General features: G+C 25.6%; 10 protein-coding genes and 1 non-coding gene across 14 annotated transcripts; 5 read left to right on the top strand and 6 right to left on the bottom strand.

Moving 5' to 3' along the window:
* Positions 1-18,698: 18,698 nt before the first annotated feature.
* LOC134833553 (uncharacterized) lies at positions 18,699-19,682 on the top strand. Its single transcript, XM_063847905.1, has one exon. The coding sequence runs from the start codon at positions 18,699-18,701 to the stop codon at positions 19,680-19,682; it is 984 nt and encodes a 327-aa protein (XP_063703975.1).
* A 1,589-nt stretch (positions 19,683-21,271) lies between these two features.
* LOC134833408 (cell cycle checkpoint control protein RAD9A-like) lies at positions 21,272-23,380 on the top strand. Its single transcript, XM_063847718.1, has 4 exons — positions 21,272-21,385; positions 21,441-21,673; positions 21,731-21,882; positions 21,936-23,380. Exons 1-4 carry the CDS (start codon positions 21,352-21,354, stop codon positions 22,558-22,560), a joined length of 1,044 nt encoding a protein of 347 aa, XP_063703788.1. The 5' UTR covers positions 21,272-21,351; the 3' UTR covers positions 22,561-23,380.
* On the bottom strand, positions 23,213-26,523 carry LOC134833409 (ras-related protein Rab-1A). Its single transcript, XM_063847719.1, has 5 exons — positions 26,346-26,523; positions 25,691-25,811; positions 25,575-25,622; positions 25,282-25,509; positions 23,213-23,813 (listed from the first exon to the last, which is right to left on the bottom strand). The coding sequence occupies exons 1-5, from the start codon at positions 26,366-26,368 to the stop codon at positions 23,616-23,618; spliced, it is 618 nt and encodes a 205-aa protein (XP_063703789.1). The 5' UTR covers positions 26,369-26,523; the 3' UTR covers positions 23,213-23,615.
* Positions 26,524-27,226: 703 nt separating this feature from the next.
* LOC134835064 (cyclin-dependent kinase-like 4) lies at positions 27,227-35,463 on the bottom strand. Its single transcript, XM_063849915.1, has 5 exons — positions 35,399-35,463; positions 28,397-28,583; positions 27,801-28,337; positions 27,646-27,741; positions 27,227-27,583 (listed from the first exon to the last, which is right to left on the bottom strand). Exons 1-5 carry the CDS (start codon positions 35,461-35,463, stop codon positions 27,332-27,334), a joined length of 1,137 nt encoding a protein of 378 aa, XP_063705985.1. The 3' UTR covers positions 27,227-27,331.
* Positions 35,464-40,708: 5,245 nt separating this feature from the next.
* Positions 40,709-43,052, bottom strand: LOC134833548 (P protein-like). The gene is made up of 4 exons (XM_063847901.1): positions 42,899-43,052; positions 42,471-42,778; positions 40,836-42,415; positions 40,709-40,778 (listed from the first exon to the last, which is right to left on the bottom strand). The coding sequence occupies exons 1-4, from the start codon at positions 43,050-43,052 to the stop codon at positions 40,709-40,711; spliced, it is 2,112 nt and encodes a 703-aa protein (XP_063703971.1).
* A 1,378-nt stretch (positions 43,053-44,430) lies between these two features.
* LOC134835872 (acyl-CoA Delta(11) desaturase-like) lies at positions 44,431-50,553 on the bottom strand. Its single transcript, XM_063850862.1, has 6 exons — positions 50,105-50,553; positions 48,103-48,233; positions 47,833-48,038; positions 45,073-45,258; positions 44,788-45,011; positions 44,431-44,730 (listed from the first exon to the last, which is right to left on the bottom strand). Exons 1-6 carry the CDS (start codon positions 50,469-50,471, stop codon positions 44,639-44,641), a joined length of 1,206 nt encoding a protein of 401 aa, XP_063706932.1. The 5' UTR covers positions 50,472-50,553; the 3' UTR covers positions 44,431-44,638.
* Positions 50,554-60,199: 9,646 nt separating this feature from the next.
* Trnaq-uug (transfer RNA glutamine (anticodon UUG)) lies at positions 60,200-60,271 on the top strand. The gene has a single exon. It is a non-coding gene; the product is annotated as a tRNA-Gln (tRNA).
* A 47,507-nt stretch (positions 60,272-107,778) lies between these two features.
* On the top strand, positions 107,779-108,750 carry LOC134833545 (thyrotropin-releasing hormone receptor-like). Its single transcript, XM_063847897.1, has one exon. The coding sequence runs from the start codon at positions 107,779-107,781 to the stop codon at positions 108,748-108,750; it is 972 nt and encodes a 323-aa protein (XP_063703967.1).
* A 1,227-nt stretch (positions 108,751-109,977) lies between these two features.
* On the bottom strand, positions 109,978-119,825 carry LOC134833642 (uncharacterized). 2 transcript variants are annotated; one of them, XM_063848039.1, is made up of 6 exons: positions 119,619-119,825; positions 117,424-117,829; positions 116,786-116,901; positions 111,254-111,970; positions 110,491-110,711; positions 109,978-110,432 (listed from the first exon to the last, which is right to left on the bottom strand). In XM_063848039.1, exons 2-6 carry the CDS (start codon positions 117,506-117,508, stop codon positions 110,375-110,377), a joined length of 1,197 nt encoding a protein of 398 aa, XP_063704109.1. In that variant the 5' UTR covers positions 117,509-117,829; positions 119,619-119,825; the 3' UTR covers positions 109,978-110,374. The 2 variants fall into 2 exon arrangements, with proteins under 2 accessions (XP_063704109.1, XP_063704108.1); XM_063848038.1 differs by having other exon boundaries at positions 109,978-110,413.
* A 1,380-nt stretch (positions 119,826-121,205) lies between these two features.
* On the top strand, positions 121,206-165,298 carry LOC134835867 (cation-independent mannose-6-phosphate receptor). 2 transcript variants are annotated; one of them, XR_010162233.1, is made up of 6 exons: positions 121,206-121,457; positions 122,658-124,638; positions 130,185-130,249; positions 164,329-164,622; positions 164,735-164,830; positions 165,036-165,298. XR_010162233.1 is itself a non-coding variant. In XM_063850856.1 (5 exons), the coding sequence occupies exons 1-5, from the start codon at positions 121,383-121,385 to the stop codon at positions 165,117-165,119; spliced, it is 2,499 nt and encodes an 832-aa protein (XP_063706926.1). In that variant the 5' UTR covers positions 121,206-121,382; the 3' UTR covers positions 165,120-165,298. The 2 variants fall into 2 exon arrangements, 1 of the variants encoding a protein (XP_063706926.1); XM_063850856.1 differs by lacking the exon at positions 164,735-164,830.
* Positions 140,345-225,839, bottom strand: LOC134835865 (protein toll). Of its 2 annotated transcripts, XM_063850854.1 has the most exons (6): positions 225,699-225,839; positions 223,222-223,559; positions 174,643-174,702; positions 157,729-157,802; positions 145,287-146,785; positions 140,345-142,833 (listed from the first exon to the last, which is right to left on the bottom strand). In XM_063850854.1, the coding sequence occupies exons 5-6, from the start codon at positions 146,534-146,536 to the stop codon at positions 140,745-140,747; spliced, it is 3,339 nt and encodes a 1,112-aa protein (XP_063706924.1). In that variant the 5' UTR covers positions 146,537-146,785; positions 157,729-157,802; positions 174,643-174,702; positions 223,222-223,559; positions 225,699-225,839; the 3' UTR covers positions 140,345-140,744. The 2 variants fall into 2 exon arrangements, 1 of the variants encoding a protein (XP_063706924.1); XR_010162232.1 differs by lacking the exons at positions 140,345-142,833; positions 145,287-146,785; positions 157,729-157,802 and adding an exon at positions 169,023-169,290.
* Between the last annotated feature and the right edge of the window lie 477 nt (positions 225,840-226,316).

The raw sequence follows: 226,316 nt of genomic DNA, 5'->3' as shown, positions 1-226,316 counted from the left end.
GTCGGAAAAGAAGCGAGAGAAAGAATAAAATCGCGATAAAAATTAATTGACAGCTTTTTTCTGTTTTGTGGTTAATTTCTACTTAAATCACGCAAATTTACACGAATTTTTGCTTCTCTGGGAACATTTCGACAATAATTAGAATAAACGGCTAAAACGAGGCAATTAATCAAAGCAGACTCGTGTTTCGCCAATTATCGGTTCAATTACCTCTGTTCCGTTACATCAAACGCGCCAAAATGACAAATTACAGCAAGTGATAATTTAGCCATTATTGACACTCGGAAAGCAGCAGAAAAAATGTGTAATCCGCTGTAACTACTTAAATACTCATCATTAAATCGACATTCAATGGATAAACTTATGACTTGTAGCCCGCAAACAAAAAAAAACTACAAACACGAAATGATGTGGTTAACTGTCAAGAAGTCGAGAGAAAAAAAAACGAAAAAGGTGAAAGATGAAACAAACAGTTGGAGGTATATTTGTTCATTGAAGAACTGTACTCTACTTTGCTCACGATGATCGCGTGCTTCGAATCGATCATTTTACACTTACTTGATGCACTTTTTGTTTGCTTGAGAGACAATATGATCATCATTATGAAGTACAAAACTTGAGATATAAAAGGGTTGAGCTGTGAGGCGGTTTTTAACAAAGATGTTAAATTTATTAAGAATTTACAGGAAAATTCTTAATTTCAATGGAAAAAAAATTATGTAAGTATTTTTTTTTTTTTTGAAAATTATAAAATAATCGTTAAAGTTTTATTGAAGATTTTTAATTAAAGATATTAAATTTATAAAATTAAATTTTTAAATTAAAAAAATATAATTTAAATTTATTTATTTAATTTTTTTTATAATTTTTTGAAATTTTTTTTAATTTTAATAATTAAATTTAAAAATTAAATTTAAGTTTTTTTTTAAATTTTAAATTTATTAAATAAATTAAAATTAAAAATATTTTTTTATATTAAAAAAAATTAAATTTTAAAAAATTTTTTTTAATTTTTTTAAAAAAAAATTTAACTTTTAAAAATTTCTCAAAATTACATTTGCAAACATATGTCTCATGATTTAAAAATTTTTAAGTCACTTTTTGAGCTGTTTGAGATAAAAAAATATTTTTTTTATTTTAAAATTATGTAAAAATTTCCTTAAATTTTTTTGTTTTGTGCAAATTTTTTTTTGAATAAAAAATTAATTTTATTTTAAAAAATTTAATTCTTAAAAAAAATTTCTCTAAATTTTTTCTAACATTTTTTCTAAAAATTTTTAAGTCACTTTTTGATTTTGAATAAAAAGAATTTTTTTTAAATTTTAAAAAAATTTATCGTATTTAAATTTTTACAAATTTAATTTTATTATTTTCCTAAATTTTGTTTTTTCTGTGCAAAATTATAAAATTAAATTTATTGAAATTATTAAAAGCTTAATTGTTTTTTAGTATTCAATTTTTAACTAATTTTTTCACAATATTTTAAAAATTAAAAAAATAATTAAAGAGAATTTTAAAAAATTTTAACAAATTTATTTTTTTAACCATTTTATTATGGCTTAATTGAATTTAAATTTGTCAAAATTATTTCTTTAATTAAAAATTATTTTAATTTTTTTTTTAATTTAAAAAAATTTTTTAAAAAAAAAAAAAATATAAATAATTTTTATTAAATATAATATACGTACATTGTGATATATTTCAATAGATATATATTAGACAAAATTTAAACATAACTTTGACAATAAAGGTATAATATGAAGAAAAGAGAACGTCAATATTTTTCAAATATTGAAAGTTGACAAAAATCAACTTATAAAGTCACGAAAAGTTAATTTCTTTAAATTTTGATTTAAATCTTTAAAAATTTCATGACATTAATCTAAAACTTCAAATCAAGTATTAGCCCTCTTCATAAAAAAAAGCATCGAAGACTAACATTCTTTTGCACTTTATACTGTAAAAATACTTTACTATGTGTGAATATCGTATCACTTTCCGTCTATTTCTCATTGCTATCATCGCACAGCGCAGAAAAATGCTGCTTAAATGAATGAAAGGTTATCTGTCTGGGTGCTATTTTTCATTCACATCGCAAATTCACAACTGATGTTTATCTTTTTTAATCTTTTTTCGTTTCTCTCTCGCGTTATTTGTTTTTAGGTGAAAGAATGAAAAATTAATGTTGGCACGCAAAATAAATCAACACAGAATGACACGCCAATTCGGGATTCTTTCACCTTTTCAGCGGGAGGTCATTTACACGACAATTGTCACTTTTTGCCTGCGGATTTGCCTTGAATTTCTATTAATTCGTCATTACATTACGATTTAACTGTGAATTACAAGTCTGGATTGATCAATCATTTTTTTTTCTCTTTTTTTATTTTTATCATCAGAGAGACGCTGCTCAACATAATTTACTGTTATCACACACAAATATCATCATCATCATCATTATTGCCATTTACCATTACACACTGGGCATGATGTAATTCTTGATGTGTTCGGATCCGCATAACCTTTAATTAAAACTTGGAGGACGAGCATCGCTTAAAAATCTTGCTCCGTCGATGGTTTGTTGCTCGAAAAGTACTTTGGGACACTCTATGCGGTAATTTTTTGTTCAAATAATCCCATTTCTTGCATTGCTCGGTGCAGAATTTATGCAAAAAAATAGAAAATAGGGTTACATAATAAATAAATACGACGCAGGAACGAATAAGAACCAGTTTAAATCGATTAAATGTGGATGGAAAGAACTTTTTTGCTCGCGCTTTGTCAGCAATCCATATAAATGATGCCTGGATGAGCACATCACTTTCATTGTGAGTATAAATAATCTGCGTGCGTTCGCTTTTTTTTGTTTGTAATGCAAATCTCGTCTATTTCAGTGCACAGAGAAATGGAGTTTTTTTTATGCGGATAAAGGTCTATTATTATCATGGCCATTATTATTATTATTGCTACAAATTTTTATGAAGGAAAGGAAGAAGAAAGCCATTTAAACGTTACATCACACTCGTTTTTAATGCAATTCGAAGTTCATTTACAGTTAGATGGAATTTGTGCGCGCGCTTAACGAGCAAAAAAAAGGAAGGAAGGTGAATGTCAAGGTTGATTTTTAATTTTTTTTTTGATTCTGAAGCAGAAGTTTATTTTATTGTTTTTTTTTAATTTTATTTATTTTATTTTTTTAAATTTATTTTTTATAATTATTTTTTTATTAATTAATTTTAACTTGACTAATTAATTTTAACTCTAAAATTGATTAATTTTGACTTTCACTTGAAAAAATTTTTTTTTTATTTTTATGAAATTTTTGCGTTTGAAATAATTCATTTTTGATTGAAATTGTTCAATTTTGTGGCTTGAATTGATTTTTAAGACAATTTTGAATTTTTTAAATGTTTTATAATCAATCAAAATCAATCAAAAAACTTAGGGTAAGAATTTCAGAATCGAAAATACTTTAACTCTTCAAACTTTTTGCTTTTGTTTAAATATAATTCAAAATTAAGTTAAAATTAACTAAAAAAAAAAATAAATAAAAAAAATTAAAAATTAAATTAAAAATAAAAAAAAAATAAAAAAAAAATTAATTTAAAAAAATTAAAAATTACATTACAAAAATAAAAATTAACTCTTGCTTAAGTCAAATTTTTAACTCGGTTAAGTCAAAATTAAAAACTTAAGTTTTCAAAAAATTTCAATTTATTCATGAAATTATTTTTTTTTTTTGCCAAAAATTAGTTTAAAAGGCAATAAAAAAAATTCAATAACAATTTTTCTTCAAAAAAAAAAAAATGAAATGGAAAATTTTTTTTTAATTTTGACTTAAAATTTTAACTTAATCAAAAATTTATTTTTTTTTATTTAAAATTTTTTAATATTTTTTTTTTTTTTTAATTTTATTTTTTTAACTTTTACTTTGAATTTCACTTAAATTTTTTTATTTATTTATTTTTTTTTTAAATTTTGTTTAAAGCAATTTCAAAAAATTTTATGCATTTTTAAATCTAAAAAAAAAAAATTATGAATTATTTCAAAAAAAAAATCATCAAATTCTGGCTCTCCATAAAACTTGAGGTAAGAAATTCTTTCACATAATTTAAAAACTCAACACTTCACTAAACAACAATTGCATTTCTCTCTATCTCTCTGTCTTCTTTCATCCAATAAGGTCTCCGTGTGAAACGTCTCAACTGGTCACGAAGCAATCAAATGCAAATAAAATGCAAATTACTCGGTAGTTGCTCGCCTAATTTATCGTCGACAATTTTATTTATAACACACACAAACACTTTACTTCACTCTGCTGAGCCAAAGCATTGCATTCCGCCGATGTTCAATGTTTGCATGAGAAAAAAAAAATTTGACTAATTTTTTTTTTCTTCTTACAATTGCACGACACATGCAATAAAGCCAATATTTTTCAATGCGGTTTCTTTTATCGCATCTACGCATTATTCTTCATTCATTCATCATTAGACAATTCGAATATTAAGCAAACAGCGCATCATCCCAAAATGCTAATAATAATTTCTTCTTTCTTTCTTTTTCAGGGATGGAATTCTTATGAAGCTGAGGGGATCCAATGGAAATTCTTCATAATATTTCAGTTAATCCAAACCAAGCAAAAAAACATTTTAATTAATCCAAACCAAGCAAAAAAACAATTTAATTAAGCATATTAAGCATATAAAAATTATTTTTTTCACATCTGATTATAAAATTAACGAAAAAGGGCTCTTAAGCCCTAAAAATATTTTTGAAGGCATCACTGATTATTGTCGTGTTACAAGTAACAACATGACAAATTAAATGAGAAGTAGACAGAAGTCAACAAGAAAAAATATTTATTTAGAAGCGAACATCGAAAAACGCTACAAAACGCAAAGTTTACATCGAACACGAGCACGACAAGCACACAGTAGTTGCATTATTTTAAATATAATTATTTATTCTTTGCTTAACATATTCGTACAAGATACATGATAAAAATGTAAAATGATGCTGTTGTAAGCCTTTAATCTCTTGCGCTATCTGTACAGCGTACAGCGACTTGACTACTGTCGTCGTCGTCATGGTTTACATTCGCACTTCTACACTCGCTTTTATGTATTAAAGTTACGGCAAATCCGCTGAAAACTTTATTCAACTTCTATCTATCGTCGCAAGAGGAACGTTTGTCGTCTCCAAGTTTTTTTTTTTTCATTATTATAATCATTATTATCAGAAGAAAAAGTGCAGTGCAGTAAATCTAACTTGTTCTTCCTCCAATATATACGAAGTTGCAACATATTATTATTTCGATAAAATAATTATTACATTAAAAGACACGTCAGGAGAGAAGAGCCCGTTTTTCCTCCTCGATCGCTCGTATGATTAATTAAGAATAACTCGTTTATTTATTTATAGTTTGTCGTTTGCATCACGACCATCATCGATATTAATCATAAATCAATTAAAATTAATAAATAAAATACATGAGAATACTCAAGAATTATAAAATAGTGAACAAATAGTGAAATTCCTTCCTTCGAGTTAATTTTTTTTATAAAATGTGCTAAAAAAAATCAGAGCAATTTTAGACATTGTGAAAGAAATTCCGAAAAAAATACAAATTTTGTAAAAACAAAAAAAGAATAAATAATTAATTAAACAAAATTTTTTGGTAAGTTTGCTTTCTCTTCTTTTTTAATATAAATGTTGAGATTTAGATTAATTTAAATATTTTTTACATTTATTTTAATAATGTTGAAGAAGAATACTAAAGTAAAGAAAATAAAAGTGACATAATTTAGCAAAAAAATAATACTTAATAAAAAGTTCGTTGTCTGTTAAGTCATTGAAATCTTTTGTCTTTATGAAGATGAAGAAAAAAATAATGATGTGGCTTTTTTAATGTTGAAAATAGAAGAAGAATGTTTAATGATGTGATGAACATTTAATTCACTTTTATTGTGGTTTTAATGTGTTTTATTGGATTTTGTGTTTAAAATATTTTTTTAATGTGAAATTTTATTTTTTCTTGTTTTTTTTTTTTTTTTTTTTTTTAAAAAAAAAATATTTTGATTGATATTAAGTTCAAATAATAATTTTTACAAAAATATTAACTTTTATATTTTTATGAAAATTTGTTTTAAAAAAAATTATTAAAAAATTTTAATTTTTTTTATTTTTTGATAAAAAAAATTTAAAAAATTATAAAAATTACAAATTAATTTTAATTATTCAAAAAAAATTTTTTTAATGAAAAAATATTTTTTTTTTTTTTTTAAAAAATTTAAATTTTTTTTTTTTTTAATTTTTTTATTTTTTTTATTTTTTTTATTTTTTTTTTTTATTTTATTATTTTTTTTTGAACAAAAATCGCTTGGATTGTTTTTTCCAATAAAATTTTTTAAAAAAATTTTTTTTTTAAGATTTTTTTTAAAAAATAACAAATAATTTTATTTTTCATAAAAAAAATATTTTTTTAAAAAAAAAAATTTTAGTTATTTTTCTTAATATCATATTTTATATTAATATTTTTTTTAATTTAAATTTTAATAAAATGTTTTTAAATTAATAAAAAATAATTATTTTATTTAAAAATTTTATAAAAAATAATTAAAAAAATAATTTTTAAAATTAAATTTAAAAAATTTAATAAATAAATAATTTAAAAATAATATTTTAATAAATTTTTAATAAAATTTGATTTTTTCTCAAATTTTTTTTGTGCAAAAAAAAACAACTTAATTTACAAGAATTTTCATTAAAAAATATTTAATAACAAAATATTACTTATTATTCTTAATATTTTGACAATAAAAACCATTAAAAAAATTTTAATCAAAAAATATTTCTTTAAATACTGAAAATATGAAACAAAATTTTTTAACAAAGACAAATACAAGTTTATGAACATCATTAATTTGTAACACAAAACCTTCGTTAAACATATTTTAACAACAAATTAAACGCTTGCCATATATTTTACTTAATATTGCCAAAAAATTCCTTTCAATAATTATTTTCAACATTATTACCGTCGTTATTATTGTTATTTTGTCACATCATTACAAAGTCGGTCACATTTTTTAATGCCCGAAACAATATTAAAAGTGCTCCAATAAATTTACGGACAATAATTTTTTTTTAACAAACAATCAACGTTCGTTTTTTTCTTCTTCTTATCTCAAAGAAAATTCTTTCCTTTCTTTTTTTTTTATATTTTATTTTTATTTTTTTTTAATGAGAACATAAAAAAATCCCCTTAAACCAAATTTTATTACACGTGCCTTTATTAACCTAATAACCCTAAATACAAACAAAAAATTTAAAAAAAAAACAAATTGTTGTCACACATTTTTTTTTTCATTATTGTCAGTTTTGACAATATCAAGTGCATTATCTCCGAGTGAAAGAGAAGCAAAGTGACATGTTGACAAGTATTTTTTTGTAATTTTTTAATGTTACATGTTACATTTATGCTGCACATTCGAAGTAAAAGAAGAAAAAAAAGTAAAAGTACGTTTTTTTGAATAATTCAAATCTTTACAATGTCTTGAATTCTTGGCGTGAGACTTGCCAGTAGGTCGTCACTCGTGTTTAATAAGTTATTGATGTGCCTCATTTTTTTTTTGTGTTTCTGTATCATGCCTATGATGAGAAATTATAACGTTTTATGGAAATGGCGCAACATGGCACTTCACGAGAGAGCACAAGAGAGATAGCGAGATAGATAAATTGTTTAACAAAATTATTAGTTCCAGATCGACATCTCATTAATTAATGTCTCTACTAATATATAATCTCAAATTATATAATAAATAGAGATAAATTGCAATCAAATGTAGCAATTTAATTTTTTTTCGTTCTCGCTCGCTGCTTCAATGAATGAATTGCGACAAAAAAAAAGAAGTTATTTTTATAAAAATAAAAATTGTGAAAAGTAATAATATTAGAAACGCAGATAGATATAATTTTCTTAACGTTTTTATGATACGAACGCATCATATTTTATATTTTATATGGCAAAAAAAAATTGTTAGATGCTAACACACTTGTAGTGCTCGCACACAGGAAAGCCATCATTTAAAACGGATACTGTTATGTTTAGTACTCTTCTTTTAAGTGAAAACCCCATTTTATGGCATTTCGAGGAATTTTTCTTTAAATTGTGTTATTTTGATGTCTGTCTGAAAAAAATTTTAAATTTTTAAGATTTTATGCTTGGTTTGGATTAATTGGAAAAGAATTTGCCTGAAAATTAAAAAAAAAAATAAAAATTAAAAATTATAAAAATTTTATAAATGGAATTTTTTAATAAATTTAAAAAAAATTTCTATTAATTTTAATTTTTCATTAATTTTTTACCATTTAATATTTTTTTTAAATAAATAAAGAAAATTTTAAAAAACTTTTATAATAAAAAATTGAAAAAAAAATTTTTTTTAATAAAAATTAATAAAAAAAAAATTAAAAAAAAAAATATTTGACAAATAAAAAAATTTAAAAAATTAAATTCTTTTTTAAAAATTAAAATTAATTTAAATTTAAAATTTATAAAAAAAATTGAAAAAATTTTTTAAAATTTTTCTAAAAGTTAATTTTTTGGAAAAAAAATTAATTTGAAAAATTAAATTTAAATTGAAAATTTAAAAAAAATTATAAAAATCTTACTTTTTCATAAATTTAAAAAAAATTCTATTAATTTTAATTTTTCATTAATATTTTTAATTTTTAAAATTAATGAAAAAAAAATAAAAATATTTTATTAATAAAAAAATTTTAAAAAAATTATTTTTTTTAATAAAATTTTTTTTTAAAAAATAAGAAAAAAATTTGAAAATTAAAAACAAAATAAAAATTAATTAAATTTAAATTGAAGATTATAAAAAAAATCATAATATTTTTTTTATAAATTTAAAAAAAATTTTAAAAGTATGCTTGGTTTGGATAAATTGGAAAAAAAATTGCCTGAAAATAAAAAATTTTACAAATTAAATTAAAATTTATAGAATAATTAAATTAAAATCTTACTTTTTCATGAAAATTTCTTAAAAAATGCGCTCAAATTGTTAATTTAACGAAAACTTTTCCATCTCTTCGCCTATAAACCACATTACTGACGAGCGAACAACCGATGGAGCTATAAACAAAACAGTTCTAAAAATTCTTTTCTTTTCACTTCGTCGAGGTTTGTACGTGAAAAGAAAGAATCACGGCAAAAATATAGATATAAAAATAATTAGCATTCATTATATGGCCGATACAGTTGCTCAAAGTGTTTAGTTATTCAATTATGTCTGGGTCTCGCGCACTCGCGGAGAAATATGTGTAAATTTAGTGCGAAAAAACATGACTTCAAACGGTTATGCTACACTTTTTTGTTCAACTTCTTTACATGATTCGGTGCGCGTGAAAATTAATAATTCATATTATTATCGAGTGATTTTGCCCTTTTTGTTCTTTTCGTGATGCTTTGGTGCTTCCCTCATCTTTTTTCCATCAGAAATCTCGACAAAAAACGTCAATTAACAGCAACTTGAATCAATATTTGATGATTTTAACGACGAAATCGCTTAGAAACATTGCCACTGTTTGAACAATCTTCATGATCGAACGCGTTAAAAAATAATTTGCTGCCAAAACCTATTAATAAATGTCAAATATTTGAATAGAATTAACAGTGAGAACGGTCAAAACACTTATTTACCGCTAAATATGTTAAAATCTGAAGATCCGCCGTGCAAAATTTCCGATGATACGCTTCTAACGGCGTTGACTCGTGATGATTAATGATCTCGTCGCTCGCTGTGCGGAAGATTAAATTGTTTGAACCGAGCACGTGGCGTCATGTCTACAGGTTGTCGCTCAAAAATCATCGAAAAACCTGAAAAAAAGTGAAAAATGTTGAGTTGCGTGTTTGTTAATTAGGCAAAAAAAAGAAGTTCTTGCAACTTAATAACAAATAAAGTCATTTATCGCAACACTTTGCGTTCGTAAAGTTGAAGAGAAGAATTATGAATAAAAATAATTACCATAAAAACGCAACTTGATTTGTTACGCTTTTGGTTTTGTGAGAAAAATTGACAATTTCTATTATTTTTAATTTTTCATTATTATTTTTTTTGTTATTTCAATTTTTAAAAAAATAAGAAAATAAATAAAAAAAATTATAATGAAAATTAAAATTAATTTAAAAAAAAAATTGAAAAATTAATTATAATATTTTTTAAATTTAATTAAAATTTTTTAATTTTTTTTTATGAATATTTTGTTGATTTTTTTTTTAAATTTTAATTTATTATAAAAGTTAAAAAAAATTTTTTTTAAATTTTAATTAAAAAAAAATAATTTATTTAATTAAAAAACTTTTTCTTAAAAATAAAATTAAAAATTTTTTTTAAAAAAACAAATTTAAAAAATAAAAAATTAAAATTTTTAAAAATAAATTTATTATTTTTTTGTTAAATAAATTTTTTAATTAAAAATTTTTTTTTAAAAAAAAAAAAAATTTTTCATAAATAAAAAAATAAAAATTTTAAAAATAAATTAAATTAAAATTTTAATTTTTAAAAACAAAATTTATTATTTTTAAACTTTATAAAAAAAATAAAAAAAAAGTATGATTTAATTATCATTGAGAAATAAAATGTTAAAAAAAATAAATAAATTTAAACCAAATAAAAAATTAAAAATTTATAAAATTATTTTTATTTTAATTATTAAAAATTATTTTTTAGGAAAAATAATTATCTTTTATGAAATTTTAATATTTTTTCATAATATTTTTTTTTTTGTTAAAATTTGAACGAAAAAAATAAATAAATTAAAAACTTGTCCATTTTTTTCACAAAACCAAAGTTCAAGTAAAGATTTTCTGTGAATACAAATAAAATCCAGTAGTCAAAGCGAAAAAAAATATTCCACAGTTAGCTGTGCAAATGAAGAAAAAGCGAAAAAAAGTGATAAATAATTATAAAACAACATAAAAAGTTAACGTGTTAACATGAACACTAAACATGCAACACAAATCAATTTGATTATTGTCGTAGATAAGACATGGTCGTCATCCATCATCCATCGCGCGCATTGAAATATCGCATCTCTGAAGGATTAACGAGGATTTTCGATTTGTATCTTTATGAGCGCTAATAACATCATCATTATCACTCTTCAATCCGCGCGCTTCAATAACCTTCACTCGACATGCCTCGCAGAAATTTGCGCTGTTTCCGACAAGTCTCATTGACATTTCTCCGTTAAAACGACGAAAAAACACGCATAAATTATGTTCGAGCAAAGTAAAAGTTGTTGATGTCTTCATTGAAGTTTGAGCAAACGCTTATCAGGTCAGACATGAGTGACATGGAAAAAATGTTGCAACATCGTCGGAATCATCACGATAATTTATGGTTGTAAGTACAATTTATGACTGCAATGATGACCTACATCGACTCGCGTTTGACGATCAGTTGTCATCTCTCGGAATTTTTTGCATTAATTTTAACGCAAAATGCCATAAAATGATATTCGATGTTTGAGATTCTCACAAAAAAATTATTTTTTTCAAACAATAGAGAGGAAAATTCCTTTTATAGATGTCTGTTGAAGGTCGTTGCATGGCGAATCTGCAATCAATGTTGCTTATTACTGCAGCTGAGAACCGTTTGGTGTGCAAAGTCTGTTATGTGACACTAATAAAGCGAAGCTGGAGGCATTTTTCGTCTCTTTTGATGTCAATCTGGAGCAAAATTCCATAAAAGATGAAGGACATGAACGATGAAATCCAATAAAATTAACAAATCCGCTGTGTGATTAACGATTTCACGCTGTTCGCATGTTGTCACAAGTAGTTTAAGACAAAAAGCATCAAAAGTCGGTTGGAATTCTCCTTCGACCTACGTCCTGCAGTTATTTTACGGCGAAAAAAGTGACGGATTTGGAGCTTAAGAGCCCTTTTACGATAAAAATTGCGAATTTTTTAAGATTTTATGCTTGGTTTGGATTAATTAGAATGTTTAAAATGCTTGGTTTGGGTTAATTGGATAAATTTTTCATCAAAATCCTCGATCCCATCCCTGAAAGCTGAAAAAAAAATAATTAAAACTTTTCCAAAGTAATCAATCTTCCGTACCTGCGAGACCTTGAAATACTTTGCACTTTGAAACTTTTTTTTACGAGAATTCCAAAATGCATTCATGCGAATCAATAAAAAAACGATCTTTGGTATCTTCATTCCTTCTGACATACTAATTAATCTCATTCCTCCGGTCGACTATTTAGCAAATTGCCTGTCAAGAGTCGCGTCGCGTCGCGTTACAGACCACACATACGCGGTGTGACAAAATGTTTAAAGTCGCCACCTTTGTTCGTGATGATGATGAAAAATCTGTTACAAATAATTATTTCCGTTGTGCGTTCTTTGCCTCGTACGAGAGTAATGTGTTTTTTTTTATGATGATTTCAAATGTGAAATTATTTCGACTTCTTCTTCTTTGTGTTTTTTTTTTGTTTCGTTGAATCTAAAAACAATAAACGATGTAATTACTGACACTATGTGCGAGCGATGCGCATAATAAAATGCTAATAAAATTCAATTTTATGAAATAACAGAGACTAAATACCTGATGGATGATTGTAAAATATCACTTAGTGCGGAATCTTGGCAATGGGTAATTATGCGAGAGCTTTTGCTGCTTGTGAATTGACGAGTTTATGGAACAATTGGCAGAGAGGAAAGTGCTCGTAAAAGTCAATTACGCTTGAATTGTTGATTTTGATGGATTAACGGGATGGTTTTGATCGATAAAATTTGGATTTTGTGTTTTATATCGACCTGAAAATAAATTTTTGGGTTAATTTTCAATAAATTTTGTTAAAATTTTTTCAATTTAAATTAAATTTTTACAAAAATTCAGACAAATTTGTCATTTTTAATTTAAAAAAAATAAATTTTTTTAAATAAATTTATTTTTTTAATTTAAAATTAATTTATTAATTTAATTTTAAAAAATTATAAATATTTATATCAATTAAAATAAATTCAATTTAGTTATATTTTATTTAAAAAAAAATAATAAATAAATTATTTTTTAATTAAAATTTAAAAAAAAAATATTTTTAAAATAATAAAAAAAAATTAAATGAATTTATTTTATTTAAAAAATTATAGGTAAATGAAATAATTAAAATGTTTGGGTTCTTTTCAATAAATTTTGTTAAAATTTAATTTAAAATTTTTAATTAAAAAAAATTAAATTTAAAATTATTTTTTTTTTAAATATTTTTAAAATTTAAAATTGATTTAATTTTTTTTAATTAATTTAATTTTTTTTAATTAATTTATTTATTTTTAATTAATTTAATTTTTTTTAATTAATTTAATTTTTAGTTTATTTATTATTTTATTATTTTCAATTTAAAATAATTTATTTTATTTATTAATTTTTTTTTAATGAAATTAATTTTTATATATTTTTTAATTAAAATTCTTTAGTTCAAAATAAAAAATAAATTAATTTTGAATTAATTATAAAAAAATTAAATTATTTTTAATGTTAAATTCTAAAAAAATTATTTCTAAAATAAAAAAATAAAATTAATTTATTTTTATGTTATTTAAAAAATATATTAAATAAAATAAATTAATTAATTTAAAAAATAATTCTAAATTTAAAAGTAAAATTTAAAAACTTACCAAAAATTTTCTTGAATTTTTTAAAATCAGAATTTCAGAAAGAATCGAGATCAAACAATTTTCTGCCTTTCTCAACATTTCGATCTTTTACGTGTGCGTCCTTCATTAAAACTTAATTAATATCCGCAAATCATTCTAACGATCGCCGATTATCGTCTCTCATCATCGATCGAACTTTCCAATCCATTTCACCGAGTGCAGAGAATGCCCAAGTTCAAACGCCGTTTAATTGTTGCACACATTAACTGCATCATTTACTTTCTCATTATCTTCCGCGGAGAATATCCATTACCATTTATTGCTTTGCGCCGAGTGAGAGATGCAGAAACAATTTCCAATACACGCCCATCAAGAGTACTTTTTAATCTAATAATTGATGAGATCTGTACGCATAATTATGCTGAACCTGCTTCGAGTTGCATTGTTAGCTTTTCTTCGGACGATCTTGATATTCTTCTTCCACGTCGTTCGCATTCTACTTCCGCCTTCTAACAACAACAACAACAAGAACTATTGTTCCATCTCCATTTACGTTCAAGACAAAAAACATCATTAAACGAGCAGCAAAAAAATCTCCCTCGAATCAATTAAAGTAATGCGCGCTGCATTTAACATTCTCTCCATGTTCCATGCCAGAGTTACATTTTTCGTATCGTCATCTCGATGCAAACTATTTCTCGAGACCATTTTTTAATTGATTATAACATAAAATGTAAAATGTAACAAAAACATTGTAGAAAAATTCCCGCCATGCCAGCAGAACGAAGAACAACAAGCACATACCAAGCCACTAAATATGTTGTTAGAAGAGCTTAACTAACGTTTCTCTTTATGATTTACCTGCAAAAAGAACAAAAATTATAAAATTGAAAAAAATATGAGAAAAATTATTCAACAGAGATGGAGTTGAAAGGGGCTCGTTTTTAAAATTTTTATTAAAAATTTACAAAATTACAAATTTTATTTATTTTAATTAAATTAAATTTTTTTTTAATTTTTTAAAAATTACATTAATTTAAAATTAATTTATTTATTACTTATTTTTTTTTTTTAATAATTTTTATTTTTTTTTTTAATTCATTAGTTTAAAATAGATTTTATGTAAAAAAAATAAATTAATTAATTTTAAATTAATTAAAATAATTTTATGAAAAATTTCTTTGTTCATAAGCTTAAAATTTATAAAATATAAAAAAAGTAATTTTGATTTTGGAAGCATATTTGATAATTTTTAAGCTTGAAACTCATTTGGAAGTATTTTTGTCTGATGGTTCACAAGCTTAAAATTTGAAAAATAAAAAATACGTAATTTTTACTTTGAAAGCATATTTGATGATTTTTAAGCTTGAAACTCATCAAATAGTATGGAAAACTACTTTGGATGTCTTTTGGATGGTTCACAAGCTTAAAATTTGAAAAATAAAAATTACGTAAAAAATACGTAAATTTTACGTAAAAAATACGTAATTTTGTCTTTGAAAGCATATTTGATGATTTCTAAGCTTAAAAAAATTTTTTCTTCAAATTTCTGATGACGTTGAATTACAAAATTAAATATTTAAAAAAATTTTTTAATTAAAAAAAAAATTAATTAATTAAAATAATAAAAAAATTAGAATTAATTAATTAAATTTTGAAATTTTTTTTAAATTGCAAATTTGAGTCAAAAAAAATTTTTTTTGCCCTTTTTTGAAAACTTTAACCTCCATCCCTGTCGAAAGTGCATAAAATAATAACTAACCGCTCTCGTTGTTGCACATTTTTGCCAGTACATGATATGCACACGAAACGAAGTAACTGTAAGTATTGCAAAGAAAATGAAACATGAGAGAGAGAAAGAAAATGAGACTGCATTGACCGACCTTGAAAAGGACGCTCGCTTGTGTGTTTGTGTTGCTGTGCACTTATTTAATATTATTATTGCCATTATAAAGTAATGTTCGTTTATGAAATGTGATGTTATGTTAATATTTTACTTTATATGTTACGTGCTTAAATTAACTTTGCTCGGTGCTCGATTTTTGCACTAATTAACAACCTTGAGATGCGACAGCGCCGTAAGCGACTTCTGGTTTCAACGTAAAAATGTCCTTTGGGGCTCTGTGTCGCCCGGTAATCAATTAAGCGGAGAATTCATGTAAAAAACGGGCATTTTTGTGTGGGAGAAGATCTAAATCATACAAGAAACAAACAATATGTTCGTTCTTCTTCAGTCTTTTTTGCGTTGTTCTTCCATAGCCTCAAAATATATGAAGTTCTGTGCAATTTACAGTTTATTTGAGAGAGTTGCCTTAAACGATGTTTAGACAAAAACAAAAGAAATTCATATATTATTGTTATTATGTAAGCAAAGATACCGTTTAATTATACCTGATACTGTTTTGTTGTAATATTCTTCGTTTTTTGTCCATTCTCTTCATGTTTTGCCGGCGTAACGATACTTTGTTAAAGAATTTCACAACAAAATATCTCGAAAGAAAGGTTTTTATGGGTAATTTGATCCCTTTTGACTTTCCCTGACGATCGATTCGAGCTCAAGTCACTCATCTAGCGCCATAAAAACGTCGAGAAAGTAATAAAAATGTAGACATTTCCTTTTTGAAATGCAAAGAAATGAAAGAAAAGTACTTGACCTGCTCCACAAACGTCAGAAGAATTCGTCATGCTGCGCTTTTCGATCCAAAAACGGAATGTTCGTGGCTGAAAAGAGAGTAAAAATTTTATTGTGGATGTCAAAAGGTTTATTTTTTGAAGAAACTTACGTGGGAGTTTGGAGTGTTTGTCGGATTAATGTCACAAAATGAGTCGAGAGCGCCGTTTTTGTTTGATTGCATGACATGTGTTTCATTGAATTGAAAGAAAAGTCAACTTTAGATACTTGACTTGATGATTTTTGTTTAAAAAATTTTCAATTTTGATAATTTTTGGAGTTGAAATTGATTTTTTAATTTAAAAAAATATGTTAACCTTATATGCTTGGTTTGAATTAATTGAAAAAATTTTTAAAAAAATTCTAATTTTAAAAATGTTATGACAAATCCCTAATGAAGCTTAAATTTATAAAATTGGTCGATTTTGGCTTGATATTCAAATTTTTCATAAAAAAAAAATACGTAAAAAAATTAAAAGAAATAAAATTCAATTCATTTAGTTCATTTATTTTAAATTAAAATTTAAAAATTAATTAATAGGTACATATATTGAAAAAAAAAATTAAAAAAAAAAATTAAATTAAATTAAAAAAAAAATTAATTAATTAAATAAAAATATAAATTAAATTAAAAATTTAATTAATTTAAAATATAAAAAAAATAAAATAAAAAATGTTTTAACGAAATAAATAATATAATTTTTTTTGACAAATTGAAAAAATATAACTTGAATTCTGTAAATAAAAAAAAAAATTCACACTCTCATAAAAAATAAATTTTTGTCGAAAATTTAAATTTTAATATTTTTAACCTGAAGTTAAAGTCTATTTTTTTTTTATTTTTAAAAAAATAATTTTGTGTGCTTGGTTTAAATTAATTAAAAAAAAAATCAAAAAACTATAATTTTGAAGTTTTTTGATAAGTTAAAGTACCTAATGTTAAAAAAATTAAAATATTGAACTAAAATTAAATTTAAATTAAATTTAAATAAAATTAATTTAAGTAAAAATTAAATTTTGAGATTAAATTATCATCAAAATTTTATTAAAAAAAAAAACTTTAAAAATTAAACTTAAATTTTTTGAATACATTTTTTTTTAAGTCTCAAAAATTTTTTTTTTTCGACAATAACTTATTTAATTTTTTTTTATTTTTATTTTAATGCAAAAAAAAAAATAAATTTAATTATTCATAATTTTTTTAAATTTATTATTCATTTAATTTAATAATTTTTTATTTAATTTTATTTTTTTTTGCTTATTTAATTTTAAATGACTTTAAATAAATTAATAAATTTAATGCAAAAAAATTTAAATGTTATTATTTATAATTTATTATTTATTAAATTTAATACATTTTAGCTAAAATTATTTTTTTTTAGTTCCAAATAAAAGTTAAATTTAAATGCTTGGTTTGAACTATTTGAAAAAAAAAACGAAAAAATTAAAAATTTGAATTTTCATTACGAATATTAAGCTTAAATTGGTAAAATTCTTCAATTTTGTTAAGAAACTTACCATTTTTCATATCAATCGTTATATTGAGGTCATTTATTTAACGTTATTTGATCTCAATAATATTTGATTTTCCAAAAATTAAAAAGTTTTTCTTATGAAAAGGAAAAATTATCCTTTAAAAATAATTATTTTTAAAATTTTTGGAGTAAAAAATTCCATAAAATTCATTTTTTTTTAATTTTTTATCTAAAAAATAAAAATTTTCATTAAATTCATGTTCAAAAAAAAAATTATACCTCAACAAATTTTCTCATGTCCATGAAAGAACAAAACGACATGATTTACACCTTTTTTTGTACATAAATTCAATACCTTAATTGAGTCATTCTTATTTAAATAAAACATCTTACACGCATCATTAAGTGCCATTAGCTGCCTGCATGTGGTTTATGGGCAATAAATTATCTCTCTGAACAACTTTTGTCTACTAGCATCCGATTAATTGAACAAAACACTACAATTTCGTGTGTAAAGTGCATGTAACGAAAAAAAGGCGTGCTTTTACCTTAACAAGAAGACAAAAATTATAAATTTGATGACTTAACATTCTTTCTAATCAGCACTCGAAGAAGTTATTAGCGTTTCCTTGCGTTTCTCCGACTTTTATTATCATAATTTGGCGATAGCATCTAATGATGCCCCATAAGGAAGTCATATTCGAACCAATTTAGAGCACGAAATGCAATAATTTTTAGAACTTGTCTCCCGTTATAATGACTACGAGTTGAGATTTGCTGAAATGATATCACTCCAAGTTTCTTTTTTTAATTAAAAATGCATTTATTTTTTACTCACCGAATTTTTTTCTTCTTTTTTCTTTGTAGAAGTCACAAGATGCACTTAACACAGACGATAATCAACACTTTTCTGCTGCTATTTGGCATTTCGGGCGTGTTTGCTGCTCCCATCCAGCCGAGTGATATTGTCAACACGATAAAAGGCATCCATAAAAAAATCGATGGAATCGGGAAAGATGATGTTTCAGACGAAAATTCCTCAAATTCATCGGAAAATGATGTTGATTTGATGCAAAATCGTCCCGCGGATTGGATGTCGCCTGAAATGACTTCAACCATGCGTCAAAATAAGATGTTCGGCTTTTATGGATACATCCCGGCATTTGCTCCAATACCTTCGTACTATCCAACTCTCCCGTCGCCCGATTATTTTAGCGATTACAATTATTACGGATACAACGACGACGACGACGATGTCATGTCACGAGGCGCCGCGACGAAAAAACGCCCGAATCAGTTCAAAAATTCGCCAATTTATTACATTCGACTGCCTCCGACGCCATACATGTTCGTGCCCGGTGTCGGATATATCTCGCAACCGCCAACTTATCAACCAATGGCGCCGCCTCCGGTTGTTCCCGTTGTTCCTGCTGTGCCAACAAGCCCTTTTTATAATCTCCCCTTGAATTTCATGGCGAACGGCAAACCAACAAACATCTATCAATGGCAAGGAAATCCATCGCCGCAACAATATCCGCAATATCCATCGCCCGCAGCGTCGCAATATCAACCGCCTTACGTTCCGCAACAACTTCCCGCCGCTTCTCCGCCGCAAATTCAGCAACAACTCCCCGCGCAGAGACCTCATAAGCCATATCGCCCTTATCCACGCCCCCAAAATAATTATATGCAAGATTCGAAAGTGACGCATCTCAAAGGTCCATTTTTGTTTAATGGAAGACCCGAAGAGATTTTCTTACTGCCTAACTATCAAAATTTGCAAAATCCGTATAATGCTGGATATTATCCCGATCCGTACAGTTACAACAATTATAATCCGTATAACACGCCTTATTATTGAACATTTTGGAAAATTGAATGGATGTGATCTGAAAAGACGACGAAAAAGCATTTAGTGAAGACTGTCTCTGCTGTTCTTATTTTCTTACTTGGCAATGTCTTGGATTTAGTTTTTTTTTTTGAGGGAAAATTTTAATTTTAAGCCATTGCTGACCAATTAGTTTTAACAAAAATTTAGTTTTAGAAATAATCAGTATGTCATCAACGCATTTTTCTTAACTTTAATTTTTTTTATTTTTTTAAATGTTCAAGAAAAAATTTTTAATAGTTTAAAAAATAATTAAAGATGTCAAATTTTTTTAATGTAAAATTTTAAATTTTAAGAGAAATATTTCAATTTTATCCTTAATTTAATTTTTTTTGATTTTTTATTTGTTTTAATATAAAAAAAATATGAAAATGTAAAAAAATTATTTTAACAAAAAAAAAAAAAAAAAAATTAGTTTAAATAATTAATTTTTAATAAAAAAAAATTTATTTTAAGAAAACAATTTTTTTTAAAGAATAAATTTTAATGAAAAATTTTGACATTTTTTTTAAATTTTAACTATTGAAAATAATTTCATGAACTCACTTGATAACTCTTCGTAACATTAAGTCATATTTCTTGTAAAATTAATTTAGAAAAGTAATATTTAATATTTGTAATAATGAGCAAAAATGTGAATTAAAATAAAAATAAAGTAAAAATTTTTGATTTTTTTTAATAAAAATAATTTTGAAAGGCTTCAAATTATATAAACATATTTTTTGCGCCACTTTTTGGTTTTTCGTTTTTTCTCATTTTTATTTTTTTTTAATTTTTATTTTTTGAATTTTTTTGCTAATTTTTTAATGGACTTCGAGATTGAAAATTTTAATCTAAAAATTCATTTAAAATTTTTAAGATCATTCAAAAATATTCATTTCAAGATCCAAAAATTTAATTTCTAATTTAAAATTTTTTTTAGACTTAAAAAATTTTCGTTTCAAGGTATATAAATGAGTTTCAAATTTTAAAGAAAAATAAAAAATATTAAAAAATTTAAAAATTAAAGAAAAATGATTTTAATAATTTTTGAATTTTTTTTATCAGATAAAAAATTTTTATTTTAAGATAAAAAAAAATAATTTAAATACAAAAAAAATTACAAAAGACCTTTATTACATCGAATAATTTTATTTTAAGAATTAATTTAAATTTCAAATTTTTCATTTCAAAATCTAAAAATTTATTCCAAATATAAATTTCATTGGATCTAAAAGTTTATTTTAAGCTTAAAAATCTTAAAAAAAAAATTAAAAGTTTATTTCGAGTTAAAAAATGTTCATTTCAGGATCTTAAAATTTTATTTTTAATTTTAAAGACAAATATAAAATTTTAAAAAATTTAAAAATTCATTTTGAGATCAAAAAAAATTTTTTTTTAAATCTGAATATTTTTTAAAGCTTCAAATATTATTTTACAAATTTTTCAAAAATTTAAATACTTTTTTTTTTAATTTTTAAACTCACTGTTGAATAACCCTCCCCTAAATTTTACAACAAAAAATTAAATAAAAAAACATTTTCGATAATTGCTTTCGCCTAATTCCTGAATTAGCAAATCCAACTTTAAACATTTAAATGTTTTGATTATTTTTCGCTCGTAATTTTGTTCGTTTTCCTTTATTTTCGCTTAATTTCTCACAATGAAATGCGAAATTGGGGGTCTAAACACCAAAGGTAAGCGCAAAATCTTCAAAATTTGTCAATTTTTTCACGAAAATTACCTTTTTAGTGTTTTCGCGCGGCATTCACTTCCTCGCCAGAATCGGAGATGAAATCCATTTCGAGAGTTTGGATTCAGGACTTTACTTGAGCACCGTAAATCACATTAAAACAGCTTATGGCTCGATAAAATTCGAAAGAGAATTTTTCTCAGAGTACAAAGACGACCTCGGGCAAGACGACGAAACGCAATGTAAAGTCTCGATACGACAAATTTTGCCGGTTTTTCGATCGTTGAAGCAGGTAAGTCTTTGGATTTCATGAAAAAATTGTTTTTATTGGAAAAAAATTCAATTTCAGGTCGAACGTTTCACAATTGAATTGGATCAAAAGAGCTGTCGGCTTGTCTTTGTGCTGTTTTGTCGTCAAAAAATCACGAAAAAACACTCGATTCCCATTTTAGACTTTACGAGACTTGATGAACTTGAGATTCCTGAGAGTTTTAGCAACAAGTAAACACAAAATTTTCATTTAAAATAATTTTTTTACGAATTTTATGTTTTAGAATTACCGGATCTCACAAATTAATGGTAGGAATCCTCCATAGCTTCCACAAAACATGCCGCGAAATCAAATTTGACGTGAAATCCGACTCAATTGTCATCAAAAATCACATTGACAATGAAAACAGCGACTACGAGACGATTCGTTCGAATCACACATTGCGCGTCGATGAGTTCGACACGTTTTCCATCAAGCAAGAAGGCTCAATTGCCTTTACTTTTTCGGATTTTCGTGCGATGGTGCATTTCGCGGAGGCAAACGAAGCCATGTTACGCGTTAATTTCGACGCTCCCGGCGAACCGCTTTGCATGTCATGCGCTTGCCCTGACAAAGATCTCTTTGTAGCGAATTTACTCGTTGCCACGATGCTTCATGACATGGAAGATACGGCGCCGGATGTGTTACGATCGAAAACTCAAACGAGCGACGAAGGCACGGAGCAACCTGAGCCGCGATCGAGACAGAAAAAGCGAAAACGTGTCATTGAATCGCAAAGCGACGAGAATCCATTCGATTTTGTGAACGATAAAAGTGAAAAAAGTAAAGGAGGAAAGGAAAAAAGTGACCAAATTAATGAAACGGAAGACAAAACTGTCGAAAATATGCCTCCAATCGCGAATCCGTAATCGACACGGCACGAAATCTCGATTCTCATGTCGAAAATCGTCCTTCGATCCTTCCTCAAACCTCAAATATCGATCCTCGTGCCTCAATATTGCCTCCGGTGCTTCCCTCAATCCCTCTGGGCAGCTCTTCGTACGTCAGTAACACAACTTCATCCGAGATGAAACGAAATTTGCGTGAAAAACATCGAAAATCGATAGAATCTGTGTCATTTTCGTCCTCAATTCCCATTGATGTCCCCCAAAATCCGCCATTTTTCGAACAAGATGCCCAAAAAGTCTCCGAAGACATCTTTTTTGAGACAGAAGAGACGGAAAAAACCATCTCGCATGACAATTCTGAAGTAATAATTCCCGAATCAGGCGCCCGAACCGAGACAGAAGAAGAAAAACGAAAAGCAGAGGAAGAATTACAAGCAAAAAGGAAAATTTTGTTAAAAAATATCATCGAAAGGCGATATTTGGATCCAAAAAATCTGCCTGGAGCAAATGAAATTTTAGCGGAAGACTCCGAGGGAGAAGAAACAAACTCGAGATTACGCGCGAACCGCGAAAAAAGCAAGAAAAAGAGAAATTTAAAGTAGTTAATATGTTTATTTATTTTATTTTTTTTATTTATTATTTTAAAGATACTGCTACATACACACGTCCTTAAAATTCTAATAATATTCTTTTACCGTTAGTAATTTATTTATTTTTTTTTTAAATATTTTCATCATTTTTTTAATTTTTCATCGAATCTTTCGCGCTGGAATTCTTGAAGAATGCTGATGATTTGAAAAAAAAATTTTTTTTTTTTTGAAGTTAGGCGCGTGTTTTTTTTTAGAAAATGGAAAAAAATCTTTCTGTCTTAATTTTATATGAATATTTTTTTTTTTTAGCTTTTATTGAATTTATTATAGAATTGTCCATTCATGTAGGTTTTTTTTAAATGATTCTTGAGTCAAGCAAGTGTGTCGGTTTTTATTTAATTTTTTTGTTTTTTTTTTCTTTTAAATCAAGAAGCGGAAACAAGGGTTCTTCAGTTGTTGATGTGTGTGTGTGTCTGTTAAAAGTTATTAACAGCAGCCTCCCTTTGATTGCTCCACATTTTTACCTTGGGTAATATTTATACTTTGCGCGGGGCCGGTAGCAGCACTCGATGGTCCAACGCGATTCTTGATTTCAGCAGCCATGGTAAGGAAAGCCTGTTCGACGTTTGTTGCATTCTTTGCCGATGTCTCGAGGAATGGGATTCCCAATTGATTTGCGTATTCCTGAAAATGGAAATGAGATTTTTTTTTTTTAGAGAAAGGTAAGATTTTGTTATTTTTTGTTTTAAGATGATGAGATTTGAAGATTTTTTTTTGAAAAGTTATTTGAAGATGAGAAAAATGAAAATTTATAGAAAAAATTTTTTGGCTTCAAAAAGCGAAAAATTTAATTTTTTTTTAAATTTTTTTTCAAAAATAATTTTTTAAATTTAATTTTATCTATGTTGATGAAATTTTTCGCAGAAGGTCATTTTTTTTTTTTAATTTTTTTAAATTAAATTTTTTCTATATTGACATTAAAGAATTTAATTTTTATTTAAAAAATTATTCAACTTAAAAAATTTTGAAAAAAAAAATTTTTAAATAAAACTTTAAAAAGACTAATTTTTATTTTTTATTTTTTTTTATGAAAATTTGTCTTCGAGAGATGAAAAAATTTCTTTATTTTTAACTCTTTGATTAAAAAATTTTGAAAAACAAAAAAAAATTTTTTTAAATAAAACTTTGTCTAAAAAAACATACAATCTAAAAATTTAAAAAAAATTAAAAATTTTAAAAAATTAAAAATTTATTTTTTTTTAAATAAAAATTCGTCAAAAAAAAAAAAAAATAAAAAATAAAAATTTTAAAAAATAAGTAAAAATTTTTCATTGTCCTTCAAAAAATGTAAATTTAAAAAAAAAATATTCGAATCGAAATTTTTTGATTAAAAAAAAAAATTAAACTTATAAAATATTTTTATATTAAAAAAAATATTTAAATTAAACTACATTTCAAAAAATCATAATAAAAAATTTCAAAATTACAAAAATTTTCAAAAGAAAAAAAAAATAAAAAAAAAAATACTTTTTTAAGCAAAAAAATTTTAATTTTAAAAAACTTTTTTTTTAATTTAAATTAAAATTTTTATTCAAAAAATGAAAAATTTTTTATCAAAATTTATCTTCAAGAAATGAAATTATTTCCTTAAATTTTCATTTCAGTGAATAATTTGTCGTCAAATATCAAAAACATTCACAAAGTTGTACGAATTCTTTAATTTTTTAATTAAAAAAGTCACGTTTTATCAAAATTTTGACTCATGTGATAAGAAACTTTCATTAAATTTGCCTACAAATCTTTTAAAAGCTTGAATTATGAAAAAAATCTTCTATGATAAGAGACAAAATGTTAAAATTTCGCATTGAAAATATTAAAATTGATCCAAATTAACATAAGGTCAATGAAAAAAATTGAAATTTTTTAATGAAAATTTCATTTTAAACGAAATTTGTTAAAATTTTTTTCTAAAATGTTTAAAAAATTTTTTTTTTAATAAATTTTGTTATTTGATGATTTTTAAAGTCAAAATTTCTCTTTAAAATGTTCAAAAAAATTAAAGTTTCATTGTTTAAAGACAAAATTTTGTAATTTTTACGAGAAAAAATTAACAAATCTCTTTAAAAAATGCAAAATTATGCCATTAACTCACCGTAGCGGTTGCTGTATCAACAACTTTCTTGGCTTGTAAGTCACACTTATTGCCTACTAATAATTTATTGACATTCTCGCATGCATAACGTTCAATTTCCTCTAACCACTGTTTGACGTTGTTGAAGGATTCCTGATCTGTGCAATCAAAAACCACAATAATGCCATGGGCGCCGCGATAATAGGACGAAGTGATTGTACGGAAGCGCTCTTGTCCTGCTGTATCCCACTATTTTCAATAAAAAAAAATTAAATTTTAATTAATTTTCAATGAAAAAAATTAAAATTACTTACAATTTGCAATTTTATGGTCTTTCCTTCCAATTCAATGGTGCGTATTTTCTATGGGAGAACAATGCAAAAATGTCAGAATTTGAGGTCATGCAATGCGAAATGATAAGAAAACTTACAAAATCTACTCCAATTGTGCTAATATAGCTCTCCGTGTATGTGTCATCGGCGAATCTCAACAGCAAGCAGGATTTTCCGACGCCCGAATCGCCGATCAAGAGCAACTTGAACAAGTAATCACTGAAAAGAGGCACAAAAAATATGTTAGCAACTGCAAATGACACAAATAACAACAACAAAAGGGGAGATGAATAGGTTGTCGCAGCAAAAAATGAACAAAAAAGTGTTTTTGCTGCGATTTTGAAGCACCCTAAACACAAAGAGACTCGTCTCGTATCCGCCTCTTTGCCATGAAATGTCACAAAAGGCATTTTATCACATGGAAAAGTGCAAATTTTGCTTCGAGACTAAATTTCGCAATGAGATCCGTGAAATTTTTGCACCGATTAACTTTTCTACGCATCGAACAATGAATAATGGGTGATGATGAGTCATGACGTTGCTTTTTGGAACGTCAATTTCTCGATAAATTTCATCTTTTCCACACTTTTCCATGCAATTTTTGTCGTTTTTTGGCATGCCACGACACACAAAAGCACGACAAAAGTGTGTGACGGGCGTTTTATGCAATTTTCACGCAACTGATGAGATACGAAGACAAAGACGATACTCCCCAATTTGCTGTCGCTGCACTTTGATTGCCGTTTTACTTACTATTCTGGTTGCATAGCGGACATTTTCCTGTCAATTTGTTCACTTTTCTCGACTACAACGACAATTTGCTATAAAATTTACAAAATTACGACTGAAATTGGCCTTTTTTCGTGGGAAATCTTTAATTTTCGCTACACGTAGAGCTTCTCTTTTGAATCAGCGTGAGGCGAGTCGCAATATCACTTTCATTCGTCTCAGAGTTACTGTATCACGGCGCACAACAAACTCCGGCGTGGGTTGCGATCGCCGGGCGAATTTTGAATTAGCGTGTTCATAAATGGATACCCCTGGCGATCGGCGATCACAACCCACACGGAGTTTGTTGTTCGCCGGAATACAGTAGTCAATACATCTGAGACGAATGAAACTGATACTGTTATATGTATAACAGATGTATAACAGTATCAATTTCAGCCGACTTACTCGCATTACTGTTTGAATTAGCGAAATGCGATTTTGTATTTATCGTTTTCATTCGTCTCAATTCAAGCGGCGTCACGGATCCATATCGATCAGCAAAAAAATGACGAAAAAACATCAAAAAACCCTTGAGAAAATTCAAAATTTTTGTTCTAAAATTTATTAAAAATCATGAGGAATTGAAATTATTCAAAAACAAGTCGGAAATAGTGAAATTAAAAAAGAGGTAAATTTTGATCTAATTTTTGGAGGGAAATTCAAAAAAATCAAAATTAAGAAAAAATGGCAAACAAATTAATGATTTTTATATAAAAAAAATTTAAATATTCATAAAAACTCAAAATTTTTAAGATTTTAAAACAAAATTTTCATCTATTTTATTCAACAAAGCTTAATATTTATTTTTTTTACAATCTAACGATCTCTTATTCAATACGGTTTCTACGAAAATACCAAATAAAAGTGAGTGCTTAGATAATTTTTTTTGATTGATTTCCACGAAAGAATTGAGAGAGTCTTAACAACACACAATCAAAAAACGAAATTTACGGCGACGGAAATTTCAGTTAGATGGTTGGAAGATGATGATCGCCCCTCGTGTAATTGTTATTTTTGTTATTCATCGGCATCTTTGACTCCATTGTCGACGGAAGTTGCGGTAACGATGTCAGCGCAGACATTTTTTGTTTCTCCTTGCGTGATTCTGCGTAAATATCTGCTTCCATTTCCTTCTGTTTCGCAATGTAATCTTCGAAATAAGCATGCTGCACGAGTCTTTCGCACGTTTGACGCTTCACAGGATCAATATGGAGGCATTTCTAAAGAGAAAGATCATTAAAACACGTGTTTTTGAATTTTGAGGTTATGTGAAAAAAAATACCTTGAGAAAATCCATCATCAATGGATTCGATAAAGCTCGATTCGGCATTTTTGTTTCTAAAGGTTCAAGAGTTGGAGGAACAGGTAATTGTATGCCCTGAAAAACAAATTAAATTTTAATACAAAATATTTTTTTTTAGAAAATTCACAATTTACCTTGAAAAATTCATTATTACTAAAGATAGCTAAGTGTCGCGGTAAAAGATCTCCGAGAGTGCGTCGAATAAGATACAATTGATCGACATCTGAACGCCCGGGCCAAAGTGCATCGCCTCTCACGAGTTCCGCAAACACACATCCAATGGCCCAAACATCGACAGGCGTCCCATAATTCGTATCTCCAACGAGCAGTTCAGGCGCTCGATACCATCGTGTCGCTACATAATCCGTATAATTCTCGCCGGGACTCAACATTCGCGCAAACCCAAAATCACAGAGCTTTACTTGACCTTTTGCTGTTAACAGGATATTTTCAGGCTTTATATCTCGATGCACGACGCCTTGACGATGAATATAGGCGACGCCAAGAAGCGTTTGATACACAATTTGTTTGGTTAGATTGTCGGGAACTCCTTGCGGATGTCTTTCAAGTTCATGTAACACTGTATGTTCGCAAAACTCGAAAACGAGATGAAGGCGTCGTTTTCTACGGAAAACTTCTAAAAGGCAAACGAGATTCTGATGTTTCAAATTCTGTAAAGAAAAAAAAATTAAGATCTAAATTCTAACCTCAAAATGCAAAAAAAACTAACCTTCAACATCCGAACTTCTCTGAGGGCAATTTTCCGAATCGCTGGATCATCTTCACTTTCAACGAATCTCTTCACAGCGACAAGTTGATTCGTTTCCCGATCTCGACATTTGTAAACGACTCCATAAGATCCTTCGCCCAAACGACTCAATTTCTCATAACGATCCATTCTACTTGATCCACGTGATCTGTAATGATTTTTGAAATTTTGCGGATTAACAGGAATCGCATTTTTCAAGAGTTGCAAAAAGAACATTTCGGATTCCAATGCGTGGTAATATTGAAATGCCATAAAATTCTAACGTTTGTTCATGTCGAAGACAATCGCAAGACTGAATGGAACAGACAAACAAATAAAATGTTCGAACATTAAAAGGTGCTGTAAATAAATAATCAATTGTTCGTTCTAATAATTGGGGGTTTCGCTTCGATTTTCGTATTTTTTTTTTGTTTTGCTTTTTTCCGTGATGCAACGAAACTTCGAGAACATGACCACGAACTTGTAACGTGAATGTTAAGGATATGTAATTAACTCTTTTTTTCATTCATTCACAGACTTGCGGATTGATTGACTATTGACGGGAGGCAATTAGATGACATCATGTGAGGAAAAGTGACGTAGTTGAAACAGAAAATGTTGCTGATTTCCGAGGTAAGTAATAAAAAATCAAAGAAATTTACTAATTTGAAGCTCTTTACGACTTTTTGTGGGTTGTCGAGAGCTTCGTTTCTTCCCAAGGTTGACAAGGAATGCAGAAGTAGCTGAAGCAGCGACGTCAGGATTTCCGTAAGTTCTTAAATCTTTAGTTCATAAGAGAGAAATTTCCCGCACTTTTCGTTTTTTAGGTTAGTTTTAAGTTTTTTTCAGCTAAAATTAAGGTTTTTGAGCAAATGTCGCTTAACAGGGAAAATTTTCTTTAACATATTTTTTTAATTTCAGGGAAAGCTTCAATTTTTTCTGTAACGGGATTTGTGATCCTCAATAGTTTGTAAGGGATTCTGCTATAGAGCCACAATTTCAAAAATAAAACTTGTTAGGGCTAAACGAAAAGTGCTTTTAGCTCAGGAAGAACATTTCTCATCAACGTTAAACATATTTAACGAAATATTTATTCTCTTAAATTGCCCCAATTAAACGTTGTTTGTAATTTTTGTGCTTTTGCCGACGATAAAATATTCAGAAGTAAACAATTCGCCCGAATTTGTCTCTTGAATATCGGATTTTTGTCATTTACTACAACTTCCATTCATGTGTTTGACACGCGATCGATCAATTTGACACCCACAATAATGTTCGACCTTATTATTTACTACAAACATTCCCAAATCCTGATCAATAAGTGATTAATATTCGATGGAAACGTCTCGTTCGTGTGGAAACGTCTCGTACTTTCTTCGTAAAATTAATATTTACAACTTTTCGATTTGATAAAAGTAATAAATTTGTAAAGAACAGACAAAAGAGAAACAAACAACGACAAAAGTCATTAATATTTTATCCATTTCGTGTCAGTATCGAAGACTGAACTACTTCAAGGATAACTGTTTGTTGGTCAAAGAGGACAAAAAAGTGTCAAAGAACTTCCGTACATGATGATATTATCCGTAATTTGGATGCCGCAAGCGATTTTGGGTAATTCCAATCGTTTTTCGATCCGCTTTAGCTCGTTCTTTATCTTGTATTTGCACTTTTTTGCACATTCCATGCAAATATTCAACACTTTTATTCGACCACTTTTCTCGTCGTTGCTTGAAATTTCTTTGATTTCTTCTTTTTCGGCACTTTCTTCAGTGTCATCCGTCATTTTTACTTTGGTGCAAAAAATTTTCGCGACTTTCAAGAAAGACTTTCGATTGTCAGAACGGTCAACAGCGAACTAAAGTTATTAAGCGCGAGGCATGAAACATCATTTAAATTCATTTTCCATTCTCTTTGTACATTGTTGTTTTTCTTCATTTACTTTTTTTTTTGCGCTATTATTATACGGAATAATGGTAAATATGCATGACTTGACTCTTGCTGTACTCCGAGCATATGCGCTATAATGGCGTTTTTTAGTGGTTATTTCACCTTTGGCTACTTTTTTTTCGTTCGTCGATGTTTGTGGATTGCATCAAAAAACGAGCGGAATAAATCAAACACAAGGATTATTTTTGGTTTGCATGAAGAAGTTAGGACGACGGTAATTTTCGTTTATTTTGCGATAAGGAAGGCTCTATCGATGGTCACCATAATCGTAAAAGGTCTTTATGTAAAGCGATGGAATTAATTTTGTGTTTTTTTTTTGCAATCACATAAAAAGTAGCAACAAAAACAAAAGCAACAACTAATCAGAATTCACGTTGAAAACGAAAGAAAAAAAAATGAAAATGTCTTTTTATAACAGTGACCTTTGTGTTTAATGAAGTTTTATTGGTTTATGGATGGAAATTGAAACATTACACGCAAAATTTATTAAGAAAATGCGACTTAATTGTTCATGTTGAGGTGTCGAAGGATTATTTGAACAAGGACAAGGACTTGAACGAACATTCTGGAGTTCTTGAAACCCGAAATTTCATTGAAAAATTACTCAATTTGACTTTGAGAGACGAAATTTTTGTTCTTTTGAACATAAAAAATTTTAAAATTTTTTAAAAAATTTCAATTCGATACTCAAAAAGTCAATAATTTTTTGAAAATTAATACTAAAATTGACTTAAAATTTTTTTTTTATTCAAAATTTTTGAAAGCTGACTTTACTTGAAAAAATTTTGCTTTGAAATACAAATTTATTCTGTTGAACTAAATATTTCTTTAAAAATTGACATTTAAAAATAAAAATTTCTATGAAACCAAATCAAATAAAAAAGAAAAATCTAAGAATTTTCATAAAAATTACATTTCGTGAATAAAATTTAAAAAATTTAGCAAAATCTATACTAAAATTTTCTTAAAATATTTTTTTTAAATATTAAGTTTAATTTTTATTTAATTTTAATTTAAATTTAATTTTTTATTTAATTTTTAAAAAATGTTCGTTCAATAGAAAAATTTTCAAAAATTAATTTTTTAAAAAAATTAATTTATAAAAATTAATTTGGTGAAAAATTAACATAAAAAACTTAAAATTATCAATTAATCCAAACCAAGCCAATATAAAAAAAAATATTTTTTTCTTAAAAAAAATTATAAAAAATGTCTTAAAATTTAAATTAACAAAATATTAAACGTTTCTTCATAACTTCAAACTACGATAAATTCAACTTAATTAATGTAACGTGAATTTTACAAAAATTGCTGACTAACGATACTCGAATTTTACTTGAATCATCATCGCTCCGTGTGTAACTTTTGTTTTTCCCTTTCTTTCCTTTTCCTCCAAACAATTTTGTATAAAAAAACATTTTCCTCGTATTAACTGCTTAATTGTGTAACGTCATATCTTGATAACCTGTGCGTCCCTTTAAAGTAAGTTTATTTAACGGACCGATTATCTTACCGTAAATGCGACTTTTTACGAGTAGACTTTTTTTCTACCATTTTTCACACGAATTTAGTAAATAAATGAATAGAATTCACTGAAGAGACGTTTTTCACTGTAATTATGAAAAATAATTCGTTTGTTCGCGGTAACTGTTTGTTATCAACTAAACAAAGCAAAAATTATTCGTCGGCATTGAAATATTTGTTGAATGATTTGTGGTTCATGTCCTTGTTCTTTATTAAAAGCAAATATTTTTTTTTTACAAAATGTAAAATTTCACGACACTGAAATGTCTTCGTCTAGGTTTTCGTTCAAATTCTTCTTTGTTGTAATAATGAGCTTGCATGCGATTGTAAAAATGTACATTTGACGAGCAAAATGAATGATAATCATCGTAAAATGAAATTATCGAATCAATAAATCACAATTTTTGTCCCGTGTTTTGTGGTAAAAATATCGGTAGACAAATATTTCTTGTAAAAATAGCGAAAAATTGCATGTTTTACGACAAAGTCGACAAAGTAAGCAAATAAAATGTTGTTGACAGTTCCTCTAAAACGATATTTACCAATGGGGTTGTTAACCGACACACAATTTGACGATCGATTTTCTCAAATGGAGACGACTTGTGTTTAAAAATGTTTGAAAAATTGACTTTAACCTACTTTTTATTTCAATTAGCGTCGAAATCGTTTAATTTCCTCCCAAACGAGGTGCCTTAATTCGTCGACACTGTTCTAAAGTATCCTTTTTGTCGTTTCCGTTCATGTTTTTTCGTGCCTCGTGCCCTATTACAGTAAATATCCAACTATTTTATAGTAATAACCGCTCAAAATTTATTATTTCCGAAGTTCATGTGTTTTGTTGTTGGGTTGGAGTTAATTATTGGCTACCGTTGTAAGGGGAAAATTTTTCAAGGTGAAATTTGTACATGAAAAATCAAGATAAAATTAATAGCCAGTGAAAGTTTTATCATGAAAACACGTAAATAGGTCAGTTAGAACATTTTATAGACCGAAAAATTTTTAAATTTTAATGAAAATTGAGGTCGTTGTGATAAATTTTTAAACAAAAAATATTTTTTATCTGATACAAGTAGACCTTACATGTGTTTTTTCGGTATTTTAAGCCATTATTGAGTACAAAAAACATTAAATGGAGGAAATTTTCCATAAATTTCTGCCTAAAGAGGCATGATATCGATTTTTTGCGCTCATTCGAGTCGTTTAATAACCTTTTATTTGCATTTTACGAAGGTATTATTGCAAAATTTACCCAAAATTAGCAAAATAGGGCATAACGGAGTGCTTCATTAAAGAAATTTCCGTTATCTATTGATTGGAGGAAGCTTTTTTGGAACAAATTACACTCATTATTATGCAGTAGTGTCACTTTTATGAATTTTGTACAAAAGATTTTAACGATTTTGTCATTTTCGTGTCTCACTTTTCTTTTGAAAACAAAGTTTGTCGTCGAAACTTGTAGAAAAAAGTTACTTTGCCGGCTTTTTGCACGCACACGGCATAATTTGACCATAAAAAAGGAATTTTCAGTGATGTTCAAGCCTTTTTCGTGATTTTTCTTCACCTATTAAAGGTCGAAACTGAGAAATCGATGCCCGAGTTGAGCCGCTTTTCCGTTTGTAACATTTGAACTTTGCGTGTTTCGGTTACTTTGTGCACTCACAACTCATCAAAAAGTCTCACATATGAGGAAAAGTAGTTGTAAAAATTGTTATTGTTCAGCGATAAAGAAATAAACTTCAATTATGAACATTTTTTTGTTCAAAAACTTACAAAAAATTAACAAACAACTTACTCTGTTGAAGAAAAAATGCAAAATTGTTACTAAATTGTCGATAACGATATCACAAACTGTCGCTTTTGTATCTTTTGACGATTTGCTTGACATGTTCGTGCTCGTTTTAACGCTGAAGGAGGAGAAATTCGATTTCGAAGAATCCAAAATGACATTAATTTACGTTCCAAACGATGGATATTTAATAAGGGGCGTAATTGAAAAAGTTTTTGGGTCGGTTAGTCGATGATTGGTGTGATTTTAAAAGCGTGTCTCGAGGAAAAATGAGATTTCCGGGCAATTAGGAGTACTTTGAACCTTTCAGAAAGTCATTTAAGGAGATTTAATGAAGTAATTTGACATTTTTTGGGTCAAATATCTCTTAATTAGATGATTAAAGTTCAATTTTTGTTCATTAAAAGACATTTTTTGACCTCTGATGAACTTTTTTTCTGCTTGAAATGCATGAAAAATTCCCGTAATTCACGTGAAAAGCAATAAATTTCCCAATCATAATGATAATAATTCAAATTGTTAACAAAAAAAAGGGGTTCTGACATGAAAATCATTATATTAATACAACATTACATGAATAGTTAATGTCTCTCGGCGATACACGAGAACGCGAACGGTATGAATTGTTAGCAACAACAACGAAAAAAATAACAACATTAACTTCATATAATTGCCGGTTGTTACTTTTGAGCGTTTCTAACTTCTTTCGACGGAAAAAAATCCTTTTTTTTCCTGAAAACCATCAAAAATTTATCGAATTTCGACATTTTTTTTCTATCAAGTGAATAATAAAAAAAATTTCTTTGTCATGTCATGTGTTGCATGAAAATTTTATTACTTCATGAGAATTGGGACATATGTTTAATAATTTAATAAATAATTTTCTTTTATATTTTTTATTTAAAAAAAAATTAATTAAAATTTATTTTAAAAAATAAAAAGAAAAAATTTTTTTTTTAATTTTTTTTTTTTTTTAAATATTTTAATTAATTTTTTTTAAGAAAATTGAAGGAAAAAAAAATATTAAAAATGTAAAAAAAATATTTTCCTTTATATTTTTTATTTAAAAAAAATAAAAAAATTTTTTCTTTTAAATTTAAAAAAAATATTTTTTAAAATTTTAATTATTTTTTTTTTAAAAAAAATAAAAAATAAAAATTTAAAAATAAAAATATTTTTTAAAAATTTTTTTTTTTTATTTTAATTTCTTTTTTTTTTTAATTGAAGAAAAAAATTTAAAAATTTTTAAAAAATTATTTTTTATATTTTTAATTATTTTTTTTTTTAAATTGAAAAAAAAATATTTCTTTAAAAATTAAAAAAAAAATTTTTTTTTTTATTTTTAATTTTTAATTTTTTAATATTTTTAAAATTAAAAATTTATTTCTTTAAAAAATAAAAAGAAAATTTTTTTTTAAAAAATTTTTTATTATTTTTTTAAATATTTTAATTTAATATTTTAATAAAATATTAGAAATGTAAAAAAAATATTTTCCTTTATTATATTTTATTTTTTATTTATTTTTTTTTTTTTGAAAAATGTGTTTCATGAAAATTTTATTACTTCATGAGAATTGGGACATATGTTTCAAACAAAGGTGTATTTATCCTTAAAATGACAATTTTTCACCTTCATATCTCAAAATTTGTAAATTTTTAATGAAAAAATCCATTTCAATTAATCCAAACCAAGCAAAAAATTATCGAAATTGACTCAAACTCACCGTCTCGGTAATAATGGCAAATGATTTCCAAATAACCAAAGTCGTTTTTCACCGAACCAATCCATATACGACGTCGTAGTCGTCGTCATTTAGTATTTTTTTAAAGATTTTTTTGAAAATTTTTTTAGTAGGTCGACGCATTAAGGGCACTTTCTACATTTTTCTCCTCAGTTCCATGCGTGAGCGAGAAACGTGAGATATTTTCGTGAAAATAAACGTAAATTTTGAGCACTTCAATGAATACGCTGAACAAAAAATCAATTGGCATGACTTGTGAGTTGTTGTTCTCCGTCGTTTGTTTCAATTTTATTGAATTTTGTGTGTGTGTCGGGTGAAAATTTAATCAATATTTTCATTCATTGCATTTTATTTGTTACAAATTTCCCATATGCAACGTTTTTTTTTATTTTTGTCAAAATTTTAAACTTAATTAATGTTTAAAGTCACTTTTTACTCGTTTAAGAGTAATTTTCAACAGTTTTTAGTTGAATTTCTCAAAAAATTCCCGTTTTAAAGTCTCATTCGCGTTTATTCATTTCAACGGTTACATGAAAACTGAAAAGTTCTCAATGAAAAATATGGACGACGTATGAGAACATAAAAAAAACGTTAATCGTGTCCTGTTGTTCATTCAAGTCTGTTGTAGCAACGCAAACAATGTCTTCTATCATACTGGATTTCATACGAATTTGAAAGTTTTTCGTGAAAAGCGAACTCTGGAGTGAAAAATGGGAAGGAACTTCTTTTGAAATTTATTTGAAAGACGGTTTTCTTGTGAAATTCATCGCACATGCTTGCGACGGTATGTCTTGTCAGTCATGAATTTACATTTTCTGTGTTCTTTTGAATATCAACCTGTTGGTTATATCGATTATTTGAGTCGTGCATATGGAATAAAGTGCACATTAATGATTAAATAGCGCGTTTCGTGTGCGCTGTACGACGAACTTTGCATAGATGAGGAATGCATTCACAGTAATTGATTGATTGATTAAGTAATTTTAGGGCTTAGGTGAAGGATTGACAGTTTTTGTTTTGTAACTTTACGAGTTAAAGGTCAATTTTGTGACTTATATAAAAAGTTTATGAGTTTTTTTCGATAATTTTGACATAAGATCATTAAAAATATTAATTTTTATTAAATTTCTTTAAAAAATTGAAAAAAAAATAAAAAAAATGTAAAAAAATATTTTCTTTTATATTTTAAAAATTTATTTCTTGAAAAATTAGAAGAGAAATTTTTTTTTAAATTTTTAAATATTTTTTAAAAATATTTTAATTTTTGAAAATGGGACTGAACCTAATTTTAATCCTTATTTCCTCACAAAAATCTTAAATTGAATGAAAAAATTTTTTTTAATTTTTTAATTTAAAAAATTTAAAAATTTATTTCAAGAAAAAAATTTTGAAAATGTAAAAAATCATATTTTCTTCTAATTTTTATTTTTAAAAAAAAATTTATTTTTTAAAAAATAAGAAGAAAAAATATATTTTTTTAATTTTTAATATTTATTAAATTTTAAAAAATTTTTAAAAATGTAAATTTTTTTTTTATTTTTTGACATTTAACATAAATTTAAAAAAAAAATATTTTTATTTTATATTTTTTTTTATAAAAAATTTAAAAATTTTTTCACTTTTTAAATTTTTTTTTATTTTTTTTTTAATTAAAAAAAATATTTTTCAATGAATTGATGTCGAAATTTTACAAAAATAGTAACATTGATCTTCAATTCTGAATTTTAAATCACTCAAAAAAAAATCATTTCGTGCCACAAAAACAAAATATCATCATCATTATCCATCCATCGAGCGAAAAATAAATACAATTCGTGACACAGACCTTCTCACAAACAACTCCAATAATAATAACAAATCGCCCGCCAGGAAATGCCATTGAGCAATTTTCTCCGTTGTTTTTCAATTTCGTTTAAGGCACTTTCGCGCGCGCACATGACACATTGAATGAAAAGCAATTTCAATTAATTGGCTGCTCTGAATTAAATATGGAACAGCAGCAATAAAATTGAAAAAATCGATAAAATTGTGCGGTGAGTTAGTTACTGCATGTGCAAAGGAATTTTTTTAAAGGTTAGACATGATTGTTGCATTTTTCGATGATTTGTGGAAAATTTTTAAGGTTTTGAAGGAGTTTATTTGATTTTTTTGATGAAAAGTGAAAGAAGGTCAGTGAATTCTTTTGGGCTTTTAATCATTTCCGTCATTCAACGATATTTAGCAAGAACCATAAGGTATTAACTCCCCTAATTTTTGATTGTTTGACCGATAAGCAGTTGTTAAAGGGTCGTTTTGCGACGAAAGTTCACGAATTTTGCCTGAAAATTGATTTTCTTTAATAATTTTAGTATTTTTTGATAAATTTTCATAAAAAATATTTTAATTTTTTTTATTCTCTTAAATATTTTTATTTTTATATTTATATTTTTTTGATATTTTTTCGTGAAAATTTTCAGTTTTAGGTAATTTTAAATAATTTTCGATTTTCTTCGAAAAAAAAAAAAATAAAAAATTCAATAAATTAATTAAAATAAATTAATTTAAAATAAATTAAATTAAAACAAATTAAATCAATCAATTTATTTTAATTTAATTTATTTTTATTAATTTATTGAATTTTTTAATTTTTTTTTTCAAAAAATGTTAAAAATCAAAAATTTTAGATTAAAATAAATTTTAATTTAATTAAAATTTTTTAATAATTTTTTTTTATGGAAAATTTTCCTTTTTTCCATTAAGTCGAACCAAATCTAATCCAAAAAACGACTAAATTTGAATAAATAAATAATTTTTCCCCGTCAGTCGATACCATTTTTTGTTCCAACTCATCTAATTAACGAGTGTGTTGTTGTATTAGAAGCGCTTCATTAAAGCAGGACGAAACACCTCCTCAAGGAATAATGAATGACTGCGATTGACCTGTCCATTCTTCTTTTTTTATGAAAAAATAATTCATTTTTATTGATGTTAATCATGTTCAAGCGAGCCGCGTATGTGTAATAATTGCTGTTGTTGCCGCAAAAGAAAGAACGAAGGTAAACATCGTCGTGCGGAGAAAGGGAATCGATAAATAATGTGTTTGTTCAAAGCATTATTAGCTCAAACTGTGAGAATTATTTGAAATTTAGATGTTTTTCTTTTAAAATTGAACCTTGAAACACGCACGAAATCAAAAGTTTTTGCTATTTTCATAGTTTTTGGGTTATTTGGAGTATTTCACGCACTTCCGAGGTACTTTTTGAGGTTTTTACTTACTTTCTCCCGGGACCATTGTTTTTCCAATCCTCCATTTTCGTTACAATAACCCCCATTTCCGGTGCTTTTTTGGCACTTTTTACTTTTTTCTTTAATTTTATTATTTTCGAGTTCTTGAATTTTAAAAAAAATGGGTCAAAATTTCATTCCCAACTTTTTTTTTTTAATTTTCAATCACTTTCACTTTCGTTCTTTGCCTCCCTTTTGTTGTCTGGTCAACATTTCTGCACGAAAATCGGAAACGCTTGTCTTCGTCTAATTTTAGTTTTTTTTATTCAAATTTGAATTTGACCGGCATAAAAGTAACAAAAAACAGGACTGTACGTGCGAGTGTATGAAAAGCAACTGAAGAAAGGCAAGAAAAAAAACGGCAGTTAGTTAGAAAGTTCTGTGAATGACTCAGTTTTCTGTGCACGAAGTCTGTGAGGGAATGTAAAGCAAAAAGTGTTTATGTGAAAAGTTGGTGCATGGCAAAGGATTTGTGTCCATTTTGTGTGTTCGTGTGCGAATTGTCGTAGATTTGTGTGAAAAATTGTCGCAGTAGCACGAAACTCCCACGGTTTTGTACGACGCGTCGTAGCATGTTGAATATTGAAAACGAAACCGCGATACATGGGTTTCGTTGCTACAATTCATTCGGCGTGTCCTGCTTTAGTTGTTGCGGTTTTGTGAAAATTTTAGAAAAATAATTTTTATGAAAAAAATTTAGAATGAGAGTTAAAAAATTTTTTTGATGGATGGAAAATATCAAAAAAATTTTATAAAATATCAAATTTTAGAGGAATTTATGACAATTTTAAAATATTTTTAATTAAAAAATTTTCATTTGGCAAAATTTTATTAAAAAAAAATAATTTTTTATGATTTTTTTTAATTTTAAGTCAATAATTTGTCATTTTTATTAAAAATTTGACAGCTGTCATATTTTAAATTTTTAAATAGTAATTTTTTTTTGAAGTAATTTTCAGTTCATAAAATCAAATTTCAAAAATCAATTTTTTATGTTTTCTGAAAAAGTTTCAACATTTTTGAATGTCAAAATTTTCTTTAAAAATTTTTCAAAAAAAAATTAAAATTTTTGACAGAAATACAGCTGTCAAAATTTTTTTTTATAATTTAAAATTTTTAAATTTTGAAAAATAAAAATTTTTAAATTTTTTTTTTTAAATGTTAAAAAAATAAATTTAAATTTCATTTTAAATTTTTTAAAAAATTTCGCTAAATTTTGAAATTTTTGACAGCTGTCAAATTTTGAAATGTCAAAATTTTTTTAAACTTTTTTAATAAAATTTTTAAATAACTTTTGCTCAAAAATACAAATTTAATGAATTTTAGAATTTTTTGACAATTCAAATTTTGAAAAAATTTATTTTTTTTAATAAAATTTTTTCGAATTTTAACATTTTTGAATAATTTCTTAACTTAAAATTTTTTTTTTTCATAATGAGCTCAAAAAATGACTTTGACAGATGACAGCTGTCAAAATTTTCTTTAAAACTTAAATTTTTCATAAAAAAATTAAATTTTTGGTTCATTTTTTTCGAAAAAAATAAATTTTTTAGAAAAAATTTCTTAAAAAATAAAATTTCATATAAATTTTGACAGCTGTCAAATTTTAAAATGTCAAAATAAAATTTTTAACCTCACAAAATTAAATTTCGTTCAATTTTCTCGCAAAATCGCAGTAAAAACTACTACTATTCGCTACAAACTACTCACATTACGCCATTCATTTAAAGTTTTGTTGATCGCGTGACTACGACACAGCATTTTTCCTCTTGTTCTTTCGTTATTTCGCCAAGAATTGTATTTATTTTTACTTTTATTGTTTCAAAATATTAATTCTGAATTATATTTATATGACTTGTGGTCCCTTTTTGAAAGGCCCTTTTTTCATATTTGCCGCACGGAATGTTCACTTTACACGAAAAGTGTTGAATAAAGAAATAAAATGACCGTTTATCGCTGCTGGATCGTTCTTGAACCAAATAAATTTCTGGATTTTGGGTTTTTTCAGGTACTTTTATTTCGTATTTTTTACAAATACAGCAAAACTAAGTACAATGTTGTAACTGTTAAGGTAACGAACATCACAGGGAATCCCAATCTATGAAAAAAATTAATAAAAAAATATTTTTTCATTAAAAAATTAAAAAAATCTCACTTCAAAAACTCGATAAATCCAATTTTATATCCTCTTTGATTGGCAAGTCCCGCACAAATTACATTCGCTGATGCTCCTACTAACGTTCCATTTCCTCCGAGACACGGTCCGAATGCTAATGCCCAAATTAAAGGCGGCAAAGGGAGTGAAAGTGTCTGATTTTGTGCTATGGAGACGACAACTTTGACCATCATCGCTGTTACGGGGATACTGTCGATAAAGGCAGAAACAATGCCCGAAACCCACAAAATTATGACAATTGCGAGCGATAATTGGTATTTTTGGGGTACGGAAAGTATCAAATCTCGAGTAATATCGCCGATGAGTCGAATTAAGCCGAGACGATCGACAATTTCCATGATGATGAACATCGAGGCGAAGAAAAGAAGAGTTGCCCATTCAACTTTTGCGAGAATTACATCCATGTCGTCTTTGTTAGAGATGATCAGAAGTAACAAGAGGCCTATTAAAGCACACCAACTGAGAGACAAACGTTGAATTTCAGGCACAGATTCTATTAGGAAGAGGCTGATGACGAAAAAAAGCACAAAAGTGGATTTGTAGAGGAGATTTTTGTCTTTGATCGGGTACATTTGTTGCATTTTCTTCAATTTTTCATCGAAATTTTGATTTTTCTCGGATTTCAACTCGAAAATTCTTTTTTCAAGAATTTCTTTTAATTTTCCTTCATTTAATTTTTTAGCAGCTTCTTCCCAATCTTTGAATTTTTGGAAATTTTCATCATTTTTTGAAGTTTTTCTCAATTTTTCAACATCACGATAAAAAATTCTCAAAAAAATCGCCGTACTTGCGACACAAAAAACGACTCCCGTTCCCATAAACTTCGTAAATTCCATAAAAGACACTCCCCCTTTGACAACATGTTCATTACTCGTAATTATCACGTTCGGCGGATCTCCTACAGGCGTCGTCGTGCCTCCAATATTCGCATGAATGACAATCATCATGAGAATTGGCACCGGATCCAACTCCATTGTCTCACAGAGCGTTATTGTGACGGGCGAAATGAGCAAAGTCGTTGTTACGTTATCCAAAAAGGCGGAAATGATCGTTGTTAGAATGCACAAACTGTGAATTAACGCCCAAATTCGACCTTTTGTCATGCGATACACAAAAACTGCCAAATAATTGAAGATTCCCGTTTCAGTTAGAATTGAAGTGATGATCATCATGCAGAAAAGAAGCAAAATTGTCTCGAAATCGATGTAGGAGATAATTTCGCGCATCGTTGGGCGATCATTGACGACAGCTAAACACGCGATGGCAAGAGCTGAAGACAGCACGGAAGCAAATGTACGATGAACAACCTCCCAAATTATCAATCCGTACAAGAAAATGAGCACAAAAGCGGCTAAAATGATGGAAAATGTTGGATTTCCTAATTGGAGGTCGTAAGAAAGGAAAAATGGAAAGTCAATTTTCATGGAATTTTGAACGAAAATCTCGAGTGATGAATCGGGAACGTGGTTTTTGTGAAGAATTTCGACATCTAATGACTTTTTTATGAGATGCGATCGAGTGTTGTTGAAGTAAATTGTTGAGATTTGTAACTTGTTGTTCTAAAAAAAAATTTTTTTTTTATGAAAAATAATTTTTTTCAAAGAAATTTCTTACCTTAACATCAAAAAATTCCCCAAAAACGTCGAGTTCGAAGCAATTAAGACAAAAATTAGTTGAATTATTGTCAGTTTCGTCACTAAAATATCCTTCAACGATAAATTTCGCTATATTTCCATACAATTCATTATTCGGAAGTAAAATTTTCAAAGTACTTTCAGCTTTTATCGAATACATTTCTCGTTTCAACACTTTTTCTTCCTTCGTTAACAAGAAAATTGCTACTAAAAGCCAAATAATTGCCAAAATTGAACTTTTTGAGTAACTTAAAGCAGATTTCTTTGGTTTTTCTTCCTGTTGAATGTCTGTAACGAACAAAATTTTTAAGTTTTTGGTTCATGAGTTTATTTTTTGATTCATTTTTAGGCGAATGAATGCCCAAATTTATGTTTGCCGACTTTGTTTATGTTAGAAAAATTATTTACCTTCGAGTTTTAATTGGGCCTGTTGATATTCCTCAAAGCAAATGTCATTTCTGATGGATTCAGGTAACGATTTCCATTGAAGAAGATCGTTGTCAGTTATTTCTTGAAGAGAAATTGTCTCGTAATGGGATTCGACGTCGTTGTTTTGTACCATTTTTATTGTTTTTGAGTGATTTTAAGTACTTTTAGATAATTTTTTGTTGAAATTCTTTCATTTTTTGATAACATTTGAAGATAATTTAATAAAAATTGACTTAAAATTAAATTAAAAATAATAGAGAGCACATTTTTTGGTACTTTTAGTTAATTTCTACTCACTAAAAATGAATTTCTTAACAATAAGAAGGCGCACGCGCGCATTCATCCCTCAGCTGTTCCAAAAAAATATTTTTTGAAATTCCCGCTTTTCATTTTTTAACGTTTTTTTATAAGAATTTTTGTAAAAAAAAAATTATTAAAAAAATATTTAAAAATATTTTTAAAATTAAAAAAAATATAAAAAAAAATTTTAAAAAAATAAAAAAATTAAATTTAAAAAAAATAATATCAAAAAAAAAATTAAATTATGAATTTAAAAATTTAAAATGTAAAAAAAATATAAAAAAATGTATTAAAAAAAAATAAAAAAATATTTAAAAAAAAATTTATATTTTTTTAAAAAAAAAATTAAAATATTTAAAAAAATTTTTAAAAAATTTTTTTAATAAGATAAAAATATTAACACTTTTTTTATTTTTTTTTTTTTAAATTTTTTTAATTTTTTTTTTTTAATAATTTTAAATAAAAAAAAAACTGAAAATAAAACATTTAAAAACGAACTAAAAAGTATAAAATAAGAATCAATTTTGTGATTTTTGGTATATAGGCCTATATAAGTAAATAAGTGCATGAAAGTTGAAAATCTAATGATGAGCGTACCTTCTGCGAAAAATTTCATCATGTTTTGACCCTACTTTAAGCCATCTATCTCTTAAAATAAAAAACTTATGACTATGACGGCAAAAAATAGCATGCCAAGACAAAAACTTCATTAAAAATCTTATCATTTGTCAAAATTTCTTTAAAAAAACAACAAATTAATCATGATGAGTCTGTTTTTTATCGTTCTTGACGTCATTCGAGTGCATGTCCAGCTTCTTGCGATCGTTTGTTTCCATCTCTGCAGTCTCATCTATTCTTGTTTTAGCCAAAAATACATCGTTATCTACATTTCCGTTGTTATTGTCTTATGGATTCTCTTAAAAAGCATGGTAAATTTCAAATTTTCATTAAAAAAAAATAAATTCAAAAAATTTTTCGATAGGAATCAACCGAAAGTTCAACGATAAACGTCAGAAATATAGAAAAACTATCAGAAATAAAAGAAGCTATGACCACAAAATCCTCCGAAAACGGCTTTGAAATCCCTTTGGGAGTAATAAACTTGAAAGAAAGCAAATATTCGGTTGCCACACGTCGAAATTTAGCATTTAACGGCGAAGACGACAAAAAAATTAGTAAAAAATAAATTTTCCAATTCGTAAAATGCCCAATTTATTCACAACAAAATTCAAAAATAATTTTTTTTTGTTTATAAATATTTTGATATTTTATAAATTTTTGCAATTCATCTAATTTTTAGTAATTTATTTGAGCAAATGACATTTTTTCATATTTTTTCTTGTTTTATTTTACATAAAAAAATAATATTAATCAATAATTCTAATAACTAAACAGTAAAAACACCACATTCTCTATTTTTTAGTCTTCCTTCGAAACGTTATTGTTCGTTTCCTCTGGATCGGGAACCTCTTCGGGATGGAAATGTCCGTAATGATCATGACTTCCGTCACCTAAAATATTTTTTTTCATTAAAAATCACGAAATTTCATCAAAAAATAAATTTTTACCGTATTTTTCGACAGTTCTTCGAACCATATCCTTTGTCGGTTGCTTCAAATCGTACGCCCATCCGATCCAGGCGAAGAAATCAATGAACATTGTCGTGATATTGACTTTATAATCTCCCAATTCAGCCGCTTTGTAATCCCATGGGAAGACATGATGATAATTGTGCCATCCTTCGCCCATCGCGAAAATCGCAACTGTCACATTTTCGACGGGATTGATGCGTCTTAATGCAAAAAATTTTATTTTAACATCGAAATTCATGAAAAAAATATTTTTTTACTCACTTGTCATAAGATCTGAATCCCCACAAATGTGCGACACTGTTAACGGACCACGTAAAGTTCAATCCAAAGACGTAACGAACGATCGCTTGCGAGATGAAGGCCCAGAACCAAGTTTCGCCCCATCCGTAAACAGCAACGGCGCATGGAAGGTAGAACGCGAGCAGAAGTTTCAACGGAATAAAGTATCTAGAAAGAACGAAAAAAAATATTTTTGTTAAAATTTGATGATTTTGTAAATATTTCGTGTTGGTAACCTCATTTTACGTGTGAGTCATTGCAAAATTTCAGTTTCCGTATACTTTTTAATCGTTATTGAAAGAATATTATGGTTTGTTGTTTTAATTGTTTCAGCCAAGTTGTGCGACTTGAAAGTTAATCAAGGTGCTTTGAAGCAAAAATTAACGTTTTGAACGTTTTTTGTTACTTTGACAAACGTTTTGATTTATTTTTTTTTTCCGATTTGTGAATTTTTTAGCAAAAAATTTAATATTATTGTGAAGAGTTTATGGAAAGTTTGCACTTTTCGTATTTTTTACATTGAAAAAAAACAACTTTCTTTACAAGATTTTTTACTTTCATAAAAAAATTCATTCGTTTTTTATACAAATTTGATCTTTTGAGTGAACAAAAATATTTTTAAATTATAAATTTAAATGTAAGAGAGTAATAATTCTTAATAAAAGACATTTTTTCGCTTGAAATTTCAATTCTAATAATAATTTTAAATTATTTTATGGATTAATTGTTTCAAATTTTAAGGAGTGTATTGCCCTTTACGGTAATAAAATTCTTGCATGCGTAATAAGATTATCAAAAATTATTATTCTTAACAGAAATTTACTTTTTTTTTTAAAGAAATCTTATTTTCAAGATGCAATATTGTTTATTTTTGATCATTTTAATTTATTTTTTTTTTATTAAAAAATTTTTAATTTTTTTCATTAAAATTAATTTTAAATTTTCTAATCTTTTTTAGAATTTTAAAAATAATTTGAAAATTTAAAAAATTAAAATTTTATAAAAATTTTTTATCTTTTAAAATACCGAGAATGAAAAAAAAATTCAGTAAAATAAAAAATTACTTCAAGGTTAAATTTTGTTCATAAAATGAAATTTTTTGTATAAATTTTTCACTTTGATAATTATATGAAGACATTTTTTGTTCAAACTTTCAACAAAATATTAATTTTTTATTGCAAAAAATCTTCAAATAATTACAAAATTAAATTAAATTAATTTAAATTTAAAATCAATAATTTTTTAAACTTTTTAGACATTTTAGAAAAATCAACAAAAATTATGTTTATGAAGAAAAATTATTTTAAAAAAAAATATTTTCAATACAAATTTTTCTTAAATTTTTTGTACTTTATTATTAAAAAAAAATAAATTAAAAAATAAAATAAAAAAAATTTAATAAAATTAAAAATTAAATAAAAAATATTTTAAAAATAATTTTTTTTTCATGCAATTTTTAATTTTTTTTTTTAAACTTGGGCTTGTCAAGAAATTTTTTGAAATAAAAAAAAAATAAATTTTCAATAAAAAATAAAAAAAACTCTTGACAAGCCCAAGTTTAAATTTCTTTTTTTAAAATCGCATAAAAAAATTTTTTTTAAAGATTAAAAAAAATTTTTTTTTAAATAATTTTTATTTAATTACATTTAATTATTTTATTTAATTAATTTTTATTTAATTTAATTTTTTTGAAATAAAAACAATAATTTTTTTTTAAATTTAAAAAAAAACTCTTAAAAAGCCCAAGTTTAAAAAATTTTTTTAAAAATTGTATCAAAAAAAAATTTTTTTAAAATAAATTATTAATTTTTAATTTAATTTAATTTTTAATTTTGTTTAAATTTATTTTTTTTTTTCAATAATTTTTTTTAAGTTTGTTTTTTTTTAAATAATTTTTCTTCATAAAAAATAATTTTTAATAAATTTTTCGCCTTTACTCTCAATAAAAACTTTCATTTATGCCAAAATCATGACCTCCAAAGGTCTTTCTAAAAATTCATTATCTATTTCTGCGTAACTAAATTTCTTACAGCATCTCTTCATTGAACAACAACTTCAAAGTCTGTCGTTTCCGATGCGAGACGCCGCGTAATTAAGTCACAATCTTGTGTTAAATATATTCATTTACGGTCCATAACATACTTTACACACACATACCCAGCTTTTTTGGGAGACCTAATTTTGTTACAAATGTTCATAACATTCACAAAAAAAAAATAACACACAAAAATATTAAAATATAACAAAAAAAAACATTCATGTGCAGAAAAAAAACTATTATGCAATTTTTTTTGGTAAATTTTTTTTTTCGTCTATGATTTGTGCCTGTTTGTCTGTGTTTTAGTAGGTGAACTCGTAGATTTATGAATTTTGAAAGCAAAACGGTTTGCGGTCAGCTTTGTGTGATCTCTAACACGTAACTTTCGAACACCTTACAAAAAAAAACTCGTTTCGTATTGCCAAACGCATTTTTTTGTCGTTAGATATCTTCGGTAATCGTCAATTTTTTGATCGAATTGCACGCACACGAGACGCATTGCTCAATAATTGAATTTATCTCATGGTCAATGCCATCATCGGATGTCGTCTTTCTTTTCGCTATACAATTTTTCTGTAATTTATGTGATTATATGGCGTTTCACTTGAGAACGCAGCCCTTGAACAGCGTTTGTCTTTGAATTTTCTGCTAATTTTTTCGATTTTTCTTCGCATACGTGACAAAAAACACGAAATTTTACTCACTTTTGATGGAATTGGATGACGGGATCTGCCAAAATGTCACTCAAGTCGATGGAATTGCCCTTTTTGATGACTTCCGGATGCTTGTACAACATGAGCCAGCCGACATGTGCAAAGAAAAAGCCCCGATTTGAGTTGTGTGGATCCGCATCTGTCTCCGAATACTTATGATGAATTCTGTGATCGCGAATCCAATCGTATAAACTGTTCTGTGGGACGAAAAAAATAAATTTTTTCAAAAAATTCTTTGAAAAATTAATATTTTTGACTTACTTGACCACTAACACAATAACACAACATAAGAATAATTCTAAGAGGTAATTTGGCTTTGTATGCTTTGTGGCTCCATAATCTGTGTGCGCCGCCTGTGACGCCAAATCCTCCGATTATTCCAGTTACGAAACCTGAAAATGAAGAATAAACAAAAATTGACGTCACAAGAATATTAAAAAATGCAAATAAGCGATAAAACTTATGAAAATTGGGAATTGTGACGCAATTCAAACGTATGTGAAATCTATAGGTATCGACATTTGTTACAAAACAACAACAAATTTTTTCGGTAAACACGTTTTTGAGACGCATTTGACCAAAAATTGAATTAATTTTTGTGGATTTGTCCTTCAAGCCCTTTGCTGATACCCTCGATTTATGAAAGATTTAATTTGAGGAAATGATTTTTTTTTAATTTTAGATTCTTCTGGATGTGAATTTTTAATTTTTTTTATTATAAAATGCTTTAATTTTAATTAATTTTGATAAAATTTTTGATTTTGAGGTCAAATTGCTCGAAAACGAACAAATTTTTTTTTTAATTTGAAGAATTTATTTAAAAAAAAGTTTATATTTATTTAAAATAAATTTAAAAAATTAACTTCTTATTATAAAAAAAATATTTAAAAAAAATGGAAAAATTAATTAATTCACGTCTCACATTTAAAAAATTATTTTTAAGCAAAAAAAAAAAAATATGAAGAAAATTTTTATTAATTAATATCTCAAATTTAAAAAATTATTTAAAAACAATTAATTGCCTAAAAATATTTTATTAAAAAAAAAAATTAAAAAATTATTAGAAATTATTTTTAGGCAAAAAAAAATTAAAAAAATTTAATTAATTAATATCTCAAATTTAAAAAATTTTTTAAAAAAATATAAAAAAAAAATTAATTGTCTAAAATTATTTTGTTTAAAAAAATTTGATTAATTAATGTCTCAAATTTAAAAATTTTTTTTTTTTTCATAAAAAATTATTAAATAAAATTAATTGCCTAAAAATATTTTGTTTTTAAGAAAAAAAAGTCTCAAATTAATTTTTTTTTTTATAAAAAAATTAAGTAAAAAATATTTAAGAAAAAAAGCAATATAAAAAAATTGATTAATTAACGTATCAAAATTAAAAAAATATATTTTTTTATAAAAAAAAAATTAAATAAAATTAATCGTCTAAAAATGTGTCGAACTTATAAAAAATATATTTTATATCTTTTAAAACTTGTTTCTTTTTAATAAAAAAAAAGTTTTACGATGTTTTAAAGTTTTTTTCTAAAAAAAATCCTTTTATTATATAAACATTAATTTGGAACATTTTATAAATAAAAAAGTTATAAAATAGACCGCAATTAAAAATTTCTTTAAAAAGTATGTCAAATAATTTTTTTTGTATAAAAAATTGCTCTGAAAGCAGTTTCAAATAAGTTTTAAAAAATTTTTGCCTCAAAATATTAAAAAAAATTTTAAAATTAACTTTCTTAAATAATTTAATGAAAAAAAGTTCTTTTTAAATAAAATCTTTCCATTTCAGGTCATTGTCTCTTAAATTTTAGAAACACGCAAAACAAAATTTTATCATTAGAAAACAACAAACTCGTTTTTTTACCCGAAATTTGAATATACTTCACATTGATAAATCTTTTATCTCCCGATTCCGGTTCTTGTGTGCGCAATTTCTTTCTCTCGATTGCCAAGGACAACTAATGCCAAAAAATATTCTACGTACATTCAAATCTGACTAATCTTTTACGTCAAAGCAGGTGTTTGTTACCGCAAAAAAATTGTTTTTATGGGAAATTCTGTTGGATTTTTTTTTCAATCGAGTAGCTTGCCTTGATTTGACGAAATTTGACTCATTTGATTCATTTTACGTTACAAGGCTTGTCCGTATTTAACAAAAACATGTAAATGAATCAATAAAATTGCCTATCCATTGTTGTTACATCATCGAAAAATTTCGCTTTTTCGATCGAAGGCGAAAAATTAAAAAAAAATTCCTTACCCCAAATGCCCGTTTGCCACATCGTAACGTTCCACGGGTTCTTTAAGACCATGAAAAGGAAGTAAAAGTGCAGGGCGAAAATCGAAATTGTATTTTGCCATTTGATCGGCTGCAAAAATCGTATTCCGAGATATTTGTCGAGAAAGTGTGTCGCTAAAAGTCCGAGTTTACTTTGACTTCGATAGGATTTGGGCACGTAATTATCACTTGTTTTGTCCTCGTATTCGGGTTTTTCGCCATTTTTCACGACATACGAGTTATTTGAGAGCCCGAAACTTTTCGTCGTGCCATTGGCGGCTTGCACAGCCTTAATTTCGTGCGATTTTCCGTTGACCATTGTGATGGGCGAAAGTGCAGCAGGAATCATGACACTCGGCGGAGTGCAAAAAAAAAAAAATAAAATCCGAAATAAAAATTGCTTCTGCGAAAAAATTTACTTATTGACGGAACTAAAGTTAGACGAAGACTAAAAGAAAATTTGATATGCAAAAATTTGTTTTAAAGTTTCGCGATTCCCCTTCCTCTTTGCGACTCGTAGGACGACGACTTGCTGATCATGCACAATTTATTATAAAAAATCGCGTTTTATTCAAATTCAGAATTTGTTTCTCCTCTCTCGCTCTCTCGGTTTTTTTATTTTATTTTATTTTTTGACCAAAAAATGATTTTTTGGAGTGTCGCATTATTGTTGTAAAAAACGAGAAACCTGTTTTCTAATGAAAATAAGCACATGTGTGTTGGATTTTTGTGTGAAGAAGAAGGTTATTTCTGTATTTATTAATAAAAATGTGTGTCTGGTATCGTAAAATTGGGTTATCAAATGTTGTCTTTTGTATTATATGACGGCGGCATGTAAGGAAATGTTACGAAGGAAGTGAAAAAATGCAAATAATTTTATTGATAACCCATATTTTTTGTGAGTTAATGCAAAAAAAAATTGAGATAAAGTGCAATAAAACGTCACGGTTAAGGGGTTTCAGGGAGAAAATTTTAATTTTTAATTAGTTTTCCTGTTAGATAATTAATGAAAAAAAAAAATTTTTTTTTGTATATTTGAAGATTTTTGATTTTGGATGAAAAATCAAAGAAAAAAATTAATTCAATAAATAAATATTGAATTTAAATTTAATAAATAAATAAAATAATTAAAAAATATATTAAATTAAATTTAATTAAAATAAATAATTAAATAAAATTATTAAATTAATTAAAATTAAATTAAATAATTAAATAAATTAATTAAATTAATTAAAATTAAAATAATTAAATAATTTAATTAAATTAAATAAATTTAAAAAAATTGTTTGAATCATTTAATTAAATTAATAATTGATTAAAAATTTAATTTTTTAACAGTAATTTAATTTTTTTAATTTTTTTAAGACTTTAAGAATAAAATAAATAAATTTTAAATTTTAAATATATTAAATTTAAATTTATTAAAAAAAATTATTTAAACTAAATAAAATTAAATAAATTTAATAAATTAATTAAAAATTATTTTTTTAACATTTTGAATTTTAAAATAAAATAAATAAATATTTAAATTTAATTTTAAATGAATATAATGTTTTTTAATAAATTATCGAAGTAACACAAAAAAAATGTTCATCCTATGAATTTTTGTAAATATATTTTGTATCGACTCGATCATGACTAATATCTCCCATCTTTTAAAATTTGTCACTTTGCGTCATTTTTCTTTTTTTGCAAAATATTTTTGCCTAATTTTTGGCGTTTAAAAAAAGATGAAAAATTGAAGTTTTTGTAAAATAATTTTTTTGTAAAAATAAAAAAAAATAATTCACGAATTTATCATTTAATGATTAAATGCTTGACGACAAGTTAAAAAAAAAATTAATAAAAAAAATCTGAATGAATTTTTTTTTAATTTATACAAAAAACAAGTTTCTTTCTGGAAAGTTTTAAAAAAATTCTAAATGATCAAAACGAGACTATATTTCATTTTTTTTATTATTCTTAAAACGTCATTTGATCTTCAGTCAAAGCTTCATTAACGATATCGGAAATTCACACATTTGGCATAAAATTTACATTTTTTTATTGTATAATTTTGTTTTAAAATCTTTTTCAACCGGATAAAAATGCTGTTCAGTCATTTGCATGTATCTTTTGTGCTCACAAACGAAATCGGAAGTGATATTATGTAAAACTGAAGAAAAAGTAGACCAAGTTCAAGGTTTGAAAATCATTACCGGTTAGTTAATTATAATTTTTGATATCTGATTTTGGATTTTTTTTGTATTTCGACTCGTTAGATGAAGAATTATCAAAAAATGACGTCAACTAAAAACTAAACACAAAAAGATGGAAGGTCAGTCACTCATCCATCCATGCAGTTGTCGTCTTCGACAAAATTTATCGACACTGTTATTAACTGAATTCGTCGTTAGAAAATTATTTTGGCAATGAAGTTCGATTTAAAGTTGTTTTTACGTTGTAAATTTATAAAAAAGTCTTGTAAGCAAAAAAAAAATTAATTTTATCGAAAAAATTTGCTTACCGTCGATTAATTAAAAGTTGAATGATTCTTCGAACGAAACTTTTAATTTTTAATTTTTTTTTTCTAATTTGATGAATTTATTTCTGCTCGTGAATTGTCGCGTCAATGTCAAGCCCTTGATATTCCTTTCAAATTTTGATCAAATGCGTTTGGCACCTAATCTCAATTAATTTGCCGAAAATAAAAACAAGACAAAAATTATATTTATCGCTAGCGTTGACCTTAAAACTTCACTCTGTCCTGTCGTAATATTAATAATTGAATGAAACTCGTATTTATTAAATTTTATTTCGTTATTTATTGTACACGGAGTTACTCATTGTGAGATGCGAAATGGAAAATCAAACAAAAAATGACGAAATTCGATGATTTTTGTACTTGTTTCTTTTGAATTATTAAATTTCTTAAAATTTCGTATTTTATATTAAAAATGTCAATATTTTTTTTTTAATTGACAAAAACTGGGCAAAAATTTGCTTAAAATATAAGAATTAAAAATTTTAAAAAATATAAAAAAAAATATTTAAATCAAAAATATTATTTTAAAATTATTAAAATATCAAAATTAAAATAAAAACTTTAAATAAATGAAAGAAAAAAATTTTAAATAAAAAATATTGTTTTAAAATTATTAAAATTTTAAAATTAAAGTAGAAATATTTAAAAAAAAATATTTAAATAAAAAATATTATTTTAAAATTATTAAAAAATCAAAATTAAAATAAAAATTTAAAAAAAATAAAAAAAAAAATATTTTAGAAAATAATAAATTTTTTTTTTCTTTTTAAAGACAGTTAAAAATTTTTAAAATAATTAATTTTCAACTTAAAATTATTTTTAAAATTTTTTTATATTTGAAAAAATATAAGATTTTTCACAAAACCTTAAAATTTCTTCAAAAAAATTAAAAATAATTCAAAAAATCATCTAAATCCTTTAATTTTTTTCAAGTTTAACCGAACCAAAGATATTTTTTTATAATTTCGACCAATAACAAATATTACAACATCCGAATTTCGTAAAAAAAATGCACCGGCACAAAAAAGCCATGACTCGTAATAATTTTGTGTGTGTGTGTAAAATTTACTTTTAAATCAATTTTTTTTGTACACTTTCTCATCTCGCACTCTTGAATTGCTACTTGAACGTATGTAAATAAGCGGCAACTGTACTTTCGGGGTATCTAATCACTTCATTCATTGAATGTCGGTCATGTAATGCCTTTTTTGTGGCTTGCATAGAAAATTGTTTGTACAAGGTCTGCTGCGAGATGATTTATGTAATAAAATTTAATTGTTTTTCAATCGTAGACATTGGTGCGCGAAGTAGTTTTTTTCGTAAAATATTGTAAATTAGCACTTTTTGTGGATTTTTTTGTACAATTAATTGTAAAAAATTGTGATTCATCATCGAAACTTTCATTTTTTGTTGCACTTTTGACCGCTTTGACGGGTTAATAAGTTCATAAGTTAGCAATTGTTCACTTAATTAAATAAATTTTTTTCATGTTTAACAATTTGAGCGTAATTTGTATTAGATAATTAATTTTTTTGCGACTTTTATTGTTACGTTTTTGAAAAATTGCTTTGAATTCGCAGACACTACGTCAGAAAGTCTCGAAAAGTTGTTAAAAAAAATTAAAAATTCAAGTTTTTTTTTTTGGTTTGAAGACAAATCCGCAAAAGGTGACTTTAAACCATATGATAAATGTCGAAAATTCTACAAAACAGGTTTAAAATGAACAAAATTCTAACACGATGAATAGTTTTTTATACTAAAAATTTCGATTTTGACTCACCCCAAAGAACTGTGAGGAGTTTAACCTCAAAAACGGGAAACGCCATCATCACATAAAGTGCGACAACGTGCAGCAGAACGATCGAAATCACGTTATTCCATTTGATGGGCTGCGAAAAGGTAATTCCGCACACTTCGAGGCATTTTGTCATGAATCGACTGACGAGCGATTGCGATCTGTAGGACTTTGGGATGTAATCACTGCTCGTTTTGTCTTCCGTATATTCCTTTTGTACGACAATTTTGGCGGGCAGTACGCCATTTTTCACTTTTTTCACGACCGTCGTTTGATAATTGCCGTTCTGATCGATGCCGCCGAGCACTTTTTCCTCGCAAACGTTTTCATTTTCTATCAGATTTTTAATCATTTTGATTTTTTTTCTGTTTGTCTCTTATTTTTTATTATTTAGTTCTTATTTAATTTGCCATATAAATAAAATAAAAATTTATCACAATTGTTTTTAATTATTTTTTTTTTTTGGAGAGCTCCAAAAATATCCAAGTGTTCGATCAAACGACTATTCACAAACTGTGCCTTCAATAAGTCAACATCACAAACATAAGACACAAAAATTAAAGTTACTACTTCCCCACTTTTTTTTGAAAAGAAACAGATTTTCGGCTGTATGGGTTGCTTTGTACGAAGGCTGTGTGTTGGCTCGTTCATTCGCAGTCGTTGGTCATTGTTGCATTGTAAGACAAATATTAATATTTTTTTTCTTCAAATGTAAACATAAACTAAGTTTTGACGATGCAAAATTAAGTCACGTTGACATTTTGTTACATTTTACTGAACTTTTTTTTTATGTAATGATAAGAAATTTGTTGGTTTTATTGAAAAAAAATTTTTAACGGTCAATTTTTGAATTGACATTTACGAAATTTGTGTCAAAATTTTATAAGAAATTTTATTTTAAATTTAAAAAAATTTTATTAAAAAATTATAAAATTTTAATTTTCTTCAAAATTTTTTTTTTAAATGTTGCATTTTTTAAAAATAATGTTTATGTTTTGAAAAAAAATTAAAATTTTATAATTTTTTTATTAAAAAATTTAATTTAAATTTAAAAAAAGAATTATTTATTTTAAATATTAATTTATTTGATTTAATTTAATTAATTTTCTTCAAAAAAAATTTTTTGAATTTTAATTTTTTATAAAAAAATTATTTTTTTTTTAAATTGAAATTTTTATCATTTTTAATTTATCATAAATAATTTTTCACAAATTAATTTTTTTTAATTAAAGTTTGACTTTTTTAATTTTTTTTATTTAAATTTTTTAATTAAAATTTTTAATTTTTCTTCAAAAAAAATTTAATTTTTATTCTAAAATTTTTAATTTTTCATTCAAAAATTTTTTTAATAAAAAATTTTTTTTCAAATAATTTTTCAAAACAATTTTTTCAAAAATAAATTTTTCATAAATAATTTTTTTTTTTAAAGTTTGAATTTTTTCTTTAAAAAAAAATTTTTTTAAAAAATTTTTTTTTTAATAAAATTTTAATTTTTCTTCAAAAATTTTTTTTTTATTTTTTAATTTTCCATCAAAAATTTATTTTTTTTTCACAAAATTGTGTCGTAATTTCAATCTCGCTGTGACATATTTTTTAAAAATATCCCTGAAGTCCTTCATTAAGCGACCTATAATAAAAAAATTGTTATTAGAAAGGCAAACGGTAGTATTTTTCAACCAATTATCTAATTTAAAGTTACAATTCAAGGCAATTAGGTGCAAGTTACAACCATTTTTTGCTCTCAAGAAAGGTCCAAATCCATTTCAAATGACATTCAATCACGTTTTCAAACCATGTCTGCACCAAAAATTACCCGTGCGTCAGATTTGTTTTCGTCGAATATTGAACAGGTTAAAATAATTAATAAATCTAAAATTTAATTGTCGACAATCAAAACACATTTCAAGGTTAAAACAATGAAGTCGAGATAATTCTTAGATTTTTTCTTCAAAAAAAAAAAAAAAAAAAAGTTCAAAAACCCGTTTGAAAAGGGCATCAACTGGTTTTAATTTAAGGGCATGTAGGATTTGCATCACAAAAAACGACGCATTGAAGGTCTCCTCTCTGTCTAATTAAAAATTTCAAGTAAAACCGAATGAATGATCACATTTAATAAATTTTTTAGTTTTTTTTTGCCGACACCGATGTGTTAAATTTCTTGTGATGTGTATTAATTAACAATAACACGTAATGAAAACAAGCGATTGTTTTGAAATTGAATATCGCTGACGACGTGCAATCAATCAACTCTTCATACATTTTTGACATACTTTTGCTTCTTTTTGCGAATTTTGTTCTGTCTTCAATGCAGAAATTATTGAAAAAATTTGTTTTTATTTAAAATCATTGAATTTGATTTTTTTTTTATTGAATTTTATTAAAATTAAATTTTTTGATAAGAATTCGAGTTACAAAAAAATAAAAAATGAACAACCGACAAAAAATGTAAATAAATCCGGAAGATGTTCATGCATTTGGTCACATCGTATACAGATCGTAAAAGAAGTCGTCTTTTTATGTAAATTTTACCGAAAACCTTACTACCTGTTTTTTTATTTTTATTTTTGAAACCAGAAATGATTCACAAAAAAAGAAAAATTTAGTTAGTTACATTGAAATATTCTTAAAAAATCTCTTTTTATAAAATAGGAAAATTTTTTAAATATTTAATTATAATTTTTTAAAAAAATGAATGAAAATTATATTTTTTAATAATTTATTTTAATTAATTTTAATTTAATTAATTTTTATTAATTAATTAAATATTTTCGACTAAAAAACTTTTTAAAGCAAAACAAAAAAAAATTATTAAAATTTTCAATTTTAGATTAAAACTTTCACTTTTAGATTAAAATTTTAAATTTTTATGAAGAAAAAATAATTTAAAATTTTCAACGGTCATTTTTTGAATTGACATTTACAAATTTTAAATTCTAAAATCTTTAAAAAAAAATTTTTTTTACAAAATTTTTACTTTTTATCGTAAAAAATTTCCTTTTTTTCATCATAAGAAAAACAATAAAATTAAAGAAAATTTAAAAACTAAAAAAAATAAAAATTAAAGAAATTTTTTTTTTATAAGACTCCAAAATTTTCTCATTTTAATTCCTTTTCAATATCCAATTAAGCTTTTGATTCAATGCACCATGCGAAAAGTTTCGCAAAAATAATATTTGCTAATTGCCTCTTTCATGCGACTTCATTTTGTAACAGCAACACTCAAAAGAATAAGAAAAAAAATCAGCAAATGAAGTTGTGTTTGTCTAAAATATTAATAATGATAATAATAAGTGACAAATATTTACACAACAAAAGATCTTCTTCTTCTTCTTGAGCGACACTTCTTGTTCATTTTTTCATCACCCGACATTGTGAATGTTAAAAATTAAGAGCAGCATGATGATTAGATGATGAAGAAGTGTATTAACGAAAATTCAATGCCATCAATAATGCTTTGTTACGTAGCGAGATTTGTTGATACATTTGGTATAAAATTATTTTTGTAAATTTTAGTTTGGTTTTTTAAGAACCTGTTTAGAAATATTTTTATCTTTTATTGTCAAGTTCGAGGTTTTGAACTCGTTCAGGAATTTTAATATTCTTATTTTTTTTATTTTTGTGAAACGTCACAATAATTTATGGAAAAATTTTCATTTTTTTACATATTGGTTGATTTTTCTGACAAATTAATTTTTTTTTAAATCATAGTTTTAAAAATTAATAAAACTTTATTTTTTTTTCTTTTATTTTTGCTGAAATTTTTTTTTTTAAAATAATAAAAAATAATTAAAAATTTAAAAAAAAAATTCAATTAAAATTAATTATTGAAAAATATAATTTTTACTTAATTTTGAAACAATTATTGTTGAATTTGACAAAAAAATTTTTTTTTAAATTTCAAACTTTTTTTGTTATATTTTTAAGAATTATTTAAAATCTTAAAATTTTATTATTTTTTTTTGTCATAAAACTTTCCTTTGAAATTTCTTCAATAAAACATTTGCTTCATAAAATCCTATTTAATAAAAAACCAGTCGTTAACATCAAACAAAATCGCCATTTCCGCTAATTCAAGATTTTCCGCACGAGCTCCTTTGACCTATGCAATGAACATAACTTTTATTCCATTTAACGAAGTTTTACTGTAACTATTTGAACAACTTACGATGACTTCGAGTCTAAGTAAATACTAAAAAAAAAAATCATTAAAAAAATTAGTACATAAAATATTCATTATTTAACAATTTTTTTCGCATTGTTTCATGACTCACATGATCAATAAATAAACAATCGGCCCGAAAAATTGTAGGTCTTTCAAATATTTGTTGTTCTATTAATTCACTTTTTTTTGTGTAATTTTTGCTTATTTTGCACCGAACGTCGTTAACACACATTACTTTTACGATGTAATTAATGCACATGTATCGTTCCTTTGTTTAATGATAAAAATCTTTTTTCGGCACAAAATCTGTCGTCTTTGGAATCACATAAAATCGCAAAACACCGGCATGAATCATGCGTTGATCCGAAGATTAAGATAAGATTGATTGATTTAACGGCATCTTACTTTTGGGAGCTTAGTTGCTTCTTCTTGTCTATTTTTGCTTGTAAGGTTAATAAAAAGATAGAAAAAGCGCCGAAACCTACGTCAACAAGAAACAACACAAAACATAATATTTAAAGAGAACAAAATCAATAAACGTAGGTCGTAACTTTATCGTTTTCTCAGATTTTCGTCTTTTTTTAGGAAGGCGCAATTTCAAATTTTATCTCTTTTCTCTAAATTTTGACAGTTTAAAAATTTGAAAATCGCTTTTTTGCTAATTCAGACAGAAAATGATAAATTTTTTAAAATTTTTGATAAAAACTTGCTCAAACTCGTAATTTTTTTTGGAAAATTTAAGATAAAAAATTGTAAATGTCAATTCAAATTTTGACAGTTTAAAAATTTGAAAATCGCTTTTTGCTAATTCAAATTGAAAATAATAATTTTTTATTAATTTTTAATGAAAAATAATTCAAATTCGTCAATTTTTTGATAAATTAAAAAAAAATTGGTAGATGTCAATTCAAATTTTGACAGTTTAAAAATTTGTAAATCGCTTTTTCGCTAATTCAAACAGAAAATAATAATTTTTTATTATTTCTTATTGGAAACAATTTTCCATATTACTTCGCCCTAAAATGTTTTGTTATTAAAAAAAAATAGTTGTCTCACGTTCCACGACAATAACAAAAAAATAAACAAAATAACGAAGAAAAACAATAAGTACATATTTGAAATGAACGAAATGAAGAGGAATAACACTAAAAATAATCTAAATTGAACTTAGCTCGTTTATATTTATTCACATAACGACGACTAAACTATCGATTTCATCATAATCATCATTTGTTTTACTATCTGCCTCGCTTTTTGTACGTGATACGGTTCGAACGAAAAGCGTGGATGTCATCTTGCGACAAACAAACAAATTTTTTACGTCACACGAGACACTATAAAATTAAATTTTAATGGAAATTTTTGTTTATTTTGAGTTTTTCTTCGGATTTGGGCGTCAAAAGTGACAGAATTTTACATTTCTTGTCATTTTTTGTCGTGCGTTGTGAAAAATAAGTCAACTATGACACGTTGCAGTTGATATCTGTTACCTGTGCATTTATTAACATAAATGAATAAAATATTGTTAAAATAGTAAAATAAAAAATGAGATCAGTGAGAGCTTCATATGAGACGTTGGCGAAAGTAACGTTATGTGGTTCTATAGTATAATGGTTAGTACATTGGACTTTGAATCCAAAAATCCCAGTTCGATCCTGGGTAGAACCTGAATAACTTTTTTGATTTTTTTAATTTTATTAAATTTTTTGAAGAAAATTTGAAATTTGATGAATTTTCTTAATTTTTTTTGAACCAAAATTATGGAAAAAATTTTCTTTGAATCAAAAAATTTCTTTTCATTTTTAATTTATTTTAATTAAAAAATAAAATTGACGGATTTTTTTCATTAAAATTAATTTTTTTTTAATTTAATTTTTCAAAAAAAAAAAAAAATAAAAAAAAAAAAAAAAACACAAAATTTAATTAAATTAATTTTTTTAAATTTAATTTTTTTTAAAATTAAAAAAAATAAAATTTTTTTTTTTTTTAAATAATATGATGAATTTTTTCATCCAAAATTAAGAAGAAATTTTCCTTTGAATCAAACAAATCTCCTGAAGTAACTTTTTTTTTATTGTTAATTTGATTTTTATTCATGACCGCGAATCGCTGCGAGGAAAAAATAAAGTAATAAAAGGACATTCCCAAATATTTTTGACGTTCGGCAGTGCCGTTATAAGAAAAATTTCTTAAAAATTAATCAAAAATAAAAAAAAAACTAAAATAAAAATAAAATAAAAAAAAAAATAAAAAAATAAAAATAAAAAAAAAAAAATTTAAAATAAAAAAAAAATAAAATAAAAAAATAAAAATTTAAAATAAAAAAAAAATAAAATAAAAAATTTAAAAAAAAAAATAAAAAAAATTTAAAATAATTTTTTTTTCCAATTAATCCAAACCAAGCAAAAAATTATTTTTTTTCAATTAATCCAAACCAAGCAAAAAATCCTACCAAAAATCCAGAAAAAAAAACGTTAATCCGCTCCTGCATCCTTGTCCAGTTGTTTACAAAGTTTCCATTGTCTCCGATTTCCTTTGAATCGAGAGAGAGAGAGAGAAAAGAAAATAAAAAAAACGTGATGCAATAAAATTGTGTGAAATCATCGCAAAAATATTGTCTCCTCTCTTTTTTTTTTGCTTTTCGTGTGTATGTCGTCTTTCTACGAACCGTTGCGGGAAAATGAGGTCAAATAATTTGATCACAATTTAAAAAAGAGGAGATTCTTCTGTTATAAATATTTTTTATCTGAATTTTATTGTCCCAACGTTATTTACTATTTTTTTTTTCATTTCTCCATTCGTTGCTCGTGCGCTCGTTCGCCCGAAAGAGAATTGAATGTCGTCTCTGTAAATAAATTTATTACACTTTTTCTGTGAATGATCGCCGGTTGGTTGTTTACTTGTGATAATTATTGTTTTTATTTTTTTTGGAAAAGCCACACACATGCGGCGCGGCACGAAAATTATTATTATTATTGGATGCCCGATAAATGGTGCGAATGATGAATCTCAAGGTATATTAATTATTATTTTTCTTTTTTGAGAGGGGAAAATTTATGAGTGCCATTAATATTTTTTCGCAGAAATTATCTTGTTCAACAAGAATTTAGTGAGTGTTATTTTCGGATGTGTGAATGATATTTATTTGCTTCGTCATTTTTTTCTCGATAAATTCCCTTATTTGTTTCTATTTTTAAACAAAATTCAATTACGGTTGATTGTTTACTCGGTTTTGACCTCTCTTATCACCCACATTCGCTTTTCCGTGTCAACATTTCATTCAGAAGCGTAAAATTTCATTCATAAAATTCTTACCTGAAGCTACCTGAACGAGTGTGAGTGACGTCATTGATGCAAAAGAATCGCGCGTGAAATCAAGAAGCAAGACATGCGCATTGAATTAGACCGGTAGATCATTTATTATATTTATGAAGCTGGCGGCAATTTGAGTTTTCCATTTTATTATGATTTGAACCTTGAAAAGTGCTTGTTCATTAGAAAAATGCAATGAGGAAAAATGTTACATTTTATTGTATTTTTCAAATATAACTTGAGGTAATAAAATATTTTCACATTTTCTTGTTAGAAAAACAAATATTAAATTTATCTAAAATTGCTTTAAAAAAAAATCTTAAAATTAGTTTATTTTGTTAATACGATTTTAAATATTTCAAAATTTTATTAAAATTTAAATTTAATTATTTTTTTTTTTTTATTTATTTTAAAATTTTATTTAAATTATATTTTAATAAAAAATTGACTTACAAAAAATAAATTATTTTTTTTTAAAATTTAAATATAAATTAAATATTTTAAAAATTAAAAAAAATTTTTATCATTTTAAAAAATTTAATTCTATTTCATTTTTTTTTTTTTAATTTTATAAAAATATAAAAAAATAATTATTTTTTTTTAAATTTAAAATATTTTAATTGAAAATGTGAAAATTTAATTAAAAATTTAATGAAAAAATTTAAAATTTAAAATTAATTAAAAAATTTTTTTTTTAATATATTTTTTTTTTATAAATTTAAAAATTAAATTTAAAAATTTAAAAAAATTTTAATTTTATTTTTTTTAAATTTTTTTAAAATTTTTATAGTATAAAAATTTTTTTTCTTTATTTTAAGATTTAAAATTATATTTTAATTGAAAATTAACTTAAAATAAAAAAAATAATTTTAAAAAAAAAATTTTTTATTTTTAAAAATAAAAAATTTTTTTTTCTTTTTTAAATTATATTTTAAATTAAATTAAACTTCGAATATAAAAATTTTACCAAAAGTCAATTTAATTTTTTTAAAAAATTAAATAAAATAAAAATTAATTATTGTTTAAATTATAAAAAAAATTAAATTAATAATTTAAAAATTATATTTTAAATAAAAATTAACTCAAATTATAAAAAGTGTTTTAATTGAATAAAAAAAATAATTTTAATTTTTTTTAAAATTATATAAAAATATAAATTATTTTTTTTCCTTTTATTTAAAATATTAAATTACAATTTAATTAAAAAAATTGTCCCAAAATATAAGTTATTTAAAAAATTTCATTTTTGGAAAGTTTCGAGTTGACAAGTATTCGCTACTTATTTCTTTCTTTCTTTAACCAACTACAAGAAAAAAAGTAGGAGGCAAATAAACAATGCATTTTACAATTAAATGACCATCGAAGAATTCATATCCCCGAGGCTTGTTTGCACTTTTTTCAATGCGATTCAGTGGGCAGTCTGAAATAATTAATCATAATAAATAAAATGTTGCGCCGTGCACTTTTTTATTATTTATTCACGAACATTATAAAGACATCGACAGTGAAATTAAAATTAATCGAAGATTATTTATCGAACTCCGGCGTAACATATAATTCAATTATTATTATTAATATTATTTTACGAGTCGCTGGGCAAGTTTTATTATTGAAAATCGCGCGGCAAAAAATATGTATAACAAAAACGAGTTCCGAAGCGATATATAAAAATTATATCATTTTTATTATTATTATTATTATTTACTAAATATATGATAATGATGTATAAATGGTGTGTGTGTGAGTAAATAAAAAAGAAGTTGTTAAGAAGACGCAAAAATGCAATAAAAAATTACAACTGCGGAGTACGAGGCGACAACATATCATAATAAAGTCATTAAACGAAAGCGATTTGATACATTTTTTTTTCTTGGTTCACGAAAGAAAATAATTTTTTTTTTCGCATAAAGTGCAACAGGGTAACAATCCGATCAATCATCAAAAAATAATATCACGAAATTTCACACTCACTTTAAAAAACATTCAAAAAATATCAATAACAAATTTCATTCATACGACAACGACTCTCGTACGAAACTAGACTCGCGCTCATACTCTTCTTCTTCTTTTTCATTTCTCATGCACACCGCCGCCGAGTATCGATAAAAGTACCCGCTCGTACAGATTTTTCGTACTTTCTTCATCTGCTCGTTGATACAAACAATTCAGTTTACATCTTGCGTTTTGAGATGCCGGTTCGCTCGTGTATTGGCAAAAATTTTACGTGAAAAAAAAATTTTTTTCGATTTTATTTCGGGCGAATAATAATAAAAAAAATCAAGCAAAATAATAATAAATAAATAAAATAAAAATAAAAAATAGCACCCGGCAAAAAAAAACTTTACGAGTGCGTAATTTTTCGCGAGAGTTGTAAAAAAAATAATAATTTTTTATGTTTATTGATAAAAAATATGTAAGAGCATAAAAATAATCGTATTACTTTACTTGTTGTTAAAGAAGAAAAAAATTGCTAAAAGTGACTGACAAAAAATTGTTTATTATTTATTTATTTATTGGTTCAACACATTCGTCAAAAATTTTTTATGTTGTTGTGAAATAAATAAAATATTCTAAAAAAGGCTTAAAAAAATCTAAAAAAAAAACTTTGAATGATGAACTTTTGGGTCGGCATGTTGTCGTTCATTGCTCAATTTCTCGTATAAGTTACGATTTAATTTAATATATTATTATGGTGTCATATAATAGTGGATGGCGTCTGCTTGAATATTAAGTAAATGGTAGTAGTGTGACAACAAGTTTTTAGTTTTTTTTTCGGTTGTGTCTCTTGTATTAATAAATGATTTTTTTGTGGGTGATAACAAAGTTATGTTTTATTGAGGGGTTTTTTATATTTTTTTTTGATTAGATGAAGATAGTTTTGACAAAAAAAAATTGAAAGAAAGGAAAAGGCGATGAATTTTTCAAGTAAAATGTTAAATTGAAGAAAAAAATCGAATAAAATTTTATAATTTTCAAATTTTATTAAAATTTATTTTTTCTATCAATTTTTTGTTAAAAATTATTTTTTTATTTCTACAAATTAAAAAAAAATCCAAAATTTAAATGAAAAATTAAAAAATATTTGTTTAGGTTATTTTTTTTTAATTTTATGAAAAATATTTTTTTGTTGATTTTTAATTTTAATTTTTTATTTTTTTGTAATAAAAATACCTATCCAAAAGTTAAATAAAAAAATTAAAAATGTTTTATTAAAATTATTTTTTGTATTTTTGTTGAAATTTGTTTGAATTTTTTTTTTAAAATTTTTTGAAAATTTAAGTAAAAATTTTTTTTTATTAAAATTTTATTTTTAATTATTTTTAAAAATTTTTTTTTTAATTTTTTAATATATTTATTTCTAAATCCAAAAATAAAATTAAGAAAAAAAATTTATTAAAATATTTTTTTTTAATTTTTTAGAAATTTTTTTTGATTAATTTTTAAAAAATCAAAATTTATTATTAAAATTTTTTAATTATTTTTTTTATATTTTTAAAATTTTATTGAATATTTTTTTTCTAAAAATTAAAAAAAAAATCCTAAAATTCAATAAAAAAAATTGACAAATATTTTTTTTTAAGAAATTTTATTTTATTTTAATAAAACATAAAAATTTAATTATTTTGATATTTTTTTATATTTTAATTCGCATGAAAGTTAAGTTAAAATAATTAAATTTTAATTTTTTTTTAAATAATAATTTCAAATTATTCTTCAATACACAAAATATCGCGATAATTTCCCAATCCTGTACGATTCCGATTGCTCAATGGATCCAAATTTGCACTTATTCCAATATTCTTCTGCTCGAATCTGTCATAAATTGGTTTGAGTTTTGAGCACAAAATGTCATTGTCATTAAAATTAATAATTTTAAGTGATGGCAAATTAACCGTGTATAAATTAACATTAATGTCATACAAATGATTCGAATTCAGAAGCAAATCTTTTAGATTAAGTAAACCTTCAAAACCCCTAAAAGAAATCACTTTCAAATAATTTCCGCTCAAATCCAAAAGTTCTACATTTAGGCAGTTGCTGAAGGCTCCGTTAGCAATTTCTTCAACATTACTTCCCCATGCGTAGATTCTCCTTACTTCGGGAAGATTGTCACAAAGCCCTTTCCAAATTGTTGGAATATTATTTGTTTTGCGATAAAAACTAATTCGTTCGACTGGTTGATCGTTGCCTCGTTCAAGCTTTAAGGCAGTCGAAGAAGCCAAATTCAAACTCTCGACGTAACAAATTTCGCCGCCAGATTCTTTCGGGTCACAAATATAAATTTTTTCGTCTCGCGGTTGTTCGTCAGCGATGCACAAAGTGCTTACGAATATTAAGAAGATGATGTTCAATAGCAACATTTTAATAAACTGACTGCAGATTGTTGCAAATTACGATATTTATACCGTTCAAGATTTGTTTCCGTATTTGATTCTGAGGAAAACTGGATATAAAAATTAATGTTTTCTTGCTAATTCACTGTAATTTAATTTAAAATTTATTAGGAAAGATCAATGTTACCTGTCGAAGTTTCTTTAATTTGTATGATTTCAGAATGATTGATGAATTATAATCAAAAATGACATCTTTAGTACAAATTTTATTTGATAGCTCCCTCTTTTGGTGAACTTTTCGTCTTTAGCGCCCTCTGTTGTTCAATTTTTGATAATTAACGCCCTCTGTCGTTCAATTTTTCAATATGAACGCCCTCTGTTGTTCAATTTTTGATAATTAACGCCCTCTATTGTTCAATTTTTGATAATTAGCGCCCTCTGTTGTTCAATTTTTGATCATTAACGCCCTCTGTTGTTCAATTTTTTTAATTAGCGCCCTCTGTTGTTCAGAATTTCATCAATAGCGCCATCTGTCGTTCCTTTTTTTTATCATTAGCTCTTTTAAAAGAAATTTATTTAACATTAACAAGCTTAAAATTCAAACTTTTTCAGTTTTCTGAACTAATTTGACGAAAAAATTAATTTAAACATTAACTTTATTTAAAATTTTATGAAAAACAGCAAATTATCTGTTTATGAAAAACAAAAAAAAATGACCAACTTTTTACTCGTAACAAAAAAAAAATTACAAATAGACGTCATCCGTAAAATTGCAATACGATGAAGAAGAAGAAAAACGACAACGACACAAAGAGCGAAAGAGTTTTGTACGTGTGCCAGCTTTTAAATAGTTCTGATGATTGTTTTAATATTGTTTGTTCTCCTTATTTTTTTCTCGTCGCTGCTCGTCATCATCATCATCATCAACATCGTTGTGTCGTCTGTGCATCGTGCAATGTTGTCGGGCAGGCGGCAACATGTTGTTCTATCCACATTTTTATTCTTTATGTCTCCTCCGAAAAAACCGCTCGTTCGCACAAACGGCACACAATTGCCATATTATCGTCAATGTTTAATGTAAACCGTAAGAAGAACATAAGCCACCCGGTGTAATATTATTAATATATTTGCTCAGAACTTTTTTTTTTTTGCTTTGCGTTCTGTTCTTCGTTCTGTTTGCTCGTAATTCGTGCTCTGCGTGCGTGCGTCGCATTGCCGAGCCGGTTATTCGGTCAATTTTTGTTCTGCCGGAAAATTTTTTGTGTATTGTTTGATAAAATGTGTGTGTACGGTATGCGCGACGGTATCAGAAATACGAAGAACGAAAAACTTTGTTGTTATACTTAAATAAAAAAATAATTCTTTTCAGTTACATTTCAAACGTCGAACTGATCGGAGGTGCTTTCAACTCTTACTTTAACTCGTTTTATACGAAAAAAAATTTTTTTTACGAATATCAACTTTTAATTGTACATTTACTTAACATAAATAATAAAAAACTAACGGAATTCATTGATAAGAAAATTAAAAATGCAAATTTTGTGACACAAATTGATAAAAAAAAATGAATAAAATAGAAAAGTGAATTTTTTAAAGTGAAAAAAAATTTTTAAAAAATATTTAAAGGTAAAAAAGTGCTCAAAAATTAAAAAATAATAATTAAATGTTAATAAAAAAATTAATTTAAAAAAAATAAATTTTTATACCGTTAATTTTTTGAAAAATTAAAAAAAATTAAAAATAATAATAAAAAAATTAAAAAATAAAAATTTTTATCTCTTTACCGCTAATTTTTATGCGATAAAAAAAATATGTAAAAAAAATAATAATTATAATAAAATTAAACGGCGTCTCAAAGTGACCAAAAAATATAAAAGAAACCCCATAATAATTAAATAATAAATTTTTTTCTTTCTCCTTAATTGACGATTTTTCAACAAACATAAAAAAAATTAAATGAAGTTAGTTTGAAGTTAATTAACTTTTAATTATCATTCCAACCTTTTTCTTTGCGCGCACACGGTATTTAATGTTAATTTTATTTTTATGTGGTCTTGTGATAAGAAAAAAGCTAAAAATTAGATAAATGGAGATAAATGTCGTACGGAAGAATTATATTTTTTTTTGTTCCCCCATGTAGAGGATTAGACAAAAAAAAATCTGTTGAAATTTTAACAAAATATATTTTTTCTTGTTTATTTGAAAAACATTAAAAACGTGACTTTTCCGCTGATGTTTCTCTCACATCTTTCAAGTACTATAAAAATCTCGTTAAAAATTTAACTGTCCGAAACATCTGTCGATTATTTCGTTGGAAGTTGCAGTTTTTCTCTCTTGTTGATGTTTTCTTTCGTCAATATTGCAATTTTTTATTTTACGAATTTTTTTGTTGTTTATATTTATTTTTGCAAAAAAAAAAAAGAAAAATTCGTAAAAACAATTTAATTAACGTCATTTGCATTTCACGTTGACGATGCCGATGATGATGATGTGACAAGTCAAAGAAACAAAAAAAATGACAATTAGGCGGATGAAATTATGGAAAAATTTTTAAGTTATTAAAAAATAAATTTTTAAATTTCGTAAAAATTCATTTAATTAATATTTCGTTAATTAAAATAATTAAATAAGTTAAAAATAATTTTAATTTTATTTATTTAATTAATTATTCATTTATTTTGAATTAAATTAAAATGTTAAAAAAAATTTTTTTCAAAGTCCTTATTTTTATAAAAAATAAATTTAAATAATTTAAAACTTGTCAAAAAAAAAATGAAGAAGTCAAGAAATTAAAATTTTTGAAAAAATTTGAAAACTGTCAAAATATTGAATATTTTTATTAAATTTTAAATTTAATTTTTTGATTTTAATAAATTAATTTAAAAAAAATAGAAAAAGTAGTCGTCTAAAGAACGACATACTATACCGCATTTCGATATTACATACATATCTTTATTGTTGTCCTCACTTTACAATTTCATACTCCTCATTTCAATTTTCCGAACTTTTTATCAACTACAGACTTTCCATTGAAATGCATATATTTCATAATTTTGTACCCCTAATTTCACATTTTCGTACTCCTCGAAAAAGAAGAAAAACGGTCATGAAATTTTTCAAGTCAAGTTTTAATCAACTTTCGATGGATTTCAAAGCTAAAATTGAATAAATATTCATTCTAAAGTTCATTTCTGTTCATATTGGGTCGATATTTGACGTAACAAAAAAATCAGAGTTTGGAGGTTCAAACTCTGATTTTTTTTGCAAGTCATTTTTTGATCATTTTTAAGCCTAAAATTGAATAAATATTCATTCTAAAGTTCATTTCTGTTCATATTGGGTCGATATTTGACGTAACAAAAAAATCAGAGTTTGGAGGTTCAAACTCTGATTTTTTTTGCAAGTCATTTTTTTATCACTTTTAAGCCTAAAATTGAATAAATATTCATTCTAAAGTTCATTTCTGTTCATATTGGGTCGATATTTGACGTAACAAAAAAATCAGAGTTTGGAGGTTCAAACTCTGATTTTTTTTGCAAGTCATTTTTTGATCACTTTTAAGCCTAAAATTGAATAAATATTCATTCTAAAGTTCATTTCTGTTCATATTGGGTCGATATTTGACGTAACAAAAAAATCAGAGTTTGGAGGTTCAAACTCTGATTTTTTTTGCAAGTCATTTTTTGATCACTTTAAGCCTAAAATTGAATAAATATTCATTCTAAAGTTCATTTCTGTTCATATTGGGTCGATATTTGACGTAACAAAAAAATCAGAGTTTGGAGGTTCAAACTCTGATTTTTTTTGCAAGTCATTTTTTGATCACTTTTAAGCCTAAAATTGAATAAATATTCATTCTAAAGTTCATTTCTGTTCATATTGGGTCGATATTTGACGTAACAAAAAAATCAGAGTTTGGAGGTTCAAACTCTGATTTTTTTTGCAAGTCATTTTTTGATCACTTTTAAGCCTAAAATTGAATAAATATTCATTCTAAAGTTCATTTCTGTTCATATTGGGTCGATATTTGACGTAACAAAAAAATCAGAGTTTGGAGGTTCAAACTCTGATTTTTTTTGCAAGTCATTTTTTGATCACTTTTAAGCCTAAAATTGAATAAATATTCATTCTAAAGTTCATTTCTGTTCATATTGGGTCGATATTTGACGTAACAAAAAAATCAGAGTTTGGAGGTTCAAACTCTGATTTTTTTTGCAAGTCATTTTTTGATCACTTTTAAGCCTAAAATTGAATAAATATTCATTCTAAAGTTCATTTCTGTTCATATTGGGTCGATATTTGACGTAACAAAAAAATCAGAGTTTGGAGGTTCAAACTCTGATTTTTTTTGCAAGTCATTTTTTGATCACTTTTAAGCCTAAAATTGAATAAATATTCATTCTAAAGTTCATTTCTGTTCATATTGGGTCGATATTTGACGTAACAAAAAAATCAGAGTTTGGAGGTTCAAACTCTGATTTTTTTTGCAAGTCATTTTTTGATCACTTTTAAGCCTAAAATTGAATAAATATTCATTCTAAAGTTCATTTCTGTTCATATTGGGTCGATATTTGACGTAACAAAAAAATCAGAGTTTGGAGGTTCAAACTCTGATTTTTTTTGCAAGTCATTTTTTGATCACTTTTAAGCCTAAAATTGAATAAATATTCATTCTAAAGTTCATTTCTGTTCATATTGGGTCGATATTTGACGTAACAAAAAAATCAGAGTTTGGAGGTTCAAACTCTGATTTTTTTTGCAAGTCATTTTTTGATCACTTTTAAGCCTAAAATTGAATAAATATTCATTCTAAAGTTCATTTCTGTTCATATTGGGTCGATATTTGACGTAACAAAAAAATCAGAGTTTGGAGGTTCAAACTCTGATTTTTTTTGCAAGTCATTTTTTGATCACTTTTAAGCCTAAAATTGAATAAATATTCATTCTAAAGTTCATTTCTGTTCATATTGGATCGATATTTGACGTAACAAAAAAATCAGAGTTTGGAGGTTCAAACTCTGATTTTTTTTGCAAGTCATTTTTTGATCACTTTTAAGCCTAAAATTGAAGTAAATATTCATTTCTTTCTGTTCAAATTGAAAAAATAAAAAAATTTTTTTTGGAAACAAAAGTTTCACAAACACACACACACACACAGACGACAAGTTGAATTTAATACCGCATTTTTTCTTTGAAATGCGGTAAAAATAAATTAATAAAAATTATTATTAATTAAAAATTGAAATAATTAATTTATTTTTTTTTTAAATTTATTTTATTATTCAATAATTTTTTTTAAGAAATTAAGTTTAAATTAATAATTTATTATTTTATAATAATTTTACAGTAAATATTTATTTATTTCAAAAAAAAAAATCGAAATGTCAATTTAAAAAATTCCGTTAAAAATTTGAAAATCGCATTTCTGCTAATTCAAACCAAAAATTATGAAAATTTTTAAAATATTGAAACATTTTCCATCATTTCTTCGCCTTATTTTCGTTTATTTGTTTGTAAATAATATTTTTTTCGTTCTTGTCATTGCAACTCTTCATAACGTAATGAAGATGAGATTTCGGTATTGACAGATTGATGAAAAAACAACGAGCTCTACTACGAGTGAAAATTGTAAAAAACCGAAAAAAAAAATGAAACGTGGTTGAAACTTGATGTTTATTTAATTTAATCACAAAAAAAGTGAAAAAAAAGTTTTTTTTTTTTAATTTTCATCATGTCATATGTCACGCAACGAAGAGAGAGAGAAAGACTTCCGCGGCGGTATTCCCCGAGATGTAAATTACCTCAGCGCGTAAAAAAAAAGTTGGCGATAAATCAGACATTGAACTTTTGTAACGAGAAACGAAACAACAAATGACTCGAACATATCTTTACACTTTCATCTATTATTTAGTCGAGAGTTCATGAATGGAAAAGAAAAACTACACAACAACAGAAAACAAGAAAAATAAATAAATAATGCACCATGTTGTGTTCTCTCTTCGTTTTCTTGCCTATTTTCTGTGCTGCAACTCGACGTCGTACATTTCCTTGACATAATTTTTAATCCTGATGCAATTTTTTTCTCTCTCTCCCTCGTACGAAATGTCAAAGATTAAAAAGCAAAGTCCATAAAAAAAGGTTAAAAAAATTAATAATCAACTTTTTTTTCTAATTCTCGTTTTTTTTTTACGGTAACAAAGTGTCTCACGTGTCGATTTTTCGTCGAAAAAACCGCAAACAAAGGTCGCCGTATGCGAGTTGAGCCAACAGAAGGAGACGAAGAGATGACTTGATTATTTGATTGCCGTACATTAAAATGCATTTAAACACACCAGGCATTCATAAAATGAAATTACAACATTGAATTACATTGAATTTTATTGTAATTGATAAATTTTTACTGCACAACTCAACGCCTATTTACATTTAATTAAGCTGCCAGTTTTTACACGTAAATTAGAGAGATTTATGACGAGATTTGAGACAAGATGCACAAAAACACAAAAATATCGAACAACGAAGATAGACAGGCAGAAAATCATGCAAATTCCCTTTATGATAGTCGTTATTGACGTCATTTGCATGTCTTTTATTGTCTTCTGGCGTGTAAGGTTAACACTGCAAATCGTTTGGAGAGAGAATTTTTAAGGGTTTGAATTTATTAAAATTATTTAAAAAGTTCAATATTTGACAAATTTTTTTTTTCATTTGTTTTCTGATTTTTAGGCATTTTAGACATCAACAAATACTTTAAAATTGAAAATTTAAGAAAAATTTGACATTTGTCAAATGTGAACTGTCAAAATTTTGACGTTTCATGTTATTATTTGTCAATTTTTGTTTAAAAAAAATTTTTTTAAATTTTTTTGTGTCAAGAAAGTTATATTTTCAATTGAAAAACTTCAATAAATTACTCGAAAGAAACAAATTTGACTTTTGAACAAAAAATTTTGACAGCTGTCATATTTTAAACTTTTAAAATTTTAGAATTAAATCTTAAATTTCAAATTTTTCAATACCTTGAAAGATAAAAAAGCAAAATTTTGATATAAAATTTTTAGAAAATTAATCAGAAATTATTAAAAATGTAAAGCTTTTTGACAGCTGTCAAAAAAATTTTTTTTTGACATAAAATGTAAATTTTTTCAAAAAAATTTAATTTTTGAACATTTTTTGACAAAAAAGGAATAATTTTAATTTAAAAAAAATCACAAGATAACTAAAAATAATTAAATATGACATTTGAAATGAAAAATTTTGACAGCTGTCATTTTTTAAACATTTGAAATTTTAACATTTTCATCTCAAAATTTTTACAAATAAAAAATTTTTTTTAAAAATTTAAAAAAATTTAAAAAAATGTAAAGCTTTTTGACAGCTGTCAAATTTTGAAATGTCAAAATTTATTTTTTTTTTATTTTGTTTAAATATAAAAAATTGTCTTTCTAAAAAAAATTTGACAGCTGTCATAAAGCTTTAAATTTTTAAAATTTTTATATTTTTTTGACAGCTGTCAAATTTTTATCTGTCAAAATTTATTTTTTTTCAAAATTTTTATTTTTTGTGAACATTTTTTAATCAAAAAATTAATTTTTAAATTTATTTAAAAATTTATAAAAAATTGTAATACAAAAAAATTCTTATCATAAAAAAATTAAAAATTTCGTTCCCAAATCACCTTTCAGAGTAATTTCGCTCGACAAGCTATTTACAAGCATCATCAGTTAACATTTATATTTATTACGATAAATGTAATGTCATCGTATTTTTATTTATTTATTTATTATTATTCACGACCAAAAAAAAACTCTCCATGATAGATTAACAAGCGAACACACACAAAAAATAAAAGAATCCGATGCAGCAGCAAAAAACCCGTAAATTGCGTGTAAATGACATGATAAATTATCATAGAAAGTGATTCAAATTTATCAGCTTTTAGTCTCGAACGACTTTTTTTTTACGAATGCTTGTTATTTATTTACTAACTGATTAAGAGAAATTAGTCGGGCAAAGCGTCATTTTTGCTCAAGGTTTTCAAGGAATGAATTTTGAGTCAAAAAAAAAATTTTTTTTTAATCGTTGAGTCATTTTTTTTTCGGAATTCATTTCAAAACAAAAATTAACATTTTTGATTAAAAACCTGCATTTATTCACGCACTAAATCAGTCACTCAAAGGTGACTCTCATTCGTTAATTGATAAAATTTTTGCCCGGATCCAAACGCAAAAATTCAATTGGGTCACTTCATTTAATGATAAATTGATTTCATTACCGCTCGAGTGTATCGCTCGCTAATTTGTCACATTTGATGGTTTAATGATGATGTAAGTAGGGAGCAACTACCGAAAGCTTTGCGTGCGATCGATTTGGAGCAAAAAAAAATTACGTGGGCGGAAATCGAATTTTTTGTCGTTTGGCGTTCCAAAAAGTGTGGGAACGAGAAGAATTTTTGTTAAAAACTTTAATTAATTGTTTGCTTAAGCGATGAGAAAATGTGTGAAAAATGCAAAAAAAAAAAAATGTAAAGAGAGGATGAAACAGGAATTTTTATGTTTTTCTTAGAAGTTAACTATAAAAAAAGTTCATAAATGTTGAGAAACGAAGTGAATTAAAGAGAAAAAAGTTAAGGTTTTGTTCGTTTTTCAATTTTTTTTCTTTGAATGCAAGTTTTGTATCCTTCCTTGTATTCGTGGAATTCTTTAAAACGTTATTGAGTAACAGTATTCACGGCATTAGGTCAAAGTTGGAAGGATGTCAAACACTTTTCGACCTACTTGAGGCTTGAAAATTAAGTTTTTATGGTTTTTTGATGAGTTTAGTTCTCTTAAAATTTTTTTATTGCTAAAATTTTTACAAAAAATAATTATTTTACACAAAAAAATTTTTTTTGCAAAATTTTGTGTCCATAAAAAATTAAAAAAAAATAAAAAAAAAAAATAAAAATTTTTTTTGTAATTTTTTTAATTTTAAAAATTTTAATTCAAAAATTTTTTAAAAAATTTTTGCTTTCAAATTTTTTTTAATTTTTCAAAAATTATTTTAATTTTTTTATATAAAAAAAGTTTAATTTTAATTTTTAAAAATTTTTTAAATTTATTTTAATTTTTTTATTTAATTTTTTTAATTTAATTTTTTATTTTTGGTTCTCATTCAAAATTTTTTAAAATTTATTTTAATTTTTTTAATTTAATTTTTTTATTTAACTTTTTAAAATTTTATTTTTTTTTCAATAAAAAATTCTTAAATTTAATTATTTTTAAAAAATAAAAAAAATTATTTAACAGAATCAATTTAAAAATGACAACCCTTTTGACCAAATCTTCCCAAAAAAAGGCACAAAAAAGTTAACAATGGAGCAATAAAAAACTTAAAATACAATAAAATGTTATTCCGACCAAAAACAAACTATTTTCATTGAAAAACTTTAAATGACAGAGAGATAAAATTTAATTTAAAGACCATTCTCCGCTTTCATTCCATTTCTTTCTCAACTTTTTCTTCTTCTTGCTAAATTTTCTCAAACAAAAAAAAAACTTTTCATTCACTTCCTTCTTCTTCTTTTCCATTCACTCAGACACAAAAAATTTCTGAAAAATTCCATCGAAAAAAAAACTTTAATTAAGACGTACGTACTTTGGAATTTTTTTTCAACTTACATGATCATCATGCCCTTTTTTGGTCGATGCGCTCTTTTGTGCGAAGATCGCCGTGAATTATTAGTGACACTCATGCGGTGATATATTTGGGCATCGCGTTACAATAGAAAGAGGCACGACGAAAGTCATCTCGTAAAATATTCAATCACTTCATAAATCGAAGATCGATTGCTTGAATTTCAGCATTTTTTTTTTTTTTGGTACTTACAGTAATCTTGATAAATTTTGGAAGATTAAAAAAGAGGCATATCATGTGCATTGTGAAGAGTTTGTGTTTCGCAGAAGAATTTGTTTAAGAGATAATATGCGATTTAGATTAAAAAATTTGAATTTTCATAAGAAATTTTTAAGATTTCTTTGTAAAAAAAATTTTTTTAAATTATTTAGAAATTCAGAAATATTTTTTTTGAAGAAAAAATACTTTAAATTTTAATTTGTTTTTAAATTTAATTAAAAAATTTTAAAATTATTTTTTTTAATATTTGAAAAACTTTTAAAATTGTTTTATTTTTTAAATTTAATTAAAAATTTTTAAAATTATTTTTTAGTTTTATTTTTTTTTAAATTTAAAATTTTTAAAATTTTTTTTTCCTCGAAAGTCAAACATATTAATATTAATTAATTTTTTAGTTATTTTTTAACTTTTAAAGTCTCAAAAAATTTAGAAAAAAATTTTTTGATGAGAAAATACTTTAAAAAATTTTTTTAATTTAATTAAAAATTGTTAATTTTTTTTTTAATTTTTTTTTTTAATTAATTCAAAAATTTTCAAAAAATTAATTTTTAATAAATTTTTTAATTTAGTTTTATTTTTTAAATTTTAATTTAATTTATTAAAATTTTTCGAAAGCCCCGAATTCTTTTTTAAAAAATTTTTTAAAGTTGCGAAACACGAAATTTTCACAAAACACGCGAAAGAAATTGAAAGATGAGATCAAAATAATACGAAAGTCATGTAAAAATAATTGCGTGTAAAATAATAATCATTCAGCCCAGTAAAAATATTATTTTTTTATTCATCGCTTTGCTTCGTTTTCGTATCTTTTTTTTGTATATTTTGTTAACATAATTTTTCGTCTTGAATCACATGTAAATATAAATAATTAAATGTCTGCGCGATTTTTTCGCCACTCGTTCGCATGTAAAAATATTTATGATGTGTTCAATGTGTGCAATGCGAAACTTTTGATCTCTTCTGTGATCGATCGAAGACAAATATTTTGATGTATCGCCCCAAAAAAATCTCTCTTTTGCTCGAACAACGCCTGATTAAAATACCTCGTCGTACTTCACCTGACCATCTGTCGATTGAAATTCATGAACGTTAATTAATTGGAGCCCATTTATCATCCATCCGCATTTTGTTTCTTCACACTGTCTCTAATTTTTCATCTTTTTTTATGAATTAATTTTTTTTTTCTTCTGAGTGTCTCGTTATGGAAGTCGAGCTATTTTTAGCAAAACTATTCTATTAAATTCTATTAAAGATAAACGCGAGCGCAAAATATAAGTAATGGGATCATTAACCCAACGCATTCGCATACAAATCATAATAAAATTGTGTTCGATACATTGATTGGGAGAGCGGCGCGCGCGATAACATTCTCGAAATTTTCCATTGTGACTGTCTGGAATGTTGCGTGGCATGAAGTTTAGACAAACTAAAGATAAATAGAGAGAAATTCAATTCTGGACAGCAAAAATAGTGAAAGTTGGAACGCAAATAAATCATGACAAGGACATTTATCGGAAGTTTTATGCGTGTTTGATGGGCCTTTGGTGCTTATTCAGTCGAAAATGGGGGAAAAGTTGATAAAATGACAATATTTCAAGTGATAGTTCGTTCGAAAGTATTTAATGTAGAAAGAATTTGACGTTTTTGAAAAGAAAATTTTACTCAAGAGGGGTTTTCGTGATCAATTTTGTCTTAAAATTGGATAAAAATTTACATAAAATTAATTTTAAAAGAAAATTTTTTGAATTTAAATTAAAATTTCTTTTAAATTTTATTTTTTGTGAAAGAAGTTTATTCAAAAAATTCTCATAAAAGTCTCAAAATTCTAAATTTGAAAGAATTTTTTGATTTTTTTTTTTAACATTTTTTTTTTTAATTTTTAAACAAAAAAATTTGAAAATTGACTAAAAATCATTTTTTCTTAAAAAATTTAATTTTTATAATAAAATTTATGAGCAACATTTTTTCTAATTTTTTAAAAATTAACTTTAAAAATTTTCAAAACTTTAAAAAAAATATTTAAAATAATTAATTTTTGAAGCAAATTTAAAAGAAAATAATTTTAATCGATTGAAGTTTTTATTTATTTTTTTAATTTTAAATAATTATTTTTAATAAATAATTAATTAATTAAATATTTATTTAAAATTATTAATTAATTTAATTTTATTGATTTATTTTATTATGTAATTAATTTAATTTTTATTTAAATATTTAAAAAAAAAATAATGAATCATAAAATTAATTTTTTTTTTTAAAAAATTTTTGAATGAAAAAATATTTAAAATTTTTTAAAATTAATTAAAAAATTTTTTCTTTAGAAAATTCAATGATTTTATTGAGCAATTTTTTAAATGACTTCAAAAATTTTCAAAATTAAAAAAAAAGTATTTTAAATAATTAATTTGAACAAATTTAAAGAAAATTAATTAATTGAAGTAATTAATTTTTTTTTTTAATTTTTTTTTAAATTAATTAAAATAATTATTTTTAATAATTTAAGATTATTAATTAATTAAATTTTTTTATTAATTTTATTATTTAATTAATTTAATTTTTATTTAAAAAAAAAATAAGAAAAAAAATTAATAATTTTATTTTTTTATTTTTAATTATGTTAAATCATACAAATTATTAAATTAAAACCAATTAATTATTTTTTTTCTTAATTTTTAATTGAAAAAGCGCTCAAGTTCAAGTTCAAACCTTAACCTCATCCAACAAAAAATCCCTTTTTCCGTTCTCATTGATTTGTTTCCAATTTCCTGCTTGATTATTTTTCTTCGTTTTTTTGTTCTCCAAATAATCACCATTAAATCCGCAAAACATGAAACAAAAAAAATGTAAATAAAGCCGAAAGTGATTGATTTATGAGCTTCCAATTCCGATAAATAATCTTCAAGACAATTTCTCGATTCTTCTTATTTTTTTTAATAGCTGGTATTTTTTTTATTGCCAAAATGTTTTTACGAGCCCTCAAAATTAAAATAAAAAATAACACGAATAATAAAAATTCGATTCGCATGTCACTTTAAATTTGTAACGCACATAATTCTGCAGTTAAGCAGATCATCGGTTGTTGTTTCTCGCGCGCGAAATATTTTTATTTAAATTAATGACAAAATTTACAACGTCGAAAAATGCATTCAGAATTTTTTTGCGCGATTTTGGCACGCCCTGTACTTGTTTTGGCGTGTCTCGCGCGGTTTGACACCTAAAATTAAACAAAAAAAAAAACACGCAAAAAATCGGGATAAATATAAAAAATTGAATCTCATAAAAATATCTCTTGCTTACACTTTGTACTTACACGGTTTGTAATAAAAATCGACAAGACCCAGCGAAAAATTAAAAAGAACGACTAATGGTAGCTTTCAACTCTTTTGTCTTGTAATTTATTACGACTTTTTTGCAGCCACAGAACAAACAAACAAATCGAGGTTGGTCTGTGGATTTCAATTTTTCTTTGCCTCACGAGTCGTACGTGTGGTTTTAATTGTTTGAACATTCGCAAAATGCCTCGACAACGACGACGACGACGACGACGCAACAGGTGGTTCACAGTAATTCGCAATAATTGAATGAAAAGACGTGTGAGATGACCTGTAAAGTAAACAGCATCACACATGAACGAAGAAAAAAAAACGAGAAAAATTCAAACAGAAGCCAATTAAATTTTTTTTAATCTGTTCTTCCTTTCTTTTTTTCCTCCTTTGTGGTCAGTTATGCGATAAAAAAAAAACCTTTTTATGTAAATTCCCTCATTTTTTGCAAAAAATCTCGTATTTTGGCACGGACAAACAGAGATAAAAGCACGTCAACTCATTATTTATCGACGGGATTAAATACAAAATACCTCGAAGTCGTTTCGTTTTTAGGTTAAATGCCGATCGATGCCTTCATCGAAGATATTGCAAGGCAATAAAAAAAAGTAAACACAAAATATGTAAGCAAATATTATCTTAGGCAAGCTTTGAATGCATTATTGCATCGCATTGCATAATGCATGCTAAATGTGTCGCGTACAGACATTCTTTCTGGCTTTGCAAGGAAATTTTCTTTATGTCTTTCATGGAAAAAATATAAGGGAGAGAATTTCTGTCGTCATGCACAGAAAATTTTGTAATAAAGTTTAGTTTTGTGCTGTGTGAAAAATTATTTTAAGAGGAAATTTGCTTTTGAGAGGAAAATTTAGTCTGTCTTTAATTTTTTTTAATATTTTTAAAGCCTTTAGATTGAGAAATTTCTTCAAGAATTTTTTTTTTACTTTTATAACTTTAAAACTAATTTTTATAATTTTAAAACTTTTTAAGTTGAAAAATTGAACAATTTTTTAAAATTCTATTAAAAAATAAAAATAAAATTTAAAAAAAAAAATAAAAACATAAAGAATAATATTTTTTTAAAATTTTTTTTTAATTTTTGAAGAATGAAATTCTTTTAATGATTAATTTTTTAAAGTTTAAAATTTTTAAATTAAATCTTAAAATAATAAATTAATAAATAACTTATGAGAAAAGTTTTTTCTATCATTCTATCATTAAATGGATATTTTTATACCATATTTTTCAAAAAAAAATTAGGTAATAAAAAATAATAAAGAATAATTTTTTGACCTTTCTAAAAATCTTTGAAGAATAAAAATTAAAAATAATTTAAATTTATAAAATTTAAAAAAAAATTTTTAAAATATTTCGAAAAATCTAAAGCCTTTACATTAATCTTTTAAATCAGTTTCAAAAGAAAATTTTAAATAAATTAAATATTTTATTTAAATAAAATTTTTAATTTTTTTTTTAGATTTTTCAGATTTTTCAAAAAAAATTAATAATTTTTAAAAATAAATAATTTTAAAGAATTTTTTGACTTTTTTCTTCTTCTCGAAGAAAAAAATTTAGTGAATTAATTTTTGAAACTTCAAAAGTTCTAAGTTTATATTTTATAATAATTTAAAGACTTCTGAAGATTCAAAATTGATCTCTTGAATTAATTTCGAAATTTAATGTTAAAAAATTAATTTTTTGAAAAAATTTTGAGACTTTTAAGGTTTCATAGTTAATCTTTGAGGTTTCTTAACCATTTTTAAGACACTTGAAGTTAAAAAAAATTTCTTAAATTAATATTGAGACTTCTAAAGATCCAAAATTTGTCCCTTGAATTGACATTGAGACCTAAAAAAATTAAAAATTTAATTTTTGAAACCATTTTTAACTTCTAAAAATCCATCAAAATGTGCTTTCATCAATTTTTACTAAATTTTTTAAGAATTCTCAAGAATCGACATTTGCGATGAAAATCGTAAAATTGACGTAGAAAAAAACGAGGTTGATTCCGATTTTCGCCTGTTGAACATTTTATTTGTTTTTATAAAATTATTCTTTATTTTTTCCTCAAGCACTCGCTTTTGATCTTGTTCGTTCGTTACCGTTTGCATTTCTCTTTACATGCAAGAAATCATCGCTCTGATACCCTTATTTATGAGCATTATCCCCATTTTTTTTATAGTTTTTTCCATTCATCCGCATATATTGCATTAAATTTACGTGCCTCAATACACCGACGACGAGCAGTGCATCCGACAGACAGCATTGTCATGGTTAGTTGGGGGAAATATTTTATTTTCGTACAATGCAAAAAATGTGCTTCTCGAAGAAAGTATATCATTGTTTATTTTGCAATAATAAAATGCAGCTATGGAACTAACGAATATATTGATAAAGGAATGTTGCGGAATTTCCGTTGAAAATTTTAACAATTTTCTACTATAAATAACTTTATGCGACTTTTGTGCGAGTCAAGAAGTCGACAGAGAGAATTTAATGTTAATAAACCGACGATTTACCGAAATTTTATTTATTGCTTGTCGTTTGAAGTCGTCGTGAAAGGAAATCAATCTGCATAACGATGATTGATGGATTTGTTATCGCACAAAAAACAAAAAAAAGTGTCTGACGTTTGATTTTTGACCACAATTCGCACGAAAAATCCTTTATTGCTGCTTTTGGGTTACAACAAAGGAACGAGAAACGACAAAAAATGAATATAAATTGTCTTTCATTGACTTGAAATGGGAAAAATCTGATAAAAAGGGATCCATTTAATGATGGAGTGATAGAAAAAATGTTGCCCATGAGTTTTGATTAGAAGTTGGCAATGATGGAATTACGATTTTTGGTTGAATTTGTGAAATTTTTTGCTTGGTTTGAATTAATTGGAATTGATTTGATCATTTTTTGTCTCTGAAAAAAAATTTTTGATTGATTTTTTGAAAATTTTGCTTGGTTTGAATTAATTGGAAATGATTTGATCATTTTTTGTCTCTGAAAAAAAAAAATTTTTAATAATTTTTCGATTTTTCATAAATTTCAAAGATACTTACATGCGATTTTTTGTGTATTTTCAGACTCATCCAAAGGGAAATGATGCACAAAGCACATAAATTGTGAAATTACGAGCATTTAACAGCGACAACAGTTAAATAAACAAACATTTTGTTGATTTATTGGACACATTAACTGCATTTTAAGCTGCTCCAGCGTGCATACGTGACTAAATGCGTCGTTGAAACAAACAAACAAACAAAAAAAAAGTAGAACGGGACCCCAAACGAGACAATAATAGGTTCGCAGCAAATTCTCCCGGATCGTCAGCAAAACGCGCTTCGCACCTTCTACGATTATGAGATCTTCACGGAGATCGCAACACGAGGCCAACGAACAGTTAAAGCGAAAATTGACAGAGTGGCGGCTCCCGCAACATCTCTCGATAAGATTTCCTTTGCGACAACTTCGGCAAATGCCGTCACGTCATTCGTATCGTCGTTGGCATCATCGACCGCCGCCGCAGCAACGACAGCGACCACGGAACACGAACAGGGCGTGCTCAATACAATACTAAACAATGTAACCAGTAGCATTTTATTATTAGGTGATAATAGTACGACGACGACGACGACAAATTTTTTAAGTAATTTAAGTGATGTTTATGGAGGAGTGCGGAATGTGACAGTAACAGCGACAACTGCCGGGACAACAACTGCTTTCGTTGAAAATGCCGCCAATAACGAAGTACCACAAATACCCGATTACATACGATATACATCGATGGTCTTTTGTATCGTTATCATGTGCCTGGGCGTTATTGGAAATATCATGGTAAGATTTTTTTCGACAAGTTTTCCTTAAAAAAATAAAAAAAAAAATTAAATCAAATATTAAAAAAAAATTTAAAAAAATATGAAAATTTAATTTTAAAAAAAATTAATTTCTTCATTTAATTTTAATTTATTTTTAATTATTTTTAAAAAAATAAAATTTTTAAAAATTAATAAAAAAAAAATTAATTTTTTTCAAAATTTTTTAAAAAAAATTTTTAAAATTAATTTTAAAATAAAATTAAAAATAAAATAAAAAAATTAATTATTCAAAATTTTATTATTTTTTTAAAATTTTCTTAATAAAATATAATAATTTAGAACAAAATTAAAAAAAAAAAATTATAAAATTAAAAAAAAAAATTTTCAAAAATATAAATTATTAATTTAAAAAATTTTAATTTTTTTTTAAATTAAATAAATTTTAAAAAATTTAAATAAATTTAGATAATTGTCAAAATGAAATAATTTTTTTATTAAATATCTTTGAAATTAAAAAAAAAAAATAAAAAAATTTAAAAAAATTATTTAAAATATTAAATTAATTTAAAATATTTCAAAAAATTAAATAAATTTTTTAAAATTATATTTTTTTTTAAATTTTCTTTAAAATTAAAATTTAAAAAATTTAAATTAAAAAAATACCTAAATAATAAAAAAAAATTAAAAAAAATAATAAATTTATTTTCTATAATTTAATTAATTAATTATTTAATTTTAATTAATTTTTATTTTATATTCTAATTAATTTTAATATTTTATTTTAATTAATTTTAAATATTTTTTTTAATATGCTAAAAAAATTTCATAATTTTTTTAGGTCCCAATTGTCATCCTCAAAACGAAAGATATGCGAAATTCCACAAACATATTCCTGACAAACCTAAGTATAGCTGACCTCTTAGTATTATTGGTGTGTACCCCCACAGTATTAGTTGAAGTCAATACGAGGCCCGAAACGTGGGTTTTGGGACATGAAATGTGTAAGTATTCAATTTTACAATTTTTAATTTAAATTTTTATTGAAATTTTTTCTTAAACTCAATAAAAAATTATTTTATTAAATTTAAATCATTTAAAAATTAAAAAAATAAATATTTAAAACAAAATTAATTCATCTGAAGTCTTCAAATAAAATATTCAAAAAATTCATTTATCGAAAATTCTCTCACTTGTCATCTCTCTTTACTGTCAAAATTAAAACTTAATGGAATTCCCAATAAAAAATATTTAAGACAATGCATTGATAAACTTGTTAACCCACAAACGACGACAAAAAAACAAATTAAGTAAAAGTCGTTAAACGATCTTTAAAAAAAAATCCTCTTACTTTAATTTACTTTATCGCTTGCGACATTTAAAAGGTTTAAAAATTAATATTTTGTTGAAACAAATTCGCTTTGAACAAATTACGTTCGCGATAATTTACGGTCACTTTTGTTATGCAAGCCAGAAATTTTGCTTTAAATTGTAAATAAATGCAAAATAAAAGCTAACATGACATTTATTGTGCTCCGTGTCGTCCGTTCGACGAAATATTTCAAGCGTAGGATGATCTTATTTAGCAGAAAGACGACAACAAAGTAAAAAATCGTATAATTTATAAAAAGAAATTCTTTTTTGACTTTATTGTAAACACTCATCTCTTTTCTTTTCTTTACGGGAAAGAGACAAACAAAAAAAAAATGAGAGGAACAATCGTTCTGTTGTTTAATTTATTATTAAAAAGTACAGAAAAAAGTTATTGTCATCATAATTTTAACCTTGTTGGGAAACGAGGAACGTTTTTATTGGCATATAAACTGTTGTAATAACATTTTTTGACAAGTTATTGCTTTTAAACGGGATTAAAATGAATTTATGGTAAGAGAAATTGGTGCAAAGTTTTTTTAACGGAACTTTTTTTTGAACTGACGTTTGATAAATTTTTGTAATTTCTTCATTTTTTTTGTTGAAGAAGAAAAAATTTAGCAAAAAATTGAAAAAATATAATTTCTTAAAGAAAATTTAATACATAAATTTTTAACGGTAAATTTTTTAAAATGACATTTGCCGAATTTTTCATATTTAAATTCAAAAAAAAAAAAAATTTAAAAACTTAAAAAAAATAATTTTAAAAGAAAAACTAAAAAAACAAATTTTCATATTTAAATTTAATTTTTTTATTAAAAAAAATCAAGCAGAGATTAAATTTTAAGGAAATTTGAATTCTAAAAAAAATTTAACGGTCAATTTTTTGAAATGACATTCGTCGGAAAAAAAAATTTAAACTAAAAAAAATAATAAAAATTAAAAAAAATGGAAATAATGAATTAAAAAAATTAAATAAAAAAAAAGAAAAAAAAATTTCATCAAAATTAATTTGAAAAAAATTCAAAAATATTTTTTAAAAATATTCAAAAAATATTAATTTAAAAAAAAAATTCAAAGACTCAAACTTAAGAATTTTATATTTGATTTCAAAATAAAAATAAATTTTCAACTAAAAAAATTGAATAAAAATTAAAAATAAATAATCAAAAGAAAAAATCAAAAAAACTTTTAAAAAATTAAAAAAAAATAAAAATTTATTAAAACTTTGGATTTTTCATCTGTTCATTATTTTTTTGAAATGATATTAGTTGAAAATTTTGATTTTTAGTCTTAAAAAATTAAAAAATGAATTTCGAAGCAAAATTTAATTCATAAAATTTTTTTAACGGTCAAAATTTGAAATGACATTTTTCAAAATTTCAACTTTTCTTAAAATTTCTCGTTCAAAAAATTCCTTGAAAGGCTTTTAGAGCTCAAAACCCAAACAATAAATCACTCAAAAGGGCTTGTCAATGTCAGTAAATCACCGCTTCCTCGTAATTATTGCGTGTTAACAACACTTTTTTCCTCGAATCGACAATATTTAATAATAATTACCTCCCAAAAAGTTGCAATGCCAAAAATTTATTTTTTTATCGACATCAGACGACGGGATGCTCATCAATATTATTTCAGTGATTTTACGACGCGTTGTGTTATCATTCCGCATTGCCTGGCCATTCATTTAATTTACAACGCACGACAAATTTTTATTGTTATGGGCGAAGAACACACGACGAAAAAAGTGCAGAAAAAGTCACTGAAGAGAGATGTGCGATAAAATCCTTATCTTAATTGAGTCATTCACTGCAATTTATTTACTTTACGATCGTAAAGGTGATGATGCTGATGAAAAAAAATACACTTTTTTCTGTGGATTGTCACTTTTTTTTTGCGATTTCGACACGGAGTGATGTGCCAAAATGTCAATTGTCGCACAGTTGGAGCGATTTTTTCGATTAACTTATTAATTTATGGATGAATGGAACTTGTTGCGTTGCGTTTTTTGACGTAATTGCCTGTGACACGTCTCGCAATATGTCGCATCGACGTCGAAAATTGTGCCCACGAGACTCGAGTGTCTGAAAAATGTGCGAAAAAACAACACCTCGTCTCGTAATTATGCTACTTACTGCTTAATTTGTGATGCTGTCTCGTCTGTTGTCTGCTAAAAGCTCATAATTTATCTTTTTTGCTGCACGCTCGTCGAAGATTCTCGTTGAATATTTAATTTTCTCCAAAAGGCAAACCGATAAATTTCCCATTTACGCACTTTTTCCCGTTGATGAAAAACAAACTTTTGCCATAAATTCTCGAGTTTGTGCCTCATTTGAGGAGAGACCTAAAATAGAAGAAAATTATTAAAAAATTTTTTTTCGTCATAAAGTTGCGACGACGACGATGACTTGTTGAGCATTAAGGTCTGGTCAACGTCGCATCGTAAAAAATTGTTACATTAATCTCACTTGAAGTTGAATTGTTTTTTATTTCCTTACACTCCGGGTTCGGGTTTTTTTTTTTGTTTTTGCGGAACATAAAATGCAGCTCTGTGGAATAAATTGCGGGTGACACATGAAATTTATCGTCTGAAAATCACTTCGAGGATGAAATTTATACGATGAACGTGATGATATGGCTTACTTCTCGGAAATCCTGTGAGAAGGTCAGTGAACATTTAAAAGAAAAAACGGACATGAAACAGATTTTTAAATAAATTTTTATCGGTTTTCGTCTGTAACTTTGGAATTTTTCGCCTTTAATCTTAAATTTCTTGTAAAAAAAGGAATTTTTTTTAAAGGAATTTATAATTTTTTTTCGTTAAAAATTTTTGAAAATTTAATTTTAATTTTTTTTTTAAATAAATTTTTAATTAATTTATAATCGAAAAATTTTTTAATTTTTTTTTTTTCATTAAAAACTTTAATTAATTAATTTTTTTGAGATTTCAAACAAAAAAAAAATTAAACATTTTCAAAAGTTTTTATTCGAAAAAAAATATTTCAATTTAAAAAAATTAAATTTAAAAAAAAATAGGTATGAAAAAAATTTTCAAAAACTTCTGATCAAACAAATAAAATTTAAAAAAAAAATTTTTGATTTAAAATTTTCGAAAATTTCAATTTTTTTTTAAAATAAAAATTCTAAAAATAATTTTTTTTTTTTTTTTATTAAAATTTAAATTAAATTTTAAAAATTTACGGGCCCTGTAAATTTTAAAATTAAATTTTTAATTTTTTTTTAAAATTTTTTTTTTTAATAAAAATTAATTAAAATTTTAATAAAAATTTTTCGTTAAAAATTTAATTTAATTAAAAATTTAAAATTTTTAAATAATTTTTTTTTAATAAAAATTTAAAAAAATTTTAAAGCTTAAAAAAAAAAATTTTTTAATTTTTAAAAATTTTTAACTATAATTAAAAAAAAAATAAATAAAAAAAAATAAGCTAAAATATCTAAAATCTCAAAGAAGAAATATAATAAAAAAAATATTTAAAAATCTGTTTTTCGTCTTTTACAAAAAAAAAAAAAAAAAATTGAAAAACTCACCGGAAAGTAAAAAATATGAAATTCATCAAACTAATTTTCCGTTTCCGTTCGAATTTTTTGCTCAAACCTGTTGTTATTCGTCAAAAATTTCCAATCAATCAGCACCCCTTTCCTCACAGTCGATGTTTTCTCATAATTTTTACGTCAAAATGAACATCTGTCGTTATTTCATTAAAGATTTTCCCGTGATGCATCGACACAACAAAAATTCTTATGAAACACAGCTGTTGCAAAAGTTTCTCCTCTTAACTAAAACCGCGAGACAATTAACACCTTCTGCATCATTTTTCGTCGAAATTTCGAAATTTTCTAATTTCACCGCGTCAAATATTTTGTCACTCTTTAAAGTTAATTTATTTATTGTTTTGACACACAACAAAGCAGTTTAACATCAAACGACGGGCCGCCCGCTTAACAAAACGCTCGCACGAGAGATGATGAATGAATTTGCGACTTCCGTTCGTCATTCTGCGGCACTTTTTACTAATTTATTGCGATTTAATGGGGAGAAATGTTTATTTATCGCGGCTGTCACTTGTTGTGTTCGTCAAAATTTTGTGCGAAAGAATTTTAAACAATTAGAAATTTTGTCGTTCAAGGTCCATTACACGTGTTCTGGTTCATTAATCGCGCATTCAGCAGGCAGCATGACAACTCCCTAATCCAATTTTTCCATTTGCAGACAATTTTAAGACAATTAAGACGTGATTATTCGAGTCATTGTACGTCGACGGCAAATCTTTAGTGATTTATTTAAATTTCGGACTGAAAAATTTTCCTTTCTCGTTGCGGGAAATGTCAAAATGAAAAGAAAGAAAAAAATTTTTTTTTGAATTAAAAAAAAATGGAAAAAAAATTAGATTACAATTTTTTCAAAATTTAATAAAAAAAAAAATTATAAATTAAATGAAATAAAAAAAATTAAAAAATTAAAAGAAATTATTTGATTAAAATTTATTAATTATTTGAAAAAATTCTATTAAAATTTTTAATTAAATTAAATAAAAAAAATAAAATAAATAAAACACTTTATTAAAAGTATTAAAATTACTATTTAATTTTTTAAATAACAATTTTCGCTGTTAAAATTTATTTATTATTTTTTTTAAATCTTAATTAAATTAATTTTGAAATATTTTTTTATTTTATTTTATTTCCAAAAATTAATTTAATTAAAATTTAAATGAATATTTTTCAAACTTTAAAAATTTGCAAAAAAATATTATAGGAAATTTTTATATTTTTTTTAAAAAATATTTAATTTTTAAAATTGAGAAAAAAAGTTAAATATTTTCTAAAAAAAAAAATATAAAAATTTCTTAAAATATTTTTTTTCGCAAATTTTTGAAGTTTAAATAATATTTTTTAATAATTTTAATTAAATTAATTAATTTTATTCTTTGAAAATTAATAATTATTTGAAATTTTATAAAAAATATTTTATTTTTATATTTTTAAAGAATTCAAATAAAAATATTTGAATTTTTTTTTTCCTTTTTTTGCCATTTCCCGCAACTTCCTTAAAGACACACCGTGAATAGGTGCTTAATGATGATGATTCAATTAGTTTTGCCGAGTTCAAGAATCTTTCGTTAATCTCTCGGGCGGCGCGCACTTAATCCATCGAACGCTCTCGAGTCTCGCAAGTTTTAATAACTTTTCACTTTCCCTTTCATGCCAACTAAATTTTTCCGCACTTCATGTGAGAAACATTTAATTCTATTACGGCGCGAGAGATTCTATTAGAGACAAAGGAATTGAGATAATTTTCGCATATGCACACATTTCCGTTGCCATTTTCCCATTTGAGCAACAAACAACTTGTTCCTTGCTTGTTTTTCGCCTCCTCATTATCCATTCAATTCACGCTGTGCGAGACGAGTTACTTAGCAGATATTACTTTTCTTCGGCTGCTGCTGCTGCTGCTTAAAAGGATGAAATTGCGGCGTTTGTACGAAATTTTGCTGACATGCACTCGAATATCGTCATTATTTTTCGGGCGTCCTTGAAATTTAATAATCTAATTAATTATTATGTGCTTATTCGCGAATTTTCTTCTTTTTATGAAGGGAAGTTCATGAAAAAGTTAAATTTTGAAATTTTTAGAGAATTTTAATTAAAAAAAAAAATTATTCAAAAATTAAATTTATTAATAAATTTTTAAATAAAATTAACTAAAAAAATAATTAAATATTAATAAATTAATTAAATAAAAAATTAAATAAATAATTAAAAAAAAATAAATATTTAAATATTTTTTAAATAAATTAATTAATTAATTAATTATTATTTATATAAAAATAAAATATAAGTTAAATTAATTGAAATTTTTTTATAAAAAAAAATGTGAAAAAATTTCATTAAAAAATAATTTAAACTGAATTAAATAATTTAATTGGTTTTGAATAATTGAAAAAAATTAATAATTATAATAATAATATTAAAATCATTAATTTAAAAAAAAAAATAATATTTTAATTATTATTTTTAAGAGAATTTTAGAAAATATGAAAATATATTAAAAATTGAACTTTTATCAATATTTGAATTTTTTTATGAAAATTAAAAAAAAAAAAATTAAAAATTAAAAAAAAAATTATTAAAAAATTAAAATATAATTAAATAATAAAATAAATAAATAAAAAACTAAAATAATTTTAAATTAATAATAATTTAAAATTTAAAAAAAATTTAAAGTAAAAATTTTATTTTTTTTATAAATAAATACTTACTTGAATTAAATCCTCTCCAAAAAAATTCTTCTCATATCCAAAAAATTGTTTTCTAATTTTTTCATTTTTTTCTTGTTTTTTCAGGTAAAGCTGTTCCATTTGTTGAACTAACCGTTGCCCATGCAAGCGTTTTGACAATTTTAGCGATATCCTTCGAGCGCTATTACGCCATTTGCGAACCATTGAAAGCTGGATACGTTTGCACAAAGGCTCGCGCTCTGTTGATTTGTCTTGCTGCTTGGGGAGTTGCCGCGTTATTCACAAGGTAAGAATTTTTTTCGTTATTTTTTGTAATGTAATTTAGTGCTATGTTAATGTTTTGGCTATCATGTTAAACTTTTTAATTGCATGTCGTTGTAATGTTTCGCTCATAAATAATATTTTAAACTATTAATCACAAAAATGTAACTAAAAGCCTGTGAGAGTCTCTAACTAACTGGGTAAATAATTAACTAACAAAATTTTTAAAATTCCAAGCTTATCACAAAAATTTGTCTTTTTTTAATAGAATTAAATTTTTGCACGCGATTTTTTTCTGTAGTAGTAAAATTCCAATTTACCGATCGCAAATATTTAGTTTGATGGGATTTTGTTTGTTCAAACAAAAAAAAAAACCAAAATCGCTTAACCCAAAAAAATTCGCGATAACATCACGTCGTCGTCTTTTGCACAATAGTTTGTCGTTTTGCGATTATTTACACCGAAAAGATTCAATTTTCGATCCTTTTCAATTTCCGGTCCGGAAATCTCAACACGACGCATTTATTCTGTCTCGATGACTTTTTAAGCCCTTTTTTGTTGTATTTGATGCCATTTCGAGATAAAAAGCATTTTTTGGCAACTATTGAGGTTTTGTTCTTAATTAATTCAAATTCAACGATCAAAAAGTTTATTTTCTTGAATTTGATGAAAAAATGCTCACGTTGCAAAAAATTATCAAGTTTTCAGACATTCTGTCTAATTTCATTATTTTTTACTTTTTCTTGTTTGTTATCTAAGACAATTCATCAAAAAAAAATTATTTGATGACTTCAAAGGTCATTTTCGGGAGGTAAACAAGTTTTTCTGTGTTTCCTGAGTGAAAAATTTTTTATTTGATTTTTTTTCTTTTTTTCTCCGTTTCAAGGTCATTTACGTAAGAAGCGATCAAGTTACCTCACACACTCGAGCTCAGGTATTATCTGCGATGATAAACAGTTCTTTTGCGGAGAACATTTTATGTTACGTGCTGCTGGAATGAAAAGAGTTGTATTAGCGTTGTTTGGCGAATGGAAGAAAGTTAAAGAGCAAAGGAATTATGTTCAACGCGGATGAATAATGTGCATGATTTTTCACATTTCGTTTGTGTATTTGGTTGGTTTGCGTTGGATACGGTTAGCGGAAAAAGGGAAATTTTGGTCAATTTTCGCTATTGAATTGAAAAAAATTTTGGGATTTCTTCTTTTTGAAGAATTTTCATAAAAATACCAAATGATTCGTTAAAAAATTAAAATTTTAACAAAAAATTTTTTTTAACTTTTAATTTTGATAAAAAAAAATTATTAAACAATTTTAAAATTTTAAGAATTATTTGATTTTTAATTATTTTCGATTTTAATTATTTTCGATTCATTTGAGAAAGAAAATTTTAGAAATTTGTCTTTTAATTTTTAAATATTTCATTTTTATTATTTTTTTGAAATTTTAAAAATTTTTAGTTTTATTCTGAATTTTTTATTTATTTTCGCATTATTTAGAATGAAATTTAAAAAAAAAGTATGACAAATACTTTTATATATATAAAAAAATAAAATAAATTTTTACATTTTTTTGAAACCTACATTAAAATTTAATAAAAAGATTTAAAAAAAAAAAAATTATGGACAATTTTCTAAAAATTTAAAAATAAAAAAAAATAAATAAAAAAAAAAAATTTTATAAATTAACAAAATTTATTTATTTAAAAATTTTATTTATAAAAAAAATTTTTTTTTTAATTTTTTTAATTCTCAAAATTTATTTTAAGAAGAAAATATTTAAAAATTTTCTTTTAATTTTAAAATATTTCATTTTTAATTTTTTGTGATTTAATTGTTTTTTTCTTTTTAAAAAAAATTTTTTGATAATTGTTTAAATTTTTTACATTTTCGAATAAAAATACATTTTGTTCAATTTTTGAAGAAATTATGAAAAAAGTTTTAAAACTTTTAGAAAAAAAAAATAAAAATTAATTCATATTTTATCATTTTTGAGACAAATTTATCATATAAAAATTAAAAAAAAAATTTGAATATTTTTTTGATGGAAATTTTTTTTTTTATAAAAAATAAAAAATTTGGTTTAAAAAAATTTTAAAAATTTTAATTTTTTATTTAAAAAACAAATTTTTTCAATTTTTAATGTTTTTGGATTTTTTACTTAATTTTTAAATTATTTAAATAAAGAATTTTTTAAAAAAATTAAAAAAAAAACCATTTATTTTTTTGAAAAATTTATAAAATTAAAAAAAAATAAAATTTGATCAAAAATTACGAAAATTTTCTTTGCATGTCTATTTGATGGTTTTCGAAAAAAAAAAATTAAAAAACGTAAAAAATACGTAAAAAAATACGTAAAAAAATACGTAAAAAATTCGTAGGATAAAAAATTTATTAAAAAAATATTTTGATAATTTTTCACTTTCCTTCCAACCGTATCCGCAAACATTACGTATCAAATTTGCATTACTTACTTTTCTATTTTACATAATAAACATAATTCATTCCAATCCACGCTCCTTAGATTACCGAAAATTATACCGGCGAAAAAAAAAGTTTCAAAAATGGGTAAAAGAAAAGCAAATCGTGCGTCATTTTACCTTCATAAATTTCAATTCGCAACACTTTATTAATTGCGCAAGTCTCTCACTCCTCGACAACTCGTGACACGAGAAAAAAGGTTTTAATGAAGAATTTGATATTTACCCATATCCTCATCATCAACTGTCATATTTCACGAAATTTACCTTAAATTTGTCTTTCACGCGAGACGTCGTCGAATTAATCTTGCTCGAATCGCAATAGTTTCGTGTCGTCGTGAGGAGTGTCTTCAATGATGTTTATACAATAAAGAGTGATTCCAATCCATTTATTCTGAATAATGCTCGATTACGAGTTTCGCTTGACTGAAGAGAGATTATTACGAAAGATTTTTCGGGAAAAGCAGTGAGGTAATGAAACGAAAGGAAATGCCGTTAATTTTTTTTTTTGCTTTTACAATTGTTTCGTCACACGGCAATAAAAATAGAACTATGGCAGTGGATTAGTAGGCAAATGACGATAAAAAAATTAAATAAACAAAAATTCTCGAAACAAGTGTAAGTCGTTAAAAAAAGTGATAGTAAGCCCCCGCATGATGAATTTTCATTCATATTTATGAGGCAGTATCACGTGAAATTTTTTTTACGACTTCTAGTTGCGTGTCGCTTTGTTGCGAAATGCGACTTAATCACTGCTATCTCTTGTTTTGATGTAAAAATGACATAATCTCAAAAGTTCGTTCACCTTTTCGCCTTTTTTCGTGAAATGAAGCAAGAAAACACTTCGATAAACATCCATTTTTACGGCAATTTTGCACTCTGAAGGTGTTTGTCGTAAAATAATCGTAAAAAATGTAAGGAATTCCGGATTTGTTTTTCCCTTCTTGACACTTTTTCTTTCTCAAGGAGACATAATTTGATGAGTTACAACCAATTCTACCTCAGGCGTGTGATATTCGGTCCGCACAATTTCTTTCGCATTGTCCAAGGATATGATTTATGTCATCAAGATACTCGTGTCGAGTGTTTGTCATGCTTTTTTGTGTGAGATAAGTTCTTCCGTTGTTCGAGATTTTTTCGTTTTCATGAAAAAAAATCTTTAAATATTGCCGAAAAATTAAAGTTTTGGTCGTAAAATGGAATGTTTACCATCGCGACGCGTCGTCTCGTCACTAAAATCAAACAAAAGTAGAATAAATTAAATATTATTCATCATCAATTTCCAATCGTGATGCGTCCCAAACGACAAAAAATGGTCATAAAATACGCACAACAGAAGAAAAAAAGTGTAATTTGATTCGATTTTTTTTCAGATTTTTATAAGCGGGTCAGGGATGGAGCGTTGAAGGATTAAGAGATTTGTTTTTTGCTTGGTTTGGATTAATTGAAATTGATTTATTTTTGTTTCCTTTTAAAATTCCTACAATTGGTTGAATTTTAATTTTTTTTGATGATAAAAAAATTCTGAATGATTTGTAAATTTTTCATGATACTTCATTGAACTTTTGAGAAACAAATTTTTTTTTAATTTTCTTTAAATAATTTTTTTTTTAAAATTTTTTTTTTTGTTTAATTTAAAAAAATTAAAATATTAATTTTAAAAAAATAATAATTAAAATTAAAAAAAAAAAAAAAATTAAAAAAATAAAAAAAAAAATAAAATTAAAAAAATTAAAAAAAAAAAATTAAATTAAATTTAAAAAAGTTTTTTAATTTTACTCTTTTAAATTTTTTTTTTGTTAAAATTTTTATTTAAAAAAAAAAATAAAATATTTTTAATTAAAAAAAAAATAATAAAAAAAATAATTTTTTTATTTCAAATTTTAAAAAAATATAAAAAAAAATTAAAAAAAAAAAATATTTTTAATTTTTATTTTAATAAAATATGAAATTTTTTAATATTTTTTTTTAAAATTTTTTTTAATAAAATTTTTTAAAATAAATAAAAAAAATAAAAAATTAAATTTAAAAAAATTTAAATAAAAAAAATATTTTTATTTGAAAAAAAAATTATTTTTAAATTTTTCAATTTTTTTTAAAATTAAAATTTAAAAAATTAAAATAAAAAATTAAAAAAATTAATAAAAATTTTTTTAAAATTAAAATTAAAAAAAAAAATTAAAAAACCAAAAAAATTTTTCAAAAAAAACACAGTAAAAAAAATTTTAAAATTTTTAATTTTTTTTTTATTTAAAATATAAATTTTTTTTGAAAAAATTATTGAATTTTTTTATTTTGAAAATTAAAAAGCTTAAAAAAATAAAATAAAATTAAAAAGCTTAAAAAAATTAAAAATTATTTTTTTTATTCAATTTTTTTTTGTTAAAAATTAAAAAAATAAGAATTTGAAACAAAAAAATTTAAAAAATTATTTTTTTGTAAATTTAAAGATTTTAAAAAAAATTTCTTACCAATTTCTCTTAAAAAAATTCTTCCTTCAGAACATCCCTGACTTTAGTAGTCAAAAAATCGCCTCCATTATAATAATAATAACAACGTGATAATATTTGAGTGCCATCGTTGGATGGTCAAAATGTTCGTCGCGTCATAGAAAGGGTTGATATTTATTTTTGGTTTTATCACGACGACATCAACACAGGCGAGACGATACGACAGTTGTGCCCGTCACAAAAGAGTCTCAGCGAAATTATGCATATGTGTGATCTTTTATGTTTTTTTATGACAAAATCTCGAACAATGACAAGTCGTCTCCTCTGACGAAAAAAAAAATTTTTTACGAGCATCGAATCAGAATCACATCTGAATCAATTTTGTGTGTTTGCTTTTATGTTGCGGATCGATTTAATGTATCGAAGGTCATAATGTGATGCCATTATTGTGTTATTATTATGCACACAATCCACACAAAAGGGAGCAGAAAACGTTAAGTGCTTTCGAACGGGGACATTGACCTTGCTCAAGGTTTCTCCCGCATATTAACACAAAAAGAAAAAACTTCGTTGCAATAAATTGCACGTGCGAGCGTCGATTAAAACTTTTTCGCCTGCTGTGGAGACGCCTCGCTGTTCTCGCAGGAAATGTAAAAGGGAAATAAAATCTTCTCAAGTACGAAGAGTTTTCGGGCGAAAGTGATGATGAAAAGTTGACAGGGTTACACGAAACATGATTAATGATCGTCATGATTTATTTATTTATCGCTCAAGCGAGTGTTGCTTGAGATAATTTTTTGTTGTTGTTGAACATCTTCCGTTCCCTTAATCCATAAATCTCCGCTGCAGGTCAGGTTTTGCTTGTCGCTTCGAAAAAAAAATCACAAAAAACACTTTTTTTAAGCAAATAATCAAAATTTATCGACGATTCCTTATTTGGTGTTTGCCTCATTTGAATCGGATTCGGTTAATCCTCAAAATTTATTCCGTTACTGTTGCACGTTTCTCCCCGAAAGAAGTTCATTGACACATTTATTGCTTTTTACGGAGATATAACTCTTAATTTTTTTCTTTTTTTCACTGAGTGAATCCGTGAAACGATGGAAAAAGACGAGAATAGATGAGTTTCCATCGATTTTTTGAAAAAATAAATGTTTGAAAAATGTTAATTGCTGTAGGTCACGTTTAAGAGTGATGAACAGCAGTGAAAAATTTGTTCGCATTAACACTTAATTATGTTTTTTTTCTTGTGTGTGAGTATGAGGAAAGGCGTGTCGAGTTGGTTAAATGTTGAAATTGCCAAGTAACTGATAATGAGCAAAGTTTGTCATCAACGATTTAAATGGGGATTTGATGCTTTGATGTTGGCTTTCAAGCGAAATTGAATAAAAATTGTTTTAAATTTGGTCTGAAAATAGAATTTATTAATAATTTTTTTTGAGATGAATTTTTATTATTTGTCAAGGAAAATTTTCAAGTTTAAGAAGCGAGAAAATGAAAATTTTTTGAAATTTGTTAATAATTTTTTTTATAAAATGTTTCATTTGTGTCAAAATATCACAGAATGTTATCAATTTATTTTACTTGATTTTTTTTCAAAAAATTTTTTTTGAAGTTTCTTAGATTTTCGAAAAATTTTTTCTTGAAAGCTTGATAGATTTTCGAAAATTTTTTCTTGAAAGCTTTTTTAGATTTTCGAAAATTTTTTTTCTTGAAAGCTTTTTTAGATTTTCGAAAATTTTTTTTTTCTTGAAAGCTTTTTAGATTTTCGAAAATTTTTTTTCTTGAAAGCTTGATAGATTTTCGAAAATTTTTTTTTCTTGAAAGCTTTTTAGATTTTCGAAAATTTTTTTTCTTGAAAGCTTTTTTAGATTTTCGAAAATTTTTTTTCTTGAAAGCTTGATAGATTTTCGAACATTTTTTTTTCTTGAAAGCTTGATAGATTTTCGAAAATTTTTTTTCTTGAAAGCTTGATAGATTTTCGAAATTTTTTTTCTTGAAAGCTTTTTAGATTTTCGAAAATTTTTTTTTCTTGAAAGCTTTTTAGATTTTCGAAATTTTTTTTTTCTTGAAAGCTTTTTAGATTTTCGAAAATTTTATTCTTGAAAGCTTTTTAGATTTTCGAAAATTTTGTTTCTTAAAAGCTTCTTAGATTTTCGAAAAATTTTTTTTGAAGGTTTTCAGATTTTCGAAAATTCTCAAAATTGGTTCTTAAAATGAGAAAAAAATTATTTTATGAACCAAAAAAAAAAAAAAATTTTTTTTACCTAAAAATGATTTTTTTTTTGACTTCAAAGAAACATCATTCAGTTTTTACTTCAAAAGCATGTAAAAAAATGTCATTTCCATAAAAAATTTCCTTTTCATGGACGAATTTACCTTCCATTGGATTATTTCCTATCTTTTTCGTTTAATAAATGCACTCCCCTTTTATCATTTGCCCCAAATTGACTTGGGGATTAAGTGCCCTCATTGCATTTTTCGCACAAACAACAAACGAAAAAAAGTCCCCTCATCACTTCTCTCCTTTTATGATGCAAATAAAAAAAATATTTCATGCGAAATACTTTTATGATGTGTCCTCCAACAACTTTTATTTTCTATTATTACAACATATTGGAGGGATGGTGGTCGAAATTAATAATATCCATAAGTTAATGACATTCCATGTGCTAAAAGCAAAATCTCGAGCAAATCTCTTGAAGGGGGGGATGAAAATTATTGCTTTTTGGCAGTCATGTGAGCGTTTATGGGGCAATGTCGTCAGTAAATAGACATAAATCTCGCTGGCAATAAGGAAACGAAACAGAAATCGTGTAAAAACTAAGAGGAAATTAAATGTTCGTTACTTGCCATCAAAGTTAATGATGAGAAATTAATCGAGTTATCTTCATTTTTACGACAATTCGACGAGATCTCGACTTTAATTGAGCACTATTCAGTTAGAAAATGGCTTTAAATTGGTTTTTTTAATCTTTAAGACGTCGAAACGTGATCATTAATCATTGTTCGTTGATGTTGCGAACACGAAATAATGATTTGCCGACAAGATGTTACAAGAATCGCAAGACAAATAGTTTAATTTCTGTTTCGCCGCACATCGTTTTGTCGTTATTTGTGCGAAATTTTAATATTTTTTGGGGTTTTTTAAATTTTTTTATGCTTGGTTTGGAATTCTTATTTTATCTTAGACTCCCATGTTGAATTCGGGACCTAAAAAAGCAACAAATAGCTGATAAATAATACATTAGCGTTAAATTTCATGCCTTTACTTGCCGAAATTGGATGAAAAATCCGAAAGTCGGTGTCGAAATGCAATTTCTTCGCTGCAATATTTACGACAATGAGCAATTTGAACCCGAATGCGCCCATTAAATATCATCAACGTGGATTTGTGATGTGAATATTGAATTTCATCCTCTCCGTTGTCTTCTGATACTGTGCGCGACATGCTGCAATAAAATAATTTAGATTTAGTTAATTGATTGGATTCACTTCCATTGTTCAAAAGTCGTTTGTTGTGTCTAAATGAACCGTTTAACGTTTATTGGCGCTAAAAACGGGTGTAAAAAGCCCATTTAATGCCTTGTAACAATGGAAAATGACGCGAAAAGAGGAAAAGTAAATAAACGAAAGGCGTGAAATTCATCAAGAAACTTCTCCGTATCAATTAATTTACGATTCCAAAGATAAATATTTGGTCGGTAAGTGATTATTGAATCAATATTGGTCGAGACAGATTTTATTTTGATAAAATTTAGCAAATTACTCACCAATTAATGCCTCGAAAGTTCTTTGTTCTTCGATTTTAAGGCGTGAATGTCTCAAAATCCATCAAGATTGCTCCGAAGATAATTTTTTCCTTACCTCAGAAACGGAATGTGAAGAATTTCATGCCAATTGCTTGTTAAAAAAAGCCATTATTAGGTACGTTTTTGGTCATTTAACAACTTGTTTACACGAAAATCACCTGTTAATGGCTGCACAATGGCGCTGACGTTGCGAATGGCAAAAGTTTCGCGTCAAATCGCACAGAAAAATGCAGACAACGATAATTATTATTAGAATATTTTCAGTCAATTTAATTCAATTATAACGTCTGTCTCTCTTCTTTTGACGATTTCTTTGCTTGTTGCTCCCTTTTTTTGCTCTATTTGTTGTTTTCGTTCAAAGGACACTCATTTCCGTAGCGATTTGTTGTCTGCGATTGTTATCAGGCAAAGTTCAGGCAAAAATGCATGAGTGAACCGAAAAATGAACGAAATCATGTAGAAGAGACAATATTTGTCATCAGTTTAGGACTCTTTCGAAGCAATTTCGATCGAACCGTCGGACAAACGGAACGTATCTAATGTAACGTGACATTGATTTAAAACAGCTTTTGGTCGTCGTACTGAACTTCCAATCGATGCAACGAAGTCACAATATGAGTTGGCGGAAAAAATAGACAGCGGAATTGATGTTTGCTCGTTTTTCAATCGAGAAGTGATTAACTTTTGATATTTTGATGACATTTTGTAGTCTGCTGGATTTGGAGTTAATGCACGTGGTTGATTTTTTTTTTAATGGTTTTGTGAGAAAATTTCATTTTTTTCATGAAAATTTTCCTCAAATTTATGATTTTTTATAATTTTTCGAAGCTTTGATGACAAACTTTCTGAAAAAAAGAAAAAAAATAATTTTTAAAATATTTTATCTTATTAATCTTAATTTTATTTTTTTTTATTTAAAGTTTTAAAAAAATAAATTCATCATGAAACTCTTCATAAAAAAAAAAATTAAAATTTAAAAAAAAAAAAAATTTTTTTGGTATTTAAATTTTTTTTTAATTTTTTACACAAACTTTTTAAAACTTAGGTTTTTAATTATTTTTAATAATTTTAAATTTTTTTAAAATCAAGTTTATTTTTCAAAAAATTACAAAATATATGAAAATATTTAATTTTTTAATTAAATTTATTTTTTTCATTCAATTTTAATTTAAATATTTAAAAAAAAAATTAATAAATTAAGCTAAATTAAATTTTAAATAAAAAATTAATTTTTTTTTAAATAAAATAAAAAATTAATTTAATTTTAATTAAATTTTATTTTATTAATTTTCTTCATGAAAAAAAAATTTATTCAAAAAAAAAATTTTAATTAAAAAAAAATAATTTTAAACACAATTAGTTTTTAAAATTTTAAATTATTAAAAATTATTTAAATAAAAAATTAAAATAATTTTTTAAAAAATTTTGTTAAATTTTAAATTTTATTTTTCAAAAAATTTTTTAATTAATTTTAATTTAAAATTTTTAAAAAAAATTTAAAAAAATAAATTTAATTTTTTAATTTAAAATTTTTAATTTTTAAAATAAAGTAAGAAATTTAATTTATTTTAATAATTAAATTTTTTAAAATTATTTATTTTAATTTATTTTTTTTTAATTTAAAATATTAAAAAAAAAAATAAATAAAGTAAAAAATGTAATTCAATTTTATTAATTAATTTTTTTTAAATAATTGATTTTAATAAAATTTTATTTAAGAGTTTCATGAAAAAAAATAAAAAATATTAAAAAAAAAAATATTTTCTTACCTTTTATGTAAAATTTGTTGAATTTTCTCGAAAAATTACAATTTTCCATTTAAACTGACATCGACTGTCAACATTTTTGCCACATTTTGCGGTTTCATTTTCGATCAAATATTGAACTTTAATCTTCTTGCGTCGCATTTTCATGTTTGTCAGACTCTTTTAACCACAAAATTCGAGAAGAGTAACCAGATGTTTTGTGGATTTTATGGTTTTCCGCAAAACTTTCGGGCATCAAATGGACAAATTTTCTTCTCTATAAAAAAAATTATGAAGAATTGTGAGAATTCTCATTTCTCTTTCCACAAAATGTAAAAAAAAATGTTAAAGCTACTGATTGCTTTGACAACAAACATATCACTTTATCTCTCTCTCGTATCATGGACGAATAAATAAAATGGCAATGTATCAATGTCCTTCTCGTGATATCACATCTCTTCGCTTTCACGTAAATGTAGGGAAAATAAACACTCGAAGTAAAAATAAAACTTGTCGTCTTGTTACATGGAAATATTTATCGGATTTATTGTTGTTGTTGTTGCGGTTTGTATCGTCCTAAAATGCAAAAAGAAGAGAAAATGAATGAAATTTGTTTAACATTCTACTTGATACTTGACTCAAATCTCAATATTGTTCGTTTTTCTTGTAATTTGATCAATTTCGAAGATGTAACGGAGAAGAAACAAAAAAAAAATATCGAAAATTGATAAGTTGCTTTTAATGAAGTGATACACAAAATGTCTTATTCCAGTTCGAAGATTTTTCTCTCGTGTCAGAAAAGGTCATTCGTCGTCTTCATGCGGAGGCTTATCTTTTGTTGCCTAGCAAGCGATAAGTCTGCAAAGTTTGATTGATCGGCTTTTCGGTATCATTCCAACTGCTTACATCCTGTCGTCTCTCGATGCAAAAGAAATAAAAAACATTCGTTCAAATGTTGACACAAAACTAGGACAATGTACTTTTGATAGTGAGTGAGAAGTACTTAAAAATAATCGAGATGTTTTGTTACAGTTGAGAAATTGAAATGATTTGAGCGTATTTTGAATTTTTTTTAAGTGTTGAAGTTTGAATTTTTTAAAGTCTTGAAATTTTCTCATGAGGTCTTAAAATTACTCTCTTGAAATAAAAAATTCTCTCTTGAGGTCTTAAAATTACTCTCTTGAAATGAAAAATTCTCTCTCAAAGTAAAAAATTCTCTCTTGAGGTCTTAAAATTACTCTCTTGAAATCGAAAATTCTCTCTCAAAGTAAAAAATTCTCTCTTGAGGTCTTAAAATTACTCTCTTGAAATCGAAAGTTCTCTTTCAAAATAAAAAATTCTCTCCTGAGGTCTTAAAATTCCTCTATAAAATAAAAAAATCTCTTTTGAAGTAAAAAATTCTCTCTTGAAGTCTTAAAATTACTCTCTTGAAATAAAAAATTCTCTCTCGAAGTATAAAATTCTCTTTTGAGGTCTTAAAATTACTCTCTTGAAATAAAAAATTCTCTCTTGAAGTAAAAAAATTCTCTCTTGAGGTCTTAAAGTTACTCTCTTGAAATAAAAATTCTCTCTCGAAGTAAAAAATTCTCTCTTGAGGTCTTAAAGTTACTCTCTTGAAATAAAAAATTCTCTTTTGAAGTAAAAAAATTCCCTTGAGGTATTAAAGTTACTCTCTTAAAATTGAAAATTCTCTCTCGAAGTAAAAAATTCTCTCTTGAGGTCTTAAAATTACTCTCTTGAAGTAAAAAATTCTCTCTCGAAGTAAAAAATTCTCTCTTGAGGTCTTAAAATTACTCTCTTGAAATAAAAAATTCTCTCTTGAAGTAAAAAATTTTCCCTTGAATAAATTTAAAAACATTAATTCTTATAAAAAGACATCAAAACTTTCAAAAACCATAATTTTCTTCTCTAAAACGCCCCAAAAAGACATTTGGCACAAAATCCTCTCTCAACTCGAAGAGAAAATATCCTAAATTGCGGATATTTTATACGATAATGCAATCAATTATCCTATCGATGACGGGATATTCAATTATTTTGAAGGATGTGAAAAACGTAGAGGAGTGTCTGTGCAAATGTAACGACATAAAATATACTTTTTTGTTATTGATACGCACAGTATGCTTTTCTTCACATGAAACTCGTGAAGGTTGTTTGAATAATAATTCGTTCGTGTCTAATTTTCTAACTCACTGATTTCAAAAAAAAAAAAAAAAAAAAAAAAAAAAAAAAAAAATAGAAAAATGAAAGAAAAAAAATGAAAATCCTGTCAAAAGCGAAAATTATTCATTCAAAATTTTTTTGACGAGTCATGTAAAATTTTTTTTTGTGTTTGTCTCAGCTTTTAATGTTACGTGTTTATTTGTTTGTTTGTTAAAATTTCTCTCATTTCATTTTCATGTAACTATCGTAGAATTTTTCCAAAAAAAGACACTTTTCTCTTTAATTTTATTATTTTTTTAAGAAAAAAAAACAGTTTCAGACAATTTCCTCAATTAAATTTGACAAAAAATTGGCAAATCGGGGGTTTTAGGACATTAAGAAGGCAATTTATGGAAAAAAGTCTTTGGGATGATCATAAAATTCGATAAATTACTGTCATAAATTTCTTTTTTTCTTTGGATATTGGGAAATTATTCACTTTTTTCATCCATAACTACTCATAACGTTGTGTCGTGTGCAGCTAAAACAAAAAAATCATACTTACAACAATTTTTTTCGGCAGCCCAATTCTGCTGTTTGCGCAATACAGCTTCGAAGAGTACCACGATGGATCTCTCGTGCCCGTTTGTTTGACGCAAGCGACGTCCTTTTGGGCCTTTACGTTTTTCCTGATGACAATTTCCGTCTTTTTCCTCCTGCCGCTCATCATTCTCGTGATTTTGTACGCAATAATAGCGAAAAATCTCATCCGGAGCGACACAAAGCTCAAAATTCGTCTCAGCAAGCCCGAATTGAGTGTCAAGGCGCGCAAACAAGTCGTTCTGATGCTCGGAGCTGTCGTTTTATCGTTCTTCACGTGCTTGTTGCCGTTCCGCGTGTTGACTTTATGGATCATTTTCGTGCCCGAAGAGACTTTTCAGAGCCTCAATATGGAAACTTACTACAATTTGCTGTACTTTTGTCGCATCATGTGGTACCTAAACTCCGCCGTGAACCCAATTTTGTACAATTTGATGTCATCCAAGTTCCGCAAAGGCTTTTTCAAGCTGTGTCGTTGCTGGTTAATGGGCCGGAACCGTCGTTCTTACATGCGGGGACGTGCTCGAGCACCAACTTTCAACACAAATACGACCTCGTCGTATCTCACACACAGCTGCTGCCAACATTGTCATCACGAAATCTCGGAAAATGACGCCGCAACGAAGAAAACTTTGTCGCTCGATGACTTGCGACGCCACACAATCGTCTCAACCAACGCTAATTTTCCGAAAATCGTAACGAGCACGAGTGCGAGCAACTTGCACAAAGCACAAAACAACAAAAAACCCTCTTATCACGCAACAAGTTGTGCCTGCTCATGCGAAAACTATGAAAAGCTACTTAATCGGGCGGCAAATGACGCGAAGAAAAACGACTTGCGAAAGTTGGCGTTCAAGAATTCCACGCGAAATGCGCGAAATGTGAGCTTTGACGAGACAACTATCTTCGCCAACAATCGCCGGAACACGAAAAATATCAAGTACAGGAAGCAAATTAGTCTCGACGAGCGAATTTTGCGCAGGAAAATAATTAATAATGCGCTCGATAATGGGTCACATTGTAAATATGGGCAGGTAGTTGTGAAGTATATCGATGAGACGACGACGCCAACGAAGGAGGAAATGCCGCAAATGGTGCCGTTACTGAATGGCGGTGTTTGATTTCAACTTTCGCACGGGAGATGAATTGCCACGGAGATGAAATTACCGAATTTTGACCAAAAATTGACTTTTTATGACATTTTCTGTAAAATATTGACTTTGATGAATTATTTTTTGAAGATTTTTATGAGAAATTACTTACCTGAGACTCGAGATCGACAAAATTATTTAAAAATTTTGACTTTTCTTTGATGTTTTTTATATTTTCACGTCTTGAGAGTAAAATTTGCCCCTGAAAAAGTCAAAAATTGAACATTTTTAGCTCTCTTAATAAAAATTTTTATGTTTTTTGAATTACTTTTAAATTTTATTTCTTACCTTAGTTAAGGATTTTATACGAATTTTTAAATTTGAATTAATTTTTCATGTTTAAAAAAGCAAAGTTAATTAAATTTTTAAAAATTAATTTAGAAATTTATTTATTTAATTTATTTAAAAAATATGTATTTAAATTATTTAATTAATTAATTTATTTAAAAAATAATTTTGCAAAAAATTTTTTTAAATAAATTTTTACTTTTTTAAAGAATTTAACTTCATTAAATAATAATTTCAGAGTCAAATTTTAAAAAAATAATAAAAAATAATAAAAAATAATAAAAAAATTAGCTCTCTAAAACAAAAATTTTTAAAAAATTAATTTAAAAATTTATTTAATTAAAAAATAATTTAATTAATTTATTTATTTAAAAAATATTTAAATTATTTAATTAAATAATTTATTTAAAAAATAATTTTTCCGATTTTTTTTTATTATTTTAAGCTACAAAAAATGCAAAATTTGCTCTTTTGAACTTATCTTTAAAGAAATTTCATAAAATTTTACTTTTTTTATCTTATCCATGATCATAATTTATGAACAAAAGCTCATTTGAAATACCAAAATTTATTTCCAAAAAATATATTTTTTTAAATTTTTTACTTTTAAAAAAAAATTAACGTCAGCAAAGTAAAATCTGACTCTGAAAAAGTTAAAAAAAATAAATATTTTATAAAATTAAATTTTTATATTGTTTGAAAAATTTTTAAATTTTTTTACTTGCTAAAGTTAAAAATTTTTATTTTAATGATTTTTTTTAATTATTTCTTGAATTGCAAAAAATTTTAAATTCTTCAAAAATTTTACTTTTTTTTATAATTTTTGATGTTTTAAGTTATATAAAATTCAAAATTTGCTCTATTGGTTTATCATTTATTAAAATTTTAATAATTTTTATTAATTTTAATTTAATTATTTAAAAAAATATTTTATTAAAAAAATTTATCAAAAATTAAAAAAAAAATTTTTTGAAGAATGTTATTAATTTTTAATTAATTTTTAATGACATTTAATTAAAAATTTTTTTTTTATCTTACTCATTATCATAATTTATGAACAAAAGTTCTTTTGAAATACCAAAATTTATTTCCAAATTTTAAAAAATGTTCAATTTTTTGACTTTTTTCAAGTCAATAGAGCAAAATTTATCACTAAAAAAATTAAAAATATAAAAATTTAGCTCTCTAAAAATTTTTTTTTACAAAAACAGACAAATTTCATTAAAACTCTTACCTGAAACGACAACAAATTTTTAAAAAAATTCAAATTTTCCGTACAACTTTTACCTCAAAACGAACAAACTGACTCCCAAATCTCCAAATAGCGCATTTTTCCTTCAAAACCCGATAAACTATTAACTAAAAACTTGTCAAATAGCTTTAATCCGATTTTAAATAATAATTTATTGAAGTAATTTATGTATTTAGTGTAAAAAAAATAAAAAAATATATTTTATTAATCAAAATAATGTCACGTACGTAAAAAAAAATGAAAAATTAACACTTTAACTTTTTTTTTTAAAATAAGAAGGCTTCAAACTTTTACACAAACACAAAAACTGAACACTTTGTGCATGGAACTATCCTCTTTTCTATTAAATCTTTGAACTTGAACCTCTTTTGTAAATATATTTTTTGAGAATTTTGATGCATAAATTTTTTTTTGTACAAAATTTGAAGAAATTTTAGAGTAGATGTAGATTTTTTTCATAGAAATTGGCACTGTAGCGTAGTTTCTTTTATAAATACAAAAAAAGTAGTGAATGGGATTTTAAATAAATGGTGAATGGGCATGCGGTTATTGGGCTTTCGGCTTGACCTGAGGTGAGTTTTTAACTTTTTTCATTGAATTTTTTTAATTTTTTCGGGATTTTTTCTATTCTTGTCTTTTTTTCCAACTTTCTGTCTCCCATTTTTAGTCCTATCTTATCAATTGCATCATATCAGATGGAAACGTATATCGATGGTAGCGAGGTTGCAGTCTGTCTCACTTCCGTAGACACCTTTTGGCCCGCATTCTTTTTCATTTTCAGCATAACCATCTTCTTTTTTCTCCCGTTGCTGATTCTGATCGTGCTGTATTCCGTCATTGCGAAGCATTTAATGGAAAATCCGGGAATTATTTCGCAAGGACATCGCAACAACGTCTTGAAATACCGGAAACAAGTGATTTTCATGCTTGGAGCTGTCGTTTTGAGTTTCTTCCTGTGTCTCCTGCCATTTCGGGCACTGACTTTGTGGATAATTGTCGTTCCGCCGCAGACAATTTTGGAAGTTGGCTTGGAAGGATACTACAATTTGTTGTATTTTTCGCGAATTATGCACTATTTGAACTCGGCGATGAACCCAATTTTGTATAATTTGATGTCCAGCAAGTTTCGGGAGGGATTTTTACGGTTGTTGGGATGCAAATCGATGGTTCGTCACAAACTGACGGCAAGCACGAGGAAAGGAACGTTCCATACAACGTCAACGAATCTCAGTTCGAGCAGCAATAGCGAAAAAAGACGCGAATTGCGACGAGCCAGTGTCAGTAATCGACGCAGTATGGATGAATCGACGACTTCGACAAGCAGCGAGGCGACAAATAACGGCAGAAAACTCAGTTTTGAAGAAGCTTCGGGAAATGTCTTGAAATGTGCACGAGCCATCCTCATCCAAAATAACGTAATTGAAGAATTAGACGAAACTGCGACGCCTCAACAGGAAAACGCTCCGTCTTCATATCAAAATAACTCGGAAGAAAACGAAAATTTACTTGAAAAATCTGAAAAAATAGAAAAAAATGAAGATGATGAGGAACAATCTTTGGTTGAACCAAATATCGTGAGGATTTTAGAAGCAACTGACACAAATACTCCCGATTTTCCCGAAATTGACTTGGAAAATCTGAAAAATGCGAAAGAAAGTTTAGTTTAATTTTAAAATTTTAATTAATTAATTAAAAAATCTTGAATTAAAAAAAAATATTTTTTTTACCTTTAAAATTGAATTAATTCACACTGCCATGCAATTGCCAAGCTAATAATAAAAAAAAAATAATTCAGAAACACAAATCTAGTCAATTATAAATTTATGGAGATTTTTCTTACTTTTTTAAGTAAAAACCCACCAAATGTGCTCGAACGACTCGGTTTGTCTTATATTTAGTTATTTTTGTACTTTTTTGGATAAAAAAGAGGTTTCAATGAAAAATAAAAAAAAAAACTAATAAAAATTAAGAAAAGAAAAATAAATACAATAAAAGAAATGTAATAAAAATAATATGCCATAGCTTTAATAAAAAAGTAACCACAAAATAATTATAAATGTAAAGTAGACAGAATTTATACAAGAAACTTATTGAACGTTTAAAAAAAAGAGAATAAAATAAAAATTGTAAGTTGGAAAGAAATTTATGAGATTTTTTTTTGTTTCGAATTGTTGAAGTTTAAAGGTAAGTTTAAGTTTTAATTAAAATTTAAAAAAAAATTAAAGAAAATTAAAAAAAATTAAAAAAATTTAAAAAAATTTTAAAAATTAAAAAAAAATTTAAAAAATTTAATAAATTTTAAAAAAAAATTTTGAATTTTAAAAATTTAAATTTTACCGAAATTTAAAAAAATAAAGTTTTTTAAAAATTTTCTTTTTTATACAAGATTTAAAAAATTTTTTTATTTAATTAAAATTTAATTTTTCTGCAAATTTTTTATTTTTTTTTCAAAAAATTTAAATATTTTGAATTTTTTTTATTTGAAAAAAATAAAATAAAAAATAATTAAAAATTTTTAATTTTTAAAATGTTAAAATTTGAAAAAAAAATAAAAAAAATTTAATTTCAAAAAAAATTTATTTTAAAATTAATAAAAAAAAATTTAAAAAATTTTTAATAGTTTGAATTTTTAAAAAATATTTGAGAAAATTAAATTAATTTAATAAATAAAATAAAATTATAAAATTAACAAAATTTAAATAAATTTCAGTTACAATTTTTCTTTCAATTAAAAATTTAAAAAAAATTAAATTACAAACCTTTTAATTTTTTTTGAAAAAAATATTTTCATGAAATTTTTGAGCCTTTCATCGTAATTTCTCAACATTTTCTATTCATAAAAAAAACTTCACTTAACTAATTAATTGAAAATATTTTATTTAAATTATCATTCTTATCACTAATTTTGTGTTAGAGTTCATTAACTGGCCTTTTTATTTTTTTTTATTAAATATTGTCTTTTTCTGCTAAATTAACGGTTTTCATCAAAAAAATTATTCAAAAACATGGCAAGCATAATATTGCTTTTTGTATGGGATGGTAAGCATTGTCACAGCGATATGAATTAGCATGGAGGAGATTTTCTTATGTGCGACGACTGGTTGTTTTTTGAACATGATCTCGACTGCATTACGATAATTTCCTTAATTTTCCTATTTTTTCTTGCTGATGAGATAAAAATTTCAGTTTTTGGGATAAAAATTGGCCACAAATTTTGTTTTTTTTGCATCACAATTGTCGACTTATCATCACGGCATGCGAGTTTTTATGCTTTACGAGGCATACGTTTCTCTAAATCTCTTTTGTACGTGCTGATAGGCATTGTAGATTCTGAAAGAGATTCACAAATCTTGAATTAATAAATAGCACTGAAAATGTTCCTTCGTTCGAGTCAATTAGCAACTTACTTTATTTTGGCATTTTTCAGGGAAGTCTTTCGACGATTTTTATTTGTTGGTTCGATACTTTCCGTGCTCGAACTTGATCCTTCTTGTTGCTGATACGCGAGTGTATGATGAGGCTCAATGGGCACAATGTTGGTTTCGTTATCCGGATGACAGAAAAATGCGATTGAATGTCGTCCGCGATTTCGGATGTATTGTTGGCGGGGAATTATTACGCGATGGGGCTGAAATTTAATGAGAAAAAGGTAAATTTTTTATTGATTTTATTAAAAAAAAATTATTGACAATTTAAATTTTGACAGATATAAAATTTGAAAATCGCCTTTTTCTAATTCAAAAAAAAAAAATTTTTTTCATAAAAAAAAAAAAAGAATTATTTGAAAATTAATTATTTATTTTTCATAAAATTATTTTTAAAAATTCTAAAATTAAATCTTTATGTTTTTTATAAAAAAAAAATAATTAATATTAAAAAATTAAAATTAACTTAAATTTTGACAGAGGCAAAATTTGAAAATCGCCTTTCTGCTAATTCAAAAAAAAAATTTTTTTGAAGAAATTTTAAAATTTTTAAAGGAAAATTAATTTTTTTTATAAAATTATTTTTAAAAATTCTAAAATAAAATTTTTATGTTTTGAATTAGAAGAAAGGCGATTTTCAAATTTCACATCTGTCAAAATTTGAATTGACATTTACGATTTTCTGTCAAAATTTAACATTTTTCGACTTTTTTAGCGAATTTTCTTTAAAAAAATAAAAACTTACGAGAGCAGGATACTTTTCCTGTGTCCAAAGCGACAAAAGTTCTCCTGTATTGATCAAAATTGCTCCCGGCAAATGCCCAACGCGTTGCCATTTCTCTGTTCCGGGTAACTTGACTTCCAATCCGCCTTCCGAGTCTTGCGCCAAAAGCGTAAAAGTCCCGTAATCACAATGCGGACCGCATCGCGTGACATTTTGATTCAACAACTCCTCGGCATTATCGGTCTCGTCATCCTCGTCGAGGCGGATATCTAATCTGTCTAATGCGCATCGCTGATAACTGTATGTCGAACTGCCCTTGATGAGTTCACACTTGCCATCATCCTCAACGAGCGGCGGATAATACAACAACCGGAACGTCGTACAATTCTCATCTTCGCCACTCAACATGTGTTCGTGCTTCTCCGTGAAAAAGTTATGCGGTAAATTTAGCGCAACAGCAACTGCTTGCAACATAAATTTCGCTAATTTCGTAAATTCCTTCGCCAAATCCGCCATATGAGCTTGAAATCCGGGAATGGGATCTTCGGGAATTGCGAGTTCGCCATTTTCCGCAAATGCGCAAATATTAAATGCGTGTCGCAATTCGCCGGATTTGCCGAATTTTTCGTGATTGGGTTTCACATATCCTTGATTGTGATTGCCGTTTCGTAAATATTTCTCCTTTACATCTTCCGGAAGTTTGCAGAACTCATCCAATAGTTCGTAAGCGTATTTAAGCTGAAAAAAAAAGAAAGAGGAAATTGAATCATTGAGTAATTAATCATATTTTTGCTCTATTTCTGTCATAAATGTGTCACACAGGTTCAATGAAACTCTTGTTTATTTACATTCGAAACACAAAAGACTTGACAAGTTCTTGCTAACGATATAAAATTGAAGATAAGAAGGCGCCGTTTAGCTTATGGCGCAATTATACATGAGATTTTGTCAAAAAAATGAGAAAAATTTTTAAAAATCAATTTAAAAAAAATTTAATTTTTTTCATTATACTGTTTGTTTGAATTAGCAAAGAAGCGATTTTCAAATTTTTAACGGTCAATTTTTAAATTGACATTTTCAAATTTTTACTCAAAATTTTTGAAAAAATGAATTTTCCTTAAAAAAATTAATTTTTTTTTCTTAATTTTTGTTTGAATTAGCAAAACAGCAATTTTCAAATTTTTAACGGTTAATTTTTAAATTGACATTTTCAAATTTTTACTCAAAATTTGTGAGAAAAAATAATTTTCTTTTAAAAAAAATATTTTTTTTCATCTTAATTTTTGTTTGAATCACCAAATAAGCGATTTTCAAATTTTTAACGGTTAATTTTTAAATTGACATTTTCAATTTTTTTTTTTAAATTTGTGAGAAAAAAATTTTTTTTTTCAAATAAATTTTTTGTTACTTAAAAAAATTAAAATACGATTAAAAATAAAACAATTTTTTTAATTTCCAAAAATTTTTTTTCAATGTCAATGACTTAAAATCACAAATTGAACCATAAAACCTCACTTAATGACATGTGATGCCCGCCTTATCATTAAATTTGTGTCATGTTCCGATGATCGCGCTGTTTCTATTAGCTTTTTAAAAAGTCGCACATTTTTTCGCATCTCTTTCCACAAATATTAGAGACACGTGTCTCCTTGTGCGATGAATTTGTTTTTTTATCTCTTTGTTGTTATCTCGAGCATTTTTTTTTCTTCAAAGTATTCGTAACAAAAATGCCGAGCAAGTAATCCAATCTGCATGAAAATTACAAAGTAAATATTATTGCGCGAAAGAGCGACTTCGACCAAGATAATTTTTATGACACAAAAGCTGCGAAAAAAAAATATTTAAGAGGCACGTCGCCGTCAACAATTATCATGTGTCGTAAAACGAAAAAGTTGACGCGAAAAAAATCCCCAATTGTTCGATTCCATTCATAAAACTTACAAAAAGCTTATCGCACGAAATATTCCGCGGGAGTCACTGATAAGACAAGTTTCATAAGAATCTCCATGATCAAAGTCCCCTCATTGAAAAATTTAATCTGAGCTTGAGATTTGAGTCAAGTGCAGCTACTGTTCATTAAAATTTTATTGCTATCATGAGTTTCGTAGCTGACTGAAATATTTTGTTATTATTAGAAATATTTGAGGATTTTCTTTGTTTTCGTTACAAAAATCAATTTTGAACTAAATATAAAATTTCTTATCAAAAGAGTTAATATTAGAGCGATTTTTTGTCGGTGCGATAAGTGAATGAATGTCGATGGGAAGGAAATCGTTGCAAAGTTTCAACAATCTGTCAATCAAATTTCTTGCAAATCATTGATTTTTTTCGATTCCAATTAAATGATAAAATAAAAATATTTTCGGCGCGAATTATCGCTCGAGTGTTAATTTTTAAAAGTCACTGTTTCAAGTAATTCGTCAAGAAGTTTAAACGGAAGTGCGATTAAAGGGCTTGGCATGGTTCAACGACATGTTGTTTGAGAAATTTTAGGTTAGATCGTGATCTTTTCCAATTTTTTTTTTACTTTTTAATTTTTTTTATAATTTTTTTGACTTTCAGATTTTTGATATTTTTTTATTTTAAATTTTTTATTTTATTTTTTATAATTTTTTTTAATTTGCATGTTGAGATTTGTGCAAATGTTTGTTTATTTTTGCACGTGTTGACATTTTTTCTCAGATTTGGCGCCAATTTCATTATGAGGAGTACGATTTTGTGTAACGTACGTCAGTTTCTTGTTTACATTTCTCACAAAAAGACGCGTTTTATAATTTCTCGCAAATTTAAAGTTTTTTTTTTCTTAAATTATTGAAAATTTCTTTAAAAATAATATTTTTATCGATAAACTATAAAGAAAATTAAAAATCCATTTATTTGATTGTCAAGGAAATATAAAGATTCTATTGATTTTTTTTTTTTTTTGATGAATTCAAGGAAAAATAAAAAAAAATCTTAAAATTGATAATTTTTGGTAAGTAAAAAAATAAAATTTTCTAAATTTTGATAAAAAATTAAGATATTTAACAAAACTTTTCACATAATTTCGTTATTTTCAGACAAAAAACTCATTAAATACTCAAAAAAATCCCCTTTTGCAACTTTGAGGTTATGTCAGAAGATCAACTTTACAAATTTTTGTTGATAAAAACGTAATTTCGATGCAAAATGAAACACCGCAGAAGATTCATGCTCAGTTAAACTCCAACAAAAGGCATCAATTCTCGCATGTCAACGCTGTTATTGGCTATCAACCAACAAAAAATCATCGCAACAACAATTTTTTTCTACATTGTTAAACAAACATGCATTTAATGACCTGAACGTTGAACAGCTGTGTGATCGATGACATAATATTTGATACCAAATCACTTTCACTCGTCGTTTTTTGCACTTTTTTAACCTTGATACAACGGGAAAAATTTCCCAAAGCAATTGACCGCGATGCGTGTGACAAAAAATCGACAGCATTTGCATTTAATTGCAAAACAAACAAAATTGACGTCAATTGCGGTATGTCTGAACGATTTGTAATGACATTTCTTTTTACGGAAAGGGTGTAAAATGAAGAAACGACAAAAATTAATGAATATTTTGCAATTTTTTGTTTACTACAGACACTTGTCCATTTCAGGTACAATTCGCAGCACGTCGCATTCCGTACATGGCTATTTGGAACATTATGAGGTGAGAATATTTGATAAGTACCTGCGCTATTGTGTTTTTGTTGTTTTTATTTGAAAAACAAACAATTTTTTTTTCACTCCAGTTACTGTGTGAAATTCGTGTTTTGTTCGTTCATTCAAAAAATTTGCTCGAAAGTTCTTAGACAAAAGCGTTTCATTTGCAAATACTTGCTAATTTTGCATCTTTTCTAATCAATTCACAGAAAATGACCTCATTCAATTTTCGTTACCTGAATTTCATGCATTTTATCTTCCTTTAACGAGATTAAGAACCCACGATTTTTTTGTTTTGTTGTAAAAAAAAAAGTACAATAAATCATTGAAAGTTACAGTTTTAAATGCAAATTTACTTCCTTCACGTTTGTCGCACAGCGAGGCATGATATTCGACAACTTCATGTCGTGATCAGCAATTTTTTGTGGGGTGAGAAACGAAACAGTTTTTGTTTTGTTGATGAGGAAGTCGAGAATCGGGTGAGTTTTTTAAAGTTTTGATTAATTATGGGTTCGGATTTGATAGTTTAAGGCGATTACGGTACTTTTTGATCATTTTTAGTTGATTTGAATCGAGTTCTGAACGGATAGAAGCAAGTTTTGAACAAAGAAGGTAAATTTTGATTAATTGAATGATATTTACGTTCATTTTTAATACGCTTTATAATGTTTGAGAATGAATTTTGTTCATATTTTTAACTTTTTAAGTAAAATTTACTTCATAAAAAATTATTTTTGAATGTTTTTTAATTAAAAATTTTTTTTAAACATTAAATTAAATAAAATAAATTTTAAATAAAAAAATATAAAATTTTTGATATTTTTAATAATTTTTTTATTTTATTTTTTATAATTTTTTTAATTTTTTTTATTCACAAATTGTTTGAGAATCAATTTTTGACCTTTAAAAAAAAATTACTTCATAAAAAATTATTTTTGTATTTTAATTTAAAAATAAAATTTAAATTTAAATTTTTAATTTTATTTTTAAAATTTTATTTTATAAATTTTTTTATTTAAAATTTAATTTTAATTCAAAATTGAAAATTAAATAAAAAATTTATTAAAATTTTAAATTTTTTATTTTAAAAAATTAATTTTTTTTTAATTTAATTTTTTTTTAAATTTTTTAAATTTAAAAAAAAAAAAAAAAAAAAATAAAAAAAAAGAATTTAAAAACTTTAAAATTTTTCATTTTAAAACTTTCAATTTAATTTTGAATTTAATATTATTAAAATTTATTTTTAAAAAAATTATTTTTTTCAAATTAAAATTTAAAATTTAAATTTTCAAAAACTTTTATTTTTAAAAAAATTTTAAAAAAATAAAATTTAATTTTAATTTTAATAAAAAATTAAAAAAAAAATAAATTAAATTAAAAATTTAAATAAAAAAAAAATTTAATTTTTTTATTTTATTTTTTTATTTTTTTTTTAAATTTAACAAATAAAAAATTTAAAATTAAAAAAAATAAAATAATTCATTAAAGTTTGAGGTTAAATTTTATTTAAATTTTTAATTTAATTTTGAATTTAATTTTATTTTAATTTTTTAAATTTAAATTAAAATAATTTAAAACTTTTTTTAATTCTTGAAAAAAAACATTAAATAATTGTCAGCAATAATATTTGCTTATCAAACAAAATATTTTCCTAAAACTCATCAATTACATCTCATTTTAGTGCAATAACAACATTTGATGAATCATTCTCAAACAAAATAATCAACGAACGTCATTCACACTTTTTTTCTCTCGTAGCTATCAACATCCAACGCACGACTCGCTTTTGTCAACATCATCGTGCATCGTGCAGTAATTGAAACCATATCACTTCGCGGCAAAAAAAAAAAAGTTGCTCGAATAGAAATCTTACCTTTTCCTCTTGAATGCCGTGATTCACGAGCAAAGCGAAACCCTTTTCCGTCAGTGCTTTTTGCAGTTGTTGCGCTACTTTATTCACAACCGACTTGTGAGGAATTTCTTCGGTACCTGAAAGGTAAGAGAGATTATTCAAACGTCAATTAACTTCGTTACATAATTCATTTTTTTTTTATTTTTTATTTGAACAGAGCTTTAAAGCAAACATTTAAAGAGAGGCGAAGAAAAAATTGCTAATGAAGATGTCGTTACGAAGTTCAAGAGTGTCTAGACGATGTTCGGGTTTCATTTCGCATGAAGTTATCGCATGACACGACGATATCTGTGTTAAGGTTCCCATTCTAAGAATTGTGATGTAACGCGCGGTTATTTGCATAAAAAATATCGATCGTAAAAATTATTGTTCGAAACAGGTTTGTATGGAACAGGAAATCCCCTGATTTTTAAAAAAAAATTTTTTTATTTTAGGAGAAAACGAATTTCATGAGAACAAAATTCTAAATGGAGACACACGTGAATATTAGAATCAGCTGTTTATTGCTGCGAAGGTCGTTTCACGTAAAATTGACCTTGAAGATCATCACGAATCTCGAAATCTATTTCAATTAATCCAAACCAAGCATAAAAACTCACCGCAATGCGCGAGATCAATGATGTTCACTTGCGCCTTCGTCAGAAGTGTCTCGACTTTTTTGTCCTCTGTCTGAGTGTTGATCATTTTTTTTTTGTTTGTTTTGTGTGTAAATTAATCACTTTCTATTTCACTTGAAGTGCTTTTAACTTGCTTTGTACGTCTTTTCACTTGACTTATATATTCTTTCGGCTCGAATTGTGATATAACAACAAACTTTATGATTTTGTTGAATAATACACAATTTATTACTCATCTAATCTCTTCGTGTTACGATTTTCCGTACAAACTCTCGTTACTTTTTTTTCACTTTTTTTTTTATCGTGCAATTGAGTTTTTTCTTTTGTTCAACGATCGGCGCGTTGTTAAAGTTGTTGTTGCTAATGAAGTTGTTTATGTGATATTTTTCTAGAATGAAATAGAAGAACAAAACATGAATATTTTTATAGAGTTGAAGTAAAAAAAAAACAATTGACAGATAGTTGAAAATAAAAAAAAAAACAATCGCTCATGGCGTAATTAAAGAGATAATTGTTTGTGAGATAGAACGCGAGTTACAAAAACAATTGAAGTTGCATCGTTAGAGAGGGACAATTTTTTTTTCAAATAATCTAAGTCAATATTTATTAAATTTTTATTAAAAGTTAAATTTATCAAAAATTTCATTTAAAAAAAAAATTTTTTTTTTTAATTTTGCAAAATTATTTTTTTGATTTCTCAAAAATTTCCCTTTTAAAAATAATTTGTGCAAAAAACAAAAAATTTATGTCTCTCATGAAAATGAATTTTATCAAAAATTTAATTTAAAAAAAAATATTTATAAATTTCAAATAATTTAAGCCAAGCAAAAAATTTTATAGTCTCTCATGAAAGAGAAATTTATCAAAATTTTTTTTTTTTTTTTGATATTTTAATTTTTTTAAATTTCTCCGAATTGATTCAAATTCTTAAAAAAATTTCATTGAAAATTTTTTTGTCCCTGAAATTTATTAAAAATTTCATTTAAAAAAAAAATTTTCGTCTCCCAAGAAAAAAAAATTTTCAAAATTTTTTTGATTTTATTTTGATTTTTATTTAAAGTAACTCAAATTCTCAAAAGTTTTCCATTAAAAATAATTTGAGCAAAATAAAAAAAATTACTATATTTAATTTCAAAGAAAATGTTCAATTTTCCTTTAATGTCTCAAAAAATTTTAAATCATAAAAAAATTAAGCCAAGCAAAAAAAAAAAGAAAAATTTTTCAATTCAATTCAAAAAATTTTTTTTGATGTTTTAATTTTTTTTAATTTCTTCGAAGTCGTTTGAGTTCCCAAAAATTTTTCATTTAAAAAAAAAAAATTTTACATCTTTAATGAAAGTGAAATTTATCAAAAGAATCATTTCATGGAAAATCTTTTATGTCCCAATTTTTTTTTTAATTTCTCCGAAATGACTCAAATTCCCAAAAATTTCCCATTTTCGTGCCAAAATTACGAAATTTCAATATTCACGTGAAAACGCGTCATTCGAATTTCCATGCTGCTTATGTTTATGTTTCATACACGTTCTAAATTTATCTCGAGAGACATTTCTCGTCTCGCGTAGACAAAACATCTGACGCTCTAACGAATCGATTGCATCCTAATTAAACATCAAATAATGATCAATCAACGTTGTTCCAAGTAAAGGCATTAAATTGAAAGTTGCAATTGAAGGTGCTTCGTATGAACTTGACATCGCTTCGTTTTGTCGTCGTCCTTGAACTCCTTTTCGAAGCCCTTTTGTGCGATCGTTGAACCGGTAATGTGTCTCGTTTGTTCTTCGTTGTCCTTCGAAAGAACGAGAAAACGGAGAAAGAAGGGATGATGATCAATGAACTACGTGATCGCAACTCCTTGTGTCGATGATTACTGTCATTAAATCGTCTCTGTTTTTTTTTCGTCAATTATTTCATGATCATCATCTTCTGCAGTGAACGCGGCGTTTCATGGTGTTGGTAATGCACAATCTCACAAAAGATAACATAAACTTGTATGTATTTGTCTCGGTTTTTTTTTCTGTTTGTTTGTTGGTTGTTGCGAGAGATTCTTTGTCGTTTTCAAACAAATTTCGAGCTCTTGACGACGACAAAAGTTTTAAAAGAGAGCCGATTGATCATATGTTATGTTACGTGTAATTTTGTGAAATTTTTTGCAAATTCATTTTTTTCCTACTTACAATTTTTTGCGATGAGGTTCGAACATGAAGGCAATTTATTGGGTTCCAATGAGATTTCCTTCTTCCGTTGCTTTTGTAAGGCTCTCTATTGCTCCAAGTTGAAAGTTTTTCCGATTTCTTGAGATTTTGCTGGCGTTAGAAGCTCTTCACTACATTTACAAGAAAGAAAATTTATAAATTTTACTGAAGAGATGTTAATTCCACGCCGTTCAACACACAACTGATTTATGAATTGAGCAAGTATTTTAAAATAAAGTAAATGAATGGCAGAAAGTCTCTCGTGTATGAACCTCGTACGTCAACGTTAACGCACACGTACAATGAGAATGTGTTTGTGAAAGATTTTTAAATATTTATTTGATGTTTGGTTATGTATGTGATGATGATGATTGGATCATCGGAGTTCGAAGAAATGAATGAGAACGCATGAATTGTTTGTTATCAACACACAGTTAATTTGTCATTCCATTGCCCGAAGGTTCATTAGCTGCTGCGTGTTTAGCTGGAAAGTAGGTGTTTATGAAGAGAAAAGAAGTTTATGGTTAAAAATGGCCTTGAAAATAACGAGCTTCGATTTTAAATTTGATGGGTTCAAGTAGAAAAAATGTTCAAATTACGTCATTTTGTTTGATAAAAAATTTATTTTAAAATAAATTTTATTAAAAAAAAATTAAACTGTCATTTTAAAAATTTATCCGTTAAAATTTCAAATTATTTTTTTGACTTAAAATTAAAAAAAAATATTTGTTTTAAAAATTTATAAAAATATGAAAAAGTCAAATTTCAATATTTTTCGTTAAAAAATTTTAAAATGATTTTTTTATAATTTTTAAAAATTAAATTATAAATAAATTAAATTATTTTTTTTATTTAATTTTTAATTTTTAAATCTTGATAAGAATAAAAATTTTTATTTATATTATTTTATTTTAATTTTTTTTTTCAAAAAAAAATTTTTATTAAAAAAAATTTTTTAAAAATTTTTTAAAAAAATCAATTTTAAAGTTTTGAACGGAAAATATTGACTTTTTCATATTTTCAAATTTTTAACATAAATTTTAGAAACAAATTTTTTTTTTATTTTTTAAAAAAATTTTAGTCGAAAAAATAATTTGAAATTTTACCGGATAAATTTTTAAAATGACAATTAAAATTTTTTTTTCGTTAAAAATTTTAAAATTAATTTTTTTTATAATTTTTGAAATTATTTTTTTAACTTAAAAAATTAAAAAAAAAATAAAATTAATTTTTCAAAAAATTTCACAAAAAAAAAAAATTATGAAAAAGTAAAATGTCAGTTCAAAAAATTTTCCGTTAAAAATTTTTTTATTTTTTTTTTTTTGCAAAAAATGAACTTTTGACTTCTTTCTAATATCAAAATTGTCATTTTATCGTAATTTTTTGCATCAAAGCAAATTTTCAACGCATTTACTTCCCTTTTCAATTCAAACTCTATTCAAGCATTCCCCCAACCAGCATGCGCGCAACTGCGCTTCACGATATCGCCGCACACATTCACACAAACTCGCTATTTGTCAATAAACACACAGCAAAGTACCGTCAGTTTGTTTTGAATTTCCGACTATTTGCGTTGTCTCCGAATTTTATCGCGAAAATAATCGCATAAACAACGATATCTTATCAATTTACCGCTGTAAAATCGTTTCTTTGTGCATTTTCTTCGAGAATCGATGAACAAAAATTCATAAATCGACGGAAAAAAGTTCCTGCTAATCATCCAAAGTGTCTAAAAAAACATCTGAAATGACAAAAATACCAAAATTGTTGATTCATTGTTTTGTTACGGCGATTTTTTGTTGTGCCTTATCCAGAACGGAGGTAAGACAAATGTTTTCAGATAAGAATTACGTGATGAGAGTCACGAGAATTCAAATAAACGAGAGATATTTCAATGATTTTGATGGATTCCTGCAAAAAATTTAATTACAAGGCGAAGCATGAGTAATCAGTTCGTGTGTAAAGTGACGTGTGTTATATAGGAATGTGTATGTCGGTTCTTATGTTTATATGGAATCAGCTGTTTTTTGTATGTTTTTATGTGCGGGATACACATTGAATTGATTTCTACATGGAGTTACCCAAAAATCATAAGAAATTAAAATTTTTAGTTTTTTATGTGAATTAAAAAAAAAATTATAAATGTCAATTCAAATTTTGACAGTTAAAAAATTTTAAAATTGCTTTTTGCTCATTTAAAAAAAAAATAATGAAATTTTTAGTTTTTAAAAAAATCATTTTGTGAAGAAAATTTAAAATTTTTCAAATTTGTGAATTTTTTTTTTATTTAATTAAATGTAATTTTTTTTATATTTTTGAAAAAAAAAATAATTTGATTTTCAAAAGCAAAACTTTAAAGAAATTTTAAACCATTGTAAAAAATTAAAAAAAAATTAAACTTGTATTTTTTTTAAATGGTAATTTTGACTTTTAACTTTTTTTAATAAGATTATAATTTTTTTTTTCAACTGTCAAAATTTGAATTGACATTTTCAAAAAAAATTTTTAAAAAATGAAAAAATTTTTTAAATTTTTTTTTTTTGAATAATTTTTTTTTCAAATTTTCAATTTTTTTTCAAAATTTAAAATTTTTTTACAATTAAAAAATTTTAAAATTGCTTTTTGCTTATTCAAAAATTTATTTTAAAAGTTTTTTCATATTGTATGAATTTTTTTCAAAATTGAAATTATTATTTTTTCAGTAAAAAATTTTAAAATTTTTCAATTTTAAATTTTCAAATTTTTTATAATTTTTTCTTTTTAAATTTGAGTATTTTTTTTATTTTGCAACCGTCGAAATTTGAATTGACATTTTTATATTAAATTTAAAGAAGAAAATTAAAAAAAAATTCTGATAAAAAGTTTTTTCAAATGAAGTTTTTTTTTCTGAATGAAATTTAAATAATAAAATTTATAAAAAAAAAAATTTAAATGTCAATTCAAAATTTGACAGTTAAAAATTTGAAAATCGCCTTTTAGCTAATTCAAACTAATTTAATTTTTTTTATCTTTTATTTTCAGATCGTAACAAGCGACAAAAGCTGCCTTATCACAGATCCCCATTTAAATTCAACTTTCGACTTCACAACACTCCATTCCGATTTGGGACACATTTTCAAGCACGACAATCTCACTTTCAAAATCAACGTTTGCAACAACGACCTAAATTGCAGCAAATACGAAACTCCCGTTGCCGCATGCGAAATCCAACCCGATTCTCACGAAGTCGTGTTAGGTTACAAAAGCACCTTAACATGGGACGACGGTCGAATTTCCTTCGATTTCGAGGGCGAACAATGCACGGCAACGGAAAAATATTCGCTGAAAACCGTTCTTTTGTGCAGCTATCGAATGCAACGCGAACCAATTCGAGTGATGCCAAAAACTCCAGATTCGTGCAAAACCTTCGCTTATTGGATGACAGAAGCGGCATGTCATCCGCGATACAACGACAGAAGTTTGTGCGTCATGAAAGGGCGCGATGGGAAGGAAATTAATTTGAACCAACTTTACGAGATGAATCACAAAGTAACTGCTGGCGATGGAATTTCTCACTTTTTAATCAATTTGTGTCAACCTGTGATGTACGGAATTAACTCGACATGCCCGCGGGACTCGAGTATTTGTTTTGTGGATCAAAAAGAATCAAATCCATTGAAAAAATTCAAAAATTTCGGAACTCTCAAAGGGATGGCTTATGAAGACGATCAATATGTTGTTCATTATTCGACGCAGGAAAAATGCCCAAAAGCTCCGGAAAAGTTTATTCGAACAAAAATCATCTTGGAATGCGATCGCGAGGACGAAGATTTGCATGAACCGGTTTTTGTTAAGGAAACTTCCGACTGCGAATTAATTTTTTCCATGTCAACAAATCTCGTGTGTGGCGTCGAAAGAGCTTGTTTCGCTTATAGCTCAAAATCCAACACAAAATTTGATTTAACTTCTTTGGCAAATCGAACTTTCCCCTTGACCCATAATGGAACTCAAATTTCTTACGGAATTTGTTCAACTCCCTTAGATCCTTGTGATGAAAAAGACGGAGTGTGTCAAGCTCCTTTGCTGAATCCCCATAAACGAGAAAAAGGCTTCGGAAAATTTTCAACTCAACTTTTGCTGAATGGCACAGATGATCATGTCGCGTTCGTTGAATACAAAGATGGCGACGAATGTCAAAACGGACAAAAATGGCGGACAATTATTACTTTTCATTGTGATGAAACGGGCAAAGAAACTTCAAAAATCATCGAAACTGCAAATTGTACGCTTGTTATTTCGCATCCGACGAAACTGATGTGCTCCCATAGTATTTCCTGTACGGGTCAAACAGAAGACGGGCGATTAATTGACTTAACTCGCTTGAAAAATCATCGAGGCAACTTTTTAGCGAAAGTCGATCCTTCGTTAAAAGACTTTAAAAATTACAAATTTTACCTGCACGTGTGTCGTCCTTTATTTTTGGAGCCTGGATTGAATTGCCCCGGAGCAAGTGCTTGTCGAACTATCACCGTTGACGGCAAAGAAGAACACGAAACGAGTTTGGGGTATCCTGATGTCAGTTTAACCATGGTGAATGATCTGCCAGTGTTGAAATATCTCAATGGAGGCATTTGTGAAAAAGATAATTCCACGGATTTGTCGACGGAAATTCAGTTTAGTTGTGATCCAACGCAAGGTTCTTCCGTGCCGCTGCTGACGGAAGTTCATGAGGACTGTCATTATATTTTTACGTGGAAAACGAATAAAATTTGTGATGCAAAAGTTTGTTCGTATTCGCAGGAAACGTGTTCGTTGGAAAATGCGGATCTGAAAAAAAGTTTGGATTTGAGACAAGTTTTTGGAGGAGAGAGTTTGCCTGTGAAGCATCGAAATGGATCGATTAATATTAATTTGTGTAATAAGGGGAATGATGTAGAGGAGGTTCTTGCTCAGTATAAAGATGATACGGTGATTTTTAAGTTTAAGGCGATGGAACATAAGTGTAATAATTCGAAAACGGAAGGTAAGAAATTTTTTTGTATTTTTTGAATTTTTTATTTGAAGATTTAGATTTTTGATTTTTTAGCAGTTTTGAGTTGAAAAATGATTAAAAATGATAAATTAGAGCCCTCTGACAAATTTTTATCCATTTGGAGCAAGATTTGACAAAAATTGCTTTGACACAGTTTTTGACATAGTTTTTGATTTAGTTTTTAAAACAAAACTATGTCAAAGAAAAAAATTTTTTTTCAGTTTCAATTTTTTGGCAGTTTTGAGTTGAAAAATGATTAAAAATGATAAATTAGAGCCCTCTGACAAATTTTTATCCATTTGGAGCAAGATTTGACAAAAATTGCCTTGACACAGTTTTTGACACAGTTTTTGACATAGTTTTTCTCTTGATTTAGTTTTTAAAACAAAACTGTGTCAAAGAAAAAATTTTTTTTCAGTTTCAATTTTTTGGCAGTTTTGAGTTGAAAAATGATTAAAAATGATAAATTAGAGCCCTCTGAACAAAGATTTGACAAAAATTGAGCTTGACAAATTTTTATCCATTTGACACAAAAATTTTTGACACAGTTTTTGACATAGTTTTTGACACAGTTTTTCTCTTGATTTAGTTTTTAAAACAAAACTGTGTCAAAGAAAAAATTTTTTTTCAGTTTCAATTTTTTGGCAGTTTTGAGTTGAAAAATGATTAAAAATGATAAATTAGAGCCCTCTGACAAATTTTTATCCATTTGGAGCAAGATTTGACAAAAATTGCTTTGACACAGTTTTTGACACAGTTTTTTTTTTCTCTTGATTTAGTTTTTAAAACAAAACTGTGTCAAAGAAAAAATTTTTTTTCAGTTTCAATTTTTTGGCAGTTTTGAGTTGAAAAATGATTAAAAATGATAAATTAGAGCCCTCTGACAAATTTTTATCCATTTGGAGCAAGATTTGACAAAAATTGCTTTGACACAGTTTTTGACACAGTTTTTTTGCTCTTGATTTAGTTTTTAAAACAAAACTGTGTCAAAGAAAAAATTTTTTTTCAGTTTCAATTTTTTGGCAGTTTTGAGTTGAAAAATGATTAAAAATGATAAATTAGAGCCCTCTGACAAATTTTTATCCATTTGGAGCAAAATTTGACAAAAATTGCTTTGACACAGTTTTTGACACAGCTTTTTTGCTCTTGATTTAGTTTTTAAAACAAAACTGTGTCAAAGAAAAAAATTTTTTTCAGTTTCAATTTTTTGGCAGTTTTGAGTTGAAAAATGATTAAAAATGATAAATTAGAGACCTCTGATAAATTTTTATCCATTTGGAGTAAATTTGACAAAAATTGCTTTGACACAGTTTTTGACACAGTTTTTTTGCTCTTGATTTAGTTTTTAAAACAAAACTGTGTCAAAGAAAAAAATTTTTTTCAGTTTCAATTTTTTGGCAGTTTTGAGTTAGAAAATGATTAAAAATGATAAATTAGAGCCCTCTGATAAATTTTTATCCATTTGGAGTAAGATTTGACAAAAATTGCTTTGACACAGTTTTTGACACAGTTTTTTTGCTCTTGATTTAGTTTTTAAAACAAAACTGTGTCAAAGAAAAAAATTTTTTTCAGTTTCAATTTTTTGGCAGTTTTGAGTTGAAAAATGATTAAAAATGATAAATTAGAGCCCTCTGATAAATTTTTATCCATTTGGAGCAAGATTTGACAAAAATTGCTTTGACACAGTTTTTGACACAGTTTTTTTGCTCTTGATTTAGTTTTTAAAACAAAACTGTGTCAAAGAAAAAATTTTTTTTCAGTTTAAATTTTTTGGCATTTTTGAGTTGAAAAATGATTAAAAATGATAAATTAGAGCCTTCTGATAAATTTTTATCCATTTGGAGCAAGATTTGACAAAAATTGCTTTGACAAAGTTTTTGACACAGTTTTTTTTCTCTTGATTTAGTTTTTAAAACAAAACTGTGTCAAAGAAAAAATTTTTTTTCAGTTTCAATTTTTTGGCAGTTTTGAGTTGAAAAATGATTAAAAATGATAAATTAGAGCCCTCTGACAAATTTTTATCCATTTGGAGTAAGATTTGACAAAAATTGCTTTGACACAGTTTTTGACACAGTTTTTTTGCTCTTGATTTAGTTTTTAAAACAAAACTGTGTCAAAGAAAAAAATTTTTTTCAGTTTCAATTTTTTGGCAGTTTTGAGTTGAAAAATGATTAAAAATGATAAATTAGAGCCCTCTGACAAATTTTTATCCATTTGGAGCAAGATTTGAGAAAAATTGCTTTGACACAGTTTTTGACACAGTTTTTGACACAGTTTTTCTCTTGATTTAGTTTTTAAAACAAAACTGTGTCAAAGAAAAAATTTTTTTTTCAGTTTCAATTTTTTGGCAGTTTTGAGTTGAAAAATGATTAAAAATGATAAATTAGAGCCCTCTGATAAATTTTTATCCATTTGGAGTAAGATTTGACAAAAATTGCTTTGACACAGTTTTTGACACAGTTTTTTTGCTCTTGATTTAGTTTTTAAAACAAAACTGTGTCAAAGAAAAAATTTTTTTTCAGTTTCAATTTTTTGGCAGTTTTGAGTTGAAAAATGATTAAAAATGATAAATTAGAGCCCTCTGACAAATTTTTATCCATTTGGAGCAAGATTTGACAAAAATGACTTTGACACAGTTTTTGACACAGTTTTTGACACAGTTTTTCTCTTGATTTAGTTTTTAAAACAAAACTGTGTCAAAGAAAAAATTTTTTTTCAGTTTCAATTTTTTGGCAGTTTTGAGTTGAAAAATGATTAAAAATGATAAATTAGAGCCCTCTGACAAATTTTTATCCATTTGGAGTAAGATTTGACAAAAATTGCTTTGACACAGTTTTTGACATAGTTTTTGACACAGTTTTGCTCTTGATTTAGTTTTTAAAACAAAACTATGTCAAAGAAAAAATTTTTTTTCACTTTCAATTTTTTGGCAGTTTTGAGTTGAAAAATGATTAAAAATGATAAATTAGAGCCCTCTGATAAATTTTTATCCATTTGGAGTAAGATTTGACAAAAATTGCTTTGACACAGTTTTTGACACAGTTTTTTTTTTCTTTGATTTAGTTTTTAAAACAAAACTGTGTCAAAGAAAAAATTTTTTTTCAGTTTCAATTTTTTGGCAGTTTTGAGTTGAAAAATGATTAAAAATGATAAATTAGAGCCCTCTGACAAATTTTTATCCATTTGGAGCAAGATTTGACAAAAATTGCTTTGACACAGTTTTTGACACAGTTTTTTTGCTCTTGATTTAGTTTTTAAAACAAAACTGTGTCAAAGAAAAAAATTTTTTTCAGTTTCAATTTTTTGGCAGTTTTGAGTTGAAAAATGATTAAAAATGATAAATTAGAGCCCTCTGATAAATTTTTATCCATTTGGAGTAAGATTTGACAAAAATTGCTTTGACACAGTTTTTGACACAGTTTTTCTCTTGATTTAGTTTTTAAAACAAAACTATGTCAAAGAAAAAATTTTTTTTCACTTTCAATTTTTTGGCAGTTTTGAGTTGAAAAATGATTAAAAATGATAAATTAGAGCCCTCTGACAAATTTTTATCCATTTGGAGTAAGATTTGACAAAAATTGCTTTGACACAGTTTTTGACACAGTTTTTTTGCTCTTGATTTAGTTTTTAAAACAAAACTGTGTCAAAGAAAAAAATTTTTTTCAGTTTCAATTTTTTGGCAGTTTTGAGTTGAAAAATGATTAAAAATGATAAATTAGAGCCCTCTGATAAATTTTTATCCATTTGGAGCAAGATTTGACAAAAATTGCTTTGACACAGTTTTTGACACAGTTTTTTTGCTCTTGATTTAGTTTTTAAAACAAAACTGTGTCAAAGAAAAAAATTTTTTTCAGTTTCAATTTTTTGGCAGTTTTGAGTTGAAAAATGATTAAAAATGATAAATTAGAGCCCTCTGATAAATTTTTATCCATTTGGAGTAAGATTTGACAAAAATTGCTTTGACACAGTTTTTGACACAGTTTTTTTGCTCTTGATTTAGTTTTTAAAACAAAACTGTGTCAAAGAAAAAATTTTTTTTCAGTTTCAATTTTTTGGCAGTTTTGAGTTGAAAAATGATTAAAAATGATAAATTAGAGCCCTCTGACAAATTTTTATCCATTTGGAGCAAGATTTGACAAAAATGACTTTGACACAGTTTTTGACACAGTTTTTGACACAGTTTTGCTCTTGATTTAGTTTTTAAAACAAAACTGTGTCAAAGAAAAAATTTTTTTTCAGTTTCAATTTTTTGGCAGTTTTGAGTTGAAAAATGATTAAAAATGATAAATTAGAGCCCTCTGACAAATTTTTATCCATTTGGAGCAAGATTTGACAAAAATTGCTTTGACACAGTTTTTGACACAGTTTTTTTGCTCTTGATTTAGTTTTTAAAACAAAACTGTGTCAAAGAAAAAATTTTTTTTCAGTTTCAATTTTTTTGCAGCTTTGAGTTGAAAAATGCTTAAAAATGATAAATTAGAGCCCTCTGATAAATTTTTATCCATTTGGAGCAAGATTTGACAAAAATTGCTTTGACACAGTTTTTGACACAGTTTTTTTGCTCTTGATTTAGTTTTTAAAACAAAACTGTGTCAAAGGAAAAAATTTTTTTCAGTTTCTATTTTTTGGCAGTTTTGAGTTGAAAAATGATTAAAAATGATAAATTAGAGCCCTCTGACAAATTTTTATCCATTTGGAGCAAGATTTGACAAAAATTGCCTTGACACAGTTTTTGACACAGTTTTTTTGCTCTTGATTTAGTTTTTAAAACAAAACTGTGTCAAAGAAAAAATTTTTTTTCAGTTTCAATTTTTTGGCAGTTTTGAGTTGAAAAATGATTAAAAATGATAAATTAGAGCCCTCTGACAAATTTTTATCCATTTGGAGCAAGATTTGACAAAAATTGCTTTGACACAGTTTTTGACACAGTTTTTTTGCTCTTGATTTGGTTTTTAAAACAAAACTGTGTCAAAGAAAAAATTTTTTTTCACTTTCAATTTTTTGGCAGTTTTGAGTTGAAAAATGATTAAAAATGATAAATTAGAGCCCTCTGACAAATTTTTATCCATTTGGAGCAAGATTTGACAAAAATTGCTTTGACACAGTTTTTGACACAGTTATGCTCTTGATTTAGTTTTTAAAACAAAACTGTGTCAAAGAAAAAATTTTTTTTCAGTTTCAATTTTTTGGCAGTTTTGAGTTGAAAAATGATTAAAAATGATAAATTAGAGCCCTCTGACAAATTTTTATCCATTTGAAGCAAGATTTGACAAAAATTGCTTTGACACAGTTTTTGACACAGTTTTTGACATAGTTTTGCTCTTGATTTAGTTTTCAAAACAAAACTATGTCAAAGAAAAAAATTTTTTTCAGTTTCAATTTTTTGGCAGTTTTGAGTTGAAAAATGATTAAAAATGATAAATTAGGTATTTAAATTTTTCAAAAAAAAAAAAAAAAAAATCAAAAATTTTTAAACTTCTCATGTTAAAATTAATTTTCTTAAATTTTCCATTAACATTTTTCATTTTTATTTTCAGAAAACTTATCCGTCGTTCTTCAACTCCAATGCGGCAAACAACGAAACCAATCTTCTTTCGCGAACGTAAGTACCTTAAAAAACACATTTTTACCTTTTAAATCGCTTCCCTCGTCGGTAGTTTATCATTTTTCTACAACGTTTTCCATGGCGATAATCATCGCTGGCAATATAATTAAAATTTTATTAATCGAAAACGACGTGAAAATTGGTTGAACACGACTAAAAATATTCGTTGTTCGAGGTCGTTTCACGTTACGAGTTTAGTTCAGTTACAGTTCAGTGAAGAAAACAAAGAAAAAAACACCTTTCGTGATTATTAGCCGATTACTGATGAAATATTTAAATAAATTTCTAAACTTTTATTTTATTTTCGTGACAATCGTTGAAAAAAAAAGTAGAATGAAAAGAGGAAATGGAGTTGGAGCGGATTTTCCGTTCTTTTTGTTCATGGTACGTGACTGATTTTTAATTATTGCTCGTGAATTTCCAAAAATGTCAAGGATTTCTTCATTGGAAAGGGTTTTTTGGTACAACAGCATTTCTTATTGTGACAATATCCGTTACTTTTTCCCATGAAACGACAATGAGCTTTGCAATCAGCGGGATTGCATGGATGAAGTACGTCTTCTAATGAGGTTTTGTGAGCTTCATTTGCCTTTAAAACTACAAAAATAACGAAAAAAGTGAGAAAAATTGTAAGTTTTGACATTTTTTAGTTGAAAACTTGAATGACTGTGAACAATTAAATCATTTTTACTGAATTTTTATGATAAATTTTAGATAATTTCTTGGAAGGAAGTGACATTTCCCGTTGAATCAGCGACGACAATAGCAAGTCCCGTTACGGCAATATCCGAATTTGCGTCCCAAATGACGGCAATGTAAAGTACATGCTCCATCGCCTCCCATTTGGCAGGAAAGTCTCAATTGTGGTTGCTTAAAAGTCTCATCGTTGGAAGAAATTTCGTTTGAAACTTCAGATTTGTCAGCTTTTGTGACGGAAATCGCCAAAACTGCAAGAATTACGAAGGAAATGAGTAACTTTGACATCTTTTGGTTGCTTTTGCTTCAGGTTTTAGTTTGAAACTGACTTTGTGTTGACGAGTTTCGTTCATTTTTATACCAAAAAGTGTTTAAACAAGCAGAAAAAAGGGGATTTTTTCCATTTCTGAGTAAATTTCTTCATTCTTGATACGAAATTCAATGAAAGTTCTTATCATTGTGTATCAAGATAGAATTTTTTATTACTCATAAAGTCATTGAACGCAATTTCCACGAATTTTATGAAGAAATTTAATCTTTTTCTTCAATTTTAATCATAAAACGGGCGATTTTCCATTGAAATTTCGAAGATATTCCCCGAACGACATTAAATACACTTGAAAACTGCTTAAAAACGCAAACAAAGTAACGAAAAAGGTCCAAAAGTAAACAAGAAACGACATGAAAGGCACGAAAAATTTCCTTTGTCCAGGTGTAGAAACCCTTAATTGCACGCCAAAGTATTTGAACATTTCTCTCACGTTCCATTCATTTAAAAATGAAGCAATTTTCACATTAATTCCAGTCCATGAATCGCTTACAGTATTGGTTTTAATGAGACTCGTCTTGCTTTCTCCCTATATTTGACGATAGATTTCCCTCCGCGCACGAGACACGAAAAAATAAACGAGAAAAAGGTATTTCCGTTGTGTAAATAATTACAACTCAACTCGAAGAAAGACAAGAAAAACGAATAGTGTCGCAATTCCCCAAAAGAAGGCTTTCACGCGAATTTTAATGAAAAAATAATACTTGAAAGGTTTCGCAAGAAAGAAAAAATTCAATTTTGCGACACAAAAACGGAAAAGGATTGATTAATGGTTTTAAAATATTTTCGCAAATAATCCCAAAATACCCCAAAATTTGCTTTATTTCGAAGGAAAAGGTGTGAAACGTTATTATTGTTCAAATACGAGCAAAAAACAATAACTTTTACCCTTTTCAAATCACATTCGGGAGATGTGCGACGCAATGTTGACGCAGAAAAACAAAGTTACGGTAAACAAATCATTAAAGAAATGAAGAAAAAGGGATTTTTGATATCGAAGAAGGGAGTTTGAGAATTTTTTCTGTGGCTTTTTGTACTTCGTCGAATTGATTTTAATGATTTTTTGCGGTTTGGGGGAGTTTTTAAAGGGAAAAAGATTTAAATCTTAAATTTTTTAAAGGAATTTTGATTTAAAATCGATTTTGTGAAAAATTGAGTAAAAAATTTTTTTGTCAAGTCCTGAAAATTTAATTCTTTGGAGAAGAAAATGGTCTTTAATGTGTTAGTTTTGGGTAAAAGGTTTAATTTTTTAAGAAAAAAAATTAAAAAAAAAATTTTTTTTAAAGAATATTGAGGGTTGCAAATCGATTAAAATTTATGACTCAGATAATTAAAATTATTTTCATAAATTAATTAAAATTATTTCAAAAATTAATTATAATTAAAAATTAATTTGAAAAAAAAATAATTTTAATTTAAAATCGATTTTTAGTAAAAAAAATTTTTTTAAGTCATAAAAATTTAATTTTTTAAAGGGTTAAATTTTTTAATGTGTTAAATTTTCGTTAAAATGTATAATTTTTTAAGAAAAAAATATAATATAAATTAATTTTATGCATTTTAGGCTTAAATTAACACTTGAGGATTTCTTATCCCAGTTATACAACAAGTATCATATCCTTAAAGTGAATGACATGATTAAATACGAACAAGCAATGATGATATACAAAATGACAAAAGGGCTATTGAGGACAAATCTGTCAATTCCTCTTGTTCAGAACCGACATGATCACGACACAAGAAGAAGATCCAGATTACAAATCCCATTGTCTCGAACAAACTACTCACGAAACAGTGTTTTTCATGAAAGGATAAACTTCTTCAACAGTCTCCCTTCTGAACTACGACGAGCCTCCTTCTTTTCAAATCAAAACTGAAAAAAATTCTGAGGCTTGAATCTGAGTATCAACTCTAAATTTTGACTCAGATACTAAAAAATATTTTTTTAAGTATTAAATTTTTATCTGAGGGTCTTAAATTAATCACATTCACATTCTGAAGTCTTAAACTAATTTTTAAATCTTCTAAAAAGTCTCAATTTCCGTTAAAAACGTTTTTCGTTAATTGAAATTTAATTTTCTGAATGAAATTTCCCCCCAAAATTGTCTTAAAACTCCAATTTCTTAACGTATCACAAACTTTTCTATCGAAAAATCACTCCAATCTACTTAAATATTGAGTTGAAGTAAACAGAAAAACATCCCAGCGGCATTTCCGAAGCAAAAACAACGCTAATTTATATTCAATATTATTATTTTATTTAGCTCGCACACTCCAATAAATAATAAATTTCATTACAAGAGGCACAAAACTTTTACGAAACAAACAAAAAAAATGTTTCTGTGCCTCGCAGGATTATCGTTATCGCACGAAAAACGGCGAACAAAAGCAGATGGTCGCTCACTCACGCAAGACAGGCACAAAAATTTTTACCTTTATTATAATAATCTTGATTATAATCGCGCAATAATTGAATTAAACTTTGGCGTTGCTCTCGTTATTTTGTATCGTCAGGGTGAAAATTGGGCGCGCAAACTTTAAATCTACTTGTTTACTTTGGAAGCAATATTTTTTGTTTGAAAATCGTTCAAACAAGGAGACGCCTGTTACTTTTGCTTTTGAAATGACTCAAAAAACCTTGAAAATGACGCATTTTTTTCTCGAAAGATAAAGAATAGTTTCTGAGAATTCGTTTGTTGTCACAGATAAACGCGTTTCTGAGATAAAATTTGTGCAAACAAAGCGATTTTCGTGTTTGTTACTTGATGTTTATCTCATTTCTGGCAGTTTACTTCAAACTTTCAATCAGATTTTTTTCATTTTTTTTTAAAGTCATGTTGAAATTTAAATTTTTATTAATTTTTGTCGTTTTAATGGCAATTTCTGTCGATGCCTTTTCGAAAGTTGTAAATTTTAATCCAAATGAAGCAATAATAACAACAACTACAGAAGAGCCTGTTTTAAATGACATTCCGCCGCAAGAGCTTCGACCATTAACCTTTTGTCAAATTTCGTGCATTGGAGCGTGTCGTCGATTGGGATGGAGAACAGGACGTTGTCGTATCGGAGGAATTTGCTATTGTTTCAATTATTTTTGATTTGGAAAAACGAGCTCAGTTAATTTTCAATTTTATGAGAATAAATTTTCATAAAAATATGTTTTAAAAAATTATTTGAAAAAATTCTCAATTTTTTGTTTAAAAATTTTAAAAGAATAAAAACTAAAGATTAATTCAAAATATAAAAAAAAAATTTAATAGTCATAAAAATTGATCAAAAAATAAAAAGTTTAACTCTTAAAAAGTTTTTAAATATATTTTTTTTTTATTTCAGAAGATTTTCATTTATTAAATTAAATTTTTACTTTTTTTAAATAAGAATTTTTATTAATTCATTTATTCAAGAAAATTCAAAATTTAATTTTTTAATAAAAATTTTCAAAAATTAATTTTTCAAAATTTAAGAATTTTTTATAATCAAAGCAATTTATTTTTAATTTAATTTTTTAAAAATTTATTTCAAAAATTAAAAAATTTTTTCAAAAATTAATTTTTCAAAAATTAATTTTTCAAAATTTAATTAAAAAAATATTTTTTTTTAATTTAATTTTTTTCCGAAGAAAATTTTCTCAAATGTTTAATTTTTATTTCAAATAAATTTTCTAAAAAAATATTTTTTTTTTAAAATTTTTCAATTGCACTTTTGCGAACAAACACAATGATTATTTACACAATTTCCTACACAATATCCTTCTTCTAAACATTCCGAAACACAAGTTGCATGATGACAAGTTTGTGAAATTGATTCAATTTGACTCTTTTGGTATTCCGTATTTTTAACGTAACAACGGCAATGATCTAGATGAGTGCAATATCCTCCTTCATAGCCATTTTTTCGACAATTTTCGTTACAGGGTCCGTCCTTGCAATGAAAAGTTGAAGAATTTTCAATCAGCGGAACACTTTTCTCAACACTTGCTGAAAATCCAACCAAGGTTTCAATAATAAAAAGTACAATTAAATAAAAAATTGACATCTTTGATGCAAAACAATTGTTAACTGAACTAAAAATGACACTCGGAGGCTTTAAATATGAAATTTTGTCGTAAAATGGAGAATTCAGTTAAAAATTTTGATCGTAAAAAGTGTACAATGTACATTTTTTGTGAAATTTTTCAGAAAATACCTTTCAAAAAGACTAAAGAAACAAAATTTTATCGATTTTTTTTAATTAGAAACTACAATTTGACGTCATTTAAGTTGATATCAAACACATTAAAGGCTAAAATTTGAATAATTGCACTTCATATCAGAGCCTCGTTACACTTTCAAATAAATTTATTACGAACAAACAACTTTTAAAGCTGCGATAAATCAAAAAAGTGTCAGTTGTGCCTCGTAATTCATCGAAAAATGTCATTAAAGTACATTTTTATTGCTTTTCTATTAATCGCTTTAATTGAAAACGCTTTTTGTGACAAAGATTTAACTTCTCCGAGCAAACCTCAATGCAACAATGGTCAATGTCAAGTAAAATGCATCAAATTGGAGAATAAAAATGGATTTTGTGAAAATTTTGAAACTTGTAAATGCATCGATTGGAATTGGTGAAAATAAAAATATTTTTTTTTTTTCAAGATTTTTTTATAATTTCAAGAAAATTTTAATAATTTTAAGAAATTTTAATAAAAACTAAAACAAAAATATTTAAAAATAAAAAAAAAAATCTAAAATTTTGTAAAATTAATTTTTAGCTTTTTTTTTTGTAAAATTAATTTTTACAAAATTTTTATTGAGAAATAAAGTTTTAAATTTTCTTGAATAAATTTTTAATTTTTACATTAATAAAAATTCTTATTAAAAAAAGTTAAAATTTAATTTAAGAAATAAAAATCTACTAAAAAATAAAAAAAAAAATATTTAAATTTTTTTTAAAGTAAAAATTTTAATTTCAGTTAATTTTTTTAATTAAAAATTTAATTTGTTGATCAAATTTTTTAATTTTAATTATTTTTTTTATATTTAAACAATTCCTAAATAATTTTTATTCTTCTAATTTTTTTTCAATAAAATTTTAAAAATAAAAATTATTGAAAATCTCTCCAACACCAACAACAATTTTTGTAACAAAATCCTCCATTCCATGAATTTACGCCAATTGAGCTTTTACACGATGAATTGCACACAATTTCGTTACAAAATCTTTCTCTTAATCCTTTAAATGGAGTAAAAACTGCATTTTCAGATGATATTTTGGGAAAATCTTCTTCAGAATTTACTGTTGAAAGTAAAAAAATTATTAAAATTATAATTTTAAACATTTTTCAAGCAATTTTTATAAAGAGACTGAATGAAAAAACGACAAAAATTGCTTTAAATAGCTAAATTTGTGTTCTTATGATGAAAAAAAATTTCCGCGAAATGACTTCAAAACATTTTCTTATCATCAAAAATTAATCCAAAATTATGTTTTCTTGGAAAAATGTCTCTCTTACCTTTTGCTCGTTGTTTTTGTCAGAGAATTATAAGAAAAAAAAAGTTATTTTTGGACAATTTCTTGTCGTTGTAACATCATGAAGAGACAATTTTCAGTAGTTCAAGTTTTTTTTTTTTGAAGAAAGTTCGTTTCGCGACAAGACGAGAAAAATAAAAAGAAAAACATTAATGGAAAATCGTGATAATTTTGCGTCGTCGAGCACTGTAGAAAGCAGCAACGGAAGCGAGAATCCAAGCAAAAATCAACCATGCATTAAAGATGAAAACTATGTCGTTGCAAAAATTATGAGAGAACGAGGGACATGCTTGGCACACTCAACTCAAGCGTGAAACATTGCTTTCATTTTTGCGGCGACACAATTCGCCATCATCATAATAACAATAATGATCCTCCCGTGATGATGATGTTGGAACCATAATAATATAAGCTCTATCGTGTCGTGCCATGCCGTCGAAGAAAAATTTTTTTTTTTTTGACAAAAAATGAGGATTATTTGAATTTTTCTCTCCGCTTTCTCGTTCAATTTTAAATAATTTCTTTTTTCTGCATTTTTAGTCGTTCGGCGAGGCACTTCATAATGACAGTTGATGGGATAACGGCAATGAAGCAAAAAAAAAATATATTTAAAAAAATTAAAAAAAAAATATTTAAAAAAATATTTAAAAAAATATAAAAAAAAAAAAAAAATTTAAAAAGTTAAAAATATATTTAATTAAGTTTTAAATAATATTTTTTTTATATTTTTTTATTTTTTTTAATTATTTTTTTTTTTATTTTTTAAAAATATTTTTTTTTTTTTAATTTTTTTTTTATTATTTTTTTTAAATTTTTTTTTTAAATTTTTTTTTAATTTTTTTTTTAATATTATAATATTAATTTTTTAATATTTAATATTAAGCGCTGACTCGAGTACATAATTTTGCTCCATGAAACATATGCTCGGAGACGCATCGTTCTCGAGTTATAAGGTCACAACAAATCTTGTAAAACAAATTCAATAAAAGTTTTATAAAAAAATAGAAACAATTTTAATACCGTTTAAGTCGCTTGAATTAATTTCATCAAGAAAATTGTCGTTTTGAGAAGATTTTTCTTTTATTTAATATTCTTCAAGCAGCAGCACGAATCACGAACGACGTGTTTTTCGCATTAATTGACGCAAATGCATCGATTCCCTTGACAACCGCGATTTTTCTTGCCCCGACATTGGCGTAAACAGCGACGATAGCATGATAAACGAACGATGGGTCTTGGGGGAAGGTTTTCCTCTTCTTCTTCTTCTGAGCTTGAAGGGAGCTCCGTTGAAGGTTTTTCTTCTTCTACGCTTAAAGAATGTTCCGTTGATGTACTTTCTGATGCTTCTGTTGAACTAAAAACAGTAAAAACTGCAAAACTGACAAAAAGTAAGGCAATGAGAGTAGATTTCTGCATGATTTATTACTTTATTGATTGATTCTGACTGAAAAATGATCATTTTGATGGACTTTTATATCAAAATGAGGCTTTGAGAACATCTGTGTCAACGGGAAGTGCATTCAAAAGTGTCATGAATGATAAGAAAATTATAAAATTCCATAAAAAAGAAAATTTTCAAGTGAAAAATGATAATTTTAATGACTAAAAAGTTAAAATATGATTAAAATATTTTAATTTTCGATTAAAAATTTATTAAAACAAAGAAAATTATAATTTATCAGCAAAGAAACATTCTCATAATCGCTCAATTATTTCAAAATTGGCACAATATTTATTTAATTCAATTACAATTCAGTCAATTGTTGTTTAATCAATTGAATCAACTTCAGCTATTGTCATTACAAGCTTTGTTTATTTATTTCAATTAATTAATTTCGTTTCAATTCATACGAAAAATTGCTTTTTCAAAGCATTTTCTATCCACGTGACACTTATTTAATGCAAATTTTATCAATAAAATGACGTCAAATGAATTTTCTAAAAAATTACCGCATAAATTCTACGAAAAACGGTAAGAAAGTAAAAAACAAGGCGTCTCCATTTATTATTTCAACTGCCGAGAGATGTTCATTGCATAACTTCTTTATTAAAAATTAAGTTGACTTATTTTCGTTAATTCGCAGAAAAATAAATTCAATTAGTACGAAAATTAAATTAAAGAAAAAACTAAGTTTTCGTGTTCAAAAAACGGTAATTTAATAGTACAAGAGAGAAACTGCTGTGTATGCAATTAAAAGTATTTAAAAGTGGTGTGTGACTTGATTCCTTCTCTATTTCTTTTGCAGGCAAAGCAATTGAAACAAATGATGATATTTTGAGAGCATTTTATTTAACATAAAATTGTATTAAAAACTTTTCTTCGTTCTTCCTTTTCTTATTTTTTTTTTCTTTTGTGCGACACGAACGAAGCGCAGTTTTGCAGGATTTACATTTTTTTTTGTCTTGCGACGGGTAATTGTCTTCTTAACGGTTTGGTTTTGCATTTGTGTGGATGAAGAAAAAAAACAGAGGAAAAGTTTTGAGAGGCTTTCAAATTTATAGTGTTAATATGCGAAAATAAGATTTTTTTTCTTTGAATGTTTGTTGGTAATAAATTATAAAAGGATTTGCGATGGATTAAAGGAAAAAAAAGTAAAAAGGTCAAGAAAATTTAATAAGAAAAAAAAGTTTAAAGTCGAGACAGTTGAATTTTTTTTTTAATTTTTAGCTGTTAAAAGTTTTTAAAGAAAAATTTTACCTTTCAACTTTTGTTTTTTCTTTAAAAAAAGAATTTCTTACCTTCAATCAATTTTAGGTCTTTTAGTTTTTGAATTTCTTTGAAAAAAAATTTTTTTTAGGCCTTTCAGTTTTTAAATTTCTTTGAAAAAAAAATTTTCAGGCCTTTCAGTTTTTGAATTTCTTTTAAAAAAAAAAATTTTAGGCCTTTCAGTTTTTAAATTTCTTTGAAAAAAATTTTTTTAGGCCTTTCAGCTTTAGAATTTCTTTAAAAAAAAAATTTTTTTGAATTTGTCAGTTTTTGAATTTCTTTAAAAAAAAATTTTTTTAGGCCTTTCAGCTTTTGAATTTCTTTGAAAAAAAATTTTTTTAGGCCTTTCAGTTTTTGAATTTCTTTGAAAAAAAAATTTTTTAGGCCTTTCAGTTTTTGAATTTCTTTGAAAAAAAAATTTTTTAGGCCTTTCAGTTTTTGAATTTCTTTTTAAAAAAAATTTTTTTAGGCCTTTCAGTTTTTGAATTTCGTTGAAAAAAAAATTTTTTAGGCCTTTCAGTTTTTGAATTTATTTTAAAAAAAAATTTTTTAGGCCTTTCAGCTTTTGAATTTCTTTGAAAAAAAATTTTTTTTAAGCCTTTCAGCTTTTGAATTTCTTTGAAAAAAAATTTTTTTAGGCCTTTCAGTTTTTGAATTTTTTTTTTAATAAATATTTATTATTTAATTTAATTTAAATATTAAATTTCGGATTTTTTTTTAAATTTACCTTCTAAAAACTCACTTTTATTAATATTTGAAGCCTTTCATAAACAAAAAAAAAAATTTTTTCTTTAGATTTTCTTTATTTTTCTTTTTTCTTACATGTTTAGATCCAATCATATTTTGTGTGTACATATGTCTAAAGCAGTCGTCATAAGTTCCTTAACAAACATATTTTTTACATATTTAATTTACTTACAAATAATTTAGTCACTCTTTATACAACTTACATCGCTAATTGCCTATTCTAAGGTTAGTTCTTTGCTATTCTAACATTTTATTGTAGAATTTCGTTACAATAATCATTTAACGTCAACATAAATTCACCGTTTCGTGAGATTCGAACTTAAATGCTAAGTATTCAAAAAGGCTCTTTTTCTTATATAATTTATAAAATAATAATAAAAAATTTTTTATCGTAAAGTCATGATTTAATAAGTCAAGGAAAATGTGGGTTTTTAGACCATTTCAGGTGAATTCCCCCGATCACTGTCGAATATTGTACAAGAAAACGCGAGATTCAGTAATTATTACACGTCGCTCTGTTTTGCGTTTGTGTTGATAATGAAAGCACCATTTACATGCCCATTAATTGAGCCATTATAGCCGTTGTTCGGAATATATCCGCCATTGATGAATTTGTTATTGTTCGGCAAATGTCCGTTTCCGTGATTTTTCGCATTTTTCGACGCTAATTTCGTGATTAGCGAGTTATTTGCACTTTCGGCGGGCGGTGTTGTAAGTGTCGGAGTCACAGGCGACGGAATAATCAGCTCCAACTTGTCGTCAACGGAAGTTTTCATCGAACTTTTAACCAATCCGTGTTTATTTTGACCTCTCATGCTGATCGGATGTCTCAGAGCATATCGTAATTTTCGCCAAAACCATTGATCGCCCCACGTGAGATACGTATTTGTCTTCAAATAAGCTTGTAATTCAGGATCTAGCTTCTCAACGGGCCCAATATCGCCATAAAGGATCATAATAACGCGCGAAAGTCCTTCTTTCACTGCCAAATTATGCGCTTGACGGAATTCAGCTTGGCCCCATACGGAAGTTAAGAAGTTTGGTGACAGGATGACGATGGTTTTTCGTGATTCGTTCACGGAACGTGTTACCTGATCCGCAATTACGTCTCCGACGATCCAATCACGGAAATGGATGCACAGTTTGTACGGAAATTCGCCACTTTCGAGCTCAGGCACTAAATATTCGGCAACGAGATCCTCGTCGTGCTGCGAAAAAGAGATGAAAGCGTCGTATTTTTTGTCTTCGTCGATCTCGTCTTCGCTAATGAGCCACAAAAGCCATCCTTTGGCGAACAACCAGACCTTGATCTCTTGCGAATACTTGATATAAAGGAGTGCAGCGATGGCAATGAAGATGCTGAATAAGGCAATAATGACGGCAATGAGAATAACAGCCAAATTCTCTTCGGAACAGAAGTCGCCGGCAACCATTTTTGACACGGGCATCCCATTTGAACATGAAATCCTCTCGTAATCGCCAATTTTTTCATGTTGCGATTGAACGAACACCAAAAATTCGAGGGTTGTACAATCACAAGTCCATGGATTCTCGCTCAGGAAGACTTTTTCCAAGGATTTTGTGTGATTCAGCTGATCCAAGACCGAAACGTTCATCCATTGCAAGTTGTTATGGTCTAAAGTCAAATATTTCACGTTTTTCGGGATATTTTCCGCATACAAAGACGAAATGTTGTTATGATCCAGAAGTAATTTCGAGATGCTGTTGTACCCGAGAACCATTGACGCATCTGGAAGTTCATTGATGAAGTTACCCGACAAATCCAACTCCATATGATGAATGCTGATGTTCATATTTGACGGTTCAAATAGCTGAGGAACGTCATTTAAGCCCGCATTTGAGCAATTTACGAGCGCTGTTCGATCCACAGGACGTACTTGACAATCGCAACCCTCCGGGCAATACCTTTCCTTGCCTTGATGCACATCGTCGAGTTTACAAACGAGCTCGAACGGCGAAATTTCCTTCACATTTCGTCCTCGCAGCATCTGAGGCGCACTACATCTCAACTGATCGACTTCGAAATCGATGAAATTCCGAATTTGAGAATTGTCTTTGACCAATTGCACGAGCGATAAGGCGAAACAATTGCAATTTAGCGGATTTGAACCCAAAAACACTTGCGTTGGATTCCGTTTCGAGTTATTTTCCGCAATTAAGGTCATGCGATGCAAATCTATTTTCTCGATTTGGTTGTTGCTTAAGTTGACTCTCAACGAATTCTGTGAAAATTGCAAATGTTCGGCCGATAAATACGAAATGTGGTTGTTTGACAAGTCCAATTCCTCCAACGAGAGCATGTTTAAGGTCCAATCGCCGAAAATTGTTTCGATCAGGTTGTGATCCAAGCGTAATTCGCGCAAATTTTTGAGTTTTCCGAGCGATTGGGTGTATTCGTCGTCGTCTGTGGGCTCGTAATCTCGAATTTTGAACTCCTCTCGGAACGTAAGTCGATTGAATTGCAAATGGAGCTTTTCGATGTTTTCATGGAAGGCATGAGATCCAATAGTGTGAAGGTTGTTATGGTCCAAATAGAGCTCCATGAGATTCTCCAAATGAGCAAAGACGTTTCTGAAAAGAGAAAATGAACAAAAATCGATTAAAATGTGTTTTTACGAGCGAATTTTGAGGCAAAAGAGCAACAGATATCGTTTTCCATTGTCACACAATCATTATTTTATTTGTCTAACCTAATTTGAGCATCTCTTATATGCTTGTCAGGTCATCTAATGCTCAAATTTAGTGCTGTGGCGTGTCTCATGTGACTATGTTGTCTGTTACAAAGTTCATGACAAACTTCACAACTGCCATTCTATCGCAAAAAAATAAAAGTTTTTATGCGTTTTGATGATTTTTTGAGAAAAAATGGTTTTTTGAACGTTAAATTGTCTGTTAAAGACAAAAAAAGAATTAAAAAAAATAAAATATTAAAGTTTTTCAAAATTTGAAGAATTTTTGAATTTATGTTCACAAAAATAAAAAAAAAATAAAATTAAAAAAAATTAAAATTTCTCAGAATCAAGAAAATTTTTTTTGAATTTGAAAAAAAAAATTTTTTTTAATTTCTTTAACAATAAAAAAATTTATAATTTTAAATAATTAAAAAAAATTTAAAATTGAAAAAATTTTTAAAATTAAAAAAACATACTTAATATTAAAATTTTTCAAAAAGAAAAAAAATTTTGAAAATTTTTTATAATTAATTTTACAATTTTTAAAATAATTTTCACAAAAATTAAATTTAAAAAAAATTAAAAATTTTATAAAATCAAATTTTCAAAATTTAAAAAAATTTTCAAAATTGCAAAAAAAAAACTAAAAATTTTTGAATTTTTTTTTAAAATCAAAATTAGTATTTTTAATATTTTTTTTTTAAAAAAGAGTTTTAAAAATTACAATTATAGTAGAAAATTTCATAATTTCTAAAAATTTACTTCTTATAGATTAAAAAAAAATAGGTAATAATTTTTTTTTTGAAAAAATTTGATAAATTAAAAAAAATTGTAAAAAAAAAGTTTTTTAATAAAAAAAAAACGAAATGCACTTAAATCCTTCCTTTCGAAGGAACATTTTTTTTTACTTCAATTTTTTTTCATCATACAAAATTTTATAACGGGCAAAGTTAAATCTTTTTTGAGCGGGCGTTTAAAAAAGTTTGCCACAAAACGATTTTTTGTGCATTTTGGCAAAAAAAAAAAAAGTAAAATATAAAAAAATTTGAGCGGAAACGGAAGACTATCCAATCCAATCCAATGTAACGCGACGTCTAGCATGAGATTGAATTTAATCTTCTTCGTCTTCCATTTATCACTTTTTCTTCCGGAAACGCTCTTTTCTCGTGTCGTCATCGTCGTGCCAAGAGACGTCGAGAGAAAGGGCAACCCTGACACAAGTCAGACAATGAAAACAACCTTTTTATTTATTTCTGCGTCTCTACGATGAAACAAAAGGCATGACAACGACGGAGGATGTGATAACATGATTGTTTAGCAAAAGTTTCACGTCGTATGCGTCGTCGTCGTTCTCCTTTTTCTTGCTTTCTTCTCGGGTAATGATATAATTTTGCGTAGGTTCATATGTGTGATAAAGTTGCAATTTAGACATGAATAACTCATCGTTTCTCTCGCCTTCTTTTTACCTTTGAACGTTTTTTTTTGCGTCTCTCTCGAGTTTTGGGTTTGTTTTCCATGGTTGGCATAACAAAAAGTTGGATATTGACTTATTTATGTTGACATTTCTATTTATTTGGTTCTTTTACCGAAATGAACGTGAGAATATTTGATATTTTGAACGAATTTCAAAAATGAAATTTTTGTCGTTAAAGGGTTAAAAGTTAAAATTTTTGAAAAAAAAATTAATTTTTATTTTTTTTCTAATTTTTTTCAAAAATTTTTATTTTCTGATTTTTAAAAATGAAAAAAAAAATATTTTTGGAAAATTTTTTTAGATGAAAGGTTCGAGAAATTTTTTTTTTAAAAAAAATTAAAATTAATTTTTGCCTCTGAATTGAAAGAAAATTTTAATTCCAAAATCGATTTTTTTTACAAAAAAATAAATTTTTATTTTCAATTTTTTTTTAAAAAAATTTTTTTTAAATTTTTTAGACAAAAATATTTATCTTTAAATGACGAAAACAATTTTTTTTACAAAAATATTTTTTGTAATTTTAAACTAAAATTTTAATTGAAAATTTTAAAATTTTCATAAAAATTTATTCTTAAAAAATTTTTTTGAAATAATTTTTTTTTAAAAAAATTTAAATTTTAACCAAAAAAGTTAAAAATTTCTTCTAAAAATGAAAATCTATCTCAAAAAAGTTAATTTTACAACAAAAACTCGCCCATCCATAACGTTCTTGTTAACATTTACATCGCAAGAACGCTTCTTTCTAATTAATTTTTTTACACTGACCACAACAATACTCTCATAAAATCTCTCATGCATTACTTTTGCAACAATTTAACCGTAAATCTTTCAAGAATGAATTAAAAACTCAAAAAAAATCAAAGAAAAAAGTTACTTACGATGAAATATTGAGCAGTTGATTGTACGAGAGATGCACGATGCGCAACGATCTAGTTCCCGCAAAGATATATTCATCCAAATGCACCAGTTGGTTATGTTTCAGATCCAATTCTTGCAGTTCGCTTTGATCTTGAAGCAATTTCGGGGGTAATTTTTGCAATTTATTGCCATCCATCCCAATTGTGACGATATTTTTTGATCCAGCGAATAAATCTTCGGGCAATTCTTCGACATCCGCTCGAATCAAGACTTTATTGAGCTTCGGTTTGTTCGCAAGCAAGGCAGCTGGCAGAGCTTTGAGCTGTTGACGATTATTTAACATGCGAAATTCGTGCATTTCTGTATTTTGGGCGAGGAGATTTTCGGGCAGTGATGAAAAATTGTTCGCATTTAGGTTGAGATTCATCAAATTTCGTAAGGGATCGAAGATTCCGACGTTCAAAGTTTCCAATCCGTTCGAACTGAGGTCCATTTCGACGACGGAAGCTAAATTTTCGAACGAATCTTTCGATAAATTCGACAATCTGTTGCCCCAGAGGTTCAGAGTGCGAATATTTTTCTGATTTACGAACATTTTCGGGTTGAATTCGCGTAATTTCATCGCCAATTCAATCACTTGCAAGTTCGGGAGTTTGCTAAAAATGTCTTGCGGCAAATATTCTCGCCCGGATTTGAGTTGCAGCCAATTGAGAGTGCCCAAATCGTCGAATAAGTCACTCGGGAGCTCCGTTTGCGTGTTATCTGTGATGGATAAGCGTTGCAAATGTTGAAATCCACTCAAATGGGCACGATGTAACCGCACATTTCCCGCGTAACTTGGCATCTGGAAGATCAACGTGCGAATTCGCGATGCATTGAAGTGCTCGGCGATCGAATGAAGACTTCTTCCTTGCGGCAACGGACATTGTTGAAAGTGCAACTTTTGAATTTCGCCCAAATTCATGCGCGGAATCTCCTCGTAGGCCGTCTCGTTGTAACTGAAGCACTGAACCATGATGTAAGCCGGTTGCAAAATCCTCAGATGCACATGCGGATCGATGCGCGGACACTGAATCTCGTATTCGGGCGACATGTTGTCACACGTGCAGTAATCGCCTTCCGGGCAAACGAAGCGCGGAATCAGCGGCATGTCGATCGTCGTCAAACCGGAGTTGCTTGTGCCGAATGTCGCTTGCGGGTACGTTTCTGTTGTCATGATGCAAGCGGCAATGACAGCGACGACGAGGATTATGAATGTTTCGTTTCCCATTTTGGGTGTGTTTGTGTCTCGTATTACTCGGAATCGAATGATTCTTGTTTAATTTTAAATATAAAGCACACAATGTTGAACACTTTTTGGATTTAAGTCATGCACAGATGCATAGGTGCGTGTGTGATGATGATTATTGTATTTTATTTCAAACACTTTCAGACAAATTGTATCCTTTTTGCAGACATTTAGCATTCAATTGATCCGATTTATTTGATTTTACTTCTCTTCTGTTGCTTTTTTGTTTATCTGAAAAGAGAAAATTTAAAAAAAAATGTTAGTTAAAAATATCTCAAAAATTTTATTTTAAAAAAAAAAAATAAATAAAAAATTTCAATTAAATAATTTTTAATTTAATTAAATTTATTTTAAAATTTAAAATTAAATAAAAATAATTATTTTTTTTAATTTTTATTGAAATCTCAATTTTATTTTATTTTAAAAATTTATTTAATTTCATATTTTTTTTTTTCATTTTTTAACAAATTTTTAATTTTTTTTAAAATTTTATTTTTTTAATTTATTTTTAAATTTAATTTTTAATTTATTTTTATTGAAATTTTAATTTAATTTAATTTAATTTTTTTTTTTATTTAATTTTTTTTATTTTTAAAAAAAAGAGGAAGAGAGAGTAGCAAAAAGGCGTCTATTTACCACAAAATTCCGTTTATGAATGAACGCTAATACTTTTTTACTAAAATTTGTTTGTTTTTTTTATTTTTACCTGCGAAACCTGAGAAGCACAAAAAAAAGAAGGACGATGGGAAATTTGCAAGAACGTGTTGTCCACAAAAGGGAACTTTAATGATGCATCCGGAAATACCCAAACACGTTCGAGAAAAAAACGTATTTTTTTCTTAATTCTGAAGGTCGTTGCTCTAAAAACAATTTTTTTTTCATTTGTGTAATGAAATGTCATCTCAAATTATTTCGCATGTCACGCAAGTCATTCATCAACATCTTGTTAATTTTTCGTGCGAGGCGTCGAAATTTGCATTTTCATTACTTTGTGTGAGTTTTTTTGTGACAAAACAGATGGATGCAAAAATCTCAATTTTCGGGAGAATCCATTTTTGACAAAAAATTCGTATTTTTTTGATTAAAAGTGATAGAAGGATCATATCACGCGATGTTGGGGAAGCGGATAAATGATAATCTGACGTTGATGTTTAACAAATGTGTTGCCGAAATATCATTTTTTTGTAATATTGGAAGATGGATGAATATGATTCACGTTTAGAAGGATTTTTTTCATGGAAATTTGTGACAATGATGGATTTTTTGTGAGAGTTTTATGCTTGAGAAGATGCTTGAAAAGAAAATTTCAGAAAAATGAGACAAAATTCAGTTTTTTAAGTAAAACTTAGAATATAAATTAACAAAAATTTAAAAAAAGGTAAAAATAAATTTAAAGTTAATTTTTGAAATTTTTAATTTTTTATAATTTGTTAAAATAATTCTTAAGGAGTTTTTTGGAGTTTCAAAAATAATTTTTAACATTTTTAAAGAAATTAAAGAATTTAATTAATTAAAAAAATAATTAATTTAATTTTTTTTTTATTTTATTTTATTTAATTATTTTTAAATTAATTTTAGACTTGGGAGGTAATTTTCGAAAATTTTTTAAGTCTTAATAAAATTAATAATTTGACTTAACAAATTTTTATAAATTACTTCCAAAGTCTCTGAAAGTATAAAAAATTGATTTCTACCAAAGTTAATTAAAAAAAAATTAAATAAAATAAAATAAAAAATTAAAGAAATTTAAATCAAAAAATTTAATTTTTTAATTAATTAATTATTTTAAACTAATTATTTTTTTGATTTAATTTTTAATAATTTAAAATAAATTAAATTTTTAATTTTTCTTATTTTTCTGAAGCTCAAATTTATTTTTTGATAATTTTATTTAATTTTTGTATATTTTGAGCCAATTTTCATACATTTTCGTCGACTTTTGACTTTAAAAAATAAAAATAATTTTTTTTTCAATTTCATTTTATTTTATTTTTTTTTTTAATTTTAATTTTATTTTTTTTAAATTTTTATTTAATTTTTTTTTAAATCAATTTTTATTAATTTTTTTAAAAATTAATTTTTATTTATTTTTTTTTATTAAAAATTTGTTAAAATTTTTAAATTTTAATTTTTAACTTTTTTTAAATTTTATTAAATTTTTTTTAGTAAATTTTCGACCATTTTCATCGACTTTCATTACTTCATTGGCAATTTTCTGTAAAAAATCCCATCCGATAGAGACGTAATTTAGCCAATTACGGTCCATTTGTGCAACGAAACTCATCACAAGAGAGAGACAGAGACAAAGTTTTCGCATCACAAATCTAATCAAAGTCAATTTAATTTGAAAGCATTCATTCATTTATTCATGCCGTTCAACACATAAAAGTTACATAAATTGAATCATATCAACTTGCAGCAAACAACCGAGCTACCAAACTGAAATTTGTGTGCCCAAAAAAAGGAAAATCAAACCCACATGAGTATCATGTTTCATTTGCTTTTGTCTACTTTTTGATTTATTTTCATGTCTCTGTCTCTCGGTTTTTGTCTCTTGAGAATGTTGGACATAATCATTCCAATAAATATGACATTTAAATGCATTGAGGCAAATAAAATCATGTACGAAGGATAAAAAAGGACAATATCGTCCTCCTTTTGTCGCTCTAATCACTCTCGAAGCAATTCTCAGCTGGAAACGAAGCGGTTTGAGTGACAGGTCAAGAAAGAAAGCACAAAGAGTGTCTTGTGGTTTTGCGGGCAAATGTCAAATATTACATTTTATGTCTTTTTTGTGTGATATTTGCCAAAAATTCTCTCCCCATGTCACAATGAGGGAAAAAGGATCCGAAGGACATTGAATTTAAATGGGTGCAAATTAATTTTCGCCTTAAATGTCGTTTTTTGGGGCAAATGAGTGTACGTGAACCGCTCTCGAAAGAGCTTAAAATCCACTTTTACTTTGAAATCCGATTAAAATATTTTTCCACAGAAAATGGGAAGGAAAATTTATTGTCGAGTGGGCAAGGCAAGCACTTCCCTTTTTTTATTTTAACATTTTTCTTTCCCAAGAATTCGTATTTAATGAAATGATACAGAAATAAATTTTACTTTTTTTTTTGATAAATAATAAAACAAGAAATTCTCGTGAAAAACAATTTAGCGTCGATTTACTGAAAAATTCATATTTTCTATGAAGTGCTGATAAAAGCACAAAATTTTCCGAATATTTCGGTCGCTCGAAAATATAAACTCATCGTGAAAAATTTTATTTATTTTTAAGTTATAATAATAAAATAATAAAATTGTGTGTGCCTCAATTTTGCAATGCACACAAAATTTAATAAAATATTTTCTGCTTGTTTTTCGTCGCTCGTTTGACCCGAACTGCACGATGCGTTTTGCAAACACAAATTTGTTTATGTAAATTTTTGTGTCAATTGCCTGTCTCTATCTCTCTCGTTCCCGCTTTCGATGGGAAATTTTTTAGGCGGAAGAAATTAGGAAAAATATTTTAAATTTTTTTTTTGAATTAGCAAAAAGCGATTTACGAATTTTTAACTGTCATTTTTTGAATTGACATTTACGAAATTTTTCTTAAATTTTATGAGAAAATTTTGAATTTTTTGAAGATTTTTTAAGTTTTCATTTCCTCATAATTTGTAATTTTTTTTCAAAATTTTAAAAAATTTCTTAAATGTCAATTTAAAAAAATACCGTTAAAAAATTAAAAATTAATTTTTTGATTTTTTTCTTAAATTATAAAAAAATTACAAATTTTATGAAAAAATTTTAAGTTTTCTTGCCTGTTAGACAAATATCTCAAAAATTTATTTTATTTAAAAAATTAATTTAATTAATTAATGCAATTAAATAATTTTTAATCAATTTAATTTATTTTAAAATTGAGAATTACAATTAAATAAAAATATTAAATTTTTTTTATTAATTTATTTAAAATTTAAATTTTTTTAAAAAATTTTTTTTTTTAATTTTATTAATTTAATTTAATTTTTATTTTATTTTTTTTTAATTTTATTTTATTTTAAATTAAATTAAATTTTAATTTATTTTTTTTTTATTTTTTATATTTTTAAATTTTAAAATGAATTTTATATAAAAAATTATTTTTTTCAATTATTTGTAATTTTTTTTAATTTTCCGTTAAAAAAAAATCAATTTTTTTTTATAAATAATTTGTTAAAAATAAATATTTTTTTAATAATTTTAAAAAATTTCTTAAAATATTTTAGCTAAAAAAAATTTTTTAAATATTTTTAACTCAAATATTTAAAGAAATTTTTGTAAAATGAAATATTTTTCTTTATCGCATCTGCCTAAATGGCATTCTCGAGCGATAGAGAACGATAGAGAGTTCAGCTGGAAAAACTTTTTTTTTCACATAAATATATAAATTTTGTGTTATTATGAAGCTCGTGTCTGTTTGTTCAGTCGCAATTTTCGTAAATTATTTTATTTGAAATGCAATTTTTTCTATGACTAACTAAAATTTTCATCAATTATTCCCTAAATTGACGTTTTTTCTGCTGTCGCAAGCTAAAATGCGAGTCATCTAAATTAATTAAAAAAGGTTTTTTTTGGCATGATTTGTACGAATTTGCAGATAAACTTTTGTGTGACATCTAAATTTTGTGTTATTTTTCTTTCCAGAGACGATAAAAAATACTTTTCTCCGCAAAATTTATGGGAATGTTTAAAGTTTTGCTGCCATACCGCATGTGTCAGCACGCATACGAGCAAAACTTCAAAAATACATATATTATCTGGATTGCCTCTCTCTCGCTCCAGAAACGTAAAAGTATCTCTTTTCTGCCATTTTCGCCGCAATTTCGTATCTGGATTGCTTCTCGCTGTGGAAGGAACGCGCCGCCGACAGATTTAGGTCTCAAAATGGTGTAATAAATATCGTAAAAGTGCACGTCGTGTCACTGATTTATCGGTCCTTCGAGGAAAATGCGCGCGTTTTACTCCTCTTCACTTTTTTTTTGCTTCTCGAAAAAATTGCAATTTTGCGTTGTGAAAATTTGTCGGTCCGAAATGCGGTTTCAAGTTATGTGGTTTGCCAATTTTTACGGTTTTCGAATTTTGACAAAATTTCAACAGAAATCTTTAATTTTAAACTCCCTTTCATGCGAAATATGTTAACCTAATAGCAAAATTACCTTCTTTTGTGAGCGTTTGTTTGATCAATATACACGCACGACGTCGTTCGGAGCTAATTGAAAGTTGTCTGGTTCTATGGCAGCAGAAACAAAGTTGGTTCATTGACCCAAAAGAATTATTTTTTGGACAAAGCGGTGATGAATTTACAAGCGATAATGAGATATTTTCATCAAAATATTACTTTTTGATGGAGATTAAGGCAATTGAAATGCGTTTGATGTCGAACGATGTTGCTTTGATGTGCGATTTTCAATGAGTTTGGGCAGTTGGAGGAATTTTAATTAGTTATTTGTTGTACATTTGAGTTGAAATCCTTCTTTGATTGTTATTGGGTTACGAGAAATTATTTTAAAATTGCTTTTTAGACAAAAATTTGACGTAAAAATTAAATTTAAAATTTTTAACGGTCATTTTTTGAATTGACATTTACAAATTTTTCATTATTAATTTAATTAATTATTTTTATTTCAATTAAAAATTTAAAAAAAAATTTTTTTTCAAAATTTGATAATGAATTAAAAAAGTTTTTAAATTTCATTTCAAAAATTGACCGTTAAAAATTTTATTTTTTTTTTAAATTTTAACCGCCATTTTTTTTTTTTTTTGAATTGATATTTACAATTTTTTATTATTTTAAAGAAAAAAAACTATTTTTTTAATTAAAAATTCAATAAAAAAAAATTTTTTTCTTAAAAATTATATTTAAAATCAAAAAAGTTTGGAAATTTTATTTCAAAAATTGACCTTTAAAAATTTAATTATTTTTAAATTTTTAATTAAAATTTTAACCGCCATTTTTTGAATTGACGTTTATAAATTTTTTTTTATTTTAATGAAAATTAATACAAATATGAAGAAATTTTATTTTTCAATTGAAAAAAAAAAATCTTTCAATTTTATCATAAAAATTTGTTTGAATTAGCGGAAAGCGATTTTCGAATTTTCAACGGTAATTTTTTAAATTGACATTTACGAATTTTTTTCATAAATTATTAAAACAATTATAAATTTTATGAAGATATTTTAAGTTTTCTTGTCTAAAAATTTAAGATAAATTAAAATTTCTTCATAATTTGTGATTTTTTTCATAATTTAAATAAAAATTCGTAAATGTCAATTCAAAAAATTACCGTTAAAAATTTAAATTAATTTTTCTGACATTTTAGTTCATTTGAAGTCATTATCTCTCATTTTCTATCCTCTTAACGATTAAATGCTTCACTCTTCTGCTCATTTTCACCTCAACAAGTTCATAATATGCCCATTTTCGTTGTCGCCGCACTTTTTTTTTCGAACCAATGAGGACAAAAATGCTTCATTTAATATTTAAATACAAACTTTTCCTTCGTTTTTTTCATCCTCTCACCCATTTACATAATAAGTATAACGAATATTTACATGACAAAGTTGCTAAATTGTTCACTTTCACATGCATTTTGCTCTCCGTGTCGTCGTCGTCGTCGTCGCATGAATGATGTGTTGAAATAATTTTTTTGTGACAAAAACTACTTAATAGACGGGCGTTTCATTCCGAGTGCCAAGGAGTAAAAAATTGATGACATTGCATTTTTTTCAATTTTTCAGATTTTTTTTGTCTCTCTCAGAAAAATTGAGAATGAATGAAGGTACGTTTTGTGCATGACATTATAAAATAAATGGCTTTCATAATTTTCTGTCTTTTGAGAGGCTGGGAACGTGATAAAAGCACGCACTTGGATCTTGGCATGAAAAGAGATTTAATAAAAAAAAACACTCAAAAAATGCATGAAAAAAAATTTAACTTTAGATTTCGAAGGAACGTGACACGGCATTACCGCGACGCATAATTCTCTTGTCGATCATGTTTGTCAAAACACTGCAGCAGTCGTAAAGCACTTAGAATACCTGAATAAACAACGAGATTTAATGTCTTTTGCATAATTAATTATCAAGATGATGCTGTTTTCGTGTCTTTTGTCACAACATTGTCTCGAAAACTCGAGCAGAATGGCAACAATAAATGCGAAAAGTGGGGCGATAAAGAACGAAAATGCACTGAATAATGTATTGAGAAGTGCATTAAATGGGAGAAACGAGTGAATTAGTGATGAAAAGGACAGTTAAGGGATTTTTTGAAAGAGTTTTTGGTCAATTTTTCGAATTTTCAGAAAAATTAAGACATTGACAGCTTAAAAAATTTCAAATTTTGACTTTGACAGTTCAAAAAACTTCAAAATTTGACTTTGACAGTTCAAAAAACTTCAAATTTGAATTTGACAGTTCAAGAAACCTCAAAATTTGACATTGACAGTTCAAGAAATGTCAAAATTTGACTTTGACAGTTCAAAAAATTTCAAATTTTGACATTGACAGTTCAAGAAACTTCAAAATTTGACTTTGACAGTTCAAAAAATGTCAAATTTTGACTTTGACAGTTCAAGAAACTTCAAAATTTGACTTTGACAGTTCAAAAAATTTCAAATTTTGACTTTGACAGTTCATGAAATGTCAAAATTTTAGATTTAACAAATGTCAAAATTTGAGATTTGTAGAACTTTTCTCATCATTTTTAACCATAAAACGCCTCAAATTCTTCGAAAATTTCTCATCTTTGTCTATTTCAACAACAAAACCAAAACAAAAAGTCATTACGAGACGACCTACAAACACAATAAAAGACGCAACAAAGTAATGAATGCACGTTCAACGGATAACTAGAGCACCAAACAATGCAACGGAACAAAAATAACAGCCGGAAATACATTTCGTTTCATTACCCGTCGACACTGTCGAGCGATATGTGTTCATTAAGTAAATACCTTCGTCGATTTTAATCCTTCGCATTCCTCTAGCCTTTAACGATGAATCTCCCTTTTGTACATTTCCGGTTTTTGGTTTCCCGTTTTCCCGATTTGTAATTTTTCTTCGGCAGGCGAGGAGGATTTAAACACAGGAAAAATTAAATGTTGCGCGATAAATTATTCATGAGTGACATAATTACCTAAATAACAGCGAAAAAACGCGTGTGACATGCGGGAATCACGGAGGAGGCGGAGGGAACGTGGCAATTTAATTAATATGTTGTCAGAACATCGCGAGAACACGAGAATTTGCCATTTCACGTAATGTTTAATTAATGTCAACGTCTGAGATTTCTTCAAAAAGTCACAAAATTCGAGCGTGGGTCGAAATTCCAAAGAAGAAAAAGAAGAATGGGAGAAGACAAAAGCGAGACAGACACACACAAAATAACGAGGAATGATTTATTAAACGGTAAAATACTTCCTTCTTTAATTTTGTGTGTTCGAGTTTCATATTTTATCATTATTATTATAAAGTTTCTGTCGGAAAGAAGAAGACGAAGTAATACTTTGTGTAACAAATTTCCTTCAATATTTTGTCTGTCTACGCTCGCATTGTGTTAAAAAGATGCGTAACAACAGACAAAAATATAAATAATGACAAAAGTAATGAATGTTTATTTAGAATAATCATGAATGGGAATGATGATGAATCGTTGGTTTTCGATCATTTTTCATAAAAAAAAAATTTGAATAGAGTGAAAAAAAAAATTTAAAGTAATTTAAAATTTTTCAATAAAAAAATTAAAAGTAAAAAAAAAATAATTTAAAAGAATTTTCAACATAAAAAGAAAATTAATTCATAAATTATTGAAAAATTATTCAATAGAGGGCGCTTTAAATTAAAAAAATCGTATAAAGTGAAAGTTTTGCCGTTAGATGGCGCTTTATTTGAATTAAAAATTAATTTTTTGAGCAAATTGTAAATATTTAGTCAATAGATGTCGCTTTAACAATTAAACAGTAGATGACGCTATATTTGGTAAAAATAATTTTTATAAAAACTTGTCAATAGAGGGCGTTGTAACAGTTAAAATATTAATTTTATTCCAAATTTTTCAAAATTTAGTCGATAGAGGGCGTTTTTACAATTAAAATGTTTATTTTCTTCCAAATTTTGTCAAGAGAGGGCAAAAACTTTTAATTTAAAAGTAAAAAAAATACTTCTATAAAGCGCCATCTATTGATTAATTTAGAAAAATTTTGGTAGTTATTCAATAATTAACTTAAATAATCTTTAATTAAATTAAAAAGTTAATTTTTTACCAAAAAAAAAATCTAAATTAAACAGTAGATGGCGCTTTATAGAAGTAAAATTCTTTTTTTTTTAACTTTTTGTCCTCTGTTGACTAAATTTGGAAGAAAATAAACTTTTTAATTGTAAAAACGCCCTCTATCGAGTAAATTTTGAAAAATCTGGAAGAAAATTTATATTTTTATTTTTACAACGCCCTCTATTGACAATTTGTTAAATTAATTAATTTTTTAAATTATTTTTTTATCCTTAAATTAAAACTTTTTGTCAAAAATTTAATTTTTTTTTCGATCAGTAGCTTCAATTTTTCAACTTTCAAAAATCATTTTGTAAACTTTTGCTTTTCAAAATATAATTTTATGACAAATTCCTCAACAAATAAGGAAGAAACAGCAAAATTTTATCACAAAATCGAGGAAAAGAACAATTATTTCATGCAAATGAGCACATTTTCTGATTAAATTGCGTGTGAGACTCGACTTTGTCAAACTAAATCTATCACTTCACCTGCTCTGTGAATAAAATATAATCACAACAATGTTCTGCCTCATCTAATTTCGTGTACGTGTGCAACGAATTTAATGCAAGCAATCCCTTGAGGTCTTGCATTGTGCATGGCAAAAAGTGGAAATGATAACACACGTTATAATTTTATATGCAAATAATATGAAATATAAATGCATGCAAGGCTCGTCCCGTAACAAGAAAAACCTTTTACTGTTATTATTATGCGATATTTTGGGCCGACGTCGTCGTTGTTCTGCGCAGAAAGTCGAGCAGAGCAAAGCAAAGCCAAGCCAGACACATATAATTATATTTATTATTACGGATTCATTATTAATGCTGTTTTTGTTTATTTATAAAATTTTCAGTCCTCTCTCGCCTTCCTTTTGAACGACAACGACGACGACGTGGCTCGTTGCAGATATTCTTCTAATTTGTGAATAATTTGCATTTGTGTGTTCGTCGCTCATGTTAGGGAAAATATGATGATGATAAGATTATGTCTGATGTGACAGAAAAGCTAATGAGTGCAGTTTGTCGTGTCATGTCGTTATGCGAGTTCATATGGGGTGCTAAGCGAGAAAGGTGAATGTGAAGTCTAATTAAGAGATAAAGTGTGGCAAGGCACAAAAGATGCATTGTGCGGAGGTTGTTTTCATTAATTTTTATCTTTGGGCAACAGAAACATGGCAGAAAATTATGATGAAAAGGCAAAAATTGAAGCTACTGATTAAAAAAAATAAAATTTTTGACAAAAAGTTTATGGTTTGATACGAAAATTGAAAATTTTGTTAAATAAAGCGCCATCTGATGGCAAAATTTAACTTCGTTTAAGAGAAAATTAACTTTTTATTAAATAAAGCGCCATCTGATGGCAAAATTTTTACTTCGTTTAAGAGAAAATTAACTTTTTATTAAATTAAGCGCCATCTAATGGAAAAATTTTTACTTCTCTTTGAAGAAAATGAAATTTTTGTTTTAAAAAGCGCCATCTACTGTATGAATTTCTATTGAATTATGTAAAAAACAAACTTTTTCTTATATAAAGCGCCATCTAACGTCTAAATTGTAACTTTTCATTCAAAATTTTTCAAATTTCCTTCGAATAATAGAAGAAAATTTGTCAGAAATGAACAAACGTTCATTTCAAGAACACTTCAAACCATAAAACTCTTCAAAATTAATCAAAATGTCCTTTAATATCATCTTATCTAACCAATTTTCATCACACTTGACTTGCCAAAGCACTTCACTTGTCATCAAAAGTTGTTTGTAAGAACGTCAAACTAATTAAACTGCATTTGTTGAGTAAACAAACAAATCTCTCTTCCTCCTCAATGTTTGTTTACCTTCTAAGACTAATTAATTATAAACAAAAACGTCTTTCTCACCTTTTCTCGACTTTCTTCGTCGAGGTTATCTCCGAGTTCAATCGACAAATCTTCCTCGGCGATGCAATAAAAATCTGAAAAGAAAACAAGAAAAGTAAAATTTAATATCATTGTTTCGTTATCGTCGATAAATTTCTTCGTTTTTCTCATGGATTCGCGGCTTTGAGATTACTTAAGATTAACATCGTCATAATAATAACAACAATTGCGTTGGGAAGTGAGAAACGCAAAGAAGCGAGACAAATAACGGGCACATTTGTAAGGCAATTTGCATATAAATAGCCTTTAAATGGTCATCTTATCTTATTTATATGCAAATATTACCGAGAAGAAGCTCCAAGAAGACCAAAAAGGTGCAATTCGAGTTGAAAATTAACTTTTTTTTTGTGACACAGTTAAGCTCTACTTGAAAGTTTTTTGCACACAAAAGTCATCCTTTGGCGATAACCGATAATAAAATAACAACTTTTTGTATATTTTGCCGTAGAATAGAGTCAACTTCAGTAATTGCTCTGATTTTGTGTGTGTTCGAGTCTGTTTATATGTGTGATTAAAAGTTTGTTAAAAGAAAACCATATAAGCCGCAAAATAATCGTTTCATGTTTAACACACGTTTTATACTTGTCTCGTGTGGAAATTGGAGTCATATGAGGACGATGGCTTTTCAACTGAAGGTTTTTCTGTTTTTGAAAACATGGAAATTAGCTTTTTTTGTTGAAAAATTTACTTTATAAAACTACTATTTAGTTGAAAAATGAACTAAAACGCCCTCTATCGGATAAATTTTCACTTTAATTGACGAAAAATTAAGTTTTTCTGAAATAAAGCGCCCTCTAACGGATAAATTTTTATTTCTTACGAGTCAAAATGAACTTTTTGTTTTATAAAGCGCCATCTTGTGGATAAATTTTTACTTCTTACAACGAAAAATGAACTTTTTAATAAATTAAGCGCCCTCTATCGGATAAATTTTCACTTTATTTGATGAAAATTTAAGTTTTTCTGAAATAAAGCGCCCTCTAACGGATAAATTTTAACTTTATTTGATGAAAATTTAAGTTTTTTTTAAACAAAGCGCCCTCTGACGTATAAAATTTTATTTCTAACGAGTCGAAATGAATTTTTTGTAATATAAAGCGCCATCTAACGTATAAATTTTTACTTTTTACGACAAAAAATGAACTTTTTATTAAATAAAGCGCCATCTATTGCTTAAATTAACTCTATGAACCGAAAATTTTCATTTAAAAGTTCATACTGAAAGTCTCTTAAACTCAAATATTGACTTTCAAAAAGCAAACTCTTCGATTTTCTTTTAAATAATCCCCGCCCGCAACTCTGCAACAACTATTTATCTTTCAAGTACTCAAGAACAGATTATTATTACCTTAAATTTATTATGAATAGCTTCCTCCGATGTTATTTTGTGTTTGTTTATGCTACACCCCAAACATTACACAGTCACACAGAAGCAAAAAAAAAACTAATAGAAAAGAAGCAGGAAGCCTTTTAAATATTCATGTGCACGTTCTACCGTTCATTCCTTCGCTCTTCTTCTTCTTATTATTTACTGGCAAGAAATTGAGTTAAAATTGTTTGTGTTTCCCATACCATTCGCTCTCGCACAAAATACGGGATAAAACTTTTAGCAGCAAAGGAGAGAAAGAACTTCTTCTCGTAACCACGACGATAATCGTTATTTGAATGTCTCATGTGTGCAAAAATTACGCCACACTAGCTAGACTTTTAATTCAAACAAATAATTTTCTTATCTACATATTTGTCTTTTTCCTCTAATACACTTTACTTTTCCTATTATCTCAGGCACACACATGAATTTTACAAATGTACGAGAAACAAAAGACGGTACTTTTTACTTAAAATTTACTCTGTTAACTAAATAAAAGGAGAATTTTATGTCGGTATGTAATTTTCTGTTTGAATTGTGGAATAATATGCGGAATTTTTAGTTAAAAATTGGATTTATTTGCTTTTGTGTTTGCTCATGAGGTAAAATTTTACCAATTTTATTTAAAAAATTAAATTTTAATTTATAAAGCGCCATCTATTGTCAAATTTATCAATTGAAATGCATAAAAATTAATATAAAGCGCCCTCCTTTGTTTGATTTTTGACTTCAAACGCATAAAAGTTACTTTTTTTGTGATATAAAGCGCCATCTATTGATTAATTTAGAACTTCTAATTCATAAAAATTAACTTTTTACGAAATAAAGCGCCATCTGTTGGATAAATTTTTATTTTCAATCAATTAAGTGCCCTCTAACGGGAAAAAATTTCAATTTTAATTTTATAAAACGCCATCTATCGTATAAATTTTTAAAAATTTTAACTTTTAAAGCAAAAAATTAACTTTTTAATTAATAAAGCGCCATCTATTGTCTAAAATCTTTAAAACTTTAAGATTTGCTTGAAAAAAAATCTGACGTCAAAGCAAAAATTGGATTAAAATTTCACACAAACACACACGAAAAATGTTTGCGGATAAAATGTTTGTGGCTCCCTATATTAGCCAAGGCACCCAAAAAGCATCCCAAAAATGTAAAAAGAAACAAATGTTACAAGCGCAAACAAGAAAATATCGGGGAAAAGGGTTTCTATTTGAAAAGGATCGACATTTGATAAACATGATGTTTGTCTTGAGCCAACATTCGAAGACGACGACGACGTCAGCAATGTAAAAAGATGAAGTTTCAAGACACATTTCTTGGCAAATATTTAGACGTTTTTCGGGTCATTCACACCAAAAAACACACATCGAGACAAACAAGGAGTGAGACAGGTATTTAACATGACAGCAAATTACATCCTGATATCATAACAAAAAGTCGGAAGTATTGCAAGGATTTTCAGAAAAGTTGAAAAATTTTTTTTTGTTGAATTTTTAGTTTTACAGATGTTCTGTTTCGATGGTTGTTGATGAACAACAGAAACAGAGACAGAGCAAAAAATGCTTGCACAGCAAAAAATACGCAAAAACTTTAACAAAATTGGATTGTTTTTCTCTCTCTCGTGTGAGTGTGTTCGATGTCGACACGACAAAAGTACAACAATTTCCAATATGTTAAAAGGAATTGTGTTTAATGTTCAAAACATCTGAAAATATTTAAGGCTGTCCTGTTTTCCGTTTTGCTCTCTTTGTGTCATTATGCTTGTCCAATAAAACAGGGACTTGAGTTGAAATTGAAAGTTTTTGTTTTATAAAGCGCCCTCTAACGTATAAATTTTAATTTTTTTCGTTAAAAATATTTTTTCAATAATATTCATATATTTCGATTCAAAATAAACTTTTTGTATTATAAAGCGACATCTTTTGTCAAAAATTTAAATTCCTTAATAAAACGCCCTCTATCGGCAAAAATTTTGACTTTAAATAAAGCGCCATCTAACGTTAAAATTTTAATTCCTCATGTAAAAATAATTTTTTGTCTTTCAAAATTTTAAATTTAAAAAAAAAATGACTTTGACTCAGTTTTTGATTTAGTTTTCAAAGCAAAACTATGTCAAAGAAAAAATTTTTTTTCAGTTTCAATTTTTTGGCAGTTTTGAGTTATAAAATGATTAAAAATGAAAATTTCTGACATAATTTTTTTGTCAAAAATTTTTTGTTTTTTCTTCAATAAAGCGCCATCTGTTGTCAAAATTTTAAATTTTTTAATAAAACGTTCTCTATCGGCAAAAATGTTAACTTTTTTAAACTAAAAGCGCCATCTAACGTCTAAATTTTTATTAAATTCAAGAAAATTGAATTTTTATCCCTTTAAAGTTTATTTCCGTATCCATCTCTGCATTGAAACTCATTTCACACAAAAAAAAAATGGAAAAATAATTTTATTTTCCAAAATTATCATAAAATCATTATGAAAAAGCTTTCGCTGTCCCTCCCTAACATTCATTTTTCGAATGAATATTTTTTGTAGTTGTTGTTGTTGCTTTTGCGTCGGATAGTAGTTGGATGTCTGCCAAAAACAACTTTTCATAGCGTAATATTAGGGAAGTAAGCAACAAACTTTTTTGTCGTTTTTTTTTCGTGTAAAAGGCAACTTTAAAAAAAAATAACAAAAAATTCGAAGAAGAGCAAGCTCGTAATAACTTGATCCAATTTGGGGTCTCGAAAGCTGTAAATGAGGAATAATGGATGGATATGATGATGATAATATTATGCAAGGCAAAAGGAAAACGAGACACAAAAACAACGAGGATTTGTTATTATTCGTCGCATGTTCATATACGCAATGGAAGGGAGGAAGGAAAATGTACCGAAAATGTAACAAAACAAGGAAATTTATCTTTTAATGACATCATGTCGCATTCAAAATACTTTGAATATAGATGAGCTTGGGAGTAGAAAAGCAACGAAAGGCATGTAAGAAGGAAGATGGTAGAAGTTGGTGACAAGGCAGATGATGGAAACTTGTTCTTGGATGTTTTTTTAAGGAGTTTGTTTGATTGAAATTGTCGAAAAAGTTAATTTTTCGGGATGGAAAATTAGTCAAAATTAAAATTTGAATAATTTTTGATTCAAAAAATTTCATTTTGAGAGTCTAAAAAGACTTTTTAATTGTTAAAGCGCCATCTGTTGACTAAATTTTAACTTTTCGTGATAAAAACGCCCTCTAATGGCAAAAATTTTGACTTTTTATCAAAATTTAATTCTATAAAGCGCCCTCTAACGTCAAAATTTTCAATTTTAATGCAAAAAATCAAACTTTTTCTTTATTAAAGCGCCATCTATTGACTAAATTTTAACTTTTCGTGACAAAAACGCCCTCTAATGGCAAAAAATTTGACTTTTTATTAAAATTAGAGCGCCAATTGACTAAATTTAACTTTTTGTGAGCGCCCTCTAACAAAAAATTTGTCAAAATTTTCAATTTTAATGCAAAAAATCAAACTTTTTCTTTTATAAAGCGCCATCTATTGACTAAAACTTCAACCAAAGTCTTATAAAATCCCCATTAGAACAAAATCCTACCATTTAGCATTACGTGACAATCCTGCAATACTTTATCATCATCTCTCCAAACCATTCTTCGGATGAAAAAGACGACAGACCATGTTTTGTTGTTATTATTATTCAAAAGTATTTATAATATAATTTTATGATGCAAAACATTTAAAACGGAGAATGTCGTCGGAGAAGAAACGGAAATGACTTGACAAGAAATTTCTGTCTCTGCACAATGTGCGATTTAAGTGATGCATGAAAATGCGAGTGTGACCTCAAACTTTTGCATTGTTGTGCATTCTCATTGTTCCTGAATGGTATTATTATGCAACTTTTGCTCATTTGACGACAAAATAATTGTGTTTCTCCTGCCCAGACGATGCTGAATGTGCATTTTTCTCCTTTTTTCGTCGCAAAAACACGAACAAAAAGTCACAAAGAAATCAATTTTCTGCATTTTTTCATCATTACTACCATTTTTAACGAGAAAAAAGTTTCTTTTGTGTCACAAAATTAGCAAACACAAACACAGGAACAATGAGAAAAGGGAAGAAAAGCATAAAAAGAGCCATTGTGTGGCGTAACGAATGTCGCTTTGATCGTCGTTGTCATGTAAATGTTGTCATCTCACATGTCGTGCAATGCAGATTTTCCCCATTTTTCCGCTGCTTGATGCCTTTTTTTGTTCGTTTTTGTCATATCGTACTCGTTCAAATATTTTTCTACCGCAGATTTCGATTAAATTTTGCAGGATCAATATTTTGGCATGTCTTTGACTCGCTCGAATCCATATCAAAATCCATTGTTATTATTAATAAACAGGGAAACGTGCGTGCCTGCAATATCATTTATTTATGCATGACTTTCTCGTGTGTGTGTGAAAGTCTGTTACAGAAAGGAAACGCTCTTTTTTTAATAAAAGATGGCATGAAAGATGCTGCCTTGTGTGTTTGTTTGCCTTTTCTCTTTATTTTTCCTCCTTTTTTGCGTTACATTGTCTCTGGCATGCATTTAGACGCGATATGAGACGTGATACGAACGGAAAATAGTGAGACGAGTGTTTTATTAAGATCTCCCTTTGCATATTTTATGATGATATGAGACATTGTTTTACTTAAAGATGCTCTGATTTTCTCATTTTTGTCTTTTCTTGTTTTACTTTAGACGGAGAAATGTTTAATTTAGATTTCTTTTGTGAGAAAATGAAGATTTTTTACGGTAAAGCGCCCTCTGATGGCAAAATTTTAACTTTTAATGAAGAAAAATTAACTTTTTGTATAATAAAGTGCCCTCTAACGGCAAAATTTTAACTTTTAATGAAGAAAAATGAAATTTTTGTATAATAAAGATGGCAAAATTTTAAATTTTAATGAAAGAAAATTAACTTTTTGTATAATAAAGCGCACTCTAACGGCAAAATCTCGCACAACTCGCATAACTCTTGAGGAAAAAAAATTAACTTTTTGTATATTGAAGCGCCATCTGTTGTTTAAAATTTAACGTATTTTTCCATTCTTATTTAATAAAGCGCCATCTATCGTACAAATTTTCACTTTTCTCAAAAAAAAAATTTTTTTTGCTAAAATTAAATTCAAATTTTAATTTTCTTCTTTTTTTCTCATTTAATTTCAGGCTGAGCAATGTTATCTTGAACTTCATATGACGACGCCTCTCGTTTGCCCGATGCTCGGAGTGAATTTAGACCCAAACAACGACGAAGAAACATCAACAACGACATCGATGCCTCCAAAACACGAAGAAATAATTGGAAAACGAGGAAGTCACGTGACTTTAACAGTTTTTCTTGTTCTCACAATTTGTTCGGGAATCGGCATTGGATGGTTTTACGTGATGAAATCGCCCGAAAGACGTCATCGAGTGCTCGGATTGTTCCGACGAAACACAGGATCTGTTCATTATTCAAGGGTAAGTTTTAATTTTTAAATAAAAAAAAAAAAAATTTTTGAAGTTAATTTTTCATTTTTTATAATTTACGTTTCGTCACGTGGTTTGTACAAAAATTAACTTAACTTTACAGGACTCCCTCTTTGAATGCTAGATCGCTTTTTGTTATAAATAGTTGAATTTTGCACGAAAATGTATTATTTTAAGAATATTTAAAAGATCTGATAAGGTAAATATGAGACTCTTGGGTGTTGAAATGGGCACGTGACTAACTCTACTAACAAATTTCCGACTTTTCAAAAGAAATTTTAACCAAAAAAAAATTTTTAGAAGGGATTTGTGGCTTGCTTTTCTATTAAAAACTCCTTTAAATGTTTATTTTACATTTAAAAAATTTTGAAAATTACAAAAAATTAAAATTCTTTCTTTTTTAGGTAAATGGCGACGCAGATACAGATCTCCTCACAGTTCGTACAAGCAGCATCGACGAAAGCGACGATGATGAATTGATAATTTAAACCAAATAAAGACGCAACTTACTTATTTTCTTACTTAATTAACCTAAAAAACTGCTTAGAAGTATAGAAAACTGTGATCGCCAAAAAGAAGAAAAAATATCTAGTCTACTCAGGAAGCAGTTTAAAGAAAAGGCCTTTTTAATAAAATTACTTTTTATAATTAAAAGATTGTTAAAAACTATTACCTTTAAAAATAAAGTTTAGTAAAATTTTATCGATTGATTTTTTTTTTTCACGTTTCTCGTCAACTGTGAGAAAAACTTTGATAACAATACATGACAACTTTTTTTTTGTAGAAAAAATGTGAAAGAAAGAAGACAGAAAAATAAATGAGGAAAAAAAATCGATGGAAAAAAGTACAAACAAAGAAACATCATCAGAAACACACACAGAGAAAGAGGGAAAAAAACACAAAAAGAGGACGTCGTTGTTGAATAAAATTGCAATAAAGTCGAAAGTTTATATGGGATTTCTTGTTAAATTGTGAAAAAATTACGTTTGAAACTTTAAATATTTAAAAAATTTCTCAAGATTCAATATTTAATTAAAATTTTTATTAAATTTTTATATTTTGCTTAATTTATTATATTAAAATTATATTTATGAAAAAAAATATTTAAAAAAAAATAATTTCAAATTAAATTTTAATAAAAAAAAATTTGAAAATAATGTTTGTCAAAATTTTTAAATTATTTTTCGCAAGATTTGATATCAAATTAAAATATTTTAAAATTAAAATTTTTTTTTCAATAATTTTTAGAATTTTTTGCGAATATTCAATTTTTAAAATAAAAAATTATTGAAAAATTTTAAAGATAATGAAAATTTTAAATATTTCAAAAAATTAATTTTTAAACTAATTTTATGATTTCAAAGCTCATTATTTAATTTTTTTTATTCAAAATTTTATAATTTTTGATAAAAAAATTAATAAAGAAATAAAATTTTTAATTAAAATTAATTTTTAAAAAATCTAAACTGACAACAATATTTTCAATAAAATTTCCTTTTTTAAATAATTTAAAAAATAATAAATTCTTATTAAAATTGAAAATATAAATTCTATTAAATTATTTTTTAAATTCTTATTCCTATTAAAATTTTTCTTATGATTTTGTAAAAAAAATTAAATTATTTTCAAATTGCAAAATTTTTACTAATATTTTAAAACTTTTTAATAATTTTTTTTTTTTGAAACAAAAATTTAAACTTAAAAAAAACTATAAAATTATGAAAATTAATAAAAATTGTTGAAATAATAAAAGTATTAAAATTTTTAATTTTTTTAATATTTTTTTTTAATTTAAATTTTTATTTCTTTATTTTTTTTTATTTTTTTTTTTGAAAATTATTTTAAAAAATCTTAAAAATAATTTTTCATATGATTTTGAAAAAAAATTTAAATTATTTTCAAATTGTAAAATATTTAATTTTTTTTAATAATTTTCAAAAAGAAAAAAAATTAATCAAAAATGAAAATTATGAAAAAAAAAATTTATATTTAAAAATATTATTAAAAATTGAAAATAAAAAATTTTTAAATATTTTTTTTATCAAAATTTAATGAAAATTCGATCATTTAATCGCAAAAAAAAAATCAATTGCGAGACTTCAATTTTTCGCAATGAACGCGTAATATACATTGCATACTCAGATAACAACAAGTGACTTTTTTTCCTCATTTTTCACTATTTTTTATATGTTTTCTCCCTTCACATCATCACAAGATGCCATACAACTTATTCTAATAAAATTGAAGCAAGAAGCTCCTTTTTTTCAGAATATTTTCGTAACACACTGCCACAATTGCTTTTATATTAAACTTTGTCTGTGAAGAAAAATAGTGACGCGATTTTAAATTTTTTCAACAAAATTGCTTTTTGAAACTTTTTTTCTGTACTTTAGAATTTCACGTGAAATGTCATCAACGAATCACGCGCGCATGTTGTTGACATGTTTACTCGCAAGTACACTCGCTCGGGCTTTTCCCGCTTGTTTTTTCGCGATAATCCCCGTGATTTACTCCAAAATTACTGTTTACTCACTTTTCGCGCAAACACTTTTTTTTCATATTTGGCACGAAAAATGCTCAAGACTCCCCCGTGAAACGTGCTTTTTCGCTGCGAGACGTAAAAATAACAATAACGGTAACTGTTCAATATCATAAAAAAATATTTTTTAAACGCCACACGGCGCAAAGACGTCGCTTTAGATGACAGTACATTCATTATTACGATAATAATCATAATAAAAAATTCGTTGTTGTTGTTTTTTTTCTGCGCGTCTTCTTCTTCGGATATCTTCCACGGAGTGCATTGTTCGACTTTTAAAACAGCGTTTCTCATGAATATTTTATTGTGTCGCAAAATAAAATGACTTTTCGTTAAAGTACGGCGAAATGCTTCGGCAACAGGGAGATATTATTATTTAACGTTATCGTGCCATCGCACATGAAATAGTAAAATATTGCCAAAAATAAGTATTAGAGCGACTTTTTAAATAAATAATATCGAATTCGATTCGATTTGAATTGAGTACGGATAAAAAAAAAGAGCTAAGCAGCGAAATTTCCTTCGACAAATATACATAAATAATGGGCTTCCAAAGAGAGACCGAACGATTTTACTGCAGTATTTTCGTTATCGCATTCGGAATTATTTTTAAAAAAATTATTTTGGCATTTTTGAGGTCTGTAATTGAAAAAATTAAAAAAAAAATCATAAAAATTATTTAAAAAAAATATTTCTTTTAAATTGAGAAAAATTCGGAAAAAACAAAACTTTTAAAAAATTTAAAAAAATAAATTTTATTTAATTAAAAAAAATAATGAAAATTTGAAAATTTTTATTTTAATTAATTTTAAAATTAAATATTAATTAAATTAAATTTTTTAAAATTTTAAATTTTAAAAAATATTTTTGTTTTATTCAAGAAAATTTTTAATTAAAAAATTAATTAAATAAAAATGAAATTCTAATTAAATTAATTTAATTAATTTGGAAAAAACATAATCAGAGAAAAATAAAAAATAAATATTTTTTAAAAAAATTTTAAATTTTTATATTTTATTAAAAAATTCAAAGAAAAAAAATTGAAAAAAAATTTATTTTTTTTTTAAATTGAGGAAAATTCGAAAAATTTAAACAAAACTTGTCAAAATTTTTAAAAAATAAACCTAATTTAATTTTAAAAAAATTTCAATTAAATTAATTTAAAAAAATTTTATTTTTAATTTTAAGAAAAAAATTGAAAAAAATTAAATTTTAAATTTAAGAAAATTAGTTTAAAAAAAAAAAATTTTTCAATTATCCTCAATTTAAAAAAAAAATCTAAAATTTTTTTAAAATTTTTTTTTTATTTTTTTTATTTTAAAAAAAATTAATTTATTAAAAAAAATCAGGAAAAAATAAAAAAAATAATTTTTTCAAAATTGATAAAAATTGAAGAAAATTTTTCATTCAAAAAAAAATTAAAATTTTTAAAAATTTAAAAAATACGATTAAGTTGTTCCTTTCTAACAATTTTCCATCTCATTTTTATTTCCGACACTCAAAAATAAATAAAATGCCAGCAAAACTTTTTTATTGCACGCCATCATCATCATCGATTTATTTTTCCCGAAGATTTTTTCGATTATGATGATTTCATGTGTGTGACAATAAAAAAAACGTCGCTCATGGGGGTGTTATTGCCCCAAAGTCTGATGCGGGACACAAATTTCCCATGAAAATCGCACAAAAATTGAACTTTAAGCCGCTCAAAGTACATTTAAAGGCGCGAATTCCCCGCAAATGACGAACAACACGCAATTGATTGATGAAAAAAGCAAACAAATTGACAAGGCTAAGTACGTCTCTCGTTCCGTGCGGCAATTAATTCGCGCAGTTCATCGTAAAACGGCACGTGATTAAGTCCTCAGCAGTAAAACTTTGACTTTTGACAGGAAATTTCCGCAATTTCTTCGGCGAAACATGAAAATTTTCAGTTTAATTGCTTTTGTGGCGGTCCTCGTAGCACGCAATGATGCCTTGAACTGTTGGCATTGCACCTCGCTTGTCAACGATTTTTGTCGAGATCCGCAGAAACTTGCGACGGAGCAGCAAAAAGAGTTTTCTCTCGTCGATTGTGGCTCGGAGATACCCGAAAGAGGCGTTCAAGCTGTTTGTAAAACCTTTAAAAAAATTTGTAAGTAAATTTTTTCTTGAATTTTTTAAAAATTTAATTTTTTTGTCAGTTTTAGGAGCAGAAATCATCACACGTTCATGCACATGGGAGCCAAAAACCGAAATCACACCGAAAATTTGTTCAATTTTTGCATCGCCCATGTTCAAAGACAATGTCTATTGTCGTACTTGCGAAGTCGATGGTTGCAATCGTGAATAAAATTCAACACTTCATAAAAATTTTTAATTTAAATTAAAGTTTTATCTCGATTTTTAATGATATAATTACAATTCATTCATTCAAGGAGAAAATTTTTCATTTTTTTTTCTTGATAATTTTTTTTTATTAATGAAAAGAGAGCGCCGTCTTGTTTTTATAATTATAGAGTAAAAAAGCAAAACAAAAGCCAATCTTGTTATAAAAATATTTTTCTCATCTTCATTACTTTTAATGGTTAGACAGATAAAAGCTGGTTGTTATTATTGTCGTTATGATATAAAAATACAAAAAAGAAAAAAATATCACTAAAATGTCATTAAACGTAATTAACAAGGGGTTATTAGACGTCGTTTGCGTCGTCTAAGCGATTTTATCAGAACTTTTTCTGTTGTTTTTGTTATTAATTCAACTAAATGTGTTATGAAAATTATGAAATTATGGCGATTCTGAGATTGAGACATTAGAGAAAATGTTTAAATTTGCCAAAAATTGTAATTTAAAGTTAAATTTAATGTAAATATTTTAAATTTAAAATTTTTTTGAAAAAAAATTTTTTTTTTTTAATTTAAAAATTTTTTTTTTAAATAAATTTTATTTTTAATGTTTCCGATAAAAAATTAAAAAAAAAAAAAAAAAAAAAAAAAAAAAAAAAAAAAAAAAAAAAATGAAAAAAAAAAAAATTTTTTAAAATAATTTTTGAAAAAAAAATTTAAATAATTTTTGAAAAAAAAAATTTTTTTTAAAATAATTTAAAAATTTTAAAATTAATAAAAATAAATTTTTAAGAAAATAAATTTTAATTTTTTTAAAATTAATAAAAATAAAAAATAAAAATTAAAATTTAAAATTTTCAAATTAACAAATAATTTTTTTTTTTAAAATTTCAAATTTAAAAAAATTAAATAAAAGTCAATTCAATTTTATTTTTTTTAAAATTAAATTCAAATAAAAATTTTTTAAAAAAAATTATTTTAAAATTAAATTTTAAATAATTAAATAAAAATAAAAAAAAATATTTTATGAATAAATTTTTCGTCTAAAAATAAAAAAAAATAAAACTTATTATTTTTTTTTTAATTTTAAGAATAAAAATTTTATACAAAAAATAATTTCAAATTTTAAAAAATTAAAAAAATCAATTAAAAAATTAATTTTTTAATAATTAAAAAATTTTAATTTTTTTTTTAAAAAATTTCATTTTAAAAATTAAAAAAAAATTAAATATTTTAATAATTAAATTATTTTAAAATTATTTTTTAAATTTTTTAAAATAAATTTTGATTTTTTTTACACAAAAATCATTAAAGATTTTAAAAATAAAAAAAAAAAAAATTTCAAATTTAATTTAAGAAAAAAATTAAAATAAATGTTAATGTAAAAAAAATTCCGTTAAACTTATTTTCTTACAAAATTTTTTTTATTAATTTTTTCAAACACTTTTCAGCTATGAGATAAATATTTAATAAGCCTCATATTTCAAAAAACAAAAAAAAAATATTAATTTAGCTAAAAACATAAAAACATTAGAAATTTTATCGCATTTTTTTTCTTCTCCCATTTCACTTTATTCCATTACATTTCTCGCAATCTATTTTTTTCTCATATTATTTTTTTTGTCGTTCGTTGTTTGTCTCCGTTTCTCTCTTCATACATTGTTGAAGCACTTATTGTTATTTTATTCCGCCCTTTAAATAAATGTACAATTGGACATTTTAACCACATTTTAAAAAGGATTATGAGAAATTATGTTTAAGTGAATTGCCATCATTTTCTCTATTCGGCGCTCGTGCAAAAAAAATTTTTTTCTTAAAAAGTGATCGGAGATAAAAGACGATGGAAAAAAAGTTGTAGAAGAGTGTATTCAACAATCCTCATAAAAATAATCATCATGTTCTGTGGTTTGTCTCTCTCTCGCCGTATAATTGACTGAAATACCTTTGGACGATTTCGAGTTCATCTTTTGTGCGGAATGTGCAGCGTTCGTCTAATAATAATCTTTTACATCGCTCGCTCCTGCTCTGTGTTTGCACAAAGGCGTTCGTTCGACATGAATGATAATAATAAAGACGCTCGCTTGAAAGAAGGACTCTTCTCTCGTTTCGTCTTTCTTGTTCTTTTGTGAAGTTTTTTTCCTCCTATTCATCGTTCGTTCGTTCGAGAGTTCGCATACAAATCCAATTCATGTCTCTATTATTATTATCATGTTTTTTCTCTTCTCTTTTGTGTCGTTCTTGTCTTTTTACCCACTTTTTGTTGTTGCTGCGGATCGTGTGTTCATGTGCGATATTGATAAATAAGAAAAAAAAATAAAAATAGAAAAAAACGCACGTACGACGTAATTTAAAACTTTTTAACCTGCAAATGCAGTGAGCGACAGTTCTTTTTTCCTGTTTTTGTAAGTTTATTATTAAGTCATGCCCCTTTAACATTGCGAGGCGTGGGAAAAGTTTTCTTCGAATTGTTGTGAGTTCTTGTTTTAACCTAATTTTGGTTTGATTCGTTGAATTTTCGAACTAATATTGGATTGAGAGATGAGAAAAAGGTAAGAATTTATTTAAATTTTTAATAATAAATTGTTTTTTTTCAATTAAAAACATTTTTTTAATAAAAAAAAATTAAATTGTCAAAAAAAAATTAATAAAAAAATTTAAAAATAAATAAAATTATTTTTTAAAAATTATTTTAATTATTTTAAAATATTTTTTATTATATTTTTTATTATTTTATTTTATAATAAAAAAATTAAATTATCAAAAAAAAATTAAAATTATTTTAAAATATTTTTATTTATTTTAGTTATATTTTTCATTATTTTATTTCTATTTTTTTAATTTTTCATTCATTTTTTTTTTGACAATTTGATTTTTTTTATTAATAAAAATATTTAATTTTTTTGTATTTAAAATTTTTTGTTAAAAATTTTTTAAGTTTAATTTTTTTTTTGAATTAAATTATTTTAATAATAAAAAAAAATAAAATTAAACTAAATTCATTTTTTTTAATTTTAATTTTTTTTAAATTATTTTTTTTATTATTTTCATTATTGCGTAATTTTCGTAAATATTTGATGTATAAAAATTATTTTTTTTTTTGCAATTTGAATTAAAAAAAATTAGCATAAATTGTTAAAAAAATTAAAAGTTAGTAAAAATTTTAATTTTTCATATTTTTAGTGAAAAAAATCTTCAAATATTTCCTCAAAAAGACAAAAAAAATGAATTTTCCCGAAAAAATTCTCCGAAAAACGTTACCATGGAAAAAAGTCTCGTCATTGTTCATTACAATCAAATTTTTCGCCATTTCGTCTGCCTGAAGTATCTGTCAATATAATCTTCTCGCTAAACATCCAAAATATTGATCGATTGCCTTTTATATGTTTTTTCCCTGTTTTTACGCAGCGCCATTCCACACATATTGTTGATACCAAACAACAACAACAAAACTGAAAAAGCGCAAAGATATCATCTTCATCTCGTTCTTTTTTTCTTCTTTTTACTCGAAACATCATTTGTTAAGGAAAGAAAAATGACTGTGTAAACCTCTTACCCTTTTCTTCGTTTTTTTTTTGTGTTCAATAAATTTTTTACGTCATCATAGGAAAAGTAACGAGAACAAATAACAAACAATGCGAAGATGATAAATAAATGATATTTTTATGTTTTTTTTTTCTCTCGTGAAATATGAGAACAAAACGAGAGATGCCAATTTTTAATCCCATATCGCCCCATTTTGCGTGTCTTGTGTCTCTGTCGATAAAAAAAAAATGTGAAGAAATCGAAAGGAAACTTAAATATTTTGCAATAAATATCACCACAGAACATCATTGTTGTAATAATAATAAAAATATTGCTTGATATGATGGGAATTGGGACGCAACAAGAAGTGAACGAAAGAAATTTTTATTATTGATGGGGGATCAGATCAATAAATAACAAGAGTCAAGACATTTGTTTCTGCGTGATGAGTTGAAAGGAGGAAAATTTTAAGCCTGAAAGGTCAAATTTGCAAAATGAAGTCTTAAAATTTTAATTCAGAGGAACGAATTTGATTATTGGGGTCTTAAATTTAACTCTTGGGGTCTCAAATTTTATCTTAAAGGAACAAATTTATCTTGAAGTAACGAACTTAATTCTTGAGGTCTTAAATTTTTCTTTTGGGGTCTCAAATTTTGTCTTGAAGCAACGAACTTAACTTTTGAGGTCTAAAATTTTACTCTTGGGGTCTCAAATTTCATCTTAAAGCAACGAATTCAACTCTTGAGGTCTTAAATTTAACTCTTGGGGTCTTAAATTTTCTCTTAAAGCAACGAATTCAACTCTTGAGGTCTTAAATTTAACTCTTGGGGTCTCAAATTTTATCTTAAAGCAACAAATTCAACTCTTGAGGTCTTAAATTTAACTCTTGAGGTCCCTTGAAGATAAAAATTTATCTTTTGAGGTCTTAATTCGCCTTATTTTCAATCCTCAGAGTAACTTTTTCTTCCTTTATTTAACTCCATCAGATGAAAAGTGAAGAAAAAAGAGATAAAATTGATGATATGTCATGACATCGCAGCCCAACCATGACAATTGAAGCGCAAAAAAGCCTAACACACACACAAACGGAGAAAAAACGACAAAAACGAGTTATTTGTTATTGTTATGCCATGCCAGGCAAGCACTTAAGTTGTTATCGCTTTAATGGATGTGTCATACGGCTATTACTTACATCGCTCACTTTTCAGTCATGCAAACCCGGCTCGTTCTTAACCGAGTAACACGCAACATTCCAACAATGTTTTTCAAAGGAAATGCACAAAAAGGTTGGATGTTGGATTTTGTCGAATGCACCCACACGAAATTTATTTTACCTGAAGAACTCCTACAGGAACGAACTCGAACAGGTATCAAAAGAAATTTATCTAACATCATTATTAAAACTATTAAAAGGGAACATTGATGGATAATGGTGTGGAAGGGATCAGGTTTTTGTTTGGTGCGTTATAACAAATGATCATTAAGACAAAAAACGACATTTTACCGGGAACGAAACGAAATTGAGATGTTAGATGTCAGATAAACGAAAATGTTATATATGATGATGATGACTTCAGGTGTTCCCGGAATCTCATTATTTGAACAAAAATTCAACAAATTCTTACCTCAGATCGAAAATATTCCTTTGATGCTTCCAATTTATTGACAAAGTTCAATTGAAAATCCTAAAAATAGAAAAAAAAAAAAAATTCATTAGTTGAGTTTAGAAAAGGTGAATTTAAATGCTTCAATAACAGTCAAAAGCAAGCAAAAAAGTCCCCAATTAGATAATTAAAGAATTTTTTGATTAAAAGTCTCTTTGTTTTCTCTTGAGAAAATACAAAAGGAAGCACAGCAAGCGCCCTTATAATATTAAAAATAAATAAAAAAAAGTTAAAGTTGTCGTCAGAAGAAGAATTAACGATATCGTATTTCAATTTTTAACAACCCAATGCACATTTGTTAATTTCTTGATGAATTTAAATTTTTAATAAGTTGACCTAAAGAACATTTAAAAATTTCGCCCAATGCACAATTTGAGTTTTTTCCATATTTGCCATTTCAAATTTTTGTCCCAATGCAAATTACAAAATTTTGCCCCAATTCACATTTTAAATTTTTGACCCAATGAACATTTTAAATTTTTGACCCAATGCAAATTCACATTTTCTTGCCCCATTTTTTCATCGAAATGCTTTTCAATTTCCGCCTTGTGCGGCACAGTGTGAGATAAATAATAAAAAGAAAACATAAAAATATGAAAGGAAAAGCCTCAAAGGACTTGCACGAGAAAGCAACAAGTCGCGATTCTTTTTTTTTTGTGTCACACACAAGGGAAAAAAGAAAAAAAAACGTAATAAGCATTTATCTTTGTACCGTTTCCATTTCCGTGCGTAGATTCAGCAATACTGAGGAAAAAACAAAGAAAAATTCTTAAAAAAGCGCAAAAGGGACAAAACTAACAGCAAGATTTTGTATTTTATGCCCGACAGATATGCATGAAGATTATCTCGTTTTCAAATTAAAAAGTTTTTCCTCAATTTCATTATCTTGGAAAAAAATTTATTATTTCACTCAAAAGTGAAAGGCACTTCAACTTCTTTAGGGAACGTTAAGCGGGTAAGTTTTTAATAGAATTGAAGAAAGGCAGGTTTTATTTATTTCTTTTTTGAACTTTTGAACTTCTCAAGTCTTGCAAATGTTCAAAAAAATCTGATTTTAATGGAAATTTTGACAGCTGTCGGCGATAAAATTGTCAAAATTGACGTTTTTCATGAAAAAAATGATGGAAATTTTAAAAAAATTCTTCCTCACATTCTTTATCTATTGTAAACACATTCAATGCGGCGAAAATTTTTTCATAAATTTTCTTCGCCAAACACTTCCTCTTCACTTTTCTCGCTTTTTCCCTAAACTGATCGGATTTCGCTCTTTATTGAATGTGTGGTTTGGTTAAATTACATTTTTTTATTGCACTCTTCTTCATCGTCGTACTTCTCGCTCGCTCGAAAAATAAAATAAATTTTAAAAGGAATAACCGATTAAATAGAAATTTTTTACGGCACCATCAGAGAGAAGTTGAAATATAATCAAAAATTGCCTCGAAGCGTCGATTGAATTCTCGAAAAGATTCAATAAAAATTGTCTCGCACTGAAAATAGGGAGCGCTCTAAATTAAATATCTTTTGTCGTTTTTTGTGAGGAATTTATTTTATTTTATTTATTTTTTTTTAAAGAAAGATGACAAAGAGACAGATTTAGTTGAATATGGGTGAGTGACGGGCTACATTTAAAAATTCAATAATTAAATTTGCGACGCTAATCTTCTTTTCTATGAAAATAAAAGTATGGATCACGATTTTTATTACATTTTGCTTTTAGGGGGTCCAATATGAAGTAATTATGAACAATTATTTAATGTTTTAGGCTTGAAATGGGGGAATGGAAAGTTTTTGGTAACTTTTTTTCAATAAAAAATGTAAAATATTTAAAAATTTTAATTTTTCACAAAAAAATTTGTAAATTTTTCAAATAAAAAAAAATAGTTTTAGAATAAAAAAAGTTGAAATTTTTCAAAAATGGTCAAATTTAGAGTTTTAATGGAAAAAAAATTATTAAAAAATTATTTTTTCTAATTTTTAGAACAAAAAGAAAATTTTTATTAAAAAATAATTTAATTTAAGAATAAAAAAAATAAAATTTTAAGTGTAAGAAAAGTTAAAATTTTACATTTTTCATCAATATTTAATAAAATTAAAATTTTTATAAGAAATAATTTTTATAAGAAAATTCTTTAAAGAGTAAAAAAATTAGGATTTGTTTGAATTAAATATATTAAACGTAAAAATATAATTTTTATTTAAAAAAATTTAATGTTTAAGAAATCTTCAAATTTTATAAATTAAAAAATAAAAAATTAATTAAAAGTTTAAATAAAAATCAATTTTTAATATTTTTTTTTATAATATTAAATTTTTATTTTCAGTTAAAAAATGCTTTCGAAGGTTAAAAATTTCTTTAAAAGCGTTTTAAAAATTAATTTCACAATTTAATTTAACCTTTTGTACCTATAAAATTTTTATTTGAAAATGTTTTTTTAGTTAAAATTTTTTCTCAGTTAATTTTTTTATTTTTTAATTTAAACAAATATAATTTTTTTTAAATTATTTTTTTATTAATAAAATTAAATTAAAATTTTAATTAATTTTTTTGAATTAACTTAATTTAAAAAAAATTCAAATATTCTTAAAAAATTAACAAATTTAGAATTTTTTTGAATTAAATTTATTAAAAAAAATAAAAAATTTTCAAAAACTAAAATTTTTGAATTTTTTCTTATTTTTAAGAAGCAAAAAAAATTAATTAAAATTAATTTTTTTCCAATTTAAGAGATCAAAAACTCAAAAATCTTCTTAAAATCACTTCAAACCCCCTTTCCTCTTCTTTACTTTGATTGACAGTCATATTTCAAAACTCTACCACGCTACATTTATCTCCGCATAACACATAAATTATCCACGCTTATCACTCTTTTAATCATATTACGAAATGTTTGATAGAACAACTCTTCAACATTAACATTTATTGATTCAAATTAAATTTCTGCCTGCATGCGGCGCGTTCTACCAACGAATTTCAATTGATGTATCGAATTGCGTCCAAATTGACAGGCGACAATGTAAATTTATTCGAGTTTTAAGAGGATTTAATTTTTTTTTTCATTTTTTTTCAGATCGCCATCAAAAGTGTGGGCTAAGAAGGCGGTTTATGAGGCAATTCATCACGACGATGATTAAGAAGTTGTTGTACCTGCTTATTATCCACGTCGATCCATGTCTAACCCAAAGCGACTTGTTATTACAGCGCGGATTAATTGAGTCATTTTCCGACCTCGACTCCGCAAGAAAATCAAAAGTTTGTGAGAAAATTGCATGGAAAACACATTTGATTACGACGGTAACGCCTCTTAAGCAACATGCCAACAAACCAACAAACGTAAAGAGCTCCGATCGCGGATTGTCACGCGATGCCGACGGAAAGTGTATTAGAAATAATTTTATTTAAATACTTTTTTTCAGTGTTTACGTGAAGGATTTGTTTCGAAAACAACGGAATATTTCATAAAAAGTGGATTTTTTGCGGTTTTTCCGTTAATTAAGTTAATAAAGTTGCTCGGCAGACAGGAGATTAAGGGCGTATCGTGTATCAAAACAACACAAAGCAACACAAAAAAGGATATTGAGTTGTGTTTGGATGTTTTTTAAGTCGAGTCATGCTTACGGGCTGTAATTCAATCAAAACTTCGTGCTGCTGATACAATTATTGATAAGGAAAAAATGTTATAAAATGAGATTGGAGGTAATTTTGGAGGATTAGTATAATGAAAATTCATGGCGACTCGAAAAATAACATGAAATTTGCGGAAAAATTATTTTTGAAGGTTTCGAAGGTTTAAAAAGTTTTTTAAAAAAATTTAATTTTAATAATTTTTTATAATTTGAACTTTAACAATTTAATTTTTATAAAAAAAAAATTAAATAAGTTAAGTTTTATAATTTTTATTTAAAAAAAAAATATTTTTTAGTCAAAAAAAAAATAACTTTGAAAGGTTTGAATTTTTTTTATAGAATTAAATTTTAATAATTTTTTAGTAGGTATTCAATTTTTTAAATACATTTTTTAATTTTTTTTTTTCAATTAAATTTTTATTAAAAAAATAATTTTTTAGTAATTTTACTTTCATAAATATTTTTGAGGGATATTAAAAAAAAATAATAAAAAAAAATTAAAAAGTGAAAATTAAATAAAATTAAAAATTTAATTTAATTTTTTAAGTTCCTTTTTTTATTTTATTTTATTTTTTTTATTCTTAATTAAAACTATTTTTTTAAATTAAATCTTTTAAAATTAATTTTTTATTTGAATAATTTTTTTCAACTTTTTTAGTTAAAAAATTTCTTTTAAAAATTAAATAAAATTAAATTTTTATGATTTTATTTTTTTATTAATTTTTAATTAATTATTTTATTATTTATTTTTTTTTAATTATTTTTTTTATTTTCAGACTTTTTGAACAAAAACATCGCAAAATTGACTTAATTTCAGGTAAGTTTTTGAAAATTCAACTTTTTAACAATTTTTTTCTCATTTTAGTACTCCTCATATGTCACATGGTACAAACAAAGCGACATAAAAAGACAAAAAAAAATAATTTCATCGAATTCATTACAATAAAACATAAAAACCATCGTTTATCGACCCCTTTTGATACAAAATGTGTAACAAAAACGTTGTTAATCAGCCACAATTCTATAAATCCATTTATTTAATCAAAAAATAACTGCACTGACAATACCGTTCTCGATAGCAGACAGGCATAAAATTCGTGGAATGCAATAATTGAAAGGATTTATAAAATGAAATATTTAAATAAAATGCGCGATTCGACGAAATAATCGCATGAATCGACACAGGAAGGAAAGTTGACCCATTTATCGATGTGCCGCGTGATATGATGTTTAGTCATAATCGCTCAGTAAGCCAAAAGTCACGTGATATGTGTCGCAAATCCGATTAGAGATCCAAAATCGAGACAAAAATCTATTTCAATTAATTCAAACCAAGCAAAAAAAAATCAACTTTAAAAGGAAAATTTTTTTAAAAAATTAAATTTTTCCTTTAATTCAACTCTTTTATGCATGAATTCCTTTGAATTGCATCCTCTTTAATTTTTTTCACATTTTTCTTCCAATTTTCCTTTATTAGTTGAATCCCTGCGATGATGTCAGTCGTCGTTCTATTCATCTTTCCTGCACATATTTTTTCCATTCCAAATTTAATTAAATAAATTACTTTTCCAATTACATTAAAATTCAGTCACAAACAGCGGCAAGTAGAGAAAATGGACAGTACGGAAATTGTGAATTCGCACAGAAATAGTGCAGCACGTTAAATAATTACACGACAGCTTCTTATTAATGCCGTCGTCGACATTATTTTCACTTCGGTCCTTACTCGTACTTACAGCAAATTATTCAAATAATAATAAAATTTTCTATAAAGTTACAATTTTGTTGAAAACCTCTAATAATGAAAATTTTGCTCTGTTCGCTCGACAGACAGTATGCAAAATTTTTCGTACTAAAACCAATATTACTTTGCATTTTGTTCGGAAAAATTTTGTATCCAGCAGGCAAAACTCTCTCTGCATCTCTCGTTCTGGGAAAATGAAGCACCATCTGTGTAATAGAAAATAATAATATTTCTACCTCATTGTGTGCGTTTGGCGATTGGCTTTGAAAGTGTTGTAAGGCTCTCTCATTACACGGCGAGGCAAGGAAATATGTTGAAAAGCTACGGTGAGTAATATAATATAAAAATAATAATGAATTCCGGTAAAATATTCATATTTTTTTCCTCTCGTCTTTCTTCTTGCTTTGCATTCATTCATTCACTTCGAAAAAGGAGGCATATAATTACGGACTGTGTGCACTTTTTTCCAATCTAATGATTCGTCGAGTGATATTGCTTGCCACGAGTGTCTATTGAGGCGAGATTTATGCAGTTTTGTTGTTGTAGCGAAGAGATAGGGATGATTTTGTGCTTTAAGATTTAAGAAAATTTTTATTTTTTTTAAAGTAAAATTTTTTTCTCTCATTTTTGTACTCCTCAAAATGAAATTTTGAAAGAAATTTCAAATTTTAATCATTGTTGAATTGTTAATTTTTTCATGAAAAATAACATTTCAAACTAAAAAAAAAATTCAAATTTATTTTTACTCATTTCAGTACTGCTTATGACAAATTTCGAGAAAAAAAAGGTAAATTTATCTATTTCAATTTTTTAAAACTTAATTTAAAAAAAAAAGGAAATTTTTTTTAAATTTTTTTTTTTTAATTTTTGTTTTTTTTTATTTTTATTTAAAATTTTAATTTAATTTTTTTGAAAATTAAGGTAAAAATTTGATATCTTTGATAAATAATTTATTTATTATTTTTTTTTTTTTGAAAATCTTATCGATCTCAATATGAAATTTTATAAATTTGAAATAAAAAATCAATTTGATTTAAAAATTTTCACATTTCAATGCTCCTCAGGGCATTATATAAGAGATTTTGAATATAAATTATTTTTTTTAATCAAATTTTTCATTTAAAAATTTTTAAATATAAAAAAAGCAATTTTTAAATGAAAAAAAAAATTTTAATAAATAAATTAAAGTTTAAATTTTTGCAAATTTTTTTTAATAAATTTTTTATTTTTTTTTAATTTGCAGTTTTATAAATTAAAAATTTTTTTCCAAAAATTATTTTAAAAAATAAATTTAATTAACAAAAAATTGAAATTAAATTTTTGTTATTTTTTGTTTTAAATTTTATATATTTTTTATTACAAAGCAAAATTTTGAAAAAAAAAATTTTTTTTCGACATAATTCATTTAAAATTTTTAAAACTGCAATTTTTAAATGAATAAAAATTTTAAATAAATAAATTAAAATTTTTAAATATTTTTTAATAATTTTTTTTATTTTTTTCTCATTTCAGTACTCCTCATAAGGCGAAAAAAGCGTGAAAATTCATCCCTCTCTACCGATAATAGCACCAATAATAATAATTATTCAGAATATTTTCCTTTTTCAAGTAGTACGATTTCAAGTAGACATCGAGTGTATTGTGGAAAAAAAATATAATTGGAAACTTCACAATGAGCGTATCGTTTATTCATCCCTCGTCATCAACTGCAGCAGCAGCAGCTTTTCATTTTTAGTACGGAAAATTACACACTCACAAAAAATATTATTACACCGTTTATTGATTGTTTATTTTCATTCCCTGACTATATATTTATAAAAATTTTTTTTTCAGCATTTTTCTCTCTTTCACTCCTTTTGTTGCGGAAAAAACATGAAAAATTTTAATAATAATAACGTCGATGTTGTAAAAATTTTTCATTTTCCAACTTTTTCGCCGATAATTATATGTGCAAAACCCGAGGCCCGTGGCTAACATGAAAAATTGCACAGGTAAGAGAATAATAGAAATTTAATTAACACACACGACTGAGCGAGTTGTAAGCCATGAGCGCGTTAAAAGTAAATAAATGTTCTCTATTTCAAACAAAAAAAAAATCGAAAAAAAATTCAAATGAATGAACAGACGAACAGCTTTTTATTAGTTTAATATTTTATATGTTTTTTTTTGTGTGTTTCATTCAATTTTCAACCACAGGAGCTTTACTGCCATTTTTTAATAGACCATTTCACTCCCTGCTATCGAGATGATGGCTCGCAGTGACGATGAAACATAAACTTTTTTTTTTTTTTCAAATTAAATTTTACAATTTTTTTTGCAGAAATGTCCAACTTTTCAAATCTCACAACGAATAATCACATTTTAGTAAAGTTCTGACCGAATGGGTGTGTGAACGAAGTTTCTCGTGCTGCAAAACTGCAAAAAAGAGTGAAGATGAAGAAAATGTTTGTACAAGTGTTGGAAGTAAATGGACAAGAATCGATGGAAAAAGTGCTTCAAGTGATGGTAGAAGATTAAATCGACTGTGAAAAGAGGGTCATTGATGGTTATGACAAGCGAAGATGACAATAAATGTTGGAAAATGTCATTATAGATCGATTTATGAGGGATTTTGAAGGTTTTGAGGCTTTATGAGCGGATTTTAAACCGAAAATTAGTCTTTTTAGAAGGTATTTAAATTTTTAAAATCAATTTTAGTTTAAAAATTTATAAATTTTGAACATTTTGAGTCTTTTTGAGTAACTTTTAGTTCAAATTTATTTAATTTTAGAAAGTCTTTTAACTCCAAAAGTCAATTTTAGTTCAAAAATTTATAAATTTTAAACATTTTGAGCCTTTTTGAGTAATTTTTAATTCAAATATTTTCAATTTTAGTAATCCATCGCATTGCAAAAGCCAATTTCAGTTCAAAAAATGATGAAAATTGAACTCTTGAGCCTTAAGGAGCATCAATTGAATCAAAAATCGACGTATTCAAGAAGCCATATGGATCGACAAGCGAAATTCTGTCTAAAAAAATGATGAATTTGGAGCCTTTTGAGAATTTTCGAGCAATATTTGTATGAAAAATCATCAATTTCGAACATGTTTCAAACTTCATCGAAGGTTTTCGTTCAAAAACTTATCATTTTTGCGCGTTTCAAGTACTGAAGAGTAACAATCGAGCGTAAAAAGGTAATTTTCTGAACCCCATTACATCTCAAAAGCACTTTTAAGATTCAAAAACTTTCAAAAATTCAATTTTTCATTAATTTCAGTTCAAAAATTCATAAATTCTCACCTCGTAAAGTACCTCAGCTTCCAAAATTCACGTAAAATCTCACTCCATCGCCCATTTTCGCCGTCATTTAATGTCATTACGCTCCTTAATCATGCTTTCAACTCCAAATCTCCACGGCTTACCGCCTCATCACTCAACGGCATGTCAATATTTTGTCTGCATAATCATAAAAACCCAAGACAACTTGTTGTTACAGCACGAAAAAAAATCACATTTTTCCATTCGCATGTGAACGACACGATGAGACGAACATCATTTGACTCGAAATTACTCCTCACACACTCCATAAAATATAAATTTAAGCTTATATGCGGCAAAATTGCTCGGAAAAAAGACGACAGAGAGAAAAAAGAAAAAAGGAACGGATTGAGTTAGCCTCAGGGGAAATTTTTGCACATTTTCAGGTCGTATTACATCTTTATTTTCCGTTTTTTATTTTTTTCTCAAGCAATGCGGATTCTTCTTTTGCATGTTTATTTACCGACACACGTTTCTCATCCTTTTTTCGTGGCTCGTGGGAAAAATCCTTATTTTTTATTGTTATTGCAGGAGACGACACGGAGGCGATAATGTGCGAGAAAAAAAATCTTTCTTTCGTCTTGAGTCGTTACAAATATTGACACAAAAAAGCACTCATAACCAAAAAAAATTTTTTTTTCAGAAGATGTCAAAACAAAACCTGACGCCTGACAGACAACGACTGCGGTATTTACAATCTCTCGTCATGGCACCTCGACAGTGATTTGCACGACACAAAAATGTGATTGAAGCGCATATTGAATGAAACGAACACTCACTCGACAAAAAAAAAATACACGAGAGAAAATGTTTTCTGTATAAATACATTTCCGACAATATTGCCGTTATCACGTGCAGGATGAATGACGAAAAAAATTTACCTACTCGGCATGAAATCCGTGAAAAATATGAGCAATTGAGAGTGATATAATTCAACGGGAGACGCTGGCTGCTGTGTGCTTTAAATATTTTACATTGTTAATGTTCTCGTCGTCGACGTCGTCGTGTGTGTGCGGAGGAATTATTACAGGAAAAAAGCTTTTGTGATGCTTTTGTGTGAAGAATTCAAGGAATTTTCTTTATATTTTACGGATGCGTTAAAGATGATTTTTTTGAGAATTTGAGTCTGTCTGAAAAATTTTTTTTATCGAAAGTGTTCTTTTGAAATTAATTTATATTAAATTTAATTATTTTAATAGTTTTTAATATTTTATTTCATTTTCATTTTTTTCATAAATTTTTTCTAAAAATTCAACTTTTTAAGAAAATTTTTACAAAAAATTTGATTTCTTGTACTAAAAATTTTTATTTTGTACTAAATTTTTTTAAACCTTTTTATTATGAATTTTTTGTCACGTTTTTCAAAAATTACTTTTTCTTTCAAAACTTATTTTTTTTTCTTTGCACTAAAAATATAATTTTAGTTTTTTTTTTCTAACAAATTTTGTAATAAATAATTTTATTTTCTTTAATTTTTATTTTTTAATAATTTTTTAAATTTTTCATTTTTTTCTTTTTCATTTTTTTCTTTTTCATTTTTTTTTTTTTTTTTGTTATTTTTTAATTAATTAATTAATTTTAATTTTTATGAATTTCTTCTAATTTTTTTCAAAAATTAATTTTTAAGTTATTTTTTAAATTTTTCCTTTTCTGTAAAATTTCAAAAAAAAATTTTTTTTTCTTTGTACTAAATTTTTTTTCTCACAAATTTAGTACTAAAAATTTTTTTACTTTTAATTTTAATTTTAATTTTTTTTAATTTTATTAAAATTTATTTTTTTAATATTTTTTTTTCTTTAATTTCAGAGCTCAAGAAAAATTTCTCTTCATTTTAGGATCCAAAAAGGCACTTTTACGTTAAAATTTTTGATGACTTTTTGCACAAATGAACAACCTCGAACAAAAAACCTCATACCTGTTGTTTGCGAAAAATGAAAAATTCAAAGTAATTCCAGACTTGTAACAAAAAAAAATATTTATTCCCGGAATGCCATTAAAAAAGTTTTTCCTCGTTTTACAACTCTTTTTTGTTCTCTTTTCAGTCACACGCCTGAATTACAAAAAGCGACCGAGACAAAAGCTTCGTTCGCGTGGCACTTTGTGGATTGAAATTCATCATGTAACAAAAGCGAGGCTTATCCTCGAACAATCCGCTTTGCACTTTAAAACAATCATCATACCGCATCACACGAAAAAAAAAACTGGCATGACAGAAAAACTTGTGCCGTCGACGATGTCGTCTTACGTCGTAAACTGTTTTTATTGCCGTGGATGTCGTGTTGAGTAAATTACTGCAACGCCGAATGACAGACAGAGTAACAACTAAATTAAATCATGAAAAATTAAGTCATTGCAAGGAAAATGCAAATCCGTGCATGAAGCTTCTGTGGGACACATTATTATGGCAATTTTCAAACAAAAGTTTCGAACGGGAGAAAGAAAAGTTAAAGTGCTCCATACAATTATATTTGATGACATTAATTTAGTAGTCAAGTATATGCGAGCGAAATCTCTCTTATTACTATTATTATAACATAACAACATTGTGCTTTCGTTCATTTCGGGAGAATGGAAGAACATGCAAGAACAAGAAATTTTAAGAAATTCACATGTTCATGTGTGACAAGAAACTTTTAATTGAAATTATAAACTTTTGTTCTGCCAAGGAGGCACTTACCAACAGCATTAATCACATAAAAGGAACTTTTTTTTGATTGAATTAATCTGACGTCTCGATGCTTACCTGAAAAGATACAAAAATAGGAAAAATTTGGTTAAAAATTGTTGTTATTGAAATTTTTTGAGATTCATGTGAGTAATTAAAATTTTTATTAACTAAATTTTTTTAACAATTTCTGTACTAAAATTATTTTTAACTAAAATTTTTATTTTTTTAATACAAATTTCTGTACTAAAAATTATTTTTTAAATTTTTAGTACTAAAATTTTTATTTTTTTTAATACAAATTTTTGTACTGAAATTATCTTTTTTGTTAAAAAAAAATTCTTTACAAATTTCTGTACTAAAAATTATTTTTTAAATTTTTTGTACTAAAATTTTCTTAATTTTAGATAATTTCTAAATTAATTAATGATTTATTTTTTTTTAAAGAATTTTTTACGAATTTCTGTACTAAAAAAAATTTTTCTATCATTTTTGTAGTAAAATTCTTTTTATTTTCAAATTCTTGCATTAAAACTCTTTAAACTTTTTTTTTTCTAAATTTTTCTTTTATTTGAAATTTAAGATTTTTTCAATTTTCGTACTAAAAAAGTTAAAAAAAAGTATTTTTGTTTCTTGTACTAAAAATTTTTTCTTTCAATTTTTTTTCATTCTTAAATTTAAAAAAAATAAAAATTGATTAAAACTCGTCTTTTTTCAGTTCTCCGTGAGGCGTGTGAGTAATTAAAACGTAGAAACCTAAATTTATGACCGAATTATTCACATTGATGGTCTTTACGTGCACACTTTAGTTTCTTTCGAACCGCTCGAATCCTTGAAACGTAAGTAACGGAAACACGAAAAACTATAAAAAAAAAAGAAAAATTTAATGATGGGAAATTTATTACAGATTAAGTGCGATTATTTTCCGATGCCGAAGCCAGCACACCGCTCGTAAATTAAAGCAAATGAGCTTCGTCGTGAACACGTGTCGGCGATGAACTGAAACGAAAGCAAGGCACTCAACTGTCTTACAAAACCACGTCACACCTGATTGAGTATCAATTCCAATTACACTTCAGTTGTCGACCAGCCAACATGCATCCAGCAGGATCGTGTCAGAAAACGAGCATCATAAATTTTACTACAGGGACTTTCTCTCTGAAATAATATAAAAATTTGTTGCAACGAGTGAGTTGCAGCGAGAGAAGAGGATAAAAATTTGCAACGTATGATGTGTCTAATCACTCATCCATCTCGTTCCCATATTTTATGAGGCAACATATATCAAGCATGGTGTATCATATCTCACTGCCGAGCGCTTCATTGTGTGTTATTTTAAACTTTGCATCGTTGCAAGTGAACAGTTTTTTTTTCAATGGAGAAAAGTACGTCTCGCGGGATTTTTTTAGGTTTTAGATACGATGCGAGACACATTTTTCATATTTTTGGAAGCAAAGTAAGTTAGAATATGACTTTTTTTTTAAATTTAAAAATTTTTGAATAAAAAAAATTATTTTTCAATATTTTTAGGTAAACTTTGCTCAAGAAATTAATTTGCTCGTACAAATCAAAGGAAATTTTCATGAAAAGTGTCATAAAATTTAGATTTGAGGTTAGAAATTTTTAAAATTTATAAAAAAAATTACATTTTATTTAAAATATTCAATTTTTTTTGGCTAAATTTGATAAAATATTCAGCTATTCAAAATATTTTCATATAAAAAAGCTCTAAAGAGACTTAATTCTTCCAAAATTATTATTAAAAATCAATTTTATTATAAAATTTTGTATTTTTTAAAAATTAAATTGAATTTTTTTATTTTTTTTTCTCAATTATTTTTAATTAAATTTTTTATTTTAATTTGTTTCGGTCAAATAGTTAAATTTTTTTAAATTTAATATTTATAATCAATTTTTTTTTCTTAATTTAAATTAATTTTTTTAATTAATTTATTTTTTTTTTAATTTTTTTAATTTAATTTTTTATTTTAAATTTAAATTATTTTTTTTATTTTAAATTTAATTTATTTTTTTTAAATTTAATTTAATTTAATTTTTTTTTATTTAATTTAATTAATCAAATAAAATTCATTAATTTAGATAGAATTAAGATTAAATTAAGTTAAAATTAAATTAAATTAAAAATAAAATTTAAAAAAATAAAAAAATTCATTAAAAAATAATTTATTTTTTTAATATTTATTTTAATTTTTTAAGTTCAAAAAAAAATTATCTCTAAAAATTCTTCGCGAAACATTTTTTCCATACAGTAATTCACTCCATTTTTCATCGTAGCAAAAAAAACTAACATCGAAAAAATTGGAGAATTTGCATATTTTCATCCTGAGTGACATTTTGAGAACACAGTCACTTTCATTCTTGTCTCTCTTTCTCGCTTCGTTTCGAACTTCTATCCAATTCCGACCCAATTAAGGAAATCAATGCTGACCGACGGTGTTATTTATTTTCTCTTCTATTTTTTCTCGCTCGATGCTTCTGGCATTTATTTTGTAGTTGTATCCGAAGAAGAGTATCCGGGAACAAAAAAAAATTGAAGAAGAATAATAACTTTTATAACAACATCCGAGCGTGCACGAAAGTCGACTTGATCTCTGAATGTGCGACATATTTTCTACTTGCTCGCATGTAATTGAGTTAAAAGAATACCTCGTTCGTTCCTCGTTTTATTATTTTAATGACTGACATGTCGATCGTTCGCTTTCTGTCTTTTTTGCAGGAAAATTCAAACGGAAATTAATGCACGTCTCGTATGCAAAAATGGAAACATGCAAAAATATCATCATTATTAATATGCGCACGGTGATGGAGTGACGAAGGATGCACACACATTTTATGTACTTTGGAGCGTTTTTCGAAGACGGTGACGGATTTATGACTGTTGAATGCCGTTATTTATGGCATTTTTGGCGTAAATGGAAGCATTTTGCGAGAGATTTATTTATGAAGGGGACATCGTTTGCATTGCGTGGGCATCATTCGGAGTCGTTGAACGACATTTGGACAGGAAGTTTTACGAGAAAGTGTGATTTAATGTTAGAATTTAGACGGATTTTGGTGAGTTTTGCATGAAAAGTTACTTTTTTTAAAATTTTTGATCCAAAATTGTCTTTTTTTCTAACTAATTTTCAACAAAATTTTAATTTTTAGTATCAATTTCGAACAAAAAATTAGCAAATTAAAATTCAAAAATTAAATTTTACTCAAAAATTGTTAATTTTTTATTTTAATTTTATCAAAGAATTTTTTTATTTTTTAAAAAAAAAATTTTAATAAATTAAAATTTAAAAATTTTTTCAAAAATTAAAAAAAAAATAAAATTATTGTTAAAAAATCCATTTATTTTCCAAATTAAAAATTTTTTTTTTTTAATTAAAAATGCTTAAAAAATATATTTTTTTTTTTTGTTAAATTTTGTTTTAAAGTAACTTTTTTAAAATTTTTGATTAAAAATAAAATAATAAATTTAATTCAAAAATTAAAAATTCATAAAAAAATATTTTTTTAAAATTAAATTAAATTAAAATTAAATAAATTAAAATTCAAATAATTAAAGTTCATAAAAAAATTTTTTTTTTTTGAAAAAATTTTTAAAAATTTTTTTTTAATTTTTAAAAAAAAAATAATAAATTAAAATCCAAAAATTAAAAATTCCTCGAAAATCCTTTTAAAAAATCAATTTTTCGCAAATTAATTGAATATTTATTACAATAAAATGCCAATTTACCGCAATTTTGCCTGCAATCATGTAAACACTCATCATCGCTCATCCTCATTTGCGATGTAAATAGTCAGTAAATGATTAATTTCTGTCGAATATATCAAACAAATGCGAAAAAATCACATAAATTGAAAATAATTGACCTGATAATGTAGCTTCAATGGTCGATAAACCACAAAAGTGTGTCTCTTTCGTCTCTCTCGTCGCTCCCGCAACGCCACAAAACAAATTTCGCGCAAACAACACACTCGCTGAAATTTTATTGACATTGTTTCTGACAATTATGAACAAATTATTTTCATTCCGAATCATAATAATTAATTTAAAATAAACAATCATTAAATATGTATGCGAAAAAAAAAATAAAATCTACAAAATTTTATGGACCAAAAGTTCATGATAATCAAAATAATTGATTTTTATTGTGTCAAGTGATGCATAAATTGTGCCTTTCGTGCGGTTGAGGCGGTTCGATTTTTTTATAAAATAATTATCGAAAAAAAAATTCAAACCACAAATCACACTTTTTCAAATAGGTAATTAAGGCTCTAAATTGATTCAAATGACGTTCACGTGCCAAACGACGGGACGAAACGAGGACAATCAATCCATTAAAGGCTTACGACAAGCACCTGTCCTGCAATAAAATTCAGGTTTGCATCAGCTTTAATTACTGATTTATTGATATCTTTTAATCCAATCATTAATTACAGACCAGAAAGCTATTTAATTATACGTGTCGGGTATCGGGACACATACAGCTTGGCAGTGTTTTCAGTACATTATGCGGTTAGGAGTGTAGTTGCCTTTAAATATCGGTTTAGATTTTATTTTGCTACTGAGTAGCTGGCGTGTCTTCATTTATCTTCATTGAAAGTGCATGCCAAAGGAACGAGATAAGACAAGGAGAGGGGTGTCAATTAAATTTTTTTGATAAGAAATTTTTTTAAATCTTTGCTTTAGCTCAAATTTTGTATAAAATTAACAAAAATTGTTAAATATATTTTTAAAAATTATTTAAAAATTTTTTTTTATTTCAAAAAAATTATTTAAAATTTTTAAAAAGGCAAAATTTTGAACAAAACTAAATAAAAAAAATAATTTAATTAAAAATAATTAATTAAATAAAAAATAATAATTTAAAAAATTTTCACTGAATATTAAAAAATTTAAATAAAAAAAATAAATAAAATTAAATTTGAATAAAATAAAATAAAATTTAAAAAATATAAACAAAATTTAAAAAAAAATCACAAAAAATCTTAAAAATTAAAAATTTTTTATTTCTAAATTTTTTGAAACAAAATATGAGCAAATTTTTTATAATTTTATTTTTTTACGAAAAAAAATTTACAAAAATTTCAAAACAGCAAAATTTTTGAACAAATTTTATTTTTTTTTTTTAATTTTTTAAGTTTAAGTTAAAATTGAACCGAAATTCTAAAAAATTCAAAATTTTTAAAATTTTTATTTTTAAATATTTTTAAATTCTTAATAAAAATTTAATATTTTAACACTTTTTCATCAAAAATTGGAGAAATGAAAGTTTTAAAAAAAAAAATAATTTTTTGAGAGATTTTTATCAAAGTTTTTACTTAAAATGCATTAAAAGGTACAAAATTCTTGAAAATTCGTATTGACACCCTTTGCAATAAATATCCGTAACTCAGCTAATATAATTAACATGGCATATCACAACACATCTAACTATACGGAGCATCATCTAACATTAATAGGACAACAACACAAAATTCCCTCTTTGGCAGACACGACATCAAAGTATTGATTAGATTGTCTTCTCGAATTGAATTAAACTTTAAATTAAATTTCGTATTGATTGCTTCATTTAATTTATTCCAATTTATGTACAAATTGCTTCCTTTGTTCCTCAGTTCACAGAAAACGAGATGGAGAGAGAATTTTTCTAAATACTTGAAAGTTGACAGAAAAATTTGTGCGTCTGACAAAAGAAATCAAAAATAATGAGAAAATGTCGTATTGCTCTATCAGCAGGCAGACATCAAGCCTCCTTGTTTATTTTTATGATTATATTTGCCTTTTGCTTCTAAATATTTTATTTAATTTAATTTTGTGCCATTTTGTGTCTTTACTTTTTGCTTTACGAGCGATGATGTCGACAACGGCAAATCTCTCTCTCCGTCATTCCATTTATTTTCATTTCAATTTAAACACTTCTCGGATTTTTTCTAATGCATTTTGAGAGGTTTTGTGAAGAAATCGATAATGAGATGGTCTGTGAATAAAAATTTTGAAAAAACAAAAAATTCTTAAAATTTAAAAAAATAAAAATATTTTTTATTCTTTAAAAAAAAATTAAAAAAAAATTTTTTAAATTTTTATTAATTTTTAAAAGAATTTTAAGAAAATTTGAAAATTATTAAATTTTTTTTTTATTTAATTTTTGTGAATTTATTATTTTTTTTATATGAAAATTAATGATTTTATAAATTTTTTAAAAATTTTTCTCCTTTTCACAAAATATATAAATTTAAAAAAAAAAAATAATTTTGATTTCAAAATTATTAATTTATAAAATTAATTAAAAAAAAAAATAAAATTAAAAAAAAATTAAACAAAATTTTAAAAAAATTCTTAAAAGAAATTTTTCAAAATATTTTTTTTTATAAGAAAATTTGAAAAAAATACGCTGAAATGAATAATTTTGTCATAATTTTCTCGTTTTTATGTGTTTTGTGTCGAATATACTCGGATTTGGTTATATCGATATAAATAAATCAGTCGTTGATTTACATACAAGACGAAGCCAAAGTTCGTTTCTTCACTCAAGGATAAGAAGGCACTTACCAAACACAAAAAAAATTGGAAAAATAAACAAAATGTAATTACATTACTCGACATCACATTACGACAAAGTGAATTAATAATGAACTTTTCTCTTCATCCTGCACTCAAATCAGGTTACGAGGAGGGATTTTACCGAGAGACGCAAAAAAAAAATCAATCAATTTTTGATGTGTATCCATGTCACTTCCCATTGGATTCAATCAACACACGATCATTTATTATTTATTTTTATATTAATCAACACTTTCCGCATCAGCAGTCAATGCAATTCTCGTTCTGCGCGCGAGTTGTCAGTTGAAAATTCCGTCGGCGACGATGCAATATAAATAAATATCACATAAATCCACTGATGCATCATCTTGTCAATTCAACTGATAAATAAATAAAAAGGTAAACAAAGCAAATAATAATTTGAATGTGAGCGCGACGTCGATTCAGGTGCATGTTCGGGTGTGAGTAGGTCGAGGAATTAACGGAAGTTTGTCGAAAATGTCGAAAAAATGGTGAAATGAATTGAATTTAAAGTGCATGTTATGCTCATTGATTGACTTGGGAGTGAAGGGAAGAGCAAATAAAATGAATTTTTATGAATAAATTTCGAGTTGAAATAAATATTTTGTGACTTTTTGACACGAAACTAAAAATTTAAAAAGACAAAAATATTTAAAATTATCTTAAAATTGCTCAAAATGATAAATCAAAAATAATAAGATAATTTTTATAAATTTTTAATAAAATAAAATTTTTTGAAAATTAATTTTATTAATTAATTAAATAATTAAATTAAAAAAAAATTCAAACATCTAAAAAATAATTTTGAATTTTAGTTGAAAATTAAAATTAAAAATAAAATTAATTTTTAATAAAATTATTATAAATTTAAATTAATATTAATAAAATTAATAATTAATTTAAAAAAATAAAAAAATCTTAAAATGCTCAAAAAATGAAAAATTTTTATTATCAAATAAATTAAAAATAATTTTAAATAATTAATTAAATAATTTTAAAATTATTTTTAAAATTTTACAAATTTTTTTAAAATATTTTATTTAAAATATTAAATTCAATTAAAAATTATAAAAGTGAATTTTAAGATAATTTTTAAAAATTTTTAAAATTTAATTTTTTTAACAAAATTATATAAATTTAAATTTTAAGTAAAATTTTATAAAAAAAAAAAATTTTAAATTAAAAAAAAAAAATTTAAAAAAAATTCAAATATCGTAAAAGTAATTTTGAGATGACTTTTATAAATTTTTCATTAAATTAATTAATTTTTTATTAAAATAAATCATTATTAAAATTTAACAGAATTAAAAATTAAAAAAAAAAATAATTTCTAACAAAAAAATTTGCTCTCTATTTATTTTTTTTTAAAGCAAAAAAATTAATAAAATTCACAAAACACGTAATTTTCTTGCACGATCGATCTTTTTTAACGCAACGATGAGCATTTCTGTCACTTTCATTACCTTTCTAATTCTTCTTTTTTTTTTTGATTAATTTTTTATTTGAATAATTATAAAAAAATCAATAACTCTAATCAATCACTTTCAAAGTCAAATTAATCTCGATGCAATTCATTTTTTTTTCTGTCAAACTCGTTAATCAAACGAAACACACAAAAATATTTGACGTTTCAATTTATGTGGCTTTTTATCAGTAATTTTGGTCGCTTTATTGTTCCAGAAGCAGCCGAACATCTGTTGTCGATGCATATTTCACCGTAATGAGATACAAAATTAATGATGCTCCGTTCTTTTGTGTGATTTTTTCCGTGAATCGACCAAACCACTGATTAAGAGAACAAATTTTTTTACTGCTTTAATGAGCTGTTTATGCATTTCCTTTCACACTTGATTCGTTTTAGGTCCAAAATTCAAAGTTATTACCTGAAATTAAAAGAGAGAAACACAAAAATTCTATTAGTTACTAATTTATGGGAATGACATTCAACATTTCTTTTCATTAATTGATTAAAAATTCGAGTGTTTGTGAGAGTAACAGTGCTTCGAGGCAATAAAGACACACCTTGAACTCATGTGTGAAACATAATTTACATAAATTTTTAAAGTTTTCGGCCGAAAAAGTCATTTTGGTCGAAAAATGTGAGAAAATTTCGTTTTTGAACCCTTATTTAAAATAAATTTGGGAGGAAAAAGTTCGTCTTTTATCATTTTTAACACACTTTCACACATCCAGAGGCACATTTTTCACACTAACATCCCCTAATTTGCATTTTTCATCCGAATGTTCCGAAGGTTTGTTATTAAAAACTACAAAATAAATTAAATTAAAGATTAATGGTACCACAAAAACACAAAATATGGAAGTCTTACAACCCACGATGAACGTTCAAGAATTCATCCCACGTTTTCGGGGCAAAGTCATATTGATTAGTTAATGAAATTTCTTCGTCTTTTGTTGCCGAGACGAGCGACGTCGTTGACCTGTCTTCAAATATTTTTCATTATTTTCCGAGCGTTTACCTTTTTTTCCTCGTCAGTACAACGCGCAGACAGCCACAAAAAGAAAAGAAAAGAAAATAAAAAAAGATGTTTAATAAATGCAACATATGTTACAACGCCATTAAAAGTTACATTGTTCCAGACAAGATTTTTCCTTCTTCATCGTCAAAGTTGAATATTTTGCTTTATTAAATTTTTTTCGTTCGCTTTTTTTATTGGAGGAACGAAAGTCAAGCCAAAATGAACAATACAAAAAAAAGGTACGTAATCTCGGGTCCAAAAAGGTAAATAACGTCCTTTTGTTTCTTTTTTAAAGTACTTTTTAACTCTTCGGCGTGTAGCTGAGATATATGATGAGTGTGAAGAATTTGTGTTTCGAAAAAGATTTTTTTTATAAAATTAAAAAAAAAATAAATAATTTTTATTTTAATGATAATTTTTTTTAAATTTTGAGTCATTTTTAAGAATTTTTTTACAAAGTCGAAATTTATAAAAAAGTTTTTAAAAAATTTATAAAAATAAAAAAAAAATAAATTTCTGATTAATTAAATTTTTATTATAATTTTTTTTTAAATTTTAATTTAATTTTATTAATTTTTCTTTTTTTAAATTTATTTTAATTTTTTTTTAATTTTTAATAATTTTTGTTTTCAAGAATTTTTTTTTCTAAAATAAAGTTTCAATTCATTAAGAATTTTCAGATTTTTTAATTATTTTTAAGAAAAATTAATTTACTTAAACTTCATAATTCATAAAAATATTTTTAAAAAATTAAAAAAAAAACAAAATAATAAAAAATAATGGAAAAATATGAAAAAATTTGTTTTTCTAAAATTAAGCTAAATAATTTTTTTTAATTCAAAATTTTTAGAATTTATAAGAAACATTAAATTTCGTCATTTAAGAATTTTATAAAAAAAAATTATTTAGGTAGGTATTTATTTTTTTATTAAGTTTCTTAAATTTTTTTTTAAATTATTTTTCCTTTCGAAAAAATTTTTTTTTACTAAAATAGTTTTTTTCAGCTCATTAAAAATAAAATTTTTTTTCTTAATGTTTTTGAATTTTTAAAAATGTTTTAAAATTCAATTTTCTCTTTAAAAAATTTCAAAATTTATTAATTTTTTTTTTTAATTTTTATTAAAATTCATTAAATTTTTTAAATTAAATTATTTCCAGCTCAAAACTAAAAAAAAATAAATAAAAAAAATTGCAAAACACAAAATTCTCACAACTCGACCCACAAAACAAAAAAGGGGAAAAAATGTAAATTTATATAAATTTGGAGCTTTCATATTTATAATTTTATTTTTTTGCCTTTGCCATGCGACAGAGATAAGAATTGTCCACAAATCGTCGTTCAACACATGTTTTTATTTATTTTTATTTTTTGTTTGTATTTATTGCTCCAAGCCGGGGGATTACGAGAACAGAAATGTGACCAACCAACAGAGGATGTGACTTTATTATCAATTACCTTTGGGAAAATATTGCGAGATTTTTATTTGAAAAATTTCTTCTTTCTTCACATAAAGACATTTTCGGGCAGAAATTTATCAAATATTGTTCAATATTGTAAAAATATGTGTCATGGTTCAATATTTCGATATTTTTGTGTGTCACAGAGAGAGAGAGAGAAATATTTTCCTTTCAGGCTTTTTGGAGTAAAAAGTAATAAAACAAGATATTTTATGTTATTTTATGATAAAACATACCATGAAATTGACAATCTTGAAAATATTATTGGTAGCAGTATGCGGCAAATTTTGCCATCGGAGTTTAATAAAATAAATAAATTTCGGGTTGCATGAAAGGATTTTCAATTTTACCGACATTTTTACGAGCACGAAAAGCTTTCAGCAGAATGGATGGCGCCCCAAGGCAACGAAATTCAACATTTTGTGTGCAACGAAAGCGCTCCAATTAAGATCAAGTCCCTCTTTTTTTTGCTGAAATCTCGAGTTTCGCATTACAAACGAACGAGAAGAGGAATGTTTTCTTGTGCAAAGATCAAGTATACAAGGGAGGTACTTCTTATGTAAATATTGCATACTCACACCAAAAGATCAAAGGAAAAGAGTAAATCTCTTTTAATTTTTCTATGTACTTTTTTTCTTCCTTTAGGTGCAAGCAGGAACGGATCTCGAGCAAAAATTTCTTAAAAAAATGAAAAAAAAATTTTTTTTGACGGATAATAAGCTGAAAAGATTTTTCAATTAATCCAAACCAAGCAAATTTTTTTTTATTTTTTTTTTAATTTTTTTTTTATTGTTTTCATTTTTTTTTAATTTTTTTTAATTTTTTAAATTTATTTTAATTTTTTAAAATTATTTTTAAATTTTAAATTTTAAATTTTTTTTTTTTATTAAAAAATTTTGTCAATAAAATTTTTTAAAATATTTTTTTTTTTTTTAATTTTTAATTTTTCTATTTTTTTTTTTTTAAATTTTTTTTTAATTTTTTTTTTTAATTTTTTAATTTTTTTAAAATATTTTTTTTAATTAAATTTTTTAATTTTTATTTTTTAAATTTTTTTTTAATTTTTTTTTATTTTTTTTTTTCTTTATTTTTTTTTTTTTTTTTTTCAGAAACTCAGGCATAAAAATTTCAATTCCGTCACTGAATATATGGCATCGTGTTCCCTTCAAAGAAAATTTTCCAAATTTAATAGCGCTCCTACGTTCACATTTTAATGTAAAAGGATCTCAAGTAAGCAAGCAAGCTAAAGACAAACATCTAACGGAAGAGCGAGGTTAAACGTACTTTTTTCCTCGAGACTTCTACACATTTATGAATTTTTCTCTTCTCATTATTTTTGCATCGCACCATTAAGAATGCTGTTGGCAGTGCACCAGATGCCTTTTCTTTACTTTTAAATTTCCCCGTACTTTTACTCCGAGAGCACTTTGTTTATTGTAAACTTCTTTCCGTCATCCATGAAATTTGTCTCTCTTTATATTTATTCTAAAAACAAATAAAAAATGTTCATTTTTTCAACGTTGCTGTCACTCAAAGAAAACTCTCTTGAGTGCACACTTTGATTGATTTTTGTCGTCAACACATTAAAAAGTCGTAAAAGGTTTCAATTTAATTTAGAGAAAAATTTTACTGCACTCTTGAAGATAAATTACGTAATAAAAGTAAATTTTTCATAAAAATCATTAATAAAAAGCGCGACATTAAAATGCGGTCGTGAAGCACTTTTAAATTATAAAATAATAATTTTAAGAGGAAGAGATGAAAAGAACAACGGATAAAACAACGCCATAAAAAAAAGTTTTTGATTCTCGCAAACAAAGAAGAGATTTTGAGCTGCAATTAAAAGTCAAGTGTTTTTATTTAGCGCCAACATGGAATCCATCAAGACAAGGCAAGGCATGGAAATGCGGAAAAGGTGTGAGTAAAAATAATTAATTTTTATGATAAATGATTTTTTTTCCTTTTTTTTTTGTTCTTGGAAATGGAACATCAAAGAAAAATTATCGTAATTGTGTTTTAATTAGCTTTTTCTCATTAAAAAATAAAATTTTTTTGAATGATATTTTTTTATAAAATTTTTTAACTTTAAATTTTTTTAAAGATTTTTGTTTCATTAAAATTTTTAGAATTTTTTTTTTTCTTAATTTTTTTTTTAAAAAAATTTTTTTTCAATTTTTTTTAAAAACTTATTTTTAAATTTATTAATTTTTTTTAAATCAAGCAAAATTTATTTTTTTTAATTCAGAAATTCAATTTAAAAATTTTATTCCGTCACTGAATATCCGAGCATATGTTTCAAAGGAGAAAAGTGATTCTTATGACTCAAGGAATGTTTATCGCGAAAAAAAATGAACAAAAAAAATTTCGACCGAAATCCTCTTATTATTACAATCGTGTTTCCCTTCAAAGAAAATTTTCCAAATTTAATAGCGCTTCTACGTTCACATTTTAATGTAAAAGGATCTCAAGTAAGCAAGCAAGCTAAAGACAAACATCGAGAAAAGAAGAAAAATAAGAAAATAACGGAAGAGCGAGGTTAAACGTACTTTTTTCCTCGAGACTTCTACACATTTATGAATTTTTCTCTTCTCATTATTTTTGCATCGCACCATTAAGAATGCTGTTGGCAGTTTATCGATGCTTTTCCTATTATTACCATTTTTATATTGATATTGCCATACAAGATTTGTTTTTACCATTTTTCGCAAAAACTTTTTCCGAGCATATGTTTCACTTTTAAATTTCCCCATTTTTATATTGTACTTTTACTTTTTCCAAAAGCACTTTGTTTATTGTAAACTTCTTTCCGTCATCCATGAAATTTGTCCTCTTATTACTTTTTATATTTATTGCCATAAAAACAAATAAAAAATGTTTCATTTTTTCAAGTTGCTTATCACTCAAGGAATGTTTATCGCGAAAAAAAATGAAAAAATTTCGACCGAAATTCTTATTACCATTTTTATATTGATATTGCCATACAAGATTTGATTTTACCATTTTTCGCAAAAACTATGCGTCAACAAGGAATGTTTATCGCGAAAAAAAATGAACATTAAAAAGTCGTAAAAGGTTTCAATTTAATTTAGAGAAAAATTTTCTGCACTCTTGAAGATTTATTATATTGCCATAAAAGTAAATTTTTCATAAAAATTTCATTAATAAAGGAATGCGCGAAAAAAAATGCGGTGAAGAATTTCGACCGACTTTTAAATTATAAAAACTATGCGTTTCCGAGCATTAAGAAAAGTGATTCTTATGACTCAAGGAATGTTTAAAAAAAAATGAACAAAAAAAATTTCGGAAGATTTTTATAAAAGAACATACGGATAAAACATTTTTCGCAAAAACTATGCGCCAGCATATGTTTCAAAAAAAAGTTTTTGATTCTCGCAAACAAAAAAAAAATGAACAAAAAAAAATTTCGACCGAAATCCTCTTATTACCATTTTTATATTGATATTGCCATACAAGCCATAAAAACTAAGTGTTTTTATTTCTCAAGGAATGTTTATCGCGAAAAAAAATGAACAAAAAAAATTTCGACCGAAATCCTCTTATTACCATTTTTACCATTTTTATATTGATATTGCCATACAAGATTTGTTTTTACCATTTTTCGCAAAAACTATGCGTTTCCGAGCATATGTTTCATGGAGAAAAGTGAAAATTTCGTGTGAGAAAAATAATTAATTTTTAAAAAAAATTTCGATTTTTTTTACCTTTTTATATTGATATTGCCAACATTTGTTTTTAAAGAAAAATTATCGTAATATGTTTTAAAAAGTGTTCTTATGACTCAAGGAAGTTTATCGCGAAAAAAAATTAACAAAAAAAATTTCGACCGAAAACCATTTTTATATTGATATTGCCATAAAAGATTTGTTTTTACCATTTTTCGCAAAAACTATGCGTTTCCGAAAATGGAAAAAGTGATTCTTTAAAGGTTGTTTATCGCGAAAAAAAATGAACAAAAAAAATTTCGAAAATCCTTTATTAATTTTTATATTTTGCCAAAAGATTTGTTTTTAATTTTTTATGCGTTTAGCATAGTTTCATGGAGAAAAGTGATTCTTATGACTCAAGGAATGTTTATCGCGAAAAAAAATGAACAAAAAAAAATTTCGACCGAAATCCTCTTATTACCATTTTTATATTGATATTGCCATACAAGATTTGTTTTTAAATTTAATTTTTTTAAGAAAAGTGATTCTTAATTGTTTTTGAACAAAAAAAATTTCGAATAAATCCTCTTATTACCATTTTTATTTGATATTGCCATACAAGATTTGTTTTTACCATTTTTCGCAAAAACTATGCGTTTCCGAAATTTTCATGGAGAAAAGTGATTCTTAAAATCCTCTTATCCGCATGAAATTTTGGAAGTTTAAAAAGCCTTGAATGATATATTTTCTTTCAAAAGTACTAACATTTTTTTATTATGATAAATTTTAATTTTTTTAAATAAAGTATTTTTAAAAAATTTTATTTAAATTTAAAATATATTAAAAAAAATTTTAAAAAATAAAAAAAAATATAAAAAAATTAAAAAAATATAAAAAAATATAATAATAAAATTAAAAAAAAAAATTAAAATAAAATAAAAAATAAGAAAAAAAACAAACTATAAAGTATGAAACAAGTCTGCTCCGAGGAAAACGAAAAATAAACAAACTATAAAGAATGAAACAAGCCAGCCTCGAGGAGAAGGGAAAAATTGTGCGCCAAAAAATATAAAAATTTGGACAAAAATTATTGAATGGAAGTTTTGGTTTAGGGTAAAAAATTAAGATGACAAAAATGTTTAAAATTTTTTTTAAAAAGGTGTTATAAGATGTAATAAAAAATTTGCCCAAATTTTTAATTTTTTGGCGCAAATTTTTTTTAGTTTGTTTATTTTTCGTTTTCCTCGGAGCAGACTTGTTTCATACTTTATAGTTTGTTTTTTTTTCATATTTTTTATTTTATTTTTATTTTTTTTTTTGAAAAATATAAAAATGATTTTAGAAGTTGAAAACTTCAAAAATGTTTTTTTTTTATTTTTTTATTATATATATTTTAAATATTTTTTTTATATTTTTTTTTATTTTTTTTTATTTTTTTTAATATTTTTTTTTAATTCATTTAATTTTTTAAATATTTTTTTTATATTTTTTTTTATTTTATTTTTTTAATATATTTTTTTTTTAAATTTATTTTAAAATATTTTAATTTTTTTGTAATTTTTTTTTTAAATTTTTAAAAATGTTTTCAATTTTTTTTTAAACTTATTCATCTAATTTATTTCTTTTTAGGAATTTGGCAATTTGTTTCAAAGGAAAAAAAAATCTTCAACCAGATGACAAGAAAAATCAGTATCTAAAAGTGTCGAAGTGCATCCATAACTTCTCTTCATATCAAACTCCTCAAAATGCCATTCCATACTTACAGCTCAAATTGTTGTTATTGTTGTTGCAGCACGCCTCACAGCAAGTTAAAACTCCTCGTTCGAGATAAAACTTTTTCTACTTTGAAGTTGATGCAAAAACGGCAGAGAAAAGGGTGCAACGACACAAAAGCAAAACGCGTCAAGTACCTTGTTTGAATTTTGAACGACAATTTTTCGTGCATTAACCTGCCGTGCTTTCATCGAAAAAAAAACGTTCTTTCGTCACCGCAAAACCCGTCATTTGATTTAAGCTTCGTTAGAGATTTAATAACATCCCTGATGAAATTACGTGGATGATGGGTAGAATTCGTCCCATGTCGCTCATACAATATCTTCCGATGTGTTATAATGCTATTATCATGAATTTATCTATCAATATTTAATATCTACGCATCAACGCAAACAACTTGTGAAACACGATACACGAGTGATGATGAGCTCGTAATTTATAATAAAGTTCACAGTTAATCTCTGTGTTTGGTGTTTCCGACCTATTTTCGTCAATTTACAAGAAAAGCGGATCTCTGAACGGATAGAAAATGCAAAATTATGTGCAAAAGGATGTTCATTAGCAAAAACTTTCAGTGACGGATTCGGAAATTTCTTCAAGAATTTTTCAATTAATCCAAACCAAGCATAAAAATTTCAGGCACTGACTTCAACGACATCGTCAGGAAGGAAATTGATCGATTTTGTACCATCGCACACGTGATTAATTATTGAACTGCCTCCCTTTTTAGTGCAATCTTGTGGTTTCGTTTGTCATAATTTCGGTAAGGCGCCATCCATTAATGGCATTTACTGATCCAAAACCCCCTATGATCGCAAACCATCGAATTGTTTTAATTTTAAAATTTTTAAAATTTTTTGCAATTTTTATTAAGGTGTTTTAATTTTTTAAAATATTGTAATTTTTTTAAATGATTGTCAAAAATCGTTTTAAATATTTTTTTTAATTTTATTTTCATTTAAATTTTATTTTTAATTTTTTTTTAATTTTATTTCATTTTTTTATAATTTTCTTTAAAATATATTTTTTTAAATTTCAAAAATTTTTTTTTATTTTTTAATTTTTTTTTTATTTTTTTTTTATTTTTTTTAAATCTTTTTAAATTTATTTAAAATTCATTAAATTTTTTTTTATTTTTTAATTTTTTTTATTTTTAAATTTTTTTTTATTTTTAATTTTTGTTTTATAAAAATTTTTTAAATTTTTAATGGAGCCATTAATGGATGACGCCTAAGTAAGGCACATCTGTTCGCCAACAACATCCCGACTTAATTGCCTTTCTCCTCTTTTTACATCGCTCTTTACACACAAAAAAAATGCCAGATCCTTTAATGCCCAATTAGATTAATAGCCTGGATCAATTTAATATCAATTAGCTTAATTAGATTAGTTTAAAATCAATTTTCATTAATAATTATCACACTTTTCTTGTTCTACATTTAAATTTACATCACTCTTTTTTTTCACAGGCACTTGAACTTTGGTTCGTTAATTTTTTGTGTCAAGCACGTCTCAAATTCATTATTAACGAAGGGATGGAATTTTTTTGGGGAAATGACGAAAAAGCAAAAAAGGGTCAGGTGCCAATAAATGGAAAAGAGAATAGAGTTTAAAACAATTAACAAAAATTTTCCTTTTTTTTCAGGTCGATATTGAAGGTGTGTGAAAACTACTCTCGACAGATGTGATAAAAATAGAAAGAAGAGTTAATTGAATGTCACTCACGTTTTTGCATCAGAATTTTTTTTAGATGACAAATGGATTTCTGAAAGGCTTTCAAGCTGAAAAAAAGCAATTTTTGCATTCATGGAAGCTGAAAATTAAATTTTTAGCATTGTCAAGAGGCGTTTTGAGCTTCAAAAAGGATAAAAATTTACATTTCGAAGGTATTTTGGACAATTTTCGCAAACATTGGAATTTAAAAAAAAAATAAAAATATTTAAGTCTTTAAAACTAAATAAATTTTTAAAAAAATAATGAATTAAAAAAAATAAAAAATGAGATTTTTCAAAAAATTAAAAATAAAAAAAAAATAAAAATAAAAAAAAATTAAAAAATAAAAAAAATTTTTTAAAGCCCTTTAATAATTTTTTGATGTATTTTTAGGGCAAAAAGAACATTTCTTATGGCAAAAATTGAAGAAAACAATTTTTGGAAGACATTCAAGGACCTTCTTGATGAAATCCGAGCAACGGATAATTAAATTTCTCACCTTTCGTGTCACGTAAGAGCAAAAAAGGAAGAAATATGATCCGCCAACCGCTAAAATCTAATGCGAAATATTACATAACGACCTAATTAAGACGCACACACACACATTTTATTGCCGTGTCAAAACTTTTTTGATAAATCGACATCAACATGCGGTGCAGAAAGTTTATGATGTGCCTTTCTCGAGACAACGTACATAAATTTTAACTCATTACCTCCTTTTTCCTTTCAGCAACGTTTTTTTTTTGTCTGACAAGCGCAAGAAACAAAAGTCGCAAGTTGAAAATATAAATCTGCTTATCAAAAGCAGTCGACGTAACATTATATAATAGACGACCATTAAAAAGCCTCATAATTCTTATATAATTGCATTTAATGTTATAAACTCAACATGCGGCATAAAAGGAAGGAGGATTTTCCCTGACGATGATATGTTAAACTAGCTGTCTGTCTTAACTTATTTGCGTATCTTGTTTCCAATGACGACAATATTAGCAGGCACACACAATGGGATAAGTGTTGATATTGTGTACTTGGACAATTTAATTCTCGACTATCAATACACGAAGGCAGGAGGATTACCAGACAGACATTTACATATTCTCCGTTGTTCTCATGCGCCGGTGAAAAGGGAGATTAGAAAATAATTGGATATATTTATCATTATATCGTGGCGAACTCGATTTAATTGCTTATTGCTACAAATATAGAAAACTGAAGTTGATGCGATGAGGGAAAATGATTCATGTTACATAATTTGAATGAATTAGCAAAATGGCGATTTACAAATTTAATTTTTTTTTTATTAATTTTTATAAGTTTTGAACATTTTTGAATTTCTTTTTATATAAAAATTCATCTTTATTTTAAATCTAACAAAATAATTGAATTAGCAAAGAAGCGATTTACGAATTTCATATTGGTTTTTGATTTTTCTTTTTAAGTTTTATTTTTTTTAGAATTTATTTTTTTTAATTAACTAATTTTTAACATTTTGAAGTTAAAAATTGTAAAAAAATTAAAATTGTATAAAAATTTATTATTTTTAGTCTTTAACAATTTGAATTAGCGAACAGGCGATTTGCAAATTTCAATTGGAATTTTCAATTTAATTTTTTAAATTTTGAATATTAACTTTCTTTCAACACTTTCAACAGTTTTGAATTTTAAAATTATAAAAATGTTATAAATTGTATGAAAAATTCATAATTTTAGACTTAAATAATTTAGCTTTCTAAATTGATTTTTTAAATTTTTGAACATTAACTTTCTTTAAACTTACTTTTGAAGTTTAAAATTAATAATTAAATATGTTTTGAATTATATAAAATCTAAAAAATAATTGAATTAGCAAGGAGGCGATTTGCAAATTTCATTTTCTCTGCTAAATTTTTCAAACCAAATTTAATTGTTCAGATTTTTAAGTTCCAATTGAAAAATAATTTCATTTGAAATTACTTGAATTAACAAGAAGCGATTTTCAAATTTCACATCCGTCATTTTTTTTAATAAATTAATTCTGAAATCAAAAAAGAAATAAAATTATGAAAGAACTTAAATATTTTATATATTTTTAAGATTCTAAAATGAGTTTTCTTTCATTTTTGAATTGAATTAGCAAAAAAGTAATTTTCAAATTTTTAAACTGTCATTTTTTAAATTGACAGTTACAAATTTTTTTTTTTGATGAAATTTTCTGTAAAAATTTCTACAAATCATCATTCGATTGATTTATCTAAATTTCGTGAAACTTTGAGAAAATCCAAAACAATTTCTCTTATTGGATCATCCTTAATTGAAGTGTCATATCGACAGAACAACATTAAAAAAACGAATTTCTCCCAAAAAAAAAATTCGCATCGAATCGTAACTGAAGTTGACTGAGTGCCAAATAAATGGGCGCCTGACATTAAATTTATGGTGTGAAAGACAGATGACCGAACTAATTGGATATGGTATACAATTTGTCTACGAAGCACGACGGCTGTTTGTTTGTTTGTTTGTAAAAGCTTTTAAATATGTTGTTTCCTGTGTGTCGTGTGTGGCTCGCTCGTTGTTATCCTAATAAAACATCAACAACATAAATGATTTGCGTGTCACACAAAATTTTTTGCTTGTACAACTTTTTTTTCTGTCTCTCTCTCTTCGAATGACGCCCGTTTGATGTGTGACTTCTATTTTATTGCCTGGCAGTAGTGAGCAAAGCGTTTCTAAAATAAATAAATTAGAGAGAATGATAAATTAGCCAGAAGCAAATGTTGAATGCTATGCAAATTTATTCATTCCTCTTTTTTTCGAGCTTGTCTCTTTCTCCATAGAATTTTTTTTATCATTCCGTCGTTATTCCGATGCCCACTTGAACTGTTTCACAATTAAAATTGCCCTTTTATAGCTTTCTCTTGCTTTTTTTCTGTTTATGTGTCTCTTATCGCACTGAAAAAGGTAATTATAACGAAAAAAAGCTTGAGATAACGAATTAAAACGCAAAAAAAATGTAAAAAAGCATACGGTAATGGGTCAGAAAAGCATCAGCAGACAGATAAAACATAAAAAACGGGTCCATAAATTATTAGGAGAGGAAAAATGCGGAGAGAAAAATGAGAGGGTTAAGGGATTAGTACTCGAGGCAAAATAAATTACTTTTTCTTTATTATTATTATTGCCTTTTTTTATAATTTATAATTTTTGGTCACATTTTTTTTTGTTTTGAGAAAACAAAAAATTCAGGTGAATTGATAAATTTTTCATAAATTGTTATAAATTTTGATTATCTATTCCCATGGTAATAATATAATTCGAGTTTGTTTGCGACAAACACACAATGCACTCATATACTACCCCTATTTAGTGTAGTTATCGGGTGAAAATTCTATTTACAAAACTTTTGTGGAATAATAAACAATATTTAAACTGAAACAATAAACGAAATAATTTTTAACCCTTAATTACGTTCAATTTTTTGTTTAATTAAAAAATAAAAATTTTAAATTAATTTAAAAAAAAAATTTTTTTTAATTTTAAAAATTAAAAAAAAATTGTGATTTTTAAAAAAAAATTTTGAAAAAAATTGTAAAAAATAAAAAATTTCTGAAAATTCTTACTTTTAATTTTTAAAAATTTATAAAAAAACTTTTTTGAAAAAAAAAATTTTTATTAAAAAAAAATTTAATATTTTTTCATTTTTTTTTATTTTATTTTTCAATAATTTTATTAAAAAAATATATTTAATAATTAATTTAAATAAATAAATTAATTAATAAAAAATAATTAATTTAATAAATTAAATAATTAAATTTAATAAAAATAAATTTAATAAAAATAAAATAAAAAATTAATTAATTTTAAAAAACATTTTTAATAATAAAATTTTAATAAATTTTTAAAAATTTATTTTAATTTAAAATTTTTTATTTTAATTTTTTTTTAAAAATTTTAAATCAAACTTTAAAATTAATGATATTAAAGTTCAAAAATTCATAAAATTAAAATTTTTTAAAATTATTTTTGTAAATTTGTTACAATTTTTTTTTTTTTTTTGATGAAATTCGATTTTTATAAAAAATTTATCAAAATTTGGCTAAAATAATTTTTGAATAATTTTGTGAAAAATTAAAAAAAGTAATTAAAACAAGCATCGAAGGGTTAAAAACGTTACAACGATAGATTATTATCAACCAACTTTACAAACAAATAGTCGGTGTTTTGGCAACCAAACTCTTCCTGTGTTCTCCGATATTAATAACAATATTTGTTCAGTTCACTCTCATGCCATCCAATGACTTTACTTCGCCACAATGACTAAATAAATCGATCACAGCCCGACTTTTATGTCATCCAAAGCGATTGAACCATAATTCACCCAATATAATAATAATTTATCCGCAATTCTTTTTCCATCTCTCTCTCCATCAACGACGGAACATTTTAACGAAAATACAATACGAATGATTTGACATGAAAGATTGCACTAAATTGGCTATAAATTCCATTCTATCGTCCATTTTTGTTTGTCTCATGCCATTGTATTGACACAAAATTGGCGGCAAAGCCCCTTAAGGGCACGTTGCTCATTCCAATACTCTCTCGATCAGTTCTGCTCCATTTCATATTATTAAAATGTCAAAATACTCTCGGTTCTTGTTTTGACATCCATTTGGCACAGACACACTTTGCCTCGTATGGCGAGAGGATAAGGTTCAATTTATTTGGAGAATTTGTACGAAAAATTCTTGATGATGAAGTCCGTGATTTACATACCTGCGAAAGATACAAAAATAAAGAAAACGATTAGATTAAAATTGATTATCGTTCTGTCAAAGGCAATTGAGTCGACGACCACAAACATCATCCATCTACCCTCATCTCTCGTTCGTTATTGAGGCACGCAACTTAGCAACTCGTCACTTCACCCGAAAAAGTCACTTTTATTTAATATTGATTAATTATCTTACAAGTCACACAAAAACATGAAAGCAGATGCCATTTTTCTTAATAATATTTGTATCCGAAAATTTTCTTCCGACAGTTGTTTTAATAGGCAAATACAATTTTTGAAGCAAATTTTAATTTGAATTAGCAAAAAAGCGATTTTCAAATTTCAATTGATTTTTGCAATATTTTGAAATTAATTAATTTTTAATATTTTAAAAGACTTATTTTTTAAAAAATTAAATTTTTAAATTAATTTAAAAAAAAACAATTTAAATTAATTTAAAAAGAAATATTTTAAATAAATTAAAAAATAAATAAAACTTTAAAGTAATTTAAAAAAAATAAATTTTTTAATTAATTTTTAAATTAAATAAAATTTTAAAAATTAATAATTTTATTTTTTTAAAATAATAAAAAAAATTTATTAATTAATTTTTAAAAAATTAAAAAAATAATAATTTTAAAATTTAAAAAAAAAAAATTTTAATTTTTCAAATTTTTTTTTGCATAATTTTAATTAAAAAAATAATAATTTCAATTAATTTTAAAAAAAAATTTATTTTTTTTGTAATTATTTATAATTATTTTCTTAATTTAACAAAAAAAAAATAATAAAAAATTTTAAAAATAAGAAAAATTGAAATTCGCTTTTTCTCTAATTTAAAACTTTTAAATTTTTAGAATTTTTATTTCAAATCAAATAAAAACTTTAAGAAAATTTAATTTTTTTATATTTTAAAAATATTTTGTTGAATTTTCTTAGGTATAAATTTTTTCATTAAAACTCATAAAAATTAATTTCGATAAATTACAATATGAAACATTTTCCATAATTGCAACAACCTAATTTATGTTACAATCGATTTTTGTTACATACTTTCAGAATCATAGTTAATAGACATGACACACAACTCGTAAGCATAGTAAGCGATTATGTTATTATTGTAGGAAATTATCGTGAAGCAACGCAAAAAAAAACGAAGAGAGGATCATGACATAATCACTACTAATGATGTGATTGTGGATAAGTAAGCATCTTTTTTTCGCATCAAACCTTTCCTTTTTTTCTTTCTAATAATAAAATAATACGTTTCTCTATTCCAGAAGACTTTTCCGCCGTCTTCGTTCTTTATCGTGAGATTATACCGTTGTCCATCGCAAAAAAAAATGTCAAAAGCAGGAAAAACGACATTTAACGGGGTTCATATAGACAAATTATCTCTTTAACAGTTTTTTTTCTTCTTTCGCTTTCGTGTGTTTGTCTTGTCTCAGGATGTTGCTTGATATAGGACGAAAGTTTTTGACAACTGATCGTTATCGTGACGTAAGCTTCAGTCAACATTAAATCAAATTTTCATCATCAACGCGCGCCAGTTTTCTTATCTTTTTTGAAGTCTCTTTAAACGTTCCCCTTGTCATAATTTTCTTCAGCCATATTTTCATCTAAGCGGTTAGGGAAGATTTTCTTCAACTCATATATAATAATATTTAAGAACACCGTAGAATGGTTTATGATTATTCCAACGATTACTGAGTTTTTTTTTCTCGCAGCTTTCTTGTGAATGTACCCTATGGGCGAAAAACGGGTTAGATTGATACATTAAGGGATCAGGTTGACCCCTCAGATGTCAAATTGATTCCTTTAAGAGAATTCTTTGATTTCTTAAGGGATCAATTCGTTCCATTAAGGGGTCAATGTGATCCCCTTTCGAGTTGCTAATCCGCAGACCCAAAAAAAATTGAATCTTTCTTGAAATTGACCTTTTGAAGATATCAAATTGATCTCTTGAAGAGTTCTGGGGTCTGCGAATCTGCGGGTCTGCGGAGAGGATCAATTTGACTCCTGAGGGTTTCAATTTGACTCCTGAGGGGTCAACTTGATCCCTTAAGGTATCAATCTGACCCGTTTTTCGCCCATAGGGTATCACGAAAGACATAAAACCGCTCGTTCGCCTCATTTTGTCTTCGCTTATTTCAGTACGTTTTCTATTTATTTTGAAAAGCTCTTTCATTTCGGTGTGAAATAAAAAAAAAATACACATTGCTATGCATATTTTATTATTTAAGAGTTTTCTTCGTCTCTCGGAGACGACGAAGAGAAAATTGTATGCAAATACTTGTCGCTTGCTACTTTTTTGCTTGCCTTTTCTTCGTTGTTGTGTTTAGTTTTGTAGTTAAAGGAAAATCGTAGCAAACAAAGTTAAGTTCGGAGCCAACATACATCACTGATGGCACGTTCTTCGTCGCGCCGCTTTTCGTAGAAGAACAATGAATTTGCACTTTAGAGAATTGGTGTAGAAACAATAAATTCTGCCTTTTTGTGTATTCATAAGCAAAAAGAAGGAAAAACATGAAAAAACAAAAGGGAAAATCGCCTCACAAAAAAGACGATGGTTGCTCTATCCAGCTACGAAGCTATTATGTAATACTATTTGCAGCCTTTTTGCTTGAATGTAATGCAAAACAAAGCAAAGGGTGAAGGAGTGCATGATTTGGCTGTTTTTCTTTCGAGTTTCGGAGTTACTTGATATTTAAAACAACTTTTTTCTTCAAAACTTGAAAAAAAAGTAAAAAAAAATGTTTACGTGATAAGTTTTAATTAAAATAATGTAAATTGACGGATTAAGTTTTTCCTTTTAAGACTTTTTTTTCTTTCTGCTGCTGAGGCAAAGAATAACTTGAAAATTGAATAAAATAATAACTAAAAGGTTTTAATGGGAAAATTATGTTATCGACCACTTAACTTTTTCTTTTTCCATTATTGCGATATAAATGTCGCTATGAGGTAAGGAGAAAAGGTCATAGACGATTATAAGCACTTTTTCCATTAATTTTCAATTTCTTGCAGATTACGGATTAAATTAAGGTCAGCAGTCATTCATAAACTTGTCACATGCAAGAATTACGAATTTTTTATTGTTCGATATTATTCGAGTTATTTTCCATTTCAGCATTCTAAATGCTTTTAAACGACAAATTGTTAAAATTAAACGTCTCGCAGTGTATTTAAAATATTGTCAAAATTGTGTTAAATTCTTATACAAATTATTGGATCAAAAATCTCATTGATGTTCAAAAATGTTCCTGAAAAAAAGGTAATTTTTTATTTTTTTTTAAAATAAAAAATTTAAAAAAAAATAATAAAATATTAAAAATTAATTTTATTTTATTAAAATTAAAAAAATTATTTTTTTTTTAATTTTTCAAATTAATACCTATTATTTTTTTTTAATTAATTTTTTTTTTATTTTTCAAAATTATTATTTTTTTTTTCTTTTTAAAAATATTTTATTTAATTATATTTTTTTTAATTAATTAAATTTTTAAAAAATTTAATTTTTTTTTAAATTTTTTTTAAATTTTAAATTTAATTTTTTTTTTTAATTAGGTAAATTTTTTAAATTAATTTAATTATTTAATTTTTTTTTTAATTAATTAATTTAAATTTTTTCAAAAATTATTTTTTTTTATTATTTTAAATTTTTTTTAAAACATTTAAATTTTATTTTTTTTAATTTTTTTTTAAAAATTGTTTTTTTTAAAATTAATAATTTTTTTTTTAAATTTTTTTTAATTTTTTAATAATTTCAAAAATTTAAAAAAAAAATTTTTAAATAATTTTTTAATTTTTTGAATAATAATTTTTTAATTAATTTAAATTTTTACAAAAATTATTATTTTTTTAAAATTATTTTTAAAACTTTTAAATTTTATTTTTAAAATGCGAAACATAAAAATTTACCATTGCAGAAAAGTAGCACAAGCAAAAAAAAAACAAATTATATCCAACAGGTCAAATGTTATGTGTGCTTCATCGCATGCTTCCTTGCCTCATGATGATCGTAATAATAACAAGATTCTCTCTCTTACTCTTGGCTTGCTTGATATAACGATATCACAAAATAGAGTAGTCAATAAATTCAATCTTGAATCTCGTTTCGGCGACTGTGTATGCCAGAATGTATAATATTATTATTGCAGAAAATGTTTCCTCCTCATTTTGTTCTTTTTTTTTCTTCTTCTTATCGCATAGCCATCTCACATTTGCCGCATTGGGCATTAAAGCTCCTTCTTCGAGCAAGACAAGGAAAAGAAAGGAAAGGAAAAAAAGCTGCCGAAACAAATGTTATGATAATCTCATAAATTCACATAATTTATATCCAATAAAACACAGAAGTAGCAGAGGCTGTTCAACTTTCTTTTTAAACGGTAAGTGAGTTGAATGGCAAAATATTAATAAAATAACACATAGAGAGATGGATGGAAATTCAGAAGCAAGAAAACATATTAAATGCTAATGATGTGCGTTCATTGTTTGCCGAGAGAGAATTGAATTATTTTGCCACACAAGCGAGCGAAAGATGATTTAATTTCCTTCACGCCGATATTTTGTGAATTAACTATCGTGTGAACGAAAAAAAAAATGCTATGTCGGGTAAATGGATAACATAACAACTGAAACATGGAAAAAAATTGCATAAAAATGAGTGAATGTGTGCGAGAGAAAAAGCAAATTAAACAAATGGATCCAATATGTTATTTCACTTGAATCAAATCGAATTTTATCTATGAAATTGTGCAAAGCGAGGAACGCAGGGATTTCCAACTCGAGGTAAATTAAATAAAATATTTAATTTATTTTTAAAAATTAAATTTTTTAATTATTTTTTAATAATTTTAAAAAATTAATATTTTTTTTATTTTTTTTTAATATTAATTTTTTTATTTTTTTTTCCTAATTTTACAAAAAAAAAAATTTACAGGCGAAAATTTGAAATTCGCCTTTTCTCTAATTCAAAACTTTTACATTTTTAGAATTTTTGTTTCCAACAATATAAAATCTTTGAAAAATTTTATTTTTTTTATACTTTCAAAAAATATTTTTTTAAATTTTAAGCTTAAATGAAAATAAATCGAATTTTATCTATGAAATTGTGCAAAGCGAAGAACGCAGGGATATCCAACTCGAGGTAAGTTTTATATTTTTTTATCTGTTGTTTTGTTATTTAATTCAGAATTCAGAAAGATATTATAAATTAATCCAAACCAAGCAAAAATATAAAAATTAAAATGAAATAAGTTTTCCAAACCAAGCATATTAAAAAATATCGAAAACGACGAGCCCTTCAATTGTTGCATAATCGATTGCAAGCGAAACGAACGAAATGATAAAACAATTATTCAACTCTTGAATAGAAACTCCATGACGACACAGACACACAAAAAAACGATCGATGAGGCAAACGCATTTCAAGGTGTGGCATGAAAATCAATCACAGCACTTGTCCAGATACATGCGTTAACCTTTAAGCCTTGAACCTCGTCGTCGTCGATGTGAAATTGTAACAATTCTACATACAATGGAAATTACTCGATTGGGAGTGTCTACTGCACTGTCTGTGCATTTCAAACTTTTGTTTGTCTAATTCGACAGAATCCCACAGAACACGAAACGAGAAGGAAAGAATGTTCCTCGTCATGGTATCATGACCCATATGGGAGCAGTTACATAAATATTTTTTGATGAGGTTGTTCTTTTTTTTACGACTTTTGTCAGAACACGAACAAATTTAGCTGGTTGTTAGTTCAAGGGCCGTCGTCGTCATAGTCAAAGGTTGATCGTGCATGAGAACAAAACGCTGCAAAAAAACGTGAGTTGTGGCATTATTATGGATTGCTTAATGATAATTGAATAAGAAATGAATCAGCGAATTTCGGAAAAAAAATGTAGAAAGAAGAAAAGCACAATCGCCTCTATTCATCGGGCATACAAAAAACGAAAAATACGAAACTGTGCAAAGTAAATCACGTTCACAACCTTTTTTGTGTGTGTGCAGTAATTTACTTGAATGTTGTCCATTGTGCTGCGTTTCGCTCCTCTCTGCCATTTTAACCGAAAATGTTGCGCAAAATACTTCTTATTGTTTATTCATTGCTGAGCGTTTACTTTACAGCAGCGATGAACATTTGGAAGGAACAGAATAAATTTTAATTTAATTCTGACATGCTGTGCTTGGCTTTCCGTTGATGAAAGTTAATGTGTCTGTGCGCCATATGTGCGAAAAAAAAGGAAATTTGCATCCAAGACAAAAGCCAACAAAGAAATTTTTCTTTTGTTATCCCACAAAGGACACTTCCCCATTAAATTCTTGCAGCAAATTGCACGCCCAAAGCATGAAAATTGTCTTTCGAAGCAATTCTTGCTCAATTCCGGGCAAAATTCCCCTTGTAGCATCTAAGATGCTGAGATACAGTGGTTACAAAGTAATTTAACTAAACAAGTTGCAACATGTGTTACAAACTTTTCTCGTTGTTGCATTTTCAAGCCACAAAATAGACAAGAAAACTGTCGTTAAAATAAAACTGCAAGCAAACAACAGAAAAACCCGAAGAAGAAGACGTATCAAATTTAATTAAGTCTTATGGCTTAATACAGGCGACACATCAGTTACATTGGTTTTTTTTTTGTTTGCTATTGGAATTCAATGCTTTTACTTTTGACGTCAAGCAGAGAAAGAGTTACAAGTATTTGATACGAGTAATTGAACTTTTCTTGTCTCATAAGCAAGTTTTGATCAGATTTTTTTTATTTTGTGATGAAAAGTTTTATTTTGATTTGAAACTTGATGAAAAGTTGTCAGAAAAGTTTAATTTGTGGTATAAAAAAAATTTAAAAAAATATATTATAAAAAATTTATATTAAATTAAACTTTCAATAGTTTTTGATTTAAAAAAAAATTAATAATTAAATAATAAAAAAATTAAATTAAATAAAATTTTTAATTAAAATATTAAATTAATTAAAAATTAATTTAAATTATTTAATTAATTAATTAATTAATTTAATTTTTTAAAAATTATTTTTTTCAATTTTTTTTAATAAATTTAAATTTATATAAATAAAAATTTATAATTAAATTTTTTTAATGAAAAAATTAAAATTTAAATTTAAAAAAAATTAAAAAAAATTAAAAATTTATAATTAAAAAAATTAATTATTATAATTTTTTAAAAATTAAATAATTAAATTTTTTTTTTAATAAAAAATTAAATTAAAAAATTTTTAATTTTCTTTTAAATTTAAATTAATTTTTTTTCCTTTTAATTTTTTTTTAATTTAAAAAATGCTTTTTATAATTAAATATTTTTTTTTCAATATTTAATTTTTTTCTAAATTAAATTTTTTTTATTTTTTAAATTTTTATAAATTAAAAAATTTTTCAAAATTTGAATGAATTTTTTTTAATAAAAAATTAAATTTTTTTTTAATAAAAAATTTAAACATAATTTTTTTTTATTTTTAAAATTTTTTAATTTAATAAAATTTTTTTTTTTAATTTTTTCTTTTAATTTATATTTTTTTAAAATTATTTAATTATTTTTTTACAATAATTTATTTTTTTATGAAAATATTTTAATAAAAAAAATTAATTTTTATTTAACTTTTTTCATTTCAGATCAAAAAAAAATTTTCGTTCAATTATTGCACTCACTGAACATGACATCAAGTCTCACAATTACATTGCCAACTCCTCAAATATTAAATTCAATGCATGTATTTATGTCATTTGCAAAAACACAACAGCACAGCAGCGCAATTGACAGGCCGTAATATTATTTAACAGAATCTGTCTAACGCAGAGCGAAACACAAAAAACATGTTGGAATCATGACAAAAACAAGTTCATCGTTCCATCTCCAAAATCCTCCATCTCTCTCCATCTGTCTTCTGTATTGAAACGCCATCCAGCACAAAAAGTTTCGAAATTGATGAATATAGAGTGCAAGTGTAAATGACATCCATTTAAATGCATCCCACGTGCACATCGTCAAGCAAGAAGAGAAAAGTCGAGGAGTAAAAGTTAATCTAATAGTCATTGACTCAAAATCGATTTTTATTTGATATGTCACGACGACGAACCGACGACTTTGTTGCAGCAATAATTAGAAATATAAACAACGAACAGCAGACAGTGATTAAAAGTTTCAAAAGTTAATTTCAATCCAATTTGGATTACATTCCGTGACAAGGATAAATTTCTTCAAACAAGGCTTTTGAAAAATTTAAAAGCTTCTATTTCAATTAATCCAAACCAAGCAAAAACTCTTATTTTCGAAAAAGGACCCAAAAAAAATGTTAATCCTATTTCGAAAAGTTTTGACACGCGAAAATTCAGTAACAAGGCGTTTCCATCGCAGTAACTTTCTTTCGTAATGATTTAGGATGTAAAAAAGGGACCCTCGTCATTTAACGACCACTTTATTACTTTTACGCGAATTTTTATAGGTGTGTTAACAAAGGAACGCACGAAGCAAACGGGAGAACGGAATTCTTTATTTAATTTCTTCTTAATTTCTTTTAATGAATTGTTTTATTGGTAATTACGTAGATTTACAAGGGACTGTTCTTTTGCACTCATTTTATTGAATTTACGACGCGAATTGCTTGTATCAAGTGGCTTTTATTGCAAACATTCTTCAAATGGTAATTAAAAGTGTTTTGGGCGTTTATGACGTCAAGAAGTGAGGAGAAGTTTTATGGAAATGTTGAGAAAAAAATTATGTTAAATTTTTCTTATTTTTTTAACAAAATTATGTTAAATTTTTCTTATTTTTTTTTTTTTTAATAAAAAGTGACAAATTTTATAATTTAAAAAAAATAATTAAAAATTATGAAATATTTTATTTAATTTTTTAGCTAATTTTTTAGATTAACTATTTTAAAAAATTATAAAAAAAAATAATTTTTTAAGTTTCACAAATTTTTCATATTTTTTTTTTCTTTCGACATTTTTAATTTTTTATTAATTATTATAATTTTTTTATGAAAATGATTTTTTTAGTTTCTAAAGAGATTTCATATTTTTGAATATTTAATAATTATTTTTATTCATTTTTATTCATTATTATAAAGGAAACAAAATTTTCATTATTTTTTTTTTTTTTTTTCAAAAATCATATAAAAATTTTTTTTTTAAATTCTCAAAAATAATTTTCATTTTCAAATTTCACAATTTTGAACAAATAATGTAAAATTTTTGAAATATTTTTTTTTAATTTTAACATTTTAAGCTAATTTTTTAAATTTTATAAAATTACAAAAAAAAAATTTATTCGAGGTTTTACAAATTTTTTTTAAATTTTAAAAAAAAATTATTTCATTTTAAAATTTTTTAAATTTTTTTTAAATTATTAATTAATTAATTAAAATTTTTTTTTTCGAAAAATTATTTATTTTTTTTATTGTTAAAAAAAAATTTTAATTTTTTTGAATTTTTAAAAATTTTATAATTTTGAACAAATTATGTTAAAATTTTTCAATTTTTTGAATTTTTTAAAAAAATTAATTTTTATTTTTTTTTTAATTTTAGTTTTTAACTTTCAAGTTGTTCGTCAACAGAAAAAAATAATTTTACGATAAATTTCCTCCTCAAACACTTAAAGCTAAAAAAATAATTTTTTATTGCCTCTCTACAATAAAACACAATAAAATGTGAAGTGCGAACCATCACAGTTCTCTCTCTTTCTACCAAAATAGCAGTTCTTGTCGCGACATTCATTCATTTTATTATTTAGCAAAATCCTGTGTAAAATTAAATAAAATCTGACAGTCATCCTGTTTCGAAAAAAGGTATGAGCGTCGCGCCGTCATGTTTATTGCTCGTCATCATGTCGCACTTTTCTCTCTTTTTTCACTCAAAAAAAGCCAACTTATGGGCGAATTGAAAAATAAAGTTTAAAAAGTTGTTATTTTTATCGACGTCATTATCAAAGGCGAACGTTCTTCTTCTTCACACACAGCGGTTACCGCACATTTAATTCGCGACGAGGAATAATTGCAGTGATTTTCATTTCACTGTCGAGCAACGAGAGACGGGGGGCGTAATAATATAAAATAAATGACTGACGATAATCATCAACATCATCATAGAAGTTTTGAAATATTCCGGATTATTTGCACGAAATGTGTGATTAAATAAAATGTTAATGTTGTCTTTATTTTAATTTCCTTGCAGGAATCTGTCGGCAAGGCGAAATTGGGACAAGAAAATCGATAAAGTTCAGTAATTCCGTAATTGAGGAGCAAAATATCCCGAAGAAATGTTTTCAATTATGGCAAAATTCAAACGAAAACGAGTTCAAAACAACTTTTTGCCTGGCTCAAAGCGAGAAATTCGAGAAAATACGACAACAACAGGAATTTGTGTTTGCCTCTGCGGTGTTTCTTGATTAAATGAAGAAAAACGATGGAATTGGAAGCCATATCACCTTGTAGCATCATCACAAAAGTTGATCACGTCAGTTTATTGGTTTATTTCGTTGGTGTGGTTTTCTATTTAAATCGTTGTTTATTTATATTAAATGCATTTGCAGAGTGTTGAGTTATCTTTTATCTCGTCAGTGTGCAGCATTTTGTAAGGGAAAATGGCATGAATAGCCAATGTAAATGTAATGAATGCCCAACATTTGTGGTTATGTTGGTTGGATGTCGACTCGAGAGCACAAATAAAAGTTGTTGGAATAAATCAAAAGGAAATTGATTGGCTTGTCGTGCCTATCGGAATGCAAATGGAGTGATAAAAGGGATTTCAAGAGGATTAGAATTGAATGTCATTCATGTGAACGCGAGTTGAAATAAAAAAAAAATTTTTTAGAACGAGATTTACGATGGAAAGCAGAAAATTAATGAAAAAATTTAAAAAAATTTGATAATAAAAAAAATTTAAAAAAATTTTAAAAGTCAAAATTTTTGAAAAAAATTTAAATTTTAAAATTTTTTTTAATGAAAATTTTTTTAAAAAAAAAATTAAAAAAAATTAACTTAAAATTAGAAAAAATATTTTTTTTTAATATTTAAAATTTTTAATTAATTTTAAAAATTAAATTTTTTTTATATTTTGAAATTTTAATTGAAAATAATTTTTTTTTTTTAATAATTTAAAAAATATGCGTTCATTTTAAATCCGTTTAAAAATTTTAATTTTTTTTTAAATTTTAAAATTTTAATTAAAAAAATTAATTTTTTTTATTTTTTTATTTTCAAATAATTTTTTAAAAATTTTAATTTAAATTTTTTAAAAATTAAAAATAAAAAAAATGAATTGAAAATATTTTAAAAATTTTTAACTTTTAAAAATTTTTAATTAATTTTTTAAAAATTTAACAAATAATTTTTAAAAAAAATTTACAAAAAAATAAAATTTTTAATTAAATTTGTATCAAAAATTAAACTTTTCATTAAAGTTCCGAAATCAAAATGAACCAAAAAATAAAAATTTAATGACTCATCGCTCAAAAACTTTTTAATTTTTACACTTTTAATCCATATTCAGGTCAAATCTGATTAAAAATCACTCTTTGTGGTCATTCTCTAACATTCAAACCGTAATTTTGGTTAATTTTTTCACCGTCAAAACAAAAATTGTGCAAATCACATCGACATTTCTCGGAAAAACCCATCAAAACTGCCATTTAACTCATCGTTGTACCTCGTTAAGCTGTTTGATGCTCGCGAACTTGTCAATTATTCATTACGTCACAACTTCATTTGCTCTCACATTGATTTCTCTCGCGAGAAGCTGCATGTTAATTGCCTTGACTCGTGTGTCGTGTACCTACAAATACAACAAAATCGCGTGTATTAGTTCAAAATTATGACAAAATAGGGAAATTTTGTGGTTTAAAGTCCGATGACGGAGAAAAAAATCGAAAATTCGAATGATAATTATTTTTTCACGTGATACTTTTCCCACGAAATATTAATGAGTATCGAATTATGGATTCAATTCGACAAAAAATGATCGTGCGGAAGGGATTTCATTCGATTTTATTGAAAAAAATAATGAAAAGTTGTTTAAATGAAGAATTTTTTCATTAGAATCGCAATTGAATGACAGTAAAAAGTTGGATTCCCATAAACGTGATAGCTGCGACGCAAAATTATTCAATAAAATCTAAGAAAAGAACATTTAAAACCGGTTTCAAGAGCAAAAAACTCATGATTCTGAGTCTCCGACATTCCTTCTTGTGCGCTAATATCGGGTTTCCGTTCAGATTGGCATCGAACATTAATAAATATAATATTATTAGCAAATAATGGCAATAAATTATCATCAAATACATGAAGGAGCGTTTTTGTGCAGCGTCATGTCGAGTACATATCGAAGCCATATCCGAACATCGCTCAAGCAGCGAAGAAAAAATGTTTTTAAATGACCTTTTTGAACGGGAGGCGGGCAAAAATGATTCTTAACTCGTCAGATCCGCAAGAAATTTATCGAATCCATCAATTTTTGTGACTTGATGAAAGAAGGAAAGGTTTCCAATAACCATCAAACATCAAATTTTGCTTAGATATGCCCGGCGGGAGACATTTGAGTAGCGCCAAATTGAGAAGTAATGCAAATTCGGCACGTTCGGACATCATTGAGTAGCGTTCTTCGTTAACCAGAGTGAAACTTTTGGTTTTTTTCCTCTTCCCATGAACAACGAGAGCGCTTTTTGTTCTTCATTTCACTAAAAAAATAAAAAATTATTAAAATTCTTTGAAAAAAAATTTTTTTTTTACATAAATTTCCATTTTAGGTTTCAAAACGGATGAAATCCCATCAAAAAATTTAAGGAAATGCGCGAAAAATGATTTATGATCTCCAACAGGAACGGATGATGGATGTAAAATAAATTAAAAACATCATTTACGGTACTTATGGCATGCGGCTCGTGCATTTCGGACAATGTTCAAATGTTTAGCTAAACACGAATTTCCGCTAATTCAGCAAAAAAGAACTCATTTAATGCGTTTTTAATATCAGAAATAATAATTAACGGGACAACAGATGTTACAGATTCAACACTTTTAATATGCGCACACAAGCGATGCCCACAAAACAAACCATTATTACAGTCAACTGGATGTTACATCCTCATATAGAGGAAGGTATGTGTGTGTTAATATCGGATATTGAAATAGGAGAAGACAGATTCAGGTCTTATGAATTGTCCTGTGTCACCTGTTTTTTATAAATTTTTGTATAATAAGTTGAAATTTTTTTATTTTTAGGTTAAAATTTTGTCTGTCTTTTAAGATTTTGGTCTGAAAATTTAAAAAAAGTAACAGATTTTTAAAAATTTAACAAAAATTTTAATTTTTAACAAATTTTTATTTTAAAAAAAATAAAAATTGAAAAAAAAATTTTTTTAAATTAATTCGTATTAAAATAAAAATTGATTTTTAATTAAAAATAAATTCCAAAAAAATTTTATTAAATAAATTTTAATTTTTTTTTTTACAAAATTTCAATAAAAATTTTTAAATATGAAAAATATGAACTAAAATTAAAAAAATAAAAAAAATTAAGACATTTTATTAAAAAATTATTTTTTTACTTAAAATTTTTAAATAATTAATTAATTAAGTAATTAATAATTAAAAATAATTAATTTCATTTTTTAATTTCAAAATTTGTATTAATAAAAAAAGCTTTAAATTTAAATTTTATTCATTCTTAAATTTTTTATTTTAAATAATGATCTCAAAAATAAAAAAAAAATAATTTTATTAAAATTTAAATTAATTTATTTTTAACTAAAAATTAATGTAAAATATTTTTTTTTTGAATTAAAAATAAATTTAAAATAATTTTTTTTAATAATTAAAATTAAGTTTTAAATTAAAATTAAATTTTTTTATTTGAAATTTTTATTTGAAATTATTTTTGAACTTTATTTTTAATAAAAAAAAAACATTCAAAAATTATTTTTTTTTTAAATTAAAAAATTTTCTTTCAATTTCACGACAACTTTTTACATTTTTTGTGCCTCCTTCCAAATGCAGGAACGAAGAAAATGTCGCTCGAGTGTGATAAATTGTCGTCTTGTGTGTGCAAGGAAACGGTCAACACATCAAAATTGAAAAATTTATTGCACAGGTCATATGTTACCTGTCGTCTTTTTTCCCTTCGTAAGTACTTTTTACTTCATTATCGCCCAAAGTCGTTACCCGAAAAAAAAAAATATCGCAAACACGAGACAAGTCTATTAACTTAATGAAATACTGATGAGAATGGGTCATAAAAGTGTCTTTTGATGCCCATAGATTTATTTATTAACTCCGAATTTTACGGTTATTGCATTATGAGAACGACGAAACGAGCTTCCTGTCTTAATTTCATTCGTTTGAACTAATTTTTAAACGAAACTCAATGCAAAGTCGTAAAAAGAACCCACAAGAATCGTAAAATAAAAAAAACTAACTGTAAACTATTCTTCGTCTTCGTTTCTCGCTTAACAAAGGGCTAAGTAGATGACAAGAAGACACAACAATGGCAAAAAAATAACAATAAAATGCTCTCACACCTATTTTTCTTGTGTTTTTCTCGACATGTTTCTATTTTTTTATGATTATTATTAAGGAAAAATGTCATGAAGACATAAAATGTCTTGTACAAGCAATCAAACATAACATTTTACGGGCATCATACACAAAAAAGCTCACAAAAGGTGTTAATTGTCGCTCTTGTACCTCAGTTCAGACGACATTTTATCATGAAATCGCCATGTTTTGACTTGAAAAGTCATTAAAAGCGAAAAAATTGCAACAAAAAAGCGTCCTTACCTTATTATTATGTTGAAATTATCCGCAGTCGTGTCCCAATTGACAGACTTTGTTGATCCGCTCAATGCTAAACACTCCTCTTTGTTACTATTTTTAATTGTACATTACTTCATTAACAACATTTTTGCTATAATTTGGCATGAAATCTTAACTTTCATTTTTTTTATTATATTTTTAGTAAACACGAACTTTTTTTTTGTATTAAACGAAGAAGCTTTATTTGTTGTTGTATTTAACTTCAAAACTTTATTTTACTTTAGTTTTATGTATATTTAAAATATCAATGTGTTTGTTGCTGTTGACGTCGTCGTCTCGTTGCTTTCCGTACGTTCAGATCACTGCGAAAATAATAATAATAAAATTATTTGTACAAATATTGAATAGTATAGCTGTGTAAATATACAAGTTTAAACTATATGATGAGATGGAAATATAAACAAAACAAAGCAGTTGTGACTTGAATATTAAAACAACGTGTAAATTGTGGAATAATAATCGCGATGATTTTGAGCGTGAATATATTTTTAGAATAAAAATGGTTTATTTTTGCATTTTGTAACATATTTTTGATAAGAAATTTACAAAATTTTATATAAAATATGTATTTTTATTTATTTATAATTAATTTTTATTAAATATATTATTTTATATATGTTAATATATTTTATATTTATGTATAATATATGTTATATATAATAAATTTGTAATGAAAAAGTTGGAAAAACCCAAATTTGACAGGATTTGTAAACATTTTAAACTTTCTTGATAAGAATTTTTTTATAATTATTATTGATAACAATATAAAAATAATTTTTTTATTAATTTTATATAAAAAATATTTTAAAAAATAAGAAATTTATATTTTTAAATACTATTTTATATATCATTATATATATATTTTATTTTATTTTTCATTTATATTATTTTATTTATATAAAATATATTTATTAATAATATATATGATTTATATATCATCATTTTTCATCATATATAATAAATTTTTAATAAAAAAGTTAAAAAATTTTCAAATTTACAGAATTTGTAAAAATTTAAAAGTTCTTTGATAAGAAATTTAATTATAATTTTTATTGAAATTAATAAAAAAAAAATTTTTTTTTAAAATTTTATACAAAAAAAAATATTAATAAAAATAAAATTAATTATTAAATAAATAAAATAAATATAAATAATTAAAAAATAAATTTAAAGAAAATTATTTTTTTTATTTTATTTTTTTTAATATTTAAATATTTTAAATTTTTTTAAATATATTTTTTTAATATTTTTTTTTATATTATCTTTAATATATTTTTTTTAAATATTATTTCTGAATATTTTATCTTTGTCACAATCCTTTCAAAAGTTAATTTTTCATCAAGTTGATTAGATTATCATTGAAAATTCAACTAAATTAATCAAATTAACTTTAAACATAAAATCAATATTAGTTAAGGAAACATCCTTGTATACTATAATTATATATACATTTTGTCGTATTTATACACAAAATATACAAGAAACGACAAAATTAATCATAAAATCTCTTTTACGGCGCTTGATTCACTTGAATTGCTTCATTGAGAAAATTGTAAGAAAAAATTATATTAAAATTAATTAGAAAGCAGCATTGATTTTTTGTGCTCTGTAAATTTTTCATACTTTTTTTTAGTTTTTATTCAAATTCAAAACGAAAAATTAAACGCTTTTGAATTTACGACACTTTCGAGTAAAATTTCAAACATTTTATCAAACAATTGTTTCTCATCGTACACGCGAATAATAAAAAAAAAATATTACATAAAAAAAATGTTTTAAAAAAATTCACTTCTATAACATATATGTTTCTTTAAAAGTATGTATTAGTAACAGTTTTTGTGTATAATGAGTAAAAAATATAAAAAAAAATGAAGAAAAACCGCTAAATCATGCATAAATTAACTTTTTACGCGGCTTGTGAGGTATTATGAGGTACTATATTGCTTATGATGTATCATATATAATTATATTAAAACACACCTAAGTAACAAAAAAAAAAAAACTTTTTATCAATAAATCCCAAAAGTATCGAAAATTGTAAATGAATATCGTTCCTTTTACGTAAAAAAAATATTATTATTATGATTGTTTATTATTTCATTATTTATGAATTGTACAATTTTTGGTTCTTTTTCTCCAGAGACACTTTCTGTATGTATACTTTTATTTGTTATTTATTAAAATGAAATGGGAAAATTATCGTTGTCGAATAAAAAACTGAACTTATCTCATCAATTATTATTTTATATATATTTTTTTTATATATGTTGAAATATAATTTATGATCATTATTCATTCGAGTGAATTTTATATCGGTGCATTATGATTTCTAATTTTCTCGTCATTATCATAGTTTTTAATTATCATTCGTTTTTTTTTACCGGTGCGCGATTTTTATGAGTAGATTTAGTATAGATGAGATAACTGTGAACTTTACTAACCTTTTTTATTATTTTTTTATTCTTTTGTCTTTGAGATTCTTTTTTTTTGTTTTTTTTTTTATAACGGTACTTCCTTTATTTTTTTTTAGCACAAATTATTATAAATTTAATATTTAATTATATATTTTTCGTAAGTTTTTTACTTTATTTTTTTTTTTTTTACGAATAATGAATTATTATAATATTTTTTTTAATACACTTGAGCACGTTTCTTATAAATTATTTTCAATTGTAATATTTTTTAATAATTATTATGCACTTTTTTATTACAATTTTATAATAATTAATTTTTTTCGAGTGCTGAACGTCAAATTTCAATAATATATCCAATGGTATTATTGTTATTTATTACATAAACCTCTTTAAACTTTTTTTTTATTTCACTTAAAAATTACGCACACAGTATCCGGTAGTGCAGAAAAGACCTCGTCAAACCGACCGAAAGGTTGTTTACGAACTGAAAACAGAGATATTTGTTGATTTCGTCACTGCCTTCGTTTCCATAGACATTTGTGAGAATACGGAGAGAGAATGAGAGAACGAGAAATTCTCTCAGCACGAAAAAAACCAGATGATGACGAACACGAATGTACTGTACAAATCCGGTCTTTTTGTTGA

The sequence above is a fragment of the Culicoides brevitarsis genome, chromosome 3 (genome assembly GCF_036172545.1).
Source record: "Culicoides brevitarsis isolate CSIRO-B50_1 chromosome 3, AGI_CSIRO_Cbre_v1, whole genome shotgun sequence".
NCBI classification, from domain to species: Eukaryota; Metazoa; Arthropoda; class Insecta; order Diptera; family Ceratopogonidae; genus Culicoides; species Culicoides brevitarsis.
Note: the sequence above shows the minus strand (reverse complement) of the source record. Positions and strands in the feature narration are given on the sequence as shown.

What these genes read in the sequence shown, in the direction of transcription:
- LOC134833553 (XM_063847905.1), top strand. Translation starts at nt 18,699, where the DNA reads ATGCACTTAACACAGACGATAATCAACACTTTTCTGCTGCTATTTGGC.
- LOC134833408 (XM_063847718.1), top strand. Translation starts at nt 21,352, where the DNA reads ATGAAATGCGAAATTGGGGGTCTAAACACCAAAG. An exon ending in TGGGGGTCTAAACACCAAAG is followed by an intron (nt 21,386 to 21,440) that starts GTAAGCGCAAAA and finishes TTACCTTTTTAG; the next exon opens with TGTTTTCGCGCGGCATTCAC. An exon ending in TTTTTCGATCGTTGAAGCAG is followed by an intron (nt 21,674 to 21,730) that starts GTAAGTCTTTGG and finishes ATTCAATTTCAG; the next exon opens with GTCGAACGTTTCACAATTGA.
- LOC134833409 (XM_063847719.1), bottom strand. Translation starts at nt 26,368, where the DNA reads ATGTCCGCTATGCAACCAGAATA. An exon ending in TCCGCTATGCAACCAGAATA is followed by an intron (nt 25,812 to 26,345) that starts GTAAGTAAAACG and finishes GCCTCTTTTCAG; the next exon opens with TGATTACTTGTTCAAGTTGC. An exon ending in TTGATACAGCAACCGCTACG is followed by an intron (nt 23,814 to 25,281) that starts GTGAGTTAATGG and finishes TTCCATTTTCAG; the next exon opens with GAATACGCAAATCAATTGGG.
- LOC134835064 (XM_063849915.1), bottom strand. Translation starts at nt 35,463, where the DNA reads ATGGATTGGTTCGGTGAAAAACGACTTTGGTTATTTGGAAATCATTTG. An exon ending in GTAATAATGAATTTTTCAAG is followed by an intron (nt 27,742 to 27,800) that starts GTAAATTGTGAA and finishes TTTGTTTTTCAG; the next exon opens with GGCATACAATTACCTGTTCC. An exon ending in TGATGATGGATTTTCTCAAG is followed by an intron (nt 27,584 to 27,645) that starts GTATTTTTTTTC and finishes CTTTCTCTTTAG; the next exon opens with AAATGCCTCCATATTGATCC.
- LOC134833548 (XM_063847901.1), bottom strand. Translation starts at nt 43,052, where the DNA reads ATGGTACAAAACAACGACGTCGAATCCCATTACGAGACAATTTCTCTT. An exon ending in GGGAATTTTTTGATGTTAAG is followed by an intron (nt 42,416 to 42,470) that starts GTAAGAAATTTC and finishes ATTTTTTTTTAG; the next exon opens with AACAACAAGTTACAAATCTC. An exon ending in GGATTTATCGAGTTTTTGAA is followed by an intron (nt 40,779 to 40,835) that starts GTGAGATTTTTT and finishes TTTTTTTCATAG; the next exon opens with ATTGGGATTCCCTGTGATGT.
- LOC134835872 (XM_063850862.1), bottom strand. Translation starts at nt 50,471, where the DNA reads ATGATTCCTGCTGCACTTTCGCCCATCACAATGGTCAACGGAAAATCG. An exon ending in GTTATTGTGTTAGTGGTCAA is followed by an intron (nt 48,039 to 48,102) that starts GTAAGTCAAAAA and finishes TTCGTCCCACAG; the next exon opens with AACAGTTTATACGATTGGAT. An exon ending in GGATTCAGATCTTATGACAA is followed by an intron (nt 45,012 to 45,072) that starts GTGAGTAAAAAA and finishes TTTTGCATTAAG; the next exon opens with ACGCATCAATCCCGTCGAAA.
- LOC134833545 (XM_063847897.1), top strand. Translation starts at nt 107,779, where the DNA reads ATGGAAACGTATATCGATGGTAGCGAGGTTGCAGTCTGTCTCACTTCC.
- LOC134833642 (XM_063848039.1), bottom strand. Translation starts at nt 117,508, where the DNA reads ATGATCAACACTCAGACAGAGGACAAAAAAGTCGAGACACTTCTGACG. An exon ending in CATTGATCTCGCGCATTGCG is followed by an intron (nt 116,902 to 117,423) that starts GTGAGTTTTTAT and finishes CTTACCTTTCAG; the next exon opens with GTACCGAAGAAATTCCTCAC. An exon ending in ACGGCATTCAAGAGGAAAAG is followed by an intron (nt 111,971 to 116,785) that starts GTAAGATTTCTA and finishes TTTTTTTTTCAG; the next exon opens with CTTAAATACGCTTACGAACT.
- LOC134835867 (XM_063850856.1), top strand. Translation starts at nt 121,383, where the DNA reads ATGACAAAAATACCAAAATTGTTGATTCATTGTTTTGTTACGGCGATT. An exon ending in GTGCCTTATCCAGAACGGAG is followed by an intron (nt 121,458 to 122,657) that starts GTAAGACAAATG and finishes TTTTATTTTCAG; the next exon opens with ATCGTAACAAGCGACAAAAG. An exon ending in GATCTGTTCATTATTCAAGG is followed by an intron (nt 164,623 to 165,035) that starts GTAAGTTTTAAT and finishes TTTCTTTTTTAG; the next exon opens with GTAAATGGCGACGCAGATAC.
- LOC134835865 (XM_063850854.1), bottom strand. Translation starts at nt 146,536, where the DNA reads ATGGGAAACGAAACATTCATAATCCTCGTCGTCGCTGTCATTGCCGCT. An exon ending in CAACTGCTCAATATTTCATC is followed by an intron (nt 142,834 to 145,286) that starts GTAAGTAACTTT and finishes TTCTCTTTTCAG; the next exon opens with AAACGTCTTTGCTCATTTGG.